Genomic DNA, 288,358 nt, shown 5'->3' with positions numbered 1-288,358 from the left:
GCACCGATTTCTGGGATGAGGTTACTGGCCCCAAGCAATATACATACATACTACAGTATACAGTATTCCAGAAGGTGGTTACTAATAGCACACCTGAAAAATAGTCTGAAAATGAAATTTGATATAAATTATGCAAAATAGAAAGAGAACATACTTGCTACAGGAAATGATTGTTTTTAGTTGTAAAACTAAACAGTTCTGGATACAGTGACTTGATTGTGCTACATGCTATCGCATATTGTAAACTACTGCAATCATTTCTACATACTACTACAAACAAGTGATGATACACGTGTACTCCAGTGACAACATATGCGCAGACTAGAAGGTATCATTAAAGTACAGTATATTCAATTTGTGTAAGAGGAGATCAGTTAACCGTCAAGACAATGTTTACTAATAAAAGAGAACTTTTCAAAGTTCCTCTCTGCAAAAAAATTCACATAAAAACACCTGGAAATATTGCTCACTGCTATCGCTGACAATACTGAAAATTACAGTAATTTCTACATTCAACTATAATAAATCACAAACAATAAAAAGGTATTTTCACTAAACATTCTAAAACAAGGATGCTTACTTTCTGGTCATAAAACTAACAACGTTCAATACTGTACAATACAACAAGGAGTAAGTACAAAAATAAATAAGTTTTCCTCTAAGAACACAGGGAAAATCTAAAGATCAGAGAACATTCCCGCAAATAACCCACGATAACATAAAACTAAACTACAGAAGGAAGTATGCACCTGATTGAAGAATTCTGTGTTTGTGTTGGGCTCAGATGCATAGCCACCACCATCATCTTCATACTCTGTAGACGAATCTGAAAGAGGACAGAGGGAGTGTTGAAAGAGGTGCTGCTGCTTCCTCATGCATTGTCTAATCATTCCATCTACCTGAATGCAGCATACGGTCATCCCAGTGCAGATACTCATTAAGCACTGTAGATTCTAACATTCACTGAGGTGATAATCTCTTACCTTTTGCAGTCCTTGACAGTCATAAGTGCTTTCACTGGGTTAATAGAAATATAAGTTATGATGGCTGGATGAAGGAGCATAACATTTAATGAAAATGAACTTGGGAAAGATTGCTAAATACAATATTGTCCAAACTACAAAAAGTTTTTTTTTTCAAGTCTAAGTTCTTTGATAGAAAATGGAAAAATTGAAGTGGTGGAGTTGTCCGTAAATCTACTGAAACCCGGCGAAAACCTTTTGATTTTCCATAATTAATACCTTTGAATCAGTCACTAATCTAAGTAATTTCCACTTGAGTGTACAACTTAATTAAAATAAATTTGTTTCATAAAAACCCATTAATCATACATATGGATATATTTGTGTCCCAAATGTTCCCATATTCACTCATTTTTGTCTGCCGGAGAGAAGTTTGCCTCACCATGCACAAGACATCTTGATCTTTAGGTACGTTTTATGTCACTTTCATTTTTGTGAACTGCAGTAATAGTAAAAGCTCTTTTCCCATTTCTGCAGGTATTTGCTTTGCAGATGACTGCTGTATCTGCAATCATTACTGACTAAATGTTCATCATGCTCATTACAATTCAGCTAACGAAAACCTTTTTGACTTGGTACTATCTCTTGGACTGCCATCTTCACGTGACGTAGCTACTTATGCATAACTGAACTTTGTTCATATGCAGAACAAACCTGGGTCTTAACTTATGGATAATTCTTCTAGCGTCAGATGGAAACTGGTAAAAATAACAAACAAGGAATTGGTGGCAACAAGGTATGCTGACAGGCCTAGGTGGCAACTGTCAAGTTCCTTCACATATGCATCAAAGGAATGACACCTCAGTTTATTCTTTACCGCCCTCACAGGAAGACGTGCTTTCGCTCGTCTCTCCAAAGCCAGTAACTTTTGATTAATGTGAGAATTTAGCTTTATACTGCAGTGTTTGCTTCATCCATTTTGTAATTTCTGCATTTTGTTTAATTTCACGATTTTCTTGATGTTATTCCACTACTGTTTCTAAGTACAGTATCTGTTAATCCTCTAGTGCTTGAAAATGAAAGCTCCTCTGTGCTACCCACTTTTTTTCCCTTTTTATGTACTGTACTGCAACAAGGGGTAGGTGTACATCTTATTACTAATCACTTCCCAGAGATGTGTCATACAGTTTTTTGTCTTGTGTACTTATGACTTATTTGTGCATTTTGATTGCTGTTTTGCCAGTAATGCGTGTTTTATAGTAGTGTGATTGTGTTTTGTGTGCACTGCGATGCCTTTAATTATGTCTACCTTTGACAGAGAACCTTATCCTTTGCAACAGCTACTGAAGTGTACTCCTTCCAGCCCTAAGGATCTCAATGTCTTGTGTACAGTTTCCATGGAGTGTGGCAATCGAGGATCCCAATAGTACTTGTGAGGTGAGACTACCTATCTGGTAGATAAAAACAGTGAACCATGGAACAATGGGATACAAAAATAAATATATTTAAGACTCATGAATTTGTATGAAAAGTTTTTGTGTAATTAAACATAAGGTTTTTTTCTCTCAACGAAAGAAAGACAGTATTTTGATGACATATTTCATGACCATGGAAAATAATTACGATGAACACTGCATTTCTAACTGGAAGAAGTGCTTGATATAATGTGTACTTTGTATGTGCAAGATTTGCCATATTTAAACCATACATCATGGAACTCATTGTTGGTTTATCACCTCACACATTCAGTCACTGACACATTCCAATTTCATGTACAACCTACCTTCCAAGACTGTGTTAGCAGTCGGCTTTTTCACAGTACAAACAATCTGGGCCAAGTCCGTGAAGTTTGCTGGTGACGAGTCTAAGCATACTTTTTGCCCCTGCCAGCGATCCCCTGTACACGAGGCACTTAACTGATAAATACTCTCGACAGTGCGCCCACCCTTAATCATACCGCTGAAGTAAGTTTTACCGTGCTGGTAACCAACTTCCTGAAAAATCATGGAGGATTACTTTACCAAGAAACTTATCCATACTTTTTTTGGCAATTATTTATGAAATGCACCTGCGTATCACTATCTTAAGATATGGGTCACTTCGGATATCATGCCATATCCCCCCCGCCTTGAAACTAGAATTATCCTTCCCTTGAAACTTCTAGTACTGTATTTTCAAACAGGTTGTTATTTACCCTTAATTCATGACTGTTTAACCCCTTTATCAAAAGATACCAGATCATCCTGGTCAAATGATTCAAATCATAAAAGTGGTCACAAAAATATAAATTCTGCCCTCAAAACACACTGTAATTCTATACTCTTTTAGTTTTCTAATGTTCATTTAAGAAACTGTGAACAGGAGCATCCTATCAGCAAAAATTTATGATGTCTATACTTCCCTATGCAGTGGATTTCAAAGGGGGTACCACTCAATTAGTGCCATGCAAGCACACTGTAGAGAAGGTACTAAAGGTTCTTTGCTGTGCTCCTTTGGACCCCAATAGTATTACTTTCTGCCATTTATTTTTACTCTATCCCCTTTGGTGTCTTCCCAAGTAGCTGTCCAACTTCTTCAACTTTAACTTGCTCAAGGTCTCACTTAGTACCTCAAAATAACAGTGGCTCACCAATACATCTTCATGTACTTGTTTACTTAAGAGTTATAAATATATAGTCTCTTTATTCACAAAATAGTTTAATTTTAAATCTTACCTTAATTTCATCAAAAGCACCAAACTGCAGAGTATGATATTTATCTATAGGAGGACGGATGTATTCACAGATTTCACTAGCCTTCAACTCCTCTAGTTGTCGGGTACAGGACACGTAAGACAACCGAGACTGAATATCATACAAGTTTGGGACCTGCAAAACAAAAATGCCTAAGAGGAATGCCATAACAATTAGAACCACATTAATTTTATACTTAAAATGCTATAATATGGCCTTGTACTTCTCTACAAAACAAAACGAGACTGATAATGACCCAACCTGGAAGATATGTTGATCACAACTTTGACTCCAATATTATGCTGGTAAATGGAGTCACTCAATCTCACCTTTAATTATGTGCACAATTTGTGGTACCTGGGTCATCTTCAAAATCTTATGCAGCTGCCAAACGAACCCTGGTCTATGCCACAACTTTTATTCCATGCTTTCATGTCTTTAATTTTCCCGTTTGAAGGTGAAATCAAATACAATTGCTACTCTTGATTATTTATCTTTGCATTTTATTACTCTTACTTGTACTTTATTTAACCCCTATGGAAGCTTCCTGATCAGTTAAAACGTCTTTTGGCTTGAAATGACAAATTTTTAATTCATTTATATTTTTCATAACTAACAAACCTGCAGACTTAACACTGGGATAAATCTTCTTTAATAAAATGGACGGGAGCACATTTCGATTATTGCCATACTGGTAATAATGTAATAATAATCCAGATTTTCTTTTTTCCTTCATTAATTTTCCCTCTCTTTTGAACTTCCTACACTCTTAAATCCACAATTAATAGTAAGTACATCTAACTGTGACACCTTTTAATGCAGGCAAGAGATGTTGTAATCATCATAAATATAGTGGTTTTAGTGAAATGTAAGTTCTACAAAAGATGGACATGCTAACAAGTTTAAGAAACATCGTTATATAATAAAACTGCCATTCTATATAATCCTAGATGTGCAACTGTTGTTACATATATGTCTTCACAATCTATGCAATAACATCACTTCTTGAACCATGTTACTTACCTTCAATTCCTTTCTGAAAAAGTACTTGAAAGGGAAGAATCTACGGAATAAAACGCTCCACCCAGAGAGCCAGTCCCCGTAGTTGGTGAAGTCTGTCTCATACTGACACCCAACGTCAATGGCTAGGATGCTTCCCATACTCCACTTATTGCGCATTACATCTCCTGCTCAGTTGAAAGAATCAAGAGAAAAATGGGTCAGAGAATGAAGAAATGGATTGTAAAGAACACTATAATTAATCTACCTTAGACGAATTCCAAAATTTAATTTTTTTACCAAAATCATTGGAATAAGTGTGATGCAAAATTTTATTCATTGCCTATAATTCATCCAAGCTTCAGTTGTCAGGGCTCATTTTTAAAATCTTACTCTACATTGTTGTTGATTAGATGTTCTTCTGTCTTTCAGTCAGAAACACAACTCTAGTAGAACAAAACAGGTGTTCAACATCTGGAAAATAATGCTTTAAATGCTGGTTAATTATCTGGTATTTTTATAAGTTTCACAAATGCTGGTAACAATTTTATCAATCCTTACACAGTAATAAAATGCAGTCAGGTTCATTTACAGCAAAACATAGACATCTATATGGCCAATAGTCGGTGATGAAAAATGTCAACCAGAAAAACAAAACACTATACAGATTAATGGTTGACAAAATAGTCACATATTTACACAGTGGTCTTACAAGACCACATACGTATTTTTTTAACAATGCCATTACTGCAGAAATTTCAGAGTCTTTCTCTGGAAATTAAGAAACTATTCACCAACCTGGAGTTTTGAAAAATACTTTCCATTAAAATTTCTAGTACAGAAAGTCGCACAGCAGCCTTACCAAACTTCCAGTTACTTCAAACATGAAAAATTAAGTGATCACGATCACCTACAACAGTTTTGAAAGTTGTAATTAAAGATTTCACAATCAATGTGAAAATCTTCTGGAATGCTTAAAATGTAAGACATAAACTTTCACATCACAAATGTCACAACACTCTATTAAGTTATGAACAGTACATTGTTACTGCAAGACGACAAAGAACAGATACACGGACATGGAGAAAACTAGGATGCCACACAAAGAACCAAAACCAAAACCAATCCAGCCACAGGTCCTGCATGCTGATAGGAAACAACCAGCATCCAGCTCCTTCCTTCTCCTGCCACCAAGATTCTCTTCTTCAAACGTAAACTGGAAACATAATGGTGACTGTAGGTAATGTGAAACATCTGAGTGTATTATTTGCTCAACTGAAAAACAGAAAATCGACAAAGATGCTTTAGAAATGTGTATAGCAAGTCCAACCCATTTTTTGAGGTAAAGTGACCAAAATTTATCAGGATCTTTTCTTTCAAATGCATGCCCAGCATACAGGGTAATTAATGCGGTAGCAGTCAACTTCAGACCCTTAAGAGAGATGAAATCTAGACTGAAAATATCTAGAGTTCACAGCAAGAAAAACCTAGCCAGCATGACAGTAAAAACTCAAGCTTGGTTACGCAAGTCTTTGCACACACTAATAATAAATTAATAGGAAGTTGGGAAAAGAAGAAATGATGAGGGGGGAAAATGAAACTGGTATCCTGAACAGTCCATAAGGTCTGGGGAAAGACTTGGATCTACTAACTAGCCAACAGAACTCATTGAGTGAGGCAGTTACACAATAAGGACCTGAAGCAAGCAAATATGAGTGCACTACCCAACCACAAGCAAAGGACCTCCATCATTCTGCTTTTTCGAAGGATTAGGCTCTGTCCAAAGTAACAGGTTTGTGACAACATATACTGTATACACCTCTGCTCTTAAAAGATTTTTTTTAACAATGAAGCACTGATTCTAAATAGTATTACTGTACAGCATCCAGATTAATATAAAGTATGTCACTGCAAAAGGTGTTTTTCTTGAATCACCAGTTCATTTCATCTTAGTACTTACTTGTACTGTGCACTAAACTGGTATCATGACATCATTGGTTAACGTGGGTTCCTGGTTATCAATGAATCACTACAATCAATGACCATATGGTAAAATTAATGTTAGCAGCCTCTTTATGGCATTTTAGTGTAATGCTACAAAACCCGATAGTTATACATTACAATCATTCTAAGTCAATGTATCTGCAAATATCTAATCTTTATAAAATGCAGAGAATTTTCCATAAAAAACTCAAGTCATTCCTTGGCATCAGTCAAAATTTTTCCTTAAATAATGAATGAAAATATATTACAGAATTTTTAAAATAATTTGGCAAAGGACAAATACAAAACCAACTGGTGATGCAACAAAATCAATTACCACCACATGTACTTACTCGACGTGAGGTTATCGGCGTAAGTTTGCTAAACGTAACCGTAAAATGCACAATTCTCAACTTGCATATGGACTGGTTTCAGGTAGCAGCATGTCTTTATGTTGAATTTACCTCATTACCTTACCTGGGACATTATTGATGTAGCAGCCATCAACTAATAAGTGGCCATCAACAGGGTCTGGCAACGGAGGGAGCAGCATAGCTATCGACATTGAAGCTCGGACATAGCGCCAAACAGCGCCTGGCATGAAAGGGGGCACAAAACTCTAATCAGGAACGGCAGTTTCTGGTGTACTGTAATCTACAGTTTATCCAAGATGACATGCAGTTTGATGAAACTTGCAATGCATTGTGTGTGCAAGTCAAACCTTTCAATTGCAAAAAAAGGTACTGCAATTTTGATGAGAATTTTTTTTTTTATCAAATACAATACATCCATCTTTTCATCAAGAAGATTTACCGGACTAAAAGTATGAAATGCCCAACAATATATAACAATGACATTTACCTGTACAAGATAACCTACAAGAGATACAGATATAACAAAACCTCCAACACTTAGCACAATACTTGCATGTAAGCTGCAACACAAACACCCTGCATATTACTAAAACAAAAAACATAAACCTGCTTCACCACTCATAAATAAGTTGATATAACAATAAAAAAAAAAACCACATAGCACAACCTTACTCCATGAAACCTGCCTAAAAGTTATTACCAAAGCATTCCTGTATCGTAAGCAACTGACAGTGCTCTAGCAAAGAAGTCCAGGTAGGTTTTGCTTAATAGCAACCTGAAACTAAACTAACAAAAGCACTGGTAAGTGATAACTTTCAAACTTTAAAATGACCTACATGCAAAAAACCAAATAAAATAAAAAAAACATACTCTTTACAAGGTATGAATCTACTCAACACTAAAATATTTACGGTACAAACATCAACAAATCTGTCAAATAACTTGGAATTCATTAGTTCCATTTTACCATAAACCAAAGCATTAATATATGCATAAAAGTACAGCATTTGGTTATGGATTCTGCTGGCCTTAAAAAGAGCCAATTAAACAGCTAAGCACCTTCTCCTACTACTTGGCAACTTCTGGATACTACCAAAAAATTTGAGACAAATGTCACTTAACAATGGTCTTTGAAAATCTAATTGGCTGGAAATTATTGCGTGGAAATAAAACATATTTTTTCCTTTTTTTATCAATTTTCAAAGCAGTATAAAAATACTATCACTTTGTAATAAAATGTGAAAATATTATATTTATATATGTGAGATAAATTCAATTACACACTTTTAAAAAATATAAAACCATCAAAACGTCAGTACCTCTAACACCAAGATTTCAACCTGAAAGGCCCTGTTGGTGTTCAAAACAGATTTTACTTATGAGAAAAAGCTATATTACGCGTGTTTAACAAAAGATGGATGTGAATCTGTGAGTATCCAACTTTTTTTTTTTTTAGCTGTACCTAATTACTAAATAAATGTGTCATCAGCATTCCAACATTATTAAAAATAAAATCAGTTTCTCACCGTGATCAAGAATCAATAATAATCACGACCAAGCAAATATCAAACATTAAAACTGCAGGTGTTTTGGTGATTACGCTCTCGTTAAAACTCTTGAGAGCGAGAAGCAAAATAAAACTCGACATGACAAAAGAAATTTCCACATTCGGGTGATAAACCTCATCTCTTCAAGCATTCCCATCTTCCTTCCACACTAAATACAAGACCAATGGTGCCACAGGTGAGTTGAGAATTAGTACTGTTATATAAACTCAATGTTCACAAGCCTCAAACTGAAAAACAATGTAGTGTCATATCCTGCATCAAAACACTCTGGAGAAGGACCCTTTTTGATAGCGCAGCTGCTGTTCGCTCCTCAAAGAAGCGAGTTACGTAACTCCTTCGAGGACTCAGAGAGGTTACCAAAAATAGGGTTTTTTATTCACCAAAACCTGTTGTATATGAAGATGAAAAGATGACAAAACTAACACATGAACAATCCTACAAATGTTCCAACATCCTCGACAAACAGAGAGATGATTAACATCAATTATTTCACACACTTCACTCCTAAAAATAAAATCATGCAAGGACATTTTCTTCTTCATCTAATAAGTGAGAAATTGAGAGGAGCAACAACTACAGGAATGGACCTACATACATGACAATTACAATCACTCACTTCTACATGCACGGTTAAAAGTTAGCAGTGAGCTCGACAAGACACACACGGACTTGAACATGCAGCATTACCTCTGTAGGGTTTGTTGGGAAACACAAAATAAAGGAAGGAACATAACAGAGTATCAAAAGCCAGAGGGATGGATGCTTAGCAAGTCTGCCTTCATGAGAAAAATCTGCAAGCAGAGACACAATTATACTGCCTAAACACAGCAACAAAAACTGGGGCTAGAAAAAAAAAAAAAAGAGAAGGAAAACTTCCGTTAGTTCATGATACTTCACACAATGACTAAAATAGGCTTAAATTATGCAAGATCTGTAAGTCAGCAACTGTTTTAAATTTGTCATTTCACTCACTTTCCTTACTCATGTCTTGATCACTGAAAACCTGACAACGAAGCTTGGATTTGAAAATGTGGGCATGTGCTCGGCAAGAACTAGAGTCCTCTCTGAAGCCCTGAAATGCTTCTTGTAAGGATTAAATGCCATGATGAATCTGTATTCCCAAGAGTCTACTGACAAGTTGACATTTCAAAGCTCTTAATCTCACAAGCAACTAGATCTTTGCCAAGTTTTTTTATTGTGAATTATACCATAATTTGGATGTTAACAAAACCCCAAAACTAAGTGTGCTATAATTACTGCCCCGATACAGCTATACCTGGCAGGTTGTTGACATAGCCGCCATCGAGTAGCATGTGCCCGTCATGAGGATCGCAGAGAGGTGGCATATACCACGAGAGGGACATAGATGCTCGCACGTACCTCCATGTGGTCCCTGCAATACCCACTGGTGCTTAATACATTTCCTCAGCTATCACTAAAACAGCTAACACTGACCAGCTAATCACTGTACAGATATTGTATAATAATAGCTAGCAGCAAAATCAACAAAAGAGCCATAAGGGGGACACTGCACTAAACAGCTGGGTAAAGTTTATGTTTTGTAAAAGCAAACGAAAGTCATTTTAAGGTCAGCACTGCCAAAAATATATATATAAAAAAAAGTATTATTAATCAAACTTCAGTTTGCATAATCTTACCCTTAACACTACTGTACAAGTTAATAATGCTTCATTAAAAAAGAATTAAGAGTGCTTTAAACTGCTTCAGTAATACAGAACACTTTCACCTACTGCTTTAAAAAAAGAGAAAGCGTCAGAAAAAAATGTTTTTATTGCTACTCTAAGTTTTTAGAAATCAACTCTTGAATCATCTAGAGGTACAATATCACAATCTTGCACACAAAAAAAACCTTCTGCTTTATGAGTCACATCAGGATTTTGCGAAACTGTAAAGCAATACATTTAAAATTATTCCTCAACACAGTAAGTAGTAAGGAGCACATCTGTCGTACACATACGATAAGAATAAGATGGATTTGTTCTTACAAATAAAGATATTAAAGTATTAAACTAAGTTCCACAAGAGCTATAGAAACTAAAATGAGCTTCCTAAACCACAAACTACAAAAATTTTACAGTACAACTTCAACCTCAAACAGAAGTCCCCTTAAAGATACAGCCATAAAAACTAAGTTCCCTACAAAAAAGAAAAATCAGTATAGAATGTATACTACTTACTCTTTTCCTAAATAGCTACTAGCCACTAACTTGAGCAATCTGCTCAGTGCACTGGGAATGGCCCTTAGACTTTGGTAGCAGTGTTGAATTTAGTACATTGCACTGTACTGTACTTTAAAAATAGACAATCCCCAGATTACGGCGGTTTCGGTTTACAGCGCTCCAACTATACGGCGCCTGGCTCACAGCGCCATTAACCTGATTTTACAGCACCGCAAACCTGGTTTTACAGCGCTTACAGTGCCGTAAGCATCATTTATTCTCAATATGTTCCAGTTTACGGCTTTTTTCGGGTTATGGCAAGCCATCAGGAATGGAACCCCCGCTGTGGGGACTGCCTATACTTCAGCATAGGATATATAAACCCCAATGATGAAGCATGTATATTAATAAATTTGATCATAATCCAGAAGCCATTGTGATTTAGGAATAATTACTTCGGTATAGAAATAAAAATAATGAATCTGGAACAAGGAGGCACTCGGGTAACAAGAAACCTCACCCAGTGCCAAAAGACTCCTGGCATTTGCTCTCGAGCATAACTTTCGTATCTGAGAAATAACTAGTCACCCCTTGAAAGACTGATTTCGATTTCTTCTGTATCTCAGCACCTTTCCTCTTTTCTTATAGAACACTGTTCCAATCTTTGCACCATCCCCACCAATTTTCTTCACACAGTGCTTACGACTGTGATACTTAAGAGAATTAACAGTGGGGTGACGTAAGAGCTTTTCTCCTAGATTTCCCACAAGGGATTAAGGCTTTTATACACAAAGGTGCGGTCTCAACCTTGGTTACTATTATTGCTATTATATAGTATTATTATTGACAGCCCAGCTACAACTCTGACTGGAGAAGCAGAATAGCACAACCAAGGGCCCTAATAGGGAAACCAATTCATTGTGGAAAAAGAAATAGAGAAGAATAAATTATGAAAAAGTAGTAACACAAAAATAAAGTAAAACCATAGAAAACGAAAACGGCCACTTAGTTAGGAAAAGAGGTGTATCAATAGGAATGATGTGATATATGTTTGCTGTATAGTGTACTTGAGTCTACAGTTTCTTTTCTTGCATTATGAAAAATTCTCTTATTTCTTAAACAAAGATTTCCTTTCCTACAAACATTTTCCTGTGTCTCCTGAAGAATTGTATTATCTGATTTGTTTTAAAGATGGATCCTAAATTCCCCCCCCCTCCCAGAATGATGAAAGATGAACAGCTCCAATTAAAGAGGTATCCAGAATTTCTCAGCCAAAAATTCCCAAAATGCTACAATGCATTTCTCTTGTTTTTTGTTCCCAAAATGCTACAATGCATTTCTCTTGTTTTTTGTTCCCAAAATGCTACAATGCATTTCTCTTGTTTTTTGTTCCCAAAATGCTACAATGCATTTCTCTTGTTTTTTGTTCCCAAAATGTTACAATGCATTTCTCTTGTTTTTTGTTCCCAAAATGTTACAATGCATTTCTCTTGTTTTTTGTTCCCAAAATGTTACAATGCATTTCTCTTGTTTTTTGTAACTTAAACTGTTGAGATAATGATTCATCCCATGTGTTCCCAAAGTTCAAAGGCATTTTAAGATGTTCTTCATAAAATAGAGATTCAACTTTGGTTTCATTCTGGTATTATTAGTATAGAACTTTCTATTATTATTTTATTATTATATTATTAAAAGGTACTTTCATCAAAATCACCAAGTCCTCACAGGAAATACTGCCTCGTACTTTACTAACATTCTTTCACTCTCTTCCTGCCTAACTGGTCAACTTCAACTTTAATCCAGTTTTCCCACTCCAGGTGACACCTAAAAGAATCTAGAAAATAACAAAAACAGTAGATTCCCCTTCCCCCCCTCATCAAGTCATATTTCTTAACTTTCACAGGTCTGGCATAGAAGATATGTTCTAAAACCAGGGGAGACAACTGGAACAAGGTAGAATTACATTTAAACAGCACCTCAACTTAACAGATCCTTCGGGAGTCTGGCCTTCCTGATAGATAACAGTCCTCCAAGTAACAAAGACTCAGTATTATAATCCTTGAATATTTTCTGGTCATCTTACAGCTAACAGCAAGAGCTCTTAACCCAAACTAATCTGTACTTGACACTTATATTCAATTTAAGAGGCATATCTAAAAATGTATCACATCTGAAGTGGCGGCATGGGGAAAAATAATCATAATATGGTAGCCGTTTAGTAGAGAAGCCTGCTAAGTTGAGGCATTATTTTTTGGAGAGCAAATTTGGACGAGACTGAATGGGAGGTAAGCTTGTGGTTGAAGAGTTGCTATACAGGACCTAACTTGAAACGGCACACAGTATTCCCAAGCGTAACTTAAGCTACGGTAACCTATTTCATCTACAGGGCCCATTCCCGTAAAGAATAACTCCCAATAGTATTAGTTTCTCACATTCCTGAAATGGGAGTATTTCACTGTTGAAATGCACTTGTATTTTCTTGACTTTGGTAGTAATTTTTTTATAATTTATGCCAGTTAATGTATCTGAATGTCAGATGAATGATGGGAATTATTTTTCATAGTAGCTGTGTAAATAAATCCTTAATCCACTTATATATGGCTGCTCTGGAAAAACAAAAATACAAATAATGGATGGTTTTTTCCAGTATACAGTGAAGGCCTATTATTATCATTAACTTATTTGCAGTAAAGTACACCTGATAAATTACATAGAGCATTTTTTCAGTCTGATTATGTATATTATAGCAAACGGTAGTTTTTGCTGCAAAAACTTATCTAAAGAGGTAGAGGGATAAAACTATAAGAATCATTAGCTAATTTTAAAGGTGTGCAAAATGTAAACACACTTTGCCATTACCTGATCAGTTTACAGCTTTTAAACTCTGTTCATACTCATTATTTGTGTACCTAAACTTTTTAACACCTAAATGATCGAAGAAATAAAATTACCAAAAAGTACTGAAGAAGGATGAACACTAACAGACATGATAAAAATCTAGTCTTTCAAGGGAATGACCTTGATACTAGTACTCTTAAAGTTATCCAGATATTAAAGCACAAGAACTTTCTACAGATATTACACTTTATGCAAAAGTTAAATAACAAAATCCCCAAACCAAAATGAATACAGAGACTCCTGAAAACATATCAGGAAATGCATTCTCCCACTGTCTCAGTAACTTGGCCAGTGATGCAATACCACTAAACCTTGTTTACGAGGTTGTCCTCCATCTTCCACTGAATGGTGAGATTCAGCAAAATAGAATTTATCTGGCACGACAGCCTACGAAATTGATAAATTAAACTACATATCTCTATTGTGGCCACTGTATGTGAAAATCTACAAAAATGTTTCATGGGTAAATACTGTCTTCAAACAATACACATCAGCTATGAAATGGTAGCTTCAGTGCATCTGAGGATCAAAGCACAAACAGTTGAAAGTTACCATTTTATCACTGATGTGCACTGTTTAAATGCAGGTATTTATTTAAATAACATAATTGTCGATTTTAATTTACAATTTCTGGTCACAGTTTAGTGATGTGTTTAAGTATGGCCACTGTCTGCGTACTCTCAACACTGCTTTTTGTTAACCCTCTTGACTCCGTGATGAACCAACTAAAATCCAACCCCAAAGGACCCTAACAAGGATGGGATGTGTCATTTTCAGCAATATTCAACCTGTCATTTTGACCTGTCGTGTCTTTTTCTGCTTTTAATCATACCTCAATATCAGTACAATTATTCTGCTTTAAAATGACACCAGAAATGAATACATAACATGAGTATGTTAACATGCCTCTCAAATTCCACCTGACAACCTTATGCACTGTATGCCACAACAAAATGGAAATAAAATCAAACATTTAACAAGCTCTCAAACCCAGTTCATTTTTTGTACACACGAAGAAATTCATCACAACTATAATAACTGGCCTCAATTTTCAATTGACCGCACAGGTGCTATCACCACAAAGCTGAGCCAGCTACCTTCACAAGACTAAGCCAACAATCTTATAAACACTGGAACAAATGCAGTGTGAAAGGAAATAAATCATAAAAACATCCACCAAGTTGAGCAAGCAAAGCTCAGACAAAACACATTTGTATCCTACAGGAAATATCTACCACTCTAACTACAAATCAGACGACTGACAACAGTTGGTTAACTTCCAAAAGAAAAGCACAGTACAAAATGGGGGAGAAGCTTACAGCAATTTTTTACAACAGCAGAAAAAATAACGATGCAAATAAAAATTTCTGTCATTTGCAATGCAACAGACTGAAAATACAAAATACAACTACAGGATAAGCAGGACACACAATACTCTAAATGCACTCCAAAGCAAGGAAACAAAAAATGTATAAAAGATAATGTTCCACGTTAACGGCATTTGTGTCTAAAGAGAGTCTCTCTCTCTCTCTCTCTCTCTCTCTCTCTCTCTCTCTCTCTCTCTCTCTCTCTCTCTCTCTCTCTCTCTCTCTCTCTCTCTCTCTCTCTCTCTCTCTCTCTCTCTCTCTCTCTCTCTCTCTCTCTCTCTCTCATGTAAAGTCTAACCAAAGGAAAAAATTGTAACCAGAGTATAAAAGGCAATCTCATAAAACAAAAGAGGGATATATACATAGCAGTGTACAAAGCACAGGAAAACAGCTGACCGTTCAATTGTAAATGAATAGGGATCCTAAGCGAACAGCTACTTTGACTCAAACTGCTGGATCTGGCTGTATCAAACATGCATCAGTACATGGAAACATGCAATTCTTGTCTAGTCGTAATCCACGCATGAAGAGAATATCCTGAGCTATCACAAAACAGCTACGAGAGAAACAAAATCACGGTACGCTAATCAGTCCAAAACTGTATCCTATAATGTGAATTTGTTCTTACTCCTATAAACATATGACTCACAATTTGTAACCCACTAACCCAGGACATGTTCAATAGAAACAAGGCTACAAACTTGCACAATGACAGACAGACAAATGGAAGAGGTGAAAACATCTCCCTTCATTCAAGTCTTTGCAAGATGGTCTACTTTTGTGCTAGATGTGACTGAAATCCCTTCAAGGTTGTAGAAAGAATTGTGACGACACACAGACAAAGAGGGGAAAACTGTAGCCACACCCATACACCAACTCTGTCAATATGGGATCAATACTTGTATACACACACACACACACTCTCTATGCTGAATGTAAAACTATAGCACTTGAATACCCGAGAAAACAATGCAAAAAGCACTGAAAACAAGAAAAAATCATGTTATTATGATCAATGCATTGCATATACTATAACAAATCAGGTATTGTAACAACTTATACAAAATTATACACAGTATTTCACAAAAGTGAACAGGAAAAATGTTGCTTCCTATTAAGACAAAATCACTGATTTAAAATGCATTAAAAAAAAAGCAAAAATAAAGAATAAAGATGTCAGAAATGGTAAAAGCTATAGGGTCATGTAATGTGTAATAGTTGTACTGTATGTCTCAAAAACAAATCTAAGAAAAGTACAATATAAAAAGAAATAGAAACGAAATGGAATACAGAATTTAAGTCAAGGGCCAAGTGCTGGGACCAATGAGGTCATTCAGCGCTTAAAGGGAATTTGAGAGTGGAAAGGTTGTAAAGGTGCAACAAGATTAAAACCTTGCAGCTGCACTATATAACAATTGTTAGGAGGGGGTGGAAAGTATGATGCATGATGGAATATAAACAAAGGTACAGTAAAAGAAATGGAAGGGGCTGCAGCTAGGGACCAAAGGGATGCTGCAAAGAACCTTAAGTAATGTCTGCAGTGCACCGCACGAGGCAAAAAGAATAAGAATGAACTCAAGAGCATTTCCCAGCAACATTTTTTATACAGCATCGGCAAGCCTAAGTATAAAGTTGTTTCCAAGTGGAATGAAGAGTTACTGTATGAACAATTACCCCAACATATCCAAGAAATCTGTATTCATAACAATATCTGTGAGCTGAAAGTAATTGCTTCCATGAATGCTGAATGTAGTTTCATTCTTGCTAATTTACATTTTCATTTAATCAATTCAAACTTTTTGCTTTAAAGAACACACAGAAGCAAAATGAACTCGGAAGAACCATATGTTTAATCGTATGGTACTTCATTCCTAGCCGAGGTATTAAAGTTTCAGCCAAAGCATATGGTTTTCCCAAGTTAATTTTATTTCTATGAGCCGTCAAATTTATAGAATGCTATTGGGTTACAGGATGACAATCTGTTTACTTTCTCCAAGTTAGGTGCCCTCTTTCTTGCTTGCATTTGGCTCAAGCTAGATAATTGTACCACGATGTCTGTCTCTCCCTAAAAATAATGTTATCTTGCTTTTTAGTGCACTGATGGCTAACTACCAGTGAATGGAAGAGACGTCTCGTTTATTGTTGAATACAGGAGTACTATCACAAATGTGTTTTGGTTTAGTTAACACTCAGTGACCCAGTGTAAAGACCTTGTCAGATATGAATGAATAGACCATTTGTGAATAAATGTTTTTCTATAGAATTGAATAAACAGGACAAATCACTTCCAATATTAGTGCTTTGTGAGAAAGACCTGTCACCACCCAAGAGGGAAACTCATAATGCATGCTTGTTTTTCTCTTTACAAACAAGTCTGATTCATGCAGCTATCACAGGCTCAGCTTCATAACAATAAATAAAATATAAAATCTAGCTTTTTTTTTTAAACAAAATTATAATTTAGCTCAAATTCATAGTCCACAAAGTTCCTATAAATTTAATTCCCAGTTCAAGAGAAAATTGTCTGTTGGTTGGCAGAAACGCACGAGACCCACGAATCCTCCAGTTCCAGAGACCCACGAATCTTCCAGTTCCAGAGATAAGAACCTCACTTTTTCATAGTGTAGCTAGCTTAAAAGGAACTAAGGAACCATCTCAAAACATACTGTCTGCCTGCCTACTGCATTATACAAAACTTACCTGGCAAAATACTTTCAATAATTTCAATAAATCTGGGGCAGCAAAAATGAAAACCCCATCAGTTGGAAATAAAAAAAATTCACAGAAACTTCACTCAAGTCTTCTTTAATGCCCTAGCAAAACATGAGAAAGGCTTAAAATGGGTAAGTACCTGTGATGAAGATGACTAATACTGTAATTATGTAGAAATGATCAAGCAAAATGTCTGGGGAAAACTGAGGCCTACTTACATGCTAAAGACAAAAAATGAAGCACTTTCTCTGCCTGAAATCTGGGGATCCGCAAAACGTATATGCAATGCTGCCAACCAGATGATTTTCTTTCGAACTGTGAATACAGTGTCTAAGAAATTTAGGACCATAAATTTGGGCTACACTATGAGTACTGTAATAAGATTGTTGCAAAACAATGTTAGATCACAGTCTTTTATATATATACTGTATATATATATGGAAATGCTTGTATTAGGCAATAGTTATTTTTCATTTTCTAAAACTGTGAATGTATAGCGTTCTGTGGTTTGTATTAAATAATTACTATTTTCGATCTCCAACTGGCAGGGAAATTAATTTCTGTATTGTCCTTATTCCTCTACGTTTCCTAAAATGTCTGTTTTCGAAGACGTAATAATTTCAAGATTAGAAAACTCTGATTAGAAAACTCCATCTCTAAATGTTTTTATGCCTAGTTTCAAGAATATTTTGGTAAATACACAATCTACCAGGAATAGAGTATATATGACATGATATTCATTCAACTTCAAGTCTGTATTAACAATGTTTACTGATGTGATTGACATAAACCCATTCTACCAATTTTTTCAATAAATACCTATCAAACATAAACTTTCAGTTTCAATTTACTGTGTTTACCTTTGACAAGAGGAAGAGGATATTGCTCCCTATCTCTCAAAACTCAATTCCCTCTGAAGACAGACTCTGTGGCTATCGACTCAATTATTATTTTTATTCAGAAGACGAACCCTATTCATATGGAACATGCCCTCAGGGACCATTGACTTGAAAATCAAGCTTTCAAAGAATATGGTGTTCACTTGAAAGAAGTAACAGAAGGTAATAAGAAATACAGAAAGAAGAGATCAATTATTAAAAAAGAAAACAATACACTGAAAAATTAGTAGATAAGTAGCTAAAAATGTAAGTAAACTATTAAAATACAGGAAGAATTGTTTTAGGATAGTACTAATTCCAAAAAAAACTAGTCCTTACAGCACAATTCAAAATTGGGAAATGGGGACCATCCTGCATTACACTGAGGACATGAGAAAATGTCTCTTCGACCTTAAACACCGACTTTTATTTTCGGAGCTATTCAGTCTTAAAAAAGGTCTTTAAAATCCTACAAAACGTTATAAAAACTTTCTGTGCTGAACAGTATTAAACAGGTACCTATACGCAGTACAAAAAATTCATAAGCAATCAACTTGTCTTTACAGAATCCTTCCAAACATATATAAACTAACATTAATACCTACAACTACACAGTAATAACAGTAAGATGCATACAAATCAATGCAAATGTTACACTACTAAATTCTGTACCAACACTATTTAAAACTATTCATTACCAACAAGATTTAAAAACTGAAAAATAAAATCTATCATCTTCTATAGCAACACAAAGATTTTGTTTAAATATTTTGTAGTTATACCTTTTCAGAACCTCCCTTCCACTGGGATTTTCTATTTATAAATTCATTCATTGACAATTTTCCTTAAAAACCCCAACTTTTATAAGGATAGTGTTTAAACCCTGGCCCCCCCTCAGATCCCATAGACATCATCCAAAGGCCACTCAACATCAGATGTTAATGGCTATCATTCATTAATTTAATAATTTTCTACGTCATCTGACATCACCAAAATTTCAGAGTGTCAATTTTCAAAGTACCGTTTAATCACACCTCCATGTTACATTGTTGGTTCTCAAAGGGCTTTTCCAAAATATAACTTTTTGTTAAGGCGATTCTTATCTTCCTATGCAGTTCACTTTGTCCATTGTTTCACTACTGTAATACTATTATTGCATTTATAGACTTTATGGCTCACCCAAATGATTTGTTTCTACAAGGGAGGTGATACTTGAAGCATGGTAAAGTTAAAGAAGTTGGACAGTTAAGTAGGAAAGTTGGAAGAGACAAAAGGCGAATGGATGGAAAGTAAAAGGCAAGAAGCAATGCATCAGAGAAGGGATTCCGCAATGAATCATCAGTACCACATCCAGTATGCTGCACAAGGCTTACTCTACGCAGTGCCTCCTTCAAAAGACTACTAACTTGCAATGCTTTAAGTAGATGATATTCCTTTCCCTAATATAAAAGCTAGAGCTACCAATTACTATTTAGTTACACAAGATTACTTCATCTTAACATACATATCAATAACTTGGTACTGTATAACAATATTAACGTTCCATGCACATTTCACAAGGATGAACTCTAGACATCAAATGTGTACAGTACACGAAAAATAATGTGCTCTTTCTGTTATCACATCCTAATAGTGCTCTGTACATACACAAACAACTTCTAAAAGGGCTGGCAGAGCTATATAAAGCTACAGGGTAGCAACATGAATACAAGTGAAGGAATAAAAAGTGTCATTCCAAAATACAAAATGGATACAACACTCAAACACAGAGAAAGACACAGCTGCTAAATACTGCAGAAGCAATAATTACACGGAATAACAGTTATACTTTTATTTCTTTCATCCAGTCACTAAGGGAGGCTTTTATATCAACACAATTCATAAAGCAATGCTTCATTTAAAATAATGAATTTTAGATTTGGAAAGATATTTTTATAAATCTACAGACTGAAACAAAATAGAATTTGATCCTTAAATCTTGGAGTGTTATGTCAAAATTTATTTGCATCTACCAAACAATCCCCCACCCTTGTTCCAGTAATTTAGGAGATAACTGAAGGCTTGATTTTCAACAAAATCAAGGTTACAACAGTTTCCTTAAGTCTCGAAGGGTGATACCTTTAATTAACGGCATATACTCAAGCAATCAAGAAGCCATGCACTAAAATATTTTTAAACCTTAATCAGAACACAGCTCCGCAGAAAACCCAGATAAACTTGCATTACGTCAAAGTACACAATCTGAATTTGTTTGCCTACCACATAATTCCTTCTTCACAATTACGTTCATACTTGAGTGCTCCCGTAAACTAGTACACACCTCATGCAGGTAATGTATATATTGTACCTTAATTATTCCGAGGTCAAAAGATATGAATCTACTTCCAGTAACTCCATTCAGTTACCTAAACTCTCAAAAGATATGAATCGCACTACACCACAGCAACAAGAAATATCTCTCCAAGTTCAAGGGAAGTATTGAAATGCCACCAATGGTCAATGTCACATCAAGTTATGAATAGATATTAAAATTCTATGAATAATCTACATAAACCTTAACTAAAATCGATCTTCAAATAATTTAAACTATTGCTAAAAAACTAACAGCCTGGCCTCACCTGTATAGCATTCATTTCTCAAACAATTATGAGGACAGAGGGATATTTAACATACAATTCCTAGCAATCAAAGGCTGACATGACTGTAAAACATAATTTTCAATATCTACAATACTCCACATCACCGTAAGCAAGTTTCTTAATCATTTCAGTGCCAAAATAGGCACATAATCTGAACACACTTGGGCACAACAGAGTATTTTAATGATCTCTACTGCAAAACAAATATAGTACATTAACCATGGAACTAAGGAGTTGGAAAACAATGTAATGATCATATTCTAGATATTAGTGTTTCTTATCATTGATCTTCCAATACACAAATCTAACATCACATTTTTCGATTCCCATCATGCTTTTATTAAGAATGAGAAATGAAGTCTGGTAGGGCTATAAAAATGCTATGATAACCGAACAAACATGGCAGTAGAATATATGTAGTATTCAAAGGAAAAACTAATTTTAGTTCATCATGAACTCATTTGTCCCATAACCGCCTTATTTTCATGGGCAAGGAAATACACAGTCACACTACCTTGTAATGTTCAAGACATAATAGGCTCTTACTGCACATGCCCAGACCTACTTGTGATGCTCACTTTACTCCTCACTATTTCATGTTAACCAAGAGAGTCAACACTGTTGCTCCTCGTAGGAACAACTTGTAAAGATTATCTTTGTACTATCGGTATTTCCATTACTTTCATTTCACTGTTTCATTAATTTCTCATCGGTGTTTCCTCTCTGTTTGTGATTTGATGTCTTTCTGCATAACAACGCCATAAGGAAGGCCACAGTTTGGACTTCTCTTCTTCAAGATAACGTCTCCATGTCTCCTTCTCCACTTTTGTCTGCCAAGGAGCATGTTTCTTCAGACAATGTCTCAGCTCTTGCCATGTCACCTCCACCAATTAGGTCTGAAGGCCAACACTCTCACTGCAAGAAGAGGAGAGCCAGGAACACTGCTTCTCATGTCGCCGTCTCTTCTGTTTCTGATGCTTCCCAGATGCTCATAAAGACCATCCACTCTCCCAGCACGCACAATGCTCTCTTTACAAGTTCTGTCACTCCTATTCAGGATATTTCATCCATTACATTTCCTCTGACTTTTTCAACTTCTACCACCTTTGACCTTGCGTGCTATTTGCCTCCAATTCTGACTCCCCATATCCTCTCCCATCATGCTGGTCCCAGCACTGATTTCTTGCAATATGTGAGCCACTGGCTCTTTTCTTAACACTTTATGCCCTTCATGGCACCCCTTGACTAAACCGTCTCCCTCTGCTGTCATAGAAGGCCCTTTATTTCCTCCTCCTGCTATTCCACCACTATGCCTCGGCCCATACAGGAGATTAGTGCCATTATTGCACCTAACGGTGCACTGTGAGCATTGCTAAATGGTGTTTGCAGCATCCCTTCCAACCCCTAGCTGCAACCACTTTCTAGCTTTTTACTTTTCCTCCATCCCCACTTCCTCTCTTCAATCTTGCTGTCAAACCTCTCTATTGCTTCTTGGTGCAACAGTGGGGTGTTCCAGTTCACCATTAGATCTTTGCACTTCCATTCTCTCCATTTTCTATACATCTTTATCTTCTGTCCAACAACTCCATCTCCCTCTTTACCCTGTCTTAAGTGATGCCCCAGTGCTTGGCTTGACAGCCTAAATTTCAAAAGTCAATCATAAATTAACTATACCTCAACTTGAGGATATCCATTCCCTAACCTCTATAGCTAGTGAATCAAGCCCTCCACTCCCTGCCTATACTGTGACCATCAAATCTGAGAAACAATCCCTCCACCTCATAGCTTTAGAAGATTGCCTTCACCGGAACTTTTTTCCCACTAATCTAAAAATCAGAGGGACTGCCCTCCTTCCTTTCCTTCATGTTGAATGAGGATTACTTTACACAAACAAAAGTGAGGGGTAAAGGGGGTGTAGTGTGCAGGTCTAGGAATGCACAGCAAGAACCTCTCAAGTTTTCAATGGCACAAGTTGGTGCAATTGGGTATTTCCTCAAACACAGAAATAAAGCATGATATGATTAAAAGGTTAGTAAGAAAAAACTTTTTGGGCTTTAAAACATTTTTCAATACAGTCCCATCATTTACTATGACTCGCATCCACGGTCTTCACAGAATCTAAAAACATCATTCCTACACAAAAGATCATCTGACAGCTGGGTTCCAGGTAGGCATGAAACTTACTTTTTGTGTAAATCGTTCTGTTTTCAACTACAGCAGATATAAGGAGTGTTACTTTTATTACAAATTTTGATGCACCATGCAATGGTCATGACGAAAATTATAGGCCTGCAATGATGCCTTTCATTACCTTGCTGAATACCCCAAGCATGATATACCTATGCCCAAATAAAAGTGTCCCTTGGCACAACCTGGGCCAATCTGAAAAAAGGGACAGCCAATTGAAGCATCAGTGTAAAAAGTAACTTTCTACTCAAGCAAGGGAAAACACATCTCTGCTAGAGAACAGGCACCAATGGTTGGTTTTGTCTTTTAGAGTTGTGTTTCCACTTTCAGCTGTGGCAACCAGACCTCTTGCCTTTCTCATAAGAAATTAGTCAAGTGCAGCTTAATCAGTGTGGTTGAGTCATAGTGAAGACCTGGGGTAAGATGAGGCTTGACTTGATACCATGGTCTCAAATGAAGCGCCTAGTTTGTGAAAAAGTGAGATTCTTGCCTATCTGAAAACCTGGATCCCTATGAAATATGTAGGATGAGGGCTATCCAGCCAGTGAACAATCCCTTTCTTTTGATTCAGGATTGCTGTCTACAATTCGTAAGGACCACAACTGTGGGCTTAGGTAAATAGCATCTCTTTCAGTGAGTACCTAAGGAAAAATTTATGCACAATAATGAAAAAAAATTGTGGCAATTATGCCTGAAAAGTATACTCCGTAGACAAACTTTGTTATCACCTCAAGACGACTGAAAAAATTATATTTCATCTTTGGGGTTAGGTTATTCATTATTCCAACTGTACGGCATTTCAATTGTTTCCAAGTCCTTGGTTCCAAGGTTTTATACTTTAGTTAAAAAAATCAAATAAAACTAAACATCCAAAACCAGTTACCTAAGGCTAAAAAAAACGCTATGATCACAACTGACTGCTGTAATTTCACGCTGCAGTCATCAACTGAGTTACAATAACTGGTAAATATAAAAATAACCTCCAAAACTCTTACCATGAGTATGAATTCTGGCCACTGAATCAGTGATGTCCGTGGTGAGAGTGAAATATGGAAGCCACAAATCTTCAATGTTGGTGTCACCCAGCGCTTCGTGGATGAGTTTGTTGAAGCCAGCAGCTGAGAACATGGAAACTTCTGGATACGTGAGGTCTAAAGCCATGCGCCATTTACTTGTCATTTTCTGGAAAGGATTTTCACTTTTAAGCCATTGGAGAACCTTTCCCTTGGTTAACAATACCTACAGTCATATTAGCAATAATGTTACAAGCATTCAGTACATTTGTAATACACAACACTAAATGCCGAGATGGCGTTCGCCTTCAATGTTAGAGACTAACATTGAAAAATGAATGGTATAATTTTCACATAACCATAAAAAATCTGGTACAGTAAAAACCAAATTTTTACTACAATGAAAGTACAATAGAAAGGGTCTTTGTGGGATTCTATAAAACAGGGCCTGAATATCCTATACAAGTTTTTAAATAAATATAAATGAACCTCTTTTTCCTGCCAAAAACTACTGTGGGGAAGGGAAGGGACCAAAATATGGAAAAAATTAACATGCATCTGTAAATGGGTGAGGGAACAACAAGCTATACTAATCCCCTTTAAACCAGCTCCAAATGTTTTGGAATTGCACTACTCACCATACTCCATTCTCTCGCTTTCTGCGTTACTCTGGTGAAGTCTCTCTCAAGGCAATACAATGCGCCATACAGGGCGCCTATACTAACTCCAGCAACCATGTCGATAGGAATCCCAACTTCCTGAGCAACGAAATAATTGAGAATTGTTAACAAAATATATAAACAGCACAGCTCGAAGATTACTTGTGCTACCTACAATCAACAGCATGATAATGTCCTAGCAGTTACCTCAACCTCAGTAGTATACTAACTCCAGATTCAGCACAGACAGGCTTTTAAAGTATTTGTACACAAATTTTTAAACTTCTCCCTAAGAGAAATAACATAAATGTACAAGCTCTAAAACCAACAAAGTAAAGTGTAGACTTTCAAAATTATATTAACTGTATATATGATAGTTTTTTAAATGAACAACAACTTTCTCTCCCCTTACTAAATATCCTTACCTTGATGGCTTTGATCATGCCGATGTGTGCAGCTCCTCTTGCGCCACCGCCACCAAGAACCAAACCTATGCTGGTGCCCGTCAACACTCGAGCAAGACGGCAGAAATCACTGTGAACATTGGGCTTTGACGAAAATACTTTCTCAGTGTAGTATTCAATCTGAAAATACGAAAATTTTCAACTTTTACAAGAAGTATCACATGTCCATAATACTGTTGCATGAACTACTGATGTATAGGGATCTTTGTATGTACAGATTTTCACTGCTCCTCCTACAAATTTAAACAAAACATCAGCCCCCATGCTTTTCAAAACATTCCATCAACTTTGAATTACTCACAGGAAAACATGATTAACTCTTAGGAGTCTGACAGTCAAGAACAAATAAAAAAATGTATTGGACTTAGAAAGTTCTCACTGTAATATTTTTAAGTAATCAAACAAACCTAAGAGTACACGATGAAAAAAGACTTTCCAGCAGACTTTGCAATTAAAAATAAATATGTCAAAAGTAGCCTCTAGCTTATTACAATATAAATTCAATTTGACCTCTGTTGTAGTCTGCAATTTGCTGCAATAAGAAGCAACCCTCAAAATTGAACTGAGCGCAGTTTTACTCACAATTTTTGCGGGTGGCCTCTTATGATACATGCGTTTGGGAGCCTGGATGTGATAATGAGACTGACACCACGAACGCATGTTGAGCCATCTCACAGTGCCCGAGGGTGGGGGTCCGTCTTCACGATGAAGAAGGACTAGCACCTTTTGAGTTCTCACAGCCATTTTCTGAGCATGTTTCTCGATCTGGAACAAAGGAGTATATACTATTTTGTCTATCTAAATAAACGGTGATTGTCAGATTGTATTACAGTATTGTTTGCGATGACAAAGGTTGAGTAAAAATATGTAATGTATATAAAGGCAAATTAACACTCAAAAATGATAATAGAAGAATGTATAAGAAAAACATTACGTAAACATAAATCATAAAGCAAACAATCTTGTCATTTTCAGATCATTTCTGTATTTAAATTTCTTCATTATGAACAATGTACTTTAGTTTCTAGTTTGGCATAAATTCATTTGAATGATTGATAATAAAAATAAGTTCAGCATGATTCTATTTTCAAAAACTGTGCCATAACTGTAAATCAATAAATCAAAAGTACACATTTCCTGATGAACGTGAACCTCATCTAGTGCATTTAGGCATCCAGCACTGTAATTAGCCAACAGCACATAGGACTATACAGTAAGAAGACTTCTATCAAGAATATTTGGTCTTTGTATATAAAATAAAAGTTTATAATAAACAAAAATCTTTGATTTTTCCTTGTAAAGATGCCAATAAAATGCTTGAAAAAAATTTCTATATCCTTCATATTGTCTATGAAAATTTATAAACTGAAAGACTGTATGTAGAGGACTACCTGCAATAAGGTAAATAACTATTAATCTGCCTGCATATCAAAATTAAATATCAATTCCAAGCAAAATGATTTATATTGTTTTATAACCCTATTTTTTAACATTGCAAATTGTATTAACCTACCAATACAACATGAAACAAGATCTCTCTTAAAACCTTCACAGAAATTATTTGAACTAACCTTCCCCATCTGTGGATCAGTATCAGCCAATCCCACGATAAGTATGACATCAGCCTGGCGAATACACCGCTGCGTCCAGACCGTGAGTGACGAATCACACTGATACAGTGTAACTCTGTGTTGATCTTCAATGTGGCCAAGCCATGATATAAGCTGGTATTCATTGGCAGACTCCCATATACTGGTTCCTAACGAGCGAACTACGTACTCTGACGTTAACCTAACAGCTGGACCTGCAATTGAAAGTCTATGTCATTGGTTTTTCTTAGCAAACAGCAGTGTTCATATTAAAAAGATTATGCCATGGATAAATGTCATAAATGATGAAATTTCTAAAAAATTCACTTTAAAGAAAGCAGAAAACAATAGTGATGATTATCAATCTTATTAAAATTATCATAATCATGAAGTTTTATATGAATGAAAAATTTTCATTGCACATCAAGTAAGTTTATTCCAAGTAAACATATTAACATGTTATTACACAACACAAAGGACAGATACAGGAGTATGAGAATTATTAAAATAAATTTAGGTTTCTAAGTATAAACCACTGCATTTCATTAAAGCTTTCTGCTATAGTTCAGACTTGACAACTATGTAAACATTAGCAAAAATGAAGAACCTGCTACCTTAGGTGTGAGACCTTCCTCAAATGGAATAAGAGCCCTATATCTCTGACTGTCCCTGTCAGTATGAAGCTTTGCTCTGAAACAGATACATCTACACCCAATCAGGATGGGGGAAGCATGTAAGGTGATGGTTTGTGTTTATACGCATAAATTACTCTAGACAAGATATATCTGTGGAACACAACACCCTCAGCAGCAGTGAATTCATATCTGACCAGTAACCTCCACCTAGGACCTAGCCCTTACCTTACTCTTCACTTTGGCTTTATCAGTGGAGTGTGCACTGCAAATACAAGATCTCTAACATCTATAGTACAAGTGTAGTAAAGGTTTTTTCTTATTTATCTTCTGACCACTACTGATCTGTTACCCCTTGGATGCTAAACATTTACCTTACACAGCATGGCATCCCATTCTGAGAGCAAATCTAAAGTATTTACAAAACTAGCAGTGGTCCCTGCATGTCAGTGGAATATCACTCACAAGAAAATTTACACAGACTGAACACTCTGTAATTAGGACGAAATTTAAATAATAATTGTAAATTCTAATTGCCATCAACAAGATACAAGAAAAAGAAGGGACAATAGACTGAGAACCATTATATTGCTACTCTACTAAACCAAAAAACAATACTGCAAAGTAATGATTTCATACAAAAATGGATCTTCTATACTTCACAATACTGATAACACAGGTACTTCTAATTTTAAAAATTTACTTCAATAAGTGCACAACAATAAAAAAAGATCATTCTCATAAAAAATACTCGCCTATCGATAAAAGTGAATGGTACAGTTCTAAAGTGAACTGCGAAAGAGGTACATCTTCAGATACAGGCACAATAGCTACAGTTGAATAATTGCTCTGCGATGGGCGCTGTTCAATATTCACGCTGAGAGGCTCGCGTGACGTTGACTTCCACGATCCTGGAAAATGAATATGCCTACATCACACCAGTAATTCAAGATCGTATCCAATATATTTAACTATAAAATTAACTGAATTTTTTCAATTTTGCAACACTGTACAGTGCAAAAAAATGAATAGTCTTTCAACAGGTTTACCAAAGAGCCCAATGCTGACCTAATAATCTCTGCCCTAACAACTTGATCAGCCTTGTCATAACAATTGGATGCTTTAATTTGATGATGTTGAAAAGTCCTTCGGGTAACTTGGCCAGCTCCGAGTCTCGAACTGCCATGACTGTTGTACTCCGATCAGTCTGTGTCAGCAGTTCCACCTGAAAAGTGAATATTCAAGTCAGCAACAACATAAAAAGAAAAAAGCCTTCTGCAAAATAAATTAAAAATTTCAACTGAAAAATCTGTGAAGAGTAATGGAATGGATTTAATAGCTTCATTGACAGTCCAACTGGATAAAAATCCAATCATCTTACCATAATACTGATCTTCATAAGTAGGATTCTTAGTTTATAAAGTCAATTTTTACCCAAGTCAGCTTTGTGCACTAATGCAAAATAAAATAAGCTGATTTGTAAAGAATCTTTGATAACTAGTGATGATACTCATATAAATTCAAATTAAGTCAATAATCAATAACACTAAAAAAATATTAGAGGAACATACCATGTTAAATTACACCTACATCATCTACAATCATCAAACACAAGCTGTTCTATATTAGCAAATGTAAGGTCCTATAACATTAAGTTTACAAGGAGAAAGATATTTTGACCGATACTCCTACTAACACAGTCCTGAACACTAGCTTTGCCATGTTAATTTTGCTTTTATGAGTCCTCATAATGAAGACTTAATATATTATAAGTTCGAAAATGAATACAAAAAAAAGAAACAGATTTTCTACTTACTATTCCAACAAGATCGCCTTTACCATACTCAGCTACGACTTCCTTTCTCCCATTCTTGTGAGTGATGACAGACCTTAAACGGCCACTCAAGACAATGTATGTTGCATCTGTTTTTTGGCCTTGCCTGAAAATACAAGATACTTATTAAAATTATAAATCTCAAATGAGGTAGAGAACTGAACTTCAAAACTTTATGGGAGAGAAAACATCAGCTATAAAGTGCACTAAAAAGAATAATTTTCAATAAAAGTCAGTCTTTAATAAGTATATGAGTTTATGCATATACTGACAAAGCAAGCATATGCTCTTAAACTCAGTTGTTCATTTGTTTCAAAAGAAATGAGCTTTCATTCATCTTAAAATTCATCATCATTGCTTCCAACACCACGTGATGGAAAGGGCCTCTGTGTAATTCTGCCACTCATGCCTCCCCGGTGCTTTCTCTTCCTCAAATCTCAACTCATCTCATGAGGAGATGCGTAAGCCATATCCATCTCCTTTTCATCATTATCTCATCTACATAAAGAACTTTTGTCATTTCCTTTATGGTAACATTTCTTACTCTATCCTGTCACCTGGAAGCTTTACTCTTAAACTAACATCTTTCAGACACAATTTCATTGTCATACCATAATCCATGTCTATACCACCAATCCAGATCATACCAGAATTAATTATACTCTAACTTTTGTATACAATGTCAGTCCATTTGATTTCTATATCTTTTGCATACTGCCTATTGTCTGCTTTGCTGAAAAGAACCGATGCATCTAAAATTAAAAGTAAAAAAAAAAACAGACTGAATAAAACACAGAAAAAATAAAGCTTGCTATACGCATTACCAACTTAGTTAAGGTACATTTATGAAGAAAACTACCACCACAATAACTACCGATGAGTTATTAGCAGGACACAGCACCACCAAAGTGATAATGGACAATCAACACCGTAGGTGAGCTACTCACAGAGTGATTTGACTGCAGAAAATAATGAAACAGAATTCATATTTGCACACGAGCACCTTGTGAATTACTTTCCAGCAGAAAGCAAATTTTAAGAATCTGCATTCATCACAACACTTGTATACATCCGTAAAAATTAACATTTCCTCTTGACTTACTTGTAGAGTGCACGTCCAGCATCTAAGTGTTCCCAGTCTAAAGCAAAATCGATTTGTCTCACAAATGGAGACATGCGTCTGATGACAGTATTCGCCACGTGCAACACAACCTCTGGGGTCTGTTTGATAATCCTGCAAAACAGAGATGCTTTCAATTCTATGTTTCTTATTAATCTTGACTGACAGTATGTTTCAAGTCTTATGTTTTACATGAATGAAATAGTCTTTAAATAATTGAAATATCTAATATTCACATGAAAAACTAAAATTTAGGTAAATCCAATTACTGTATCTACATTCCATTCATATCAAATGTTGAGTTATAAACCAAAATATTACTGAAGCAAACCCTACTACAGTGCGTCCTCAACTTACAGTGCCACAGACTTCCAGCGATTCGATCTTACGGCACTTTTTCAGTGCCGTTAATGGCATTTTACAGTGCTATAATTTGATGTTGTATCAAGTTACAGCACTAACAGCAAGAATAGGCATCAAAATAATGGTGCTTACAGTGCTGTAACTTGATGCAATATTAAGTTACAGTGCCCTGAGCGCCATTAAAGCGCCGATAACGGAAAAATCGACTCATGGCGGAAATCAATTTACAGCGCTGCGCTGGAACAGATCCCCCACCATAAGTAGAGGATGCACTGTATTCAGGATTCCTCTATTATCCATACATCCAAACATGAATTTTTGGTATATTAAAAATACTATACCCCATAACTAAGGGTTAAAACAAGTTAAACACAGTCCTGAAGTTTTAGGTTTTCTTACGCAAAGAAAGTTTCTTTGGTGATTGTAGCAATCTTCGCAGGGTGCTTTGCTCTCACGCTGAAAAACGAGGGGTCGCCAGAAAGCACGGCAAGGCCACCAACTAAATCTCCCGGATGAGCTGTGAAGAGCAGAATATCTTCAGTGTGATCAGGAAGACGCTGTGAAACTGTCAGGGATCCAGTGAGGATATAAAGCAGAGCAGCTTCCTTCATGGAATCCTGCTTCATCAGGATCGACCCTGCAGGGACGTCTCGTACCTGTACGGCACCCTGCAGGATCTTGTCCGAGTTTAGGTGCAACAGAGCTTGAATTTTCTCGGTGGCAACCTTAAGGAAATAACTGTCGTCCCTCTGGTCCTTTGGATCCATCAAAACTATCTTCTTCTGACTACTCTGCCGGACAGGTGTTTCAGGGCCTTGTCCTCTTTCACGATCTCCCTCCTCTTCTTCCCCGTCTGGAGTTGATCCGCTGTCTCGCTTGACTTTGCTAGGGGAAGCTAGGGCAGGAGCTATGTTGCCAGAGCTGTCCCTTCTTGGAACCTGAAATCCAGAGGACACTTAAAAGACAGAAGACCTTTGATTGTAAGTGTTTTACACTTACAATTTGCATTCAGAGATTGGGTCATATGGACTTGGCAAATACTGACAGGTCAGACAAGTGACCAGTTTGAGGAAGGGAAAATATTATGTCAATGTGGTACTATTTTTTGGAAAGAACACCACAAACCAGTAGTTTGTTTAATGTCTCAATCTGTTAATGTCAGATTCGTTATTCTGCAAAGCTCACCACTTGTTAAGCATTAGGGGCTTTAGGGATAGTAACAAATGACTTACAGGGATAGTTACAGTACAATCTAATCATAATAGTTATAATTCTGGCAATGTTACCAGCTTTATTCCCAATAATACCTAAATAAGCAAGGATCCAACACATTTCTTTGTTTATAATGGCTTCATACAATTTGTGGAATTAAAACATAACCAGTTAGACAAAAGGAAAAAATCTGATGGTACTTGACAGGCTGAGTACTGTAACCCTGTAAGTAAACCACACCAAACTTTACATTTCTCAAGTTAAAAAAAATATTACCTTATTTATGAGCTCAGTTGAAAGTCCCAAATGCTGATGCAATGCCATGAACGTTACCCTCATCAACCGAGCCATGATGATCTGCACGACACGAACAAACATGTCCGGGTACTTGCGGAATATTTCTTCAAAAGCCTTGACAGGAAATTTCATCACAACTGAATCCTCCACTGCTTTAGCCCCTATAGTCTTGTACGGCTGGCGATGCCCAGTTAAAACATCGCAGAACGAGAGAAGTGAAATGATACTCTCTCCCGGCAAAACTTCCTTAAGTCCTAGGGTGGTGCAACCATCCGGTTCATTGACATACACGCATATGCAACCCGTCTGCACGATGAAGATATTTTCATCATTCTGACCTGCAAGGAGAATGGTGTCACATTTTTTCATATATGTACTTCTTCATATCCCTGAAACGTATTTACTGAAGTGATAGTTCTCATAAAAACTTTCAAATGGATCAGTTCCAGATATTAGTTGTGGTAACTCCTATCCATACCAATCTAATATAGATAAAACTGTTATGGTATTCCCATGAAAGTACTTCTGTATCCATATTCTAGAACTATCGATTACGCATAAGATAACAAGTGGGCAGAGGGACGGTTAGCAAGCCATCACATGCTGGACGGGCATGCATGCAGGTGTTCTAGAAGACTGAGTATCCTATCTATAATCTAGCTCAATTCGGATTACTAGATACAAGTCCTACCTTCTCTCTAGCATGGGGAGAGAGGGACTGACAATGAACAAACCTGTTGGTTATCTCCAGCTTTATATCAAAATAGAGAATTTCGTCTTCCAAAACAACTATTAAAATACAGAAGGATACATTTTAAAAAAGATTCAAATTTCAACAAACTTATAAATGGTAGATTTTCAAAATAATGAGTAACTCAAAAGACAATGCAAACTGAAACTAAACCCTAATGACTGAAACTATTAACCAAAAAAATAAACTATAATCTAAACTACAAAAGCTTTCAGCTGATACCTAAAAGTTCCAGAGGAAAAGCTTTGCTTTAGTGCCAACAGTTTTGCCCGCATTGCTGAATTTTCTATTTAGCAATTTCATTATAATTTTTAGATAAACCAATTACTTATATTGTAATAACCCATACTTGCGACTGACAAATCTTCCAGATATTGTAATCCCTCTGAGAAAGAGGACAGTGACAGGAACCACTGGTGTGCTTGAGGGGAATATCCCCTCTGGCCCACAACAGTGATTACAGTCAATATTCATGTACTGTAATTCTAACCATCGCTGCAAGAAAAATTATGATTGGGTGAATTGAACTTATTATAAGAATAACTTATTATAAAAATAAGATTTTAGGAAAAATAAAATTTTTATAAAAATTACTTTTTTGTGCAACAAACCCATGACTTACACATACCGTGTACACTCCCATATCATGCAACTTTTGAAGACCTAATTTTGAAGCCAATTTTAAGGGGGTGGCATCATAAACAAGATATAAAATTACCATATGTAATATTCACATATTATTAGTATCATATTATAAAATAAAAACATAATGGATATGAACCTTTTCCATGGATCTTTTAAAAAGTTATGCTCTACTTCACTGTATCCAATAATATTGCATGTATTCTCATATTACTATTGTAGTATAAAATACAAACATAGCAATCTTTTGGTTTGGAAATAAGCCGAGGGTGATTACGAGGTAAGTTTATTTCGCAGTATTTAATTAAGAGCAATTTTCTTGCTTCTAGTTAGCATAAACAAATCTCTAGATATTCTATTTATGTGGGACAAAGTTATTTTTCGTTATACAAAGGGTTTTTAGTCGAAATATGACTTAAGTCTCGTGAACTAAATTGTTATTTTTTTGGTTAACAGATGGCATTGGGGGGCATGTTTTTTGTGTATAAAAAATCAAGAGATTCCGCTCACTATTTTCACTTGATTTCATTGTAACATGAGCTTTCTGTATTTATCTTTTATCAGTGTGAAAACAACAGTTAAATGTGTTCTTTCATGCCCAGTAGTTGTGAATCGAAGTTTACGGGAGTTTCATCCATGTTGCTGTTGCACGATAATTTAAAGTCATTAGCAGCCTGAACATCATTTTCTCAGCTTCAGCTACAATTTGCAGTTTAAATTTAGCAGCATATTATCTTACCAATCTTTTCTCCATGGTAAATAAAGGTATGATGTAAAAATATATCAGTCTTATTCTGCTTAACGTCATTTGTAACATAACTACTGTATAGTAATTTTTTACTATCGTACGATGATTGAAATGCAAGCAAAACAACTGCTGTTATCCTATTCGGTTGTTCATAGTAAAACAGCTGTTTCTCATTCAGTTGTTTATGGCTGTACGCACTTACGCAATGAGTATAACGTTATTAACGATACTTTTATCATTCTCTTTTACTTTTTAAACTTATTTAACTAGAAGAAGGGATAGACAAAGAGATGGAAGAAAAGTTGTTAGTCTATTGGAAGAAAGTCGTTAGTCTACTGTAATTTGGTCTCTCAAAAAAGGAACTCACATGATACAAGAGATACATGGTAAAATAATTTTTTTAGGGTGAAAATTTGGGGTCTCACTATACATAAGATCGCGCATTACACGAGTATATATGGTAATAGCCCAAAAAACCAGGTTAGGTGGAAAGGATCTACTGCTAAAACTTCCACTTGTCTAAGTGGAACCAGAAGGATTTGCAAAATGGAACCTGAAACTGAGACAACTTCAGAACCCCTATCCTTTTAACATTGCTGAGAGTTGATAGGGACAAAAACCCTGATATGAGAAGTAAATCCAAGAATTCTAAAATGAGAAACTACAGCAGTTTATCAGGGGAACTTCACACTACCAATGAGTACTCCTAGAAGTGACGCAGTAGACTGAAGAATCCCCATCATTAAGTAAAATGAGCAGGCAAATAAATCCTTGGAGAGTCAAAATCACAGATAAATCATAAAGAAACAAAAGAACAGAATAAAAGACACCCAAAGAATCTACAGAGTCAGGAACCTACTTGAGGTAGAGAGTACCAGTTCAACTGTAACTATATGAACTAAGATGATCGGTGTAAATACAAGCTTTGGACCCGCTGAGAACAAAGTTGTAAATTCTGCATGATTGCCACCTACCTACTATAGACATATTGATGAATGAAAAATCAAAAAGGTTCTCACCTCATGGACAAGGAACAAATATCTGTTTACCATTAGTTGAAATTCCTATGCCTCAAACATAACTTAGAACAACCTTTGGGCAAGGAAAAGCCAAACACATATAGTAAAACCTCGAACTTACGCAAGTTTAGGTTCCAGAACACCTCGTGTAAGGCGAGGATTCGCGCAAGTTTGGTGCAGACACTAAAAATGCTAATACATACAGTAAATGCTTATTTCTGGAGTTTAAACCCTCAATATGACATAATCATGCTCCCAAAGCACTCTAATTTCATTTAAAAGTTAACTTAATACCATACTTTAATTCATGTTTCAGTACCATGAGAGAGAGAGAGAGAGACAGTACCAAGAGAGAGAGAGAGAGAGGGTTTATGTTAAACATCAAGAGAGTGAAATTATTCATGAATTATTACACAGAGAGAGAGAGAGAGAGAGAGAGAGAGAGAGAGAGAGAGAGAGAGAGAGAGAGAGAGAGAGAGAGAGAGAGAGAGAGAGAGAGAGTAATTCTGATTGATTTTACTGTATGTTAACACAAAGTATGCTAGTATCAAAGTATTTATGTACAAAAATAAAAATAATAAATTTTTTCAAAATTCTATAAAGCATGAAGACTTATAAATTACTGCAGGATTTAAACATAACTTGCAGGAATTTGAGAAATTTGTGTTTTTGTCTGTGAAAAATTGCGAATATGTCTGTGAATTCAACAAGCAACTCAAGCATGTAAGACTGCAGTATTACTGTAACAAGAATATAAAAACATTTATAACATAAGTGATATGTAATACCTATCAAAAAATTTATGTGATTGTATAGAACCGACATTTAAACGAGGAAGAACAATTTTACCACAAACTACAATAAGTGAAACAAGATTGTTATTAATTTTAATAAAACACCCTGACCCAGTACCTTGCACACAAAAAACCTGTACGGTATCTGAATTACACTTAATAATGAAGATGCACATTACATTAACCTATCAACCCTACTCACCTACTGAAAACAGTGGTTGGCCTTTGTAGAGATGAACTGTCTGTACACTCTTGCAGAGTTCCAAAAACAATGGCATATCAAAATGACCAAACACTCTGTGGGACGATACAGTTCATTGTTATAACATGGTCTGTAATGAGTATCAATATACAAAGTTAACTTAAATTCAGTACTGATGTTCGACTCCTTAAAGTTTAAATCAAGCTTTAATGATAAATGTCAATGAAAAATGAGGTCTTAAATTACAAGGTTAAAATATCAAGCCTACATAGTTTATATACAATATATAACATACATGTCATAACCTATTGATATTGAGTAAAACATATTAAATATGTTATCTAAAAATTGCTGTATCTACTTCCTTTATGTGATGACTCATACTTAAAAACATACCCTACCACTTCCATTTTTTAATTGGCTTCTCTAGCTAGGCCAAGAAGTAAATATTAAGAACTACAAAAATTTTTTGAGTTCTAACATATATGAGAAACGTATGAGTCGGTAAAAATGTTTCCATTCACATCTAATGCATTAGGCCCTACGTGGAAAGTATAATGAATAAAAAATTATGTACTAGGGAAGGCCTATCTGTGTAAATAAAGTAGGGAACTCATAACATGGCCTTATAACCTCTATAAAGATGAAGGAAAAGAGGAAAGTGAAAATACCATGAGTCCTAGTTGTCTATCATGAACACATACTGTTGGTTACTGATGTCCAATGGGAATATTTATACAATGACAATCTAACTGGAAAAATAAGATAATGACAATACCACCATAGAGTTTGAATAGGGGAGGACGAAGAATTTATCACCCAACTTAAGGGGAAACCTTTGTACTTCAAAGCCTCTTTATTTTTTACAGTGAAAATGTATTGCACTCTAAAGTAAGGCCAATATAACTATCATCTTCAGTGGATCTCCTATTCTACAGACCAATACTAAAATTTTACTGATGAGTTCTTCAACTGAATAGTAATGCTTTGTGGACCTGAGAAAATTAACAATTTCCTAGTTTCGAGAAAATTAAATCAAGTGATCTGCCACCAACAAGTTCCAATGCTACTCACTGAATCAAGATATCATAAAGCAGAAGAAACCAGTTATGCTTAATGAGATCCCACAAATTCCACAACACATGAGTCACTATGAACTTTGCTCTGATGTAAGACTCTGGCACAAGATAAATCCCATCATACAGATTCAAAGACAACTTGAACCAGTCATTAGACAAGACTCAACCTGAATGAGAAATGAACCAAGCTCATAGGTCCACAAATAGAAAAAAAAAACCTGACAGGAAGCCAAAAAATAGGTAACAAATGAGAGAGATGCTTTTGTTCTTAATCACATGTATTGCACACTGTATGTACACTACTTAACAAGAAAAGTGTCCACTGACACAGTACAGTATCTAAATCAATCAGGTTACGCTACTAATCTTATTACTGTAATGGTAAACTAAACTACTACAGTGTGTAGACATATGTTAGACTTAGAAATTAAGCACCTTGTGTAGAATTACATCCTGTCAGCACCTACCATCTAAAAATTATAAATTTTCCTAAACACACTAACAAGAGGTCTTACCGAATGTTCCTCAGCATAAACACAAATTCCACAGGAACTCCTGGATCCAAATGGATTAAATCTTCCTGCAAATACTCAGCAGCTGGTTCAATCACTTCTAACTGAGGTGACTCCCTCTCATTTTTTCCTAAGAACTGCCTTGCAAGTCTTCGAGCCAGGAGACGAGAAGGTAGCGGGCGAGTTGGCATGTTAGCCTTGACCTAATAGAGGGAAAAAGGGTCGTGACAGAAAGAGTCATAATAATTTCTTGAGATCAAATAAATAGGACACATTTAAGACTAAGGCATAAAATGGGGGAAAATCGTCTATAGCTAAGATAAGAGTATTTCATGAAATGCAAAATTTGTTTTGAAAATCAAGAAAAGGACAAAATTCTAAAACATTTGAATTACATAATAACACCAATAAATGTTCCACACATGGTTGAACTTTGTGCCTCATACTTTACAGAGGGCTATTAAAGGATTGAACAAGGTTGTTCAACTAGAAACTACCTAAATGTAAGTCCTCCTTCAATTGCACCAACCAGCAAAAATCAGAAGTAAGAATTCCCAAAAATAAAAGATTATCACCAGAGTAAGGAAACTGTCATTACAATTGAATAAACGTTCATATATTCAGATATATTTTGAGAATATATCTATGGAAAAGACACTACTCTACACCACTGAACTGGGTTCTAAAATAACATTAAATGAAGATGACAAATATAAATTATTACATCTGGTACAACTGACACTAGACTGAAAATTAACACTTTCATATTACCTTCCGAAGCATTTTTCTACCATAAAAATAAATCTTGTCTCGTTTTCGGAACCTCGGTCGGGTCCCCACCCCAACGAAGTCCTTGACATCATCAACTGTAAGAAAACAGAATAATTGTACTTTAATCAATTAAGCCTTGTCATCTCAGACCTTCAAAACAGTCAATTACTATACTGAAATCCCACATAAAATATATTTGTAAATACTGTACACGCCCAAAAATTATTTAAACTATGCTTCCACACATTAATGAAAAGAGCTGAAGTAATCAAGGCCACCGAAAACAGATCTTTCTTTTGGTGGTCTCGGTATAATGCTGTATGAGCTGCAGCCCATGAAACTTTAACCACGCCAGATGCATGATTATGGCTAATTTTGACCTTGAAATAAAATAAAACCTACTGAAGCTAGAGGGATGCAATTTGGTATGTTTCATGATTGGAGGGTAGATGACCAACACACCAATTTGCCACCCCCTAGCCTCATTAATTTTTAAGATCTGAGGGCAAGCAGAAAAAGTGTAGACGAACAGACATAGCCAGCACAATGGTTTTCTTTTACGGAAAACTAAAAACTGAAAAGCATAAGGTAATTTACAGAGCAAAGATTAGTCCTGTTGTGTGAATAATACTTAGCTTTGTTTCACAATTTTTGGGATGGTAAAACTGTTGTTCAAAATTCAAAGTTGACTATTAGTATTCATATATAAAATGCAATACAGTTCACTACATAAATCTCAAAGAGAACCTAGTATGCGAATTCCCATTATTGGAGCGGACAGAATCTAGTGGTGAACATTAATCTTCTTCAATCAAAATGAACAATACTGCATATAATATTTTATACACACGATTATTTACAGCAAAATAACCAACAATTATAGAACAAATTAAGATACTTTACCCTTATTCTTTAATTCTCGCTTTATCTCATCTGTCAACTCTTTTGGAGACGCTGTGCGCAGTCGACACATCATCAACACGCACCATACGATCAGGATGCATGTCGCCAATATAAAACCAGCCTGGGGAAAGAGGAAACATTTAATACATTATTATATCAATGATAAAGTCTGGTTCAATGATGATTATCACAAGCTTACTTGGAGAAGCAGGAGGCTCATAATCTTCGGAAAAAGAATAGATATGACTCGCCGAATGGAATATTGACCACATTTTATGTTTTTGTTAATGTTGATGTCTTTTGTTGATGTTTATGACATTAACGGTCCTTTTTTAATGTCTTGAAATTCATCCCCAAAAGGTTGGTACTGAACACGGCGGCCCTTTTGGCATGTAAGATGGTAGTCTGGTCTCACTGAGTGAGCAGGGTGTAATATTATCCTTCAGAAATGACGAAAATTAATAACTTCATTAGAATCACTTAAATGAAGCAGGCCTATAAAAAATGACTACTTACAGCCTATGCCTATCCCACCTATCCCGTTACCCACCTCCCTCGTTTCTGAGTCACGGAAAAACCCGGCCTAAGTGGACTGAAAAAACATAAAATATACTAATTTGCCTCAAAAATTATTCATAAAAATATAAAACACCGAAAAACCTTGAATATAAAAACGTCATGAAAGATCTACGCAATCGCATTGATGGAGTGACCATGACCAGGGTAGTTTAGACTAGCCTACTTTATACCGACTAATATATCATAAATATTACGTCACTCACGGGATTTTCTTCTATGTATCGCCATATGAAACCCAGAAACTGCGTCAATTCGAAGAAGAAATCCATAAATTCCATATTAACATGACGTACACACTGGTATATACTACGGCCCTCTGCTCTTAGTCGGGAAACCTACACCCAAAACAAAGTACCAACTCTTCCGATTCCCTTCTCGAGGGATTTAAAAGTTGGATTATCGATTTTATTAGACACTTCGCTTTAAAATACTCTTTGTATGAATTTTAAAAATTATATTTTGATATATTTCGTTAAATGCGAAAGGTTTATTGCGTTAACATTATCTTTCTAAGCCCTCGTTCTGCTCCGTTGGTTTCGGACAAGGGCTGCCTTCTTTGATTAATCAAAAGAGTCCCGTGTTTTGTCTCAGATTTCCAAGGCAATTGCCAACTGACTGGAGAATAATCTCTTATATCATAGACTGCGCCTATTCTTGGGGAATGAGAAATAAGAAAGGATAATCTTTCCCCTGGCTGATGGAAAATTTAGTCCGTACAGCGCAGAAGTAACAGAGCGGTCCTTCAAATTTCGTAATTGTTGGCAAGTCAGGCCGAGAAAAGATATTCGATTGTATCATGCGCTTTAAAGCTTCTTTTCCCTGAAAAAGACATTTTCTAGACCTAAAATCCCGTGTTGTTGATTATTTGTCTGGTCTATATATATATTTTAACGAAGCAGTCCAGCAGAAACGAAATTTCTCGGCTATTTCTGAGGATGACGTGCGAATGTCCTAGATTATTCTGCACGAAACGCATTATTAGGTCCCAGGGTTCAATAAGTGCTCTCTCGGTACCACAATACCGTGAGAGATAGTCTTTTGTCTTGCTGTGACTTACAGTAAATCTCAGATTAAACAAAAGAAAGTAAAGAGTCTCAAATAAATAAAAAAAAAAATATGTGGATATTTAGAACTACGCCCTGTAGGCTAGATTTTGCTCCTCATAAAATTTCATTTCTTGCTATTGTTGTTAATTATATAGTTTATACGTACTGTTGATGAACACACACACACACACACACACACACACACACACACACACACACACACACATATATATATATATATATATATATATATATATATATATATATATATATATATATATATATATATATATATATGGCATTTGACTGCTCCCAAAGTTTATCTTTCACCTGCTGATTAATATCATACAAAGAGAGAACGATACTGGTCCAACCTTAATCCGAAAATAGGACAAACGATCTTATCAGCTGGCCGTACCCTCCAAGAGATTACAATGCCAAGAGCAATAACGGAAATTAATTTTTAAAAAATAAGATCAGTTCTCTTCATTCCAGAAGCTGGGAGCAGAATTCCATATATGATATCATTGTGGCTTCTTCGAACAATACGGTTCACGGTGTGTGTGCAAGTTTATATATATATATATATATATATATATATATATATATATATATATATATATATATATATATATATATATATATATATATATATATATATATATATATATATATATATATATATATATATATATACATATACATATATATATATATATATATATATATATATATATATATATATATATATATATATATGATCTGTTACTCTTTAATAATCAAGCATTTTTCTTTTTGTAAACTGCAGTTCGTATAACGAAAAAATAAACATACACAAAAAAATCTTTGAATCTTCAACCCGCATGAGTTGCAAACTGCAAAAATATTTTAACAATTGCGAGACCGTAAGGTTTACCAGCGTGGTAAAATATAGGGGAGAAGGATTCTTGCCATTTTGTTGCAATAATTTCCCGAAAATAATATTCGATTGCAAAACCACAATGCAAATCAACAGAAGGAGTATTCATGTACGATAAAATTCCAGAAAAAAAAAACGAATAAGAAAAGAATTCAGATCTGTCGTTTTATTGTGGTAAACATCTATTTCAGTTCTTTCACGCATATTTAGAATATTAGCTCTCTCTCTCTCTCTCTCTCTCTCTCTCTCTCTCTCTCTCTCTCTCTCTCTCTCTCTCTCTCTCTCTCTCTCTCTCTCTCTCTCTAAATTAAATATATGTGTGTGTTGTGTGTGTATTCCTACATAGACTTTAAATATCTGCAGCTAATACATTCTGCTAAAATGCACGAATCGGTTTCACCAGACGACAGCAGGTCTCACGTAATAGAGGGAAAGGAAAGAAGAAGTGTGGTGGCCATATTACGATTTGCTGCGAAGCTAGCGTTAGTATCTAATAGATCGAACGCATGCATACAATCATTTGACATTCATTCTCTCTCTCTCTCTCTCTCTCTCTCTCTCTCTCTCTCTCTCTCTCTCTCTCTCTCTCTCTCTCTCTTCTATCTATCATCGTCCATATCTTTTCTTCAAGCGTAAGAGAGTTACTTTTTATAGTAAAATTCACTTCTTATTTTGTTTATTTGTCTTTAAAAGCTTGAGTTATTTGATTCAGAACGATTAACGCATTCTTGTATTTATTTGTACACTCTGAGCTTTGATTTATTGACTTTTTAAATTTGTCAATTTATCCATTCAATTTTTGGCATTCAAGATATTAAACGGCTTCATCGGGATATTTTCAAAGTAGGCCATTCTTTGTCGTTTCATCTATTCGCGACGACAGACGCAGATAAATTCGTCAAAGAGAACGAATGGTTCAAAACAGGTGATAAGCATTACGGAATACACAATGGCAACCATTATCTCACCGCTAAATTTAGTAAATTTATCCCCATATATGAGAACTGATATGCACCTCTCAGCTGTGAGCTTAACTGATAAGACAGGTGCCTCATTATGTTTAGGCTTAACATGAACTTGGTGCTACATTTTAGGTGAACTGGACGAAGTTTCTAGAAGAAAGATAATATAATTATTCAAGTTGAAGGGCTGACTAATGTCGATATGATTGATTTCCATTTGCTTCTTCTTAGATCTGATTACGTGGAAGTCATGAGTCAGTCTGGAATTCAAGACGAGGTACTTGAAATGTCGTCACAACCATAACTTCAATACACTGGTTAAACATGTACGGAAAAACTACGGCACTTAGCTATTCCGCCAAGTTTGCTCGTTTAATATGACTCAGTGGAGTGGAATAAACGACTCTTTAGTACTCGTTTTTTTCAACGACCTCGTTGTTTGTTTTTATTATCACTGAATCTTTAAGGGCATCCTTATCATGGCAGAATTCAATTAGTCTTTCACCGTATCGGCTCTACCAGACCCTCGGGCAAGATGATATCGATATCAACAAGGGGGAGGGTAAATTAGCACAGAGAGCCTCTTACAAAGAACCCCTGTCGTATTTTGAAGCCCCTCATATAGATCATTCATCGTCTTTCTGGTTGATGTCAGTTAGGTCCAATAAAAAAAAAGACACCATTACTTTCAGTGAGAAGACATCTCCCGTAATGTAGCAAAGGAAGACGTCAAGGGTGAATGGATTTTCGATGCTCTACCGAAGCCACACAAGTCACACGGATTAATACGTAACGTAGAAAAGTAATTCCATGGGAAATTTGAGCCACGACTAGCAAACGAACCGTGTAGCGAAGAGGGAAGAATAATTTAAGAGATATAGTAGTACGACGTAGTAAGTTAGCCAAGGAACCATTCACCAACTAAGATAGTACTATAAGTGCTAAAGGATCCATGCAAGAATGGCTAGGCACAATCCGTTTCTTATAATTCCTACTTTCATAAACGACATTTTCTGTGCAATCTTTTTTTAAGAGGAGTCCTATTCATATAGTCCCACATTTTCTCCAGTCCATGAGGCAGAGATAGTCTCATGAAAGAACTTTGTGTCTTTACTGATGGTGGGAAGGTCTCAACCATTAGTAATAGTGACACTCTCTCTCTCTCTCTCTCTCTCTCTCTCTCTCTCTCTCTCTCTCTCTCTCTCTCTCTCTCTCTCTCAGTCATCCTTGTTTTAAATGCTCATGCCATTCAACAATCCGAGATGGTAGGAATGTGTGTCCTTATTCAACGATCTTCAAAGAAGAAGAATAATTGTTGATGCCACCCATGACAAAGAGATTATAGTACCATATTCAAACATGCACATTTATTAGGCCTATGTTATTCAAATTAAGTAGGGCTTATGACAAAGGACTGATATAATCAACAGAGAGGAAAGATCTGACCAGTTCCTTAGACCCAAAGCTCTTTCAGTTTACCATGTGAAGATCGGGACCGGTTAAAGAAGGAAAAAATATACTACCATTAATGTGTTTATATATATATATATATATATATATATATATATATATATATATATATATATATATATATATGGATGGATAGAGAAATAGATAGATAATATAACATAATAAATGTTCGGGTATATCAGTTTTGACTGCCTACAAGCAATAGGAAAAAGATGGCTATTGATGAGATCACCTCTAACTTAATCTTCCATATTAGATACAGTAGAAGAATTACCGGCTGTCAAAGCCGGAGGAAACTTTGCTGGCATAAGGCCATCATAATTTGAAAAATGAGAATAAACAAAGAAAATTTTATGCATTGGGAGTTAGGTGAATGTAACAAGCATAAATGAGCCTATTCGCTAAACACTGTTTCCGTTGTTTTATTATTCTTCCCTCCGCGCAATCAGTCAATAATTCTGAATATAAAGGGTTAAAATAAGTATATTATACTCCCAATATTCCCAAAAGAATCAGAAAAAAAGAGAAAAACTCCTCTAACTCCTCCATCCGTCAATCCGTCGAGAATATTTGTCAGTTTTGCGTCGTTGACTATTCTCTCCGAGCATTCAGACGTTAATATTAAATACAAATGGTTAAATAAGTATATAATATTCCCAATATTCCCAAAAGAATCTGGAAAAAGAAAAACTCCCCAACTCCATGGAAATCCTCCAACTGTCAATCCGTCGAGAATATTTGCCAGGTTTGCGTTGATGATTAGTTCTCCATACGCCCAGCTAGACGTTAATTCTAATTACAATGCGTTAGAACAAACATATAATATTCCGAGTATTCCCAAAAGAGCCGGAAAAAAGAGAACTCCCCCAACTCGATGGAATTCTTCCATCTGTCAATCCGTCGAGAATATTTGCCAGGTTTGCGTAGCTGATTAGTTCTCCCATACGCCCAGTTAGACGTTAATTCTAATTACAGTGCATTAGAATGAACATATAATATTCCCAATATTTATAAAAGAGCCAGAAAAAGGAGAAGAACTCCCCAACTCCATGGAATTCCCCCATCTGTCAATCCGTCGAGAATATTTGCCAGGTTTGCATTGATGATTAGTTCTCCATCCGTCCAGCTAGACGTTAATTATAATTACAATGCGTTAGAATAAACGTATAATATTCCGAGTATTCCCAAAAGAGCCAGGAAAAAGGAGAAGAACTCCCCAAACTCCATGTAATTCCCCCATCTGTCAATCCGTCGAGAAGATTAGTTCTCCCATACGCCCAGTTAGACGTTAATTCTAATTATTCTAATTGCAGTGCGTTAGAATAAAGATATAATATCCCCAACATTCATCAAAGAGCCGGAAAAAGAGAAAAACTCTCCCAACTCCATGTAATTCCCCCATCTGTCAATCCGTCGAGAATATTTGCCAGGTTTGCGTAGCTGATTGGTTCTTCCATATGCCCAGTTAGACGTTAATTCTAATCACAATGCATTAGAATAAACATAAAATATTCCGAGTATTCCCAAAAGAGCCGGGAAAAAGAGAACTCCCCTAACTCCACGGAATTCCTCCATCTGTCAATCCGTCGAGAATATTTGCCAGGTTTGCGTTGATGATTATGTCTCCACACGCCCAGTTAGACGTTAATTCTAATTACAGTGCATTAGAATAAGCATATAATATTCCGAGTATTCCCAAAAGGGCCGGGAAAAAGGAGAAGAACTCCCCCAACTCCATGTAATTCCCCCATCTGTCAATCCGTCGAGAATATTTGCCAGGTTTGCGTGGCTGATTAGTTCACCCATACGCCCAGCTAGACGTTAATTCTAATTACAATGCGTTAGAATAAGCATATAATATTCCGAGTATTCCCAAAAGAGCCGGGAAAAAGGAGAACTCCCCTGACTCGATGGAATTCCTCCATCTGTCAATCCGTCGAGAATATTTGCCAGGTTTGCGTTGATGATTATGTCTCCACACGCCCAGTTAGACATTAATCCTAATTACAATGCTTTAGAATAAACATATAATATTCCGAGTATTCCCAAAAGAGCCGGGAAAAAGGAGAAAAACTCCCAAACTCCATGTAATTCCCCCATCTGTCAATCCGTCGAGAATATTTGCCAGGTTTGTGTAGCTGATTAGTTCTCCCAAACGCCTAGTTAGGCGTTAATCCTAATTACAATGCATTAGAATAAACATATAATATTCCGAGTATTCCCAAAAGAGCAAGGAAAAAGGAGAAGAATTCCCACAACTCCATGTAATTCCCCCATCTGTCAATCCGTTGAGAATATTTGCCAGGTTTGCGTTGATGATTAGTTCTCCCATACGCCCAGCTAGTTAATTCTAATCACAGTGCATTAGAATAAACATAAAATATTCCCAACATTCATCAAAGAGCCGGGAAAAAGGAGAACTCCCCCAACTCCATGTAATTCCCCCATCCATCAATCCGTCGAGAATATTTGCCAGGTTTGCGTAGCTGATTAGTTCGCCCAAACACCTAAAACTAATCACAATAAACATAAAATATTCCCAACATTCATCAAAGAGCCGGAAAAAAGAGAAAAACTCCCTGAACTCCATGTAATTCCCCCATCTGTCAATCCGTCGAGAATATTTGCCAGGTTCGAGTCGCTGATTAGTTCGCCCAAACGCCTAGTTAGACGTTAATTCTAATTACAATGCATTAGAATAAACATATAATATTCCGAGTATTCCCAAAAGAGCCGGGAAAAAGGAGAAGAACTCCATGTAATTCCCCCATCTGTCAATCCGTCGAGAATATTTGCCAGGTTTGCGTTGATGATTATGTCTCCACACGCCCAGTTAGACGTTAACCCTAATTACAATGCTTTAGAATAAACATATAATATTCCGAGTATTCCCAAAGAACTAGAAGAACTCCCCCAACTCCATGTAATTCCCCCATCCGTCAATCCGTCGAGAATATTTGCCAGGTTTGCGTAGCTGATAAGTTCGCCCAAACGCCCAGTTAGACGTTAATTCTAATTACAGTGCGTTAGAATAAGCATATAATATTCCGAGTGTTCCCAAAAGAGCCGGGAAAAGAAAAACTCCCCCAACTCCATGTAATTCCCCCATCCGTCAATCCGTCGAGAATATTTGCCAGGATTGCGTAGCTGATTAGTTCTCCCATATGCCCAGCTAGACGTTAATTCTAATTACAATGCTTTAAAATAAACATATAATATTCCGAGTATTCCCAAAAGAGCCGGGAAAAAGGAGAAGAACTCCATGTAATTCCCCCATCTGTCAATCCGTCGAGAATATTTGCCAGGTTTGCGTTGATGATTAGTTCTCCCATACGCCCAGCTAGACGTTAATCTTAATTACAATGCTTTAGAATAAACATAAAATATTCCGAGTATTCCCAAAAGAGCCGGAAAAAGGAGAAGAACTCCATGTAATTCCCCCATCTGTCAATCCGTCGAGAATATTTGCCAGGTTTGCGTAGCTGATAAGTTCTTCCACACACCCAGTTAGACGTTAATTCTAATTACAATGCGTTAGAGTAAACATAAAATATTCCGAGTATTCCCAAAAGAGCCGGGAAAAAGGAGAAGAACTCCCCCAACTCCATGTAATTCCCCCATCTGTCAATCCGTCGGGAATATTTGCCAGGTTTGCGTTGATGATTATGTCTCCACACGCCCAGTTAGACGTTAATTCTAATTACAGTGCATTAGAATAAACATAAAATATTTCCAACATTCATCAAAGAGCCGGGAAAAAGGAGAAGAACTCTCCCAACTCCATGTAATTCCCCCATCTGTCAATCCGTCGAGAATATTTGCCAGGTTTGCGTAGCTGATAAGTTCTTCCATACACCCAGTTAGACGTTAATTTTAATTACAGTGCGTTAGAGTAAACATAAAATATTCCGAGTATTCCCAAAAGAGCCGGGAAAAAGGAGAACAACTCCCCCAACTCCATGTAATTCCCCCATCTGTCAATCTGTAAAGTCACCAATTCGGCGCCAGGATAGTGTTTCGGCGGCGCCATTAATTAAGTCTCCGCTGAGCTTGTTTTTTTTGGTGACTTCCCCAGGTCTTCAAGCTAAATTAGTCACGCCTAAAACGTGCCAGGTCACGCATTTTTATCATTTTTACTTTATGGTATTTATACGAATGTCACACATTGTGTATCACATGTTTCTTCATTCACAGGCATCAAGACTGTATCTATATTGTGTCTCTGTATGTTTCGTATTGTAATTCGTACTCGTTCACTGCATATTATTATTTATTGTTTCGACCTCAGGTCACAGTCAATTCCATTGTCTCTCACGGCCCGGCGTCAGTCGGCCGCAATATAAGCCGCCTGGATCTGTAATAAATCAGCAGTAACCTTTACCTGCTCGTTTCTTTGACACCTTACAGTGGTGACCCCGAGTATCCCGGAGCCATTAGCGACTCACACGCGACTCAGTCTTGGCTCCAGGATTTCTCCAAAAACGCTCTTAGCGGCCTAAACATATTGTAACCAGCGTTTGAGCGTGCTGACTCGTCGGCGCACTCCCACCAGCGTCACTAAACCACACACGCGCACGCAAAGTGCGTATTGACGCGAGTATCCTACTCCAGTAAGGGGTCAAAGGAGCGAGCATGGACGCGGATATCCCCTCCTTCATGCAGTTAAACGCGACCCCGCGGACTCCGAGGTTTACCTACCTCCCATCGCAGCCGCAGCCGGCATCGAGGCCCTCCGCAACTCCACACCAGCGCCCGAACACACGACGGCCGGGCAACACAATCGCGGGCCGCCCTCACCCTAAAGCTGCCGCCGAATCGCAGGGCAACCCATCGAGGTGGCTCAAGGGTGGAGAGCCACTTCAGAATCGCGGACCTCACGGACGAAATTACAGGCCGACACAGTGCTCAACGCCCTTCCGGAGGACGTGTACAACAAACTCATCTCGCGGTACCCAAACACTCACCCTCACATACAGCACCACAAAAGTTCCTCCTCGGCTTGCTCCCTGCCCATCGCCGAGCTATCGACCTTGCCAATAATCCACGCCACGACCTCGAACCAAGAGACGCAGGGCATGGTCGAGATCCCGTCAACACCAGTCTCGGGTGGCACGAACAAGCGGCAGGAGATAAGTTCTGACGTTTTTAATCCTCCCGGAAGTAAACCAGATCGCGTACACCATGCCTGTCGAGGACCTCATAGAGGCGGCACAACACCTCACAGACTCCGTCAAGGCTTCACAGCGGCTAAAACCGCCACTCAGCCGGTCAGCTCCGTCCAGCCTGAAGAGGACGTGAGAGCAGCCCGTCAACGCCATCGCCAACAGACGTCCACCGAACCACAGTAGATTCCCGGGCTTCTGTCGCTATCACAAGTGGTTCGGAAAGGACGCCCGAAACTGCCTGCCGCCCCTGCTCGTTCAACCGTTCAAAAACGCGGGGCGGCGGCCAGCAGGACAGGCCGCCATGGCAGCCCAAAACAGTAGGTTTCTTTTACGTCCGCGACACCGCTCCGGCAGGATGATGCTGGTCGACACAGGAGCCTTCAAGTCGGTCTTCCCAGCATCCAGAGAGGACCGCAACCAGACACCAGACCCGCCGCCTTCCTGACGGCCGCCAACGGAACCCCATCCTCTCCTACGGCACCAGGCTCCTGTCGATCTCCATCCTTGGCCAGAATTACTCCTGGGACTTCATCGTCGCGACGTTGAACCCCACTCCTGGGGCCGATTTTCTGGCGCACTTCGGCCTGCTAGTCGACGTGGGCGCAAGCGCCTCCTCGATCCCGACTCCCGCCGTCTCTCCCGTTAACGGCGGGACCCAGACCCACCATCAGCGCCGTCGCCCCCACCAGTACGCACACCTTCTGTCGGAGTTCCCTGAGGTGTTTAAGCCCGAGCCGCTTAAGTCCCGGGGCCCCAGCCAAGCACGGCATATACCACCATATAGTGACTAAAGGGCCCCGACACATGCGGTTCTGCAGGCTTCCCCTCAGCGCCTTCAGGAGGCGAAAAAAGCATTCGGGAGATGGAACGGATGGGCATCTGCAGGAAAGCCTCCAGTCCATGGGCCTCCCCTCCACATGGTGCAGAAACCGGACGGCTCCTGGAGACCCTGCGGCGACTACAGACGGCTCAACATTGCAACGGAGCCCGACCACTACCCTCTGCCCAATATGCAAGACCTTACGGCCTCCTTTCACGGGGCCAAAATATTCACTAAATTGGACCTTCTTAAATCTTACACCTTACAAATCCGTCGAGAATATTTGCCAGGTTCGAAATTGCTGATTAGTTCTCCCATACGCCCAGTTAGACGTTAATTCTAATTACAATGCATTAGAATAAACATAAAATATTCCAGTATTCCCAAAAGAGCCGGGAAAAGAGAAAACTCCCTGAACTCCATGTAATTCCCCATCCGTCAATCCGTCGAGAATATTTGCCAGGTTCGAATTCGCTGATTAGTTCTCCCATACGCCCAGTTAGACGTTAATTCTAATTACAATGCATTAGAATAAACATAAAATATTCCGAGTATTCCCAAAAGAGCCGGGAAAAAGAGAAAAACTCCCTGAACTCCATGTAATTCCCCCATCCGTCAATCCGTCGAGAATATTTGCCAGGTTCGAGTCGCTGATTAGTTCTCCCATACGCCCAGTTAGACGTTAATTCTAATTACAATGCATTAGAATAAACATAAAATATTCCGAGTATTCCCAAAAGAGCCGGGAAAAAGAGAAAAACTCCCTGAACTCCATGTAATTCCCCCATCCGTCAATCCGTCGAGAATATTTGCCAGGTTTGCGTAGCTGATAAGTTCTCCCACACGCCCAGTTAGACGTTAATTCTAATTACAATGCGTTAGAACAAACATAAAATATTCCGAGTATTCCCAAAAGAGCCGGGAAGAAGAGAAGAACTCCATGTAATTCCCCCATCTGTCAATCCGTCGGGAATATTTGCCAGGTTCGAGTCGCTGATTAGTTCGCCCAAACGCCTAGTTAGACGTTAATTCTAATCACAGTGCTTTAGAACAAACACATAATATTCCGAGTATTCCCAAAAGAGCCGGAAAAAAGAGAACTCCCTAAACTCCATGTAATTCCCCCATCTGTCAATCCGTCGAGAATATTTGCCAGGTTTGCGTTGATGATTATGTCTCCACACGCCCAGTTAGACGTTAATCCTAATTACAATGCGTTAGAATAAGCATATAATATTCCGAGTATTCCCAAAAGAGCCGGGAAGAAGAGAAGAACTCCCTAAACTCCATGTAATTCCCCCATCTGTCAATCCGTCGGGAATATTTGTCCGCTGGGGAACGGCAGCTGGCTCCGCGTCCAGTGGTTAGCTTGGCATCAGAGTCGCGAGACCCGTGAATCAAAACATTGAAACTTTTTTAATTGTAAAAAATGGTAAGAATCCCTCTGCAATCCTCCAGCCCGTGGAATTGACGGGGAAAGAAAGCATGTAAGGCGTGTTAGATCATTTGGGGAGGTGTTTGTTTAGGCATGCGGTGTTCTTTGGCCCGCCGCCCCCCCTCCCCACCCTCATGTCCCAAAAAGTCACGGGGGGGAATTGATATGGTTTGTGATCGTCTTCACTAACCACTAAGGTTTGTTTGTTTGTTTGTGTCTTTTTTTCCGGGCGAATTCGCAATTTTTTGGTGGGCTGGTGTCTAGCCTGACGTAGGTCAGGCTGTCGTGGGCTACCGGCTATGCAGGCTAGGCTGCGACCTGCGGTAGGTTAGGCTGCGGGCTGCCAGGTCAGACTGCGGCAATTTCAGGTCTTGATGGTAGATTAGACCAGGTCAGGCTACATTTATGGGAGACTTTAATGGGAAACGAGGGTTTAAATGTGGGTAAATTGCTCAGGCTAAGGTTTAACCTTACCCAAGGCACCTTGACCTTTATTCTCCCTTAGGGCGGTATTGCTGTCAGTGCACCTCGCGTGCTGCGCTGTAGGCATTCACAGAGGGCGATTGCAGCGTCTCTTCGGCCCATAGCTGCGTCCACCTTTCTGCCGTTTACGGTATCTCTGTACATTTATTTTCTTCAGTCTTGCTGTCCAACACCTCTAACTGCGACAGTTTAGTGGAGCTGTGCTGTTTTCTCCGAGTTCAACCTTCAGGTGTACGTAATACTTCGTCACCTATATTTTTTTTTTCTCTTTATCGTGGCGTCCAACTCCTCTAACTCCGTCGTTCCATCATCTCAATGGTTGAAAGTACACCAGTGCTTGGCCTGACATTGTTAAATGTCATTAAATCAAATTAACCTACTTTTAAAATATGATAAACCATAGAAAAATAGTTATGCCAAAATGTGCCGTTCGATTGATGTGGCCATATTGGTTATACTATGATACCTTAATTACTAGCTAAATACTTGATACATATAATTATACGATTAATTATCTAGTATTTTTTTTGTATATCAGACCATTATTACTGCAGATCACTTATTTTTCAAGTCTCTATTTGTGTCTGTCAATCGTGGGGGACTCCAGTAGGAAACGGCAGGTTTTAATTCGGGGAAAACCGAAAACGAGTGAAATGTACAAAGGTGAAAGGTCTTATAGAGAGCAAATTTGCCACTAGGCCGTTCTGTAGGTATTTACCCTAGCCTTACCTGACCTAAGGTAACCTACTGTAGGTCTCAGGGTCTTACCTGGCCTGTGGGGTGAAGGCCCCCATACAACCAGATTTTGGTTTGTGTAATTAACAGGGTAAATTACAGCGATATATCTTAACTGTTCCCTCCGTAACCTAACCTGACTGAAGCTAGGCCACTGACCTAGACACCCCAAACTGACTCAGAGCAACATAAATTAGAAAAGTAAATCACAGAAATTCATCTCAACCTAACTCTTGACTCAAGATGTTTACCAGCAAAAATATTGATATATTAAATATAGCGACGTGGCCATTATAAAAGAAAACTCTATATACTGACACTTTGTCAGAAACTATACAACTGCAATAGAAGTCAAACGGAAGAAAAGCCATTTAATTCTAAATGCAATGCTTAGGAATAGTTCCCTTTACAAGAGACAACGCAAACCTCATCTGGGTTGCCACATCCTACTTAACTGAAGGTTAGGTAATACATTTAGAAAAATATGATGAAACCAGCATGAAAATAAGGGGACATATCAAAGGATATCCTTTATAGTTAATTATCAAGTATACTCAGTCTTTTTACAATTACTATTTTCAGTATTCGTTACCAGAAACCTGTAGGTTTTCCTATACTGATTGACAATCTGTTGACAGCACTTGATGTGTTGAATGAGTTTTTGGCATAATTCGAGTTGTTTTAACTTTAAATGTAAAAGCATTTAAAATATCAAATAACAGTTCTGGTACTTCTGTGTATAAGATAATAAATTATGTCTGTAATTTATTGCCAGTACAATAAATTATGTTTGGCATGATCGTAACATTTTATTTCTTTTTGAACTGACAGTGCAGTGAATAGACAGTCAGTATTTTTGTCATTCCATTGTCCCTTTCCACATACTGACAGATTCTCAATGGTGGATTCCAAAATGTATGAAAATCCATTACTGTTGATTTTTGGTTCTGACAATCTATTAGCATGACATTCCACACCAACTGTAATACTCAGTACAGTAAAAAATACTGTCAGTAAAACTGATTTAGTATACCTTATGGTTGAGAATTGGAAAGGTCATTCCCTGATGCACACCTGTGCTATGGTTTAATTGTTTTCTGGAGAAACTCGTACACACACAGGTGCACAACAATTATAACAATTTGTCTGTCCGAGTCGTTTATTTTTAACGCTGCAATAACGGTTTCCTCGTACCTCATTGTCAGACTCTGTAAAATATGATTGATGGGGCCACTTAGTCTGAGTTATAAATAGAGCATTAGGATTGCATCACTTTGAAACATCTGTCCTTTTTTTCATTATTATAAATGTGTATAATAGTAATCTGCTTAATTTGGTAAAGTCCTAAAGGATGGCGTTTCTCATGTCTTTGAAATTTTACGGCAGTTAGTTACAGGGTCTGGGAAAATGTGATTTGACCAGAGTAAGACCTGGGTAGGTATGAGATATGGGGGTGATGCCTTGTCTTTAGATATTTATAATTTGATTAAGATTTGTGTGTTAATGAGTGATTATAACTGTCATAATGGGAGTACCTGTTTTTCCAGTTAGTTCTCCATTTCTCACATAATTTTTCTCAAGTAGTAACCCAAGAGTTTTAATAATTGTGTATTAACACAAGTGAATGGTTTTTGTTGATAATAGGACTGGAGGTTGGACTGTTAGTATTTTTAGGGAGTTGACTGTAACTGCACATGTTATCTCTCATTTGACATACGAGTGGGAGGAGTCTAGGATATTGCATAATCACTATCATCTGAAAGATCGATGTTTTTGGGGTATTTTTCCAATATGGCGCAAAGAAAGAGAAGCTGCTTTAGAGGGACAGGCATTGCCTGAACACGATCAAGCAATCCTCAACACTGATCAGGTTAATTTCTTATTCAACAAAGTCTGTTACCTGTTGAACGTTGTTTGTAATTCAGATTCCTGCCTGCATTCTTGTGCACGAGTTCAAACGTCCCTGGTTGTAAGCTAGAGAGAAGGTTGAAAAAGTTCATGAAAAAACTCTGTGAGACTGCAATAGGTATGCAACATTAAGGTGTTCTGGTGGAACTTTCTAAATTCTTGATCACATCCAAAGGCTATACAGTAATATGTAGATTATGTACTGTATAGAAATAGAAGAACAAATGGTGTACAAAATATCAGAAACACTTCTATACCTGGAGGAAAACTGTAAGAAGTATTTGGAACTGAGTGTTTTTTTTTTTAAGTAGGGAGGAATTGCAGAAATATGAGGACTTGGAATCAACACAAAGTTTGTCATATAAGAAGCATTTGGATAAACTGTGATATACAGTAATTAGTAAAAACTATTTACTACCCAATATATCTACCTTTCAAATATTTTTTGTATCAGTTGTGTTTTCCGTGACTCGATACTCTTGGAACTTTGGCTGTGCCTTAACGACGTATCCAATGCAGAAAAATCTCTCTTTATCCATTTAATAGGTTACAGTATCAAAGAGTATACAGTAATGTATCACAAATCTTAATAAACTCTTTGATGGTAAGACAAAATGTTGAAAATAAAGATATTCATGTAAAGATTTTTTATATGAAATTAGAATAATTTCTAAAATCCTTGATCTTTCTAAAAATTAAGAACTTTACCAGTTCTGCATAATTCAGTTTATTTCTTTTCCTTTTCAGGCGCACACAATATTGCTAGTTCAGCCGGGACCTAAACCAGAGACTAGAACCTTTTCAGACTATGAAAGCGTCAACGAGTGTATGGAAGGTATGTTGATCATCCTCAATAAACCTAGATGCTGAACTGACTAATAATATGGCATCATTTGCAGCAGAAGTTTCCGACTTTGTTAATTTCTTTTTTTTTTTTTTTTTTGCCTCGTATTGGTTGCATTTTCCATGAGTTTAAAAACTTCCAGCATCTTAGCTTGCTATTTTGTTGGTTGCAGTGTTGAATGCCTTGGTAACACTGGTACCTTTAATCATTCTAGTGTGTGAGTCATATACATTTGCTTATAACTACTGTACCCTCAGTTGTTTACTTTTTATATGCCATAGTGATCAGTTGTAGAATTTGTAGTCTAATAAGGGCATGGCTACTGCTTTTTAGGGCTTGATGCAAATCTTAAGAAGAAGGCTGAATATTATACTTCAGCATCTGTCAGAAGATGAACACTAACGAGCTTGTAATGTTCCTGTTGATTAGGCTGTTCCTATGTTTTTGTGCCGGAAGTTTTCCGGCTATGATTTCAGAAGTTGTTGCAAGGTAATTTTGTCTTAAGGCTTGAAGTTTTTGGTAGCATTTCATCTAGACATTTTTATTATTTTTATTTTTTCTTGAATTATTATCTGTATAATTTCAGTCTAGACTCTGGGTTCTTGACGGGTTGGTGTAAGCATTCAGTGTTACGTATGGATTATCTAAACGCTGTGGCCCCTGTATGGGTTAGTGCCACCAGTGCACCTCACATGGTGCACTGTAGGCATTACTTGAGGGTCTTTGCCGCGCACCTTCGGCACCGCGCTGCAACCTCTTATATTCCTTTTACTGTACCTCTGTTCACATTCTCTTTCTTCCATCTGACTTTCCACTCTCCCTAACAATTGTTTCATAGTGCAACTGTGAGGTTTTTCTCTTGTTACCTTTCAAACTTCCTTACTGTCAATTTCCCTTAAAGTGCTGAATGACCTCATAGGTCCCAGCACTTGGCCTGTGGCCTAAATTCTGTGTATTCTCTATTCAAATGGTGTGGTTGAAGTAGTCAAAAGGTCTTTGTGCTCTGCTCAAGAGAGGCTTATTTTAGGGGGACATTCAAGCAATCTTTTCTCGAAGACCTTACTCAGGAGATGGTCTTACTCCCCTGTCAGTGGAATAAGGGTGAGCTGTACTATGCTCTTGTACAGTTCCTCGTTGGGCGAGCGGGTTCTGTTCTCAGCTACCACTCTGTTGGTCGCGAGTTCGAATCTCCGACCGGCCAATGAAGAATAAGAGGAATATATTTCTGGTGATAGAAATTCATTTCTCGCTATAATGTGGTTCGGGTTCCAAAATAAGCTGTAGGTCCCGTTGCTAGGTAACCAATTGGTTCTTAGCCACGTAAAATAAGTCTAATCCTTCGGGCCAGCCCTAGGAGAGCTGTTAATCAGCTCAGTGGTCTGGTTAAACTAAGATATACTTAACGATATACTTAACTTTGTATGCTATCGTTGCTCAGGTTGCCGATACAAGGGAGTAGATACAAACCCAACAGTGCCTCTCTTTCTCAGTGAGGAATAACAGAACCAATACTTGTCTTATGCTGAGTCTGTAGCGGCAGAATATGGAAGTTTGTTGAAAAGCGATTGGGGGTTGAATGTATTGAGTCTCAAGAAAATTCTTGAAGGCATTAGGATGCGCTTTTATCTTGACTGAATTATGTTTACGCGTTTTTGCATCTTAAAATTTGTTTGCATGTGTTAAAGTCTTTTGGTGTCCAACATCTTAACATCATTGGTGCCTTGGATAGTGCTTGTATTACCCTATTTTAGGCCTTATACTCTATTGCTTGCAGTTCAGTGCTCCTGTCTTAGTGCATTCTAAGGTACTATGCCACTTAATGTAGTAAGTAATGTGTATATGATGAAATGAAACTGCTATTTGAGTTTTGAATACAAGAAGTGTCAGACCCTTATTCTTATGACAGTGATATTGCCTCAAAGTGATTAAAGTTTTGGGATAGATTTGTAAACGCAGTCATGGATAATTGAAGGGAATCTGAACTGTCGTCATTTTGTTGCGAAGGACACGTTAATACTCTAATTACTCTATACTCTTTCAGGTGAGTGAGCGTCCGCCCTAATCCACCGTTTGCTCACGTTCAGTAAGAGCTTGGTATTAGAATTTGATCGGTTCATTTTGTTGCTGTGGATGTTTCTTAGCCTTTTTTTCAGTAGTTGTGTGTATTTGTCCCTAAAGCACTTTCCATTTCCAAGTTTAGTAACTGGCATCTTAGTTTCATTTTGAGTTGCCAGGTTCATTTAGTATTTCTTTTTAAACATCAGCCAAGGAACCTGGCTCCTTTTGTTGTCATTTGGTTGCAAGTTGTTTCAAGTTATGGCCTCAGCCAAATAGTAAGAAACTACCATGTTCTTTATTGTTATTTTTTTTAACATTAGCTTACAGTTAGACGCTGGAATAGATACCGCTGGGTGAAAAGCATCATTAGATACCCTGAGGCAATGTATTGAGTTTTGACCTTAATTTTGTTTATTTATGCAAATCAGTTATAACTCTCTCTCAGTTCAGTGCATGCAATTAAACAAGAGAAGTTTTCTAATAGCTTGTACACATAAGCTTCACCCGACCAGTCTAGTAGTTGGTATTGCCAAAGTACCTTTTCACTTTAAGGTCATCTCTTATCGAAAGCATTCCCTTTGGTTGCCTTTTGAGCATAGAAGAGTCAAATGGCTGTGCAGCACCTAGTTTTGCTTCGAATTTTAGGAACTTATAAAAGTTCTCCCAGCATAGCGCATACCTTGTACAGTCTTCACACTTACTAGATCGTAATTGTGTCGGTTTTTAGGTGTATGACTTTTACCTTAAAGATTTGTGGCATTGCATGTTTTAACTAACAGAAGTTTGTAATTTTATGTAAGTTTTAAATATTTTTTAATTTGATCTGTACAGTTTTTAGTTAGGGGATTGTTTTTTTCGTAGTAACAGGTATTTTGCATGTTAAAAATATCATTAATCTTATGGTTGTTCTCTTTCATTTGCAATGAAAGTTTTACCGTTCCTTGGCAGTGTTCTTTTTGTGTTTGTTAATGGAGGATTGAATGCCATTTTTGAAAGATTTATGGGCTGACAAACTTCATTATATGTGATAATGAAGTTTTCAAGAATATATTCTTTTTCCTAAGTGGAAGATGAAAAATGAAACAGGTTTTTGTTACGTAAAGTGAGATATTGGAAAAACTAAAGTGATTTAAACATTTGAGCATATTTTTATTAACATGGCAACCACTGACGGGAATAATTTTATTTCCTTATGTGAAGTTTGTTATGTTCAGTTAATAGGAATGGAGAATCTTGTAATATACCTAAGAAATATAGACACATATATAATATATAATATATATTGCCTGATTTTCTTGGACCTAAAAAGTCCCAGCCACACTAAATGATTTCTTAAAAAATGAAAAACTTCCCAACTACATACACTCAGCCCTTTGAAATGTATCGCTACTCCCTAACTGTTCTGTTATTTGAGATCAAAGTTGGGATACTAGGAAGGGATTAAAACTCTTTAATGGGTTCGTTACTAGTTTTTTATGACTGTTAATCATATATTGCCTGAATATCCATTGAGGATAAAGGCCCAATTCCTGTAGTTGATGAATTTATTAAGTCACATTTCCTGACTAATAGGCTTGATTGAAAATATTTGCTCCCGAATGAAAAATGGCAGTTAAATCAACATGAAGTGAAAGAACTTAGACAAGTAAGTGGGGAGAGACCACAGAGAACAGATGGAAAGTAAAAAGAAAACTAGCAGTCTGGTTTGGACTTACGGATTCTGTAAAGAACTTTCAGGCACACTATGAGCACTGTTCCGTATGAAGATCTGAATTAAAAATTATCTTTGAATATGTGCAACATATTGACGTTTATAAAAGTCACAACTCGTACGCAATATGCTTACACTGATGGACCTACCATACGTCTTGAGTAAATGGGCAGTATTGTATTATTCGTAGCATAATTTGAGAGGCAATATGTTTTATCTTGTTATTATCTGTAAATGATATGCGTAACTGGCGAGCAGCCTTTTGAGCACGCGGTTGGAAGACTGTAAATTTGCGGTTACAAGGCGTTAGAAACTACCTTATTTGTTGAACTTTTAAAAAAGCGTTTGAAAAATCTATACATGACAGCCTTAGTCACAGATCCTTATTGCTATTATTAAAGAGTAGGTTAACAGGACCAGCGAGTCACATTCTCAGGTCCCGGACTCTCGTAGAGAGGCTTGCCCTGAGAAATTTGTACCCAGGGAGTTCAATGACAAAAGCTAGAGTTGAAAGAAGTTACATACAATATGTACATGAGAGAGACCAAAGCCAAATAAATAAAGAGCAAAGTAAAGGGTAAGAGGTAATGCAGCTGTTATCATATATGATATGCATGATTTGTTCTTGTTCGTGTAATCAAAACGTCAAGCACAGGCAGTCCTTGCTTGCGGGTGGCATCGGTTAACAGTGTTTTGGCGCTTGGCTAGGGACGCCGTTAACCAGATTTTCGGCGCCAATAAGCGATTTATTAGCGCTGATATCTGGTTAGCAGCGCAGGTGAGCGGTTTATCGGTGCTATTACTGCTGATTTTCGGTTAGCGGCGCTTGGCTGGGAACGGAACCCCACACTGTTAACTGGGGACTGCCTGTATAATGGTTAGATTCCCAGTCGCTGTCCTCCTGTGTGCATCCTTCTGTCATTACGTTATATTAAATCTGTAGAGAACTCTTGAAACAGTTACATTGTTAACATGAGGTCTCACTTTGCAACTCTGTGAATTCATTTGCTTGCCGAGCAGAGAATTGAGAAGTAATTTCACTTGATCAGAAGCAACATATATTTAGGTATTATTCAAATTCATGCATAATAGTAGTACTGTAACTGAATAACTGCATGGTATTTTTGACAAAAGTGTAGGGCTTTTGGTTATACTTTATTGTCAGTAATATTTATAATGTGTCAGAGATGGACAGATTTCATAATCATGGGTGCTTCTAATTAAATTTTTTGCATAAGTGCAAATTTCTAAATCATGTACAGCTTATAACTAAATTTTTCTGTGATGAGATGAAGTTATATACTTTTCAAAGACTTTTTTTTTTTTCTTGGTATAAAACTGGTTACCTTTCCTTTATCTAACCAGAGAATTATGCTTATGCATACATTTGTAGGCTTTCCATTTCAGATTGTAGACATTAAGAAATTGTATCGTATAATTTTAACAATTTCATGCCCTTTCATAAATATGATACATATTCTCAGTGGAAATTAACATTATTGAATGTTATACATTTTCAGAGTAAGTATAGTTTTGAAAGTTCATCAAGAATAGTAATTTGGCTTATCAATGCACTGTGTATATATATATATATATATTTTTTTTTTTTACAGAATTTAATATTCACTTTATCACTGTATACCTCCAATTCTCTATCCACAAATCTAAAAGACTTCACACAGCCCATTTTAATTCTGGTTTCTTTGTTTACCATTCCTAAGCAGGTGTTTGTAAAATCTACGAGGAACACCTCAAGAGGATGAACCCTAACACTCCGAGCATCACTTACGATATATCACAACTATTCGACTTCATAGACCAGCTGGCGGATCTCTCTTGTCTTGTGTGGAAGTTTGCATTTTTATTTGGAGTGATTATATACTAGTCACATTTATAAATAAAAATTTGATCAGGGTACAGCAACAGATAGTTTGATTTGAAGTGTCCAGGGTTATGCAGGCAGTGCAGGTGATTATCACAGCTGAATTGGGATGAATGTACAAAGTAAATATCAGTCACAGAATGCAGGGATAAAAGTATGTGTGTAGTCAGTTTAGTCGATTCCTTTCCTAATTCAGTCTGCCTGGCAGCCAACACTGTTTGTACAACACTGTTTGTACATATTGACGCATCACATATTTATCACTGCATAGTAAAATGTACATAACGCTTCCAAAGTTTTTACATTGGTTTGCAAAAATCCTTGCAAGGGTGAGGTTGTGTATATTTCTGAAAGTGGTCTTACCCAGCTTATATAGGTCCTTTCCCCCCCCATAGGGGGTTAGTGCCATCAGTGCATCTCGTGCGTACTGCACTGTAGGCATTACTCGAGCTTCTTTTCAGCGTCCGTTCGGCCCCTAGCTGCAACCCTTTCATTCCTTTTACTGTACCTTGATTCATATTCTGTCACTTCCATCTTACTTTCCACCCTCTCCTAAAAATCACTTCATAGTGCAACTGCGAGGTTTTCCACCTGTTGTACTTTTGTCACTCAGTTTTCCTTTCACTGTCCTAAATTGTATATTCTATTCTATAAGTCCTTTTGTAGGTTCCCTCATCTCTCTTGACCAGCTTCCTCATGATATATCATTTTCTGAGAGATTTCTTGCCTCTCGCTGGTCCTTTTTGCGCCACGTTTATTTAGTCACCCTTTTCCCCACTGTCAGCACATCAAAATTATCAGTCTTGTCTTTTGTATATTTGAGTTTACTTGTTATCCAAGGTCTTCTGTTTTTTTGGTTTAGTTATAGAGAAAGAAATTTGTGCATTTCCAGTTGTCTACAGTTTCACTCTTGGGAATGGCATTACTGTGTATACTGTTTAAAATTCTCGTAATACTGTGGTGATTAACATTAAAAGTGTATCTAAATACATTTTGAGACCAAGACATTCTTCAAATAATTATAAATAACAATTTTTAGGTGGATGGGAAGTCTGAAATGCTTACCTTTCAGAATTAAACACCCTACAAACCATGGCATTATAATTTGAGATCATAGTACACACTATGGTATTACTAGTCAGAAAAATTTAATCCTTATCTATCAAGAACATTGTAAGAGCCTCATCAAATATGTTTTAGATGTGTCATAATAGGTATACACAACATATGTGCTTTGTACTTCATGACCAGAATGTGGGCTAAATGAGCATTTATTTTGATAAAGTAAATAATTGTTTTCTACTCTGTTTAACATTTCAAGTATAAAACTTTTTTTTTATCTTTTATTGTCTCCGATTTGAGTTCCGTGTGCTTCGGACCACAATCTGAAGTCTTGATGACTTCATCGTTTTCCACTGTGTAATTATGTACCCTTCACCACCTTGGTGTCCTCTTTGTTTTAAATACATATCTCATCAAAGTTTATTGCTCCTTTTCTTGTCCCTGAATTCTGTAATTCTACTTTGACTTGCTTTCTTCTCATCAAGCTCTTTACTTTTCGATTTTCCTCTCCCCCCCTTCCTCTTACTTTTGATTTTCCTCTCTGCCCCCTCTTCCTCTTTAGCTTTCCAGTGTCTTTAACTTTACTATACCCTAAATTTTATCATCTTTCATTTAAGGACAAATTCATGAGGTAAGCATGAGGAAGTCTAGGAATGGTAAGGCTGTAGTCTCATTAACAACTTACTTTGCTGTCATTCTAAAGTTTTTGTGTGACCTTTGCAGATACCAGAAGAGTACCAATACTTACGCACCGTATAACAAAGACTGGATAAAAGAGAAAATATACATCCTCCTCCGGCGACAAGCAGCCAAAGCAAACTGAAATCTTATCCAGTGGGAATACAATGCAAGTATCAGGGATTCTCGAACAGCCCGCGTGAATATTTGATGACGTGTTAATCGCTGACACTGTCAGAAATCAAATGCGACATATGCTAACTTATTGAAATTTGTGTAGTTAAAAAAAAGAAAACAAAAAAGGCTTTATTTTGCAGTGATTGGTAGTTCAAAATCTTTTTCATGAATGGTACAAAGATTTTTGTATGATTTGGTTTCATGAAATTGTTGTGTAGGCAAAGTTTAGTAATGAATCGACACAGTTTGGATTGGATTGTAGTGTGTACAAAAACAACTTCTGTTGGCAAGCAACGCATAGCTACGTAATGTAGTTCCGTCGGATCACAGGTGTTACGTTTTGAATGGATCAAGTCGGGGGAAGGGCATAATCAGTTTCATAGATAATATTTTTTAATACACATATATCACCTATTGTCAGAAACAGGCGTCAAGAATGAGCAGGCAGAGTCTGTGGGGTTGCAAGACACTGCTACATCGGATGACAAAATACTACCAGAAATTCATGTATGTTATATGTGTCTAAGGCATCATTAGAAATATTTTTTAACAAGGTCATTATGTTCCATTCACTCTGGAAGCCTGGCTTATGTTGCCAAGTGAGTATTTTCGTATTCTGCTGCTAATTTCAGTGTATGTTGACGATTGAGAGTGAGCGTAAGAGAAATCAGTACACCTGCAGTGTAATTATAATAATTATTCTATTGCAGTGTTAGTTTTCTGGTTCTGCGTACTGCAAAACTTTCGAATTCAGCTTTAATTAAGTATAAATTGTGTGTGGAAATGCTTGCTTTGAAATTAAAACCAACTCGGATAAATTTAATAGTATCTCAAACTGGACTTCACAGAAATTTAGTTTTGCAGTACGTGAATTTTGGGGCATAAGTGGATTCTCTCTTTTATGCAATGTTCACGTTTTTAGCATTTACTTTAGCTATCAGATTCTTAACAGCTTTATTGTTTAGTGTGACGTGGTCACGCATATCATAAGTCTTATGTTATTGCTTGATTTATAAAGAGAATAAGCTTTATGGTATTTGAGGTTACAGTATTTGCTTTTGGATATAGTGATTATTCATATTCGTTTCTACAAGGCCATCCATTTTTTCTTTTATTAAAAATCAAATTTTTGTTAACTAGAAATATCATTGGTTTTAGTTTCTCTTTTGACTGGGTGTATTCAAACTTCATAATAAAAGTGAATAAAAAGGTTGCTTTTATTTCCCAACATCATCAGTGATTCGGTTGTTAAAACCAATTATGAAATGATCATAAAGATGGAAACAGCTGACTGAAGATTGTTACTCCATTAATTTCTGATGGTTTAATTGCTAACAACTGAACAGATGAATTACTTTTTTCCACATTAGGAGGTTGTTCCCTCTAACAATGTCTCCAGAGAAAAAAATGGTTACAGCCACATTTATACTTTTATGAGTGCTAATTCATGGATGAATCTATGCAGAAAACCTCCACATTATTTGCAGTTTTATAAATGCAGAGGGGGTATCGTTGCCATGTGCTAAACACCTCATCAACTCTCTTCTTCAGACACACATTTTCACTCCAAACTTTTCTCTCTTCTTAGCCAGCCTATCATCCCCACTCTTTCCAATCCTGAACCATTTCAAAACAGACATCACTTCACGTAAACTAACCTTTTTACCATTTCTATATCTTAACATTTTTCACCTTTTTATATCTTTCGATACATGTATTATGCAAGCAATTTACATTGAAAGGTTCAAACACCTCCACACAGGAGTGTGCGTGCTCCATTCATAAATTCCTACATTGGCTTCAGAATGCAGTTTCTAAACAGTCTTTTGCAGGCATCCAAGTACCTTCCTTGCTTCACTTAACCATGAATTGTCTCTTCTCTCATCCTACCTTCATTCTTCATGTTTGCTGCCAAATAAATAAATGACCTCTTCCATTCTCCCACTGTATATGCTGAGGGGAAAATTTGCTTAGAAACCAAATGGACAGGAATGGAAATGCTTGATGAAATGTATGAATAAATGTAAAAAATAAAAAAAAAAAAAAGAAGGAGAGTTAAACTCTGATGAAGGGAGGGTACAAACACTGATGGCAGAACACTAACGATAACACGCAAACAAACAAACGAATGATTTTGACATAAATTACTGTACTGTATTTACCGTCATTTTACTTACGATGTTTACAATTGAGATTACGTAAAACAATGGTATGCATTTGTGTTAAGAGATATCACATTTGTACTAGTTTACGTAAATGCTTTTTATAGGTACTGACAATTTTTGGTTCAAGGCTTTAATTTTCATAAAAACAAAGACTGACACATCGTGTAAACATTGCCAACTGGCGACTAGCATTTCAGGAAAGTGCACAACAAGTGACAAGTACAGACACTTGAATTAACTGATCATTATGGACTTTGGGTCCTGGGAAAGGCACTGGGAATAAAGCAACTGAAGAGCGACTGAAAGAAGATCCCAAGTTTCAGTGGAAGCAGAAGCACTCCTAGGCAAAAGAGCGTGGCAATGAGTTATGCAAGCAGTACTTTATTACTTTTGTGCACTTTTGTGGTCTCGGTGTTAACAAGAAACAAGTTACAAGTCTCTCAGAGCAGCGATGGCTTTGCAACATTCACTTATGAGTTCTGCAATATTTCGAGCTTCATGGACGCTACTGGTACTGCTAAGTTGGTTTCCTGCCCACGAGAGCTTCTCGCGCAGCGCGCACAACACCGATGTGACGTCGCCGGAAATGTCTATGCCGTGAATAGTCAAACTGAAAAGAAAAAAGAAGAGTAAATCCAAATTTCACAATAACAGATGCTTTGGGAGTCTGACAAGGCCCTATAATTCAGCCTGCAGTTGAATATTTTTCAGATGTCATGTTACAGCAATTCCACTTAGTTCCTAACCTAAACAAACCAGTGCTTTACACTTAAAAACAATTTATTTATCTAGAAATATATCACATCTAAATTGGCAATACTGTATATAAAGTATAACGTAGTCTGTTAAGTTGAGGTGTTTTCTGGTTAACAGAAGTAACGTGTCAAAGTACAGAAATTCATCAGAACAGGAAAAACAATTTTCTTTACATATGGACCACTGTCAATTGAGTACAGTGATCTTCTAAGAATTTCAGGTGAGTGACTTTTAAATATTTCACAAAATATGCGAGAAGGACTTAATGCAATAAGGCTGAATCAAAACGTTTACACAAACTCATACCTTTTACTCTCTTGAGCTCTTTGCAAACACTGCTGGGGTTCTGCTGCCGAAGTAGCAACAGACGAAGATGAGACTAAAGCTGACCCAGGTAGCAAGGATTTTGATTTTTCGTGATTCGTTACTTTCACTTCTGACTTGAACAATGGAGACACTTCTTTATCTTGCCGCTGTCTGTGCTGAATCTCTTCAACTGCCTTCCTTGCAGCTTCTTCACTGACAGCTGTCCAAAAAGACATGATGATGTTTAGTGATGATAGAGTTGATGTATTGCAAATTACCTACTTGGTTTTTTGTTTTTAGCTTTCTACTTTTTAAAGTGTACTTTTAATCTTGCAAGAACAGAAAATCAAATGCTTTCAACTAGCCCAAGTTTTATAAGAAAAGAAGCATAACTTAAAAACTGGTGACATACTCATGGGAGAGATTGGCCTCCTTCTTACAAATAGGTCACTGGAACTTAAGGGAAACTGGAACAGGGAAAGGGTACTTGTCCCTGCTCAATTTACATTAAAAAACACAAGGCTCTGACATTTTCAGGGAATACTAGTCTTGGTAGAATTAAAATATTTTCCTATGCCATATAAAAATTCTTAAAAACTGAACGAGCGCAGTAATGAAATTCTATGAACAATACTTTACCTGGATTATCTTTCTTTGTGTCGGCGTCCACTTCGCAACATCCAATACAGTATTTGTTTTTGGTTCTATCCTCTAATAAAATACACTGCAAAAATGAACAAAGCAATTTTAAATGTCAGAAATAAATACAATACAGTTTACAGACAGTATATTCTGGTGCACAAGATATTGTTATTTGTCTCGTAAAAACTTAATAACAGCACAGTACGAAAACTGTCTATCCCCACAAACAGGAAACTAGGAGCAGTGTACATCAGATATGGCCTCTGTAAGAACTACAACTCTTGTATGAATACAATACCCTATTTTGTTTTTTTATTGATTTTTATATTTTGTGAATACTTTAAAATAAGAACAGCCACTTTGCTTCTCTACTGAAAGCCCCCAATTACATTTTTTTTTTTTTTTAGAAAAGAAAGGTATATGCTGCCTACATCCAAAGCAGTTTTGTGAAAATATTTTAAAACATTTACAACACTTCATACCTGCATAACAACCAAGACTTATTTTTCCGAACTAATCCTCTGTTCCACAATCACAGGACAACACTGGAATGTTTGATATTTTCTGTGCTTTCAAATTCTTCCAATGTTTTTAGTGATAAAAGTTTGATTTTCAATTACAGTCTCCAGAATTAAAAGGAATCTGAGGACAGTTCACACAAAGATAAATGACAATACTGACAATACTTTGCTTCAGATCAAATATGCATATCATACCTTAATGTCATTTTTAAAGCCAGTTGACCTTACCAATGCTACAACACTAACAACTATATAGCTTAAATAATCATCATCAAATGCCAAATTTATTTTAATATAGTCCCTTAGAAGACTTAACCTCTACAAAATTCCATTAAAACAAATGCAATAAGAAATGTAAACTGAAAAATTACAAAAAATTTAATATAGTATGTAATAACATTTTATCATTTAAGCATCTGCATTCTGAATAAAAGTGGGACATATGTGAGCAGAGCTGACTACAGTTAACGTCTTATACCCTTTCAAAAGAACTGCTTCAGCAAAGAGTGAATACAAAATTTAACAAATATGGTATGTATTATCAAGACTTTTACGAACTCATGTCAACAGAGTCTCATATCTTTTTAGGAGTACAGTACTGTCTAATTAAATGTTTAAAAATGTACAAATTAAATTATATTATTGCAGCATCCATTACATCACCATTCTGATTTAAGTAAGGTCATATTAGCGCACAGATAGTACAATACTTACATCACACACAGGACAGGTTATGGCTAGCATCTTGTATCCTTTTAAGAGGTACTGTCCCATCAAGGATGAAATTTTATTATTCCTTTCCCTTCTGGCTTCAATGACTTTCAACTCTGCTTCTGAAGGAGGGTTCCAGGAGTAATCGTCATCCACTGATGCCATTTTAGGATCTGGAAAGGAACAGGAAACAGGTCAAATGTGAAATTGTGATATTGGTAATGACAGTTGGGTGTGAAGCTGTACATCAAAGAATTTCAATTCAGGAGTTGATTAGTGGTCCTAACAGTATACAGCATGTAAAACAAAATAAAAATGTTTCAAGACTTTCTTCAATCATATTTTCAATTTTATGCACGTGCAAGGATGCCTTAATTTAGTACTAACATTTTTTTATTATAAAGATTATAAAGTATTTAATTACATCTACATCCCTGAATTGTTTGGCAGATTACCAACATCACCAATTTGAAACATCAATTGTCCTATAACTGATATTGGACTGTTCTCAGTGTATATAGATATTACAAGAACTAAAATGAAGATGTATTTAATTTTCTCAATCCCAAGTACTCTATACTTTTGAATACTCTTATTTGAAAAGCGCAAGTCCACAAAATCACTATCGACTTGGGAGACACAACAAAATTATGATGATTTGAAAACCAAATGCTGCATTCTCAACATCATCATTAGCAATGTTTTCACAGCAAATTTTATCTTCAAGGAGTTAGGTGCAAATGAGTCAACCATGTCTTATGTCTTGTGCACTTTCTGGTGAATCCAAATCTGGTCTAGGTCTTCATCTATGACATTTTCCTTTGATTTTCTGAGTCTTCAAACTGGTCTTCACCATCTTGTTATTTCTATATCTATTACTTTATTTTACTTCCAAACTGTTCCCTATCCCTTCTCAAGACTTGACCAGCCATTTTAATCTTTGAGCTCCCATTTTAATCTTTGAGCTCCCAGTCTCTTTTCCAGCTGGTAGATGCCAATTCTCTCTACAACTCCATTTGTAATGTGGTCTACCAAATGCACTCCAGCCACGAATCCTAGCATTGTGGGAGCCTCACTCGATGTAACAAAGGGCCAAGCTCTCAAACCACACCTGGGAAAGGGCTGTGCGGTAAAGCTTTACCATAGCTTTCCCGTACAACTGTTGCTCTCCGTGTCATCAGTACTGACTACTGCAAGTTGCACAGATGCACTTTTAGCCTCTGTTGTGTTTTCAGAATATTTTCCAAATTACTGTGTACTTGTGTTCGTTGCTACATGTCAACAGTAATACTATACAAGGGCAATGGCCTTGTCATGACACTTCCAAAGGTTTTTTTACAATCTTGTGGCATAGATATTCTTTTGTTGTATGTATGAAAAGTTGTCCCCATTCTTTGTTTGTGCCCAAAGGTAAGAAACAGCATATTTGTTATTATAATGGGCAATCTTTTACTGTTTTCAACAACACTGCAATATATAAAACTGATGAAACATGGTTTTCCAAGTACTGTAGTTTTTAGCTCGCCTTTGATGCACTTGACATTTACTGTACTCTCGTCAAACGGTAAGTTAACCCGTTACCTCCCTTGTCTAACAGCGATGAGGAACCCAAGTTGGGAGCCAAACCTTCATGGTCAGGTTAGGTTGGGGAGTCCGGGGCCAGTCGCATAGAGTCAAAGGTAAGGTTAAGCTTTAAAAGCAAAAATATAAACAAACACAACACATTTCCATTTTACACTAATTTTCATCCTTCCTGCCCACCCAAAAATCATACTACTGCACATCCCAGTAAGGTGTCACCATTTTCGTTAGATATAGGTTAACCATACATTTCTGGTGGAAATAAATATCAAATTCGTTACAGTCTAAGAAAGAATCACTTCAAAAACTTGCCTATCAGAAAATCCCATACTTCACCAGTCTTAGAAACGAACTACTAGCATTATGTCAAATATTCACCATTTCACTCACAGGCCTACATCTAGACCTGTCGCAGTCTCACAATTTTGTAGGACTTGTCGGAAAATTAGCGTAGGTGTCCAACTGCTTATAAGATTCATGAGTCTGGCATGAAATTAAGTTACTCTGTCATACTAAGCAATCTCCAAAGCATCAAAAGGTATTGAACTTTGGTATATTACTTTAAACTATTATTGCATTATGGACTTGACAATATAATTTTCCTATGTTTTAATGTGTGCTTTAAACATTTCTGACATTAGTTTTGTTGGCAAATGAGTATTTTTTCTGGTAAAACTTAAGACTTCTACCGTGGCCTGGTTCCCATCAGTTGCTGATCTGAATATTTATGGCCTTTTGTTAATGTTTTTATCTATGCTTATGTCTTTTGTTTATGGTATTTAACATCTGCTTTTATTACATTACTCCCCAAGGGGCTGGTGCTAAACATGGCACCCATTTTGCATGCAAACTTGTAGTTTTCAAAACCTGTGGGGCGTGGCAGCAGTCTTCACTTTGACCTATTTTTGATATGGGTGACTCCACCCTCATACTCCACAATTTGGGGGCCCAAGTGGGAAAAAGGGATTTCTGGATGGGGGAAAACACAAAACAAGTGAAATTCAAGGACACGGACAGTTCTAATTTTGATTAAGGTAAATTTATGGATGGTTTACAAACTAATATCATGCATTAGAGCAATGGTTCTCAACTGGGGGTCCCAGGACCACGAGGGGTCCATGACTATTGAGTAGGAGGTCCGCGAGAAGTCTTGGGAAGTCACAAAAATAATAAAAAAATAAATAAATAATTTTTATTTTGTGATTTTCCAAAACTTCTCGCGGATCTCCTAATCTATGGTCGCGACCCCCTGTGGTCCGGGGGCCTCCATATGAGAACCATAGCATTACAGAACCTCATGCCCTAGGTTAGGTTAGGTCATTTATTAACGAAACGATCGCCGCCAGAGACGTTCAAACCAAAATTTAAGACGAACAAAAATTATATCTTTGCATCTATATTGTGATAATTATTTAAAATAATATTTTACATCAGATATTCACCATTTCACACACAGGCCTAGACAGGCCTATTTCAATCACGCAATCTTACACGACCCGTCAGAAATTTATGAAATTTATCAAAACGTGTTTAGCCTGAAATCACGCAAATATTTCATACTAGATCTTTTCAAAGCCTCAAGATATATTGAAATTCCATAAATAAAATGATTAAAAAAGGCGTAAACCACACTGGCCGTAGCCCTATCGCCCAGGCTACGAAAATGACTAGCCCCAACACCTGTCACCCCAGACGACCTTTCTTACTGAATCATTCATAAATCTTGACTTACAGGAGTAAATAATCACACAAGATACATAAATAATTACGTGAACAAATAAAGAAACGTCTAGAAGTCCCATTAATAAGGGTAGCATGGCCCTAAGACAATCGTAATTACAGGCCTGCGGGTATTCCATATAATAAGCCTATTATGGTGATTTAAATGCTTAATAATGATAAATATACATCTATTGGATCATATGCATTAATATTACTACAGAAACTACGGTAAAAACAGAACAAAAACGAAATATACAACTTACGGATCACTTTTCCGAATTCTGTTCAGTCCTCCTCCACCTGTTTACAAAGGCGTTTGAGGGTGACGTGAGACATTTTGGTAATATGTCTCATTTTATATGATTTTTTTGCTTTAATAACTGCTATTCTTGAAGGTTTGTTATTTGTATTGTTATTGTTATTTCTTATTTGTTGGTGATTTAAATGAATAGCTTGAAAACACTGAATTTTTCCTCTCATTTCACGAATCTTCAAAGACATGCTTTTTGTATGAAAATGGTAATTTATGTTATTTTGACAAATCTCATATATTCAGTCATTTCTTATTTATTAATGTTTTAATGGATAGTGTGGAAACACCGCCTTTTCATCTCATTTCACACGAGTCTTCAAAGAGATGCTATTTGTGAAGACTTGCAACTTATGATATTTTGATGAATATCTTACGTACTCAGACCTTTCTCATTTATTTTAGTTATTTAATGAATAATGTGAAAATAGTCTTTTTGTCTTATTACATACGTCTTCAAATAGATGCTATTTATGAAAACCGGTGATTCATATTTTCATAACTATCTTACGTACTGAGACCTTTCTTATGTTAATTTAATGATTAATGTGAAAACTCCATCTTTCTTTGTCAAATATTATCATAAGTTTCAGTCAGAAAACTTGTATCATCATAGTCTGAATAAAATTTGAACCTATATAATTTTATGCCGAATTTAAGTTACAAAGATGTGACGATGGGTTGTTTAGCCTGGAAAATTACAGAAACAATAGGCAGTATTTATTTCAGCTCAAGAATTGAATACTAGTGGAGGATAGCAGGTAAAAATGCAACTATTATTTTTTTAATGCAATTAAAAATCAGGTTAATTTGCACCAGCACCCAGAACTGAAGACAATATATTGCCCGAGTTTCAGTGAAGAATAAATAGCTTTGAGTATTATATACAGAAGAATACCCAATGGAGAATATTAGTATCAATGTCGGCAAAATTAAACGTGATTCTCAATTACCTAACTTTTCACTAGTTTCTGAGATTAGCCGTTAATCTTTCCACCAGTTAAAGTCATTCACGTATCAATAAATCGATAAGGAAACGAGCGCAATAAAAGAGTAACCATTTATGATTTCCTATTGAAAACGAATAATGGTCCTTCAGTTATAAGAATCCAACAGTTGGAAACAAAGAAGAAGAAGAAGCTCTCTCCTTCTTTCTGTTTGTGTACATTTTGCCTTGCCTGTAGTGTCACGGTCTATTATTGCTTATCACAGTTCAATTATTTGTTACGAGCGTTAATCTCCGAGTGGAAATAGAGGGAAAATGGCCGTTTCATCACCAATGGACAGACTGCAAGCTCTGGAAAACATAGAAAAGGATATAGCCACCGTTTTACAGACCGCTGGTATGCTAAGTATAACCTCGTATAGACAAAAGTATAGATTGGGTGATCTATATTGCCACTTTTCACTCGACGTTTAATTGTTAAAATAACGAAAAAATAACATTTTCAGGGATACCTGTCAAGAGATTGAAGTTTCATTAACAAATTGAACTGTAGGGTATTGCCATACGAGCTGAAATAACTATTTGAAGTCTTAATAAAGCCTACGGTAATCTAGCCCCTTATGGGTGGGTTATTACAGGCTAGGGCTTTCCTGTACCTTAATTAACCTGTAGCGTATTAATGGCCTGCATATTTCAAGGATAAAGAGCCCTAGGAGCGACTGCATTTCAGGGAAGCACTAGATGTAGGGGGGGTAGACTGCTCTATTGTTACGATTGATAACCTAACCTAGATTAGGGGTTTATCCTAACGTAACCAAGGTTAGGCATCTGGCCCCATTACCAGTAAATGTAAGTTAGGTTGTAATATTGCAGACTACTACCTCATCCCTTTTGCGTAGCTCGTCAAGTATCCTAGACTAGCAATTTACAGGTAAAATGTTGTTCTTGTTTGGTACGAGCCCCTTGAGGATGAACGTAAAAACATGAACAAAAGAAGATAAATATCATAAACATAAGACATAAATATAAACAAAAAGCAATAAATATTCCAGTTGGTGACTGGCGGGAACCAGGCTGTGGTACAGTAGTAGTCTTCAGTTTTGCTGTAAATTTTTATTTTAATACCAGGCCAATCGCATGAATGATTGTTCAATAAGAATTCCAGTTATGAATGGGAAGTAAAAGAAGACAGTAAATATCTCAATAATTGTAAATTCACCATAGCTTTTAGTATGGTTTTCATATTAAGCACATTAATGACACTTAGGAAAAAAAATAGTTTAACTCCAGTATTTAGAAGTGGCATTAAAGTAACAACTTTGAGGGTACTGTATCCTTGAAATTCAGTTGGCCCTTTGGCTTGATAGGCTAATTTGGGGTTGAGATAAAGTAAGCATGGCTTAGATAGTGGTAAAAATGCAGGCTAATACTGCTTCCCTTTAGTTCGATAACTACCAGTTTACATGCAAAATGGGTGCTGTGTTCATTACCACCCCTTTGGGAATGAATGTAAGAACAATAACAAAAGATGGTAAATATCACAAATGTAAACATAAACAAAAAGTGGTAAATACTCTGGTCAGCGATTGGCAGGAACCAGGCTGCGGTAGTAGTCATCAGTTTTACCTTAATATTAATCCTCAGAATTTTATTACTGAACTTTGATTGAATTTTAACTGTCTTGCTGAAAATGTAGGGCAAATTATGAAAAAGCAAATCAGTATTTTCAGATTAGTTACCGACCATTTCTTTGAAAACATCATAAAACATTGAATCTGTTTGTGTCTGTCAACTGAATGTTGTCAGTGACAAGCAGCAGAGTAGCTAAAGGTTGATTGACCTTTCTTTCACTTGTACGTTAGTCAAATGTCAACTGATTGAAGTGATAAGGTTTTGTGTTCATTACGAATGTCAGAATATACTTTGTGTGATTCAGACCAAGTAAAAGTCAAATCAGGTTATAAGTGACCTCTCTAATTTTTCCATTGGCTTAGATTCGCCCAATTAAGATTCAAAACTACTGTTTTACAAGTCTTATTTTGTCATCTTTTGCAGTGGTTTGAGATTCCAATCGTATTGTCAAGTGATATCTTCAGTTAAGGCATATTTAAAACTAAAATTTGATACTCAAAATTTTTCATAATTTTATATTTTCAGTATTTTTACCTTGAGCTGCTGCCATTCCTCAGTGTCATGTCTCCCAAAACATTGGTGATCATAGAATTTTCAAATTTCTTGCTATCTGTGTCAGTTCTGAGGCTGTTTTCTATCCTCTAGTGACTCTCTATATTCCATCCATAAACTTATCCTCACATTTACTTTGAGCAATTATACATAACTTAGAATTTAGTGATGTTAGCTTGCCAAGTGCCGCATTTTGCTACTTGTGTAGTTTAGCTAAAAATACTAATGTTGGGGGGGGGGGAATGAGGCAGCAAGTCACAACCCTAAGTATATTACTTATTGCCCTGAATCTCTGACCACTCTACAGATGAGATAGGCAGGCCACAGGGTGGATGAAGTGAAGTTTAAATGTAGTTTATTATAATTACATGTAGACTACTTTCTATTTGTTACATAAGGAAAACTTATGGATAAACAGCTGTCTTTATTACTGTATACCAATTGTTTTCCAGGTCAAGCTTTGACGGAACTCGGAAAAGACAAGCCAGCAAACAAGCAAGTAGAGGCACATGTAAATCAGTTCAAGCAGACTCTAGCTAACGTTGAAACTGAACTAGCGAAGCAGATCAATTACCTCACACAAGTATCAACAGGTATGCAATTCATTAATACTGAAGTGTATTTTTATTCTAGTTTGCAACTGATGAAGGCACCATAAGACTGCACTTCATTTGATAAATGCTTCATATTTCCGTAATGGTTAGAATATGTTAATGATGGATTTCATGGTTTCCAGGTCAGGCTCACGAAGGATCTAGCTATAATTCCCAGAAGACCCTACAAATGGCAATGCATCGACTAGACCACACAAAAAGACTGGTCAACGAGCTAGAAAACACCAGAAGCAAACACATGCAAGTTTGGCAACAAAGCCAGCTCCAGAAACAACAGCCAATGATGCAGTAGCTTCACATAGATGGTGATCGTTTTATACTCATGGGGTGTGTTTCGTTAGAAGCTTAGATATGATGAATTTTATTACTGAAAATTATAAGAACTTACTTTCAAATTTTGTAAGGTGAGAGATCAACTGGTGATCTTTAAACTTTACTGTTAATGTGTTCTTTATAGTGATTTTGGCATGGTTTTTTTATTTTCAGTGTACTCAGTGTATCATAATGATCATAAGACCTATTTAGTGTGTCAAAGTAATATTCTCCTGTGGTTTTCTTAAAGTATTGGGAGACTGTAGTTGCAAGAATGTTTACATTTATGTTGTCTAAAATTGTACCAAGTCAGTTAAATGAAGAATTGTGGGAATACTTTAGCTTTTATAAGTGCATATAATTGAGAAATGCTTTTGAATACAAAATATTTTACTGTGTAGAAGTTATATTTTTTCACCAAAGTTGATATACAAAAGCCTACATTAATAGGTACATGTATTACAGAGTGAAAAAACAAGCTTCCATATAAAAAAAGTCATAATACTGTGGTGTGGTGTCTTCCATGACTGAACTTTGGGAGGAAAGATAAGCACTGTGGAAGACAATTTTTTTTTTAAAGTGCTGTGGAAAAGGATCAGCTGATAGTACAATGTAAAGTATTCATTTGTATTGGTAACAAATATTGGTAATAAATTTCTTTTCTAAGGAACATTAAGAGTTTTTTTCATGACATTTTCAGTAACTATGGCTGTTAATTCCAAGACTTAAACAATTTTCTTGTACGTGCACTACAGTACATGCCTCTGTTCTACACATGATTTTGCATTTGGAAAGGTATGCCATCTAAACATTTCTAAACAGCAAGCAGTACTCCAAAGAGACATTCAGCAATAAGTTGTTAATACTTGTACAGTATTATTCTTACAAAACATTACTACTGTAGTACATCCTGTGGAAGATGAAATGGCAATCCTCTTGCGCCTTGCAAAAGAAAAACAATGTCGTAGGTAATTTACACATTATTTACAAACAGTCACATTTATTGAGAACAGACAATACAGCATTACCTTTTTGTTTTGTCCACTGGTTAATCATGAAGTTATATAGATCTATAATCAGATGAATAATTAGACAACAGTGCATTTATATATCATGGCAACTACCAATGAAACCACCAAGACATCAGTAAATACTATGAAGTCATTCGTTTCTCAGAAAGTTTTCACCCATCAAGTGTGGGTTGTTTAGAATTTCCAAACCTTTTCTATCTGGTTCTTGCCAAGGGTTTTGAACCGTTCTGTCTCTCTCTGTCCCTCTCTCTCTTACTCTGCTACTGCAAAGCAAAACAGCCGCTATATATTAGTCCAAAACACAGGTACCGATAGAACTTCAATAAATGAGGCACTATTTAACAAAAATTCTCTATGTATTCCAACACATACTCAGTATGGAGAAGGAAAACTAACTTGTGAAAATACACAACAGTAAAAATTCTGGAAACTGCATAAACCTTTTCGAAATGTGGTCATCTGAACTAAATGAAAACTTTAGCTAGACTAATAAAGTCATGCAATAAAAGAAAATTTATTTGGAGAAAATGGCAATGGATGAGATTATTAATTTCTTTGGTATCGATTATCGTTTCATAATTCAGGCTATGACAACATGTAACAAGAAACTTGGTTTTCTGAAATGGACACCTAAGGACACAGATTCCTAGTTTTTAAGTAAACATAAAACACCAAAGCTGGTACGAAAGTCGGCTAATATTTTAGGAACTAATACTTTAGAGCATATAAAAGAAGTTTCTGAAAGCACAGAAGCTCTCAATGTTTAATAAATGGCCTACTACTGATTAATGTACTAGGTAGAAAAAATATTGCAAAATGCCCAAAACATCCTGTGCATAAATAAGGCAAAACTAAGCTTGAAAACACATTTCACTGAAACAAAACTGAAAATGAACGCCTTAAAACTACTGGATATTGAGATTAATTAAAAGTTAATTTGTCATCAACACACTTCTTATCCTAATAGCTGGCTTGACCCCTGACCTCAATCTGTAACTTTCAACCTGGGACAGAACTTCATAATACATCACAGGAAACTGTACCAGACACAGATTCACTACATGAATAGTAACATGGAGTATAACTCTGGGGAGAAGCTGATGTCATACATATTTGATTGTTAAAAAATGAAAAGTACTGTACAACATTTTTGGGAAGCAAAAACTGAATCAATGGCCACAGTAATGTACGGTTTGGTTTCGACCAAGTGAAATTCTCTCTCTACTTGGCAATGACACAATTATAGGCTTGAGAACTAAACAATCTTCAAGGTTGGGTTAACCAGATAAGATTTTCACAGTCAAGTTGATGAATGTTGCCTTACAAGTGTGAACAACCACAGCCACTGAGATTATCATCCTTATTCTACCTTCAACTTCTGTATAACATTTATTGGCTTTTTTCTCAGGACCAACACAGCACAAAAACAACATGGAATAATAAAACAGGTACATAGGTATCAACTTATCACTTCGGGAATTTGTAAAGAGAAAATAATGTTATCCCTACTTCATAACCTTTATATGATTTTCAAAGAAAATGTTCCCTGGTTTCATGTGCAAAACAATTCTTACTTAGAATATCCACGGCCAATTTACAGCAAGAATTCTCTTGTCTAACATACTACCCTTGGGAATAAAGTTTGTGATAATGTTTATTCATAAAAATTGCATACTGGTACAACTTGTTACCTAACAAATACGCTACAAAATAGAAAATGGCTACGCAGTATGTAACTTAAGTCTTACCAATGGGTGCTAACTTGGATCGCTATTCCAAACACATGGAAAGTAATCTATGAATTCATGTCAGTCCCAACACTGTATCTGGATTAGCTTTAAACGCAGATACAGACACCATGCTTCATTACAAAATTAAATTTGAAAGAATTGCTTAACAAATTAATACAAAATGCTTAGCAACAAACATCAATATTACAGTAGCAGATAATTCAACATTACAATTTTGTTTTTTGTTTTTTTTTTTTACTCGTTAAGGTTATATGTAAACCCTTGACTTGGTAAAATGAAAAAAGAAAAAATTACCATCCATTCATCTAAGTACAGTACATGTCTACTGATCTTCATTTCTGCATTGCAAACATGTACTTCATTTTTCAAGCATAATGAAGAGTACCTGTGTAAACGGAGGCTATACATCCATTACATATTGCCTAAGTATCTGTATGGTAATCATTACAATTATTTTATTCTTTCCACCAATACTGATATTCCAACATCAAAATGGTACAAACTCACATGATACGAACTTCCCCAACTATCTATGTGTCTGATCTTGGGTTAATCAGCCAGATTAAACACTAGCACTTGTGACAGAGGAGTGTGATTGCATATCCCAAGTTGGGCAGACAAAAAAAATGTATCTGATTTTTTGGAAGAGAGAGTTACACATTCATACACACATACACATCAAATAAAAAATAAATTCACCGTAAATCCAGCACATCAAGCACGGATACTTTTCAAAATTTCGAGGTTTTAACATTCTTTTGCCATATGACTCATCCAAACCACCACGCCTTTCCTGTACTTATATAGACAGCTTTGGTTCTGATATGGATTTTGTAACATTTCAATAAAATACATCACCCTGCAACAGACTGTTAGACTACTACCTTGTGACAGTCCAGAATAAAGTGGTTTTCTTTGATTGTATTTGTTCAAATTCACATTGCCCATATGAGGCAAAGGTTATAACATACTGAAATTTAAATGTAACTGGGGTTGTTTTGTTCAATTCTATATTCACCAGTACAAATACACTATTGTTCACAGCTCTTGCCTGAGAAACACATTTTTATGCTTAATGAGTAGCTTTGAACCTATAAACATAACAGGTTTCTTGTGAATAACTATATTAACAAGGAAAAGATATATTCGAAGGTACAAGGTTTAGCATTTACATACCAGACATTCAAGGCTGCTGTACTTGTCATCCGTAAAACATTTGATCCATTTTAAAGTCATTGCACAATTTCCACCAATCCACAAGGTCAGTGAAGTTCGGTGTACTGGGTCTGGCACCACCTACAAGTAATAGGCCTGAAGCTACAAAACAATTCCTCTTATTCATCTGCAATTTATCACACATAGTCAACTCAAATTCATACAAGTAGTTCAGTAATGATATGCTGTACTGTAAACTGGTGTGGCAGATAACTTGCGTTGCAGTGGGAGCCATGCAGAAGCAGTTGCTGATACTCATTCATTCTTTCCATTTTTTCACTGGTCTCAATGTGTCAAATAATGATGCTGTAGTAGACTCAGAGACTGGAGAATGTTACCGTTTCATTCCTGGAAGCTGGTTAATCATTTATTGGATAAATATATGTATATATACTCAAGCAGCCAAACCAAATACAATTAAAATCCTTAAACACGTGCACAATACTCTTGATTACTTTACTTTCCCTTCTGTTATCATGTAACATACTAGAATATACTGTTAAAGGATTTCATTCATGTAAAATTGCTGTATCTTCCCCTTTCTCCTTGCTAATAAATTATATATAAATGTATACTCTACACAAGTCTGCTAATATATAGTATGTACATTTATATATTCATACATATAAACTTATTTGTGTAAATGCACTGCACTTCTAGATATGGAAAGATGCCCTGATATTATAAATGAATCATCTTTGTGATAATGTAATGTGACCAAATTCCATTAAACCCACCAGACGGCACAACCAAATCAAACGAAATCATACCTTTGTAATATCGAGATTACAACCAGTCAGTTTTAAAGCTTATGTAATACGCTTAACAGAGCAACTGAGAAACTATAAAACATGGGCACACAGTTCCAGTTAGCGTGGTTATTGTAGAAACGAACAAAAATGCAGAGCGGCAATTGATTAATAAATACCTCTACATATAAAACTTTCCAGATTACCCTACTCCCTTATAAAATGGGGTTCTCTTATACATAGTACATACAGTAGATATTTATTAGAAACAAATTCGAAGACATGATTGGGGGGGATTATAATTCCATAATGAACCTAATCGTTTTCTAGTAGAGATTTCTCAACCATAATGGAGTCGTAGCCGGAGGGAGGCCCGTGGCTGAAATTGTCGAATATAACATCCATAATTGCACCATCATCCACTGAAAATTAAACAGAAGGTCAGTCAGTTATTGGTAAAGGCAGGATATCTGTTTATGAAATGTCAAATATAAAGGTCTTCAGAATGAGTAAGTTGGTTCAGAGACTATAATACAGTAATCTATTTTCTTTCATTTCTCTAGGATGCCTATGTAAAAATTAAATTAAATTAAATTGACATACAATTCTTTGTCAATTTTACATTTGCTGGGAATTGCCATATATTAGTAAAATAAGTCCAGTCAAAAAATGTGGTCATAAACTAAATTCAGGGAGACAGGCTGACTTTTACACAATGTGAACTTGGCGATTACATTTAGTAGTTTTCTTAGCACCATTGAAAACCCAGCTAGACAACCGGTATGTCAATAAAAGTGATGAGGATACATTTGGAATCCCATCATTTTTTAAAATTTGTTTATTCAGAGAAGTATCCAAAACACGAGTCACTGAAACCTAAACCTTTTTGTAAGGCAAAGATTAACTATCTTACAGAGATGAGTTTTGAAGCATGACAAAATTCTTGCTGTTCAGTTACGTAAAATGAAACAGGTGTTTCAGATTCTTGGTTCTTCTCTTAATGAATTAGCCTAGTTTCACTTTTAGATGAGGAGTGGAAACTACCTTCATTGCTGTAGCTCATGAAACTAGTTAAAGCTTGGCTATGTAATTGTGTATGTTTTACAGAGTGTAAAGCATGTTACGGTGTTGGACCATACAGAATTAACGTGGTATGTAAAATAAAAGAATTTATTATTTCATCCAAGTATCAAATTCAAGTTATAATAATTCTTCCTACACTTAAAAGCTGCTGTTATTAAATATTCCATTTTATCACTAATGTAAAATAATGGCCACTACACTACATTTTAATATGTAATAATGGAGGCTTTGTGCACTAGAAAAAATTGCAAATGTTAACTGAAGAAGTTATAACAGAACAGATACTACAGGTATAATTATTTACATTAAAAACCAAAATGAATAAAATACGAGTTTTATCGGTTCGTAATTTATGCTCATACTATCACACAGCTTTAAACTAAGCTAAGTGATACAAGCTAGTAAAGGAATCCTTCTGTGTGGTTACTCAGGACCATCTCCCAAGCAACTAGCACAACACTGGAGGCTGATGCAAGAAAGGATAAAAAATAAGTAGTGAACTGTCCTTCTACAAATTGCCTGCTCACCGTATAAAACTGGATAAACTGTTCCTTTAAAGCTTGTAACTGGAGTATTTGTGGGTTTTCCATTAATGTAGAAGTTAAGTTCCACATGGTCATAGCTTACACCCTGGAAGAAAGGAACATATTAGTAAAGTGAATGAAATTTTGACTCCCTTTTCATTTCAAATCACTCTCTCTTGTTGATAACATAATGCATATTCTAATTCGAGCCTGTTCACTTACTAAATACTGTTATTCTGTGAACTTTGCAAATCACTAGCTAGCACAACTAGACGCAAAACGCTGCCTGTACACTACCTCCTGAATTACTCATGTAAAGTCACCAGCGATATTGTCTCTGAGGTAAAAAGATAGGAGGATGACCATAACGACCTGAAACCTGAATGGGTCTGACAAGTACTGATACCTCCTGTGCCCAGTGATCATCACATCTTTGGCCACATTTCTTATCCTTGGTCATCCTGCCGTCCCATAACTGCTATCTTACAAATCCATTTGTTTTGGAACACTAAGTGGTCTACACTGGCTGTCAAGGAAACAGTCCTTTAAGCTAAACCTCCATCCCCTAAGTTATAGCTAGCAATATAAATGACTTGGCTTGCACCATCCTTAAAATGGATACTCTTGCCTTGACCATAACATTATCAATATCTGTAAATATAGCCAAACACAACTTGGAACTAATTACACATCTACTGAAAAACATAAAATCACACTTCTCATAAAAATATTTGAAAATCTCACACTATGGAGATTTCACATGAACCAACGCTTCTGCAACAGACTGGTTATCATACAAAAGAGAAAAGCTGGGTGATGTTAGAAATTTAGCAGATACTTCAGTTCCTCATGAAACGATAGGAACGGGATTTTTTTTTTTTTATTATTCCAAGATTGTTCACTTTTACCACTTCCCATCGACTTTTCTAGGTTTCACCCTCTGTATTATAGGATGAACTGATGATCTCCGATGTCTTGAAAAATTAAAAAACAATAAAATTTTCTACTGTAACTATAGAAATGTATACATTAAAAAACTTAAAACTCTTGACTACATACTGTGAAAAACACATCTCACTAAATACATGATACCTATCACTGTCTCAAACTGTTTGAAGGAGAGCTAGGTAGTAAACGTGGATAAGTAAGGGGTTGCTTCCAGTTTTAGGTGCTCAGTATAACTTAAACCACTAAAAACTACCTCATTAGTTATTTTTATTCAAGTCTGGATAACCACTTAGTGTAGTGACGTTAAAGTAATACTTTGTAACAATAAAATTTCCTCAACTATGAATCAGTCAACATAGTTCAATATTTTAGTAATAACTCACCAATATGTCTCCTTCCTGTGGAATATTTGGGATTTTGTATTTCTCCTCCCCATTATGTCGAACGCTGCCATCAGAGCACAAGACCCAAGAGTGCGCATCCTCTCCCAAAGGAACCTTGTTTAAATTGGTATTCCTTGTTGCAATGCCAACGCCCCAGATACCTGTATGCAAGAAAAAACTTTCCTGGAGTGATAATAACTTTTGCAGCGCTCTTGAAAATCCTCTCTCACACAAACATCTCCTGGTAGTTTCAAAACATTAATGCTTTCCCTTACTATTTCTAAATTTATAACTACAACATATCTCACTTCCCTTGTACTTATATAGAAGCTAATATTCTTGACACAGAAGAAAAGGTCATAAACACAGATTAATATTTCCAGAAGAACAGATTTTACAGAGTATCTTACTGATATATTAATGGTACAGGATGTCAGATAAATAGATACTAGAAACAACGGAAATTGACGCAGAATATCAACTCTTGCAAAACAAACCTGACTGCTGAAGTTTCACTTCAAAGTATGCTTTATTCTGTAAAATGGGAATGTTACCAAGGGCACCTCCTGTTCCACAGATACGAATGCCATTCTTCACAATAACGACTTCATGACCTGCCAAATAACATAAATAAATGAGACAATAATAATAATCATAGCTTTACAACACTAGAAATTTTGTAATACAGTTGTCTCCTTGTATCCGTGGGGGGATGCGTACCACACCCGCCCGCAAATACTAGCAGGAAGCACATCTCTAGTTTCATTTAGTCCTGTTGTTTATCCTACTCTGGGGGAGTTCATGCATTTTTATTTATTATTCTGCTTTCAAATGTTACTTGATATTAAAGTTTTTATGCTGTGATCTCTAGTTTTCTTAACTTGATTAGTATGATATGCTCAAACCTATTACAAATTCACTGTTACCAAGATATTTACTGTCTTTTGTTTATGTTTTACCATTCATTCCACTGGGACTGGTACTAAACATGGCACTCATGGGAATGGTGTTGTTATTAAAATAAAACTTTGCAGCGAAAGAAAGAAACACAGAAACTTTTAGGCACAAATTAAAACAAGATAAAAGACATTTTCACGTCCAAAATGAGATGACGGTTTAAAGTAAAATTTTACCTTGGTAACTGTCCCCCATCCAGTTTAGAAAAAGAAAACAGAATATAAAATTTAGGCCAAAGGCCCAGCTCTGGGACCTATGATGAGGTCATTCAGTGCTAAAGGGAAATTGGGAGTAAAAAGATTTCAAAGGCGTAACAGGAGGAAAACCTCGCAGCCGCACTATGGAACAATTGTTAGGAGAGAGTGGAAAGTAAAATGGAAGAAAGAGAATATGAAAGGAAGTACAGTAAAAGGAATGAAAGGGGTTGCAGCTAGGGTCCAAAGGGACGCTGCAAAGAAACTTAAGAATGCCTACAGTGCACCAAGTGAGGTGCACTGACGGCACTATCCCAGGTATTTCTAAGTAATAGATACTCCGCGGGTATTTAGCGAGAAATGGCAGTTTGTTAGAGTATTTTGGTTGCTTATTTACAATTTAACTTTATTTTTTTGGGGTCGGCTGTAATTAACCTGTAATTAACCCCTGAAGTCCATCCAACAAGGGGCTTCCATACACGATCTTCACAAGTGCAGCAGTACCTTGGAAACTGGTTTTTTCGACACTTTTAGGGCTTCTGACACTGGCGGTGCATTTGTTTGTTGTCGGCCAAATGGAATGTCCCTTCGCCGCGTTTAGTACTGGCCCGGGTGGGGGAGAGTTACCCATACGTTAACAAGTTATTGCACTTGCCAGACGGGATATGAACCGTTCGAAACAAACGTACCGGTGCTCTGTCTCGCGAAGATCGCGTGTGGAAACCCCGGATTCCCATCGGGGTCCCCTTTACCTTAGGGTAGAGTCCAAAGGTAAATTGTAAGTTAATTACACCCGACCGCCAAAAATTAACGTTAAATTGTTAATAAGCACCCAAAATACTATAAGAAGCTGCCATTTCTCGCTAAATACCCGCCGTGTAAATATAACTCAGTTCTACCCTAACCTAAGCATGTGATTTCATCTCGGTATAAGCCTGGCCTTGACCTCCACAGATACCCAACCCTAAGTAGCGCATCCTATTTAATCTACACCAAATACTCATACCCAGAAACCGGGCAAGGTCTTTTACCCCATCACCACACATACCCCAATACCAATCGTGAAACGGGGCACAGAAGAAATCCCCTTATTTCCAACGGTCGATTAATCTTACCCATATACCCGGTGTCGAGTATGACCGTCGGAGTGGTTCTCACGGGCACGCTGGCGTGGGGCGACGACCCACACAGCTGACGGAAACAACACAAGTACACTGCCATATTGTTGTATGGCTCTGTGCCCCAAAACCCCCTAAATGAATGGGACAAATGTCAACATTAGTCGGGGCTGTTCTCCCGGACAGCAACATGGCGTCTTTCGTTCGGTACAGTTTGGTTGCGTTGACGCGGAAACGTTTCTTGCGAGATTATTGGTTTAATTAATGACTTTTAACCTAATTTAATGAGAAAATCATTCATTTATAGATTTATAATAATTTATTTATATAAATAATTAAATTCTTAAATTAAATTAAGTGAAATTTAGTGAGAAATATGACCAAAACCTTCATTAAAATTGTTATTTTTATAAAGACAAATTTCGAAACACAATAGAAGGGTAATTTCGGTGCTAGACAATTACACTAAGTCAAATAATAAAAAAAAAACTCCAGGCTGAGTCAGACTGAAGTTATTTCCTTAACTTTGATTAGATGAAGACGAAGAAGGCGAAAACGTGCAGTTACTCAGATCACCATCCTTTTTTTTCATCCGTATATATATATATATATATATATATATATATATATATATATATATATATATATATATATATATATATATATATATATATTATTGTATGTAAATATATATATATATATATATATATATATATATATATATATATATATATATATATATATATATATATATATATATATATACAGTATGTAATTTAATAGCCAGCCAGTGGTAACTTCGCTAATTACATATGTGTCTGGTAAAAGTGACCAGTAGATTCTGCATATACAGTATATATATAGGAAAGAAAAACTAGCTACGTTATGTGTTGTTACAGAGTAGGTGGAAGAACAAGGATAATATAGATTTATGTTTGAGAGTAATGGATGAAAATTCCTATTTAAAAAAAATAGATAAATGGATTAGATAAGAAGGAACAAAAAAGAGCAAGCAAATAGAAAATGGAGGGAATGTAGCCCAAGGTTTAAGACATCAGTTGGAAGAAGAATATGAGGAATAGATAAAATTCAATGGTGGGGTCACAATGACAGCAGGGAATGTGTGCAGTTATGGGATTGTAGTTAGCCAATAAACCCGTTAAGTGGTGAGATGATAAATAACAGGTTTAGTGAAGAAAAAAGGAGATTATTTGTGATGTAGCTGTATGACAAAGAAGGCCATCATGGGATGCATAGGGCAATCAAGAAGAAAATTAGAGAGAAGAAAAAGAGATCAAATAATTAGAGTAGGTGGTAGAAGGTGGAAAGGAAATATAAGGGGAATGAAGAGTTGTTCTAAAAATAAGTAAATACAGAGACTAAGGTTAATGAATAAATGGATCTCAGAATAAATGATTTATATGTTGATATGCTGTCTAAGGCGAATGCAGTCTTGGGTCGATGGAGTGTTCATTCTGATGATTACTGAGTGACGCAGGAGTGGAAAGGGTTAGTATAAGGTTGAGAATGTTTGTAGATCTGTCTGTTGAGGATTGAAAGGGGAAAATTAAGAGGATGAAGAATGGAAATATATCTGGATTTAATAGGATTACTAATGAGATGCTGTGGTGATAGCTAATTGAACGGCTGACCAGGGTTTTTAAGGTATGTCTGGAAAAGGGGATGGCCCTAAAGAAATGGATGAAACTGTTTCATGAATATGGTAAAGGTGATACGGATGACTGACTTAGTAAACCAGAGAAGGTGTCTGGCAGGATATTAGTTAGGAAAGTAAAACAGAAAACGGAAGAACTCTCAAGGAAAAGACTGCTGTGGGTTTAGACCAGGAAAGGGGAGTGTGGATCAAATGTTTGTTATAAACCAAAAATGTGGTGGTTTGAAATAAATGAAAAATGCTGTTTTGCATTGAATTGAACAATATGTAGCATTTAGGCCAAAGGCCAAACACTGGGACCTGAGGTTATTCAGCGCTGAAACGGAAATTGACAGTAAAAGGGTTGAAAGGTGTAAGAGGAGGAAAACATTGCAATTGCACTATGAATCAATTGTTGGGAGAGGGTGGAAAGTAAGATGGAAGAAAGAGAATATGAAAGGAGGTACAGTAAAAGGAACGAAAGGCTTGCAGCTAGGGACCGAAGGCATGCTGCAAAGAACCTTAAGTAAAGCCTACAGTGCACCACATGAGGTGCGCTGACGTCATTGGCTTCCTACAGGGAAATGTATGCTGTAGAAAATAAGTTATTGAGAGCAATTAAGATTTTTTGGGAGTGAGGTGTAATATAAAGTATGTAGATAGGAGAGTGACTGGTTTGGTGAGACAAGTATATATAATGGCCCCTTGAACGTTCAGTATCTTTATGGATGGAGTTTTTCCAGTGCTGTTTGCAAATGATACGGGACTGACTGGGGACAGAGGATGACCAAGGTTGTGACTGTAAATGGAAAAAAGTAGATTAAGTAGTAAATATTAATATGGGAGGTGGAAGGATGGAAGTGGTTGAGAATAAACACAACAAATAACAGTAAGATGAGAGAAAAGCCGATTCACGGGTAGATAAAGCGAGAGAGGTAGCTGGGTGTGTGCAGAAGATTTGGAAAAGACTTGAATCGTCTGAGGAAGCCAAGGTGGGAATATATGAAGGAGTTGCAGAGCCAACTATCCCCTTAATGGAAGTGAAGTGTTAAGCGCAAACCACAGGAATGAGTGAGGAAATGCTGAGATGAACTGTTTACATACCATACGAGGTTCAGGAAGAAATTAAAAGTTGAGAAATAAAGGACTAGTGCAGGTGAAAGGGTGGATCAGAGCTTCTCAGGAAAGGGATCAGAAGACGTCTGCTTCTAGCACTGTGATATCGTGACATCTCGTCATAATATCAATGAGTGCGTGTTTTTGCATTTCTGTGTGTATTGTAATGGCTGCCAAGGCAGGTAATAATGTTCTAAAGCTTTTTAAGTTAATTTTATGACAAGTTCAATTTTTGTTCCATTTTCAGAAGGTATAAAGAATTATTCTCGTCACGATACCTCAAAGTCCCACTTTTTAGGCGAAAAACTCTAAATACAAATAAAACCATACCTTACCTCAGAATGGCTTTCATGTTATTTTATCTATTTTTCGTAAAAACAAATCTTTTCCTAGTACATTTTGGGTATCGATACATAGTTTACTACTTTTCTATTCTGCTCTTGGTTTACAGACAGTGAACATCTTTAAATAATTCCTTTCTACAATCTACCCTACGTCAAAATAATAGAGAAAAACCCGTGGCGAATTCACCGAGGACTTGTCTCACGGACTTATTGACGAAGCGACCGTCTCTGTCCGAGATGTTCCGAATGATTATTTCAACTGGAAGCTGTCGCTAATATCTTGATTAAAACAAAGGTCGCCTTCAGGCTTCGAGGGAAACTTTTGCACGACGTGAATAATAAAAGTAATGCTTTCGGAATCTGTAAATAATGACGTCCTCTGCGTAAGACATTGGATCTCAAATATCTCAACAGGGTCTTTTGCCGTTGACGTAATGCAAAATTTCAAAATAAGCCTTTTTTTATGCTATTTTAGGCTGAAATTCGTAATATTTCTTATTAAAATACATCTTGAGAACTTTAGTAATAAATTTTTTTTATAAAATATAGCAGAGAAAATAACTCATAGCAACGGTAGAAGTAGAAAGAATTTCAAAAGGCAATTAGGTGGGGGTGGGGGGTGGGAGATATATAATGTCATTTCGATTATTAGAGAGAGAGAGAGAGAGAGAGAGAGAGAGAGAGAGAGAGAGAGAGATGTGCCTAACACTTCAAAAAAAAAAAGCTGGATTATCAAAAGGTCGTGTAAATGGCCTCTTATAAACGTACCACATTTTATTATATATAAAAAATACACTCTTCGTAAATCAAATATACAATAAAAAAAATAAATGAATGAAAATCTGAGTTTTTAAAACGAACGCTAGTGCATACATAAAAATCTAAGTTAAACCACAAGACGAAACTTGAATAAATAAAACGAGGAACTCTCCTGTCTGTCTGGCGCGAGATTTTGACTCGGCGGTCACCATGACATTTAAAATTCCTTTTTTCTTTTTGTTTTTCATTTTACATCTCGACCGTCAATGAATAATTCGCTTCCGGTGAAAAGTTGATATCTCCGTGAGTCAAGGAGGACCGTCTACGACGGAAGGACCCTTCAAACGACGTCAGCCTAGCTATCAGTCCGTTGTCTCGTCAAACTTGATGTCACCAGACGATATGTTGTTTGGAGGGCATTGCAACCGCATGCAAGCTCGTCATGGTGCAAATTTTATTAACATTACCATAACAAATCTTGGTAATTTGCTGTTCGATCATAGAAAACCTCAATTTCGAGTGGTTATTTTAACGTCTTGATAAGATGAAAACCAACGCGTTTTTCCAGTCCACCAGTTATGCAGGGTATCATTAAACTGAATGAAGGATTTCCATCATTACACGAGTATTAATAAAAACCGAAATTGCGAAATGAACTAAAGGGCAAAATTATTAAGATATAAATAAAAACCGAACTTGATGAAAAATCTGTAAGCCAAACTCAAGATTAAACGGAAATCTCAGCAAACAAACAGTATACGTTTCCATATTTACCTATTTTGTACATTTATTTGTATATATGCGTACTGCAAACAGTTATTTATTCATGATCAGATTCGTCCTGCAAATGGCTAAACTTTACCAAGCATTATTTATCATTCTTTCTAATTTATCATCTTTTCATTAACCAAGAGAATCAACGCGACAATTGATTAGCTCAACGCTGCCCTGCGATTTAATTCTCTGCGCACGCGTCCATCTCGGCCACCCAATCAAGCGCTTAGTCTTTGTTATTTGCAGAAAGACTATTGCAATCAGTCATTGCATTGCTCAGTCTAAGTTTTGCAACCACTGGGAGAGAGAGAGAGAGAGAGAGAGAGAGAGAGAGAGAGAGAGAGAGAGAGAGAGAGAGAACGCAAGAACAATTTGCACACATAGGCCTACGTAACTAACGGTAATGTTTGTTGGTATGGTAAGATTTACTAAGGAGCGCTAATTCTATGAATGATCAAAAATTATTATATTTGCAATATGCACATGCATGCATGCATGCGCGTCTACTATTTTACAGATATTTTCAAGAACCGTTGTGTATTATGCATTTATTATGTATTTTTGTTTATTACCATTTTTCGGACTTTTCAGAGGCCTTCGTTGGTCTATGGTAGGCAACTAAAAAAAAAAAAGTACTGCTCATAATTATAATTAACTGTAGCCTACAATTCCTTTTTATTTTAAATGTACTTTATACTACCCTCATTTGAAGTGCACCGTAATTCATCTATTTAAGATTTTCTGGAAAAAAATAGGCCTTGTAAATAAAAGGAATGTTCAAGGCATCTTCTGGGGAGCTTGGTATAAACCGCTTGACATGGCCGATATAGAAACCTGTCAGACAAATTACTTGATTATATTTTCCAAGGCCTCTTCAAACTGATTTCTGACTTCTCAGTCGTATACTATATTTTCATTGTTGTTAATGACACTACATGATTTAATTTTCCTGTTTGTGCTTCAGAGTGAAATATGCGTTTTCCCTTTTCTCATCAATGGGCTCATTCACAGGCTTCGATGCTCGCGTTAATTGTTCCTTGTTTTCAGTATTCTTCCGTAATTTGTTTTAGTTTCAAATAATCTTTCAGGCATTAAAAGAGCTAATTTCTGGTCTTGTAGGCCTACTGGTAAGGATAATTTTTGTCTCTTTTAAAAGACATGAAATTCCATAAACGGCAAAGATGCATCACCTCTGGAACTGGTGTTCGGAAACAGTTCCTATTCACGTTACTCAAACTTAGTGTTCCAAAAACCTGTATTTTTATAGGCCTAATGTTGTTTGTAGTATTAATGAAAGCTGATGTTGACGGTGAGAAGTATATAAATAAATAACGAGATAATCAATCAACACCAAGCGGATAAAATCAAAACATCACCCATGTTGATTGAATCTGAGATTTAGTTCTAGACCTAGGGTGAAATGGCTACTTTTGATTGGTATTTTCTTCCTTTAGCGTTAGACCTACAGACATCTAGGCTTCAAACGCACTGAATATTGTCCATTTCGTAAGGCCTAACCTAATTCTAAAACATTATTTAGGGCTATGGGTACTGATAATTTTATTTTCTTTTTGTTGGTCATTCAGTAGATGAAAAAATCACTGGTTCAGCCTTTATCTTCAAAATAAGTACGTTACTGATTCTGGAATTAAATATATATATATATATATATATATATATATATATATATATATATATATATATATATATTAACTATATTTCTATAATTTCTTATATAATTCATATTATATATATATATAAATATATATATATAATAGTGAATATTTAAAAATAAAGAAGGTTCTCACTCTGTGTTAAAAATAATGTTTCTACACGATAACACTAAACTACATAATATTTCAGAGTGAATAAAACCACAAAATGAAAATCGAGTGGCCTGGTTGGCAGTGCTTTCTACTCATAGGTCTAAACACAGCTTCAGGTGAGACTAATGGAAGTTACGCATATATATATATATATATATATATATATATATATATATATATATATATATATATATATATATATATATATATATATATATATTGTTGAATTTATTGACGAAAGTGAATAGAAGCAAGCAAATTTTAACTCAAATTTGCTAGATCTGTTGGCATATCTGCTTGATTACAACGGCTGGTGTTGACACTCACTACACAACCAATAATGTAATTATCTCAAGAACTGTAATTAACTCTGTTATCACTCAATAAAATAAAGACAATTCCTCTTACGTAAGAAAGAGTATAAAATATTCATATGCAAATATTAATTTTGTTTTCAATACCAACTTCAGTTTTGACAGCACAGCAAGACGTGGCAGGAGGAGATGGTACTAACGAAATCAGACCAGTTGTGTTATCGATTGCCTACCTCTGGCGTAACTGCTCCTATCTCCTCTTCACTGACGGCGAGAACTCAGGTTATGAAGCCCTGGCTAAGGCGAGTTATAAAACTATTCTTAATACTTATTTGTGCATACTTAACAGGTTAAGGTACGCATGTTTAAAATTTTCGAGGAATTATCGATTTTTAGTTTTTTACAGTTTTGGACTGGTATATGTCTAAATAAACATGTCCTGAAATATTATTGCTAAAAAATGTTCTTAAGTGTTTTTTTTTTTTTTTACATTTTTTCCACCGCATTCACCGGGATTTGAGCGGCATTGAGCGAAAAATTGTCGCAAACTTTCTGTATGACTTTTTAGGTGGAAGTGAGAAATATACTTTACTTTCCTACTAAAATACACATTATCTACGATAAAAACTGGCTCCCTCTCTCTCAAAAAAATATAACATCAGAGTAAATATGTATCTACGTATCTCGATATCGCCCTGTGAGCGACAATGAGCGACAAATTGTCGTACAATGTCTGTATGACTTGCCAATTCTGGATTGTATAAAGTGAGAAATTTACTTTAGTGTCCTACTAAAACTACCCATTTTCTACGATAAGAGCTTGTTCGTTCTCTAAAAGAATATCAAACAAAATATATAAAAAAAGTTAATATATATCTATGTATCTCCATATTTTGAACTCGTTCATATTTCTTGACATATTTTTACTGGGTATTTTCGGAAATATAAAATTATTTAAGTAGGTAACAGTTCCAAACAGAGCGTCGGGTTTTACCAACACACCATCTCGATTTGTATGTGGTTCTGGTTCAGGTGATGACCTAGAGCTTTGTGACGCATTTCCTTTTCGGATTTCCTTACCGTCTAGTGCATTCACGCAATTCCATTGCCATCTAAGTAAGGGATTTGTTTTCCAATTAGTGATTACTATTTTTCATAATATTATAATAATCATGTTAGACCACAAAGATTGATTTTACTGCAGTGAGTTGTCTGACTCGTGACTTGTGTAGGCTTGGTTGTTCAGCGTTTGTTTACTTTATCCTAGCAGTTGTTTGTTTATTTGCCTCTCCAATATCTGAACGGAAAACATGTACAGTGGTAGCATATATAGGTTATGTAGAAAATTTATATTGATAGCATATATTTTGTAGGTTATGAAGAAAACTTTAGGATGAGCGTAAAACGATGGGAACAAACTTCTCCCAGAATACCATGTCCTGGCCTAACCTCATAAGGGCATTTATTTTTATAAAAATTTATTACTTTTATAATTTATATTACGAAAAATTTCACACTGATAGCATATATTAATGAATTTTTGTTATGAAAAAACTTTGCACTGATAAATATAAAATTATATATATATATATATATATATATATATATATATATATATATATATATATATATATATATATATATATATATATATATATATATATACTGTATTACTAAAAGGACCTCATTCAAACTGGATGGTATCTAATGGAGTATTTATTCAGAAAAAGTTATAAGCACTTACTTTATAATGGGGCCTTATGGAGTCAGTGCTCCCCTTAATATAAGGGCAGACACACTTCAGTGAAAGAGTTAAGGAATCATTACCATGAATATTGGCCTAATTGATAAAGTGTAGGCTTCCTATCCAAAATTTAGACATTTTTTCGTTGTGAAGAAGGAATGTTAGTCTTGCTACATAATATAAAGAAAGTAATAAGAAAGCAATAAAGGCAATATTCATTAAAAATTTCCTTTGCATAGTTCCGATATTGATACATATGAAAGTTTTATATTTATATTGAGCAGTGAACGAACTAGTACTAAAACATTTACTTTCATTTGAGAAAGTTCCTCCATTATGGTCAGATTTTGGCGTAGGTGATAGGCCTACAATACATATATAATATTTATTCCTATGCTAACTTTGAGTTACTCATTTCTGGTAAGACTTTGCCATAGGCGATAGGCCTACAATACATAATTAATTTATTTCTGTAGGTCTAACTTTGAGAAAGTTACTCATTTATGACAAGACTGCAATAGGCGATAGGCCTACAATACATATATATTTTATTTATTCGTAGGCCTAACTCTATTTATGGTTTATTTATATCCAAAGGACATGACCCAGTCCCTGGAGTTCCAAGGGACAGCCCTATTCGACAACTCTGCCAAAGGAACCAGCCAAAATTTCACCGTCAGCGAGAGACTCACAAGTGTCGCTAGAGAGGTGAGTTGTTCTTCTCTCTCTCTCTCTCTCTCTCTCTCTCTCTCTCTCAGTCTATGGAGTGACCAGTGTATCGTTTTTCTCCGGTGCCCTCAGGTACGATTCCGCTTCCCGTGCGTCGTAGTCGTCGTCGTGAGCGACCGCCGGGTTTTCCTGGAGTCATTCGCCGAGTCGTCCTTGAGAGGACGCCTCCTGTCGGGGACTTCCACCCTAGTCGCGGTGGGGCGTCTGCGCCCTCAGGATGTCGAGGCCCTATCGGCTCACTGGACTTTTTCCATGTACAAAGCGCTCGTCTTCGCTCCGGGCTCCTCCGACGGGAGCTCCTCCGGCGGAAACTCCTCTGACGGGAAATCCTCCGACGGGAACTCCAAGAGGTATGGTAATTTTTGTCTTATCTTCAGGAATCTCGGGATTACGGATTCTTACATGATATATCAGCGATAAATAAAGAATATGGCGCCTGGAAAAGCTATTTATACATAACCCCAACCTATTTCAGATGGAACCTGTACTACTATATGCCTTTCACCGCCTCCGGTGGGCGATGGATCACATTAGGCCACTGGCACCTGTCTCGGGGTCTAATCTTGCAAGAGGGCCGGTCTCTCCTCCCCAAAAAATTCTCCAAGTAAGACAATCCTACCACAATGCTCTTCTCCTACCTACGCTTCTTTTATCTGTCTTGATATTTCTTAATAAAAAATTTGTCGTATTTATTTGCAAGAAGATTATTTTTCAAGGAAATATTTAAGGTATAAAGGGCTTCTCTCTCACACTGCTCTATTTCCACTAACCCTTCCGTTATCTGTCATACTTTTGCAATCTAAAAAAAATAGGTCCGTTTCATAAGCGAATATTATTTATATTCACTGGAATAACTCCAACTCCTAAGTGACTATATATTTCAGCATAATTCACAATATTACTCCAGAAGAAATAGTGGAGAAAATAACGCATTACATTCCATTACCTTCCTTTACGTTAAATCATGTTTAATATATCTAGCATAAGTGAATGGTTTACATTATTAATATAAAACACTTTATACTCTTCAGATTCAAAGCTAAATTAGATTAAACTTTTATATTATGTTTTTTTCACTTCCAGGAAAGGAAACTTAATTTAACTATATATATATATATATATATATATATATATATATATATATATATATATATTATACATATATTTAAATATCTATAATAATAAAATTCGAGTGGATCTTTCTTGTTTGTCACACTTGAGTGGGGCGGGTTGTAGGGGATCGGGAAGGTAGGGAAGACATGACACATCCACCCTCCTCCTGCAAACCTGTTTGTCCGACACAGGTGGGGGTGGGGTCGATAGGGGATTGGGAGGGTAGGGGAGACTCAGATGGCAGCGCCAGGTTCCAGCGCAGCGTAGCACGTGCCATCAAGCTCGTATGTAAATGTATGTATATATATATATATATTATTCAGAAACAAAAGACTAACAGTAAAAATTCTCCAGTTAATTAATTACTCAGTTGTAATTTCTAAGAAAAAAAATTACAGGTAATGATGACTGTAGCTTACAGGCAATAAAATCCTGTATCAGTGGTTAATTATGGATTTATAATCAGTAAATGCCTTATAACTAAAATATCACCCGGTTCCCAAATTATTGGAACAACTTCCTTGTCTAACAGTATGCTTAAATTCTTGACGGTATAAACGGAAAATTAGTCTTTTTAAGGGGGCTCTGTTATACTGAAAATCGTCGTGAAAATTTGAGTTTTCAGATTTTCAAAAATAGTGAGAAATGGTCAGTATTCGAATATGCTAGAGCCATGATATTGGATGCAGCATAGTCTAGTACTACGGTCAATGTATGCTGAGAGAGAGAGAGAGAGAGAGAGAGAGAGAGAGAGAGAGAGAGAGAGATAACAGGAAATCCTCTTAACAGCTTGTACGGCGCCACTGTCAACATCACCGCACTGCCTTACGAGCCTTACTGGATGGAAAAGACGACCGCCAATGGCGACGTTATCTCCTCAGGCACTGACAAACTGATGCTGGATGCCATGCAGTCGACCCTCAACTTCACCGCGAGGGCTCTGAAGGTCACGACCTGGGATGAGGTGAGGGGAATAAGATCTATTAGCTTTTTAATGTAAGATATTCTCTGCCATTTGAAGGTCTCGTCTTGGGATTGAGTGAGGATAATGCTGTTTATCGGCCTAAAAGTATAAAGTATTCTCCACCTTTTGAAAGTTTCATCTTGGGACGAGATGAGGAGAATTCTATTTATAAGTCTATGTACAACATTCTCCACCTTCTGAAGGTTTCATCTTAGGATTAAGTGAGGAGAATAATATTTCACAGCCTTTTAATATACGCTGATATTCTCCACCTCACAACCTAGCCTGTATTATAAGTCCATCAGTTTTTTGTAGTGGCAATTTGCATAATTTTGTCCTTAAATCCAGTTATTTTATATGTTCCAAATCTTCCCGATCTTTTAGTATTTCTTCTTAACAAGAATTTATACCGTTCGAGTTACTGCAATGTACCGTAATCATGATCTTATCTCTGGAGTGTTTGGAGTTATTTGTAATTACAGTTATGTAACGGTTTGACTAAACCACTGCTATTAGGGATCGTCCAATGATTACGGCCTATTAAGTCTAATTCTAGACATCTCCACAATTATGGTTACATAACGTCTTAACAAAATCATTGCTACTACAGATTGTCCAACAATTACAGCCTATCAAGTCTAATTAAATCTAATTCTAAACTTATTTACAGGTATTGTTATGTAAGACTGTGCAATGATTGCAGTCTAACAAGCCTAGTTCTAGACGTCTTCACGGGTGTAGCTATTTAACGTTTTGACAGTAACATTGCTATTACAGAACGTCTAATGATTACAGCCTTTTAAGCCTAATTCTAGACGTCTTCACAGGTAGTTCAAAGGGTAACCGAACGTGAAGCCTGGTTTTCACCAATCATACACGCCGTGTACGAGTCAAGGCTGAAGAGATTCGATTACACGAGGACTTACGAACATGACGTCAACATCATCTTCGTCATGGCTAAACCGGTTGCTGAGTCTAAATGGCAGAGTCTGTACTATCCTTTAACTAACGAAGTGTGGCTGTGCATCCTGGGAACATCTGTGATAGCCTGCATAGGACTGATTGGGGTAGGTCAGGGTGGTCAGAAAATGGATTCATAGACTGAAGAACAGTAGGCCTAGTCCACACTTTGACTCTGTAAATAAATCGCTTCTTATGTAGGCTGATTTCTATCAGAAAATGGATTTATAGACTGAAGAACAGTAGGCCCAGCCTACACTCTTTGACTCAGCGTAAATAAATCACTTCTAATGTCAGCTGACTTTGATCAGACAACGGATTCATAGACTGACCTACAGTATGCCTAGTTCAGACTCTGCTACTCTGTCAATAAATCGCTTCTTATGTCAGCTGACTTTGATCAGAAAAAGGATTTATAGTCTGAAGAACAGTAGGCCTAGTCCACACTGTCTGACTCAATGAAAATAAATTTCTTCTTCTCAGGTCATCAGAGGCTCCGAGAAGCTACAAGATCTCAAGAGACTCTCTGCCGAACTTGTCATTCTGGACGTACTGGGGACACTCTTAGGTCAGGCGTTAAGCAACCGTTTGCCAGTGACAGCGTCGACCAAGGTCCTGTTGCTAATTTGGCTGATATTTGCTTTCATCGTGGGTACAGTTTACAAGGGGAATTTGATGGCTTTTCTTGTCGCGCCTAGATACCCACCGAGGCCAGAGACCTTAGAGGAATTGGTGAAAATTGTCCAGAGGTACGTCCCTTTCAATGTCATACAGTCTAGGCTTATTACATGGTAAAATGTGGCATGGCTAACTCGTCCTCACATTTCACAGTAGATTTTGACCTCCTCCCTCAGGGTAACGATGCCCAGTTTCGGAAATCCCCTTCGGGAAATCCTGAGGAACTCGGAAACAGAGTCGATGAGAGCCCTGGGCAACAAGATGGAATTGGGGTATGAGATCGAAGAGGGCCTCAGACTCACACTGCAGAAGAAGTAAGGAAAGTATTTAAGAATGTTATGAATTCTCAGTTAGTTTTGTTCTTATAGTTTTCTCATTACTTAATACTTATATTTTATCTGCATATTTATTTTCAATGTTTTCATTTTTAATAATTTCATTTAAAAAAATATTTGCTTTCGTTCTGTTTCATCTTTATTTTAAATTTCCTGTCTTATTTCGATTTTTATTATCTGATGATTATTATCGTTTATAATTTTTATCAATGATATTTTTCATAGGAACGTTATTTCAGTGTATTGTTTCTCATACCATTCCATTCTCCAAAGACTCAAATAAAAATAAGTAAAATCCTAATACAAAGAAGAAGAAGAAGGATCCGTTTATCCACTGCAGTCTCTTTTATATAGGAATATTTAAGTCACTCGATTCCAAATCACTTGCTGATTCATTGTCCGATAAGAGTCATCAGCTGCCATGTCATGCACAGTCCTGAGTTGGACACAGCTATGACAAGAAATAAGATCATTATCGAAAAATAAATGAAATTAGAATCTTCTGCAGGGCTGACCTACTTGGTGTCATAATAGTAATCGCGGGGGACCTAAATTCTATTATTTTCAGGTTTTAAGTTGATTACATCAGGAGTTGTTTGAGCAACTTTAAAAAGAACGAAAAAAATGAAAGATAATTTTCTCCTGTTTATTTGGTGTTATGTACGCGAGCTAAAATTACTAGCAGTCAATATAACTGTCCTTTATTTCAGCATGATATAGTTAGGCCTACCCCTGAAATACAGGTTATAGATTTCAAGAAAAAGGGAAAACAAAAAGGAAGCCTAAGCATCTTGTAGCCTGGCCCTAGATTGAAAGAAAGAATACATTGCCGCCATCTTTCTTGACTCAGATACCCGCACTTCGGCTCGCTTCGTTTCCTTCAATACGAAGTTGCAGAGCGATACACCGATGCCGATGGGACGTCTCCTCTCTACCTGGGCAGGGAAGGGATCATGCCCATCTTCAACGGTTGGCCCATACCCCACGACGCCCCGTACAAAAAAGACCTCGATTTCGTCATCATGGCTCTGATTGAGGTGAGAAGGAATGAGTTGGTTAACTTTGTTCACAGTTTTATAATTAAAATATTTTAGTATAGTATGTTAAGCGATCTGAGTCTTAAAAGAAAAAAAACGTAATAATGGAGGAAAAAATTCCATGGAATGTATTCCGGAAGAGGGTGAATATAATGGATTTTTTAATTTCCCTTTGATGGCTTTTGTTGATGACGAGGATGTTTTTCCTTGTTTGTTTACCTGTGAAATTTTCGATCTTTATTTCTGGATATGATATGCATCATGTTCGGCAAGCATGGTAAAATTTATTAACCTTACTGGAATACTATAATGATTAGTGGTGCAAGACCCTTCATACTATTGTTCAGTGCAAGGTTTTTCATTTTTGAATCCGTCCAGTCTTAGTTATGTTGTAATCACCCACAAGGAAAAAAATGATACTATGTTTCTCTCACCATAACCTAACCCCATCACCCACCATCTCCCCCAGGGAGGCATCTACAAGAAGTGGATGGAAGACTGGCTGGAAGAGGCCAAGAGAGTCGGCCGACAGAGCCGCAGGAGGCAGAAGCTGGAAGCAGGCGCCCGACTGGAAAGCTGGAATGGCGATTTCCCCACAGAGGCCACTAATGGCATGGAACCAAGAGCTCTCAACCTCGTCCACTTCCAGGGGCCTCTGATGCTCTTGGCCCTCGGCACGGTTTTAGCGGGCCTGTCCTTTTTGGCTGAGAGCTTCAACGTTTGGTATTCGTCTGCCAAGGGAATATGGGTTAGGTTGAGAAGACGAATTATGGAGAAATTGTTTTAGGCTCGAAATACAACACTGTTGGCCAGCCAATGTTTATGTGTTGGCTTGTGGATGACTTATTACTAGGAATGCTGCTGTAAGGTAAGTCACTTACTTATTATCATGTCGAGGCATTCAAATATTCAGTATTTCATCAATGATTAACCATAATCGTTAATTACCTTCTGTAAAATAGTAGTTCTCATAACGGCCCATAATATGTCGTATCTGAAGCCTTGATGTTATGTTGCGTAACAGAAAGTTATGAATTTTAATTTTTCAAAATGATTCTCCAGACAGACAGACAAACACACACACTTGGGTCTCGTCTAAACTAGGATGGGTTACCAGTAAAGGAAAAGCTAGACAACATTGTCAAATAATACCCTTGAGCATCCACGGGGCATATATTAACAATTTCACCCCTAAACATACAAGCTGAAAACCACAGAGGCAGCATCTACTTGTCATGTCTAGTAGTAGGAAGTATATTTATATATATATATATATATATATATATATATATATATATATATATATATATATATATATATATATATATATATATATTATATACATTTATTAATTTGGTAGTCAGTCATTTTATACTTAGTGATATTGTATTTGCACCTGATCAAATAGAATTTATTTCAATCTATGCTATCTTATAGTCAGTATTAAAAATACATCTGTCTATAGTATATACCTAAATAAATAAACAGTTTGATATACCAGTAAACCAAGTAAAGCTAAAGACGTTTAAAATAGTAAAAATCAGGGCGTTCAGTAAAAAAATGTAATAGTATGAAAGAGAAAGGGTATAAAGTAAAACTGTATAAAGTTGAAAAAACCTCTGCAACTGTTTGTGGAATGTGGAGTGAACACTTACAGTAGGGACCAAGAACTATAACGAGAAACTTGCTAATAGTGCCCAAATAACTATAAACTGAGAAAGGGGACCATGAATTAAGTAAACAAAAAAAAAAAAAAAAAGTTAAAACCATGACTCATTATATTATGAAATTTGGAAGTAAAGGAAAGTAGGAGATTTTCACCCAGAAATAGGAATTAAAACTTATGAAATTGTGGTAATCTGTGCTATTTTTGCCAATGTAGGCTATGTAAGCACATAACTAATATTAATATGGAAATGAGGCAACATACCAAGCAAAACTTAATAAGGAATTGAAAGACAAGATTGCCAGGAATATCGCATAAAAGTAAAGTTAGAAAATGGATGATTATGTGAGAGAAAAGGACAACTGTATACAGATGAATTATTAGTTACAAGAGAACCAGAAATAATGATGACTGTTAGAAGAAAAATTACTATTATACACTACGAAAACTTGAGCTGTGAATAAATTGGAAAAGAGAGGAAACAATGTAACATATATTAAAGGACAAGTAAAACCAGGTGCAGAAGTAGGTAACACGAATTAGAAATATCCGTATTAATTAAGAAGCAATGTCAGGGTAGATTATAGTTAATAAGGATGAATCTATTGCTTCCTGTACGTTAGATGTATCCTTTATATATTGTTTTGCCCTCTGCCTATAAACTCTAAATCTTAGTCCTAAATAGGCTACAGTTCCCTGTAATACAGCATTTCATATTTAACTCAAACTTTAATAGACAGTGCCTGTAATAAGTGTTACTTGTTAATCTGAAATAAACTTATAATTTTAAGAAAATCACAGTAGGAAACTGAGGTTTTTGGGTGTTGAAACGTGAAAACTCGTGAACTGCAGGGTTGCATCCTAACCTAACTTAACCTAGTTGCTGTACCTTGCTGGCATGGGACTTTCTGCTCCTAACTTGACCCCACACTAACATGAAATAAGCCATTAATTATAGAGTAAAACATAGGAATACATCCTAATTTAGCCTTGGAAGTTATGATCTGCCTGACCTGAGGCCTTGCTGTTAAACTCCATTCCAGTGGACTAGGCCTGCTTTAAGCTTTCCTAAAATGCATGCCCTGTAGGGAGTTAGTGCCGTCAGTACACCTCATGCAGTGTACTGTAGGCATTACTTAAGGTTTTTTTGCAGTGTTTCTTCGGCCCATAGCTGCAACCTCTTTCATTCCTTTTACTGTGCCTCCTTTCTACCTTTTACTGTGCCTCCTTTTTTATTTTCTTTCTTCCATCTTACTTTCCACCCTCTTCCGACAACTGATTCTTAGTGCAACTGCGAGGTTTTCCTCCTGTTACACTTTTTAAACTTTTAATGTCAATTCCATTTCAGCACTGAATGACCTCATAGGTCCAAGTGCTTGGCCTTTGGTCTAAATTCTGTATTCAACCTCAACAAAAATGCGTGGCAGTTCAAAGTACAGGATACATCCAAAGCCTATTTTTATGATCACTGTGAATTATACTAAAAAGGTCTTACCATATACCTAAATAATCCATCGTTCCTAGGCACTAGACAGTCTGTCGAGTGTACAATCTGTTATCTGTCAGATAATAATTTCAAGGTTTCCAACTGTGCCTCTGTGGTAGTAGGCTACTCTGCTCCCTTTTATTGATTTGCACATTAAGGTAAAGTTTAGCCTTCATAAATTAGGGTAAAATCAACAGCAGTCCAAATTCAGATGATGGATAAAATTCCTTCGAGGATAACATTTTTTTTTTTTTTGAAATCCTGAATTTGGACTATGCCCATGCTATGTCTGTGATGACTAAAATAGGTATGCTGCAGGCTAGCCCAAGGCCAAAGTTAGGTTAGGTTACTTTGCCATAGGATAAGCTAGTTGCATTACCTGTCTGTTAGTACCTTATCTCAAAAGTGCAAGTTCAGATTTAGGTTGTAGGTAAGTTATGAAACATTGAAAATGTTTAGTTGTCTGTGTTTGAATAACTCTCAATGTTGGCAGCTGCCAATCTCTGTTAGGGTAAATAGTCTTGAATGAGAGTCAGATTGCTTATAAAAACAAGCCAGTAATATGTGCAGACCGCAGCTTAGTCGCATTGTTTTCGCATGGGGACAAACCTTAAAATTTCACTTATGCATGTCGCTAAGTGTGCAGGGAATTAGTCAACTGGTGGAGTTATTATTGAAAAAAAAAATGTTAGGTTACCATTCTTATGCTTAGCTCTTGCAAGAGGAGACTTCCCCCATAGTTAATGCCAAAGGAGACAAATTATATGATAGAAAGTGGTAAGAAATTTTTAGTTTTTGTCCTGAGTTAGGATGTTAGGCGAGAAAAAGAGCTTTTTTATTTTCTCTTGCCCTTTGATCAGGCAGTACACAGCTTCAGGTGTATAGGTAAGTGGCCCCAGCAGGATTTTTCCCCACCTGGTTGTTCACCTTTTTAAATTTTACTACTCTTATTATCACCTTATTTGAGAAGGAATCCTGCGAATGAATATAGTAATAATAATAATGATGATATTAGTTGATTTATACACAAACTGGTGTTGCACTGATTAATAATAATGGGAATTTAGGGATAATTCAGAATTGTGAATACTAACAAGTTTTCATTGGCTGGGATTTTCTCCATTTCAGAGCAGTAACTAGCCTAGTGTGGAAGTGTCATTAGCATTGAGGGTTAGATTTAAATATTTAGATTGTAAAATATGTATCTAATATTTTTGTTCTCATTTCAGGTAATGGGAAGGCACTCAAAAACATATGTCACGCACATGTCATATTTGAATGTTTGCTGCTGCTGTCACTATCAAGGAAGCTTTTCAAGGGCAGGCTTCAAGCTTCAGTGCAGTTACTGTACCTTGTTTAACTGATATGTTGTCAGTGATTGTTTTATTTCTGAAAGTTTGTTTTTTAAATTGTATGCAGGCCTATGTATACGAAATTTAAACCATTGCCTTACGAGAACCAATTATTTTCATTACTTAGAAGGACCAGTTGATTAAGAATTTACTATGACCATCTTGGTCTTGCAAAAGGTTAGTTACACTTATGGTTTTATCAAAAGTCTTAGTTTCACCTGCTTTCCAATTTAAAATTTGTCAGAATTGGCTGAATGTTCAGCATCCGTTGTCAAAAGTAAATACGTTTTTACATTATAAAACCTCACTCTTAATCCTAGGAACAAACCATTAAAATAACTATGCCAGACTGATAATGTGCCAAGGTGAACAAAACTAAAAGCAAAAACTTATCGCTTCTCTTTATGATTGATGTAAGAAAAAGTGAAAACTTAACAGTTAATATCAGAGCGAAATTAACTTTCATATTATCTATTTTTTTTTTCACCACCACTGCATATATATATATAAGCTTTTTTAGTCAGTGCTTTTGCCATACCAAAACTTTGGAACAAATGTCAGGTTTTGTTTATATGTGCACATATGTGGAAACCCATGACTTTAATGCTTTAGGTTAGGCAATAATTTCTCTTCAATCTTTTTAGTTAACTGTGGCCTAAGCCATCCATTCTTTAAGGGAATTAGGAGCTGGTCATTAATGATTTCCAGTGATGGTGTTATTCAACATAACCTAAAGTAATGCATTAGTGTTGTGTTTTCCATAAAGAGGGTTCCTTGAGAAGAATATGTAATGTATTTGTTTTAGATGTTATACAGTACTGTAGTTTTTTTTTTTTTTTTTTTGCAATACCTTCCCCCACTGTATTATAGATTATTTCTGCAGTTGTCAGAATTAAGTTTGAATGCCCTGTATTTTAAGTACTGTACATGACCACCAAATCCACAGTTATCTGAATGTTTCTGTTCTCTAATGATGCAAATCTGTGGCATCCTACATTTCTGGTTATAAGTCCCACGATCGAATATTATAAATTGCCTGTAGATTTTTTGCTTGAGCATAATTTTCCGTTTTGCATGAAAAGAAAGGAAAGTCATCTGTTTGGGCTTGTCTCTACCAAAATTTTGTTTTACGAACAAAATGAATAAAAATGTTATGCATTGTCATTTCACATGAAAACAACCACAGTCAGCTAATTTATATATTTTTTGATATTTTATTCTCATTTTAGAATAGCTTTGGAGGTAATGGAGATTAAAAGCTTGTAGTTCAACATGCCAAATTTTGAAATGACTGTCCAAGACTTAAGGGTTGGCTGCTGCTGCTGCCAACATCATTCGTTAGCAGTTGCGTAGTATTTAAACTTGCCAGAGTCTATTACCTTTTTATTTACAGGGCAGGAAGATCATAGAATATATGATGTTATCCATGTCCCATTATTGTCACTTCATGACTGCCCTATTAGAAGGGCCTGTGCTACACATAAGGCTGGCAACCCAACTCTTAACCAATTACCAGCTAAGCCTAGGAAGATGTACCGTATTCAGTTTTTAAGTATTGCACCTGTTGGGAAATTAATCATTTGCATGTTTTATGATATTGGGAAGTCTTTGCTTCTTGCTTTTTCTGCACTTGGCACAATGTAGGAAGTACTCCTTATAAGGTGAAGAGGATAGGATGCAAAAGATATTTAATGTGCAAGGGTTATACAGTATACCCCATCATTGTCTTTGTCTGGATGGAGGAAGCTTGTCAAATTAGCCATGGTAATATTTATTGCAACCAAAGGATATTAATGTTGTAGTAAATACTACTATTAAAACCTATGAATGCTGGTAAATGAGTTACTGAAAGACCATCTCTAGGAAACCATATGGTATTTAGCATTTGTGGGATTTTTGTGTATTTTCTGTTTAAGAAACCATTCTGCAGTAAATCTAGTGACTAAGTATGTACTTATTGGTCTGTATTCTCAGAATTTTTTTTTTTATTATATGGCTTGTATAGATGTTTTCATAATAAATTTGCAACATTATATACTTTTATTTTCAAGACTGACAAAATTTAATGTGGTATGATGTTCTGAACAGGAATATTATAGCTCATGTCAGCCCTAAAAAATCTTGAGCTGATGCTCTGAAGATGTTAACTATCTATTGAAATATTTTGTTTTTAAATAAGTAACTGCCATATTTGCAAAAAGATACCTGAATAAGGAAACAGAATTCTGTACTTTATGGACTATTGGGTATATTTGGATTGCTGTTATTTTGTGCTTTTGATTGAACATCTTACAACTAATCACCTACATAAAATAGCTCTAAATTTCCTAGTGGAATTACTGGCCATTTCTGAATGTTAATTTCTTTAAAAGCTCAAGAAGACTTTAAAACCGTATCCATTAGAGGCTCATGCAAAAAAAGTTACATTTGTTTTGTGGCCAACGAAGAACAAATAAGCAAGGTCATGAAGAAGTGGAATAAATTCCATGTCAATGGAAACAGAGATTAATAAATCTGAGATAGTTCAGTTTAGGCTATGCTTGGGATACTCATGAAGCCAATGTTCTTAATGATTGCTAATGCTAAATAATATTGGTATTAAACGAAAATAACATGCTAATGAGTGGGTTACAATAATATTGGTATTAAACGAAAATAACAACTTTAATATTGCCTCTTCAATACAGAATCCAGAACTTCCAATATGCTGGAGCCATTTCAACAGTTGACAAAAAAGTTAGGGTATGGCATTTTAAGCAGGAGTAAAATTTCAATTGAATCTGCTAAATACCCCTACACTAAATTTAAGCAGTCTCTCACGTCTGCTTAAAATGACAACAGGCAGAGCACATACCCTTAGGGCTAGAGAGCCTGAAGCCTGGGCAAAAAACCAGCATGAGCCACAAATAACGGCAATACATATTTGGACAAAAGTACGAAAAATGGTCTAATTAAATGTTTTATTGAGCTACATAAAACATCAATACATTTATAACTCGTGGTAACATCAATCATAATCAGATTAATACGAAATTCGCCGAATTCAAAGCATCTTGCTGCCATTGTTTACATTTAAGGTAACCCCAGGTAATCTTGGTAATCATAGGAACGTTGGGACTGTTTTTATTTCCCGGGTAATAATTACTTTGGCAACAGGGACTTCAGCGAAATAGCCACGCCCAGCCTTCCTAACGTCAGTATCGCCAAAGGCCCAGTGTAGTGAGGTTATAGGGGAAAGTCACCCGAAAAACAAAATCAGTTTACGTGATTTAAGGCAGTGAACTTCAATAGATATATGAGAACAGTTATTATCATTATTATGGAACCATCGATGAAGAACAGTCTAAAAGCGCAGTAACTTACAAAGCAACGCATGCGGAAGAGAACGGAATTTGTGAAAAGTAGGAAACACAGGTAAGCAGAGAAGAGATGAACGGAGATGAAAAAAATTAAATATACAAACTCAGTAAGAGCAATATAAAAAAAAAGTATGTTTTCATTTCTCATGATCATTTGACCTGCTGAGGACATGCATAAACACAAGTAAACAAAATGTAAGCAAATTTTTCACGTTTCAAGTGACGCTTAATTATTAGTAAAATTATTCGTTTAAGACCACGTATTCTCATAGAGGTATACCTGCAACTTTACTACTTATCTTGATATTTTAAAGGTTAAGATAGATTAGATTTATATTAGCAAACTTGATACTATCTACAATCCATTGCTGGTACCCTGCGACGGAGACAGGATTTTGTTTGTACACAGAAAACTAGGTTTTTAGCCAACTCATTGCGTCCAACATCTAGAGTCTCGGAAACTGTTCCAAATGAATATCATTTTTTCCTATTATCATGCACTTTAATTGAATAATACACATAACAGGCTCCCCTACCGCCTAGCTTGATAAGTCTAAATGTAAAAGACTCGAAATAATAACAGTTTTTTACTTTGTGCCCAAGTTTCCACAGGCAGCTAAGAATTGTGCATCGTCATCTAAAAAAAAGAGGCGCAGTTCTTCAGAGGTCATTCATCTGGTGAAAAATAATTGAACAAGCACATTTTCATGGTTGGTTTAATTCTCAGGCAGGCTGACTTGAAGCTTCAAGCATTACAGTGATTTCTAAGTAGCTAACTTGAAGGGGATGCAATTTGATCCCACAGTAATCAAACTGTTATGTAGATGTATCAAGTCGAATTACAGGACATAAACACTTTTCTTAAGTATGCATAATAAGCCTAATATTCGTTGCTTAACAAATATGTAAAAGATCACTTGGTAGAAAATTATTCCATTAAATAACTATTTCACCTTAACTCTTCGATATCTTTAGCTGAATATAAGTTCATGTTTCAAGAAAAACTTTTCTTGGAGGGGATTTTCCAATATATTCGCTCAGACATCAGGAAAACCGAAGAAGATCTATTCCTAATTTCACAAAAACAATGGAGGATGCAGTTTTTTCATTTGCATGACTTACTTTTATTTTTAGCTAGCACTTTATTAGGTGGTAAGTTAATGGAACATGTATGGAGTGGTTTGATTGGAACAAAAGAGCATCCATGTGACCGTGTGGTAGGCTACCTTTTGAATGATCAGTTGAGCATTACTGCATGTCATAATTAGATTGTCTCAGTTCTTAAAGTTTTGAAAGGTGGATTCTACATGTTAAGTAACTTTCTGTCGAGCATTGTCTCAGTAGAACCTGCCTTTCCTCATCAAAATACTTGGGCATATGTATAGTTTGTGTTCTGTAACCTGTTGACAGACAGATAAATGCTTTGTGCCTGTACCCACCCACCCACCCACACACACACATACACACACACACACACACACACACACACACACACACACACACACACACACACAATCATATCTCTTCAGATTCCAGGAAAATTAACTTTGAAAGCCTTAATTTCCATCTATAATTATTTATAAGGTTTTAACTTAAATTTCCAAACACATCGAAAACGAACCCTGGACACTTGGACACTTAAATGAAAGGCAAAGGGGCTACAAATTGACTCATACAGGTCACAAAAGATTCTAGAAAACAACTACTTGCACAATACCTGAGGCTGTACCTGGTCAGGCTGCACATTTCATTATTTGTGTGGTCAGTTGGTAACGCCCTTGCCTTTCATTTGAGTGTCCTGGGTTCGATCTGGTGTGACTTTGACATATATTTCTCCCACATTTATTGCTTGTTGATGGCCACCTAAAATTTGAATGCATTTCCATTATCTGTGAATGTCTAAAAAAAAAAAAGTTCACAAATCATTTCTGAATGTGAAGACTTGGTGACAGTTTCAGCTCTGAAATCCGGGTTAAGAATAAACATAAATGTGAACAAGTTCCGAATGTCATTTAATGGGTCCTCATAGAATAAGCCAGAGTGTCAATGCCAGCTAAACAAAGCCATTTGTGAACAACGAATATGGGGTGTAAGGTAAACGTTGGTTGGTATTGAAGTTGCCAAAAACTGTGAGATGGAAATATACATTCAACGGTATTTCCACGTCTTCCAGCATTTTAAGTGCATTTTTTCCAAAGTAATCTGGTCTTATGCCAGCAATTTATGCATGCGATCGTGTTTGCCAGCTTACAGTGTTGCAAAGGTTTGCCATATATCTGGCTAATAAGTGTAAATATTATCTGAAGTATGTTTTTTATTGGTAAATATTAGCTATATTTTCCTAAATTAGCAATTTTAATCTGTTATTCACGATTGATTTGACCACACAAGTTTTTAAAAATCTTTTTTATCGTTATCAAATATTAAATAATCTTTTATTAATAATATCTTAATCCTATATGAGCTTTTAGCAATCTGTATAAAGTAAAATTGCTACCTCAAACTTGTTATTTGATATACCTTACTCGAAAGTCACGGGAAATTTCTGAAATGATTATTAGACGTACAGAGAATCATAATAAAATTACAATATGTTAATTTACATCACATATCACTTTTTTATGCTCAATTACTTAAAATCTTAATAAGAAAGATTGCTGAAATCTTATCGATGTTTATCCTTAACATTTTCTTTAAACGAACTCTGCGATGCCTCAGAGAGAATTGTTAAATTCGAGTTTTATTTTCGTGAAAAAAATATATGATTATGAGATTCACCGCCCATAAATTATACAGAATATTCTATAATAAATATAAAAGTGAAATTTTTCATAATTGAAAGGACGGAAAACATGAGGTACGATACAAAAATTTGTAAAAGGTAAACTTGTCTATGGCCCTGACTCTGCTGCTGAATCTGGTAAGGACCGGCAAGTCTCCATATTTACTCAAGGAACCTTATTTTCTAAATAAGGTCAGTATTTTTTGAGGGATGCAGCCTTTGTTAATGTCATGGTAACATATATAAATGTTTAATAGTGAAAATAAGCTTTGCTACGGATGTTTTTATAGTAATACTGGGGACTTGTAGATGTAGCCTACCGTAGTCTTCAGTAGCCTGTAGGGGAATTATCATAACCAACAATTTAGTTTATATATATTTCCCTTTGATAGTATGTATTTGTTTCATGGCAAATATGATGCTCCAATTCATCACAGCTCTGGGGTGACCCTGTTTGCCGAGGATCTATCAAGGCGAACCAAAGATGGGGTAATTGCTTCGACAGGAATAGCCTTAAAGGCATAAACCACAAGGTAAGTACAAAATACTTAAAAGACAAATTTGTTTTTTTCTTGTGTTAAAGTATGTATTTGGTATTGACTACTGACCAGGGGTTAGGCCATAAACTGTTAGAAATGGCTGAAACCACCCAAAATCTTCATATAAATGCGTGAAACCCTCCCTGACCGTGTTAGGCCACAATTCCCTAGGTAAGGTTAGGTTAAGGGAATGTTAAGTTAGGATGTATGCTATTAATTTTTTTTTTGGCAATTTTTAGAAAAAATACTTATACCTCCTGGTCTGCAGTCACTCTGATCTGGGTTCTGAATGTGATGTGCTTTTGTTATCTCACGGTTTGATTCTATAACGTATATATGAAGGCTTGAGAGATAAGACTTGTGGTGCTTAGAGCATTGTTTATTCCTCTTCTGGGTAGCATGTATAAACAATCAGTAACAGTGCTAGCATACAGAAACAATAGACATGCACACAGCATACAATCATATGACAGTTGTAATACAATCTCATTGCTTAACCTAGGTGTTCAGGCAGCAAGGAAGTGCATATAGTTTACCAGTTTTATTGTATAGTGCATTTTTAGGAGTTTGGTCACTTTTGCTTGAACTAAAATAATTTTATTAACAGAACTTCAGTTTTGAGGTATTTTTTATGGTTTTAATCTTGTTGCGCTTCAATCCATGGGCAGAAGGTAACCTTTATACAGGTGGTTCCCAGCCTTTTTTTGGCCATGCCCCCACCTAATCACCTCAAAAATCCTGATGCCCCCCTATGGTGATATGTAGTTCTTATTATTCAAAAAGTGAACTCCATTCACTTGGAGGAAGCCTAAAAGGCTGTTGGCTTGGTTTAAACAAGCCTCCAAAGTACATGTACATACACACAAGTATTTTTAAGTATCCATACTGTATATATACCATGTGTATTAACTTGCACACACACAGACTTGTTAGAAAAAATTCACTTTTAATAACTCATTCTTAAATTGCCTCCCATTAAAAATCAAATCCCCCACTGTGTGGCATACACCCTACGTTGGGAACCACTGCTTCATACTGAATATGTGGCATAGCTAGAGATGATATGTATTCCCTCTACCTGGTACGCAAGAAGCATGGAGTATGTAAAGTATGGTACCTGTTTAGAGCTTGCTAGCTAGTGTATGGACAAGTTTGAATGAGACTCCAGTAAACAGGAAGGGGTCAGGTTTAGTAATCAGTCACTATTTTTGTGTATGAGTTAAAAGGGTTCAGGTGCTTTACTTGGGATAGATTCCAAACTTGTTCTTTTTTTCTGCAGGCTAAAGTAGTCTTCCCAGGCAACACCTTTTCAGGTCTATAAAACCAGTATCTTTAGTACTTTCAGTTTACCCTGTCATAAATTTTTTAAGGAGTCCACATTTATTGACAAAGCTGTAAACTACATATAAATAACAAACCCTTTTAGTCAGATTTGAGAATTAATAATGCTAGCTAGGTGGCCCAGCTCAGCTCTTATTATTAGTGTTATTAATAATTTCTGTTATGTTTCAGGCCATTATGTATATGAAAACCTGACAAAGGAAGGGATAGGACTGGAAGAATGGAAGAATATGACTAGAATAATATACAAAGAAGAATGATACTTGTTACTTGGGAAAAGTTCAGCAAACATGAAAATGCTGAAGAAAAGACTGCAGGAAATTATGAAGATCAACAATTGCCAGTTATGCACCTTACTAGAGAAAGTAACTACCGAGAACTTCTAATGTCGAGGCAGCTTCTGGAGAAGTATGCAATGAAAAAGATACTATATATATTTCTGGATCATGAAAATGCACTTGACAGAGTAAGTGCCATAATTAGACAAGTAACTAGATGGACATTATGGAAGCAGAAAGTATCAACAAGACTCATTCCTGTAGTTTAAGGATTTGAAGATACTGCATACTGTACTGTTTGTTTCTAATAGTTTCTTTGTATAAGTTTCAATAGATTACGTGGATTAAGTAGTAATAGCTAATAATTAAATGACAAGATTTGCAACCGTCATGTGTCGCTAATACTTCCTTAGATAGATGGAGGCCTATATAAGAGAAATTCATAGCTTTCAATTTATGGGTGTGTGATTTATCTATACTGTAGAGAGAAGGTACAGAAAACTGATTCACACTGGTGGAAATTTTTTCTTGTGTGCTTTGGAACCATATTTAGCTTGGGAGTAAGTTGATGTTGGTGAAAGGCTGGGAACATTGCAAATAATGTTTTCTCATTTCAGGTCATAGATTAGCTGACCCAGGCTTATGAAAACTCACAAAGGAAGAGATGGGACTAGAAGATCGAGAGAAAAATACAACAGGAGAATGTTTAAGGGGAACAAGTATGCCTGAACATGCCTTTAAAGTATGTTTTCATATGTAGAAATGAACACTAGAGAGAGGCAACTACAAGAGAAGTATCATGATCATCTACCATCTAAATATGATTATCAGGTAGATATTCCAGTATCCAGTGCATGTAGACTGTCTTCAATATTGTAGGTTTAGTCAGGGATGTTTAGGAACTTTTTTGAATTAGGAAGTTCAAGTATGGTAAAACTAATGTTCTTGATCTATTTATTGAGTTCGCCCACCTCTTTGTGTAATGAATAGAAACAAGAATAACTTATGTCTTTTGTATGAGGTGCTGTGGCAACCTTTTGGGTTTTCAACTGTTAAAGACAAATTGTTTACTTCGGTTTTAAATATTAATGTCCTTGGCAGCTTTTCTGTAAGAAATATATAGAGTATGATGAGTAATATTGAAGACATCCTTTTGAAATTTATGAAAGGTTAGGTTAGGTAATTAGTATTCCTCCAAGCTGCTGATGTATAATAATATGTAAGGTACATATTTAGGTTCATTTACCAAGCATATTGCTGAGCAAGAAATTCGGTTGATTCATTTCCTTTATTTATTTACATAAGGCATAAATACTGTTGTTTCTTGTGGCCTGTCTCTTATAGAATTTATTGATATACAAGAACAGAAATAACTCCTTGGCATTCTGTATCTCATGTTGCTTTATGTTTTATGCTGTACTGTGTTTTTTGTAAGATCCTTAACAAGCAGAACATTTTGCTTCTAAAAGGAATTCTTTGTAAGAGAAAAGTATCCAGTAATTTCTAGAAATTTTCAGTTTAAGTTTTTACCTACATTATAAATGGAGTCCCATTACTGAGGAAGATGGTTTTAAAGAAGCCACTTTGTTTTTACATTTCAGGTGAACTCTTTGAGACTAGTTTGATAGTTATTTGGATTCCATTCCAGTCAAGAAGTCTCTGGCAGCAAACTTGCTGTTCAGTCCTTAAAATACATTTCTGATCCCACTTTTTTGGGACAAAAGAATAAACATTTGATCACCATTTGTCATGATTCTGTAAATGTGTTCTGCCTGTTAAAAATCCTGACTGGGTTTAATACTACTGTACTGCAGTAGTGGTCAAATTCTCTAGATAAGTTGAAGAAATAAAATTTTGATTATACAAGGTTTTGTGGGAAGGTGGAGATAGACTTTGAACGATAGTGGTGAAATGGTAGGAATTTTAGAGATAGCAGCTCTTGAGACATTGTTGGCACAGTGTATTTTGTATACATATTGATATAAAGGAAGACAGGGTGTTCTGTTGTTATTTGAAGTGGTTTGTGTTAATGTGAAAGACAAAACTTTTATTATATGTTACAATAAAAGCATTGAATTGCCTGTTAAAAACTGCCAGACTGATAAGTGGTTGACAATGAGGCTGCCCCTAATAGAGGAGCCCTGTCTCAGTAAAAGTGATGCTAATTTTCTTGGACTAATGGAAGGGAACTTGGAGATGTATTGCATAGGTACTGAGATACCTTTCAGTTGGTCTGGTGGAAGACAGTTTGCCAACTTGTCGTCAAAAGATGTAGCTAGTGCTCAGGGCATGTATGCTACCTTATCTAATGCTGGAATACATAAAACAAGTGTTGCATACCAGTAGTGTAACAATGATCTCAGTGTGGATAAGTAAGGCTTAACAAAGGTCAGATTTTCACTCAGTCTTACTCATATCCCATTTAATTGCAAACAGCTTTGGTTGACCCTTAAGATGAAGTATAAGCTTTTCGACTGGTGAGGCAGTGATCTTTTCCTGCCAGGGTTGGTTTGGTGTCTGGTACCTGACAATTCAAAATTTTGTTTCTCTCCCCAAACAAGTGATAAAATATATTTGATAATACTCTAGTAGGTTTGCATTTTTTAAATATTAAATTGTCTCAAAATTTTCAATTTTTTTAAGACTTGTCACTCAATAATTTTATATTCAGTTGCACTTGGTTTTTGGATAAGTTGTGTAGGAGGTAATTTGAATTCTGTTTTGATTACTTTAATCGGAAGAAGTTTAGGCACCATGTTATTCAGCTTTTATAGCTTAATGTTTGTAGATTTTCAACTTTCTAAAATTTAACTTGTCCACCCATAATTTTTAGGAAACTTAGTTTTAAAGTATGACTGTTATTTATAAATCTGCTGTATATTATGTGATTCTTCACCTTGTAATCATTACAAGATTATTTAGGGGATAAAAGATTACTTTGATGAAGTATCTTAGATTTAGACAAGATTACAGTAAATTAATTTGGCCTTATCTGCAGTAATGGTACAGATTTTAATTTATTTGTGCATTAATATCTAAAATGGTTGTACAAAGTATAATTTGGTTATTGGTAAAGAGAACTTTTTAATTTTAAAGTTATTTAACTTGCTTCATGTAAAGTTTCTTTTGACAGGAGTCTGGACAGTTTTTGGGTGTTTTTGATAGCTTCAAGGCGGAAGCCTTATTTGTTTTGATTACCATATAACAAGGAATGATTGCTGGATCAATTTGGATTATTGTAACTATGCAAGACATGTGTGAAGGGATAATATTTTTCTATTTCTAATCAAAAATGTTTTTGAGGAAGGGTTATGCAAACATTTTTCATTGTCATAGTAGGATGCCTATTGTGCATATATATTTGTGTTACATCTCAGATCAAATATTTGTAGCTCAGTGTTTTTAGACTCATTAGTTTTGTAGGGTAATTACAGGTATATTAGTTTTTCTAAATAGCTATTTTTAATACAAAGGCCAATAAGACAAGCAATCTATTGCCCTTATCCAGTTCAGGCCCAAAGTAACCTGGAGGAAGAGGGGGGGGAAGTTTTTTCATAATTTGGTGAAAATTCAAAAACTTGTCAGTAGATTTGACTTACACTTAACATATTGTCAAATGGGGTTTCATTCTTTGGTAACATGATAATGGTTCTTTTAGGTAGAAAGGAATGTGTTTTAGACATTAGTCTAGGAAGCAGGCTAAGTAAACAGTAAGTAATTTTGTGAAGCATTGTAAGTTTAGAAAAGTCTGTTTATTAAGAAGGGTTTAGGATTGAAAGTTTAGATAAAAGTGGTAGTCATTATTAGTTAAAAAAAAAAAACTACAAACAAAGCAGAAAGCTGTTGTCAAAACTGTTGAACAGTTGATGACTTTCATTAAGGAAATGAAATTAAGAAAGCTAGTAGAGTGGTGATGGGAACATGAAAATAATAAGCACTGTAATAGGAATATATTTATTATATAACTTAAATAAAAGAATATTGTATAAGCAAAGTGCTAAAAATTATTTTCTGAAGCTTTATTCATGATATTTAGTATTTTTAATTATCTTAAAGATGCTTTACAAGATGTAGTATGGTCCGAGGCGTTTGTCGAAAAGAAATTCTTGTAAATGTTGAATTGTTGTCATCTTGAATGAATAGTTGAAGTTCTCTTGCAGGTGTAGTTTGTTTACACTGGAAAGGAATGAAGGCATATGCCCACACCCCAAGCAGCTGGCCTTATGGGAATGTGTTGGTGCTACCGAGTCTTCCCCCTGCTGTTGAGCTACCAGATGCCTTACAGAAGTAATAATTGATCATAGAGAAGCTCCCAGGAGAAGTATAGTGCGCCATTTTCTTGAATCAAGGTAATTAGTATCCATCTTTTTTAACGTGCTTTTTTTCTCATTGGTAGTTGTTAACTGTTTTGTTACTGGATGCATTTTATCATTTTTGACGGTTGTAGTTGGCTGAAGTTTATTAAAATTAGGTTGCTAAAACCATTACTTAATTTAGAGAGAAATAACTGTGCTGGCGAAATATTTTCTTGCTGATTGATATACAAATTTGTGTTAATTAGATCAAATAATTCTCAAAGACAAGAAATATCACTGGACCAAAGGTAATCTTGAACAACGAGAACTTCAAAAGTTCTGAGTTTTGTTCGTAACTTAACCAGTAGTCAGATTCTTAAATTTCCATTTGGCTAACATAGAACTCAGTTGCATAGCAAAGTTATGAAAGATGAGGAAACAAAGGAATTTAGAGTTTTTAAACTTTCAGTGGTGTAAAACCATCTTACTCTGCATCTCTTAGAAAAAACTTTGTTGTGCAAATTGGTTTCTTACAAACATTGTGACTGAAGTGAGTACCTAGAAAGTATTAGTTTTGATATGTGTATTTAGGTAATTTAGAAGGGGAAGGCTTGTTTTTCATCTGATCTTTTGGTCGGCTAAGTGTTATGGTCTTGGTTGTTGTGTCATTGTCTAGTTTTCCTTTCTGTTCATATTGTTGGTCCACCAAGTATCCTTGTAGGAACTGATTTGAAGTGCTTTGTCATAGACAACTACTGTAAAGTGAATGGCAGTACAGTATCTGTGTTACATGAAGCCTGCTATCAACTTGGGAGAGGTTGCTTATGGTTCTCTTATTTTATACCATTTTTATTATGGGTGGTTAATTGATATCGACAGATATTTTATTATTTATTAAAGCCTGATGATTCTGAAGATTCAGCTGTTTCACAGCATGATACAGTGTACAGCATATTCATCTCTGACATGGTTATTGTTAATGCAGTCCACCCCTAACTTGGGTCTGATACATCAATGTCTCCTCAGCCGTACCCAGTTTATATTGTCCTTTTCTCCATGACCATTAATTTCACATTTTAGGAGATTAAGTGTACTGACAGACACCACCCTACTTACAAACGAGTTATGCTCCGGATGGCCATTTGTATGTATGTTTTATTGTTTGTAAGTTGGTTACTGTATTCTTCATCTCTGTTTAAGTACAGTATGATATAAAATCAATACAGTAATGTAAGTTTTTCATCCTAAAACACAATACAGTGTATATACAGAAAAGGGGTGTAAAACAAAATTTGAACTTCGGGGTGGCAAAGAGGAGTGCTCTGAACGCAATTTTAATTTGCGATCCCATTTGTTTGTATCTTTGAATGTTTGTAGGCCCATTTGTTTGTATCTCTGAATGTTTGTAAGTTTAAAAACTTACAATGTTCTCAAGTAGAGTGGTGTCTGAATAGTTAAAAGGCTTACTGCCTAGTTTAAGTTTTCATCCAATGGTGGCAGTGCTTGCTTTCTTGTGACTCCTTCCTAGTACCAATCAGTACAGTACTGTATACTTGCTCTTCTTTGGATGAGGTCTTGAACCTTAAGAATTTTGACTCGTGGGTATGGGTCATCTCTGTACCTGTGAAGTTCCTAAGTACAGCACAGTACTGTAAGTCTTTTGTAACAGTTTAAATGTGTACAGTAGTACTGTACACCTAAAAAGTGTATAGAAATTAAAAAAGTGAAGAATTCCTTACCTATTTCAGTGATTTTGGAAGATGTACTGGTTGAGCTTCATAACCCTTGTAGAGTACAGTACATATGTATATACTGTACTTACTGTAAAATGTTGGTGTGGAATGTAAAAATTTACTATGTATTAGTGCTGTGAGGACAAAAAGGTTGAACTGGGTATTAACTGATTTATTTACCTGGGCTCGGGTATACACAGCAGAGTGCAGACGGAAACGTAGTGCCCTTCCTCCGACTGCCGTGGCCCGCACTCTGAGCAATTTGTGTTTGTTGACAGTCAAACAAATGGTAATTTTAAGAGACATAATAATATACAATGATAAAATATATATCAGCAGAAAGGCCAGGAAACTCTACACATGAATATTTACATGAGGTTCTTGACATGTTAAAATTAAGTGTGATGCATGAACGTGATTGATGCGGAATGAAGAGACATCTGACGTCTTTACAAGTACCCCAAGACAATTATTATGAAATAATGATTGGAAGATTTCTTGAAATCAATCATGGAACTTCTTTGGTTGCAGGATCCGGCCCCAAGTTCTTGATACCTGCGGACGTGAGGTGGCTTCGACTGCTGAATCGCCCGGTGGTTTTGTTGAGCGGACGACTTCCTTAGTGCAGCCCTTGGGACGTCCTTGACCACGTTTTGGGATGCCGATGGGTTCATCTGAGGCCTTGTTTTGTGGAGGAATTCTGGGACGCCTGCCGGTTTCCTCCCGAGTTCCGCTGTCTGTCAGGAAGGCTGGCTTTAGCCTGTCGACAGAAACCCAGTCTTCCCGCCCTTGGATGTTGACAAAGCAGGACTTGCATGCCCTCCTGATGACACAGTATGGGCCTCTGTATGGTTTGGTCAAGGTGGGCGTCGATCCTGATGCAGACGTGCGTGCAGGATTCCAGGCCTCCTGGGCTGTAGACGTGGGTCCTGTCCGCGAAAGTCTTTCGGCAGGGCGCGAACCTCTCTGCTATTTCCCTCAGCCTTGGAAAGGGCGTATCTGCGATGTCCAGTTCCGTGGGGGAGCACTCTCCGGTATGGCCAGTGTTTCGCCGTAGACTTTCTCTGTGGGAGATTCATTGCCGTTTGCCCTTGGTGCGGTGCAGAGACCCAGCAGGACCCAATTGTTGTCGGTGCAACGTGCCATCAGAGCGGTGGGTCCTTTACACCATGCCGTTGGCTGCAGGGTTATATGCCATCGTACTGTGGAGAATTGTCCCCATCAGGTGTGCCAAGGAGACCCAGAGCTCTGATAAGAATGCCAGGCCTCTGTCTGTAGTTATGCTGTTGAGCACACCAAAACGGCTTATCCAACTTGACAGGAGGGCTTCTGCACAGGTGCTTGTTGATGCTTCTGTCATCGGGGTTGCATCTGGCCATCTCGTGGAATGGTCTATGACTGTCAGGAGGTATCTGGCGCCCCCTGGTTGCGGCAGAGGCCCTATGACGTCTACATGGATGTGCCTGAAATGCCGACGTGGTTGAAGGAAATCTCAGATGCCTGATTCCGTGTGCCAGGTGATTTTATTCGTCTGGCATGGGATGGGACAGCCCGTGGATGATGTCGAACGTTTGCTTTCTCCTCGATGCCTTCCTGCAGATGCCCATCCGTTCCATCTCGGCGAAGGCTCGTTTAGCGTCTTGGAGTTTTTTGGGTGGCAAGCAGTGGAGTTTGGCATGTGTTGGTGGGCCTGTCGTGGTGATACAGTGACGGATGCCGTGCTTGGCTTTGGCTCCCGTCAACTGACACAGCTCTGGCTTGAAGGCGTCTGGGAACTCATGGAGGAAGGCGCTGTATTTGTTTGAAGAGATGGGGCAGATGGCGGACATCCCTGGCCTGGTGGAGAGCGGTCGGGAGTGGCAGGTTCCAGTATCCAGCAGGCGTTTTCGGCCAACGTCTACCAGAAGTCTGTGGTGTGCGAGGAAATCGGCAGCCAGGAGAGGAAACTTGGCGTCTGCAACGACGAAGAGCCATCATATTTACAGCCCAGAATGTATATTCTGCAGGTCAAAGTTCCGAAGCAGTGGATGGGGCTTCGATTTGCTGCCACCAGTGCGGTTGCAGCACTGGATGTGCGGTCGCAGTCCTCCCTCGACGGCGGAAACACCGATTGCATAGCCCCAGTGTCTACCAGCATCCGGCGTTCCAATATGGCGTCATGGATGAAGAATCCTACTGGCCAGGGCTCCTTAAGGTTTGCGGCCACTGCTGTTATTTGTGGCCACCTTTCTTGTTTTTTGTGAAAGGACAGGGGGCTCTGCAATTTCTGAACCTCCAATGGAAGTAACACCAGGTTGGATTTGTCCACGTCTTCTGCCGCTGCTGCTGTGTCAGCGCCTTCTTCCTGTATACCATGTTCGTGTCCTCTGCTTCTGTTACCATGTTACAGGCTGCGGGTGTTTGGAGGCCTCATGGAGTTTGTGTGCGACGTTCACCAATTTGTCCACTGAAAGGGCATCTGCATCCGAGATTTGCCCCCTCACCTCCTGTGGAAGGCGCCGCAGGAATATTTCTCGTGACAACCTGATTTCCTTTCCTCCGACCATCCGCGTCGATGCCTGGCAGCATCAGGAGACCTCGTAGTTTGTCCCAGGCGTCCCTGGGTGATGCGTCCCCCAGGGGCTGGGTCATCAGGTCGAGGGCGCGTTGGGCTCTCTCTGGGACGGGCATGGAGTATGTGTCGATGAGCTTATCTCGCAGGTCTCTGTACTTGACTTTGCCCAGCTGTGAGTCCAACCAATTTTCGTCACTTGGAAATGGACATCTGCCTGCAGAAACCAGGATGCGATGTTTTGTCGGGAGAATGGAGAAGTTTTATCGCCTGGCTTATTGCTGCCTTTGAAGGCGAGAGGGGATGCAGAGTACGGTCGACGTGAATTGTAAATTGCGGGGCCAAACCATTCGAGCACGCCAGAGAGTACCTGGAGGGGTACGCCGTAATTAGTCTGTGATTTTGAATGATCTACAGTACTTAACACTTATACAGTACAGTACTCTGTATACTGCAGGTGCTGGTGAATTCTGTACAGCAGGTACACAGTCAGTAATGAAAATATTAAAATTAGTACTGTGCAGTACAGTAATGTACACAGTATATGTACTGGACTTAATGTATTGATTATCATTTTTACTACAGTACAGTATAGTATGTACTGTACTTTACTACTTTATTACTGTATATATACTGTGTAAGTCTTTTTGTAACAGTTGAAAAAATGTGTACAATAGTACTACACCTAAAAATAAAGTACAATAAATAAAAATGAAGAATTCCTTACCTGATGGACACTGAGAGGGTACAAAGTCTGGTGAGTTGGGGTTTGAGGATGGGTTCACTGTATCTGATGCAGCAGGAGAGGGTGAGTTGGCCTGGGAGGGGGGGATAACTTCTGCATCTGGAATAATAATACAATCTGTACAGTACAGTACTACCGTAGTACACTTGTTTTTTCCAAAATTTATAACAATTTATAAAACTATTTAAACAAAAAATAAAAGTGAAGAATTCCATATTGTATTAGTACTCTACTGTACCTGTTGCAGCTGAAGAGGGTTCAGTTGACTTAAATGGGAAACCTTCAAAGGTTGCTTCAAGGGAATCTGGGTCTTCTGTAAACAAGAAGAAGAAGAAGACTTCCTTCCTTCCTTACCAGATCGAGCTGGAGAGGCTGGCGAGTCTCCTGCTGGTGGAGGGTCATCACTTGTAAGGTGGTGGCTTATATTGTACAGTACTTTATAAAACAATTTACATATGTACCACAGTAAAACAATTAAAAAAAAGCAGAATTCCTTACCAGATAGAGCTGGAGAGGCTGGTGGGTCTATTAGTGGAGGGTCATCACTTGCAAGGTAGTGGCTCAATCCTGGAATGATAATGAAAAAAATTAGGTTATGCAACAGTAATACATCAATATATATAAGTAACATACAGTACAGTAGTATTTTGTACAGGTACAGCACTTTACAGTATAAAACAACTTACATATGTACTGTACTGTACAGTAAAACAAATTTAAAAAAATATATTTCCTTACCAGGAGAGGTTGGTGGAGATAATTATACTATGTCAGGTGCAGTGGAATCAGGATAGGACTTTTCTTCTGCAATAATAAAAATGATAAAAATGACTGGGTGATTAGTAATGTACTACATGCAGTACAGTACAGTATAAAATTTATTACAATTTATAAAAATTTTTATAGTATATATGTACATACTGTTCAGTGGTAAAAAAAAAAAAAAAAAGTGAAGAATTCCTTACCAGGGTTTAGAGTTGCAGGTGGTGCTGGAGACTTTCCCTTGAAGCCAAAAATCTCTAGTTTAGATTGGATGCTTCTTTTCATCTGCTTCTCCCTTACAGTCTCCTTGTAAAAGGTTAGAGCAACCTGAATTACTTTTTGAAACTTCGTGAACCTTTCCACATTATGGTCCTGTGCCTCGATCATTACCAGCCCTTGCTTGAAGTGGGCCAAAGCTTGTGACAAGCCTGTAAACACTTAATGCCCTGGGCTTTGGGCCTGTTGCCTCTTCCTCATCCTTGATCATCTGCTTCTCTAGCTCAGTGAGGCCCTCTGCTGACAACTCCTCTCCATGGGATTCCAGCAGCTCGTTCACATCCTCAGCTTCCACCTCCAAATTAAGTGTCTTGCTATAGTGAACAATGTTCCTTCCCACAATATCAAGACACTCTACCTCCTCAAAGGTTGTAAAGTCCATCACAAAATTTGGACACAACTTCCAGGCCCCATTCGCATTGGATTTCTTGACCTCGTTCCAAGAAGACTCAATGTTTTTTACAGCATCTAAAATACTGTAGCCCTTCCAGATTCGCTTGACATCCAACTTGTCACTGCTATTTTTGGTTACCCTGAGGACATGGCGAAATGTCCTCCTGGTGTAGTAAGACTTGAAGCTAGCAATGACTTCCTGGTCCATGGGCTGTAGAAGCGATGTAGTGTTTGGTGGAAGGTAGATTACCTTCACTTCGGGATAAATCTCACCCAAATTAGGGTGGCCATGGGCATTGTCAAACACCAGCAGGACCTTAAATTCCAGACCCTTCTCTAATTACTTCTTAATTACTGGCATAAAGTGATCATTAAACCATTCCTCGAAATAGCAACCGTGACCCAAGCTTTCTTGTTACCCTTCCAAATGACAGGGAGCTGAGGCTTGAAAATTCCCTTAAGTGCCGTTGGATTTTCAGCCAGATACACAACAAGGGCTTCAGCTTGAAGTCACCACTGGCATTGCTCCCAAGAAGTAAAGTCAATCTTCTTACTGATTTTATGGCCTGGTGCTGTCTTCTCCTCCTTGGATATGTGCGAACGGCTAGGCATGTGTTTCCAAAAAAAGCCTGTCTAGTCCACATTGAAAACTTGGTCAGTAGTATAGCCTCCATCCCTGATGATTTCAGTGAGACAACTAGGAAATCCTTGTGCTGCTTCCTCATCTGCACCAGCACCCTCACCCTGCAACTTAAGGTTGTGCAAACTTGCACGAACCTTGAAACGGTTAAACCAGCCTCTGCTGGCTACAAATGGTTCACTTCCACTGCCTTCCCCTTTCTTCTGCACTACTGCCTAGCCTTCTGAATAAAACCAAGGCTCACTGGAACGATTCGTTGGGTTTGGTCTTTGAGCCAGACCGTCAATAACTTCTCCATCTCCACGAGGTTGGGGTTATGTTGCTTGCCTAGTCTAGTAGCAGCACCATGAGTAACAGCCATCAATGAAGCACCACTTTTCATGTGTTGTACAACATGTTCCTTATCCTTGACTGTAGAGTGAACAGTAGTTCAGCTAAGTCCAAGGGCATGGCCAATTTCAGTGTTCGACTCACCTGAAAGGAAAGCATTAGCTTAACGGAGGCCGGGCATTTGTTATAAAAAATTAGGCTACATGCTGTCCCTCTAATCTGCATCCAGTACATACAGTACTGTGCTGTAGTAGTATACTATATATTCAAAAGACTGTGATGTAAATATAATCTTTAATAGGTAAAATATTGTCCATGACACATCGATTGCTAAATTTGCACCTTTCACTCAATATTTAATTGGTCAAACAACAAGAAAGTAAAACTCTAAGAAACCTTTCAGAAGACTGAAGTTTCATTTAAGAAGTGAGTTACCAAAACTGCCAACTGAAATAAAATAGTGTACTGTATAGTACAGTAAGCATGTGAAGTCTTTGGACGTGTGTCATGCATATTTTCATTTGATATTTATTTGGTCAAACTGCAAGTAAATGAAACTTTAAGAAACCTTGGAAAAGACTGTGGAAAAGACTGAAGTTTTATTAACAAAATGTATTATAATTAACTGCCAATTAATAATATATAACCATGTGAAGACTTTGTAAATGCATTTTTAGGAAGAGCACCAGGCAGCGGCAGGTATGCAGCTACTTATCTCAGTGAAAGGAACACAGATTGATGAAAACATGCTTTCTGAGGCTGTGGGTTGTTTGGTATTCCCCTGCCATGCGCATGCACGATAGGCCCAGGCAGTGGGCAGGTCGTTCTCTGGTCAAGCGTAGTTACAGTACGCTCAGAGACGAGTCCCCGTCTACTGCGGGGGCGTCTCTTATGGTGCCGACAACCGGTTATCAGCAAAGTTAACCAGTTATAGCGGTTGATAACCGGTTATCGCGCTTTCGGTGCCGATAACCGGACGTCGCGCCATAAAAAAACTATTTTTTATGAATATTTTTGAAAACTGCTGTGAAACCAGATTGCTGCTTATCGGGGACTGCCTGTATTTCTTTTGAGGAGAAGAGTGGCAAGGTTTTCCAGGAATATGCGGGAGGAAAAGGCTGAGGATGCTTCCTTGCGGTGTGCAGGTTGAATGGGACTGTTCCCTAGTTTGGGATCCTTATTCTTGTTGATTAGCATGTGTTCATAGAACTTTTCCCAAGCATTGCATTCCTTGGATAGCTGAATTGTGGGTGACTTTCTTGAGCATATGTAATGTTTTTAGCTCATGTTTTTTTGTTGTTTGGCCAATAGAGAATGTAGGCCAAAGGCCAAGCACTGGACCTATGAGGCCATTCAGCACTGAAACAGAAATTGACAGTAAAAGGTTTGAACAGTGTAGCAGGAGGAAAACCTCGCAGTTGCACTATGAAACAATTGTTATGAGTGCGGTAGGTTTTTTTGTTTGTTATTTTATTTTGAATGGGTTTGGTTTGAGAAGGGAAACAAAAATAGTAAGGTGATGTTTTGTTTTACATCTATGTTTTTGTTATTTAGTTTTTTAGTTGTCTTTTCTAGTTGAATGTATTCAATAAATATTTTGATTTTGATTACTTCCAGTTCAAGTGACTCCACTGCTACAGTTATCTCCATTATGACCTGCGTCGTTTTGTTGCGTAACGGACAATTCTCCATTATAATTAAATTCATTCTGAGCTTCAAGGAATACTAATTCAATGTCATCTGTCTGCACATTGTTGCAGTGGACTGTATCTTATTATTGCTACTGATAAGCATTTCTCTTTGTTTGATTAGAGAGAGACCTAATGTTGCAAAGGGAAATATATATATATGTGCTCTCCTGTTTGGATTAAAGACCTTAAGGTTGAAGGGACAAGTAAATACGAAGTATATATGTCCTTATAATCTGTCTAATCTATTTTGTATGTATTGCTGTATTTTGTATGTTGAATTGCAGGCAGAAAGTAAATTGTTTGATATGCATATTTTGTTGCTTGTGTTTAATCCCAAAACATTAAGCAGTTGTAGAAAGTGGGTGTAATTGAGTGTGTATGTTGTAGTTTGTTTTGTTAAAAAGCTTTACAGTTTGTATTTTGCATTTTTGTGTGTACATACAGTATGTTTGAGTATTGTTCTAATTTTGGCCACCCAGTATTGTAAAAGGGGCCCAAAATTCCATTTATTAGTTGTTAGTTTATAGAATAAATTAATATTAAGGAAAATTTAGTCTGAATAGCCTTACATATTTCCACTTGAAATCAACTGCCTTTACTTTAACACTTTAATTGTCCTTTCTGGCTCCTACAAGAGGGTTGCGCGTAAGATGGAAGAGAGAGAATATGACAGCAGGTACAATAAAAGGAACAAAAGGGGTTGTAGCTAGGGGCCGAAGGCACGCTGCAAAGAACCTTAAGTAATGCCTACAGTGCACCACATGAGGTGCACTGATGGCACTACCCCCAAACAGGGTTTTTTGTGCTTGGTAATATCAATGTTATTTCCATTTGTGGGATTCATAGCTGATAGAGGAAATAATCCTCTTAATTCTAGTTGTCTTCGTTTGCAATGTTTTTGGGACATTAAGCTTAAAATCACTTGTTACAAAGGCTGAGGATGTCTGGGGTATGTAATGTTGTCATCTAACTGCTTTATCTTTGGTGTGAAAGGTAAACTAAGTACTTTACAAGCAGCAATACCATGGGGCCACAAGAAATAAAATGGGTGGAAAAGTAACTGCAAACTGTATTTCCCATCATGATTATGCCCATAAAATTGACATAAACATAAAAGATAAAGCAAATACTATAAAAAATCACAGATCCAGTGATGTACTAGTTTCAAGTGTCCTCATACTTCCCTTTAAAGTAACTGTGAACAGGACCGAATCATGCTGCACCAAAGACACCACCTGGCATCATCCTGTAGATACCCAAGCCGATGTCTTCCTATCTTGGCTGACACAGATTAGTGCTGGCAGGAAAACCTACTGCTAATCTGTCCTGAAATTCTTTTCCCTCTATCGTGGACCTCAGCACTCGATTACAATTAACCTTTTCTCTTCCTATCACTTAAAATTAATTTGTAACATGTTAATAAGAACTTTTCTTCACATGCTTTACATTCTAGGTACAAATTTATGTCAATCCTAGGTCTCTCTAAATTCCAGCTATATCTCACTGTTACAGTATAAACTGACTGTATGAATATCAGGGCACCAGAAAACTAAAAGGTAAGACCCCCAAAATCCTTCTCATCAGAAACTCAATTGGAGTCAGAACCCTTGCTGACACAGCACCACATTATCCAAATAACAGCAACAATAAAAACTGAAACAACAAAATCCACCCAGGCCCAAAAACTCTCAAAACTAGCCTCAATCCTACACCTTGTGCAGTGCTGAAAACTGCAAGTATTCCACAAACCAAGCAATATATCACACCTAAAAAACAGTATACAAAACCAAGACCAACTTCCTTACACAAATTACTACAACCAAGGATAAGAATAACCTAGGATTCAGGGATTCCAAGATGAACAGACACATACCAAACAAGGAGCACAGGCATCATTGCAGCGAGGTTATTTAACAAAAGAGGAAAACACCTGGTATTACCTACAGGAGGCAACAGAAGGCTGTACAGGATAGGATAATACTGAAACATTAGTACTGTATAGTATGGCAAACATTCAGTCCACCTGCATATAAGGAACCAGTAGAGATGGAAACTATTCAGTTTACTCAAACTACTGTTTGCCAAGCAAACATTATGTGATCAGTATTCAAATAAATAGGGGCCCATGGAAAATGAGGTGCATCTTCTCAACTACATGACAAACAATAAATTTTTTTATTAACAGAATGAACAAAACAGATCATAGCTCCTTAAGATGACAATAAGACTGCCTCTTAAACAGTGGCTAGCTTAAATAACATAAATAAGGAACGACATTCCACATTTAGTGACTGAGACAAAGTAATGAAGAGGAATCTTCTAAAAAGAGGTATATCATATGGCCATGAAATACAGAGAATGAAAGAATGACAAAACCAACGGACCTTTGAGACTGAGACCCCCACAACCCAATATAACTGCAAGGTTGTAAAGCCTGATGTGTACAAGGCTGTGAGAGTGGATGCAGCAAATTATCAAGAATGGAGGTCATGATGGACTAATGAAATCATCTTGACCATTGGTTCATCATTTTCACATTATTTAAGAGTGTTAAGCAAGAATCATAACCTACTATTACAGAACAGGCAAAAAATATAACAGCAAGATTTAATTTGACTTTGCAGAGGGCCACAAGTGTCCGCCTTATACAGAAATGAAGAAAACAAACAATGGCACAAAAAAAAATTGTCCCTGATGAGGTAAATGGGTTTGAACCACCGTATCAAGACTGCCAGTAGATAGAGAACTTACAGAGAAAGGAAAATCAAACCTAAAAAGGATGGATCTACAGGAATTGTATACAAAGAAAGTAAATGTAACAACACCATCAAGATGATCAGTAAAAGGACACCTTATAGAGAAAAGAAATCCAAACAACACACAAGTATGGGTGTGTCTATTGTGGATCGAGATGAACTGTGTACAAGAAAGTATACTTAACAACACTGCCAAGATAACCGGTAAAAGAGAGATAAAGATATAGAGAAAATTTGAACCTCATGCACTGAGGGCTATGTTAAACAAACATACAGGTGAATTATATAAACACAGAGTGCACACAACACCTAAAGAAAACACAAGTTCTTTCAGGCAAAACTGATTGACTCTCCTGATAACGCAATAGTCAAATCCTCCCTATTTTTAAGAGAAAAATTCAGCTTAGATTTAAGAGTAAGTTATAATTGCAACCACAAAATAAATCCTCCAGATTTGGGAGAACAAAATTTTGAGCAAATTACACAAGTGTAATACAAATTATATGTAACAAGGCAAAACCAATCTAGACTGGGTTTAGGATCCTATCATGAAATAACTGTTTTGGCTAAATGTAAGAAATCCAGAACTGTAGTTGCACAGATATACCTTTCAAACTAGAGTGCATAGCACAAAAATACATCCTTCAAACCAGAGGAAAAAATACTAAATGGATTTTGGAATGCAAGCATGCAAAACATATCCTTTGGACCAGAGAGAAACTACTTCAAAGCAAATTTAGAAATACAATCCATTTACAATGGATTTAAGCAGAAGCTAAATTCTTAGACCAGATTGCGTCCACTAACTACTATAATGTACTTTAATAAGACTAATATGTCCAATTTCTAGATTCGCATAGTACATACTTGGAAGTAAGATTTGCTCATAAATGAAAGGAGACAACTGAAAAACGGTAAAATCAAGGGAGTTGGACAGCTAGGCAGAGAGAGAACAAAAGGGTAGACGAAAATAAAAAAGAAAAATCCAAAAAGTAATGTACCTGGATGAAGGGATGCTGCAAAGAGGATTTAGCAGCATTTACAGCAAGCTGTGGAAGGCACACTCAAAGGTACCTTTCTACAAGACCTTGAGAGCTGAATGATCATTCTTATGAGAAACAAGATTCATAATGTAGCCTTCAAACTCAGCAAAAATTAATTTAGAAAGTATTTAATCATAAACAAAAACCTTTTGAGCAAAGAATTAAAGATAATGCAAAACAAAGGAAGCAGAAGGACAGACGATAAGCTAAGATGAGAACAATACAAAAAGTATACTTTTGACACTTACCACTTTAAAGGATTACATACAAAAAATGTTTCAAATAGGAGGACCAAGACTTAGGAACTTCACAGGTAAAGAGAAAACCCACACCCACAAGTCAAATTCTTAAGGTTCAAGACCTCGACCAAAGAAAAGCAAGTATACAGTACTGACTGGAGCTAGGAAGGAGTCACAAGAAAGCAAGCACTGCCTCCACTGGATGAAAACTTAAAACTATGCAGTAAGTCTTTTAACTATTCAGTGTTTTGCACCCCTTTTCTGTACATACACTAGTGTATATACAGTGTATTGTGTTTAAGGATGAAAGAATATACTTTACTGTATTGATTTTTTATCATATTGTACTCAAATAGGGATGAAGAGTGCAGTAACCAACTTACAAACAATTCAACATATATACAAATGGCCGTCCGGAACGTAACTCTTTTCTAAGTAGGATGGTGTCTGTCAGCACACTTAATCTCTTCAAGTGTGAAATTAATGTTCATGGAGAGAGGGACAATATAAACTGGGTAAGGCTGAGGAGACATTGATGTATCAGAACCAAGTCAGGGGTGGACTACATTAACAATAACCATGTCAGAGATGAATATGCTGTACACTGTATCATACTGTGAATGCAGTACACTGTATCATGCTGTGAAACAGCTGAATCTTCAGAATCATCAGGCTTTAATGAATAATAAAATATCTGTTGAGATCATTTAACTGACCATAACAAAAATGGTATAATAGAAGGCTTCATGTTACTCAGATACTGTACTGCCATTCACTTTACAGTAGTTATCAAAACTAAACAAATTATGACAAAGCATTTCACATCAGCTGTCCCTACAAGGAGACTTAGCGGACCAACAATATGAACAGAAAGGAAAACTAGACAATGACACAACAACCGAAACCACACCACTTAGCCGACCAAACTTTCCATCAGCAAATACATTTATATCAAAGACTTTGAGACTAAATGATACCTTAGCTTTTGAAATTGCCAGAAATAGCTCAAAGCACAGCCATGACCAGGCTTATTAGACTTCTGTATCACACTTGGCATTTTTCATACTGCTTCCTTCCAGTAACGAAGTACAGAATGCCAGGGAGTTATTTCTATTCTTGCATAATATCAATCAATTATATAAAAGAGACAGGCCACAAGAAACAGTATTTATGGCATATGTCAGTAAACAAAGTAAATAACCCTAATCCTTGCTCAGCAATATGCTTGGTAAATGAACCTAAATATGTACCTTACATGAATTATACATCAGCAGCTTGGAGAGAATACTAATTACCTAACCTAACCTTCAAGAAATTTCAAAAGGATGTCTTCAATTTTTCTCATCATACTCTATATATTTCTTACAGAAAAGCTGCCAAGGACACTAATATTTAAAACTGAAGTAAACAATTTGTCTTTAACTGTTGAAACCCAAAAAGTTGCCACAGCACCTCATACAAAAGGCTTGTAAGTTATTCTTGTTTCTATTTATTACACAAAGAGGTCGGTGAACTCAATAAATAGATCAAGAACATTAGTTTTACCATACTTGAACTTCCCGAGTCAAAAAAGTTCCTAAACATCCCTGAATACATGACTAAACCTACAATGTTGAAGACAACTTCTTGGACAGTCTACATGCAATGGATACTGGAATATCTACCTGAAAATTGTATTTAGATTAGATGGTAAAGGATTGTGATACTTCTCTTGCAGTTACTTCTCTATAGTGTTCATTTCTACATATGAAAACATACCTTACAAGCATGTTCAGGCATACTTATTCCCTTAAACATTCCTCTGTCATACTTTTCTCTTGATCATCTAGTCCCATCTCTTCCTTTGTGAGTTTTCATAAGCCTGGGTCAGCTAATCTAAGACCTGAAATGAGAAAACATATTATTTGTAAAGCTCCAAGCCTTTCACCAACATCAACTTATTCTCACTGTAAATATGGTTCAAAAGCACGCAAGAAAATATTTCCATAAGTGTGAATCAGTTTTCTGTACCTTCTCTTTACAGTATAGATAAATCACACACCCATGACTTGAAAGCTATGAATTTCTTTAATATACTATAGGTCTCCATCTATCTAAGGAAGTATTACCAACACATAAAGGTTACAAATCTTGTCTTTTAACTAATTATTAGCTATTACTACTTAATCCACGTAATCTATTGAAACTTCAAAGAAACTTCTAGAAACAAATAGTATACTGTATCTTCAAATCCTTAAACCACAGGAATGGGTCTTGTTGATACCTTCTGCTTTCATAATGACTTGTTACTTGTCTAATTATGGCACTTACTCTGTCAAGTGCATTTTCATTTTCCAGAAATATGTTGTATAGTATCTTTATCTCTGCATACTTCCCCAGAAGCTGCCTCAACATTAGAAGTCCTCGGTAGTTAATTTCTCTAGTAAGGAGCATAACTGGCAATTGCTGATTTTCATCATTTCCTGCAATCTTTTCTTCAGCAGTTTCATGTTTGCTAAACTTTTCCCAAGTAACAAGTATCATTCTTCTTTGTATATTATTCTAGTCATATTCTTCCATTCTTCCAGCCCTATCCCTTCCTTTGTCAGGCTTTTATATACACAAATGGCCTGAAATTTAACAGAAATTATTAATAACACTATTAATAAGAGCTGAGCTGGCCCATCTAGCTAAGATTATTAATTCTCACAGCTGACCAAAGGGGTTTGTTACTTATACGTAGTTTACAGCTTTGTCAATAAATGGGTGCTCCTTAAGTTAAGTATACCTTAGTTTAACCAGACCACTGAGCTGACTAACAGCTCTCCTGGGGCTGGCCCGAAGGACTAGACTTATTTTACGTGGCTAAGCACCAATTGCTTACCTAGCAACAGGACCTACAGCTTATTGTGGAATCCGAACCACATTATACCGAGAAATGCATTTCTATCACCAGAAATAAATTCCTCTAATTCTTCATTGGCTGGCCGGAGACTCGAACTCGGGCCTAGCAGAGTGCTAGCTGAGAACTCTACCGACTCATCCAATGAGGAACTAGGGGGACTCCTTATAAATTTATGAAAGGGTAAACAAAGTATTAAAGATACTGTTTTTGAAGACCTGAAAAGGTGTTGCCTGGGAAGACTACTTTGGCCTAGGAAAAAAAAAAAAAAAATTTGGAATCTATCCCAAGTAAAGCACCTGAACCCTTTTAACTCAAACACAATATTAGTGACTGATTACCAAACTTGACCCCTTCCTGTTTACTGGAGTCTCATTCAAACTTGTCCCAGTTACCCATACACCAACTAGCATACTCTAAGCAGGTACCATCCTTTACATACTCCACGCCTCTTGCATACCAGCTAGAGGGAATGCAGTACATACCAATCTCTAGCTATGCCACATATTCAGTAAAAAGCAATGGTTCCCAACGTGGGCGTACGCCACATGGGGTGTTAATTTGATTTTTAAGGGGGGCAATTCGAGAATGAGTTACTGTATTAACAATGAATTTTTTCTAACAAGTCTGTGTGAGTATGAGTGTGTGTGAGTTAATACATATGGCATATATACAGTACAGTATGGAGACTTAAAAATACCTGTGTGTATGTACATGTTCTTTGGAGGCTTGTTTAAACCAAGTCAACAGCCAGGCTTTTTCCAAGTGAATAGGAGTTCACTTTTTGAATAACAAGAATTATATATCACGATAGGGGCATCAGGATTTTTGAGGTGATTAGGTGGGGCATAGCCAAAAAAAATGTTGGGAACCACCTGTATAAAGGTTATCAACTGCCCATGGATTGAAGCGCAACATGATTAAAACCATAAAAAATACCTCAAAACTGATATTCTGTTAATAAAATTATTTCAGTTCAAGCAAAATTGCCCAAACTCCTAAAAATGCACTATACAATAATACTGGCAATCTATACACACCTCCTTCCTGCCTGAACACCTAGGTTAGGCAATGAAGTTGTACTACAACAAAAGCGCACCACATTCAGAACACTGTACAGAACGACTACAGACCAGGAGGTATAAGTATTTTTTCTAAAAATTGCCAAAAAAATATCAGAAATTAATAGCATACATCCTAACTTAACATTCCCTTAACCTAACCTAATCTTGTGGCCTAACCTGGTCAGGGAGGGTTTCACCCATTATATGAAGATTTTGGGTGGTTTCAGCCATTTCTTACAGTTTATAGCCTAACCCCTGGTCAGCAGTACTCCAAATACATACATTATCACACAAGAAAAACAAATTTGTCTAAGTATTTTGTACTCATCTTGTGGTTTACGCCTTTAAGGCTATTCCTGTAGAAGCAATTACGCCATCTTTGGTTCGCCCCGATAGATCCTCGGCAAACAGGGTCACCCCAAAGCTGTGAGGAATTACAGCATCACAATAGCCATAAAACAAATACAAACTATCGAAGGGAAATATATATAAACTAAATTGTTGGATATGATAATTCCCCTACTGGCCACTAAGGACTACGGTAGGTTATAGTAATTGCCTAGCATACCAGTAGGATACTCTACAGGTCCCTAGTATTACTATAAAACATCTGTAGCAAAGCTTATTTTCACTATTAAACAATTATATATATTACCATGACATTAACAAAAGCTGCATCCTTCAAAAAATACTGACCTTACTTAGAAAATAAGGTTCCTTGAATAAATATGGTTTCTTGATGCTTGCTTGGCCAGAAATGGCAGAGTCAGGAATCATGACCACCAAGAAATCTTACCTTCTGAAAATTTTTGTATCGGACCTCATGATTTCCATCCTTTCAGTTACGAAAAATATCTTTTACATTTATTACAGAATATTCAGTATAATTTATGAGGGGTGAATCTCATAATTATCTATATTACACGAAAATAAAACTCGAATTTAACAATTCTCTCTGAGGCATCGCAATTTTTTTTTTAAAGAAAACGTTAAGGATAAACTTCGATAAGATTTCAGCAATCTTTGTTATTAATATTTTAGGTAATTAAGCATTAAAAAAGTGCTTATGTGATGTAAATTGATATATTGTAATTTTATCATGATTCTTTGTACGTCTAAATAATCATTTCCGAAATTTCCCCTGGTTTTCGAGTAAGCTATATCGAATTACCAAGTTTGAGGTAGTAATTTTACTTTATACAGATTACTAAAAGCTCATATCAGATTAAGATATTATTAATAAGAGACTATTTGTTATTTGATAACGATAAAAGAGATTTTAAAAACTTTTGTGGTCAAATTAGTCGTCAATAACCAAGAAATTAAAATCGCTAATTTAGGGAAATATAGCTAATATTTACCAATAGAAAACATACTTCAGATAATATGTGCTCTTATTAGCCACAAATATAGCAAACCTTTACAACACTGTAAGCGAGAAACATACAAAATCGCATGTATAAATTGCTGTCATAAGACCTGCTTAACTTTGGAAAAAATGCACTTAAAAAGGTGAAAGACATGGAAATACCGTTGGATGTATATTTCCATCACATAGTTTTTGGAAACTTCAATACCAATCAATGTTTACCTTACACTCCACGTATATTCATTGTTCACAAATGGCTTTCTGTTCCTCGGAAGCTGGCATTGACACCTCTTGGCTTATTCTATGAGGACTCATTAAACGACAGTGCACGGAACTGATATAAGAAGCCGTTTACAAAATAGTACATTTATGTTTATTCTTAACCCGGACATCAGAATTGAAATTGTCACCAAGTCTTCACATTCAGAAATGCTTTGTGAACTTTTTTGGACAAATTCACAGATAATGGAAATGCATTAAAATTTTAGGTGGCCATCAACAAGCAATAAATGTGAGAGAAATAAATGTCAAAGTTACACCAGATCGAACCCAGGACACTCAAATGAAAGGCAAGGGCGTTACCAACTGACCACACAAGTAATAAAATGTGCAACCTGACCAGGTACAGCCTCAGGTATTGTGCAAGTAGTTGTTTTCTAGCGTCTTTTGTGACCTGTATGAGTCAATTTGTAGCCCCCTTGCCTTTCATTTGAGAGTCCTGGGTTCGTTTTCGATGTGAATTGGAAATTTAAGATAAAACCTTATACATAATTATAAATCGAAATTAAGGCTGTCAAAGTTAATTTTCCTGAAATCTGAAGAGATATACTGTCTCTTGTGCATTCGTGTATGTATGTGTGTGTGTGTTTGTAAGAGAGAGAGAGAGAGAGAGAGAGAGAGAGAGAGAGAGAGAGAGAGAGAGAGAGAGAGAGAGAGAGAGAGAGAGAGAGAGAGAGAGAGTGTGTGTATAGGTGGGTGGGTGGGTGGGTACAAGCGCAAAGTATTTATCTGTCTTTAAACAGGTCACAGAACACAAACTATACAGATGCCCAAGTATTTTGATGAGGAAAGACAGGTTCTGCTAAGACAATGCTCGACGGAAAGTTACTAGACTTGTAGAATCCACCTTTCAAAACTTTAAGAACTGAGACAATCTCAGTATGACATGTAGTAAAGCTCAATTGATCATTCAAAAGGTAGCCTTCCACACGGTCATATGGATGTTCCTTTGGTCCTATCAAACCACTCCATGCATGTTCATTAACTTACCTAATGAAGTGCTAGCTAAAAAAAAAAAAAAAAAAAAAAAAAAACTGCATCCTCCATTGTTTTTGTGAAATTAGGAATAGATCTTCTTCGGTCTTCCTGATGTCTGAGCGAATATATAGGAAAATCGTCTCCAAGAAAAGTTTTTCTTGAAACATGAACTTATGTTCAACTGAAGATATCGAAGAGTTGAGATGAAATATTTATTTAATGCAATCATTTTCTACCATGTGATCATCTACAGATTTGTTTAGCAATGAATATTAGGCTTACTTCTGCAAGCTTAAGAAAGTGCTTGTTTCCTGTAATTCGACTTGATACATCTACATAACACTTTGGTTACCATGGGATCAAATTGCATCCCCTTCAAGTAAGCTACCTAGGGATCACCGTAATGCATGCAGCTTCAAGTCAGCCTACCTGAGAATTAAACCAACCATGAAAATGAGCTTGTTCAGTTATTGTTCACCAGATGAATGACCTCTGAAGAACTGCCCCCCTTTTTTTTTTAGGTGACGATGCACAATTTTTAGCTGGCTGTGGAACCTTGGTTCAAAGTAAAAAAAAAACTCTTATTATTTCGAGTCTTTTACATTAAGACTCATTAAGCTAGGCGGCAGGGGAGACCCTGGTATCTGTATTATTCAATTAAAGTGCATGTTAATAGGAAAAATGGATATTTATTTAAAACAGTTTCCGAGACTCTAGATGTTAGACGTGATGAGTTAGCTAGAAAATTAGTTTTCTGTTTACAAACAAAATCATATCTCCGTCACACGGTAATGGCTATGGACTGTAGACAATATTAAGTTTGCTAATATAAATCTAATATATTTTAACCTTTAAAATATCAAGATAAGTAGTAAAATTGCATGTATACCTCTATGAGAATACGTGGTCTTAAACGAACCATTTTTACAAATAATTAAGCTTCACTTTACTTGAAACATGTGAAAAATTTGCTTAAATTTTGTATACTTGTGTTTACACTTATCCTCAAATGATCATGAGATTTTGAAAACATTTTTTTATATTGCTCTTACTGATTTTGTATATTAATTTTTTTCATCTCGTTCATCTCTTCTCTGCTTACCTGTTTCCTACTTTTCACAAATTCGTTCTCTTCTGCAGGCGTTGCTTTTTAAGATACTGATCTTTTAGGCTGTTCTTCATTGATGGTTCCATAATAATAACTGTTCTCACATATGTTTTGAAGTATCACTGCTTTAAATCACTTAAACCGAGTTGGTTTTTCGGGTGACACTCACGTATAGCCGAACTTCACTGGGCCCTTGGCGATACTGACGTTAGGAAGGATGGGCGTGGCTATTTCAAGGTTGTCACTGTCGCCAAAGTAATTATGACCCAAGGAAATAAAAATAGTCCCAATGTTCCTATGATTACCAAGATTACCTGGGGTTACCTTAAATGTAAACAATACAGCAGAATGCTATGAATTGTGGAATTTCGTGTTAATCTGATTATGATTGATGTTACCACACGTTATAAATGTATTGATGTGTTATGTAGCTCACTGGAACATTTAATTAGAACATTTTTCGTACTTTTGTCCAAATATATATTGCTGTTATCTGTAGCTCATGCTGGGCTTTTGCCCAGGCTTCAGGCTGTCCAGACCTCAGTGTATGTGCTGTGCCTGTTGTCATTTCCGTGCCTGCGTTGTTCTTATTTTAAGCACATGCGAGAAAGTGCTTAAATTCAGTGTATGGGTATTTAACAGATCCAATTAAAAGTTTACTCCTGCTTAAAATGCCAGGGCCTAACCTGTTTATTTGTCAATTGTTGAAAAGGCTCCAGCATATTGGAAGTTCTTGATTCTGTATCGAGGAGGCACTATTAAAGTTGGATTTTCGTTTAATAGCAATATTGTAACCCACTCATTAGCAATCATTAAGAATATTGGCTTTGTAACGAGTATTCCAAGCGTAGCCTAAACTGAACTATCTCAGATTTATTAATCTATTTGTTTCCATTGACATGGAATTTATTTTACTTCTTCATTAACTTGCTTATTTATAAGTTCTTTGTTAGCCACAAAACAAGGTAACTTTCTTTGCAGGAGCCTTCTTGCGTTTTTAAAAAATTAATATTCAGAAATGGCCAGTAATTCCACCAGGAAATTTAGAGCTATTTTATATATATGATTAGTCGAAAGATGTTTAATCAAAAGCACAAAATAACAGCAATCCAAAATACCCAATTAGTCCATAAAGTACAGAATTCTGTTTCCTTATTCAGGTATCTTTGCAAATATGGCAGTTACTTATTTAAAAACAAAATATTTCAATAGATACTTAACATCTGCATAGCATGAACTCAAGATTTTTTAGGGCTGACACCAGCTATAATATATTTGTTCAGAACATCATACCACCCTAAAATTTTGTCAGTCTTGAAAATAAAATAAAAGTACATAATGTTGCAAATTTATTATAAAAACATTTACACAAACCATATAATAAAAAAATTATGAGAATACTGACCAATAAATACATACATAGTCACTAGATTTACTATAGAATAGTTTCTGAAACAGGAAATACACAAAAATCCCACAAATGCTAAATACCATATGGTTTCCTAGAGATGGCCTTTCAGTAACTCAAACAGCATCCATTTTACCATAATCTATAAAGAAAATATGCATTTGGTGCAATGATAATTTCATACACTCTGAGATCTGTTAAAAAAAAAAACTGACACTAGACAATTGTCTTATAGATAGGTTTTAATAGTAGTATTTACTACATTGATATCCTTTGGCTGTGATAAATGTCACCATGGCTAAATTGACAAGCCTCCTCCATCCAGATGACATTATTTCACAAGTACATTATCTGTACTGGCCCTTCAAACTACTTTTCTCAAGAAAGGTAAACAATATTCAGAATAGTTAACCCTTCCAGACAATGACAATGATGGGGTATATAACCCTTACACATTAATTATCTTTTGCATCCTATCCTCTTGACCTTATAAGGGTACTCCCTATATTGTGCCAAGTGCAGAAAAAGCAAGAAGCAACGATTTGCCAATATAATACAACATGCAAATGATTAATTTCCCAACAGGTTAACACTTAACAAATGAATAAAATACTTTTTTTTTTTTACACTGGATGGTGTACAGTGAACTGTAAAGGTTCTCCATTACACAGACATTATATCTCACTGGTCAAATTAAGTACAGTGCGTACATTTTGTTGGCAAGTTAAAAGCAGACAGTAAAAGAATCGGTTGTAGTTGACATTGTTATATTACTGTATCACCACTTCCAGGCTTAGCTGGTAATTGGTTAAGAGTTAGCCAGCCTTATGTAAGCACAGGCCCTTCTAATATGGCAGTCATGAAGTGACAATAATGGGACATGGATAACATCATATATTCTATGATCTTCCTGCATTTTAAATAAAAAAATTTATAGACTGGCAAGTTTAAATACTACGCAACTGCTAATGAATGATATTGGCAGCAGTAGCAACCAAACTTTCAGTCTTGGACAGTCATTTCAAAATTTGGCATGGTGAACTAAATGCTTTTATTCTCCATTACCTCCAAAGTTATTCTAAAATGAGAATAAAATATAAAAAAATATATAAACTAGCTGACTGTAGTTGTTTTCATGTGAAATGACAATGCATAACATTTTTATTCATTTCGTTCGTAAAATAAAATTTTAGTGGAGACAAGTCCAAACAGATGACTTTCCTTTCTTTCCATGCAAAATGGAAAATTATACTCAAGCAGAAAAATCTACAGACAATTTACAGCATTCAATAGTGGGACTTATAACCAGAAATGTAGGATGCCACAGATTTGCATTAGAGAAAAGAAACATTCAGATAACTGTGGATTTCGTGGTCATGTACAGTACTTAGAATACAGGGCATTCAAACTTAATTCCGACAACTACAGAAATAATCTATAATACAGTGGGGGAAGGTATTATAAAAAAAAAAGAACTACAGTACTGTATAACATCTAAAACAAATACATTACATATTCTTCTCAAGGAACCCTCTTTATGGAAAACACAACACTAATGCATTACTTATGTTGAATAACACCATCACTGGAAATCATTAATGACCAGCTCCTAATTCCCTTAAAGAATGGATGGCTTAACTAAAAAGATTAAGAGAAATTACTGAAGAGAAATGATTGTCATAATATATATACATACATTATAGTCATTTGTTCCAAAGTTTTGGTATGGCAAAAGCACTGACTAAAAAAGCAAAATATATATACATATATATGAACACAAATAAAATAAAACCTGACATTTGTTCCAAAGTTTTTTTCTTACATCAATCATAAAGAGAAACAAAGTTTTTGCACTTTTGACTAACAAAAGTTATTTTATATTTGTTCAGTAAGAGGTTTTATAATGTAAAATGTATTTACTTTGACAACGGATGTTGAACGTAAAAGAAAAAATATAAAGGGTACTGCTATTCATTCAGCCAAATCTGATAAATTATAAATTGGAAAGCAGGTGAGATGAGACTTTTGGTAAAACCATAAGTGTAACTAACCTTTTGCAAGACCAAGATGGTCTTAGTAAATTCTTAATCACCTCTCCTTCTAAGTAATGAAAATAACTGGTTCTCGTAAGGCAATGGTTTAAATTTCGTATACACAGGCCTGCATACAATTTAAAGAACATACTTTCAGAAATAAAACAATCACTGACAACATATCAGTTAAGGCACAGCAATTGCACTAAAGCTTGAAGCCTGCCTTTGAAGCTTCCTTGATAGTGAGAGCAGCAGCAAACATTCAAATGTAACATGTGAGTGACATATGTTTTTGAGTGCTTTCCCATTACCTGAAATGAGAACAAAAATATTAGATACATATTTTACAATGTAAATACTTAAATCTAACCCTCAATGCTAATGGCAATTCCACACTAGGCTAGTTAATGCTCAGAAATGGAGAAAATCCCAGCCAATGAAAACTTGTTAGTATTCACTACTCTGAATTATCCCTAAATTCCCATTATTATTAATCAGTGCAACACCAGTTTATGTGTATAAATCAACTAGTATCATTATTATTATTATTACTATAGCCTATAGTTCATTCGCAGGATTCTTCTCAAATAAGGTGATAATCTGAGTAATAAAATTTAGAAAGTTGATCAACCAGGTGGGGTAAAATCCACCTGGGGCCACTTACCTATACACCTCAAGCTATGTATTGCCTGACCAAAGGGCAAGAGAAAATAAAAAAAGTGTTTTTTCTCGCCTTACATCCTAACCCAGGGCAAAAACTAAAAATTTCTTACCAACTTTCTATTATATAATTTGTCTCCTTTGGCATTAACTATGGGGGAAGTCTCCTCTTGCAAGTGCTAAGCATAAGAATCGTAACCTAACATTTTTTTTTTAATAATAACTCCATCAGCTGACTAATTTCCTGCACACTTAGCGACTTGCATAGGTGAAATTTTAAGGTTTGTCCCCATATGAAAACAATGTGACTAAGCTATGGTCTGCACATATTACTGGCTTGTTTGTAAAAGCAATCTGACTCTCATTCAAGACTATATACCCTAACAGAGATTGACTGCTGCCAACATTGTGAGTTATTCAGACACAGACAACTAAACATTTTCAATGTTTCATAACTTACCTAAAACCTAAATCTGAACTTGCACTTTTATTATATATGCTACTAATGGACAGGTAATGCAACTAGCTTATCCCATGGCAAAGTAACCTAACCTAACTTTGGCCTTGGGCTAGCCTGCAGCATACCTATTTTAGTCATCACAGACATAGCATGGGCATAGTCCAAATTCAGGACTTCAAGAAAAGAATTTTATTCTCAAAGGAATTTTATCATCCATTTGAATTTGGACTGCTGCTGATTTTACCCAAATGTGGCAAAACTGATCCAAAGCATTTATAAAATTAATGTATGACGGTTAAACTTTACTTTAATGTGCAAATCAATAAAAGGGAGCAGAGTAGCCTACTAGAGGAGAGGCACAGTTGGAAACCTTGAAATTATTATCTGACACATAATAGATTGTACACTCGACAGTCAGTCTAAGGCCTAGGAACGATGGATTGTTTAGGGTATATGGCGAGACCTTTTTAGTATAATTCACAGTGATCATAACAAGAGGCTTTGGATGTATCCTGTACTTAGAACTGCCACGCATTCAATGCTGAAATGGAAATTGACAGTAAAAGTGTCAAAGGCATAACAGGAGGAAAACCTCTCAGTTGCACTATGAATCAGTTGTTAGGAGAGGTGGAAAGTAAGATGGAAGAAAGAAAATATGAATGGATGTACAGTGTAAGGAATGAAAGGGATTGCAGCAATGGGCTGAAGGCACGCTGCAAAAAACCTCAAGTAATGCCTACGGTACACTGCATGAGGTGCACTGACGGACTACCCTTCTACAGGGCATGCATAAGAAAGCTTAAAGCAGGCCTAGTCCACTGGAATGGGGGTTAACAGCAAGGCCTCAGGTCAGGCAGGTAATAACTTCCAGGGTTAAAAAGGATGTATGCCTATGTTTTACTCTATGATTAATGGCTTATTTCAGGTTAGGTGTGGGGAGTCCAAGAGGGGGGCAAAAGCCCCATGCTGGAAGATACGGCAATTTGGTTAAGTTAGGTTAGGATGCAACCCTGCAGTTCACGAGTTTTCCCATTTCAACACCCAAAACCAGTTTCCTATTGTGATTTCCTTAAAATTATTAGTTATTTCATATTTAAGTAACACTTATTACAGGCACTGCCTATTGAAGTTTAAGTTAAATATGAAATGCTGTATTACAGGGCACTGTAGCTTATTTAGGCCTTTCATGGAGGACTTCCTTTAGAGTTTATAGGCAGAGGTCATAACAATATATAAAGGGTACATCTAAGGTAAAAGAAGCATTAGATTCATCCTCATTAGCTATAATCTACCCTGACATTGCTTCTTAATTACTACAGACATATTTTCTAACTCGTGTTACCTAGATTATGTCTCTCACTGCTTCTGCAGGCAGTTCTCCTTGTCTTTTGATATACATTACGTTATTTCCTCTCTTCTCAACTATTCACAGCTCAAGTTTTCACACAGTATTTTCCTTTCATTGTTTCATTTTAGTTCCAGCGTATTCCAGCTAAAGTCATTATTATTACTGGTTCTCTCGTAAGTAAAGCATCTGTGGACAGTAAAATTCCCTTTCTCTCACATAATCGTCCATCTTTTAACTTTACTTTTATGCGATTTTCTTGGCAAACTTGTCTTTCATTTCCTTATTAAATCCTGTTTCATATATTGCTTCACCTCCATACTAATTGTGTGCTTCCTACATATATTGTACATTGGGAGAGATATCACGGATTACCCCAGTTCCTTAAGTTTTAATCCATATTTCTGGGGGCATATCTCTTACTTTCCTTCATAATTTCATGAGTCATGATTCCAACTTTTTTTTCTTACTTAATTTATGGTCACCTTTCTCAGTTTACAATGATTTGGGTATTATTAGCAAGTTTCTCATCATAGTTCCTGGTTCGTAAGCGTTCTCTGTACAGACACAGTTTCGGGCACACTACACTATCCGCGTGAGTGCAGAGCTTTTTTCAACTTATACCCTTTCTTTTTCATGCTGTTTATTACATTTTTTCATTGAATTCCTTGTTTTTTACTATTTTAAGCGTCTTTAGCTTTACTTGATTTAATACTACATCAAACTGTTTATTTCAATCCTTGACCATTACCCTTTTCTACAACATGAAACCCCAAAAAACGAGAGGTTTCTAAAATCATTATTATCAAGTATTGTCAATAAATTTCTGCTTTACTTTTATTCTTCCCCCTTTCATTTTACTGAACTGGGGCAGTACCATGTGACTGGCTTTGATACATGAGCATTCCCAGGTTGATAAAACTCTTCCCTTCATTCATTTTTCTTCTTCTCTCATATTTACTATAACTAATACCCATGAATTTTTATCCCAAGCTGTGAAGCTTAATTTTTGTGCATTGAGACTAAATAATACAAAAAGTGTGCCACAGGATTATATGACAAAAGTAAAGATATCAATTTCCAAATTGTAAAATACTTATTCGTGTCACTGCCCAAAAGAAAATAAATTTACGGCTTTTTATTTCACATATTACAAGGATACAAGAAAAATATGATGAACACTAATAAATTATCAGATCTATCACAGTATACAATAAGTCTTATAGTTATGACATGTATTTCATAATCAGTTTATCATTTAGGTATATACTAGACATATGTTTTTTTTAATACTGACTATAAGATGGCATAGATTGAAAAAAAATTCTATTTGATCAGATGCAAATACCATATCAGTAAGTATAATGACCTTACCAAACTGAGGTCAGTACTTTGCTCAAGTCTAACCCAAGCTCAACTGGGAAGTATTCTTCTTAATGTAACACCAAACAGGAATACAAACTACAAATACAATACTAAAATATGACTCAGGATGTAATTTATATATATATATATATATATATATATATATATATATATATATATATATATATATATATATATATATATATATATATATATATATACACACACACACACATATATATATACTATATATATATACATATACCTACTACTAGGAAGAGACTCAAGTAGGTCCTACCTCTGTGGTTTTCAGCATGCATGTTTAGGGGTGAAATTGCTAGCCTTATGCCCCAGTGGATGCTCAAGGGCATTATTTGACAATGTTGTCTTGCTTTTCCCTTACCGATAACCCATCCTAGTATAGACGAGACCCAAGTGTGCGTATTTCTGTCTGTCTTGGAGAATCATTTCGAAAAATTTAAAATTCATAACTTTCTGTTATGCAACGTAACATCAAGGCTCCAGATACGTAATATTACGGGCCGTTGTGAGAACTACTATTTTACAGAAGGTAATTAACGATTATAATTGGTTAATCATTGATGAAATACTGAATATTTGAATGCCTGAGTATGATAATAAGTAAGTGACTTACCTTGCAGAGTTTCCTAGTAATAATAATTCATCCACAAGCCAACACATAAACATGGGCTGGTCAACAGTGTTGTATTTCGTGAAGCCTAAAGCAATTTCTCCATATTTTGTCCTCTCAGCCTAACCCAAATTCCCTTGGCAGACGAAAACCAAACGTTGAAGCTCTCAGCCAAAAAGGACAGGCCCGCTAAAACCGTGCCGAGGGCCAAGAGCATCAGAGGCCCTTGGAAATGGACTAGATTGAGAGCTCTCGGTTGCATGTCGTTAGTGGCCTCTGTGGGGAATTCGCCCGTCCAGCTTTCCAGTCGGGCGCCTGCTTCCAGCTTCTGCCGCCTGCGGCTCTGTCGGCCAACTCTCTTGGCCTCTTCCAGCCAGTCTTCCATCCACTTGTTGTAGATGCCTCCCTGGGGGAGATGGTGGGTGATGGGGTTAGGTTATGGTGAGTGAAATCTACAATAATTTTTTTTCCCTTCTACGGGTGATTAAAACATAACTAAGCCTGAACGGATTCAAAAATGAAAGTAAAACCTTGCACTGACCAATATTATGAAGGGTCTTGCACCACTGATCATTATGGTATTCCAGTAAGATTAATAAGATTCGCCATGCTTGCCGAATATGATGCATATCATGCCCAGAAATAAAGATCGAAAATTTCACAAGTAAACAAACAAACAAATAAAACATCCTCGTCATCAACAAAAGCCGTCAAAGGGAAATTTAAAATTCCATTATATTCATCCTCCTCCGGAATACATTCCAGGAATTTTTTCCTCCATTATTATGTTTTTTTCTAAGACTCAGATCGGTTAACATACAAAAATATTTTTATTATAAAACTGTGAATAAAATTAAACCAACTCATTCCTTCTCACCTCAATCAGAGCCAAGACGACGAAATCGAGGTCTTCTTTGTAAGGGGCGTCGTGGGGTATGGGCCAAGCGTTGAAGATGGGCATGATCCCTTCCCTGCCCAGGTAGAGCGGAGACGTCCCATCGGCATCGGTGTATCGCTCTGCAACTTCGTACTGAAGGAAACGAAGTGAGCCGAAGTGCGGGTATCTGAGTCAAGAAAGATGGCGGCAATGTATTCTTTCCTCAATCTAGGGCCAGGCTACAAGATGCTTAGACTTCCTTTTTGTTTTCCCTTTTTCTTGAAATCTATAACCTGTATTTCAGGGGTAGGCCTAACTATATCATCTTGAAATTAAGGACAGTTATATTGACTGCTAGTAATCTTAGCTCACGCACATAACACCAAATAAACAGGAGAAAATTATCTTTCATTTTTTTTCGTTCTTTTTAACGTTGCTCAAACAACTCCTGATGTAATCAACTTAAAACCTGAAAATAATAGAATTTAGGTCCCTCCACGATTGCTTTTAAGACACCAAGGAGGTCAGCCCTACAGAAGATTCTAATTTTAATTATTTTTCGATAATCTTATTTCTTGTCATATCTGTGTCCAACTCAGGACTGTGCGTGACATGGCAGCTGATGACTCTTAGCGGACAGTTAATCAGCAAGTGATTTGGAATCGAGTGACTTAAATATTCCTATAAAAGAGACTGCAGTGGATAAACGGATCCTTCTTCTTCTTCTTCTTTGTATTAGGCTTTTACTTATATTTAGTTGAAGTCTTTGGAGAATGGAATGGTATGAGAAACAATACACTGAAATAACGTTCTCATGAAAAAATATCATTAATAAAAATGATAAAAGATAATAATCATCAGATAATAAAAATCAAAATAAGACACGAGAATTAAAATAAACTTGAAAAAGAACGAAAGCGAATTTTTAAAAATGAAATTATTGAAAATAAAAGTATTGAAAATAAATATGCAGATAAAAAATAAGTATTAAGTAATGAGAAAAATATAACATTCTAAAATACTTTCCTTACTTCTTCTGCAGTGTGAGTCTGAGGCCCTCTTCGATCTCATACCCCAATTCCATCTTGTTGCCCAGGGCTCTCATCGACTCCGTTTCCGAGTTCCTCAGGATTTCCCGAAGGGGATTACCGAAACTGGGCATCGTTGCCCTGCGGGAGGAGGTAAAAATCTACTGTGAAATGTGAGGACGAGTTAGCCATGCCACATTTTACCACGTAATAGGCCTAGAATTTATAATGTGGAAAGGGACGAACCTCTGGACAATTTTCACCAATTCCTCTAAGGTCTCTGGCCTCGGTGGGTATCTAGGCGCGACAAGGAAAGCCATCAAATTCCCCTTGTAAACTGTACCCACGATGAAAGCAAATGTCAACCAAATTAGCAACAGGACTTTGGTCGAAGCTGTCTGTGGTGAATACAATATAGCCTACTAGGCTAAACAACTGCTTCCAGTGGTGCTTGCTATCACCCTGTATTGAATCAGTCTACAACCACCCTTTAACTGCAAGCTACAGAGACATAAGACTGATCATTCATCCAACAAGTGATGTTGGGCTAGTAGAACTATTCATTCAGTGGTGAATGAACACATTAGAATAGATAGGTTACTCTAGGTTAGCTAAGTAATCACTGGCCTAGATGTTACTTATGAACTGTAAAGTTTCTGAGGTACTTAGTACTATACTAAATCTGTACATTGACAGGTACTGTAGTGGCTTACTCCCACTGGTACAATCACCATAAGTTCTAAGCTTAGGCTAACAAACCCAACGCCTACCGTAGCTTGTTGACTTGATGCAAGATATAGCTACTACTATTAGGTCTAGGTTCAAATGAAAAGCTTGTTACAAATTTATAACAAAATATAATTAAGAAAAATATATATATCTAGTACACCAAAATTACATCACAGGCTTTAACGCTTCACTTACTGAACATCACGTTTATTACTTAAACGTAACTGAAACATATATAGCTAGTATGAAAATCAAGAGTCCACTTGGTAGGTAAGCAATGTAAACACGAAATAGGCTATCAGGGTACTCTAGTTAATGAAAATCTCAAACAAGTCAGTCATAGGTAGGTATTACTAAAGCTTATTGCTAAGGTACCAAAATCTCAATGAATATAAGATTTACAAATATGATTTACAGCTACCAAGGTCTTGGAGATAGGACATGACTATCTTTTTCGAAAAACATAGTCTTACAAACATGGAAGACTTATCTGTAGCTGTTCCAGACGCCTTCTGCCTGCCGGAAACAACGACATTAGAAATGACTCGTGGCAAAGAAGTCACAGTTAAATAATGAGATAAGCGTTACAAAATGATATTGTCCTTCATAAACTCAAATTAGCTTTACAAATTTAATACTTTCACTCATGACAAATGGAACATTACAATTTTGGTTTCATATACTGATGATGACAAAGTTACAATCTCAAATATAAACTCAAGCACAGAAGGGCAATCTCATAACAAACTTTATGCCAAAATATACATTTTTTCATACAAACTAAAGTTCCAATACTTCTGCAAACTTAAACTTCACTTTTAGGTTACACAAACAAACAAAACAAATCAAGTCCTCAATCACAGAAATTGTGTGTGGTTTCTCAAATCACCACACTCCCCCAAAAAAGGGGTGTAGGACTAATCTAACTACTGTAAGTAAGGCCTCACAAGAGATCATTATCTATTAAATCTCTATAGCGCAACTGTTCTGCTTTGCATGCGGCATGGCGTTTAAACCTAGGCGGTGCATTGGGTACTGCAGGAGGAATCGGGTGATGCTATGGGTTCCACATCAGGAATCACCTCATGATGCAATTCTAATGGAATTAATTTGGAAATAGGTCTCATATATTCTACATCTGCTGTATGAACTATCGCACTCCGACAACATCATCATTGCCCTTTATTAACTGGGTAACTAACCCTAAAGGATAATTGGCTCTAGTCTTATTTTCTATTAGCACAAGTACTAAATCACCAACTTTCACTAAACAAGATTTGTCTTTGGCACAAGTTAAATGTCTTTCCTTCAGTGATGTGAGGTAAGAATTCATCCACACTTTCTCATACTTCTTCAATAGGTCTGACAGTCAGAGCATACTGTACTCTCAAATCCAAATTTTCTCTATATGGAACATCCGCTCCAAAAGGAATTCAGAGGTGGGAACAGGGTTACTGTTCTTCCATATATCAGATGAGAAGGACTGAGATACTCCTCTCGGATGTCTTCTGACAAATAGGTAAGTGGACGAGAATTGATAATACACTCAATTTCACGCATAAAAGAGTGCGTAACTCATTAAATGAGATGCGTTTCTTAAAGAGAGATTTATGAAGGCTACTCTTGACACTTCCAATCAGTCTCTCAAAGAAACCACCACTCCATGGTGAACGAGGGGTGTTAAATTTCCACACTATGTTGTTATCTCTGCATATATGTTCTTACTTCTGGTTCATCTTTGATATCATTAAGAAATCTCTCTGCTCCTCTAAAATTGGTACCGTTATCAGAAATGACAACAGACGGGACACCTAACCTTGCACCAAATCGGCGAAGGGGCTAATAAGAATTCTGAGGTAGTAAGAGAACTACACAGTTCTAGATGTACTGCTCTTGAGGTAGTACAGGTAAACAGGCAAACATATACTCGTTCACTGTCACTAGCAGTTGCAGGATCAACAATAGTTATAGATCCAGTAAAGTCTACTCCAACAGAACTGAATGGTCTGACATATCGGACTCTCTCCTCTGGTAGGGAGGTGGACCTGGTTGAGGGATAGTCTTACCAACTACCTTTCTACATAGCACACATTTACTAATGATATTCTTTATAATGACTCTGGCTTTTGATATCCAAAAATTGCTGTCTAAGACCCAGCAATGTTTGACTTAACCCACAATGACAATGATGATTATGATAATGAGTTATGATTAATTTGGTCAAGGATGTTTGGCAGGTAAATAAATTGGACATTGTGTTTCAGGAGACAGATCTGAGTTCTGTAATCTACCTCCACAACAAATCAACTGGTCTTCATTCATAAACATATCAAGTTGCTTGGCAAATTCAAAATTTCTGTAGCTGGTTTAGGACTCTTCTCTGGCTGTTTCAAATATTCAAATAAAGTAGAGAAAACTCTGTAACTGAGCTAATCTTATGCAGGAATGTAAAGTATTCAACTTGAATTTATCAGGGAAATACTTATTACAAATTTTCATGACTTTTGATATCACTCTCATTACTTTAGTAAGAGGAATATCTTCCCATATCAAATACAGGGACAAATAGGTTGGATTATGTTTGGTTCTACTAAAATTTCTGATACTACTGCAGAATTGCAAACAAATTCCTTCTGAGGCGGGTACTCAAAGTTAAGCAAAAATGAAGGTCCATGTTTCCACATCAAACTGTTAGCTAACTTTGAAACGGTAACACCTCGAGTTACTAAATCTGCAGAATTCTGACTGGAGGAACATGTAATATGCACAAATTATAATCTCTTCGTAAGGTGCGAATTTCAGCAACTCTATTTCTCACAAATACTTCTGAAGATTTATCATGATATACCCAACTAATTGTGACTTCACTATCAGTCCACAATGTACAACTTCTAAATCCAAATTCATTGTTGGATAAGAGGGTCTCAGCTAATCGTGTTGCAAGTGTGAGTGCAAGTAATTCTAATTTAGGAATGGTAAGTGGAGGGCTTGGTGCTACTCGAACTTTACTCATAAGGAGATTACTAGATTTGTTTCTGAATCCACAGCATAAGCTACTAAACCATATGCTACTGCTGATGAATCACAAAAATATATGTAAATCTGAAATGTTTGGATTAATTACACATCTTGGGAATTTAATGGTAAAGATCTGACTGAGACTCTGGCAAATGCTCTGAAATTCTTGAACTAATGACTCGGGTAACTGTTCATCCCAAGAATATTTACATTTCCAAAGCTTCTGTATAAATAACTTTCCCTTGATCAAAACTGGTGACAAAAATCCTAATGGATCAAAACCACTAGAAATTACAGATAATGCTAATCTTTGGTGATTTGATGATGCATACACTCCTCCTTACATACTTTCTTACTTTGGTATAATGATATTTCATCACTGGACAGAATTCCATGAGATACCAAGAACATTAACATCATGTAAGTTTAGTTTCTCCTGATTAATACCAATATCTTCATTAAATTTTGAATTGTTACTCACCCAACATTGTAATGGCATAGATGCTTCAGACATAATAGCATTAATTTGAGGATAGTCACTCTTCAGCTGGTCTACATGTACATAAGTATGAGCAAAGTTGTCTACATAAAAACGTGAAATCAAAAGTTTTTGCTAATGGATTAGAATGATTCTCTAGGTGATAGGTTAGTATTTTCTGAAGTAAAAATGGAGATGATGTTACACCAAACAGGACTACTTTAAATCTATAGGTGACAACTTTCTGAAGCATTTGATCGTCATACCATAAAAACCTACAATAGTCCCTACAATTTGGAGAAATACCTATGCATAAAAATGCTTTCGATATGTCTGCAACAACGGCTACCGGTTAGTACGAAATTCAACAAGAGATTCAACAAGTTTACTGGTTAGGCTAGGTCCAGTTAACAAGCAATCATTCAAACTCTTTGACTTTGAGTCTGCTTTACTAGAAGCATTAAACACCACTCTAATTGGAGTGGTAGGGGAATTCTTGTACACTGAATGATACGGAAGATAATAAGTCAATCCATCTATGACTTCTGGGTTGTCTACTTCTCTATGAATCCCAAATCTAAATACTCACTGAATATCTTGGAATACTGTTCATAAATTCCTGGACGAGCAGCAAAGGATTTGGAAAGTGACTTCAACTGACCATAAGCTTTTACGATAATTAGTCGCTGGTCTTTCATCACTCTTGAATGGTAACTCGACAAAATATTGATTGCCTACCCTTTGGCAAGTAGATTCAAAGTGACGTACTGACTGAGTTTCCTCTGGTGTAAGGGTTTCTGTCTTTATACCTACAACATCAAGTTTCCAAAGGTTTTCAATTTGATTCAATTCTGACTCTGGTAACTGAACTCCAATACGCGTGCGCAAAACGAATGCTGAACGCTAATGTTATTAACAGTCTGAGAGCCATCTGCCCATTTTGGCATAGGTCCAAAAATAATGGAACCTGCTGGACTACTTAAAAGTACAACTCCTGAACAAAAAGTACTGTTTGTCACAAATCTAGAGTAATAATCAGCACCTATTACAAGTCCGATATCACTGATGACATCTGAGTTAATATATGGATCAGCAAGTTTAATTCCCTTTTCTTTGAGTTTCTTTGCAACATTAGCAATACCAGGTATATGTAACTCAGTATTCACTTCATCATAAACTACAGCAAAAATAGAATACGCTGTGTACCAAACACGCACAACAACACTAACGACGTCACAGGTTACAGTCTGAACATGATTACCAAATGCGATAAGTTTGAGCGAAATGGGGTACATCGGTTTCAACTGAGACGGGATGCTAAAGCAGAATGAATAAAGGTGCGCTGGGCTCCAGTGTCTAAAAAGACACGAACTACTTCCCGACACCTGATCCTGGAAATCTTAACTATAGCGGTAGGAAGTGCTGTTGAGGTCAAAGGAACTTTCTCGGTCTGAGTATCAGTCTGTACTGAACTGACAATACTGTTAGAATTTTCAGCTACAGTTACGGTTCTAGACCCTTTACCATTACCGACTAACACCTGACTGGTAGGAGACTCACTGCTACTTAGGTTAGATCCTTTATTAGATGCTACCTGGGAAGGGTTAGTTGCTACTTGGTTAATAGAGGCACTACCATTGATTAGTTTCATACAAAGAAATGTATGATGTTTTCCACTACAATGTCTACACTCTGGTGTTACTCTGCAATCTGAAGCTCTATGACCTTTCTTCATACACACAAAACAACAATCTAAATCTCTTATTCTATTTTTCCTAGATTCCCATGTAGGATACTTTGAACAAAGCTTAGAACTATGGGTTTCTGAACAAAACATACAAGGCCTATTCCATGAGGTCTGAACTTTTTAGATGAATTTGCCGTGTTAACATTTGACTTTTGGGAAGACACACTGTTACTTGCTTGGAAATGCTATTGGTCTTATTAAAGTTTTGATTATGTCTTGTCTTTGAATGTGAACTTAAATTTGAAGTCTGATTACCCGTTGAGTTTACAGACTGATCTGAAAGGGACTGGGAACATTCCATGACTTTTATAAGATGACCAATTCCATTTGAAAGCTGTTGCAGTGTCAGGTCATAAGTACTGTACTTATTGAATAGATACTCTAAAGTTTGAACACTAAGTTTCTTGGAAATTATATCTTTGAGCAAGTAGTCATCACAAGGTACTTTGGTTACACTTTCTATTTGCAATAACAAACGTTCAAATGTTAAACGAAAATCTGTTAAATCTTTAAGGGTATGTTCTGGGGTTTCATATTCATAAGCTGTAAATGTAGTTGTTGCAGCAATTGCTTATCATCTGCAAATCTAGACTTCCAACAATTTAAGGGCAACACTATAATTATCATTTGTTATGGATAAGCCTTCTATGGTTCTATAGGCTTTACCTCTGAGATAGGATCTAAGCATATTAAATTTCAACACTGGATCAATGTCTTGACGACTATCAATGAGGCTACTAAAGGAATCCCAAAAACTGTTCCAATGACTTAATTCCCCATTAAATTCAGGAATCTTTATTTCTGGTAACTTAGGATGGGAAGGTGCTTTGCAGGTACTACCACTTGACTAGGAGTGGGATTAGAGAAAGTTTGTCCCACAGGGGACTGAGCTAATCTAGAGTCTATAGCAGACTTAAGATCCGTTTGTAGTTTCCATGCATTACGTTTCAATGCTCTGTGGTCTCTACACTCCTTATCATATTCAGAACTATCAATGGCATCTTGGCAAACTGACCATAAGTTTTCAAAAAGGACTCATATTCCCTTGCTAACTGAGATTCAGAAAACTGTAAAGAACGGAGGGTAGGTGAAGGAGTTACTTTAAGTTCATCTTCTAATAATGAAATGATATCCCTCAGGTCGTCACAAACAACCTTATATCTAAAGATATGACTTGGATTCATCAACCGCAGCAGCCATTACTACTGACAAGGTTAACAAAATATATCACAAAATCAGATCACATACAAAACATTCCCACTAAGGACAAATCAGGTTTACGTACATAGGCTAGGCTATGCACAACACAAAATAAATGATAGTCAAAAGTAAGTGACGTTACAAAATGGGTAATGTAGTAGGCTAGGCTACATAACAGTAACTTGGTACAAATTTCTTAAATCCTAGAAAAATTACACAAAAATCCAAACCAAGTAGGTAAATTTTCTCAAGCAAACATCTGCTCATAGCTAATCTGAACTTATTCTCCAGACCTAAGAAATCATATTTGTAAACACTGTCGCAAGTAGGTTAGGCTAATTAACATTATATCCGGTTCAAGACCAAAGTTCAAGGGTGTGGTGAATACAATATAGCCTACTAGGCTAAACAACTGCTTCCAGTGGTGCTTGCTATCACCCTGTATTGAATCAGTCTACAACCACCCTTTAACTGCAAGCTACAGAACATAAGACTGATCATTCATCCAACAAGTGATGTTGGGCTAGCAGAACTATTCATTCAGTGGTGAATGAACACATTAGAATAGATAGGTTACTCTAGGTTGGCTAAGTAATCACTGGCCTAGATGTTACTTATGAACTGTAAAGTTTCTGAGGTACTTAGTACTATACTAAATCTGTACATTGACAGGTACTGTAGTGGCTTACTCCCACTGGTACAATCACTGTAAGTTCTAAGCTTAGGCTAACAACCCCAACGCCTACCATAGCTTGTTGACTTGATGCAAGATATAGCTACTACTATTAGGTCTAGGTTCAAAATGAAAAGCTTGTTACAAATTTATAACAAAATATAATTAAGAAAATATATATATCTAGTACACCAAAATTACATCACAGGCTTTAACGCTTCGCAACACTGAACATCACGTTTATTACTTAAACGTAACTGAAACATATATAGCTAGTATGAAAATCAGAGTCCACTTGGTAGGTAAGCAATGTAAACACGAAATAGGCTATCAGGGTACTCTAGTTAATGAAAATCTCAAACAAGTCAGTCATAGGTAGGTATTACTAAAAATTATTGCTAAGGTACCAAAATCTCAATGAATATAAGATTTACAAATATGATTCCAGCTACCAAGGTCTTGGAGATAGGACATGACTATCTTTTTCGAAAAAACATAGTCTTACAAACATGGAAGACTTATCTGTAGCTGTTCCAGACGCCTTCTGCCTGCCGGGAAACAACGACATTAGAAATGACTCGTGGCAAAGAAGTCACAGTTAAATAATGAGATAAGCGTTACAAAATGATATTGTCCTTCATAAACTCAAATTAGCTTTACAAATTAATACTTTCCTCATGACAAATGGAACATTACAATTTTGGTTTCATACTGATGATGACAAAGTTACAATCTCAAATATAAACTCAAGCACAGAAGGGCAATCTCATAACAAACTTTATGCCAAAATATACATTTTTTCATACAAACTAAAGTTCCAATACTTCTGCAAACTTAAACTTCACTTTTTAGGTTACACAAACAAACAAAACAAATCAAGTCCTCAATCACAGAAATTGTGTGTGTTTCTCAAATCACCACACTGTCTCTGGCAAACGGTTGCTTAGCCCCTGACCTAAGAGTGTCCCCAGTACGTCTAGAATGACAAGTTCGGCAGAGAGTCTCTTGAGATCTTGTAGCTTCTCGGAGCCTCTGATGACCTGAGAAGAAAAAATTTATTTTCATCGAGTCAAACAGTGTGGACTAGGCCTACTGTTCTTCAGACTATAAATCCTTTTTCTGATCAAAGTCAGCTGACATAAGGAGCGATTTATTTAGAGTCAAAGAGTCTGAACTTAGGCATACTGTGGTTCAGTCTATGAATCCAGTGTCTGGTCAAAGTCAACTGACATTAGAAGTGATTTATTTACTCTGAGTCAAAGAGTGTAGGCTGGGTCTACTGTTCTTCAGTCTATAAATCCATTTTCCGATAGAAATCAGCCTACATAAGAAGCGATTTATTTACAAAGTCAGTGTGGATAGGCCTACTGTTCTTCAGTCTATAAATCCATTTTCTGACCACCCTGACCTACCCCAATCAGCCCTAAGCAGGCTATCACAGACGTTCCTAAGATGCACAGCCACACTTCGTTAGTTAAAGGATAGTACAGACTCTGCCATTTAGACTCAGGAACCGGTTTAGCCATGACGAAGACGACGTTGACGTCATGTTCGTAAGTCCTCGTGTAATCGAATCTCTTCAGCCTTGACTCGTACACGGCGTGTATGATTGGTGAAAGCCAGGCTTCACGATCGACTACCCTTTGAACTACCTGTGAAGACGTCTAGAATTAGACTTAAAAGGCTGTAATCATTCGACGTTCCGTAATAGCAATGATACTGTCAAAACGTTAAGTAGCTACACCTGTGAAGACGTCTAGAACTAGACTTGCCAGACTGCAATCATTGCACAGTCTTACATAACAATACCTGTAAATACGATTAGAATTAGACTTAATTAGACTTAATAGGCTGTAATCATTGGACGATCTCTAATAGCAGTGGTTTAGTCAAACCGTTACATAACTGTAATTACAAATAACTCCAAACACTCCGACGATAAGATCATGATTACGGTACATTACAGTAATTCGAACGGTATAGGATCTTGATAAGAAGAAATACTAAAAGATCGGGAAGATTTGGAACATAAATAGATGGACTTAAAGACAAAATTACGCAAATTGCCACTACAAAAACTGATAGACTTATAATACAGGCTAGGTTGCGAGGTGGAGAATATCGTACATTAAAAGGCTGAGAAATATTACTCTCCTTATTTAATCCCAAGATGAAACCTTCAAAAGGTGGAGAATATTGTACATAGGCTTATAAATAGAATTCTCCTCGCCTCGTTTCAAGATGAAACCTTCAAAAAGTGGAGAATACTTTATACTGTTAGGCTGATAAACGGTATTCTCACTTAATCCCAAGATGAGACCTAAAAAAGGTATAGAATATCGTACATTCAAAGGCTAATAGATCTTATTCCCCTCACCTCATCCCAGGTCGTGACCTTCAGAGCCCTCGCGGTGAAGTTGAGGGTCGACTGCATGGCATCCAACATCAGTTTGTCAGTGCCTGAGGAGATAACGTCGCCATTGGCGGTCGTCTCTTCCATCCAGTAAGGCTCGTAAGGCAGCGCGCTGATGTTGACGGTGGCGCCGTGAAAGCTGTTAGGAGGATTTCTGTTATCTCTCTCTCTCTCTCTCTCTCTCTCTCTCTCTCTCTTGTCACCCCCTAAATTCGAAGGGGGTTCTCTTAGCCTCATTGCAACCCATGCAAGATGATGAGACAAGCTATATTGATTTATAAATTATCTCTGAGAAAATATATTTCAGAGTAGGTCTATAAGTCAGGCGACCTAGAATGAAAGATTTATAAAAGAGAACTCACATTACTGAGTTCTCATTTATAAATAATAAAACTATAAAGTCAAAACAATCGTATTCTCATTTTTTAAACTTTTTTTCTGCTTAATATGAATAAATATTACGATCGTACAATAACCGAGTAAATATAATTCTGGTAATTCATCTACCATTATCCAAAAGTCAGAGTATATCTGAGATTTTATATTATTCACATATTAATGTTACTTGTGTTGTTTCTCCAAGTCATACCAAATAAAATACATCATTACAATAATGACAAATACACTTAACATTCCCTTTCCATCTGAGAGACATTACGCATGAATGAATTCAGTTCCCAGCCGATAAACTAATGGATTTTAGACCATTCAATTCTCATTTTTAGCAAATCTCTGGGCAAATATTGCTGGGATTTGTTATCCTGAAAGCCGGTAATATTACATAGGATTTATTGAGCGTAAGCGTGAATTTATTATCCTGAAAGCAGGTAACATGACTAAGATTTATTGAGTTTAAGTGTGTTTGACCGTAGAGTGTTAAGTGCTTAGAAGTGGCTTCAATTATTCACACATACTTGTATGTTATTAAGTATCTAATATAAAGGAAGTTAATGGAACATGATTATGGAGAAATAGCAGTAAATATTCACGTCAAAACGAATGATTGATCGCCATTTTTATGAGCTTGGTAATGTTAGAGTGATAGGAGGATTGATAGCTGAAGAGCAGTGCGGGGTTAGATATTGAAATCTTTCTTGGAAATAAGTGTTTTTTTAAGAAAGTGAAATAGACGCCAGGAGAACTGATTAAGAAGCAAGATAGCTAATAGAAGGATTTATAGAGGAAGAGTAGTGTGGTTGTAGATAAAGTTGTAGGCAAGTTGACAACTCACTTTGAGAATTTTTTAGGGAGAATAGGCCAACCCTTTTGCAAAACCAGGCCCCTAGAAAGGTACCAGTGGCCTAATTTGATCCACTGGCTTCTGGAGGCTGTGAACGGCAGATAGGAATATAAATTCCACCTGGAATAGATTGGAATGATGTGTAAGCTGCTTTTAAAAATGTAGCATATTCTTTGTAATATTTGAAAAAGGTATATTTAAATTTTCTTATTGTTTATGCTTATATAGAAAGTGACTATATTGCAGTTAAGTCTTAAATTGTGTAAAAGCAACATCTAATGCTGTAATGTCTGCTCCCTGAAGGTTTCTGTCGAAGGGTCCACACTAGGCCTAGTTTTCACCTCTAAACCAACATCCTGACTAGCTGCTCAGGATCAAGACCCAGAAATCCCGAAGGATGAGACAAAGGACGCACCTCTTTGAATTCCCGTCGGAGGAACCCGGTGCGATGACGAGTGAATTATACATGGAAAAAGTCCAGTGTTTCGAAAGGGCCTCCACATCCTGAGGGGCCAGACGCCCCACGGCGATCAGAGTGGAAGTTCCCGACAGGAGGCGTCCTCTCAAGGACGACTCGGCGAAGGACTCCAGGAAAACGCGGCAATCGCTCACGACGACGACCACGACACACCGGAAGTGGAGTCGTACCTGGTTTCAAAGAACGGGGAGAAAAAGTGTAATGGTTCTCCTCTGAGTAGGTCTAGGTGGGTCTGGGACTTCTGGTGCCCACGGGAACCCAAGTGACACTATCACATACTATTCTCCCCAGGGAGGTGCGGACATATTCAAACTATTTCCATCTCACTTTTATCATTATCTCAACTACGTATAAACCTACGTAATGACTTTTATAGTATTGTTTCTCACTCTGTCCTTCCATCTAAGTCCAAATATTCTTGATTCATTCTCACATCTACAAAATGTCTTAGAAATATTTCCATTATCGTGCTATGATTCGCGAACGTATAGCAATGTAGATAGTAGGCGACTAGGCCTTGGTGTAATCTTACTTTCGTAAACAGTTTCAGTCAGTCTGATTTCCAAATCTTACTCACAGTCACCCCATTGCTTGATTTCCTCCTTTGAATCTTTCACTTCTAACTCAAAGACAGGTCAGGTCAGCAACGTGACCTCGCTCAAATACTCTGATATCAGAAAGGCTTTGTAGCGAAGAGCGTACCCAGAAAAAAGTGCATTTAATGAATACGAGAAGTTCAATTAAGAGGGCGTTGTGGTTATTATAATTATACAGATATAGTCTATGTTTCTTTATTAATATTTGAAAGATTCAACCTGATTAATCCTTTCTCTATTTACGGCGTCAGTAACCTAGAAATTGTGACGCCAGTGTTATAGTAACCATAAATAAATTTCTCTGTCTAATAGCATAATTCTGTTTGTATTCCTCACGAGCAGCTGACATCTCGCTGTACTAAAGCCATGGAGAGAGAGAGAGAGAGAGAGAGAGAGAGAGAGAGAGAGAGAGAGAGAGAGAGAGAGAGAGACTTACCTCTCTGGCTACACTCGCTAACTTCTCGCTAACGGTAAAATTGGCGCCATCTTCTTCCTCGACAGAGGCTTCAAATTGGGCGGTTCCTTGGAACTCCAATGACCAGGCTATGTCCTGTGGGTACGGATTAAGAACGAGGGAGGTTAAAATTAATCATTTACTTGATAAATGGTTTATTGAAAAGGCCTGGGAATTAATATGAACACCAAAAGCATTATACTGAAAAAAAAAAAAATCTTAACGTAATATTTTCGCCAATAAAACTTAACACTAGAAAATATAATTTTATATAATTTTGAGCAAATACTAATTAAGAACTTACCTTAGCCAGTTCTTCGTATCCAGAGGTCTGCCCATCTGTGAAGAGGAGATAGGAGCAGTTACGCCAGAGAGTGGCAATCGATAACACAACTGGACTGATTTCGTTAGGCCCATCTCCTCCTGCCATACTTCGCTGTGCTGTCAGACCTGAAAGTTGTATTAAAGGAGTTATAGAGTTAATTGTGAGGCATTGTAGGTTGTAGTAAGTTATAAACGACTTGTATTTGTTATTGGGTGATGTTATTATGCAAAATAATAACATCGGACTACAACACAATAATCATTTATCAATATTGACCTCTCAAAGAATTCATTTTTGTTATTTTTTCGTAAAAGAAAACTACTGTACCGGCTTTGTCTGTCCGTCCGCCCTCAGATCTTAAAAGCTACCGAGGCTAGAGGGCTGCAAATTGGTATGTTGATCATCCACCCTCCAGTCATCAAACATACCAATTTGCAGCCCTCTAGCCTCAGTGGTTTTTATTTTGTTTAAAGTCAAAGTTAGCCATAATTGTGCAGCTGGAAACGACATAGGGCAGGCCGCAATCGGCCCGTGGTTAGAGTTTCATGGGCCGCGGCTCATGCAGCATTTTACCGAGACCATCGAAAGATAGATCTATTTTCGGTGGCCTTGATCATACGCTATACAGAGAACTCAATTGCTCCAAAGAAACTTCGGCGCATTTTTTACTTGTTATTTATCCTTACAAATCAACTAACTAACACATCATCATTCGTATCTTTCACTTCCTCTTCCTAGTGTTTTTTAAAACAGCTTCTTTCACCAGAATCTAAAACTTCTCTTCACTCACCCCCAACTCCTTTTTCTATATGACCTGTTCTATCTTAAGAACTGTCTAATTTCAAACCAATAATATAATATATATATATATATATATATATATATATATATATATATATATATATATATATATATATATATATATAATCTAATCTAGTCTCACAGGAATGGCATTTAAAACATAATTCCAGAGAATCTCACCTGAAGCCAGGTTGAGGCTGGGAGCCGTTTGAAGCACCTGAATCATTATGAGCAAAAAACCCATCCATTCATTGCAGGATTTTCTCATTTTAGGGAAGTTTGCCTTGAAAAAAGTAAATATTTTAGTTTATTAGTCATAATAATAAAGAAGTTCAAATTTAACACTTAATCAGCCTATCAAGAAACTGAATGATATTGATCTGAGCCTGTAGGGTGTTCCATCCCAAGAAAAACTATAATCATTATTATTCAGATGAACCCTACTCACGTGGAACAAGCCCACCACAGGGGCCACTGACTTCAAATTCAAGCTTCCAGAGACTATGGTGCTAATTTGAAAGAAGTTACAGAAGGTAATAGGAAACACAAAAAGAAGAGATCAGTTATTAGACAAGGAAAAATGAACTTCACAACAAGGAGCAAACTTGGAGAGGAATGACATAGGATCAAAGAAATGGAGTATGTAGCTGCACAGTGGTGAAAGTGTGACTGAGTAACTGACTAGGATGTTTAAGGTACGTCTGGATGAGGGAAACACGCAGATGGAGAGTGTGAAAAGAGTCATTTTCCACCTTTTTTATATATTAAAATTAAGGTGATTGTTAAGGCTACAAGATATGGGAATATAGTGAGAGAGTTTGTGTGCGAGATCTAAGTGAATGGTGCACTATGTGGGAGAGGGTCTGACGCATTGTTGGTGAACCATCTGTGAAATGTGTTTACGCTGCTAAAAAAACAAATGTTTTATAAGTTTTAATGTCTATAAAACATTTAAACGACGATGTGTCATTCTGTGTAGGCCTACAAGAAGCCTATGGCTCTTTCGAAGAGTATCTAAATTTGGTTTAATCTGTGGAGTGTTTATGATATTGTACAGAATTTACAGCTTATTGACTGTCGAGATTTTAATTAAGTAAAACATTAAATTTTCTTATCGGGCAAAGAATTCTCAACACAAGATTTTAAAGAGACAGAGATGGGGAAAATTCTCGACCATTGTATAAAGAAATAGAACACGGAGAATTCGTGGGCTGAAATGATTGATCAACGAGAAATTTCAAACTATCGTAGATAGTATTGCACATCCGAAATGCTACGACTACGCAGAGCTATATATGAATTAGATTGTTCTTCTAAAAGCATAATAATAATAATAATAATAATAATAATAATAATAATAATAATAATAATAATAATAATAATAAACTATTTATGTACCGTGCATGTTTTGCTATCTGTAAATCACCAGTCAAGAAATAGACCTACCTGCATCTCTCTCTCTCCCCCTCAGTGGCTGCAGACCTCGGACTGAAAAGTCACTGGACCGCTGGACTTAAAGAAACCTTTGGACGTCAAGTAGCAGTCATAAAAGTCATAAATAACACTGATTATTTGCAATAACTGTGAGCGAGACGGAGACAGTAGACGCATGCGCACATCTCGTCTTGGTATTTTGGTATTAATGATTATATCCTTCTGTATAAGTAGGTATTACAAGTAATATATATTCATTCAGTAATGCTAGTGATGTCACTTAAAATAAATTACTTTAATTTACATTTTTTTATTTGACTAAAATGCACTTAGAAGCGGTCGGCAGGTTGATGATGACAGACTGAATTTAAGATGTCCGAATAGCATGTTTATAATTCATATACTTGCATAGTGAACAAAAGCTAATTTAATAATGGAATTTCTAACTCAGATATATTTTGTGTCTATTTTTAATGCTACCGAGTCGATAAATTGTTAAAAAATTGTTCGCAAGTCGAAAAGAAAGTGGCACAGCTGCCGAAGTCAACGTCTCCAAATGGGTTTCGGATACACGCTCCTTCATGCAGAACGAGTTGGTATATTTTCCAAATATACAGTATATAAACGCAACTTAGAACAAATGACACTGAACATTAGAAGAAGCAGGTAATTATCAACATTTTCTAAAGACTAGATACTACTTAAAGCTTAGAGTTGATGAAAATGACATATGTGACACCTTAAAGGCTTAGAGGGAGGTAAAACTGTAACACGAACAGCCACCAAAGTCTTTTGGCTGGAAAACAATAATCAGTCGAGTATATTGGCAGAAGTTTCCTTTTGGGGGGGGGGGGCGGTCACTGAAGAAGCAGTAATGAAAGAAAGAATAAATCTAAATAGTACGACTTTTATCATGGATAATACATATGTTTATATCTTTAAAAAATTCATTATACTTACCAAAGAAATTTGAGTAAAAAAATTGAGCTGTTAGACCTTTTACTATTATTTTCAATTAGACCTATGATTTTGAAATCTCATAATTTCATTTATTACTTTGCTCATTTTTATCCGGTGGATTTATATATATATGAAAATTCATAATTATCAACACACTGAATCCCAGATCCAAGGTATTGGAAAATAAAACGATAATTCATCGTACAACAGTTTTCTAATTTCTAGCAATAGACCAATCACAAATACACCTCAAATAAATGCGTGAATGTCGAAATATTTAACAAAAATAAGAATGCCGTCCCATTCAAATTCCGCGCAGCCTAAAATAATTTCTCTATAGCCTGTTCCTTCAGCCTGAGTCTGATTTCCCCGGCCTTGGCGGAGGAATACCACTCGACGAGGCTCTCGGCGATGAAGGCCACGCCCGCGAAGACCATACCGAAGCCTAGGAGCATCAGAGGCCCCTGGAAATGGACGATGGTGAGCGCCCTCGGCTCGCTGTCGACGGAGGCCTCTGTGGGGAAATCTCCCGTCCAGCTTTCCAGGGGCACGCCCGCCTCCAGCTGCCGCCTGCGGCTCTGTCGGCCTACTTTCTTGGCTTCGTCCAGCCAGTCTTCCATCCACTTGTTGTAGATGCCTCCCTGGGTGACACGGGGGGGAAGGGAGGGTTGTTTGAGTTAGGTAACTTAGGTTATTGCTTTATATGGTTGTTGTTGTTAATGTACAATGATTAAAAAAGAGCTCAGGAAGCTCTTGAAAATGTTCTTTATAGATTATAGGCCTAATGTTTCTTGATAAAAGTCTAAATTATTAAGGGTAAAGGATTGGTTGTTGGGGTTATGTTACTGTTGTATATGATTGTTGTTGTGGTTGTTAATGTTGTGGTTAAACAGAGCTAAGGAGGCTCTTGAAACCCTTCTTTAAAGATCATAGGCCTAATATTCCTTGACAGAAATTATTACTGAACAAGTTTAATGGCGACCAGGAACTGCCCTCACCTCAATCAATGCTAGGATGACAAAATCCAGGTCCTCTTTGAAAGGGGCGTCGTGGGGTATAGGCCACGCGTTGAGGATTGGCATGACCCCTTCCCTGCCCAGGTAGAGAGGAGACGTGCCGTCGGCCTCCGTGTAATGTTCTGCAACTTGGTACTGTAGAAAACGCAGTGAACCGAGATGGGGGTACCTGTGAGTCAAGAAAGATGGAGGCAATGACTTTCTCTGTCTATCACCAAGCTATGGTATTCTCTCCTGTCCTCTGATTTTCCTTAAAATCTTTTTGTTGGAATAATGAAACCCTCAGGCTCTTCTGTTCTTATCAGATAACAAATATTGCAAAATACAAAAGAAATAACAGTTGGTTTCCACTGAATTTTTAATGGAATGCCACAAAACAACGTTTTTAGATTTTGTACTTTCCATCACTGTTCATTTTCCAACTTTTTCAAAAACATTTTGGGGTAATCAACTGAAAATCTAAAGAAAAAGCTACTAGAATTTCTTCCTTATTATCAAAAGTCACCAAAGATGGGTGTGTATGACAGTGCTGCAGCAAACTTAACTCGTAGCTACAGAAATACTGACAGATATTATACTCCAGCAGCCATCATCAATACCAATAATCCTTCAGAAACCTTTCCTAGACCCTTCGCATTTTGCTTACTTATTATGGAGAGTCAGTCTCAAGCCTTCATCAATGTCATGCCCTAATTCCATCATGTTGCCAAGGGATCTCAGGGAATCTGTTTCGGAGTTCCTCAACAGTTCTCGTAGCGTCTCCCCAAAGTAGGGCATCGTTACCCTGAGTGCGAAAAAGGTCAATTTACTGTGAGATGCTGGGAAAGATGGCTATACCAAATTATGCCCATCTGTCAAAATGAGAGTTTATAGAAGTTCACTTCTGCTATTACCTTTTAACAACTTTCACCAGTTCTTCTAATGTCTCTGGCCTTGGGGGGTATCTGGGTGCCACAAGATAAGCTACCAAGTTCCCTTTGTAGAGTGTTCCCACGATGAAGGCGAAGAATAGCCAGATAAGTACTAACAATCTCGTCGAAAGCGTCACAGGCAAGCGGTCACTTAACCCCCCCTGACCCAAAAGTGTCCCCAGTACTTCAAGAATGACGCCTCCAGAAGCAATTTTCTTGCCTTGTTGCATTTGTTCTGATCCTCTGATAACCTGGTGTGAGAGAACAGCTTGTTAGTCGCACAAGATCAAGCTTCGCAGACCATATATCTTGTGTTGAAGGCTATTAGTCTATATAATATCCCTTCTACCACTTTGTTTTCTGTTGATATTTTGGCATACTTTAGCTCACGGTAAAACAGAAACTCTCTACAACAGAATGACTCAAACCAGACTAAGCTGACATACCCCAATCAGTCCCACGCAGGATATCAGGAGCGTTCCTAAGATGCAAAGCCACACTTCATTGGTAAGTGGATAGTACAGACTCTGCCACTTCGGCTCAAGAACAGGCTTTGCCATAACGAAAGCCTGGTTGATGTCGTGTTCGTAAGTCCTCGTGAAATCGAATCGCTTCAGCCTTGCCGGGTACACGGCATGGATTATGGGCGCAGTCCACGCTTTGCGCTCTGACACCCTCTGGACTACCTGCAGAGACAGCTGGAGTTATATTCAAGAGACCTGTGCAGATATCTACTCTTAGGTTACAGTGTTTAAAATCTTTAGACGATCTGAAATAATATGAGCTAGAGTTTCAACAGAGTAACCAGATTCCGTCCATTTGTTCCTTTACTGTAGAGGAGGTAATATGCTAATATTGTTGTAATACTTGATGGAAATGTTAAGATCATTATCAAGAAATATTTCTTGGACCCAGAGCACTGGAGGTTGGGTATCTAATAAAATGTCATTTTTCCAGTTATGACAAATATGTTTCAACTCTCTGATCCTAGCATAAATATTCCTCAGTTCTAATTGCCAGTGAAACAAGTTAAAATTGCTGTGACGTCCAAATTCTTCAAATTTAATAGTTAAACCATGCATAGTAAAGGTACAGATAATATACCATCCTAACTTGGGAGGTATCTGGGTGGTATAAGCCTAAACAAAAGAGTTCTTTACTGTGGAGATTTTCCTGTGAAATCCTGCCTTTCTCCAATTTAGCTCTGCTAAAATCCTTTCTGGTGTACTAAAGGAAGACTAAACTCACATACTCCAACACTATTAACTATTAAAAGTCACCTCTCCACTCTAAGAACGAATCTAAAACACATACAAGCAACATTAAAGGACATAACCAAACATCTGTGGGTTTTGATCAAGTCAGTGAACTCTACAGGTCTAGGCTGACAGAGCATTTGTGAGCGTCAGGTGAAGAACACAGTACATTAAGACTCACAAATGTTATCAACCCTACCTCATCCCAGGTCGTGACCTTCAGAGCCCTCGAGGTGAAGTTGAGGGTCGATTGCATGGCATCCAACATCAGTTTGTCAGACCCTGAGTAGATAACGTCGCCTTTGGAGTTCGTCTCTTCCATCCAGTAAGGCTTGTAAGGCAGAGCGCTGATGTTGACGGTGGCGCCGTACAAGCTGTTAAGAGGATTTCTGTTATCTCTCTCTCTCTCTCAACATACATTGACCGTAGTACTAGACTATGGTGCATCCAATATCATGGCTCTAGCATACTCCAATACTGACCATTTCTCACTATTTTTGAAAATCTGAAAACTCAAATTTTCTCGACGATTTTCAGCATAACAAAGGCCCCTTCAAAAGACTAATTTTCTGTTTGTACCGTAAAGAATTTAAGCATACTGTTAGACAAGGAAGCTGTTCCAATAATTTAGGAACCAGGCGATATTTTAGTTTATCAGGCATTTACTGATTATAAATGCATAGTTAACCACTGATACAGGATTTCATTGCTTGTAAGTTACAGTCATCATTGCCTGTAATTTTTTTTTAGAAATTACAACAGAGTAATTAGCTGGGGAATTTTTACTGTTAGCATTTTGTTTCTGAATATATATATGTGTATATATTATTATATATATATTATATACAAGCTGCCCGTCGAGGCTCCCCTACCCTCCCAATCCTCTACAACCCCCGCCCCGGAAGAAAGTTCCACTCAGTTTTATTATAGATATATAATATTATATATATATATATATATATATATATATATATATATATATATATATATGTAAATATATATATATATTATATTATACATATATATATATATACATATATATATATATATATATATATATATATATATATATATATATATATATATATATATATAATATATATACACATTATATATATATATATATATATATATATATATATATATATATATATATATATATATATATATATATATATATATATATCGCACTTTGCACAGCAACACCTGTCGAAAAGACATCCACAATTAATAAAGTGCCATTATCGGAAAACGTTAAAAGTGTTAAATCTATTGTTTCTCTAGAATATATAAAACCCCACGAGTGTATCTTTCCATTAGAGAAAAGGTACAAAGTAAATATATTCAGTTCTTGGAAGTGCGTAAACATATTGCATATTATTACTTTCGCTGCAGCGAGGAGAAATATTATGTTTGCGATACTTTTTCGTTAAATATATCGCGGACCGGAATCATGTAATGTTTCGTTAACTGTAAGTTAAAAATAAAACGTGATGTGAATATTGATTTAATTTTATTTTTGAATCTGAAGGCCGTAAAGCGTTGTGTAATTATAATTCAAATCATTCACTCATGCTAGAAAAGGTATTAAAAATATATATATGTGTGTGTATATATAATTAAATTATGTTTCCTTTCCTGTAAGTGAAAAAACGTAATATAAAATTTAATCTAATTTAACTTTGAATCTGAAGAGTGTAAAGTGTTTTATATTAATGATGTAAACCATTCACTTATGCTAGATATGATATTAACAATGATTTAATGTAAGGGATGGTAATGGAATGTAATGCGTTATTTTCTCCAATATTTCTTCTCGGGTAATATTGTGAATTATGCTGAAATATATAATTACTTAGGGTTGAGTTATTCCAGTGAATATAAATAATATTCGCTTATAAAATGAACCTATTTTTTTAGACGGCAAAAGTATGACAGATAACGGAAGAGTGGTGGAAATAGAGCAGTGTGAGAGAGAGAAGCCCTTTATACCTTAAAAATTTCCTTGAAAAATAATCTTCTTTCAAATAAATACAAACTATTTTTTTTTATTAATAAAAAAATATATTAGATAGACAATGGAAGAAGAATACTTAACTCTGAGAAATCAAGACTGATAAAAGAAGTGTAGGTAGGAGAAGAGCATTGTGGTAGGATTGTCTTACTTGGAGAATTTTTTGGGGAGAAGTGACCGGCCCTCTTGCAAGATTAGACCCCGAGAAGGGTGCCAGTGGCCTAATGCGATCCATCGCCCACCGGAGGCCGTGAAAGGCATATAGTAGTACAGGTTCCATCTGAAATAGGTTGGGGTTATGTATAAATAGCTTTTCCAGCCGCCATATTCTTTATTTATCTCTGATATATCATGTAAGAATCCGTAATCCCGAGATTCCTGAAGATAAGACAAAAATCACCTCACCTTTTGGAGTTTCCGCCGGAGGATTTCCCGTCGGAGGAGTTTATGCGAGAATTCCCGTCGGAGGAGCCCGGAGCGAAGACGAGCGCATTGTACATGGAAAAAGTCCAGTGAGCAGAAAGGGCCTCCACGTCCTGAGGGCGTAGACGTCCCACGGCGATCAGAGTGGAGGTCCCCGACAGGAGGCGTCCTCTCAAGGACGACTCGGCGAAGGACTCCAAGAAAACTCGGCGGTCGCTCACGACGATGACTATGACGCACAGGAAGTGGAGTCGTACCTGTGGGCGCCGGAGAAAGAACGATACACTGGTCACTCCATAGACTGTGAGAGAGAGAGAGAGAGAGAGAGAGAGAGAGAGAGAGAGAGAGAGAGAGTACAACTCACCTCTCTGGCGACACTTGTGATTCTGTCGCTGACGGTGACATTTTCGCTGGTTCCTTCGGCAGAGTTGTCGAATAGGGCTGTCCCTTGGAAGTCCAGGGACTTGGCCATGTCCTTTGAATATAAATAAAGCATAAATAAAGTTAGGCCTACGAATAAATGAATATTAAATGCGTACCGTAGGCCTACCGCCTATGGCGAAGTCTTGCCATAAATGAGTAACTTTCTCAAAGTTAGGCCTACAGGAATAAATGAATATTATGTATGTATTTTGTAAGCCTATCACCTATGGCAAAATCTTACCATAAATGAGTAACTTTCTCAAAGTTAGGCCTGCAGGAATAAATGAATATTATTATATGATTATTGTAAGCCTATCACCTATGGCAAAATCTCGCCATAAAGAGTAACTTTCTCACGTGAAAGTAAATGATTTAGTACTACGCTAGTTCGCTCACTGGTCAATATAAATATGAAAACTTTCACATTTATCAATATCGGAATTATGCAAAAGAAACCTTTATTGAATATTGCCCTTACTCTTTCTTTATATTAAATAGCAAGACTAACATTCCTTCTTCATAACAGGAAATGTCTAAACTTTGTCAAGTAGGCCATTATTCCTGCAAATTCTCTCATAAATCCACTATTTAAGTAGTCTAGCTTTATATTAAGCATAATAATGGCGTACCTTAGCCTGATAAGCATATAAATAAGTATTAAGGATAGTTTTAGGCCAAACTGCTCTTCCCCTGCAGAACCTTCATTCAGTCGACTCGGAATCCCAAAATTATCTGAATGAAGATCATGTGAATATCGACATTTGGTTAAATATATTACATTTTATTATTGAGATGATCAGGCCTATTTATAATTCATAATAATTTACCTTGGCCAGGGCTTCATAGCCTGAAGTCTCGCCGTCAGTGAAGAGGAGATAGGAGCAGTTACGCCAGAGGTAAGCAATCGATAACACAACTGGTCTGATTTCGTTAGTACCATCTCCTCCTGTCATGCTACGCTGTGCTGTCAAAACCGAAGATGATATTGTTTATATGTAGTTGATGCTTATATATAAAGTGTTTTATATTCTTTCTTTTATATTCTGTCTTTATTTTTTTTAATAATGACAGAGTTAATTACAGTTCTTGTGATAATTACGTTATTGGTTGTGTAGAGAATATCAACACCAGCCGTTTTAATCAAACATATACGCCAATGGATCTAACAAATTTGAACTAAAATTAATTCACTTCTATTCAGTTTTGTCACCAAATTTAACTATACATACATATATATATACATATATGTATACACACATACACACACACATATATATATATATATATATATATATATATATATATATATATATATATATATATATATATATATATATATATATATGTGTGTGTGTGTATGTATATTATGGTATTGCTGAATTTTGAAATGGAATTGTTTAATGAGTGTTGAAAACCTGTTAAGGTTGTTGGTGACGAGTATATTCGTAAATATGCTTGTTTGCATAATTAACGACAGTGGTTAACGGGCACTTTTCCTTTTCAAGTGCTGTCATCGCAAGCAATCAGGAAGTCGACGTCTGGTGCTCGGGTGGTATTAAGCTCAAGAGGCAGGGGAGATAATTCCTGCCTGCTTACTGAAGAACACCCCCATTGCGCCTGTGAGATTCTACGGTCGCCCTGGGGTTCAGGAGGTGATTGGTTGTCGTCGTTGGAAGTTTTATGCTTGGCACTGGTTATATGAGCGCTTAGTTCTGGCACAGGTCGTTTTGGGAACCGGAGATTTGAAGATATCCAACCACATTCGCCGAGCTGACACTTCAGACTCCCATTGCTTCATCATCGTCGTCATCCAGGATCATCGATGTTTGGTTTACAGGACCTCATTCCGGATTAACTTCTGCAGTTATTCGTCTTTTCATCATTCTGATCATCTCTGGAAACGTATTCCTCAGTCTGCTACACGAAGAAAACTTATTTCATGTACGGAATATTTTATGCTATGTTTAACCACTGTCAAAGATTCTCATTCTAATAAGCGGTTGCTTCAGCAGTTGGTCGCATTTTTAGCTGATTTCACCTTTCAGGTTTTGTCCGATGTCCACTCTTCATCCTGTGTATATTTACATCTAATCATATTAAAATATTTTGACATTTCCTTCTTGAAAGTTAAAACGGCATCATTTGTGTTATTTCTTCGCTGTCTACAAGGTTATTGGAGAGCCTAGACCACTTGCGTTATGAGGGTAAGCGTTACGCCCTGGTGGTCACTACGAGCCTGGCATAATAAAATACGAATTTTGGTTATGATTTAAAGAGAAAGACGTGACTATATATATATACATATATATATATATATATATATATATATATATATATATATATATATATATATATATGCGTAACTTCCATTAGTCTCACCTGAAGCCGTGTTTAGTACTATGAGTAGAAAGCGCTGCCAACCAGGCCACTCGATTTTCATTTTGTGGTTTTATTCACTCTGAAAAATGATGTAGTTTGGTGTTATTCTGTATAAACAAGGAATTGTAGGCTACAGTTAAGTGTAATTATAAGCAGTACTTTTTTTTTAATTGCCTGCCATAGACCAACGAACTCATCTGAAAAGTCAGCAGTTAATGAAATGATAGCAGACAAAAAATACACAATAAATGCATAATACAAACCGGTTACAGAAAATACTCGTAAGTCAGTAGACGTGCATGCATGTATGTGCATATTGCAAACATAATTTTTTATCATTCATGGAATTAGCGCACCTAAGTAAAAAAATTCTCTTACCACACCAACAAACCTTACCTTTAGTCGCGTAGGCCTATGTGTAAATTGTTCTTGCGCTCTCTCTCACTCTACCTTTCTCCCTCTTTCTCTCCCAGTGGTTGCAAAACTCAGACTGAGCAATGCAATGATTGATTGCAATAGACTTTCTGCAAATAACAAAGACTAAGCGCTTGATTGGGTGGCCGAGATGGACGCACGCGCAGAGAATTAAATCGCAGGGCAGCGTTGAGCCAATCAATTGTCGCGTTGATTCTCTTGGTTAATGACAAGATGATAAATTAGAAAGACGGGTAAATAATGCTTGGTAAAGTTTAGCCATTTGCAAGACGAATCTGATCATGAATAAATAACCGTTTTGCAGTACGCACATACAAATAAATATACAAAATAAGTACAGAAACATATACCGTTTGTTTTGCCGAGATTTGTTTATTCTTGAATTTGGTTTACAGATTTTTTCAAGTTCGGTTTTTATATCATATCAATACGTAATATTTTGGCAGTGCCCTTTAGTTAATTTCGTAATGTCGGTTTTTATTAATACCATAAATAGCCACCATTGGTTTTAAAATCTTAATTTAAATCTGTATTTAAATCTTCAAATGATCGGAGTATATTGGTAGGTTTATTCGAATGTGAGACCAGCACCCCATTTGAAATGTGACGTCATAACCGGTCTGATAGTTGGTTGGTTTAGATTAATCTGGCTATACAATGCCCATACGAATAAATACAAAGAACCTGTTTAATGATCGGTTATTGATAAATTTAAAAGACTCGGTAAACCTAGGCCTATAAACTGGTTTTCCATCTCGCCTACTTCTACAGGGGAGTCTTAGGCCTATAGGCAAAACCTCAGAGTAATCTCGAATTTAAGTAATCTCTAGTAGGTCATATTAAGCAAAAAAAAGAGTAAATTCGTGGATTTTTTTATTCCATTATTTTGCATTGATTTAAAAAATGCACCAGAACAACAAATTCAATCGCCTTTTTTTTATAAGTTTATAGAGAATTATGAAGAAAAATATATTTTAGCTCTGTAACAATGTTACATATTAATGTTTTGTTTTACTTGGGGTGAAATCTTTGCAGCTTCTTCTTCTTTGTACTTTCAATGGACAGTGTGACGACAGGAAGTCTATACCCCGCCTTCCCTTCCCCCGACCCCCAAAACATCTCAGCGTCTGCTGACGTCAGATTTGACAACTAACTGATAGCTTGACTGACACCGTTTGAAGGGTCCTTCCGTCGTAGACGGTCCTCCTTGACTCACGGAGATATCAACTTTTCACTGGAAGCGAGTTATTCATTGACGGTCGAAATGTAAAATGAAAAGCACAAAGAAAAAGGAATTTTAAATGTCATGGTGAACGCCGAGTCAAAATCTCGCGCCAGACAGACAGGAGAGTTCCTTGTTTTATTTATTCAAGTTTCGTCTTGTGACGTAGCTTAGATTTTTATGTGTGCACTGACGTTCGTTTTAAAAACTCAAATTTTCATTAATTTATTTTTCATTGTATAATTTGATTTACGAAGAGTTTTTTTTTTTATATAATAAAATGGGGTACGTTTATAAGAGGCCATTTACTTTTGATAATCAAGCTTTTTTTTTTTTTGAAGTCTTAGGCACATATCTCTCTCTCTCTATATATATATATATATATATATATATATATATATATATATATATATATATATATCATATATATGACATTATAACATTATATATCTCCCTCCCCCCACCTAATTACCTTTTGAAATTCTTTCATTCTACTTTTACCATTGCTATGAGTTATTTATCTCTGCTATATTTTATAAAAATTAATTTCAAACATTCTCGATGTGTATTTAACAGAAAATATTATGAATTTCAGCCTAAAATAACATAAAACAGGTTATTTTGAAATTTTGCACTATATCTCGTCAACGGCAAAAAAAATCTTGCTAAAATCCACAGTCTTACGCAGAACATATTCTTTACAGATTCTGACAGCATCACTTTTATTATTCACGCCGTACAAAAGTTTCCCTCGAAGCCTGAAGGCGACCTTTGTTTTAATCAAGATATTAGCGACAGCTTCCATTTGAAATAATCATTAGGAACCTCTCAGACAGAGACGGTCGCTTCGTCATCATGTCCGTGAGACAAGTCCTGGGTGAATTCGCCACGGGTTTTTCTCTATTATTTTGACGTAGGGTAGATTGCAGGAAGGAATTATTTAAAGATTTTCAGTGTCTGTAAACCAAGAGCAGAATAGAAAAGTAGTAAACTATGTATCGATATCCAAAATGCACTAGGAAAAATTTTTTTTAACGAAAAAATGGATAAAATAACATGAAAGCCATTCTGAGTTAAGGTATGGTTGTATTTGTATTTACAGCTTTTTCGCCTAAAAAGTAGGACTTTGAGTTATCATGACGATAATAATACTTTATACCGTCTGAAAATGGAGTAAAAATTGAACTTATTGTCATAAAATTAACTTAAAAAGCTTTATAATGTTATAGTTTTCTTTCCAGTTAACCTAAGTATTCCTTTCACCTGCACTAACCCATTATTTCTAAACTATGTTCTTGAACCCCGTATGGTATGTAAACAGTTCATCTCAACATTTTCTCACTCATTCCTGTAGTTTGCGCTTAACGCTTCACTTCCATTAAGGAGAGTTGGCTCTAAAACCCTTCATATATTCCCACCTTGGCTTCCTCAGACAATTTAAGTCTTTTCCAGATCTTTTGCGCACACACAGCTCCCCTCTCGCATTATCTACCCGTGAATCGGCTTTTCTCTCATCTTACTGTTATCTGTTGTTTATTCTCAACTATTTATACAAAAACCACTTCCATTCCTCCACCTCCCATTTTATTATACAAGGGTAGGGAAATGACAGCACATACACTGAGGCCTAGACAGCCTGAAGCCTGAGCAAAAGCCCAGCATGAGCCGCAAATAACAGCAATATATATTTGGACAAAAGTACGAAAAATGGCCTAATTAAATGTTTCAGTGAGCTACATATAACATTAATACATTTATAAAGTGTGGTAACATCAAGCGTGATCAGGTTAACACGAAATTCGCTGAATTCATAGCATTCTGCTGCATTGTTTACATTTAAGGTAACCCCAGGTAATCTTAGTAGTCATAGGAACGTTGGGATTGTTTTTATTTCCTCGGATAATAATTACATTGGCGACAGTGACTGCCTTGAAATAGCCACCACCAGCCTTCCTAACGTCAGTATCGCCAAAGGCCCAGTATAGTAAGGTTATTGGTGTAAGTTACCCGAAAAACAAAATCAGTTTACGTGATTTAAAGCAGTGAACTGAACTTGAGAACAATCACATATGGAACCATCAATGAAGAACAGTTAAAAGATTATCAACTGCAACACCTGCAGAAGGGAACGGAATTTGTGAAAAGTAGGAAATAGGTAAGCAGAGAAGAGATGAACGGAGAAAATATGCAAACAAAATCTCATCATCATTTCAACTGTGAGGACAAACGTAAACACAAGTAGGCAAAATGTAAGCAAATTTTTCACATGTTTCAAGTAAAGTGAAGCTTAATTATTTGTAAAAATGTTCGTTTAAGACCACGTATTCTCATAGAGGTATATATGCAATTTTACTAATCTTGATATTTTAAAGGTTAAGATAGATGAGATTTATATTAGCAAACTTAATACTGTCTACAGTCCATAGCTATTACCCTGTGACGGAGACAGGATTTCGTTGATGCACAGAAAACCAGGTTCTTAGCCAACTCACTGTGTCCAACATCTATAGTATCGGAAACTGTTCCAAATAAATATCCATTTTTCCTATTAACATGACTTAATTGAATAATATAAATACCAGGGTCACTCCCGCCGCCTAGCTTAACGATTCTTAATGTAAAAGACTCGAAATAATTCGAGTTTTTTTACTTTCAGCCCAAGTTTCCACACCCAGCTAAAAGTTGTGCATCGTCATCTAAAAAAATAAGAGGCGCGGTTCTTCAGAGGTCTTTCATCTGGTGAAAAATAATTGAACAAGCACATTTTCACAGTTGGTTTAATTCTCAGGTAGGCTGACTTGAAGTTGCATGCATTATGGTGATCTCTAGGTAGCTTGCTTGAAGGGGATGCAATTTGATACCACAGTAGTCAAGGTGTTATGTAGATGTATCAAGTCGAATTACAGGAAACAAGCACTTTTCTTAAGCATGCATAATAAGCCTAATATTCGTTGCTTAACAAATATGTAAAAGATCACATGGTAGAAAATTATTACATTAAATAAATATCTCATCTTAACTCTTCGATATCTTCAGTTGAATATAAGTTCATGTTTCAAGAAAAACTTTTCTTGGAGGCGATTTTCCTATAGATTCGCTCAGACATCAGGAAAACCGAAGAGGATCTGTTCCTAATTTCAGGAAATCAATGGAGGATGCAGTTTTTTTCCCTTTGCATGACTTACTTTTATTTTTAGCTAGCACTTCATTAGGTAAGTTAATGAACATTTATGGAGTGGTTTGATAGGACCAAAAGAGCATCCATGTGACCGTGTGGTAGGCTACCTTTTGAATAACCAATTGAGCTTTACTACATGTCATACTGAGCTTGTCTCAGTTCTTAAAGTTTTGAAAGGAAAGGTGGATTCTACGAGTAACTTTCCGTCGAGCATTGTCTCAGCAGAACCTGCCTTTCCTCATCAAAATACTTGGGTATATGTATAGTTTGTGTTCTGTAACTTGTTTACAGACAGATAAATACTTTGCGCTTGTACCCACACACACACATACGAATGGACAAGAGACAGCATATTCTTCAGATTTCAGGAAAATGAACTTTGACAGCCTTCATTTCTATCTATAATTATGTATAAGGTTTTAACTTAAATTTCCAGTTCATACCGAAAACAAACCCAGGACTCTCAAATGAAAGGCAAGAAAGGCAAAGGGTCACGAACGAAACTAGAACAAACTTTGACAATACCTGAGGCTGTACCTGGTCAGACTGACATTTTATTAATTGTGTGGTCTGTTGGTAACACTTTGTTTCATTTGTGTCCTGGGTTCGATCTGGTGTGACTTTGACATTTATTTCTCTCACATTTATTGCTTGTTGATGGCCACCTAAAATTTGAATCATTCCATTATCTGTGAATTTGTCTAAGAAAAAGTTCACAAAGCATTTCTGAATGTGAAGACTTGCTGACAATTTGTTCTGTAACCCGGGTTAAGAATAAACATAAATGTAGGCCTACTATGTTGCAAAAATGCTTCTTATATCAGTTCCGTACACTGTCGTTTAATGAGTCCTTATAGAATAAGCCAAGAGGTGTCAATGCCAGCTTATTTATCGTTATCAAATAATAAATTGTCTTTTATTAATATATCCTAATCTGATATGAGCTTTTAGTAATCTGTATAAAGTAAAATTGCTACCTCAAACTTGGTTATTCGAGTATAGCTTACTTGAAAACCACAGGAAAATTCGGCAATGATTATTTAGACATAAAAGAATCATAATAAAATTACAATGTATCAATTTACATCACATAATCAATTTTTTAATGCTTAATTAGCTAAAATCTTAACAAAGATTGCTGAGTTTATCCTTAACGTTTTCCTTAAATGAACTCTGCAATGCCTCTGAGAGAATTGTTAAATTAGTTTTATTTTCGTGTAATATAGATAATTATGAGATTAACCGCTCATTAATTATACTGAATATTCTATAATAAATATAAAAGCTAAATTTTTCTAATTTAAATTATGGAAAACATGAGGTCCAAGACAAAAATTTGTAAAAGGTAAGACTTCTTGATGGTCCTACCTGCCCATTCTGGTAGAGTACTGAACAGTAAACGTCGAGAACCCCTAATTATTCAAGGAACCTTATTTTCTAAATAAGGTCAGTATTTTGTGAAGGATGCGGCTTTTATTAATGTCATGGTAATATATATAATTGTTTAATAGTGAAAATAAGCTTTGCTACAGATGTTTTATAGTAATACTGGGGACCTGTAGATTAGCCTACTGGTATGCTAGGCAATTACTATAGCGTACCGTAGTCCTTAGTAGCCAGTAAGGGAATTATCATATCCAACAATTTTGTTTTTATATATTTCCCTTCGATAGTATGTATTTGTTTCATGGCTAATATGATGCTCTAATTCCTCACAGCTTTGGGGTGACCTTGTTTGCCGAGGATCAATCGGGCGAACCAAAATGGCGTAATCGCTTCTACAGCAATAGTCGTAAAGGCATAAACCACAAGATAATTACAAAATACTTTAAAAGACAAATTTGTTTTTCTATTGTGTTAAAGTATGTATTTAGTGTTGGCTACTGACCAGGGTCAGGCTATAAAACTGTTAGAAATGGCTGGAACCACCTAAAATCTTGATATAAAATAATGGGTGAAATTCTCCCGGATCGGGTTACACCACAAATCCCTAGGTAAGGTTAGATTGAGGGAATGTTAAGTTAGGATGTATGCTATTAATTTTTGGCAATTTTTAGAAAAAAATACGTATACCTCCTGGATACCTCTTGGTCTGTAGTTGCTCTGTGCTGGGTTCTGAATGTGATGTGGTCTTGTTGTAATACAACTTCATTGCCTAACCTAGGTGTTCAGGCAGCAAGGAAGTGCGTATAGATTGCCAGTATTATTGTATAGTGCATTTTTAGGAGTTTGGGCATTTTTGCTTGAACTGAAATAATTTTATTAACAGAATATCAGTTTTGACGTATTTTTAATGGTTTTAATCATGTTGCACTTCAATCCCTGTGCAGTTGATAACCTTTGTACAGGTGGTTCCCAACCCTTTTTTGGCCATGCCCCACCTAATCACCTAAAAAATCCTGATACCCCGATTTTGATATATAATTCTTATTATTCAAAAAGTGAACTCCTATTCACTTTGAAAAAGCCTATAAAAGCCTAAAAGGCCGTTGACTTGGTTTAAACAAGCCTCCAAAGAACATGTACATACACACAAGTATTTTTAAGTCTCTATACTGTATACATACCATGTGTATTAACTCTCACACACTCATACTCACACAGACTTGTTAGAAAAAATTCATTGTTAACAACTCATTCTCGAATTGGCCCCCTTAAAAATCAAATTACTCCCCCATGTGGCGTATGCCCACGTTGGGAACCAATGCTTTTTACTGAATATGTGGCACAACTAGAGATCAGTATGTATTCCCTCTACCTGGTACGCAAGAGGCTTGGAGTATGTAAAGGATGGTACCTGTTTAGAGCTTGCTAGTTGGTGTATGGATAACTGGGACAAGTTTGAATGAGACTCCAGGGAACAGGAAGGGGTCAAGTTGGTAATCAGTCACTAATATAGTGTCTGAGTTAAAAGGGTTCAGGTGCTTTACTTGGGATAGATTCTAATTTTTCTTTTTTTTTTCTAGGCCAAAGTAGTCTTCCCAGGCAACACCTTTTCAGGTCTTCAAAAACAGTATCTATAATACTTCCAGTTTACCCTGTCATAAACTTTTTAAGGAGTTCCCATTAATTGACAAAGCTGTAAACTATGTATAAGTAACAAACCCTTTTGGTCAGCTGTGAGAATTAACAATGTTAGCTAGATGGGCCAGCTCAGCTCTTATTAATAGTGTTATTAATAATTTCTGTTATGTTTCAGGCTATTTGTGTATATAAAAACCTGACAAAGGAAGGGATAGGACTGGAAGAATGGAAGAATATTATGACTAGAATAATATACAAAGAAGAATGATACTTGTTACTTGGGAAAAGTTTAGCAAACATGAAACTGCTGAAGAAAAGATTGCAGGAAATGATGAAAATCATCAATTGCCAGTTATGCTCATTATTAGAGAAATTAATTACCGAGGACTTCTAATGTTGAGGCAGCTTCTGGAGAAGTTTGCAAAGATAAAGATACTATACAACATACTTCTGGAAAATGAAAATGCACTTAACAGAGTAAGTGACGTAATTAGACAAGTAATTAGGAGTGCTCTGAACGCAATTTTAATTTGAAATCCCATTTGTTTGTATCTCTAAATGTTTGTAAGTTTTATGTTCCTAAGTAGAGTTGTGTCTGAATAGTTAAAAGACTTATTGTGTAGTTTAAGTTTTCATGCAGTGGAGGCAGTGCTTGCTTTCTTGTGACTCCTTCCTAGCACCAATCAGTACTGTGCTGTATACTTGCTTTTCTATGGTCGAGGTCTTGAGCCTTAAGAATTTGACTTGTGGGTATGGGTCGTCTCTTTACCTGTTAAGTTCCTAAGTCTTGGTCCTCCTGTTTGGAATATTTTTATCAACTTTAGCTTTTTTATGGTTGTATATGTAATCCTTGAAAGTAGTGTGTCAAAAGTATACTTTTTGTATTGTTCTCATCTTTTGAAGGCTTTGTTTTACATTATCTTAACTTCTTTACTCAAAATGATTTTGTTTACGATTAAATCTTTTCTAAATTAATGTTTTGCTGAGTTTGAGGCTACGATATAAGTCTTGTTTCTCATAAGAATAATCATTCAGCTCTAAAGGTCTTGTAGAAAGGTACCATCAAGTGTGACTTCCACAGCTTGCTGTGAACACTACTAAATCCTTTTTGGAACATCCTTTCATCCCCAGGTACATTACTTTTAGGATTTTTCTTTTTTATTTTCATCTGTGCTCTTTTTTTTCTCTCTCTCTCTCTGCCTAGCTGTCCAACTGCCTTGATTTTACCTTTTTTCAATTGTCTCCTTTCATTTAGGAGCAAACTTTACTTCCAAGTACATACTGTGTGAATCTAGAAATTGGACATATTAGTCCTATTAAAGTATATTATAATAGTTAGTGGACGCAATCAGGTCTAAGAATTTAGCTTCTGCTTAAATCCATTGTAAATGGATTGGATTTCTAAATTTGTTTTGAAGTAGTTTCTCTCTGGTCCAAAGGATATGTTTTGTATGCCTGCATTCCAAAATCCATTGAGTATTTTTTCTCTGGTTTGAAGGATGTATTTTGTGCTTTGCATGCCTATATCCAGGAATTGTTTACTCTAGTCTGAAGGATTTATCTGTGCAACTACAGTTCTGGGTTTCTTACAGTTATCCAGAACAATTATTTCATGCTAGGATCCTAAACCCAGTCTAGATTGGTTTTGCCTTGTTCCATATAATTTGTATTACACTTGTGTAATTTGCTCAAAATTATGTTCTCCCAAATCTAGAGGATTTATTTTGTGGTTGCAATTATAACTTACACTCTTAAATCTAAGCTGAATTTTTCTCTTAAAAATAGGGAGGATTTGACTATTGCTTTGACTATTGTAAGGACGTCAGACGTTTCTTCGTTTTCGCATCAATCACGTCATGTGTTGCATTTCTTAATATGTAAAACTCTCATGTAAATAGTCATGTGTAGAATTTTCTGGCCTTTCTGCCAATATGTATTTCATCATTGTACATTTTATTATGTCTCTCAAAACTGCCATTTGTGTGTCTCTCAACAAACACAAATTGCTCAGAGTGTGGGTCACGGCGTTCGGAGGTCAAACACCACGTTTCCATCCACACACTGCCATGTATACCTGTGCTCAGGTAATAAATAGTTCAGTACCCAGTTGACCTTTCTTGTCCTCACAACAGTTATACCATACTGTTTCATAACCTAATTTTTTTATTGTCATTCCAGAAATGAGCCTCATGTTTACAGATGACCCAGATTCCCTTGAAGAAACCTTTGAAGGTTTAAACTTGTCAACTGAACCCTCTTCAGATGCAACAGGTGCAGTAGAGTGCTAATACAGTATGGAATTCTTCACTTTAATGGTTTTATAAATTGTTATAAACTTTAGAAAAAACAAGTCTACTACAGTAGTACTGTACTGTACAGATTGTATCATTATTCCAAATCCAGAAGTTATCCCCTCCTCCCAGGCCAACTAACCCTCTCTTGTTGCATCAGGTACAGTGATCCCATCCTCAGACCCCAGCTCACCAGAACCCTCTCAATGTCCATCAGGTAAGGAGTTCTTCATTTTTATTTACTGTACTTTATTTTTAGGTGTACAGTACTATTGTACACATTTTTTTAACTGTTTTACCAAAGACTTACATTACTGTACTGTACTGTATTTATTACAGTACATTTACAGATACAGTACTGGACTTGAAGTACTTATCATACCAGACTCCCAGGTAGATTCCACTTCTTAGGCAGTTTCCAGGGGATATGTAGCATGAAAATTTAAAAAAGAAGATATGGAAACATTCACTTTTTTTTTTATTTGGTATACTGTATATACTGCTGTGTGTATACATGGTACAGTATTTAACAAAAGTATATTTTTACTACAGTACAGTATGTATTGTGCTTTATTACTGTACATATACTGTGTACATTACTGTACTGCACAGTACTAATTTTAATATTTTCATTACAGACTGTGTACCTGCTGTACAAAATTCATCAGCAACTACAGTGTACTGTACTGTACTGTATAAGTGTCAAGTACAGTACTGTACTGTACCGCGTAAGACACATCCCCATCTCCCACAACCATTATATTTTTCAACATCACTGAAATTATGTAAAGAATTCTTCACTTTTTTGATTTTTATACATTTTATATTGTTTTATAAGGATATAGGAATGCAAAGCACAAAATAAATCCCTCAAACCAGAGAAAAAAATACCAAATGGATTTTGGAATGCAAGCATACAGAACATATCCTGTGGACCAGAGAGAAACTACTTCAAAGCAAATTTAGAAATCCAATTTTGGCAGAAGACAAATTCTTAGACCAGATTGCGTCTACTATTATAATTTACTTGGTTAAGACTAATAAGTCCAATTTCTAGATTCGCACAGTACATACTTGGAAGTAAGATTTGCTCCTAAATGAAAGGAGACAATTGAAAAAAAGGTAAAATCAAGGCAGTTGGACAGCTAGGCAGAGAGAACAATAGGGTACAGACGAAAATAAAAAAAAAAAATCCAAAAGTAATGCAGCTGGGGAAGAAGGGACGCTGTAAAGAGGATTTAGTAGTGTTTACAGCAAGCTGTGGAAGGCGCGCTCGATAGTACCTTTCTACAAGACCTTTAGAGCTGAATGATTATTGTTATGAGAAACAAGATTTATAATGTAGCCTTCAAACTCGGCAAAATTAATTTAGAAAGGATTTAATCATAAACAAAATCCTTTTGAGTAAAGAATTTAAGATAATGTAAAACGAAGCAAGCAGAAGGACAGACGATTTGCTAAGATGAGAACAATACAAAATGTATACTTTTGACACTTGCTACTTAAAGGATTACATACACCAGAAAAAAAGCTAATGTTGACAAAAAATGTTCCAAATATGAGGACCAACACTTAGGAACTTCACAGGTAAAGAAATGACCCATACCCACAAGTCAAAATTCTTAACGTTCAAGACCTTGACCAAAGAAAAGCAAGAATACAGTACTGATTGGTGCTAGGAAGGGAGTCGCAAGAAAGCAAGCACTGCCTCCATTGGATGAAAACTTAAACTACGCAGTAAGTCTTGTAACTACTCAGACACCACTCTACTTAAGAACATTAAACTTACAAACATTCAGAGATACAAAAAATGGGATCGCAAATTAAAATTGCATTCAGAGCACTCCTCTTTGCCACCCGGAAGTTCAAATTTTGTTTGCACCCCTTTTCTGTACATACAGTACTGTATATACAGCATATTGTGTTTCAGGATGAAAAAACGTACATTAATGTACTGATTTTATATCAAATTGTACTTAAATAGGCATGAAGAGTACAGTAACCAACATACAAACAATTCAACATACAGTACATACAAATGGCCGTCCGGAACGTAACTCGTTTGTAAGTAGGAAGGTGTGTGTCAGTACACTTAATCTCTTAAAATGTAAAATTAATGTTCATGGAGAAAAGGACAATATAAACTGGGTAAGGCTGAGGAGACACTGATGTATCAGACCCAAGTTAGGGGTGGACTGCTTTAACAATAACCATGTCAGAGATGAATATGCTGTACACTGTACCTTACTGTGAAACAACTGAATCTTCAGAATCATCAGGCTTTAATAAATAATAAAATGTTTATCAATTAATTTACCATAATAATAATGGTATAATATGAAAGAAACATAAGCAAACTCTCCCAAGATGATAGAAGGCTTCATGTAACACATACTATACTGCCACTCACTTTACAGTAGTTATCATAACTAAACAAATTATGACAAAGCATTTCAAATCAGCTGTCCCTACAAGGAGACTTAGCGGACCAACAATATGAACAGAAAGGAAAGCTGGACAATGACACAACAACCGAGACCACAACACTTAGCCAACCAAACTTTCCATCAGCGAATACATTCATATCAAAGACTTTGAGACTAAATGATACCTTAGCTTTTGAAATTGCCAGAAATAGCTCAAAGCACAGCCATGACCAGGCTTATTAGACTTCTGTATCACTCTTAGCATTTTTCATGCTGCTTCCTTCCAGAGAAACAACAGTACTTCCACTCAATGGTAACTATGGTACTGTAATCATATGATTCCATGATTCCACTCTCTCAATTATCTGACCTTTGTTTCACCGTTTCACTCTTTCACTTTGTAGGAGTCTACTTAAATATATGCGCAAAATCTTCCATGTCCATTTAACAAGAGTAAACTAAAAAGGTCTTATCACTGACTTTCAAATTCACATCTTGTTGCTAATCTGTATTTCCTCTGACAACACTGTATAGATTTCAATCCACTTACTACATGCCCATAAAAAGCAATAGCTGTATTCCAAAATTCTAGTCTAATTATGCACTAAATGTTCATTTTCAGATCAAATTAAAGAACACGTCAGTTAGAAAAATAAATATTTTTCTGGCAACTAATCCATTTAGTAATATACAGGGATTCCAAACAACAAAAATTGCATGTAAGATACATTCATATTTTAATGAATTTCATATCTTCACAGCAGAGAGTGTTCTGTTTACCTAAGAATTTTCAATGAAACCACAATGGAAGGTTTGTAGCTAATTCTTTTCTTCCTGAATATTCAATTCTCATACACATATGACTCATCTTTCTAGGGTATATACTGTGTTATGGGAGTTAAGATACACAGGGAAACTTAACTGTCTCAACTAAACATCAGATGAAAAACAAGCCTTTCCCTTCTCAAGGTTAAATTACCTAAATACACATATCAAAACTAATACTTTTAGGGACTCGCTTCAATCAATATGTTTGTAAGAAATCAATTTGCACAACAAAGTTTTTTCTAAGAGATTCTAATATTGCAGAGTAAGATGGTTTTACATAACACAAAATTTAAAAACTCTAAATTCCTTTGCTTCCTCATCTTTCATAACTTTACAAGGCAACTGAGTTCTATGTTAGCCAAATGGAAATTTAAGAATCTCACTATGGTTAAGTTACGAACAAAACTCTGAACTTTTCAAGTCCTCGTTGTTCAAGATTACCTTTGGTCCTGTGATATTTCTTGTCTATGAAAATGATTTGATCTAAGTAACACAAACTTGTATATCAATTAGCAAGAAAATATTTCACCAGCACAATTATTTCTCTCTAAATTAAGTAATGGTTTTAGCAACCTAATTTTAATAAACTTCAGCCAACTACAACTGTCGAAAGCGATAAAATGCATCCAATAACTAAACAGTTAACAACTACCAATGGGAAAAAAGCACGTTAAAAGAAGGATACTAATTACCTGGATTCAAGAAAATGGCACACAATACTTCTCCTGGGAGCTATCATTATTACTTCTGTAAGGCATCTGATAACTCAAAAGCAGGGGGAGGACTTGGTAGTACCAACACATTCCCATAAGGTCAGCCGCTTGGGGTGTGGGCATACGCCTTCATTCCTTTCCAGTATAAACAAACTACACCTGCAAGAGAACTTCAACTTTTCATTCAAGATGGCAACAATTCAACATTTACAAGAATTTCTTTTTGACAAAAGCCTGGAACCCTACTACATCCTGTAAAGCTCTTTAAGATAAAAATACTATCTAAATATCATGAATAAAGCTTTAGAAAATAATTTTCAGCACTTGGCTTATACAGTATTCTTTTATTTATGTAATAAATATATTCCTGTTACAGTGCTTATTATTTTCATGTTCCCATCACCACTCTACTAGCTTTCTTACTTTCTTGTCCTTAATGAAAGTTATCAACTGTTCAACAGTCTTGACAACAGCTTTCTACTATTTATTTTTTTTTAACTAATGACTATCACTTTTGTCTAAACTTTCAATCCTAAACCCTTCTTAATAAACAGATTTTCTAAACTTGCAATGCTTCACAAAATTACTTGCTGTTTACTTGGCCTACTTCCTAAACTAATGTTACATTTTACATTTCCCAAAAAGACAAACCTTTCTACCTACAAGAACCTTTATCAATGTTACCAAAGAATGAAACCCCATCGGACAATATGTTAACTATAAGTCAAATATACTGTACTATCAGGTTTTAGAATTTTCACCAAATTAATGAAAAAAACTTTCCCCTCTTCCTCCAGGTTACTTTGGGCCTGAATTGGATAAAGGGCAATAGACTGCTTGTCCTCTTGATCTTTGTATCAAAAAAATTATTCAAATAAATTAATTTACCTGTAACTACTAGTACAACTAGTGAGTCTAAAAACAATGAGTTACAAATATTTGTTCTGAAATGTGGTATGTATGCAATAGGTATCCTACCATGACAATAAAAAATGTTTGCATAACTCTTCCTAAAAACTTTGATTAGAAATAAAAAATATTATCCCTTCACACAGTTACAATAATCCAAATTGATCCAGCAAGCATTCCTTGTTAAATGGTATTCAAAACAAATAGGGCTTCCTCCTTAAGCTATCAAAAAAGACCCAAAAACTGCCCAGACTTCTGCCATTAAAACACAACCAATTTACAGTATACTTTGTACAACCATTTTAGATATTACTACACACACAAAATAAAATCTGTACCATACTGCAGAAATGGTCAAGTTAACTTACTGTAATCTTGTATAAATCCAAGATACTTTATCAAAGTAATCTTTAATCTCCTAAATAATCTTGTAATAATTACAAGGTGAAGAATCACATAATATGTAGCAGATTTATAAATAACAGCGGGGGGGATTTGATTTTTAAGGAGGGCAATTTGAGAACGAGTTATTGAAAGTGAATTTTTTCTAGCAAGTCTGTGTGTGTGGGAGTTAATACCTACGGTATATATACAGTATGGATACTTGAAAATACTTGTGTGTATGTACATGATCTTTGGAGGCTTGTTTAAACCAAGTCAACAGCCTCTTAGGCTTCCTCCAAGTGAATGGGAGTTCACTTTTTTAATAATAAGAGCTATATATTACCATAGGGGGCATCAGGATTTTTGAGGTGATTAGGTGGGGCATGGCCAAAAAATGGTTGGGAACTGCCTAAATAAAGGTTATCAACTGCCCATAGATTGAAGCATAACATGATTAAAACCATAAAAAATACCCCAAAACAGATATTCTGTTAATAAAATTATTCCAGTTCAAGCAAAAACACTCAAACTCCTAAAAATGCACTATACAATAAAACTGGTAAACTATATGCACCTCCTTTCTGCCTGAACACCTAGGTTAAGTAATGAGATTGTATTACAAACATCATGTGATTGTACGCTAGCTGTGTGTGTGTCTATTGTTTCTGTATGCTAGCACTGTTACTGTTAGTATATACATGCTACCCAGAAGAATAAACAATGCTCTAAGCACCACGAGTCTTATCTCTCAAGCCTTCACATATACATTATAGAATGAAAACCCCGAGGATAACAAAAGCACATCACATTCAGAGACCAGCACAGACCAGGAGGTATAAGTATTTTTTTTTTTAAAAGTGCCAAAAAAATTAATAGCATACATCCTAACTTAACATTCCCTCAACCTAACCTAACACCTAAGGAATTGTGGCCTAACCCAGTCAGGGAGGGTTTCACCCATTATAAGAAGATTTTGGGTGGTTTCAGCCATTTCAAACAGCTTATAGCCTGACTCCTGGTCAGCAGTCAACACCAAATACATACTTTAACACAACAGAAAAACAAATTCGCCTTTCAAGGATTTTGTACTTGTGGTTTATGCCTTTAAGACTATTCCTGTAGAAGCAATTACCCCATCTTTGGTTCCCCCCGATGGATCCTTGGCAAACAGGGCCATCCCAGAGCTGTGAGGAATTAGAGCATCATAACAGCCATGAAACAAATACATACAAATGAAGGGAAATATATATAAACTAAATGGTTGGTTATGACACTTCCTCTACAGGTTACTAAAGACTACGGTTGGCCAATATCCTAGCAAACATACCAGTAGGGTAATGTACAGGTCCCCAGTATTACTATAAAACATCTGTAGCAAAGCTCATTTTCACTAATAAACAATTATATATGTTACCATGACATTAACAAAAGCCGCATCCTTCACAAAATACTGACCTTACTTAGAAAATAATATTCCTTGAATAAACATGGAGACTTGCCGGTTATCTTACCAGATTCAGCAGCAGAGTCAGGGATATAGACAGATTTACCTTTTACAAATTTCTGTATCAGACCTCATGTTTTCCATCCTTTCAATTATAAAAATTTAACTTTTATATTTATTATAGAATATTCAGTATAATTTATGAGCGGTGAATCTCATAATTATATATTTTTTCACGAAAATAAAACTCGAATTTAACCATTCTCTCAGAGGCATCACAGAATTCGTTTAAAGAAAACGTTAAGGATAAACTTCGATAAGATTTCAGCAATCTTTCTTATTAAGATTTTAGCTAATTAAGCATTAAAAAAGGTGCTTATGTGATGTAAATTGATATATTGTAATTTTATCATGATTCTCTGTACGTCTAAACGATCATTTCCGAAATTTCCCGTGATTTTCGAATTAGCTATATCGAATGACCAAGTTTGAGGGAGCAATTTTACTTTATACAGATTACTAAAAGCTCATATCGGATTAAGATATTATCAATAAAATGACTATTTACTAGTTGATAACGATAAAAAAGATTTTAAAAAAGGTGTGTGGTCAAATTAGTCGTGAATAACCGATTAAAATCGCTAATTTAGGAAAATATAGCTAATATTTACCAATAAAAAACTTACTTCAGATAATATATGCACACATTACCCAGAAATATAGCAAACCTTTACAACACTGTAAGCGAGCAACACAAAATCTCATGCATAAATTGCTGGCATAAGACCAGCTTAACTTTGGAAAAAATGCACTTAAAAAGGTGAAAGACATGGAAATACCGTTGGTTGTATATTTCCATCACAAATGGCTTTCTGTTCCTCGGAAGCTGGCATTGACACCTCTTGGTTTATTCTATAAGGACTCATTAAACGACAGTGTACTGAACTGATATAAGAAGCATTTTGCAACATAGTACATTTATGTTTATTCTTAACCCGGACTTCAGAACTGAAATTGTCACCAAGTCTTCACATTCAGAAATGCTTTGTGAACTTTTTTTTTTTTTTAGAAAAATTCACGGATAATGGAAATGCACTAAAATTTTAGGTGACCATCAACAGACTATAAATGTAAGAGAAATAAATGTCAAAGTCACACCAGATCGAACCCATGACACTCAAATGAAAGGCAAGGGCATTACCAACTGACCACACAAGTAATAAAATATGCAGCCTGACCAGGTACAGCCTCAGGTATTGTGCAAGTAGTTGTGTTCTAGTTTCTTTCGTGACCTGTGAGTCAATTTGTAGTCCCCTTGCCTTTCATTTGAGAGTCTTGGGTTCGTTTTCGATGTGAACTGGAAATTTAAGTTAAAACCTTATGCATAATTATGGTCGAAATTAAGGCTGTCAAAGTTAGTTTTCCTGAAACCTGAAGAGATATGCTGTGTAGGTGGGTGGGTGGGTATAGGCACAAAGCATTTATCTGTCTGTAAACAGGTTACAGAACACAAACCATACATATGCCCAAGCATTTTGATGAGGAAAGACAGGCTCTACTGAGACAATGCTTGACAGAGAGTTACTAGACGTGTAGAATCCACCTTTCAAAACTTTAAGAACTGGGACAATCTCAGTGTGACATGTAGTAATGCTCAATTGATTATTCAAAGGGTAGCCTACCACACGGTCACATGGATGCTCTTTTGGTCCTATCAAACCACTCCATGCATGTTCATTAACGTTACCTAATAAAGTGCAAGCTAAAAATGAAACTAAGTCATGCAAAGGAAAAAAACTGCATCCTCCATTGTTTTTGTGAAATTAGGAATAGATCTTCTTCGGTTTTCCTGATGTCTGAGCGAATATATAGGAAAATCGCCTCCAAGAAAAGTTTTTCTTGAAACATGAACTTATGTTCAACTGAATACATCGAAGAATTAAAATTAAATATTTATTTAATGTAATAATTTTCAGTGATCTTTTGCATATTTGTTAGGCAACGAATATTGGGCTTACTATGCAAGCTTTAGAAAAGTGCTTGTTTCCTGTAATTCGACTTGATACATTTACATAACACTTTGGTTACTGTGGGATCAAACTCATCTTCTTCAAGTAAGCTACCTAGAGATCACTGAAATGCATGCAGCTTCAAGTCAGCCTACCTGAGAATTAAACCAACCATGAAAAGTTGTTAATTTTTTTCACCAGATGAATGACCTCTGAAGGGCTGCGCCTCTTTTTTTTTTTTTTTTTTAGATGATGATGCACAATTTTCAGCTGGCTGTGGAAACTTGGCCTCAAAGTAAAAAACTCTTTTTATTTCGAGTCTTTTACATTAACATTCATTAAGCTAGGCAGCAGGGGAGACCCTGGTATGTTTTATTCAATTAAAGTGCATGTTAATAGGAAAAAGGGATATTTATTTGGAACAGTTTCCGAGACTCTAGATGTTGGATGTGATGAGTTGGCTAAAAATCTAGTTTTCTGTATAAAAACGAAATCCTGTCTCCATCACAGGGTAATAGCTATGGACTGTAGACAGTATTAAGTTTTCTAATATAAATTTAATCTATCTTAACCTTAAAATATCAAGATAAGCAGTAAAATTGCATGTATACCTTTATGAGAATACGTTGTCTTAAACAAATCATTTTACAAATAATTAAGCATCACTACTTGAAACATGTGAAAAATTTGCTTGCATTTTGTTTACTTGTGTTTATGCTTGTCCTCAGCAGTTCAAATGACATGAGATTTTGAAAACGTGCTTTTTTTTATATTGTTCTTACTGAGTTTGTATATTAAATTTTTTTCATCTTCATTCATCTCTTCTCTGCTTACCTGTTTCCTACTTTTCACAAATTCCGTTCCCTTCTGCAGGCGTTGCTTTGTAAGTTACTGATCTTTTAGACTGTTCTTCGCTGGTGATTCCATAATAATGATAATAACTGTTCTCACATGTGTTTTGAAGTTCACTGCATTAAATCACGTAAACTGATTTTGTTTTCGGGTAACATTCTCCCTACAATCTTACTTCACTGTGTCTTTGGCGATACTGACGTTAGGAAGACTGGGCGTGGCTATGTCGCTGAAGTCACTGTCGCCAAAGTAAATTATTACCCGAGGAAATAAAAACAATCCTAAAGTTCCTGTGATTACCAAGATTACCTGGGGTTACCTTAAATGTAAACAATGCAACAGGATGCCATGTTTTTGGCAAATTTCTTGTTAATCTGATTACGTTTGATGTTACTACACCTTATAAATGTATTGATGTGTTATGTAGCTCACTGAAACAATTAATTATGCCATTTTTTCGTACTTATGTCCAATACGCATTGCTGTTATTTGTAGCTCATGCTGGGCTTTTGCCCAGGGTTCTGCTGTCTAGGCCCTAGTGTATGTGCTACGCCTATTGTTACTTCCCTGTCTGTGTAGTTCGCATTTTAAGCAGATGTGAGAAAGTGCTTAAATTCAGGGTAGGAGTATATAGCAGGTTCAATTAAAAGTTTACTCCTGCTTTACATGCCAGGGCCTAACCTTACCACACCCTAACCTGTTTTTGTCAATTGCTAAAATAGCTCCAGCACATTGGAAGTTATTCTGTAGCAAGTGTCCCAAGCTTAGCCTAAACTGAACTATCTCTGATTTGTTAATCAATTTGTTTCTATTGACATGGAATTCATTTCACTTCTTCATTACCTTGCTTATTTGTTCTTCATTAGCCATAAAACAAAGGTAACTTTTTTTGCATGAGCCTCTAATGGATACAGTTTTAAAGTCTTCTTGTACTTTTAAAGAAAATTAATATTCAGAAATGGCCAGTAATTCCACAGGGAAATTTAGAGCTATTTTATGTAGATGATTAGTCACAAGATGTTTAATCAAAAGCACAAAATAACAGCAATCCAAATAAACCCAATAGTCCATAAAGTACAGGACTCTGTTTCCTTATTCAGGTATCTTTTGCAAATATGGTAGTTACTTATTTAAAAACAAAATATTTCAATAGACACTTAATATCTTCAGTCTGAACTCAAGATTTTTTTAGGGCTGACACCAGCTATAGAATATTTGTTCTGAACATCATACCATACTAAATTTTGTCAGTCTTAAAAATAATATAAATTATATAATGTTGCAATTGCAAATTTATTATGAAAACATTTACGCAAACCATATAATAAAAAAAAATGAGAATACAGACCAGTAAATACATACATAGTCACTAGTTTTACTGCAGAATGGTTTCTGAAACAGGAAATACACAAAAATCCCACAAATGATAAATAACATATGGTTTCCTAGAGATGGTCTTTCAGTATCTCAAACAGCATTCATTTTACCAGAATCTTTAAAGAAAAAATATGTATTTGTGCAATGATAATTTCACACACTCTGAGATCTGCTAAAAAATGCTGTGATACTAGACAATTGTCTTGTAGATAGGTTTTAATAGTAGTATTTCCTACAACACTGATATCCTTTGGCTGTGATAAATGTTACCATGGCTAATTTGACAAGCCACCTCCATCCAGATGACATGATTTCACAAGTACATTATCTGTACTGGCCCTTCAAACTACTTTTCTCAAGACAGGTAAACAAAATTCAGAATAGTCAACCTTTCCAGACAAAGACAATGATGGGGTATATAACCCTTGCACATTAATATCTTTTGCATCCTATCCTCTTGACCTTATAAGGGGTAGCCTACTTTCTACATTGTGCCAAGTGCAGAAAAAGCAAGAAGCAACGACTTGCCAATATCATACAACAAGCAAATGATTAATTTCCCAACAGGTGCAATACTTAAAAACTGAATACAGTACATTTTTTTTTTTACACTGGATGGTTTAAACTGTAAAGGTTCTCCATTACACAGACATTATGTCTCACTGGTCAAATTAAGTATGTACATTTTTTTGGCAAGTTAAAAGCAGACAGTAAAAGAATGGGTTGTAATTGACATTATGTTATATTACTGTATCACCACTTCTTAGGCTTAGCTGGTAATTAGTTAAAGAGTTAGCCAGCCTTATGTAAGCACAGGCCCTTCTAATATGGCAGTCAGGAAGTGACAATAATGGGACATGGATAACATCATATATTCTATGATCTTCCTGCCCTTTAAATAAAAAGACAATAGACTCTGACAAGTTTAAATACTACGCAACTGCTAACAAATGATATTGGCAGCAGCAGCAGCCAAACTTTCAGTCTTGGACAGTCATTTCAAAATTTGGCATGTTGAACTATAAGCTTTTATTCTCCATTACCTATAAAGTTATTCTAAAATGAGAATAAAATATCATAAAATATATAAATTACCTGACTGTAGATGTTTTCATGTGAAATGACAATGCATAACATTTTTATTCATTTTGTTCATATAACAAAATTTTGGTAGAGACAAACCCAAACAGATGACTTTCCTTTCTTTCCATGCAAAATGGAAAATTATGTCGAAGCAGAAATATCTAGAGACAATTTACAATATTCAATAGTGGGATTTATAACCAGAAATGTAAGATGCCACAGATTTGCATCATTAGAGAACAGAAACATTCAGATAACTGTGGATTTGGTGGTCATAAACAGTACTTAAAATACAGGGCATTCAAACTTAATTCCGACAACTACAGAAATAAATTATTATACAGTGAGGGAAGGTATAGTAAAAAAAAAAAAAAAAATTACAGTACTGTATAACATCTAAAACATATTCTTCTCAAGGAACCCTCTTTATGGAAAATACAACACTAATGCATTACTTCGGGTTATGTTGAATAACACCATCACTGGAAATCATTAATGACCAGCTCCTAATTCCCTTAAAGAATGGATGGCTTAGGCCAAAGTTAACTAAAAAGACTGAAGGGAAATGATTGCCTAACTTAATGCATTACAGTCATGGGTTTCCACATATATGCACATACAAACAAAACCTGACATTTGTTCCAAAGTTTTGGTATGGCAAAAGCATTGACTAAAAAGCTTATATATATATGCAGTGGTGGTGAAAAAAATAGAGAATATGAAAGTTAATTTCACTCTGATATTTACTGTTAAGTTTTCAGACTTTTTTTCTTACATCAATCATAAAGAGAAACGATAAGTTTTTGCTTTTACAGTTTTGTTCACCTTGGCACATTATCAGTCTGGCATAGTTATTTTACTGATTTGTTCCTAGGATTAAGAGTGAGGTTTTATAATGTAAAATGTATTGACTTTTGACAACGGATGTTGAACGTAAAAGAAAAAAATATAAAGGGTACTGCTATTCATTCAGCCAAATCTGATAAATTACAAATTGGAAAGCAGGTGAGACTGAGCCTTTTGATAAATCCATAAGTGTAAATAACCTTTTGCAAGACCAAGATGGTCTTAGTAAATTCTTAATCAACTGGTCCTTCTAAGTAATGAAAATAATTGGTTCTTGTAAGGCAATGGTTTAAATTTCATATACATATGCCTGCATACAATTTAAAAAACATACTTTCAGAAATAAAACAATCACTGACAACATATCAATTAAACAAGGTACAGTAATTGCACTGAAGCTTGAAGCCTGCCCTTGAAACTTCCTTGATAGTGACAGCTGCAGCAAACATTCAAATATGACATGTGAGTGACATATGTTTTTGAGTGCCTTCCCATTACCTGAAATGAGAACAAAAATATTAGATACATATTTTACAATAAATACTTAAATCTAACCCTCATTGCTAATGGCACTTCCAAACTAGGCTAGTTAATGCTCAGAAATAGAGAAAATCCCAGCCAATGAAAACTTGTTAGTATTCACTACTCCGAACTATCTTAAATTCCCATTATTATTAATCAGCGCAACACCAGTTTATGTGTATAAATCAACTAACACCATTATTATTATTATTACTATAGGCTATAATTCATTCAAATAAGGTGATAATCTGAGTAGTGAAATTTAAAAAGATGAACAATCAGGTGGGGAAAAATCCAGCTGGGGCCACTTACCTATACACCTGAAGCTATGTACTGCCTGACCAAAGGGCAAGAGAAAATAAAAAAGCTCTTTTTCTCGCCTTGCATCCTAATCCAGGACAAAAACTAAAAATTTCTCACCAACTTTCTATTATATAATTTTCAATGTTTCATAACTTATCTAAAACCTAACTCTGAACTTGCACTTTTATGACATTAGCTACCAACAGACAGGTAATGCAACTAGCTTATCCCATGGCAACGCAACCTAACCTAACGTTGGCCTTTGGCTAGCCTGCAGCATGCCTGCTTTAGTCATCACAGACATAGTATGGGCATAGTCCAAATTCAGGATTTCAAGAAAAACAATTTTTATCTTAAAAGGAATTTTATCAATTATTTGAATTTGGACTGCTGTTGATTTTACCCAAATGTGGCAAAATTGATACAAAACACTTATTAAATTAATATGAAGGTTAAACTTTACTTTAATGTGCAAATCAATAAAAGGAAGCAGAGTAGCCTACTACCAGAGAGGCACAGTTGGAAACCTTAAAATTGTTATCTGACAGATAATAGATTGTACACTTGACAGTCAGTCTCAGTGCCTAGGAACGATGGATTATTTAGGTTATATGGCGAGACCTTTTTGGTATAATTCACATTGATCATAACAAGAGGCTTTGGATGTATCCTGTACTTAGAACTGCCACGCATTTTAGTTGAAGTTGAATATAGAATTTAGGCCAAAGGCCAAGCACTGGGACCTATGAGGTCATTCAGTGCTGAAATGGAAATTGACAGTAAAAGTTTAAAAGGTGTAACAGGAGGAAAACCTCGCAGTTGCACTATGAATCAGTTGTTACGAGAGTGTGGAAAGTAAGATGGAAGAAAGAAAATATGGAAGGAGGTACAGTAAAAAACGAAAAGAGGGTTGCAGTTACGGGCCGAAGGGTTGTAGCTATACGCCGCATGATGAGGTGTACTGATGGTGCTACCCCCCTACAGGGCATTCATTTTATTAAAGCTTAAAGTAGGCCTAGTCCACTGGAAAGGGGGTTAACAGTAAGGCCTCAGGTTAGGCAGATCATAACTTCCAAGGCTAAATTAAGATGTATTCCTATGCCTTCCTCTATGATTAATGGCTTATTTCAGGTCAGGTGTGTAGGGTCCAAGTTGGGAGCAGAAAGCCCCATGCCAGCAAGGTACAGCAACTAGGCTAAGTTAAGTTAGGATGCAACCCTGCAATTCATGAGTTTCCTACTGCGATTTTCTAAAAATTATCAGTTTATTTCCGATTTAAAAGTAACATTTATAAGCACAGCCTATGAAAGTTTAAATTGTTTAAGTTAAATATAAAATATTGTGTTACAAGGCACTGTAGCCTATTTAGGACTGAGATTTTCTAGGCCTTTCATGGAGGACTTTCTTTACAGTTTATAGGCAGAGGGCCTAAAAATACAATGTATAAAGGTCCATCTGACGTAGGAAAAACAACAGATTCTTCCTTATTAGCTATAATCTACCCTGACATCGCTTCTTAATTAATACGGACATTTCTAATTCGTGTTACCTAATTCTGCAGCTTGGTTTTCCTTGTCCTTTAATATCTGTTATGCTGTTTCCTCTCTTCCTCAATTTATTCACAGTTCAAGTTTTCGTAGTGTATAATTGTATTTTCCTTTCATTGTGTCATTTCTGTTCCAGCATATTTCTTCTAACAGTCATCATCATTTCTGGTTCTCTTTTCACTAATAATTTATCTGTATACAGTTGTCCTTTTCTCTCACATAATCATCCATTTTTTAACTTTCTTTTATACGATATTCCTGGTAATCTTGTCTTTCATATCCTTATTAAAGTTTGCTTAGTATTTTGCCTCATTTCCATATTATTACGTATGTACTTCGTACATAGCCTACATTGGTAAAGATAGCACGGATTACCACAGTTCCCTAAGTTTTAATTCCTATTTCTGGGTGCAAATCTCCTACTTTCCTTTATTTCCATATTTCACAATTTTGTGAGTCATGATTTTAACTTTTTTTTTGTTTACTTAATTCATGGTCACCTTTCTCAGTTTACAATTCTTTGGGCATTATTTGTAAGTTCCTCATTGGTTCCTAAGGGTTCCTAAGCATTCACTCCACATTCCACAAACACAGTTGCAGAGCTTTTTTTCAATTTGATACAGTTTTACATTATACCCTTTCTCTTTCATACTGTTTATTACATTTTTTTCACTGAATACCCTTGTCTTTTACTATTTTAAACGTCTTTAGTTTTACTTTATTTAATAGTATATCAAACTGTTTATTTATTTAGGTATATACTATAGACAGATGTATTTTTAATACTGACTATAAGATAGCATAGATTGAAAAATTCCATTCAATCAGGTGCAAATACCATATCACTAAGTATAATGACATCACCAAATTGAGGTCAATATTTTGTTTAAGACTAACTGAAACTCAACTGGGAAGTATTCTTCTTAATGTAACACCAAATAGGCATACAAAGTACAAATTCAATACTAAAATATTGCTCAGGATGTAATATATATATATATATATATATATATATATATATATATATATATATATATATATATATATATATATATATATATATATATATATATATATATATATATATATATATAAGAGAGAGAGAGAGAGAGAGAGAGAGAGAGAGAGAGAGAGAGAGAGAGAAAAAAGTTAAGTATAGGCTACCTTAGTTTAACCAGACCACTAAGCTGATTAACAGCTCTCCTAGGGCTGGCCCGAAGGATTAGATTTATTTTACGTGGCTAAGAACCAATTGGTTACCTAGCAACGGGACCTACAGCTTATTGTGGAATCTGAACCACATTATAACGAGAAATGAATTTCTATCACCAGAAATAAATTCCTCTAATTCTTCATTGGCCGGTCGGAGAATTGAAAGCGGGGCCAGCAGAGTGCTAACTGAGAACGGTACCCACCTGTCCAATGAGGAACTAAAATAGGTAGATAGATGGATAGATAGATATAAAATTGCTAGCCTTATGCCCCTGTGGATGCTCAAGGGCATTATTTGACAATGTTGTCTTGCTTTTCCCTTACTGGTGACCCATCCTAGCATAGACGAGACCAAGTGTGTGTGTTTCTGTCTGTCTTGGAGAACCATTTTGAAAAAAATTAAAATTCATAACTTTCTGTTATGCAACATAACATCAAGGCTCCAGATACGTAGTATTATGGGCCGTTATGAGAACTACTATTTTACAGAGGGTAATTAGCGATTATAATTTGTTAATCATTGATGAAATACTGAATATTTGAATGCTTGAGTATGATAATAAGTAAATGACATACCTAACGGCAGCATTCCTAGTAATAATTCATCCACAAGCCAACACATAAACATGGGCTGGTCAACAGTGTTGTATTTCGAGCCTAAAACAATTTCTCCATATTTTGTCCTCTCACCCTAACCCATGTTCCCTTGGCAGACGAATACCAAGCGTTGAAGCTCTCAGCCAAAAAGGACAGGCCCGCTAAGACCATGCCGAGGGCCAAGAGCATCAGAGGCCCCTGGAAGTGGACAGGGTTGAGAGCTCTGGGTTCCATGCCCTTAGTGGCCTCTGCAGGGAAATCGCCCGTCCAGCTTTCCAGTCGGGCGCCTGCTTCCAGCTTCTGCCTCCTGCGGCTCTGCCGGCCAACTCTCTTGGCCTCTTCCAGCCAGTCTTCCATCCACTTGTTGTAGATGCCTCCCTGGGGGAGATGGTGGTTGATGGGGTTAGGTTACGGCGAGTGAAATCTACTTTTTTCCTTCTATGGGTGATTACAACATAACTAAGCCTGAACGGATTCAAAAATGGAATTATACCTTGCACTGACCAATATTATGAAGGGTCTTGCGCCACTAATCATCATAGTATTCCAGGAAGATTAATAAGATTTACCATGCTTGCCGAATATGATGCATATCGTATCCAGAAATAAAGATCGAAAATCTCACAAGTAAACAAACAAAGAAAAGCATCTTGTCATCAGCAAAGGTCATCAAAGGGAAATTTAAAATTCCATTATATTCATCCTCTTCCGGAATGCATTCCAGGGAATTTTTTCCTCCATTATTATGTTTTTTTTTTTTAAGACAGATCGGTTTTCATACTAAAATATTTTTATATAAAACTGTCAATAAAAATTAGACCAACTTATTCCTTCTCACCTCAATCAGAGCCAAGATGACGAAATCGAAGTCTTCTTTGTAAGGGGCGTCGTGGGGTATGGGCCAAGCGTTGAAGACGGGCATGATGCCTTCCCTGCCCAGGTAGAGAGGAGACGTCCCATCGGCATCCGTGTATCGCTCTGCAACTTCGTACTGAAGGAAACGAAGGGAGCCGAAGTGCGGGTATCTGAGCCAAGAAAGATGGTGGCAATGTATTCTTCCTTTCAATCTAGTGTCAGGCTACAAGATGCTTAGACTTCCTTTTTGTTTTCTCTTTTTCTTGAAATCTATAACCTGTATTTCAGGGGTACGATTAACTATATCATGCTGAAATTAGGACAGTTATATTGGCTGCTAGTAATCTTAGCTCACGTACATAACACCAAATAAATAGGAGAAAATTATCTTTCATTTTTTAAAATCTTTTTAAAGTACTCAGACAACTCCTGATGTAATCAACTTAAAACCTGAAAATAGAATTAAATTCCCTCCACGATGACTCTTAAGACACCAAGGAGGTCAGCCCTACAGAAGATTCTAATTTCAATAATTATTTTTCGATAATAATCTTATTTCTTGTCGTAGCTTTGTCCCACTCAGGACTGTGTCACTGTGCATGACATGGCAGCTGATAACTCTTAGCGCACAGTGAATCAGCAAGTGATTTGGAATCGAATGACTTAAAATAAAAGAAACTACAGTGGATCGCAGCATCCTTCTCCTTCTTCTTCTTATTTGTATTAGGATGTTACTTATAGTTACCTAGAAGTCTTTGGAGAATGAAATGGTATGAGAAACAATACCCTGAAATAACATTCTTATGAAAAAATATAATTGATAAAAATTATAAATGAAAATAATTATCAGATAACGAAGACCAAAAAAAGACAGGAAAATTAAAATAAAGATGAAAAAGAACGAAAGTGAATTTTTTTAAATGAAATTATTAAAAATGACAAGATTGAAAATAAATATGCAGGTAAAAAATAAGTATCAAGTAATGAGAACAAAACTAACTCGGAATTCATAACATTCTAAAATACTTTTCTTACTTCTTCTGCAGTGTGAGTCTGAGGCCCTCTTCGATCTCATACCCCAATTCCATCTTGTTGCCCAGGGCTCTCATCGACTCCGTTTCCGAGTTCCTCAGGATTTCCCGAAGGGGAGTTCCGAAACTGGGCATCGTTGCCCTGCGGGAGGAGGTAAAAATCTACTGTGAAATGTGAGGACGAGTTAGCCATGCCACATTTCACCATATAAAAGGCCTAGAATTTATAATATGGAAAGGGACGTACCTCTGGACAATTTTCACCAATTCCTCTAAGGTCTCTGGCCTCGGTGGGTATCTAGGCGCGACAAGAAAAGCCATCAAATTCCCCTTGTAAACTGTACCCACGATGAAAGCAAACATCAGCCAAATTAGCAACAGGACTTTGGTCGACGCTGTCTCTGGCAAACGGTTGCTTAACGCCTGACCCAAGAGTGTCCCCAGTACGTCCAGGATGACAAGTTCGGCAGAGAGTCTCTTGAGATCTTGTAGCTTCTCGGAGCCTCTGATGACCTGAGAAGAAGAAATTTATTTTCATAAGTCAAATAGACTATAAATCCTTTTTCTGATCAAAGTCAGCTGACATAAAAAGCGATTTAATTACAGAGTAGAAGAGTCTGAACTAGGCATACTGTAGTTCAGTCTGTGAATCCACTGTTTGGTCAAAGTCAGCTGACTTTAGAAGTGATTTATTTACGCTGAGTCAAAGAGTGTAGTCTGGGCCTACTGTTCTTCAGTCTATAAATCCATTCTGATAGAAATCAGCCAACATAAAAAGCGATTTATTCACAAAGTCAAAGTTTGGACTAGGCCCACTGTTCTTCAGTCTATAAATCCATTTTCTGATCACTCTGACCTACCCCAATCAGTCCTAAGCAGACTATCACAGACGCTCCCAGGACGCACAGCCACACTTCGTTAGTTAATGGATAGTACAGACTCTGCCACTGAGACTCAGGAACCGGTTTAGCCATGACGAAGACGACGTTGATGTCATGTTCGTAAGTCCTCATGAAATCGAATCTCTTCAGCCTTGAGTGGTACACGGCGTGTATGATTGGTGAAAGCCAGGCTTCACGATCGACTACCCTTTGAACTACCTGCGAAGACGTCTAGAATCAGACTTAAAGGTCTGTAATCATTAGACGTTCTGTAATAGCAATGATACTGTCAAAACGTTAAATAGCTACACCTGCGAAGACGTCTAGAACTAGACTTGTTAGACTGCAATCATTACACAGTCTTGCATAACAATACCTGTAAATACGTTTAGAATTAAATTTAATTAGACCCAGTAGGCTGTAATTTCTGGACAATCTGTAATAGTAATGATTTTGTTAAGACGTTATGTAACTATAATTGTGGAGACGTCTAGAATTAGACTTCATTAGACTTGAGAGGCTGTAATCATTGGACAATCTCTAACAGCAGTGGTTTGGTCAAACCGTTGCGTAACTGTAATTACAAATAACTCCAAACACTCCAAAGATAAGATCATGATTACGGTACATTACAGTAACTCGAACGGTATAAGATCTTGTTAAGAAGAAATACTAAAAGATCGGGAAGATTTGGAACATATAAATAACTGGATTTAAAGACAAAATTAAGCAAATTGCCACTTCAAAAACTGATAGACTTATAATACAGGCTAGGTTGTGAGGTGGAGAATACCGTACATTAAAAGACTGAGAAATATTACTCTCCTCACTTAATCCCAAGATGAAACCTTCAAAAGGTGGAGAATACTGTACATAAGCTTATAAATAGAATTCTCCTCACCTCGTCCCAAGATGAAACTTTCAAAAGGTGGAGAATACTCTACAATGTTAGGCCGATAAACAGCATTCTCCTCACTTAATCCCAAGACGAGACCTTCAAATGGTAGAGAATATCGTACATTCAAAGGCTAATAGATCTTATTCCCCTCACCTCATCCCAGGTCGTGACGTTCAGAGCCCTCGCGGTGAAGTTGAGGGTCGACTGCATGGCATCCAACATCAGTTTGTCAGAGCCTGAGTAGATAACGTCGCCTTTGGAGTTCGTCTCTTCCATCCAGTAAGGCTTGTAAGGCAGTGCGCTGATGTTGACGGTGGCGCCGTACAAGCTGTTAAGAGGATTTCTGTTATCTCTCTCTCTCTCTCTCTCAGCATACATTGACCGTAGTACTAGACTATGCTGCATCCAATATCGTGGTTCTAGCATATTCCAATACTGACCATTTCTCACTATTTTTGAAAATCTGAATACTCAAATTTTTTCGGACGATTTTCAATATAACAGTGCCCCCTTCAAAAGACTAATTTTCTGTTTATACCGTCAAGAATTTAAGCATACTGTCAGACAAGGAAGCCGTTCCAATAATTTAGGACCCGGGTGATATTTTAGTTATCAGGTATTTACTGATTATAAATGCATAATTAACCACTGATTCTTCATTTCGTTGCTTGTATGTTACAGGCATCATTACCTGTAATTTTTTTTTTTTTGAAATTACAACTGAGTAATTAACTGGAGAATTTTTACTGTTGGTCTTTTGTTTCTGAATAATATAAATATATGTATGTATATATATACACATTTACATATGAGCTTGATGGCACGTGCTACACTGCGCTGGAACCCGGCGCTGCCCATCAAGTCTCCCCTACCCTCCCAATCCCCTACCTACCCTGCCCCCACCCAGGGTGGACAAACAGGTTTACAAGAGGAGGGTGGATGTGTCATGTCCCCTACTATCCCAATCCCCTACCCGTCCCCACCCAGGGCGGACAAACAGGTTTGCAAGAGGAGGGTGGATGTATCATGTCTCCCCTACCATCCCAATCCCCTACTTGCCCCGCCCCCACCCAGGGCGGACAAACAGGTTTGCAAGAGGAGGGTGGATGTGTCATGTCTCTCCTACCCTCCCAATCCCCTGCATACCCCGCCCCCACCCGGGGATGACAAACAAGAAAGATCCACTCAGGATTTTATTATTATAGAACATAATATATATATTTATATATAATATAAACAAATATATATATATATATATATATATATATATATATATATATATATATATATATATATATATATATATATATATATAAATTTCTGACTCACATCAGGATCAACCCAGGTCTTTCAATTGAAAGGCAAGGGCGCTGCCCACTAGGCCAAACAAGTGTACAAGAAGTTGGAAATTGATAGCAACTGCACCCAAGGAATTACTTGGGCAAGACCTGGGTTCGATCCTGATGTGAGTCAGAAATTTATTTCTGTTCCACACGTGATTGTGTGTTGATTATATATATATATATATATATATATATATATATATATATATATATATATATATATATATATATATATATACATACACACATATACATATAATGCACTTTGCTCAGCAACACCTGTCGAAAGATATATCCACGATTACTAAAGTCTTAAATCCATTGTTTCTCTAGAATATATAAAATCCCATGAGTGCATCTTTCCATTAGAGAAAAAGTACACAGTAAACATATCCAGCTCTTGGAAGCAGGTAAACATATTTCATATCATTGCTTTCTCTGCTGCGAGAAGAAATATTATATATATGTTTGCGATACCTTTTCGCTAAATATATCGCTGACCAGAATCATATAATCATATAAAACATGATATGGATATTGATTTAATTTTAATTTTGAATCTGAAGGCCATAAAGCGTTGTGTAATTACGATTCAAATCATTCGCTCATGCTAGAAAAGGTGTTAAAAAATATATATATGTATACACACACACACACACACACACACACACATATATATATATATATATATATATATATATATATATATATATATATATATATATATATATATATATATAATTAAATTATGTTTCCTTTCCTGGAAGTGGAAAAACATAATATAAAATTTAATCTAATTCAACTTTGAATTTGAAGAGTATAAAGTGTTTTATATTAATAATGTAAACCATTCACTTATGCTAGGTATATTAAACATGATTTAATTTAAAGGAAGGGAATGGAATATAATGTGTTATTTTCTCGACTATTTCTTCTGGAGTAGTACTGTGAATTATGCTGAAATATATAATTACTTGTGAGTTGGCGTTATTCCAGTGAATATATAAATAATATTCACTGTGAAATGGACCCATTTTTTTAGACTGCAAAAGTATGACAGATAACGGAAGGGTTGACGGAAATAGAGCAGTGTGAGAGAGAAGTCCTTTATACCTTAAAAATTTCCTTGAAAAATAATATTCTTGCAAATAAATACAAACTATTTTTTTATTAAGAAATAAAAAAATATTTTAGACAACGGAAGAATACTTTACTCTGCGAAATCAAGACAGATAAAAGAAGCGTAGGTAGGAGAAGAGCATTGTGGTAGGGTTGTCTTACTTGGAGAATTTTTTGGGGAGAAGAGACCGGCCCTCTTGCAAGAACAGACCCCGAGACAGGTGCCAGTGGCCTAATGTGATCCATCGCCCACCGGAGGCGGTGAAAGGCATATAGTAGTACAGGTTCCATCTGAAATAGGTTGGGGTTATGTATAAATAGCTTTTCCAGGCGCCATATTCTTTATTTATCTCTGATATATCATGTAAGAATTCGTAATCCCGAGATTCTTGAAGAAAAGACAAAAATCACCACACCTCTTGGAGTTCCCGCCGGAGGATTTCCCGTCGGAGGATTTCCCGTCGGAGGATTTCCCGCCGGTGGAGTTTCCGCTGGAGGAGTTTCCGCCGGAGGAGCCCGGAGCAAAGACGAGCGCTTTGTACATGGAAAAAGTCCAGTGAGCCGATAGGGCCTCGACATCCTGAGGGCGCAGACGTCCCACGGCGACTAGTGTGGAAGTCCCCGACAGGAGGCGTCCTCTCAAGGACGACTCGGCGAATGACTCCAAGAAAACCCGGCGGTCGCTCACGACGATGAATACGACGCACAGGAAGTGGAATCGTACCTGTGGGCGCCGGAGAAAAAACGATACACTGGTCACTCCGTAGACTGAGAGAGAGAGAGATAGAGAGAGAGAGAGAGAGAGAGAGAGACAACTCACCTCTCTAGCGACACTTGTGAGTCTCTCGCTGACGGTGAAATTTTCGCTGGTTCCTTCGGCAGAGTTGTCGAATAGGGCTGTCCCTTGGAACTCCAGGGACTGGGCCATGTCCTTTGAATATAAATAAAGAATAAATAAAGTTAGGCCTACGAATAAATAGATATCATATAAGTACAGTAGGCCTATCGCTTATTGCAAAGTCTTGTCATAAATGGGTAACTTTCTCAAAGTTAGACCTATAGAAATAAATGAATATTATATACATATTGTAGGCCTATCACCTATGGCAAAGTCTTAGCAGAAATAAGTAACTCTCTATGTATGTATTGTAGGCCTATCTCCCTGGAAAAATTTTGTCATGAATGAGTAACTCTCTCAGACTTATGCCTACAGGAATAAATAAATATTATATATGTATTGTAGGCCTATCACCTATGCCAAAATCTGACCATAATGGAGGAACTTTCTCAAGTGAAAGTAAATGTTTTAGTACTAGTTCATTCATTGTTCAATATAAATATAAAAACTTTCATATTTATCAATATCGGAACTATGCAAAAGATATTTTTATTGAATATTGCCTTTATTGCTTTCTTATTACTTTCTTTATAATATGTAGCAAGACTAACATTCCTTCTTCACAACGGAAAATGTCTAAACTTTGTATAGGAAGCCTACACTTTGTCAATTAGGCCAATATTCATGGTAATGATTCCTTAACTCCTTCACTGAAGTGTGTCTGCCTTTATATTAAGGGAAGCACTGACTCCATAAGGCCCCATTATAAAGTAAGTGCTTATAACTTTTTCTGAATAAATACTCCTTTAGATACCATCCAGTTTGAATGAGGTCCTTTTAGTAATACAGTATATATATATATATATATATATATATATATATATATATATATATATATATATATATATATATATATATATATATATATATAATTTTATATTTATCAGTGCAAAGTTTTTTCATAACAAAAATTCATTAATATATGCTATCAGTGCATAATTTTTTCGTAATATAAATTATAAAAAGTAATAAATTTTATAAAAATAAATGCCCTTATGAGGTTAGGCCAGGACATGGTATTCTAGGGAAGATTTGTTCCCATCGTTTTACACTCATCCTAAAGTTTTCTTCATAACCTATAAAATATATGCTATCAATATAAATTTTCTACATAACCTATATATGCTGCCACTGTACATGTTTTCCGTTCAGATATTGGAGAGGCAAATAAACAAACAACTGCTAGGATAAAGTAAACAAACGCTGAACAACCAAGCCTACACAAGTCACGAGTCAGACAGCTCACTGCAGTAAAATCAGTCTTTGTGGTCTTATATAATTATTATATTATGAAAAATAGTAATCACTAAATAGAATATCACCAATACAGGAAAATAAATCCCTTACTTAGACGGCAATGGAATTGCGTGAATGCACTACACAGTAAGAAAATCCGAAAAGGAAATGCGTCACAAAGCTCTGGGTCATTGCTTGAACCAGAACCACATACAAATCGAGATGGTGTATTGGTAAAACCCGACGCTCTGTTTGGAACTGTTACCTACTTACATAATTTCATATTTCCGAAAATACCCAGTAAAAATATGTCAAGAAATATAAAATATTATATGTATACATGCTCGTTTGGTACATCTGTGATAATGAGTTCAAAATATCGAGATACATAGATATATATTTACTTTTTTTTGATATTTTGTTTGATATTCTTTTAGAGAACGAACAAACTCTTATCGTAGAAAATGGGTAGTTTTAGTAGGATACTAAAGTAAATTATTTCTCACTTTGTACTATCCAGAATTGGCAAGTCATACAGGCATTGTACGACAATTTTTCGCTCAATGTCGCTCACAGGGTGATATCGAGATAGATACATATTTACTCTGATATTATATTTTTTGAGAGAAAGAGAGCCAGTTTTTATCGTGGATAATATGTATTTTGGTAGGAAAGTAAAGTATACTTCTCACTTCCAATTAAAAACTCATACAGAAAGTTTGCGACAATTTTTCCATCAATGCCGCTCAAATCCCGATAAATGCGGTGAAAAAAATGTAAAAAAAAACACCTAAGAACATTTTTTAAGCAATAATATATCAGGACATGTTTATTTAGACATATACCAGTCCAAAACTAAAAAACTAAAATCGATAATTCCTCGAAATTCGCCGATCGGCGCGCCCCTTAAACATAAAAATGGCGTACCTTAACCAGTTAAGTACACAAATAAGTATAAAGAATAGTTTTATAACTCGCCTTAGCCAGGGATTCATAACCTGAGGTCTCGCCGTCAGTGAAGAGGAGATAGGAGCAGTTACGCCAGAGGTAAGCAATCGATAAAACAACTGGTCTGATTTCGTTGGTACCATCTCGTCCTGTCAAGCCTCGCTGTGCTGTCAAAACTGAAGTAGGTATTGAAAACAAAATTAATATTTGCATATAAATATTTTATACTCTTTCTTTCGTTAGAGGAATTGTCATTATTTTATTGAATGATAACAGAGTTAATTACAGTTCTTGAGATAATTACATTATTGGTTGTGTAGAGAGTATTAACACCAGCTGCTGTCATCAAGTAGATATGCCAAATTTGAGTTAAAATTTACCAGCTTCTATTCACTTTCGTCACCAAATTCAACAAATTATATATATATATATATATATATATATATATATATATATATATATATATATATATATATATATATATATATATATATATATATATATATATATATAAAACTGTGTGCATAACTTCCATTAGTCTCACCTGAAGCTGTGTTTAGACTTATGAGTAGAAAACACTGCCAACCAGGCCACTCGATTTTCATTTTGCGGTTTTATTCACTCTGAAAAAATTGTGTTGTTTTGTTTTATTATGTAGAAATATTATTTTTAACCCAAAGTGAGAAACCTTCTTTATTTTTAAATATTCACTATGAGTCTTGTTGCTAAGTTTTTATCTTTTATGAGTTGGGTGGGTTTTAAAGCCTAAACCATGAATTACATAAGAAATTATAGAAATACTTAGTTAATAAAATCATATATATTACATAATAAATTATAGAAATACCTAGTTATATATAAAATCATATATATATATATATATATATATATATATATATATATATATATATATATATATATATATATATATATATATATATATATATATATTAATTCAGAAGCAATAATGTACTTATTTTGAAGATAAAGGTTGAACCAGTGATTTTTTCATTTACTGAATAAAAAAAAAATTATCACCGTCCATAGCCCTAGATAATGTTTTAAAATTAGGTTAGGCCTAACGAAATGGACAATATTCAGTGTGTTTGAAGCCTAAATGCCTATAGGTCTAACGCTAAAGGGAAAAATACCAATCAAAAGTAGCAATTTCACCCTAGGCCTAAATCTCAGATTCAACCAACTTGTGTGATGTTTTGATTTTATCCACTTGGTATTGATTGATTATCTTGTTATTTATTTATATACTGTTCACCGTCAACATCAGTTTTCATTAATTCCACAAACAACATTAGGCCTATAAAAATACAGGTTCTTGGAACACTAAGTTTGAGTAACGTGAATAGGAACTGTTTCCGAACACCAGTTCCAGAGGTGATGCATCTTTGCCGTTTATGGAATTTCATGTCTTTTAAAAGAGACAAAAATTATACTCACCAGTAGTCCTACAAGACCAGAAATTTGCTCTTTTGATGCCTGAAAGATTATTTGAAACTAAAACAAATTACGGAATAATATTGAAAGTAAGGAACAATTAACTTGAGCATCGAAGCCTGTGAATGAGCCCATTGATGAGAAAAGGGAAAACGCCTATTTTACTCTGAAGCACAAACAGGAAAATTAAATCATGTAGCGTCATTAACAACAATGAAAATATAGTATACGACTGAGAAGTCAGAAATCAGTTTGGAAGAGGTCTTGGAAAATATAATCAAGTAATTTGTCTGACAGGTTTCTGTACCGGCCATGTCAAGCGGTTTATACTAAGCTCCCCAGAAGACGCCTTGAGCATTCCTTTTATTTACAAGTCCTATTTTTTCCAGAAAATCTTAAATAGATGAATTACGGTGCATTTCAAATGAGGGTAATATAAAGTACATTTAAAATAAAAAGGAGTTGTAGGCTACAGTTGATTATAATTATGAGCAGTACTTTTTTTTTTTTAGTTGCCTACCATAGACCAACGAAGACCTCTGAAAAGTCAGCAAAATGGTAATAAACAGAAAAATACATAATAAATGCATAATACACAACGGTTCTTGAAAATACCTGTAAATCAATAGGCGCGCATGCATGCATGTGCATATTGCAAATATAACAATTTTTTATCATTCATGAAATTAGCGCTCCTTAGTAAAAAAAAAATAATTCTCTTACCACACCAACAAACATTACCGTTAGTTACGTAGGCCTATGTGTAAATTGTTCTTGCGTTCTCTCTCTCTCTCTCTATCTTTCTCTCCCAGTGGTTGCAAAACTCAGACTGAGCAATGCAATGATTGATTGCAGTAGACTTTCTGCAAATAACAAAGATTAAGCGCTTGATTGGGTGGCCGAGATGGACGCACGCGCAGAGAATTAAATCGCAGGGCAGCGTTGAGCCAATCAACTGTCGCGTTGATAGATTCTCTTGGTTAATGAAAAGATGATAAATTAGAAAGACTGGTAAATAATGCTTGGTAAAGTTTAACCATTTGCAGGACGAATCTGATCATGAATAAATAACTGTTTGCAGTACGCATATGTACAAATAAATATACAAAATAGGTAAATATGGAAACATATACTGTTTGTTTGCTGAGATTTCCGTTTAATCTTGAGTTTGGCTTACAGATTTTTCATCATATTCGGTTTTTATATCATATCAATTCTTAATATTTTGGCCGTGCCCTTTAGTTCATTTCGTAATGTCGGTTTTTATTAATACTCGTGTGATGAAGGAAATCTTTCATTCAGTTTAACAATACCCTTCATAATTGGTGGACTGGAAAAGCGAATTGGTTTTCATCTTATCAAGACGTTAAAATAACCAATCGAAATTGAGGTTTTCTATGATCGAACAGCAAATTACCAAGAATTGTTATGGTAATGTTACTAAGTTGCACCATGACGAGCTTGCATTTGGTTGCAATGCCCTCCAAACAACATCTCATCGTCTGGTGACATCAAGTTTGACGAGACAACGGACTGATAGCTAGGCTGACGTCGTTTGAAGGGTCCTTCCGTCGTAGACGGTCCTCCTTGACTCACGGAGATATCAACTTTTCACCGGAAGCGAATTATTCATTGACGGTCGAGATGTAAAATGAAAAACAAAAAGAAAAAGGAATTTCAAATGTCATGGTGACCGCCGAGTCAAAATCTCGCGCCGGACAGACAGGAGAATTCCTCGTTTTATTTATTCAAGTTTCGTCTTGTGACGTAGCTTAGATTTTTATGGATGCATTAGCGTTCGTTTTAAAAACTCAGATTTTCATTAATTTATTTTTTTTATTGTATATTTGATTTACGAGAGTCTATTTTTTTATATATAATAAAATGTAGTACGTTTATAAGAGGCCATTTACTCAACCTTTTGATAATTCAGTTTTTTTTTTTTTAGATGTTAGGCATCTCTCTCTCTCTCTCTAATAATCGAAATGACATTATAATATCTCCCTCCCCCAACATAATTACCTTTTGAAATTCTTTCTTTCTACTTTTACCATTGCTATGAGTTATTTTTCTCTGTTATATTTTATAAGAAAAAATCTATTTCTAAAATTCTCAATGCATTTTAATAAGAAATATGAATTTCAGCCTAAAATAGCATGAAAAAAACTTATTTTGAAATTTTGCACTATGTCAACGGCAAAAGAACCTGTTGAGATATTTGAGATCAATGTCTTACTCAAAGGATGTCATTATTTACAGATTTCAAAAAGCATTACTTTTATTATTCACGTCGTGCAAAAGTTTCCCTCGAAGCCTGAAGGCGACCTTTGCTTTAATCAAGATATTAGCGACAGCTTCCAGCTGAAATAATTATTCGGAACCTCTCAGACTTAGACGCTCGCTTCGTCAATAAGTCCGTGAGACAAATCCTCGGTGAATTCGCTACGGGTTTTTCTCTATTATTTTGACGTAGGATAGATTGTAGAAAGGAATTATTTAAAGATGTTCAGTGTCTGTAAACCAAGAGGAGAATAGAAAAGTAGTAAACTATGTATCGATACCCAAAATGCACTAGGAAGAGATTTGTTTTTACGAAAAATGGATAAAATAACATGAAAGCCATTCTGAGTTAATGTGTGGTTGTATTTGTATTTACAGTTTTTCGCCTAAAAAGTAGGATTTTGAGTTATCATGACGAGAATAATCCTTTATACCTTCTGAAAATGGAACAAAAATTGAATTTGTCATAAAATTAAGTTGAAAAGCTTTAGAATATCAGTTTTCTTTCGAAGATGTCAATATGTTTCCATTCCAGTTAACCTAAATGTATATGCCTGTCTTATCTGCTCCTTTTGAGAAATATTCTGCTCATTTACTTACGTTGCTTCTCTCTTTGTTTTGGAATCAAGGGTAGCTTTTGTGCATCAAAGCCCCTTTCCCAAATTATTGAAGTTATATTCCTTTCTCAGACCACCCTGTAACGGCACCAGGTAACCAGAGACCACATTTTCTTCAGGCGAGATCTTTCCCGATAACCAGTCATAGCTTATAAACTTATATACCTTTTCTTGAGGTCTATGTTTTGCGTTGCTAGGGCAGACTGTTTTCCTTTTCGAGTTCCTTCTTGCTTCCAACAGGTCTGGCTAAATGAGGGGACTGTATTACCTGTCTTGGCAGCCATTACAACACCACACACACACACAAATGCAAAAACAAGCTACAAGCAGGCGTCTTCGGTTCCCTTTCCTGAGAAGCTCTAATCCACCCTTTCACCTGCACTGACCCTTTATTTCTCAACTTTTAATGTCTTCTTGAACCTCGTATGGTATGTAAACAGTTCATCTCAGCATTTTCTCACTCATTCCTGTAGTTTGCGCTTAACACTTCACTTCCATTAAGGAGAGTTGGCTCTACAACCCCTTTATATATTCCCACCTTGGCTTTCCAAATCTTTTGCACACACCCAGCTCCTCTCTCGCATTATCTACCCGTGATAATTAATTTATTTATTATTATTTATGTTTATTACTTACGTATTTTACTGAATATTTAGGGAATTTTTGTACATAAAATTTGGTAAAACATGCTGCAGACGAATTTTCTAAAGGTGGAAATGGTCTAAGGAAAAACACATCTTAACATTTAGATTTCTAAAAAATTGCCCAATACATTGAGATTGGATAAAAATATAAAATAAATATTGTTAAATATGTCTTTTTAGTATAATAAAATATGGTTAACAAGTAGTTAAATCTTGAATTTATAATTCATATATTATTCAAAGTTTTAAAATTTAATAACCCAACCGGGCTAGACATCGCCATATTTAAATGTCTTCGTCGTTTAACGGAAAGAAAATTACCGAGATCTGTACTCCCTAAAGACCAAGATATAGACAGATAGCTAAATAGATAGACGGACAGACAGACAAACTCTATATAATCATAATAAATATAAAATCCTAGGTGCTTTACCTCAGTATCCACAACACAGCTATAGTAATTCACATCGGCGAATAGAACCTGTAGAAGAAAGTATCTGATGATATTAACGTGATGTTTCTGAAGGAAATGATGTGAACAACAGTTACTGAGCTTCTTATATTTTTAAACTGTTGTTGGGGAAAAATTAGAATGCATACTTTAGGCTTAATGAAGATCGCCATCTTTAAAAAAGGCATTGCATATGTCGCTGCTGAGGACATCTAGTGGCCCTTAAAACAACTACAATTTATGTGTGACGTAAAATAGTAGCTGGCAACTTTTCACTTTCTTCGGTGGATACAACCTCTGATATTATGAAAAATGAAATGAATTTGCTTCAGACGATCTTAAATATATATTATGAATTAAATACTGACATACGAGGTATACGAAGCCATAAAATCATATCTTAAGAATCACCTAAATAAATAAAATATAAATTAACAACTAGCAACTCGTGTGCCTCAGATTGGTCAGAAAATAGCTATTGTATAATTTTTTTAATATCAATAATTAAAATTAATTACTTCATTAATAGAATATAAAATTATATTTAATTATAATTTATTATTAATTATGTTTCATTAATCACGTATTTTACTGAACATTTATAAATACTCAGGAATTTTTGCAGACGAATTTCTAAAGGCGGAGTAGGGTCTAAAGAAAAATACACCTAAACATTTAGAATTCGTAAAAATCTTGGTCAATACAATGAGATTTAAGAAAAATAAAATAAAAATGGTTAAAAATATCTTTGAATTATAATAAAATATGGTTGATAAGTAGTTAAATCTCGAAATTAATTCATATATTATTCAAAAATTTAAAATGTAATAGCCCAACCGGACTAGGGCTCGCCATATTTAAATGTCTTCGGCGTTTAACGGATAAAAATTACCGAGATCTATATACCTTAAAGACCAAGAGATAGATACATAGATCTATCTATCTATTTGTTTATCTACTTACCTAGATAGATAGATAAGCAGATAAACAAATAGGTCCATGTAATCATAAAAAGTCAAACTACTTTTGAAAAATGGAAAAACCCTAAATACTTTACCTCAGTATCCACAACGGAGCTAAAGTGCCTCACATCGGCGAATAAAACCTATAGAATTAGTATACAAAACTAACTGATGATAACAACGTGATGTTTCTGAAAGAAACTTAAGTAACAAGTGGTGTGAACAAGTTACTGAGCTTTATATAATATCTTTTAAGTGTTGTTGGTAAAAAAATTAGAGCACATACTTTTTTGCTTAACAGAGACCACCATCTTTAAAAAAGGCCATCATAAATCGCTGCTGAGGACATCTAGTGGTTTTTAAAACAACTACAAATAATGAATAAAATAAAATTGTAGTTGGCAACTTTTATCTTTCTTCGGCAGATACAACCTTTGATATTATGAAAACTGTGATAAATTTTATTATTGTTATCTTATATATGAATTGAGAATTAAATTTTGATGTACGAGGTATACGAAGCTATGTAATGATCTCAATAGAATTACTTAAATAAATAAAAAATAAATTAATAATTAAAAACTCGTATGACGCAGATTTGTCAGGAAATAACTATTGTCCTTTTTTTTATAACTACAATTTAAAAATTGAATATTCCACTAATATAATATGGGTTATAGTAAAAATAATATATATTACTTTTTATTTTGATTGCCTATGTATTTTACTGCATATTGAGATATATTTATGGGATTTTTGCACAAAAAATTCTGGTAAAAGATGCAGCAGACGAATTTCTAAAGACGGAAAAGGGTCTAAATAAAAACACAAATAAACATTTAGAATTCGTGAAAATCTTGCCCAACACAGTGAGACTGGATAATATGGAAATAAGTATTTTAAAGCATATATTTTCAGTATAATAAAATATTGCTAATAAGTAGTTTAATCCTGAATTTAATTCGTATATGCCTCAAAGTTTTAAAATGTAATAACCCATCTGGGTGAGAGATCGCCATATTTAAATATCCTCGGTGTTTAACGAAAAGAAGATTACTGCGATTTATACACCTTAAAGACCAAGAGATAGATAGATAGATAGATAGATAGATAGATAGATAGATAGATAGATAGGTCTTTGTTTACCTGATGACAATAAGAGCCTAACATTACTGGCTGAATATGAAATTCATATTATAAATCGAATAACAATTTGTTATTATCCCAGCGGCAATTAGTTGATTTTACAAAAAAAAAAGCTAAGATAAAAAGATAAAATATAAGTAGTGACTGCTTTACATTATACTCGAATAAACAATAACTGTTGTTTTCTGGCAGTGATATAAATTTAAAGATATTTTTTCATTGTTAATAAATACCGTAATTGTGACAAATGACAGAAACTCATCTGACGGAGCAGATAAACACTTTTTTTATGGAATCGAAAATTAACTACATGACAACTGATTTATTTATCAAACTCAACAGTACTGGATGCGGGCAGTGCATGATAGGGTAATCAACACTAATTAGAAACTTACAACATAACATCTACTCGTTTTGCACGAGTCTTTTAAACCCGATTAAAACGCAGGACGAGATTTTTGCTTTCTTCTGATAAATCCATGTAATCAAAATAACGCAAGAAACTACCCCTGATTCTGTATATTTTCATACCTCGTCTTCAACGGAGCAAAATTAGTGAATTCACGTGGCTGGCGACAAACTGGGAGTTCTCTTCTTTTCCTCTCTCTCTCTTTACAAGTGACGTCAATAGCGTGATGTTTCTGAAAGAGGCAGAAGCAACAATATTATACAAAGGCCTTATCTCGGGCTCTTCGTTGTTATTGGAAGAAAGTTAGAAGACGCACTTTCTGATTCAGTTTTACTGCCATGTTTAAAAGAGGCATAGCAGATCGACGCCCGGGCCATCTAGTGACAATTAGAACAACTACAAAAATAAAGAAAAAAGCAAAAAACAGTACCTGACAACTTTTAAGTTTATTCGGCCGATACTACTATGCTTTTGATTAACATGGGATGATTTTCACTGATTTATTTTAAAAAATGAATAAGAAATTTCACAATAATTCAATAAGCATAAAGCTAATTCATTGTTATTAAGGAAATAACCTAAGGAAAAAAAGTTAGAGTAAAAACTAGAAACTTTTCTCAGCCCGAGCTAACAGAAAATAACTGTTGTGTACCCAAGTCACGCAATAATTATAAAAAAAATCTCCATAATCTGATAAAAATTAAAATAATTTAACAGCTTCATTACTAGTTGGTATAAATACTTGTAGTTTTGACTAAAAAATTAATACTCTTTGAGGAAAGTTTCAATGAAATATTTGGTAAAATTGTAAGCAGACGAACTACTAAAGAAACAGGACAATCATTCAGAAATCGCCAAAACACAGCTCTGACTAGTAATTGACGCTGGATTAAATGATGAATATCACTAAACACAGTCTCTTAGTATAAAGAATAAAGCTGAATTAGTAGCCTGGTCTTGATTTTAAACCACATTTCCCCGAGGGTTTAAAATCCAAACTCAACCGGGGCAAAGAGGCGCCATATATAAACGTCCTCGACGCTTGAGGGAAGGAAACTCCCAAAAGCTGTATGCTTCTAAGACCAGGAGGTAGATAGACAAACAGATAGACAGATAGATAGATAGATAAATAGACAGACAGATAGATAGTAATTACAATCAGATGCACGACCAATGACACCAACTTCCTTGATTTTATGAACAGGAGTTGAGGTGACCGTAAGATATAACGCGAGCAACAAGTAAAAAAAAACAATGGGTTATCTTTATAGCAATTACAGTGATAAACATTTCAAATGGAACTTTTATGCTCTCATAATCAGATAAACACACGTGACTGAACTATGCCGATGTGTACCTGAACGTTGAAACGATCATACCTGAAAAGCATTACTTGCCGTTAAAATGCAACTGCATTTAGTAGCATAAGCTCGAGACACTGTGACATTCCAGAGGAATGACGACTTGAGGATATTATCTCTCTCTTTGAATATCGAGACAGCCGTAAAGGAGATGGTAGTACTCATGGCTTTACAAAACAAATGCGTTTTCTTTTTTTTCTCTCAGTGTTATAGTGGATAAAGTTAGAGTACATACTTCACAAACATCATACCCTGCCATATTTAAAAAAGGCACTGCAATAGTCGTAACCGACGATCTATCGGATTATTCGGAAGTCGGTAATGGCTTTTTTAAAAGAAACTATTGTCTATAAATTAAAAAATCATGTAAAATTAAAATTATAAATAATTTTAAATAGAAAATACAAGTAAAATAATTTATATTAGGTAAAATATACAAATAAATGGGCAATTTACTAAAAAAACTGGGGTTATTTGAATGTTTTAACTATATCTTTTGGTAACACTGGCAGTAGACGACATGCTAGAGGCAAAATATTAAACCGCTCGAAATCGTTATATAGCTTTACATAGTGATTCTGAGCTAAACCAAGATGAACGTTGCTAATCAAGTGTTACTGGAATATTTTTTTTTGTTTAATACATGACAGCAAATTGGGAAACTCTGTTTTAACTCATATCTCTCGAGGGTATTAAATGTAACTCAACTACGAATAGCAGGAGCCATATTTGAATACTTTCGATAGTTGAAGGAAAGAAACCTTATCAGAAGTACATGGTAGACCGACAGAGAGAGAGAGAGAGAGGAGAGAGAGAGAGAGAGAGAGAGAGAGAGAGAGAGAGAGAGAGAGAGAGAGAGAGAGAGAGAGAGAGAGAGAGAGAAAGAAGAAATTAATATTTAAGTTATCCATGAAATACACAGTTTTCGTTTTCTTTTAATATCTTTTATAGAAAACAAGAAATAATCTTATGGTAAACTACTGTATATATTTACATCGTCCATATACATTTCTAGAGTACTGTATCGTAGCTTACTCTCTTTCTAGGCGATTTTCTTGGAGTTATAAAGCAACTTAGATGTTTTTTAATGAACTATAATGTAATAAATTATATATTTTATAACTTATCTTAGGGTTCTGTCGAGACAGAAGGGTGGCGAGCCGCGAGCGTGCGAAAGCAGCTGATTTAGCAAACTTTGTAAGATATGATGCCAATCAAAAGTGAAAGAATTATAGCGGCAGCAAACAAAAAAATGGTTAAAAAAGGTGATGAGGGAAAAAGCAAAGGTCCTGAAAAGACTCTGCCCTCATAATGAAAAGTGAATAAGACCACGAAGTCAAACTTAGACCTAAGTCACCAATGACTTTATGGACGATTTCTTACAAAAGTTAATCTCTCTCTCTCTCTCTCTCTCTCTCTCTCTCTCTCTTGAAGTTTACTTAATTTCATTGGAGAATTTAGCGTTAGCAGAACCTTTGTTAGATACTCTATTAATCAAATGATCGGGTACACACCAAGTTTTGGTATCAGATTGCGCCTTTAGTGGAATATAAGATGTAGAACTTTTGCAAAAGCTACCATTACTCAACATTTGCAAAAGAATAAACATAATAAATGTTTCAAACACCAAATATACGAACAATTACTACAATATCCCATGAAATTATCCCTGGAATCTTTTACCAGAAATGTTCTTCAACTGATTTCAACCAATCACAAGCGCCCATACTCTTTTAATGTTGTAAAAACGAAATCTGATCGGCTGATACGCAAAGAAATACTCTTAAGAGTATAAATTTTCTTTTCAAAGGTTATTAAGAGAACAAAAAACACGGTGACATTCATTTGCAACTAACTTCAAATAACGGAAGTTTCTACAAAGCGGAGAAAATAGGTTCTAAAATATTTGGATGATAAGAGAGATACACTGTATTACTAAATATGCTGACTATCTTATACCACTTTTCCACTTTTGAAGGGGGGTGTTTATAAGACTGCGAATTAACACTGAGATCACAATGTTTCCAAAACTTGCCTCTTGTCTCATTAAATACGACAAACTGATAGATTTAAAATTTTCTTTGTCATTCCTGAAGGAAGTCTTTGCATGTGCAATAGTTTGCATGACGGCTTTTTTTCTCCGAATGTGTACTTTCTAGAGGGAACCCTCCCGAAAAGGCTTTGGCATGGAATACCTGAGACGGAATTTCTTTGCATCATTCATCAGGTTCTTAAGTGAAATTTTCAACTAGGAGACTGCAACCTCTCAAGAAAAAAAAAGCTCTGTATTTTTATTATACATTTGTACTGATTCGACGAATATCTTAAGAGACGAATATCGTAAAATATCGTTCAGTTTGTTTAAAAAACAACAACTTAAAAGACACCTTCAAACCAGTTAACACAATTTATCAACAATCTTTTAAGTATATTTCACTTTAAATAGACCGCTTTAATTTGAAGGGTAGAATATGTATCTATGAGCTAAAATAAGTTCATATTCTTCGTGATAACTTTATTGGGTTAGCTGTAGACAACTAACCTTCCCTGACCCCGGTTCGAATCTTTGCCTCGCTGGACAGACAATTTTGTCATTTTATTCTCAAAATTAGGATTCCAGATTATCATCGGTTAGTTCAGAGTTCGCTGGGTGTGGTCGCTCTATTCAAATTCTGTGTAACATTTAACCTCAAAGTACTTTTGTAATATATTCTTCATAATTGCCACACAGGTTAGAGCAAAGTCAGAACCGTCATGATAACTGGAAAGTCGGCAGAGCTATGCGGCTGGTAAAAAGTCTTCAGAAAACCTAATAAAAGGTTCCAGTGATTTTTTCTGTTGCTCCTTATTTACAAGAGGAAGTGATGCTATTCTTTGATTATCTTCGATGTTTAAACTATGTAACTATTTCTGGGTCAGAGTAGCAGTGCCTCAAAGCATCAGAAAGACGAAAAACGACATGAAATGACTATTGCCCAAAAGAAGTTCTTTACTGTCGTGGTTATATGCGTACCTAGCCTTTTTCCTCTGTTCACGCTGTACCTAGCATTCTCTGTCTTCAGTGGAAGGTCTCTTATTCCAAAAGACATTTCAGTCTACATTTAATCTTTGGAATAGTTAATTCAAGCCTGTAAACTGGCGTCACAGCAAGATGAGCAGATTAAGTTGTCTAGTTTTTACACATTTCCAACTTGATGCATTTTCAGTACAATTACAAATTACTCTGCTTTTCCAACATTTATTATTTTTTTCTTTTATTTGCCAATAAATAATTTAAAAATTTAACATACTATTTCAAAATAAAGCTCAGAGAATTAAAAAAAAATCAGGATATAAATAAACTTCAAACGAAGTACTTTTTGCTTGTCAAAGGAACTTGCTTCGATTATATAAAAGTACCGGAAAAGCAGTGGAAAGCCAGTCCATACAGAATAAATTACCGTGTGTCATCGGCCACGTAAATCACCCTAATTCCTTTAGTAATCCGTTTATAGTATTACGATGACCTGGGAACATTCTCTTCTCTCTCTCTCTCTCTCTCTCTCTCTCTCTCTCTCTCTCTCTCTCTCTTTATCCAAGGTTTATGTTTAACATAAAGTCATCATTTCAGCGTTAATCTTCAAGCAAGTATGTTAGAAGGTTAGGCGCGTTTTCCGTTTACCATTAAGAATAATAAAGAATATGACATCATATGTAAGTAATGGTCGGTTGGAGAGAGATAAAAAATCTGTTCTAACCAATATGACCTTTTGTGGCTCCTCACTTACCTCGATTCTTTTTTTATTATTCTTTAATTTTATTCAGTTTTCCCAACATCTGTCGCTTTTTCCTCATTGACTGTGGGCGCGGGGGCGGGAGGGTGATGGGGTGGTAGTGGGCGGCGGGGATGGGGTGGTAGAGGGCGGGGAGTGGTGCCCTTCCAGTCCCCAGCAAGTGCTTTGGGTTGAAGTTGCTCACCCCACATCCTATCACAGTCGACTAACCACCAGATACATGATTCAATGCTTAGGTCATCAGTCAGTTGCATACTGAACTTCTCGAGAAAGCCTTGGATGCATTTATGATCTACCGAATGACGTGGTGCAAAAACCTGGATTTACCTGAAGTCAGGTAACACTGGCAGTTAAGGCCTAGCTGGAACCAGAGGCAATTTGTGCAAGTTTAACTGATACAAAACATTAAAAAAGACACACGATAGCACAAGACTATGAAGACTATTTCTATATAACTTTCTTACCTTCAAACATGGCTGCTGTCTTCTAAGGAGATATGTCAACACAACAAAGTATCAACTACGAATGGTGGAATTCTGAACTAACCACGGTTCCAGTATTTAACGAAAATCATCTCCTCGAATGTGTTATTAATTTTGAATGCATTCATTCATTTAAAATTCAGTTAGTGGTTCTAATTACTATTTTCTGCATTCAGTACTAATTTTTTGTTTTTTAGTTTCAAATTGGTATCATCATGTCTTTTTCAAAGAGTTTCTATATACGCTTTTGGAGCATAACCAATTTCGGGTGCAGAAGGGATCGCTAATGATGGTTTTAATGGCTGCTAGAGCCGTGGGGTCGCGGGGGCGAGGTGGAGGATAAGGTACTGGTGGTACATTTAATATAATATAAAAGACAAGAAATAAACAATAACGGTTTTGGTACACATTTATTTGCTCAGTAGTTTGCAATATTAAGCAAATACTTGATATCCTTTACATCTATTCCCTATCACTAAAAGACAAAGCACAACAATATTTTCCTCAAGGAGAGAGAGAGAGAGAGAGAGAGAGAGAGAGAGAGAGAGAGAGAGAGAGAGAGAGAGAATTTTAGCAGAGCAGGGAAGGAAGCCAGTTATGCCCTTAGGCAGCTTAAAATAAACACATATTCGAACATATGTTTCTTATTCCATCTAAGTACAACTGTTTTAAGACGAAAACAGACAAACAACTACACATTTGCACTGCGTCTGCAATGAATCGAACGCCTTATAGATAAGTATAACAAATGAAAGTAGAAAAAGGTTTCAGTAGATTAAAAAACAAGTGAATGAGTTACAGAAATTGTTTACCTACATTTCAAATATTCTGAAAATTTATGTCAACTGTACTTTATATATTACATATATTGCAAAAAGATAGCACTTGGGAAATAGACAGGTATTTTTCCCTTGTACAAATACTGACATAATCATCGCTGATGAAAAGGTCATGTGATTTAAATTATGTATGGAGTAAAAGTGGAGAAATTGTGAAATTCATGTACTAAGTTACAAAAGACAGCACTCAGGATTTATTTCTGTATATAATTCCGCAATAGCAGTTGATTTTTACTGCAATGTCAGCTAATTCTGAAGTTGCATAAGGAAGTAGGTTAAATTATATTATTATTTCATTTTTATTCAAAAAGATGGAAATTTGGTTTCAAAGCAAAACGTTCAGTGTATTGTGAGTAATAATACACTGTGATGAGCTGATCATGAGCAACGTTTTTGCATATCAATAAGATTTGGAAAATAAATGAAATCGATAAAGTTTTACAATTTTCCGTCGTGATAGTACATGGTTAGTGCAAAAACACTAACCTTAACTTGCAATACATTTTGTTTAATTTTTGCTTAGAAATTGCTGGAATTATTGAAAATACTGCTTAGCACGAAGTCTGCAATTAAGAAGAAGAAATATTTATGTAAGTCTTTCTTGAAATCCCATTAGTATCTGCCTTGTTACCTTCCAAATAAAGTTAATCTTGCTAAATAAAATATACCTACAAAATTCCATTTTGTTATATGAGCTTTAGATAACGATTCTTTGTATCAAATAACAAATACAAACTATATCCTTCCTCGTTACCAGCTACAGAGAATAGCCAATCCTCATCAAAGATGTCACTTCGCGGCGAATATTTCCAAAGTCTCATTTTGTTCAACCATTCTTGACCTCCCGGACACCTTGCCACATGCAGAAGGCAAACATCACCGAGAACAGCTGAAAGAAATGCAAATTGTTACGTAGATGTTTAAAACGAGACGCGAGGTTTTCTTAAGAGAGAATTCGGTACTGGAATTCTCGTCATAACTGATGACAAATCAGTCTTTTGAAAAGAAACTGGTCGCATGATTCAGGATAGAAAAGACAGGTAAACGCAAGCTACATGATTCAGGAAACACAAGAGACAGTGTTTCACCTTCAGGACCTTTCCGGGACACAAAAGACAGTGTCAAAAACAGGCTACATGAATCAGGAAACACAAAAGACAGTGTTTCACCTTCAGGACCTTTCCGGGACACAAAAGACAGTGTCAAAAACAGGCTACATGATTCAGGAAACACAAAAGACAGTGTTCTACCTTCGGGGTCTCTTCAGGCACTAATGAAAGCTTTGGGAAATGAGAAGCTATACTTCAGAGATATCTAGTTACAAGCAGCGAAAGGGTCTTACCTGTAAGAAACACAAGCTGAGGGAAAGTCCTGTGATCCAGCCGGTTCGAAGCTCCATGTACTGCGAGAAGATCTCGGCGCAGGAGTCGATGTACTGGTTTCCTGTGACCTTTGGGAAAGAAGAAGCTTTACAAGGGGGCCTTTTGTCCTTACGTCGCATGGTAGAGGTTTGGTGACATCTTCTCCAGTTGTTGAATGTCATTTTTTGTGATACATATTCATAAAGATAAGCTTCTTGGGGATATAGAGGGTTCAAGGCACACAAAAATGCCTAGAATTCAGATTGTACTGTGGATGACAGACTACAGAATCTATAAGATATCAGAATATAAGAAACTGGCTTTATTATGGTGTAACTGCTACAGAAATTCACTAATGGACGAGATAGCATTGACAATAGCCATACCTATAATTGACAGCAGCAAAGGTGGTTTAAGCTTTGCTTTTTAAAAGTGACGGGTAAAATACATTTGTACAAGTTTTTAGAACACTTAAAATCTGAGATGTATATTATAAAGAAATAAATGAATAAACTAAGATATATATATATATATATATATATATATATATATATATATATATATATATATATATATATATATATATATATATATATATAATTAGTTTTACGTGCTTATGCCCCTCACCTGGTCCCTGCAAGTGTCCGGAACAGGCACGTGAATTTCAGCGTAGTCAGCCGATGAATAGCCTCCGCAGCAACCAACCTGCGAAATGACAAAGCCACGCAAAGATAAGAAGAGCTAAACAGACCTTCATCCCAATCACTTATTTTGATCATGCGGCCGTAACAGGCTTCCTAATAACTGGCCCTGCTCAAGACCTGCACATTCATCACTCCACATCCAAACCTGGAAGACGAAAATATGTTCACCTGCTCTTGGATCATGTCGACAGCTCTCCTGGAGGCGACGTCCCACTGGTACTGGTAGATCAGGTTCCTGAATTCCTCCTGAACGTAGGGGAAGAGTTGGGTTTTTTCCGTCCCGTTGTCTAGGAGGTAGGCTGACCCAGCGAGGAGCAGCAGGAAAGTGACTACGGTCATCACCTTGTACTGCGGACGCAAGGAAGGGAAAGAGTTCGTTTAGCCAAGTTTCGTTTCCCCCACTAGGCGAGGGTGCGTTCTGTTGGCCTCGTTTGTTTACGTTTGGTTCTAGTCATTAATACAGCTTTAAAATAGTGTATTTATATCAAGTACATCGACTCTGTTAGCCTCGTTTGTTTACGTTTGATTCTAGTCATTAATATAGCTCTAAAATAGCGTGTTTGTATCCTCAAGCGTACATTAACCCGATAAGATTCTGAACTCCTTGCTGCATTGAGTCAACTGTGAATTTAGTGCTATTTTTTCTCAGGCTTTTCCACTGAGCACAGATGGAAACCTTTTTGGCTAAATAAGATATTAATTTATTTTATAGAACGAAGGCGCTGCATTATTCATATTACCAGTCATAATCTGAAAACTCTTGTGTTTTCCAGATGATGTTCTTATAACACAGGAAAACCCATAGCCTGAGATATTTAGATTCTTTGTGTGCCTACACGGTCACAGAAATGATTGAACTGCTACAAAGACTAGACTAGGACAGAAAAATTATATTTTTCACTCAAGCTGTACATGTTTCTTAGAAATATTAAAATATAAATTAAAGTACCAATCTATCTACCTGAATTATTCAAGAAAATAATGCTTATATATATCTCTACTGTAAGCACATGCCCTTGTCATAATACGTCTTGAACCGTTCAGGCTCAGGAAGTGTTATCTGAGTGTTTGGTCACCATGGCATCCAGTTTTCAATTCTCTATTTACTACTCTATCTTTACGCCTGCTTTCTCCTCCTAGGGCTGAGGAGCACGAAGGAAATTCATTCAATACTCACGATGATCAAGATGAGCCTGAACCTGAAGAAGGCGCCGCAGCAGCCGATGAAGCTGGTCAACATGACGAGACAAGCCGAGGTCATGACGATGGCAGTGGCGTTGTTGTAGAATGACATGGCCAGACTTTCCATGTAGTCGCTGCCGTCCTTGTCGAAATAGATCCACATGCCGATGGCGAAGATACCAGCAGCGCCGCACTGAGGGGGAGAAGAGAATGAAGGTTTGATCAGAGTTACTCCTAAGAGTGCAACTTCAGTGTCTGGACCAGGACCCCCCCACAGTTTAGTTCTGCTGGAAGGCTGTGATCTCCCTGAGGCGTTCCGGCAGGACTTCACGTCAAGACTGGTATGTGAAGTCAGTGGTATCCTCGTTGAATCCTGTCCTCAGACCCACGGCAGATAGTACCTGCAGCTGGACTCTCTAAGGTTAAATGGATATCGGGGGAAGAGGTGTGATGGTTATTGAGATTTTTGCTTTTCGTCGCCACATTTCTTTAGATTTTAGCTAGGAGGGTGTTTTTGACGAAAGCGTCCTTTCTCTCTCTCTCTCTCTCTCTCTCTCTCTCTCTCTCTCTCTCTCTCTCTATTGAATCTACAAACTCTAGATTCATCTAAGGTCATGTGTCCATGTTATCAATGTGTTCATAAATGTCTGGATATCGATGTCCACATTTTGAAGATAGATTTAAAAAGATTTTTCAAAAACCACAAAGTTCTTTAAAAGTTACATCGAATAATTTACAGACCCAGCAATTTTTTTTACTGTGAATTTTAAACTGAATTTCCAGTGTATCAGTTCTGTAATCTTAAAAAAAAAAAATACTTCATCCTTAGCTTGTGGACTGGGTCACAGGACTTTACTTGGTCCGGTAAATGAGGTTTTCTGTCGAGCATGACTGTCCACAAATGCACCAGAAAAGACTACAATACCTAGGAATGAATTTTAACGTCTTAACCTTTTTAATTTAAATTATATGAAAAATAATTAAGATCCCTCGAAATGATTACAAATTGAAACAGGAAAATATTCCTATCAGTAAAGGATATATTACCAAAAAAGAACAATTTATTGATTGTAAAAGCATTAAAATTCACACAGTAACACAGAAAACAGATCGGCCTAATCAGTAAAATATCAGAGGCTGGGAGGATATTTCACTGTACATAAACGATTAAAAAAATATCTCATTTTCACGCTTGGTCGAAACACGCTTCGAAGCACCTTTCGACCACGCTTCGAAGCACCTTTGTCAAACCGAACGAAACAGCTTCACGAACCGCCCTACATGAAGCAGCATCAGCTGGGAAAAACACATCACGATCGTAGCACAGAAACGTCTCAATTTCGACTTGATCTTCGAGAGATTTTAGCCTCTTTCTTTTCCCGAAAACTTTCGGTCGGTCGATACAAACGGGTCATTTCGATTAGAAATTTATTCGTCTCGAGAAAAAATGTGACGATTTTTTTTTTTTAATCTCACACGAATAAGAATGAATTCGAACAGAATTTCTTCTTGGTTTCAAGTCGATCACGATTCTTAAGGTGAGGGAACGAGGTTGGCCCAGAGTGTGTGGGACGGTCAAGGGTATACGTCCATAGGCTTGATTGCTATTGTCAGGTACTCCGGTAATTCTCACACGAGAGACAGAGAAAGAAAAGGAGAGAGAGAGAGAGAGAGAGAGAGAGAGAGAGAGAGAGAGAGAGAGAGAGAGAGAGATATCTACCTAGTACTTTGTCTGTCTCCCAATCTCTTCCCCCTTCGCGGAACCTCTTAATTATACTTGCTTTCACCAATCTAATAATTTTTCCACACTTTCTACTTGACAAAACCTTTTCAAAATACCCTAATACATTTATATATATATATATATATATATATATATATATATATATATATATATATATATATATATATATATATATATATATATATATATATATATATATATATATACATATACATAAGTAGTTATTCATTACAGAGAAAACTAAATTCTTGTGTACAAAATCTTTGACATTCCTCTAATCTTTGGTGGCGCACAACGAACGCCCGTTACTCTAAGATAACAAACTCGACGCGTTATCGTTATCAGTGTTATCATCCTGTTATCAGAAGGAGAGCCTTCGTTAACATCCTGGTTCATGGAGGGAATGAAACTCTGGCGTTGCCATACGGTGTTCACAATATTCCCTTGGCATGACTAACATCCTGACTGACCTATTTAAAGTGTTTCATTCATTTGCAGACAAAAGGAGTTGTATCTATTATCAAAATTTTGTTTAATATTTCTGGATTTCCATCACTGATACAGGAACACTAATAGAGAGAGAGAGAGAGAGAAAGAGAGAAAGAGAGAGAGGAAGAGAGAGAGAAAGAGAGAGAAAGTTATACTGAAACGAGTTTATTCAACAGGTCGTCTTGATAAAGTTTATCTCAAAGATAAAAATTTAATAAAAAAGAAGTTAAAAGCATTACTAAAATCATAATTTCAATACAGCACAACATAGTAACAGTTTTGTCTGTTGGGTTAAATAGGTCATGATAAATACAAGAGAGAGAGAGAGAGAGAGAGAGAGAGAGAGAGAGAGAGAGAGAGAGAGAGAGAGAGAGAGAGAGAGAGAGTTTATAACTTATATCAAGATCTAGTCCACCCACAAAAATCAGAGATGTGATCACAATTGGCAACGACATTGGACAGGAATGTAAGATCGCTCATGATTAAGATCTGAGACGCAACTGGTAAGATCGTTAGTCAGCCTCTAACGATCCATTCGTCTCGGTCAATAAAAAAATCGGGACACTTAGGACCCACTAAAAGCTGACTTGGAACTTCTGGCAAAAACAGGATCTCGAAGCTAGGAGTGTCTTGCATACTGATGGGGAAAGAGGCGAACGGTAACTTCTGGTATTCGTCGTTTTCGGGTGATAGGACTGAAGGGAAGGTTTGAACGATAATTTTTGGTATTCGGTGCTTTTGGAAGAGGTGAGCTTTGATATCATTAGAAAATGGAGATTTGATGCTTGATTGATTTTAATTTATCACGTTGGAATTATTCGTATTTATTTAAAGCAAATGGAAAATTAATTATTTAGCTTCATCAAATGAAAATAATTTACTAAGCTTGTAGAGAACAACAGAAAATAATTTTTCCTTGGAGTCTTACATATTCAACGTTTTGCTGTACATAAAATAAGTTGGCAGTTTTAGGTACAACATATAAAAAAATATTTTTCTTCGACAACAATATATATATATATATATATATATATATATATATATATATACACACACATATATTATATATATATATATATATATATATATATATATATATATATATATATATATATATATATATATATATATATATATATATATATATATGAAGGATAAACCCTAAATATCTGAAATAAAAAAATTAAAAATGATTAATGGTCTTTCTTGTGTAAATACGGTTTTAGGCATATTTTGGACAAAACTTCTAACCATTTGTTTGATAAATTTTTTCGTTTCTAGCTATAAGACTGTTTCGCATATTATGTTATTTTAATCTTCACATAAAAAACAGGGAATCTGAAAATAAACAAGTTGTAAACCAGCAACAAATCTTTTACAATAACTCAAAACCACAAATGAATAATATTTTTAGGCGTCAAGTCATCTGAAGTTCACCGAGTATAAAAAATTGTTATAGCTCAAATAAGTACCCAGTTTATTTCCTGTGCTACTAACAAACTGACGAAGAAATAAAATGTGAAAATCGAATATGTTCATCAAGAAGTTATTGCAGTTTCAGTTAAACAAACAAACAAACAAAAGATAACTTTAAAGGACACAGTTACCTTAGGGCAAACCAGCCGTTAATAAAGATGGCATACAAATGCATAAAGATTTTAAAGCTTTCATCAGGAGTTAGCTCTCACGAGGAAGAAGGAAAAGTGTGAAAAAAAAAACAAAAACGCAAACTTACGAAGAATATGGTGTTGAAGATGTAGATGACATATTGCAGAACGTCCACATGTTCCTCCATGGAACCTTTCCCGCGTCCGGACCCCATGTTTCCTTTCCCTTTTGTCTTTCTCCCCCTTTCTCTGATGTCCTGAGGTTGGTTTGGAGCTCTTGTGACTCAGCCGAGGTGTGTGTCACTGTAAAAAAGATATACACACTCTTAGATCTCGCTGGTAAATGGATCTAAATCACGGTTTTCTTCGTGTTTCAAGATGGCGCCTCAGAGTACAAGCATTGGCTACGCAGTTGTGGAAATGATGTGCGTCACAGTTCATTAATCGCGAATATAAACAGATTCCCTTTATTCCCTCGTGCTGCAACAGATAGCCAGGGAAATCCTCTAGTCTTTTTGAATTTGATATTGTGGACGAATCTACGATATTCAGTAAAAAACTTGAATTAAAATCACGAACCTCCGAATGACGGTGTCGCCTCGCCAGGGCGCGTCTTACACTGAATGGTGATTGGTAGATTACGTCTCTCTTCGATACAGATAAGATAAACACAGTTGTTAGTCATATGATAACAGAGTACTATTAATCCTGAAATCAAACTGTCTTCCTTTATAACTAAAGCACTAGAGAATTTCCGGTGCAGAACTATAGTTTTCAAAATGATTTTGCAATATAGCCAAACGGGAAATATGAATGACTAACCATTATTACCACCAAGTGTTATCATTAATGTAGCGCCGGTTATCTAGCGATAACCAGCGGTGAACTGATAACGGCGACACAATTCACAGCACAAAGAATTCATCTGCTCTGTGCAATGAGGAAATAGGAGAGGAATTTATATTTTTTTCGGAAATAAATGAATAAATCGGGCATATTGAGTACTTAAAGTGTGAAAAGAAAAAAATGCTTTTAGTTAACACTTCAGATTTTGTGTTATTTATAATTGTTGAAAGATAAAGTGTTAAACCATACATCCATGCATACACACGCGAATGCACACTTGCAACAAACACACAGGTTGCCATCCCCATGAGCTACTAAGAAAAAAAGTCGAAGCAAAGGAATTTCTGTGCTCCCCTCAAGTGTTGCCAACGTCTTCTTAAAACTAACTGATCACCCTTTCCTTTCATTACCTCTTCACTCATGTTAAAGTTCTAAATTTTGGCCCTGGATAGGTCTTGAGATAAATCTTCCTAATTCAGATATTAATGTTTGGCTGAGCTATATCAAGGCATTTACTAATGCTATAAGTTAAGAATTACTACTTAGTAACAGTGTTTCTCCTTGGTAGGGTAAAGAAAATGTACGCCAACTGCTCTGCACAAAGTCTCCTCTGGGGTTCATGTGGTTTTGGGTAGCCCACCAAGTCTGTTCAGCCTAAGGCAGCCCACTGTGGTTTGGGTGGAGCACAGTGGCGATTTGTGTATTGAGTCAGGTCAGGGGTGACCGTTTAGCTGAGGGCACTCCTATGGGATTTTAGGGAGTATAGTGTCCACTTTTCAGGTGAGAACGAGAGCAACTACTCAGCCAAGAGCACTCTTGCACAGTTTTGCAGGACCTCAGGCCAACTGCTCATCTCAGAGCACTACTCTTGATTTTAGGGAGTCATGAAAACAAACTGTTTATGTTCAGGGAAGAACAAGGATGACTTACAGACCAAGAGTACCTCGTTTTTACTAGACATGAAGAGAAACTTTGGCAAAAGGACGGAATGAAGTCACCTTGTATTGCAGGGACCTCCCTCCAAGAGAAATGACATAGCTGTGGACACATTAGATGGGCAGAAAAGGATTCCAGTATTGTCTTGGCACAACTCTAAATATTCCTGAATTAAACTTGTCCCTAAGAGAAAGGTGGTTCTACCTAAAAAGGTACTAGGTATCCCATGGCAACTTCTGGCTTCCACAGAGCTTGGAAAGGTTTGCATGCCAGAGGCCTCAGTGTGAATCTTGGTCTGGAAAACTGATAATGATAATTGTTTAGTCTTGCTGAGGCAAGTAAGTTGCATTCAAACGGTGGGCAGTGAGGTTCAGTGAAGTCATTACTCATCATCATTATTATTCTCATGATCCTTACCTATGTTTTCTATGAGTTTCATCATTATCATATTATTCACCATTATATCTTCAATTTGCTCATTTGTTTACATGAAGGTGAATTCTGAGCAAAAGTTGCAATCTTGGTATCTAAAAGGCAAGGATGATTATTTTGGAAAAGAAGGATTCTCTGGAGATTGAAGAAGGTGGTTGGGAAGGTCCTCAGGGTGATTTCTCGAAAAGGAGGGAGATGATTTAAGTAGAGATGTGTAAAAAACCAGGTGTAACACTATTAATTATAACAGAAAAGTTTAGAAAATAAACTGACATCCATAGAATTATTTCATCCATTTCTATTTCATTTCCTTTTTATAAAGGCCCATTTAGGCTCAGTTAATGGATGCTCATATCAGATAAAACCACATAGACTTATATAAATATGTATATATATATATATATATATATATATATAATATATATATATATACACACATATATATATATATATATATATATATATATATATATATATATATATATATATATATATATATATATATATATATATACATAGAGCAATATATATATATATATATATATATATATATATATATATATATATATATATATATATATATATATTTGCTCTATGTACCTTACTCACCTACTTCCTTTCCATGTTCACCAGTTCAGGGGCTGTAGCAGTAGTATCAGCCAAAACAGTAGTTTTCCCTCGTTAACTTTGTTTTCATGAGCAGCAATAGATTGTAGTAAGATGGCATTCTTACATTCAGTATGCTTCATTGGCTATTGTATTTGCACTCTTATCTTGAGGTTGCCCATGCTATGAATTTACAATCCATATTGCACTGATATTTTGGACAGCCAACTTAGAGGTTTAGAGGCATTGAAGCACATGAGAATTTGAAAGTTGCAAATAAAGTAAGGGGGAACTGGAGTAAATAAGAAGCGCTTTTGGGCTTTCAGAAGACATGGTCGTGTTAAATTAAGTTACAAAAATAAATTCGTCATTTAATGGACTCCTTCGATGCTTGCTTATTTGCCGTAGCCTGGTGTGGGCTTGTAGGATGGAGCGGGCCTGTAAGTAGGACGGGGCTTGTAAGATGGAGCTGGTGCGTACACAGGTTTTGGCTTGTAGGCTGGGGCTGGGGTGTACACTGGACTAGGCTTGTAGGCTGGGGCAGGTGTGTACACTGGGCTAGGCTTGTAGGCTGGGGCTGGTGAGTACGCAGGGCTAGGCTTGTAAGAGGGCTGGTAGGATGGGTACTGAGCCTCCCCTTCGTAGCTGACTTGGGCCACATATCCTGAGTCTCCGTTGACGTAGTAAGTGACCTTCTGAAGGCGACCGTCGGGGAGCTGGACGTAGTAGGATCCTTGGGTGTCGTAGCCATTGCGAGCCTCCTGGTGGCCGAAGTCGTTGCCTGAATACTGGTCCTTCACGGCGTAGTTGAAGTCGTACTGGGCGGGAGCCTAAGTTTTTGATTGGAGAAGGAAAATCGATCATGAACAAAGGAAATTAGGAGGGAGTGGTTCATGATAAACGCCAGGAAATCATGTTACTCTTAGGGTTACTAACAGACTGGAAAAATTCTTATCCAGTTGCTGTATTCTGATCTCGTTATTAACTACCAAAAGTGTAAAATGGCCATCTACATTGACTTATTTCTTATTTGAAAGCAAACGGTTCTTGCTTTGTAATGCAGCCAAAATTCTACATTTTTTCAAGATGGATGGTAACATTATGCCTAGCTGTTTTGTGAATGCACAGATTTTGAATGGGTGTGCAATGGAGGTTCCGTACATGTCATTTTATTCATTCCGATAAATTTTGATTCTATATAGCTTTAGTGCTGAAAGCTGACGGCTCCGTAGTGGCAACGGATCCAGAGAAATTCCAAAATTTATTGTGCCGAAATAGTTCAGTTTCCTCTTCTTACTTTTATCAGAGAAGATTGAAGAACTAAAGTATTTTTCTAGATCCTTATTAGAGAGCGCCACATTTTCAACATTTGAGGAATTAATATGTTGCTAAATTGGGCACTTTTTTTAAACAAACAAAATATAATTGGGAAAGGTATAGAAAATAATCGAAAAAGAGGCACAGTTATTGAAAAAGAAATCACAATGATTACCAACATGGAACTATCCTTCTAGCCCACCAAAGCATCATAGTCTAATTCAGGTTTAAGAATTTTTTTTCCCATCAACAGATCCTGTGAGAAATAATGTTTTCAGACTACTTACGAACCATCTTGTCCATTTTCGGTTTCTTGCTAAGGCGATAACACTGATATCAAAAGCTCTCTGAGTAAAAGCACCGATGCATTAAGTGCAACCATGTGCAACCATTTTCAAGATGGGTTTAGGCAGCAACCCACTCAGGATGTTTTTCCACTTTATGGAAATAATGGCACCACGAAAATGGTAGACGTTCACTGACCTGGAAACTGGTTTGTAATTGCACGCACAAATTTCTCTACAAGAAATGGCAAGAAGAAGAAGAAGAAGAAGAAGAAGAAGAAGAAGAAGAAGAAGAAGAAGAAGAAGAAGAAGAAGAAGAAGACATACAATACTGAATTGCGTAGTGCACCTGTTAATCAGGCATTGTGAATGATAAGTGGGACACAGGAAATGAAAGCAAAGGCGTTCTTCGCTCAGGAAGAGATAAAGAGAGATAAAGAGAGAGTGACTGTTCTTGAGAGAGAGAGAGGGAGAAAGAGAGAGAAACGATGACTGCAGCGCTGTCAGTCACCAATAGTTTTGAAACCAATCACGTTACTCACCTCGTAGGATGGGGCCGGTGCATATCCATAGCTGGGGGCCCTGTCTGGTAAAGCCGCAGCCAAGGTGACGAAGGCAAAAGCGAAGACAATCTAAGAAAAAGAAGAAGAAGTAGAAGTAGAATGTAAACATAAGCCGTAGTGGACGTGGGAAACCATAACGTTAATGATGACTACCAACGAAGCATGAGTAAATGATTGTCTTTTAACATGAATAGGTGACTTCTTAGATATTTTCTAGTTGTTTACTAAAGAGACACTTTAGAAGAACCTTTAAACATAGGAAAATTTATGTTTTAGTCAAAATGACTGAGAGAAATTTATTTTCAAACCAAGGTAAATAAATTGATGGTGATTTAAAAAAAAATAGAAACTTGTTTTAGTGAAAAAATTGAGCACAATTAGTATTCAAATGAAGTTTATTAGAGGCGTTCTGATTGAAAAAACTGAAATCAATATGAATTACCATTTTCATAGGAGGTACAATTAAAACTACCGATAATTTCCTGTATATAAAAAATCTATGTTGAGAATGAAACGTCTTTAACTGGAAGCAAAACACGTTCTTCACATTGCATCATTACCGCTATTATTACTTCTATATTATTACTAATATTATTACTTTATGTAAGTATCTTTATGTTTATCATCAAGTCAGTCGTTTTTACATTTTTCTTTGGTGAGGCAATGAAGGTTGCAGAAAATAAAAGTATTTTAGTCAAATCAACACTGAACGTTCATCCATGCAATAATGAACAAAGTATGTAAATGATGATGGAGAGAGAGAGAGAGAGAGAGAGAGAGAGAGAGAGAGAGAGAGAGAGAGAGAGAGAGAGAGAGAGAAATGTTAAGAAACAGGTTAAATTTTGAAGGATTTACAAACTAAAAGAAAGATATAAAATAGGTTGAATTTGAATTAGTTTCGATGCTTGAGAGAGAAAAATATTCAAAAGTTATTAAAAACAATATTGATATTCAAGCACTTTTTTTTTACCTTAAAAGAAAACGAGGGAAACAGAAAGAAAATTATGCTAATGTTGAAAATGAGTTTTAGTAATTATGAGAGAGAGAGAGAGAGAGAGAGAGAGAGAGAGAGAGAGAGAGAGAGAGAGAGAGAGAGAGAGAGAGAGAGAGAGAGAGAATGTTTAAAATAGGTGAAAATGAATGAGATAGAAAGGTATTCAATATAAAACCAATATTCGAGCACCTTTTTCTTAACGTACGACGATTTTTTATAATTGAGAGAGAGAGAGAGAGAGAGAGAGAGAGAGAGAGAGAGAGAGAAGAGAGAGGGAAAGTTTGAAATAGGTTAAATGAATGAGATAGAAAGGTATTCAATATAAAGTCAATATTCGAACACTTTTTTCTTAACCTACAATGATTTTCTGTAGCTTAGAGAGAGAGAGAGAGAGAGAGAGAGAAAGAGAGAGAGAGAGAGAGAGAGAGAACCACAGCCGGAAATGCAACAACCGAATCAATTCGCAGCCCAGCCTACCTGAAGGGCCATGTTTCTCGTTCGAGTTTTTGTGGCGTTATGATACCAACTCTTTCCTGCTCGCGTTTTTATACTGGCGTAGCTGCCGGGTGTGGCTTTAAGTGAAGATCCTTGGGGGGCTGGGGGTGGGGGGACCACTCTTCTCCCTATCGTGAGGCCACAGGGCCCTCCGGGAGGCCGCCGGCAGGCCTCCCGGAGAAGAGCTGAAGGGGAGCGTGAACGTGAATTTAGGTGTGGGAGAGGTTTGGCAAAAAAAAAAAAAACTATCGAGAGAGATGGTTGGTTGGGTGACGTCATTCTCGTATCTTTAGCGTCAAAGTAGTGATGTTTCTTTTATCATAAATAGTGGTGCTTCTCTCTATTATGAAAATAATCATATCTCTGTGCAAATGAGGACGTCATTCTAGAAGTTACCATTTTTTAAAAACGAAAAGGTAATTTTAATATTTTAAATTTGTGAACAAAATATGTCTAGCTAAGAATGAAGAATGCATTCTAATTCACTCTGTATCGCATTCAGGAAAGTGCAACGCATTCTTGCATTTATTTAACGAAAAAAATTAACGTGAAAATGACATTCTGACGTTTTGACTTCCATAATTTAACATTTATAACAAATTTATGAATATGTTATATGTTAACATTGTAAAAGACCAGACTTGAGAACATCATTATCTCAGAGAAAGAAATAAAAAATTAAAAACAGTGATAAAACGAGAAAATAATAAATAAAAGCGATATGAAAGTGAATTCACAAAGAAGCGAATGAAGAGATAACCAGTCGTGAAAAATGAATGAATGAACGATAAGGAAATGAAAGGGAAAAGAAGATGAATAGTGACTGGACAGAAGGTTGAAGCAACACGGATAGAAAACTCTTCATGAATAGTTAACAAAAATGAAATGAACGGCAAAAGAAATCATGAGAGATAGTTTCATGATAAAGAGTAAATGGGGAATAAGCCAGAAGAGAAAGATAACGAGAGATGGAATGCATTACTAAGATAATCTTTAAAGAAGGGAGACGAGAATGGAGGCAATGAAAAATTATGGAAATTTGAAATGATGGAAATTTGAAAATCAAAATTTAGAAAAATAATGTATAAAATAAATGCGCTATTACCCTTACCTGAAACTGCGCAACGCATAAAAATTTGAAGCAGTCAACAAATTAAATAAAAACGACTAATTATTTTGAAAAATTCAAATAAAATAAAAAGAGACAAGAGGTGGTTGTCTGTAAAAGAGGTATTATGAACCATAGAAAGAACTGGGTAATAAACAAAAAAAAAAATAAATAAAAGCGAAAGGAGGAACTAGATAAATGGATAGAAGATTGTAGAGAGATCTGAAAAATAGCATAAATGAAGAAACAAACAATAAGAAGCAATAATGGTCGATTAGAAACAGAAGGTAAGTGTAACAACAATTATATATATATATATATATATATATATATATATATATATATATATATATATATATATATATATATATATATATACGACAAAAGAGTTGGTAAGATAATAGTAAAAGTGTGTTTAGAGAAATCAGGGATTATGAGTCAAGCAAATATTTGATAAGAAACCTGAACTGCTTTAGTTGCATATGACCGCATAAAAACACACACACACACGCACACACACATACAAGGATGTTGATGATGATGTATAACGAAGAAAATGATTTCTTTTTTAAAAAAAGTTTAAGAGTCATTGCGATGGAATAGGAGCATGTCTTCTGTTTTCAGGCAGGGGTTGATGAGTGTGCCAAACTGTAGATAAGTAAAGGGGCTATAACCTTATTCTATTGTTGCTGGTATTTAATGATGGTACAAGCGTCAACTGGTGATTAGTGAGATGATTTTTGTATCATTTATAAGCAGGTGTTATATATATATATATCTATATATATATATATATATATATATATATATATATATATATATATATATATATATATATATATACTATATATATATATATATATATATATATATATATATATATATATATATATGTACTGTATATATGTATATATATATATATATATATATATATATATATATATATATATATATATATATATATATATATATATATATATATGTAAGATTAAGGCTACTTCAGTGTCGATTAATTTATAGTTAATGTGTTGTTATTTCCACGTTGGATTTCTTTCCTTTATTAGTAAATGACAGAAAGTCTAAAATCTCCAGCTGCTGAGGTGGATTCTTAACTATTTGAAACTGATTGAAGTTTTAGTTTTCTGTAAAAGAAAACTGTTGTCCGGTTTTGTCTGTCCGTCCGCACTTTTCTGTCCGCCCTCAGTTCTTAAAAACTACTGAGGCTAGAGGGCTGCAAATTGGTATGTTGATCATCCACGCTCTAATCATCAAACATACCAAATTGCAGCCCTCTAGCCTCAGTAGTTTTGATTTGATTTAAGGTTAAAGTTAGCCATAATCGTGCATCTGGCAACTATATAGGACAGGCCACCACCAGGACGTGGTTAAAGTTTCATAGGCCGCAGATTATACAGCACCATACCGAGACCACCGAAAGATAAGTCTATTTTCGATACCGTTGACTATACGCTATACAGAAAACTCGATTATATTTTTTACTTGTTTTGTGTGTGCTACAGATTACAACAGCTAGTGATGTAACTAAAGCCTTACTTTGTGGGTAATAAGCTTTTGTTACACTGCTCTCTCACGAAGTCGAGGGAATAGGACGATGCTGCACTTTTTGAGTCTTGAAGATATTTAGAGAATTCAGCGTCTTGCCGAAGTCTAAGATTTTACTTTTGACGTTAGCAAATGAACGAGGCAAATCTTAGAGGAGACTTAGACATAAATTAATGACAAATGAATTAATCCGAAAACAGACTTAATCTTCTCAAGTCAGGTTTATTCGTTAGGGTTAAGGTACTGACAGCTTTGGATAAATCCTAATACCATTGGGGTACTTTTTAACAATGGTAGCAGACTGACTTTTTAGTATTTTTAAAAAGTCCAAATTTGTGTGTGTGAGAGAGAGAGAGAGAGAGAGAGAGAGAGAGAGAGAGAGAGAGAGAGAGAGAGAGAGAGAGAGAGAATTTTGAAAAAAAAAGGTTAGTAAACGAGACAAACCCAATGAAATTTCAAAAGTGGACACAAACAATTCATAAATACAGATGGACGTGGAAAAGTAGACTAAAAATAAAAAGGCCAATGACAGATCAGGTTGGAAAATGTAATAATTCTTCATAAAGAGAAAAACGAAGGAAATTATTTTAAGGCAGACGATCCCTAAGACATGCAAAAATATTGAAATGCGATGAACTTAAATCCATCTATGAAATGGCGTGATACAGAGAATAAGGAATACTCGACAAGACGACTCGAACCCTACGAACATTGATTATGGAACGATTATCATTATTAACGCTATTTTTAAATTGTATTTCTTCTCTTATTCCTCTCCTGTAACTATCGCAAGTGGATTTATGAAAGAGAAGGGGCGCAGTCGAGAGTTCAAGCTTCAGCGAAAAGTCAGGTGAAATGTTGCGCTCTTGAAAGAGTTTAGCAAAGCAATGGATGCGAAAGAAAGAGCAGTGGAGGGGAGGGGGGGAAGGGGAAGAGTGAGGCGTGGGGTTAGGAGAGGGCCAGCCAAACAAAAGCCCAATCGAAGGTGGTCCTCTGATAAGACTTGACAGGAAGGTTAAGGTTGAGATTGGGGGGAAAGTCGAGAACAACGACCACTCGGCGCTAGTTACCAATTGACTTTCGAGGGGGCCCAGGACCCGAGTCTAGGACCCAGGACCTGGTGAGCTGGGAGAGAGGGGGGTCCTGGCAGGGGCGAAGACTTTTCCTATCCCCAAATTGATGTCTTCGAACGCCACGGTTGCGGAGAAGAGATATCGCCTCTCGTGCGTGTTTTGCTTCGCGGCGGGCCTCGTTTCGTGCGATGCGCCCGGGAAAAGTATTCCCGATCGCCTTTTGTTTCCGCGCGGTGTCCGACATTGTTGCCCAGATTTACGGGTGCTTAGCGATTCCCTCGCACGGAATTGCAGTTTCCTAATGGCGCTCTAATGAGTTTGGGCCAATCAGACGTCCGCTTTTAGATGGAGAGAAATGAAAATGAAGCTTCAAAGAAGAAGTTGAAGAAAGGAAAGTACTGGAGGAAAACGAAGGTAACAGCAACCAAATGTGTTTTAACCTTCCCTCAGAACCCTTTAGACTTTGAACCCCTTCAAGGGATTTTGGACAATTAGCGGACGGTTAAAAGTCTGTTTTAGGGAGAGTCACGGTCAAGTGTCACTCCCCGTTACTTAAAAGGAACCCTTCATTATCCGGTGGCTCAATTTTGGTGGGTCCATTCGGCTCCATCGTACTCAAGCAAGTAAATCGGTTACCAGAGCCTTTTCAGTTCTAAAGCGTGGAAAGTTACGAAGGCATTTCTGTACCGTTTATCGTAATGATGACGAAAGTCAGGATTATTGTTATTGATATAATTTTTCTCCTATAGCTACTATACCTCACAGTATACTAATTAATATACTTTTTGTTATATGTACATATTAAGAGCAATATTTCATAACAGAGGTAATTAAGCATAATGCATTTTCTTAAATTAATAATATTATTGGTATCTGCATTGCCATGTCATGAATTAAACAACATGACTGAAACCTCTATTCTCTAATTATCCTGTTCATTGTTCCTCTCTGGTTTTATCTTTTATTCATGAATTAAAGGAAGTGATACAAAAACAGAGAGGAAATACACGAGGTAACGTTAGAGTTGATACGAAAGATGACAGCTGAAAGAGAATGTTCTGATCTTTATCACTTTTGTACCAGGGAATGTAAGCTGCCAGTTTATCTGCTTAATTCTAGAAGGCCGATATGCCAAGAGCTGTCTAGTTTCCTTCAGTGGTAAGATTACCTTCTGTCTAAGGGAGTTCCCTTTTCAATTTGACTAAACAGTCTTCCACAAGTCAATAGAGTTTCAGGAAATTTGGGGAGTTTTACAGCTAGGACCCTGAAAGTACTCGAGATTCAAGTAATATGTAAATGTTTACAAGTAAACAAGTTATACATAGGAATTTTGTGGGTTTCTCTTTCCATTATTATTATTATTATTATTATTATTATTATTATTATTATTATTATTATTATTATTATTATTATTATTATTATTATTATTATTATTCAGAAGATGAAACCTGTTCATATGGAACAAGCTCACCACAGGGGCCATTGATTTGAAATTCAAGCTTCCAAAGAATATTCTGGTGTTCATTAGGAAGTAGTTAGAGGAGGTAAAGGGAAATACAAAAGAAGGGGATACATCTTATTAAAAAAGAAAAAAAGTAACAGTAATAAAAAGCAACTTCATTCTGTCCTTGAACCCAAGACTTGCAACCACTTACAAAGAACTCTTCTGACAATACTAGATGATGTATATATCAAGTTCCATATAAGCTTTGTGACTGTGCCTACATTGGTCAGACTGGAAAATCTTTTGAACTAGACAGCATCAAAATCAATAACAGATCTGAACGGCATAAAAATGTATAAGATGTGCACATGTAAACTGTGTGAAATTTTTGTGCAAGTTAGTGAAAACAATCGCACAATCAGATAAGCGGGGGCAAAAAAGTTTATTCCAATAATATACTGGAACGAGACATAATCAAGAAGAATAAATTATAAAAAGAAACTATAAACAAGACAACTCAATTGTTACCAAAAAGCTCACTGACAATTACAGTAAAATTAAGTCCCACTCCATAAGAAGCCTTATGCATTCCAACCCCATATTGAGTAGCATAGAAAGTAGCCTGTTTACCGTCCAAATTAAGCTTCCGACCTTTAGGTCACAGATAATTTTCGACAGTCGTATTGGGCCCATAATTGACAGCGGCGTGATGCTCCGGCTGTGGGTTTATTGCCCCACCTGGTACTCTGCATTCTCCTTCGTCACCTTTTGGGGAAGGCTCTTGGACACTGCTCAAGCCACCTGGCTGGCCATTGGCGCCTTTCTCACTCTGTTTGGTGGAAGTTATCTGCAGGTGAACTGCACTGTTCACTGTAATTCACCAGTTTATCTTACTTATCTAATTGACATATCCTGCTTCTTCTTCTCTAATATATGTATTAAAACCCCTTTTTTGATGTCTTGCATTGTTGTGGTGTTACCAACATGGGGTTCCCCACTCAATCTGTGAGGTTACAGGTGTTGGGGGTTAGTCATTGCTTCGCTCGGCTGGGGCATCTGAAAAACAAAAACGCATCGCTTATTGCCGTGAGTGGATGTGTCAAGCGGGCACGACTATCGCAGGCAAGACTTTCGATTGCCCATTTTCGAGATGAATGCAGTTCACGGGCAGCCCTCTGCACGCACCAAAAAAAAAATGTTCGCACGGTACACAAACACGACCAGTCACTGATTTTTTTTGTAAATGTTTCTATGCCTCCACAAAATAGATGAATTACTATGTATCGGAACGCTGTTTCTGATTCCTTGAACTCTTGTGTTCATTTTGCTTTTCATAATGTATTTTTCCCACTTATTTTATTCATTTTCTTAATCAAATCTTGCGTCCATCACCCGTTGTTTATTTTATTTTCGACCTCTTTCAGCACTTGGCAGCTAAAAATCTATCTCACACCATTTCCAGTCTCGAGTGAAACCAGATTTACTTATCTGCAATTTATTAAAACCGAATTTCAAGCCTGACTTCTCTTTTCCCTGCCCTGAATTATATATATAAACATGGAGGTCCCTGTCATCCACATTCAGTCCTCTTTTAAATTACTTCTCAGAATACCTGTCATAGAGATAATAATGATGATAACATAATCGGTACAGTATTTCTTTTACAAAACATTCTTTTATATATTTTCTGATCTTACGTCACAGTTGTGACCTTAATCTTTGTATCTTTTTGGAGAAAAACATTATTTCCATGTACGATGATTACGATTCTATTATAATGCATGATGATGATGATGATGACACGATGAGAGAGAGAGAGAGAGAGAGAGAGAGAGAGAGAGAGAGAGAGAGAGAGAGAGAGAGAGAGAAAATTCTCATGCAAGGAACAAATGGAGATCTCGTAAGAGATTTTTGAAGCTAAAAGAATGACGAGAATAGAAAAAGATATCACAGAAATACATTGTAACAAGAGAGAGAGAGAGAGAGAGAGAGAGAGAGAGAGAGAGAGAGAGAGAGAGAGAGAGAGAGTGCTTATTTTTGGCAAAAAAAACAAAAGAAAAATAGTTTTTAAAACTGAGAGCTTTTCCATAATAATATATATATAATCATTCATCGAACGAGAACAGAGATGATGGATCACGGCGATTTAAAACAGATTGGAGTCCCGTGAGGGCATATAGTGATGCCTGTGATGTGGAAATCTGTTTTATAATATAAACCGTAATTCGAGGTTAAAAAGTTTGATCTACTGTTGTTTAGTTTTTACCAGTCACAGCGTAGACAAAATATCTATCTCTCTCTCTCTCTCTCTATCTATCTGTCTATCTATCTATCTATCTGTCTATCTATTTATCTATCTATCTACTATCTGTCTATCTATCTATCTATCTACCTATCTATCTATCTATATTTGGAAACGTAATCTGTGGTCGGATTCTTGACCAATTTTCTAACACAAACCAAACTGACACGCCCTTCCTAATACGATTTTATTGTTCCAGCAAGGGAACGTTTGTGTACTCGTAATAAACGTACTGACAGGATATTACATCATTAATTACTGCCGGATCCCCTGTTTTATTTATTTATCTATCTATAAATGTATTTCAGTGACCTCCGAAGTTCCTGAATCGAAACAACCAATCATATCAGAAAGGTGATTTCTCCTTCAACCAATTAGAGTCAAGAACCGTCTCAACCAGACCGTAACGAGCATTAAATCTCTGTATCATTACCGTTCTTCGCAACTAGGCTGAACAACTTTTGTTGCTTTTGTAACACTGATCGTAAAAAAAAAAAGCTGTGTTTACACTTTGGCTGAAAATCAATAGCGTTGCCAGAAGTCAATCCACAGATCTGAAAAATGATTGAGCGAGACACAAAGCGAAGGCCCTTGGCGATGAACTCCAGCGTGAAATTGTAAAGAAGAAGAAGAAGAAGAATTTCACTCGGAACTTCACTTTTAAAAAGCAATAAACGGTCCAGCCACCGATAAGTACACCACTGAGGTGTGTCTGTGTGTTTTTTCTTTTTTATTTTTCCTCTTTCACTCGGCGCTCTTAACGATGATGGCCGCTGATTACAGATGGGATTTTGCTTAAAAGGAGTCAGTCTATTTTTAATTTTTATTTATTATTTACTTATTTCTTTTTTCGTTGCTGCCTGAAGGCCCCGTCGCGGTTGGCTGTGATGAGAGAATTTTCTCGCTGATCAGTCGAGGCGGTTTGGACGTAACGTAATCGAGGTTTCCCGGACGTTACGTAAAATGTTACGTTTCTTTACGAGGGTCTCTTTTGCGAGCAGTGACGTAAAAGTCATGTCAAATAATAGCTTGGGTCTTGTATATGTTATTGGCTTTTCAAATTGGTTTTCAGCATTTGTACAGGATGTCTACTTGTTTTGAATTTTTGTGTCACGTATACACACTCTACTTTATACATACAAACATATATATACATATATGTATATATATATATTATATAAAATTTCCTGGTCAATTAATCTTCTGTATTCACGAATATTAGGCACAAATATCGTTTAAAATCGAAATCACTATACCTAACGAGTCCCTTCTTTACCTAATTTTCCTTCGACTTCTGGTTGACGGCAACTGCAACAATGTATGCATACCTGCATAACATACACGTGCGCACACACACACACACACACACACACTTACAGTGACTCATCCCCCCCTAACTCTCTAGCTAATTAACGGCGAAGGTGAAGACATACATTTAGAAACGGTTACTTAAGTCGGCAATGGCCAAGCCTCTCATTAGATATCCTACAAGGGCATTATGCGATGACCTTGTTCATGAGCCCACATATATATGTCTGAAGGCTTCTGAAGGCCTCTGAAGGCCTCTGAAGACCTCTGAAAGCCTCTGAAGGCCTCTGAAGGCCTCCCAAAGCCTCTGAAGGCCTCTGACAGCTTCTGAAGGACTCTGAAGACCTCTGAAAGCCTGTGAAGACCTCTGAAGACCTCTGAAAGCCTGTGAAGACCTCTAAAGGCCTCTGAAGGCCTCTGGAGGCCTCTGAAAACCTCTGAAGACCTCTAAAAGCCTCTGAAGGCCTCTGAAGACCTCTGAAAGCCTGTGAAGACCTCTGAAGACCTCTGAAGGCCTGTGAAGGCCTCTGAAGGCCTCTGAAGTCTGATGTTTATGCAACAAAAGTGAGGAAATTGTATGAAAGTTGAGAACTCCAGCAAGGAGAGGGTCATAAATGAGGAGTCGTGGATTTTTATGTGTTTACATACGAGTGTACATAGGCACTCCCAAGCGCATGCAAGTGTGATATTATATAGATTTATTTATTTTTGTAGCCTTCACAAGTATGTATGTATGTATATATATATGTATATATATGCAGTATATATGTATAAATACATATATAAGTAATATATACAAACACACACATACATAGTTACATATACAGTATATATACGAATGAAAAGCTCTCGAATTTATTGAAATTCTAGCTTTCCAATTATGTTTAAACGCACGACAAACAAGAATAGAGTTTTCTTGAATACACATTCCTTAAGAACGCCTCTGTAAACCGGTTTAATATTCATCTAACTCATCAGGAATCACTGGAGAAGAATAAAATCATCAATGATTGATCTCCAAATTAATTTCCACTCCATTAAGAACCGGAAATGTTTTAAAAATGTCATTCATTCCGGTAATGAGAGAACGAATGGAAAGAACAGCTTTTGAGAGGGTGAATAGTGAATGAGAGAGACTAATGAGTTTACTGACATGAGGAGAGTGACAGGAATATGATAGTGCATAAGATGGTTCAGAATGAAAGGTTTTCAGTATAGAGAAGAGAAATACGTCGGGGTTTTGTAGTAATTAGAAAGCAGTAATAAGGAAAGCGAGTTAGAAAGTGAACACGGAAAGTCTTTTAGAAAGTGAAGTATCAATAATTGATTAATTTATCTGAAGAGGACAGAGTTCAAGGACCATAATATTTGGAAAAGGAAGTAAACTAACACTGTTTAGGCAAGCGATTAGTTTTTATTTCTCAGGTTAAGGTAAGTATACCTTAGTTTAACCAGACCACTGAGCTGATTAACAGCTCTCCTGGAGCTGCCCCGAAGGATCAGATTGATTTTACGTGGCTAAGAACCAATTGGTTATCTAGCAACGGGACCTACCACTTATTGTGGAATCCGAACCACATCATAACGAGAAATGAATTTCTATCACCAGAAATAATATCCTCTAATTCTGCATTGGCTAGTCGGAGAATCGAACCGGGTCCCAGCAGAGTGCTAGCAGAGAACGATACCAACCCGTCCAATGAGGAACTTTATTTCGCAGGAAAGAGCAATCACATCATTGAGTGGAAAATTACCATGTAACATGCTCAAGAAGAATTTGTCTGTGAAAAAGAGACATCACCAATTGGGGAAGATTTGGATACTTATTTTCTTCCTGTTCCGTTGTAACAGTTAAAGTTGTATGTACACACATACATATATACACACATACACACACACACACACACACACACACACACATATATATATATATATATATATATATATATATATATATATATCACACACACAATGCACATATATATACATTATTTATATATATATATATATATATATATATATATATATATATACATATATACATATATACATACATACATACATACATACATACACACACATATATATATATATATATATATATATATATATATATATATATATATATATATATATATATATATATAAAGATACCTATACCAGTGTAAAATCCCATGCTATATCTAACATGACTTCCAAATTGAAAACACGAAACTATTTCGCCTCGCAGTAATGCCAAAATAAAATAAATCGATACCAAAAAAACCTAATATGAAGAGCAGCATTTGAACAAAGCAACAGCGGACACGAAAAACAAGAGTATTTTTAATCCAGAGATAATTCAGTGCTTTAGGGTCTTTGAGTCTGCGCAAAAAAAGTCATCGTTTGGAAAAAAAAAGATACTAATACGTTTCTGGGGGCGATCGGCCAGTAAATGAAGACCTAGCAACATGAGACAGCTTCTACATAATATTCGGGGCAGTTTAATGAGAAAACTATTGTTATTTTGTTCGAAATGCGCGGAACGTTTTAATAATATCAACGAAGGAGTGTGAAAAATGGGACAGCCATCTTTAAACGGAGAAGTGTTTTTTTTGTTAGGTATCTTAAAGAAAGCTTTTCGCGGATAAACGCAATAAAAAGCCAAATATAATATGCTTTGTTAGTCTGGTATTTTACAGGAAGTTTTATGAAGGTGAATAAAAACGTAATTAAAGAAATAAATAGAGCAAAAATATAGTTTTGTTTGTCTCGTTGTGGGATGTGTTATTAATGAGGTAAAGAAAATGAATTATGCAAGCGAGTGAAGCAAAAATATGATTTTGACAATTATTAAATGTCTCCTTGTGGGATGCTGTGTTAATGACGTAATCAGTGACTGAAGCTATCTGCTTTACAAAGCTCATTAAATGACTGAACCCACTTCAGTCACATGATGCAATGGCTGAGTTTACATTACTCACATATTTTAGTGACCGAACCTCCACCAGACAAGTAACGTAATGACTGAACCATCACTGGTCACTCAGTCCAGTGAGTGAACCTACAGTCAAAATGCGATGACTGAACCTTCATCAATCACATAAAGTAGTGACTTGATCTGTATCAGCCACATAATTCAGTGACCGAATTCCCACCAGTCACAATGCAGTGACTGAATCTATGTCAGTCACATAACTAAAGACTGAACCTACAATAGTCATGTAACACAGTGACTGAACTTACATCAAAATACAACCACTAATTCAGTGACTGACTTCCCATCAGTCAAACTCCATCAGTCACAATGCAGTGACTGAATCTCTGTCAGTCACATTAATTAAAGACTGGACCTACAATAGTCGTATAAGACGGTGACTGAACTTGCACCAAAATACAACCACGTAATTCAGTAACTGACTTCCCATCAATCATACTCCACCAATCACACTCCACCAGTCACAATGCAGTGACTGAATCTCTCTCAATCACATGAATCAAGCACTGAACGTAAACAAAAATGCACTGTTTCTGGGTAAAGTTACGAGAATGAAACAGTTTGATAAAACAATCATTTTTTTGTTTGGTTATAATTAATTTTTTTGCTCGCCCCTGTGTTTGTTTGATGACTGCAAGTGTATTTATAAAAAAAATGAAATTTGCCCAAAAATACAGTAAAATAGCTAATATCTAGGTTTTGGCTTGATTTTATCAATCCTAAAATTAACAAGGTATATATGATTAATATCGATATTTGTGTATTTAAAAAGAGAAACTCAGCATTTTTTAAGCTTTGTACACTATACACTGATGTATTGTGAAGAGAAAGAAATGGAAAGACAGGAATAAAGAAATTTAGCCTTTTGACAACCACGCAGAGAGAGAGAGAGAGAGAGAGAGAGAGAGAGAGAGAGAGAGAGAGAGAGAGAGAGAAAAAGAGAGAGAGAGAGAGAAAGAGAGAGAGAGAGAGAGAGAGAGAGAGAGAGAGAGAGAGAGAGAGAGAGAGAGAGAGAGAGAGAGAGATTTTCTTAACGGTTCATTGTCTGCTTATAGGAAAAAATCGTTGAAGAAACCTAGTGCCTAGGCACAGAGAGAGAGAGAGAGAGAGAGAGAGAGAGAGAGAGAGAGAGAGAGAGAGAGAGAGAGAGAGAGAGAGTTTATTTTGTTTCATGGTTGTGTCAGATTATTGGAAAAATCATCGAAGAAACCTAGTGCCCAGGCAGAGAGAGAGAGAGAGAGAGAGAGAGAGAGAGAGAGAGAGAGAGAGAGAGAGAGAGAGAGAGAGAGTTTAATTCGAACCACGTAACAAACGTACTCCACGGCCTTAGGCAGTATGCATTTCATTCTGGCAATCAAATTCCTGCAGTCGTAATGCCCCTGACTTTTTGCTAAGCTGCCCTTGTCAATATCAAACGTATCTGTGTATTTTTTTTTTTCAATTTCACCTCAGTCACTACTGGAACTTATTTTTTGTTGCGTTTTCATGATATACTGTTTATCTGAGTTTCTTTGTAAATAGACAAGGCGGGGAATTATAAAACAAACACAAGAAGCCTTGAGAAGTTACTTGATATGGTAGGTTAACTCTGTATACGATTGCTACAATATGTACCAAACTAGTACTGAGATAGCACAAGGATACAATTTTCCTAATCCCGCATCTAAAGTCTGAGGAAGATAGGAAACGCCTTTAGTTCGTAAAGTTTCGGACCTAGAATTCAACTTAATAAACGAAGTACTTTGATGGTTACCTTGAAGAACAAGTCCGCTTTGTCGACTAGGAGTAGAGACCAATCGTCTAACCCATGGTTTTTCACTTTCTACTTTTCTTTCGTTTACTTTTAGACTGGTAACTCCCTCATATTCATATTTTTCAATTTATATTTTTCTATTCTTTTTGATTTTAATATTCCACTCTAATGAAGATTTCCAGGCAGTTCGATGGGTATAAAGCTTCTTTTCGTAAAAATACGCAGGCATAATATGCAGAGCAAATTCTGAATTATGGCAACGTATCCCCGTAGAGTGTTTGAAACTAGACTGCGGCTTGTATGTAAAGGCATGACCTTGAACGAACGAGAATGGAAAGCAGGATAAAGTTTATGAATATTTAAATGTTTTGACGAATAGGTAAATGATATTCCTTTTACGATCAGAATTTTATGTTCACTTCCCGTCGTGAATTACACCGCAAGTGAAATTTAAAGTAGGAAATGAAACTGAAAACTAAGGAAAACTTGATTTAGTTAAGTTTGAGGAAAATTGATGCACGAATAAACACAGACAATATGATAAAAGGACCTTCATAAGCTGTTGATGAAACTGATGACTAAACATTAGCTACTGATAGAGAGAGAGAGAGAGAGAGAGAGAGAGAGAGAGAGAGAGAGAGAGAGAGAGGCGAACCAACAGGTTTCCAATAAGTTGGCTGCAGTGGCTGTGACGTCTTACTTATTTATTTGGTTGTGAATGATTGTTGAAAATCTGAATGAAATGTTCTCCTGCTCTCTCTCTCTCTCTCTCTCTCTCTCTCTCTCTCTCTCTCTCTCTCTCAAAAAGCAGATTGGTTACCTATTCATAAGATGAAAAAATAAGCAAATGCAATAGCATAATTAACAATAATTATTTAATATATTGAGAACAAAATAGAAAAAAATAAATGAAAGTGAGGCCGCAGATGCAATAAGATATTTAACATAATTATTTAACAAACTGACAATAAAATAGACAAAAAAAATAAATAAAAGTAAGGCCACTCAAGGTAAAGTTAACTCGTATTGTTTTCATTTTCTTATGCGAAGGAAATCACATAAATCATAACGCCCTAAATATCCAGGTAACTTCTCGTGGCTACGACTAATTATTCATCAATTTACGACTACCCAATTACCATGATGACTGAAACTCCTTTGTGATACGAGTGAATATCCACCATATTGCCTGTCTTCGCCTCGAATTTATAATTGGCTCGACCCGTACCCATACCCCCATACCCAGTACCCAAGACGAAAGAGGTCGCACGCCCCAATGAGCAGCCAGGCGCCAAGTTACATATATTTTGGGAAGGGCATAAACTGGGGCAGCTTGGAGGTCGATTTTGATGACGAATCGCCCAGGGGAATTATGGGTGCAGCGTAAGGATGTCGGCTTTATTTTGAGGGGCCCGTTTAGCACGAATTCGTCAAGAATAAGGACGTCGGGCGTGGGCAGTTGAAGGGAAAGTGAAAGTCCAAAATGGCAATTGAAGAATGCTGCAATATTTTGTAGGGATCCAACGCATCTTTTCGGATATGTGTGGCTTGATCTAAGAGGCCAAGGATTAAGATGTCTGAGATTTTTCGCGGTCTTTTCGCATCGAACGCTCCCGGTTAAAGGAAACTTACGATATGACATTTGCTCATTCAAGAATCTTTTCGAAAAATGGTCTGTAAGACGTATTTAAACTTTAATAGTGTCTTGGCCATTGCCCAATCGTCTTTTAAAGCTACGATTCAGTACGATTATCTCCCCTGACTAAAAAAGACTCTTTAAATCAAATAATAAATTACAATACATTTAATCAGTTTCTGAATAGGGTGAAAGGAACGCCTATAACTGGGCTTCCGCAGTGTTATGTAATTAGATGCTGAATGGGCCATTAATCTCACATAACAGTGATTACCGGAGATTTGTAATGATTACCAAGTGACCCAGTCCCAACTTTAACCTTGAATGTCATCATTTCACTATTCCTTTGTGAAACTCGATGTTTATAAAATCATTTCAAATTTGCTTTGTGATACTTATATACATAAGGGTTGTTCTACCTTTAATATTCAATGTGGCTATTATTATTATTATTATTATTATTATTATTATTATTATTATTATTATTATTATTATTATTATTATTATTATTATTATTATTATTATTCGGTGAAAAATGAAGGAAAGAAAAATAAAAATTAGGAAGAAGAGAGGAAGAGGAAAGAGAATATTAGATAACTGAATATTGAATCTCTCGACAGATAAAAAAAAAAATACTTGTCGGGACAGTGCCAAAAAGGCCCAACTTAACAGGACATCTGTCCCCTTCTGCAAATAAAAGATCCTTTTATCTTACCATCTTATGACAATTCTCCCACACCAGAATCAATTGCCGCCTTACGTGAGATCATTATGACCCATAAATCTCTCGCCTACTTCGCTCAATCTCGTGTCATGGAATTGTGACCTCAGTGCATTTTGATAATTTTTTTCCATAAAATTTCGGGTCGGCGCAAAACAAACCAGATTAAAAGAATTTTCCTTTTTCCTCAGAGGAACGATTTTGCCATCTTAAACACTGCTCTCCTGAGCGATTTCACTCTCCTCGTGTCGCGAGTGATGGATGCTTGGCAGGAGCTATCCGAATATGAGGTGCGCTCGTGAACGTGAGGACCTTCGTGCGAAAAAATGAGGAGGAAAATATTGGTCACAGATCGAACGAGCGGAATCGAGTTCTTGATCGTGAAAACAAAAGGCTTAAGAGGTTACGTTTATCATAACAGAAGTGTTCTCAGTGTATAATCTTTTCTTTTGATACCAAATGACTCGGCTGAAAGGGGCAAGGCGTTTCCAAGCGTTCAAAACCAGGCCCCCGAAGTGACGTCATCCAAGTCGAAAACCGTGCCTGATTTACTCGAGACGGGGAGCTTTCACCGTGTCAGAAAACGTCATATCTTTTAAGCGAACGCAACCAAGCATTCACCTTCTGCACTTACCTCTCTCTCTCTCTCTCTCTCTCTCTCTCTCTCTCTCTCTCTCTCTCTCTCTCTCTCTTCGCCTATATTGTTTACAAAACATTATTCTTTTCGCGGCTTCGCCATTCCTCTTCTTCTTCTCCTCTCTCACCCGTTTACGACTGGACGTCCTTGACCACTGATTGTTACGGTTTGATCTGCTTGTGTGACGGCGACCGCTGCCGCCGCACATGCTTGAGTGCTTGCGTGTGTGCGTGCGTGCGTGCGTGCGAGTGCGATGGACGATTGGGTATGTGATGGAATGACGCAGTAATGGGTCTTCCACGTTCGTACTCTGTGGACTGGAAGACGACATTGAATTTTGGGAATGAACAAACTGATAAACGGATAAATTGTAGGTGAATTTCTATAAATGTAAAGCAAGAAGAAAAATAACTGGAATGAAATAAACCAAATTGTGCCAAATTTAATATCTCTCTCTCTCTCTCTCTCTCTAGAAAATTTCGAATGAATGAATGGTGTTGCGTGTTCCTATTTAAGAGTGTGGAAAACCATGTATTCAAGTGATATATATATATATATACACATATATATATATATATATATATATATATATATATATATATATATATATATATATAATGTATATATATATATATAATATATATATATATATATATATATATATATATATATATATATATATATATATATATATATATATATATATATATATATATATATATATATATATATATATATATACATACCCTGTTTTGGTAGCTAGTAAAGGCTACCTTTTATTTGTAGCTAGTTTTGTTCAGGTCATTATGTTTACCTTTTAGGACCTTTTCACTGAATGGAAATAATATTGTAATTTTCTCCACAAAATATATGAATCCAACTTGAAGATGGGTTGTTGCTATCAAAGGTGGATGAAATAACCTGGAAATCTTATAAACGTCATTTCTAACAGTTAATCTTAAAGGCAAACACAATATGTATTAAGAAATTTGAAATGATATCTAAGCTCCTGCAGTGTTCCTATTTTTCTGAAAAATGGTAAAACGGGGAGTGAAGCTTTTATCTGAAATGGGTCTTGAGGAAATATGCCACTGTAAAAATTGTCATGTGCCATTCAGCAACGTTTCCTCCCTGCATTCAGCTACGCAGGCATTCAGACACGGACCAGAAACAGTCCTTGAAAAACTGAACCAGTCTCAAAACTGGTAAAAAATGCGCTGAAGTTTCTTCGGCGCAATCGAGTTTACTGTACAGCATACAATGCTGTATGAGCCGCGGCCTATGAATCTTTCAGCCACGGGTCTGTGGTGGCCTGTCCTATAGCGCTGGCATACGCACGATCATTGCTAACTTTAACCTTAAGTAAAATAAAAGCTACCGAGGTTAGAGGGCTGCAGTTTGGTATGTTTGATGATTGGAGGGTGGATGATCAACATACGAATTTGCAGACCTCTAGCCTCAGTAGTTTTTAAGATCTGAGGGCGGACGGAAAAAAAGTGAAGACAGAAAAAGTGCGAACGGACAGATAAATCCATCAAAAGAGTTTTCTTTTAAAGAAAACTAAAAGTAACTTGAGTCTCTGATGAAGTGGGTCGAGTTTCTGTGGGATTTTCATAGATCACTGAAAATCGTTGATATATGAGGGACTATGACTTTTCAGACAATCAGAACATTCCTCCGATGCTGAAGTCACTAACTGTCATGAATAATTCAACTTATTAAGTTACATGTAATATACAATACTATTATTATGGTTGTTTACATGTGCCAGTTACCCCACGGTGAAAATCGCCACGCTGTTCCCGTAGATTTTCACAATTATTAAACTTAATAACGCATCATAAAAAGATACCAAAATCACATGACGAATCTCCACCACTAGCCAGCTCGATTAAACCATCAATAACCCAAAACCACATATCCCTCTAAACTCGCGGGTGTCACCACTAGCTACTGCTATTAACACAGCATGATATACAGCCTAATAGCCTTCCCACTCAATCAGGAGCAGGAACTACCACTGTCTGCCAAGGGAGAGAGAAGGATGCGTATCATAACCCTACTTTATAGCCCTTCATTAGCTGGTCTGCACTCGTAAATCATGTCTCTTATGACTACCCCATAGAAAGGCCATTATCTCCAAAGGCCTGCTGTTCTAAGGACCGGTTTTAACGCTTCATTACCTTCCACCAGACAGAAGCGGTTGTTTAGGGACGATAAACCGTTCTCGAAGGGGTCGTTTTTGTATCGAGGTTCTACCTGACTGAAACGGTTACTGTGGGAGATGGTTTGTTCAGGCCAAACACTCGAAGGAGGGTGTTAAGGTTGATACAAATATCATTAGGATGTGGCTGTTATCGTGATCAGAAATTAGGGTCGGAAATCAAGACTGTTACACTATACATTTACGAAGGTATGGTGATGTGTCTTTTTTAAATTGAGGATTTATGGATAGGTGAGGAGTATCAAAGGGAAGTGTGGGCGATAAGAAAGACAAGGGGGAAACTTAATAAAGGTCAATAAAGCAGTGGAACAAGATAGACCTGACTGTCAGGTGATCAAAATAAAAAAATCAGTCAACTGACCTCTTGTCATTTATGCCACTGAAATCCTCCCGTACACTAACTTATGTGTTACCAGCAGTAATTGTTTCTCTGCATGAAACTAGTCTTTCGTTTTTTGTTGAACTTAAAACTCGAATTTCATCAGTTTTCTCCCAAAAGGGAAGAAAAATGAAGAGACATAGATGGGATAATTGTAAGCAGCTAAAGAAAGCGGTGATTTGTGATTTTTTTTTTTAAAGTTGGATCCTAAATCTTCGGTTCTCGAGCACCTTCTTGCCATCAGAACAGAACAAAAATTAAATTTCAAGTTAAATTTTGTTTCCAAAAGTTAAAACGCAAAAATCTTCGGTTTTCACTTCCTGACAAAAGGAAAGATAAATTAAGAAAAAAGCATACTTTCAAAACACGATTTAAAAAAAGCAACTCACGATTCGGTTCAAAATTTAAAGCTTAAAAACCCCTTGGTTTGCAAAAGCTTCCTCTCAAGAGATGAGATAAACCGAGGTACAAAAACCCACTGCCTTAAAAGCAGCCGAAGAAAGAAGAAAAACCAACTTTAAAAGAGGTCTTCGACCACAATATCCAGGTCACAGCACAGATAATTATACAGGCCTTTTATTCATAACAGGTAATGAATCTTACTGACAAGGGACTGTAATCGAAGGCCCTGCTTGCGGTGCTTGCGTGCGTGTGTCTCGAGGAAAAGGAAAGGCGTGGGTCAGAGAAAAACAGGCTGTTACGTCGTGGAACACTTCTGCCGAAGGAGACCTTGGCCCGGTATCCCATTTCGAACAATGCTTAGCTTCGACTTGAAAGCTCTTGAGCCCAATGTGTACTGATAAAGACCAAGTCGAGAGTCGAAGAAGAAGAAGAAGACGAAGAAGAAGAAGAAGAAGAAGAAGAAGAAGAAGAAGAAGAAGAAGAAGAAGAAGAAATAGCCAAAACAAATTCATAAATAAGCTCTTGAGACAAATGTGTACTGATAAAAACCAGGTTGCGGGTCAAAAAGAAGAAGAAGAAGAAGAAGAAGAAGAAGAAGAAGAAGAAGAAGAAGAAGAAGAAGAAGAAGAAGAGGACGAAGATGATGATGAAGAAAGGGCCACAACAAAGTAAAAAATAAGTTCTTGAGCCAAATGTGTACTGACAAAGACCATGTTGCGGGTCAAAAGGAAGAAGAAGAAGAAGAAGAAGAAGAAGAAGAAGAAGAAGAAGAAGAAGAAGAAGAAGAAGAAGAAGAAGAAAGGGCCAAAACAAAGTAATAAATAAGCAGAGAGGAAAACCAAGAGAGAAGATAAGAACACGACGATTGTATACAATCCTTTGAATTCATTCAGTTTGATTTTAGATTTTTAGTCCTAAAATTTGTATACAAATAACCATCTTAATTCTCCTCTCGTCAGCATGGGTTGATCGAATATATTTTCTGTTTATAATCATCTTCCTCATCATTCTAAGCTTGGCCTTACCAATCATCACTATTATTTCAAATGCGAGGAGACTTATTCATCAAGACAGCTTTTGTATCACTGACAAGATCATGCTGGGGCTAATGAATATATTACCATTATATTCACCAGAAGAGACAGGTCATAAGATTAAATGATAATTCGAGTTTTTATTGTAAGAAGTGGGAAGAGAAATAAGACTGAAGGGTGAAAAGGTAACGTTGTGTCTGGTCAGTACTTGGGTGGTTCACCCCCAAGAAACGACAGTAAGTCAGTTATGAAAGGATAACGAAACTCTGAATAAGTCCAACTCACAGCTTTAGCTGCGGGAATGAAGATGAACTCTATGAGAGTTCATTGGTTAATAGCAATGGATGTTATGGCACTGACATGAATTGCGGATGATGAATGACAGCGAAAGAAAGACTTATATGTTTAGAAAATCCATTTGCAAATAACTAATTATAAAATCCCAAGTTATGAAACGATCAAATGAAGCAAAAGTGAGTTAACATGGTTGAAAAGATGGATCAGAATGTTTTGAGTGATCTGACCTTCTGGAGAAATTGGGGAGGATGAAAGGTAGAAATAGGTGTATAATGCAAAAGACTTTGGAGGAAGGACTAGGTGGGATGAAACAGGCATTAAAATGGAAGGGCCTTAGTATCAAGGAACAGTGAAACAGCTGGAAGATGCAGGTAAGTGGCGCAGTCTTTGTTTAAGGAGGTTTGGAAGTTTTCTGCATAGTGGAGTTCATTCTTGAGTCAACAGTTAATGGGAGAGTGTGGCAGTAACTTTTGTTTTGTTTTCTTTGGGTCCACCCTTTTAGTGGAAGAGACTTATGGTATACACACACACACACACATATATATATATATATATATATATATATATATATATATATATATATATATATATATATATATATATCAAGACACTGGAGCAACTTAGACACAATACTCAACGACTCTGTAAGCCACATGAATCTAAATGAAAATTTCACAAAGAATGAGCAGCTTTGATGATAAAGAGATAGATTTCTATGTTCACAGGAAAAAAATTAGAAGCAAATGAAGCGTTTATGTAGATTATATAGAGGACTGACTCAAAAAGCAGTGATTATATACCAGTTACCAACACGCTTTCGACGCGGGTGATTTAATCTCGTGTCCCAGCGCATGCGCGATACAAGTAGAGAAGACAAAAATATATTTTTTCAGTTTTTAAGAAATGGGAGCGCGGTACAGGTTTTCACAATCCTTAATTAATGGACTCTCTCTCTCTGTCTCTGTCTGTCTCTCTCTGTTAGTTTTCTCTCGTTTTACAGCAACATCGTTTTGTTCCTATTTAAGCCACGTGTGGTTCCTGCCCTGTCGTGACCTGGGGCGCCCTACAGCCATGACCCGATGCGATAATATTGGGTGGGACGGTGTGTAAGTGGTCACAGACCTCATTACTCACACTTAGGCTTTTCGAGGACTTTATGACGTGAAATACTGTATGTATATGCATATGTATATGTATAAGTATATATATACATATGGGCATACACACACACACATATATATATGTATATACATACATATATATATATATATATATATATATATATATATATATATATATGTGTGTGTGTGTGTGTGTGTGTATGAGTGAAAGTCCAGTAACTCACAAAATGATTCTTAGCTCAGATCGTCAGCTGAAGCAATAAACAGCCCAATTTCCAGCATAAACTACTCCTGCACATAAATTTGAGTCCAGAATTGTTTTATGGAATAAATAACACGGACATAAAATCTTTTGTAAGCAGCTGTACACACTCAATACTAGGAGACACGCGTACACACACACACACACACACACACAGTGATATTATTTAAGTGAAAGGGAGGAAATTTTCTTTATTATAATAATTTTATGTCTTTGTCATCAAATTTTGGTCTTATATGCAATGATGAATTTCTCCAATTGTTTCTTATATTTGTTGTCCGTATTTGCAGTGTAATATTTTATGTTCCTCTCAATGACAGAAGAGGAATGAACTAAACCAAGCCAAGCATCGTCTAAAAACATTTACTTTTTCGTTGTCCAGATTTGCGTTATAAAAATTTCCCTCTTAACGATAGGAGATTTATGAATTAAATCAAGCCAACAATTGTCTAAAAACCCTCAATTTTTCACTTTAAAATGACCAGACGTTGAATCCTAGGCATCCTAGCTGACAGATTATAAGCATCAGACGTCCGGCTAAGATTTTGTGATACTTCTGCCTGTCAATCAGAAAGGAACGCTTGAAAAAACTTGTTATATCAGTTTTTGTTTCGACAGACCTTTTCTGTAACTGAATTGTAAGCTGGGAATGGAAAAACGTTACGCTAAACGGGTCTGATGTGTTGGTACCGTAATGAGAAATGATGTTAAGAGACTTCTGAGGATGTTAATTTTTTAAGTTGGGAATTTACAAATAATAGATGACAGTAGTAAATGTAAAATGTAATTGGAAAGTGATGTATAATGTCAGTGAATCATAGTTTACTTTTTACTGTTTCCGCGACAGAAGGGGAGAGAGAGAGAGAGAGAGAGAGAGAGAGAGAGAGAGAGAGAGAGAGAGAGAGAGAGAGAGAGGCATTCAGCCGAAGGGAAAATCAGATCCGGAAACGTTACACACAGCCTCTGCGTTCACCACAAAAAAAATGCAATAAAAATAAAGAAAATAAAAAAGTAATCCGGGGAAAAAACGAAAGAAATATAGTGGCGGGAATAGGATGTCTTCAGAGGCTGGACTGGAATCGTAACCATGTCCTGCGGAGATTCCGGTTAACATCAGGATACTCGACGTTTCCGTCTTAACAAAGGTTATTTTAGCTCGATCCAAAGATCCTGTTTATGCTCTCAGTTCTGTATTAATGATATTCCACGTCTCGGCTTAAAACTGTTTGTCTTTTACCTAAATGAAAGTGGTTGGACTCCAGATAAATAAAAGTGTTGTCGAGTCTAGATTAAAGTCAGTTTATCTCTAGGTAAATAAAAGTGGTTCGTCTCTAAATAAGTAAAAGTGGCTTGTCTCTTGGTGAATTTAAAGCGGTTTATCTCTAAATAAAGTTATTTATAGAGTGTTTGTCTCTAGGTAAATAAAAGCGATTTGTTTCTAGGTAAACACCAGTGTTTCTGAGTCTCGTTTGACGTCGGTTAGTCTTTGGGTAAATAAAATTGGCTTGTTTCTTAGTAAATAAAAGTGTTTCTGAGTCTAGCCTGACATCACCTAGTTTCTAGGTAAATAAAAGTTTCAGTGTGTCGCTTTACGTCGGTTCATCTCTAGGTAAATAAATGTTTCTGAGTCTTGGTTTACGTCCGTTTGTCTTTAGGTAAATAAATTTACAGGGTATGCAAATTTTACATGCATATCCATGCATAGTGTGGGGACATGCTAATTTCTTTCTGTTCAAATTCGGGTATATATACCAGTGGCTATCTATACCGGCGATTCAAATAATTTTTAATGAAAAATGTTTAAGTCGTAATTATCGTCATTACCATAATTGAAAAAATCACTACAGACTCCTATTAACTAGCTTGAACAAATTCTACAGTTCTACATGAAATACTCAAGTACTGATATAAAGCAGAAAAATTTACCTAAAGTAAAAAGTCAGCGGAAGACAACAAAATAAGAGAGAAGCTACTTTTCTTCAGGGAAAATGATCGGATTCAACAATTATCACACAACTGCTAAAGTACAGCTCCAGGTTAATTCATCTGACTTCACCAACACCAGCCAATTTGAAATTTTTGGGTCAAGAAATGAAAGTGAGGTGGGTGCGGTCACCACTGGGAATTCTCTTGATATTTGTATCGCGTCTTAAATACGATGGGAGGTTTAATTACATGTTTCTGCGTTTACTTGTGCTTTACGTAAGACTGCTCTACGGAAGTGTTTTGTGTTTGTTTATTTTGAGATTGTCTCGAATTGATCTCAGTCACTCATAATGCAGAGAAAGCAAGTAGTGTTTTGTCGTATGGACACTGGGCGTGTCAGTCGGAAAGATTACTTATTATCTTTACTGCTGTGGTTTGGTCATAAAGCAAAAGAAGGACTACTACTACTACTACTACTACTACTACTACTAATAATAATAATAATAATAATAATCTGATAGATATTGCACAAAAACTGTAACAGTGCAAATGAACAATATCGCAAACAATAAGCAATTCAGAAATATTCGCAAGAAATTCGGAAATGTTTATAAGGAATTCTAAAATATTTATAAAAAAACTATAACATTTAAAATAAATGCGCCAATATTAGAAAAAAATTAGCCAATATTTAGAGAAAATTCGCAAATGTTAATAATACATTCCCCAAAATTTACAAGAAATGGGCAAATACGTTTCCGTGAAGGCTAGAGAACGACTGAACTAGAGAAGAAGAAGAAGAAGAAGAAGAAGAAGAAGAAGAAGAAGAAGAAGAAGAAGAAGAAGAAAAATTGGCATTTTAAACCCTTGCAAAAATTCAGTCAAAAATTTGTTTTGGAAGAGAACTCTGCGCGTGGCGTAACCAAAACCTACTTATTGGAATTCTCATGCGTGGATGGGTGACGTAAAAACTCTCGCTTAAACAATCTTTTTTGGTTTCGTGTTAAGTGAAGTAATTGGGGGGTTGGGGTGGGGTTTGGTTGGTTGTGGGGGGGGGAATGGGAGTGTCTGATAATAAGTGGCTTCCTAATTTGTGTAACGTTCTTAAGTTTTAATTTCTATTCTACTGACGTTATTAATACTGCTAATTTTGCCGTTATCTCCACTATTAATAATGGCATCATCTAAAGTCTAAACAAACTGATTCCTATTATGGCAATGCCTTGTAATTAGTCTAAAGTAGTCACAGACTGATTAACGTAAATAAAACCCAAATGGACTCATTCTGGTGTACACAAGTAATGGAACAGCATTAATATTTATGCTGATTGTAAGCAAATTTATGCATAGGAAATAGATTCTAAACGATTTTAAATAAAATTAAAGTGACACCAAAATTAGTAAATAAAAACGTGCGTTGAACCACATGCTTACTAAAACCTCATTGAAAATAGACTCTAAATTAATTCATTAATATTAAAATTACCCTAAAATTTGCAAAAAAAAAAAATGTTCAACCATATGCATACTAAAACTGCATATCTGAATCATTATGATGAAATAAAAATGCAGTTCCTAAAACAGATTTCAATTAAATATAAATATATATATATATATATATATATATATATATATATATATATATACTGTATATATATATATATATATATATATATATATATATATATATATATATATAATTTTTCCCTTTTTTATTGAATTTCCCTCCCAGCCATAACGACACTGCCAAGGTTAGACGAGAGAAGAAACAAGAGTTCCGGAGAATATTACTCTAAAAGGCGTGCATGTCGAACGCCGTTGGAAGTGGTTGTCATTGCAAGGTGATTGATTAAGCAATCGGGACCAGTAGACGGTTGATGATAACAGTTTGCTTTATAGGGAAAAAAAAAAAGATCGACTTTCACTTGCCATCAAACAGGCAGGCTGGCAGACAGAGAGGCCAGGTATTATAATAGGCAGAAACAGAAAATTATGATGAATAATCTCTCCCTGTTACCTGGATCTAGGCCAGCTTTTATAGAGAATTCTGGCCTGGGCGAGGAGAGTACCCGGCGGAGTCTTAATTAAGATTGGGTAGATGGGAGCAAGAATGGGAGCTCCTCGCTCTGACGTCACTAGAAAGGCGTGGAAGGACGGTAGGCGAGCACTTGAAATACGGGAGTGAAATTGAAATTCGCTGATAAAGACGAGCAAGTGCTCACGATCTTGCTCGCATGCAAATAAGGCAAACGCCCAATGGAAAGGCTGCAAAAAAGTGGCTGTGTTTCATTCATAAATTATCGGAGGCGCATGCAATACGAGGGAATTGAAATGAGGCCCCCCCCAAAACAGTAAAAATTGCGCCGAAGTGTCTTCGGCGCAATCTAGTTTTGTGTACAACCGCTACAGCGTATAATCAGGGCCACCGAAAATGAATCTGTCTTTCGGTGGTCTCGGTAAAATGATGTATGACCCGCAGCCCATGAAACTTTAACCACGGTTCGGTGGTGGCCTATCCTATATCGTTGCCAGAAGCACGAGTATGGCTAACTTTAACCTTAAATAAAATAAAAACTACTTAGGCTAGAGGGCTGCAATTTGCTATGTTTGATGATTGGAGGGTGGATGATCAACATACCAGTTTGCAGCCCTCTAGCCTCAGCAGCTTTTAAGATGTGAGGGTGGACAGAAAAAGTGCGGACAGAAAAAGTGCGGACGGACAGACAAAGCCGGCGCAATAGTTTTCTTTTATGGAAAACCAAAATTTGATTTTAAGGAATTCAGGTAACTTCACTTGAGTTACATTATTGTTGCAAATAGACCAGTTCCCGCAGAGAGTGAAGAGATACGGTATGAAATAAAATAGAATGGAATTTATAATTGGTTGTCAAGCTGAGCAGGAACCACTTACAGAATCTTCATAGATCGAGAAGATTTCAAACGGACAACAAAGAAAGCCACAATCTGGATTAATCTTAGTACATGGTGAGTCCACTCTCTCACAGGTCAAAGGGGAAGTTGTTATTATGCAAACTTTATTGATCTATAACACTAGTATCTGAGGACATACTCGGTATTCTAAAGAATTTCTAGTTAAAATCTTAGCTTCGATAGTTAGTAGCTAGAACACTGATTATCATAATTCATTAGGACTTTTGAATGCATCTTTGCTATCTGGTTTCAGACAAAAAAAAAAAAAGTAAAAATGTACCGAAGTTTCTTCTGCACAATCGAGTTTTCTATACATCGTATAATTAAGGCCACCGAAAACAGACCTGTCTTTCGGTGGTCTCTGTATAATGCTGTATGAGCCGCGGCACATGAAACTTTAACCACGACCCGGTGGTGGCCTATCCTATATCGATGCTAGATGCACGGTTATGGCTAACTTTAACCTTAAATAAAATAAAAATTACTTAGGCTAGAGGGCTGCAATTTGGTATGTTTGATGATTGGTAGGTGGATGATCAACATACCAATTTGCAGCCCTCTGGCCTCAGCAGTTTTTAAGATGTGAGGGCTGACAGAAAAAGTGAGGACAGAAAAAAAGGGCGGACGGATAGACAAAGCAGGCACAGTAGTTTCATTTTCGGAAAACTAAAAAAAAGAGAACTTTTGACGGAAGACCCATAGAATAACACCTATAATAACTGGTTTGCAATCTTTTAAATACACCTATTATTTGCCTTTGGGTAATCAGTTACTGACAACATACTACGTTTTGATAAAAACACACAGGCAAAGAGAGACACACTCACAAACATACAAGATATTTATAGGAACACTGCGCAGTATTCCGTGTCCTCGGCGCTCTACCTTTGAATTCTTAAAATGAAATCAAATCTGCCATTTTAATCTGTCTTCATGCGTTTGAGAGTTATTTTAGTATCTTATTTTTAAAAGTCTGAGGTAAATTACTGCGGTCTTTTACTCCATTAACCGCACAAAGTTAACATGATATCATTGATTATGAGAAACTATCTGGTGCTATAACCACCGTTTTCTACAAAAATACCTCAATTAAATATAAATGAAGAAATATTGTGTCAGGAAGCGACCGCAGTTTTGTTGATCTTGCAATCTACGAAAATTTGGGAACAAGCCAGACTTTCATTTCGTACCTTTAAAGCCTTTATATAAAAATCAGCTTTTTTTATTGTGCATTCTTCACCATACTGAACTTCTTTACAAAGAAATTATTTTACTGGCTATTATCGCACTGGGTCGGTGCCATGCGAGCACGTACTACGTATTCTAAATTAAAAATTTAATTAATAAATTGGGGAAAATGAAAGATATGCAACATTGGTTGAGGCCAAGATGAAAGATGATAAGGCTTATAAAGTGTCAAGGTCGACAATCCTCTTAATCTTGCTCGATCCATTCATAAGTTCCATCAAGTTCTCAATCGTCTGAAGAAAGAAGAAGAATCTCGATGTGAAAACAGCCAAGTTGAAACATTATGCGGCATTAATCGTCTGTCAAAACGAACTTTATTGAGGATTACTGAAAGCAACGTCATTACAAGTCAAGGTCCACTCTTGGGAAATCCAAGAAAAAGTAACTGACCTAGATATTCCCTCCTTTATTTATTTTCTCTTTTCCCTTTTCCTTTTTTTTGTGACAACTGCTATAAATCACATTCGGGCACCTTCCCGCCCCGTTTGCGCAAGTCGCACGTCGTTTCGTTTCGTTCCGAACGAAATTTTGATTTTGTGAGACGAGGTCGGTTATTCTCTCGATCCGTATAAGGATTCTTTTGGCATCTGTGGCCATTTTCTGCTTTTGCTAATCTATATTGTCTCGTTAATTGCTGCGACCTACCTCTAGTCCGCACGCGACACAACAGTAGTTTGAAAAAACTTTCTCAAAATGTGAAAATTATGAATTCATTTTCCCTTCCACTCTCTCTCTCTCTCTCTCTCTCTCTCTCTCTCTCTCTCTCTCTCTCTCTTTCTCTCTGTCTGTCTCTCTCTCTCTCTCTCATATGTATGTATACACGTAAGTATGTTTAATTCAATATGCATATATATATATATATATATATATATATATATATATATATATATATATATATATATATATATATATATATATATATAACTACAATGGCGACAGAAAAATCAAGGTAATGTAAATGTAAACACTATTTAACTATGCCTAAAGCAAAAAATCGTCTGACAGCGAAACATCACAAAAAAGTCAAGTGTCCGGAAACCCTTTAATAAAGAGCCGATTCCGAAGATGACAATGCAACAAACATGGCCCAGAAATAAACAGCATCTGATATCCAAGTGTCAGTAACAGTTTTAAAAGTGTTTGCCCTCTGACGTGGGAACAGCTACATAGCACATGAGGGTGCTGTCATTAGGAGCAGTGCAGTTAAAATCTGGACTCCCTGAAAATAAAGACGATAACTCAGAGACCACATGAAATAGGCTGGGAAACTGAGTTATCTTCAGTGGGAAGGATTATACGAGGATTTAAAATGATACCGCTACCAGTTTAGCAAAATTATATGCATATGCAGTTGCGGAATATTTTACATTCTGTAATCCGTAGGTGGTTTTATTTCTCTTATATATAAATAAGTGCAAAACATATGAACATATAATATAGTTTTAACCATAAACTATATATATGCACGATTTCATAACGTTTGATTAATCTAGCAGACAGATTAAGAAAATATTTAGTTAGAAAACCAGTTATGTACATTCTTACGAATAAGGAATCGGAAGTCTTCACTAACGAAGTGAATGTGGGATTCTGAGGTCTTCTTTGGATCTGCTCTATTATTGTGGGATTCTGAGGTCTTCTTTGGATCTGCTCTATTATATTATTATTATTATTATTATTATTATTATTATTATTATTATTATTATTATTATTATTATTATTATTATTATTATTATTATTATTATTCAGTTGGAGTTTATTCATACAGACCAAGGCATACATTCTGTACCATACTTACGAAGCAAGTATAGCACAATCTACTGCAGTATGACGCAAAGATATTAAAGAAGTCAGAATAAATAAAATAAACAAAAAGCCAACATAAATAAAGAGTATGCACGCAGATAAATAAGGAGTCATAAACAAGCGAGACCTGAGAAATAAATAAATCAGAAAATGCAGTATGTTCTGCAATGCTCAGTACCGCGTAATCATTGCTTTTCGGAAACGTAAACACAACTTGGGCGCGAGCGGATTTACAATGCTCTTCTACCTGCACAGTTCACACACTGATCGTTACTCTGTTGATCGCCATAAACGTGCAATTAGGAGATAATTGTACCAGCCTTAATTGCCCGCTGATTATCGAAGGGGCGGAATGTACGACGCTGACTGGCAAGAGGAGAAGAAGAAGAAGAAGAAGAAGAAGAAGAAGAAGGAGGAGGAGGAGGAGGAGGAGGAGGAGGAGGAGGAGGAGGAGGAGGAGGAGGAGGAGGAGGAGGAGGAGGAGGAGGAAAAAAAGTTTGTCGATTTTATAACTTTAAAAAGTAGGTGATCTCCATCACCTAAAAGAAGATAGTGGTTTTTATAACGTAAGAACTTACGCAATTTTTTTTACACATCAAAGACATCAGTAAACTTTGAAGCCTTAATAAATTCTAAATATTTTACACATTGAAAATATGTGTTATTTTTTTAAGGCCTTAAATAGGCTTAAAAATAACGTATATTTTTCAAGCCTTAAATGGTCCAAATGTTTTACACATGAAAAACATACGCAATTTTTAAGCCCTAAAAAGTTTAAATGTTTTACACCTTTGAAAAGACATGATTTTTTTAAAGACTTAAAAAGGCTAAAATTTTTTGCACCTTGAAAACACATGATTTTTCAAAGACTTAAGCACCTTGAAAACAAGTGAATTTTTTTAAAGAATTAAAAAGGCTAAAATGTTTTGCGCCTTGAAAACACATGATTTTTTAAAGATTTAAAAAGGCTAAAATGTGTTGCACCTTAAACTTACGTAATCTCTACACCTTTAAAAATGTACTTAAATTTCCCTATACCTGTTAAAGTCAAAATAAATATCTCTACAAACTGACCCAATATTTCACACAAACGAATCAGGTTTCCCAAAAGAGAATTCTTCACGAAATCAACAAAATATTTCACAAAGCCGAATAAAGTATTTCACAAGCTAACAGGTATCTAATGAGGTCAACCGGACTCGAGTGAGGTCAAGCCAAAGATATGTTAATGGTAAGATCCGACCTTGACAGCAACAGGACTGTTACAGTTCAGAAAACTTCTTCCTTCGACCACGTTTGAGGACCTTAGGGCATGTGTCTCAGCCAAACGGGATTGTGGGGGTGGCGGGGTTGGGGGGTGACAAGACTATGCCGCCTTTGATGTGTGTCGTTCAGTATGGGATGGAAAAACGGGGTGGGGGGGAGGGGATGGAAATGAGAGGAACATGAGGAGAAATAGCGTATTAACAAAAATAAAGGAAAGGATAGTTGGGAGTGGGAGTTACTGACTGATGATGCCTGAAAATTAAAATGAAATATGGAAGTGAGTGTAAATAGTAATGTAATATTTGCTGGTGTTTACAGATAATGCAATCTCTCTCTCTCTCTCTCTCTCTCTCTCTCTCTCTCTCTCTCTCTCTCTCTCTCTCTCTCTCTCTCTCACCTTGGTACCTAGATATTGTCAAGCAAATACTGTAGGGTAAGCAGCAAAGAATGTCATTAGCTGTAGGCCCGCCAGATCTCTTGGTCATCCATAAGACAGGAACATATGTCTTTCAACCTCATTCCAAAACGAGCAACAGGCACGACGTGACCTCAACTGACGCGTGACCTAACATAGGGGCGGTCAGTATTTTACCGCAAGCACCCGGGAGCAATTTGATGTAAAAATTTCTTTCTTTGGAACATGTTAAAGAGACCTGACAGGAAAGCAAGGTTGTGAGCTCTTGACGTGAGAAGTCAGGAAACAGATAAGATCTGTTGAAAGCAACAGACAAGATCTATTTGCCTTTCAGGACGTAAAATGCTTTCAGCTGCAGAGAACGGAGGTGCCAATCTAAATAAGAGATTGCTGGAAACGTTGCCTTAAACATGTCTCTTGAACACAGGGTTAGCTGTCAATCGTTTAGAAGAGATTAGCCAGACGATGACGGCTTTGGAGAACAAGTTTGTCAGAGGCCACTTTCGTAAGATAAATTATTTTTCCAATTTCAGTCTTTGGGATTCAGGGTTTTGTGGAACATCAGATACATACTTTTCTTGTAATTTCCATACTGAGAATAGATTCACTAATTCTTTTAAAGTTGGTAGTAACTGGTTTTCTAATATGACCGAAAAGATTGAAAAAGGGAGGAAGACAATAAAGCAAGCAGGTCGAGTGAGGAAAACTAAATTTATATTCATATGAATTTTGGGAGAATTACCTTTCAGGTCTTACGGGATATTCAAGAAAAAAAATTATTTTCTAAATCGTCGCAGTAACAGAGAAATTTTCTCTAATATAGTTTTTAATAGACGAACTTTGGAATTTATGTCTTTGTAAAACAAAAAAAAATTATTTCATGTTGATAGCGCAGATACGTTTTTCGTATGTTTAATAATACTACTGTAAAAAAAAACCCGCAAACCAAAATATGAAATTACTAAAATGCCTAATACATTCTTTAACAAAAATACACAAGTACTGACAGCACCTATTTTTCACTACATGTCTGACAAAAAAAAAAAAAGGAATCGTAAAGATTATCGAATTAAAAAAAAAAGGTTTCATTCTTCGAAAAACCATCTTTCTTTGCTCCATATATGAAAAAAAATAAAACTTCAAAATGCCCAAAGACCCCGAAAAGGAAAGGAAATTAATTATCATTTTGTCTGTCTGAAAAAGCAAGAACTAAAAAAGTAAGTAAAAAAATTAGCCGAAGTTTCTTCGGGGCAATCGAGTTTTCTGCACAGCCGCTACAGCGTATCATTAAGGCCACCGAAAATAGATCTATCTTACGGTGGTCTAAGTATAATGCTGTATGAGCCGCGGCCCATGAAACTTTATCCACGGCATGGTGGTGGCCTATCCTATATCGTTGCCAGAAGCACGATTAAGGCTAACTTTAACCTTAAATAAAATAAAAACTACTGATGCTAGACGGCTGCAATTTGGTATGTTTGATGATTGGAGGGTGGATGCTCAACATACCAATTTGCAGCCATCTAGCCTCAATAGTTTTTAAGATCTGAGGGCGGGCAGAAAAAGTGCGGACAGAAAAAAGTGCGGACGGACAGACAAAGCCGGCGCAATAGTTTTCTTTTACAGAAAACCAAAAGGGGCTGTTCAGAAGATCCAATTCTCTCTAAAGGAGTAAACTGCTCTCCGTGTTCGTAACCCAGACAGCTCTTGTCTTTTCCCTCGGTCATTCGATTTGCGCAATGTCTTCTTCCCAAAACGAAATGGTTGAGCGTGTTTGGTCGGTTCGACATAATTACAAGAGATTTAAAAGCGGGTGGAATGGCTGTGGCTGATAGGGGCGTGGCGCGGTCTTACTAGGACTGTGTGCATGTCTGTATGTGCCTATTTTTGTTAATGTCAGGTAATGTCAGGTACAAGCACTCGTATATGTAAATTAAATAAGTATATTTTTGTACAGTACAAATGCAAAGTTCATGTAAATCGTAAGTTCATATACTCTAAATAGCATATATATACATACACACACACACGCACACACACAGACAGTCGAAAGGTCTCGCAGCACTCCAGTGTTTCCCTTTCCTTCGTGGATTTTGTCTTTATTTATATATTCATCACGTTCCATATTTTCGTGATTTAGTTATACACACATACACACACACACGCACATATACAGTATATATATATATATATATATATACATATATATATATATATATATATATATATATATATATATATATATATATATATATATATACACACACACACATATATATGAGTGTGCTTGTGTGTATATAAATTTTTGGTGACAAAATATATGTTTAGATTAAAGAAATAAAAATATTACAGCAATGGAAAATAGTGTTTCACCTTTATTACAATCAGGACATTAGGTTGAAAGCTGATCATAAGGTTTCATTATTTAACATTCGCAAAAACACGAAACACCCAGAGTAATTCATGTCACAGACCTGCCATATGGAGGCCAATAGTGTGGTATCAGACAGAATTTGATTAATTTTCTTCCGTGATAAAGGCAATTCAAATATAATTTTTTTTTTTTACTTTTAGAAAACATAATAAAAACCTAGGACCCTCTTGCTTCATAAGGTGAACCCGACGCTAACGACCCTTAGGTAAAATTACAACCTTTAGGTAAGAAACACCGAGAACGGCAGAATAGCGGTGGTATTGGGGGTGTTCTAATCCTCTGTTCATTTAAGAGAACCGAAGATCATTTCCCTACTATGACAGGTGATTTACAATGCGTATATGCTATGTGCACGAGCAAGAGCCTGTGCTGGATTAATGCCAACTTAAAATAAAAGTTAAAGTCAAATTAAGAAGTTTTTATATACAGCATTCATGAAAGATTTGACAAGCATTTATGAAGATCGTAGTACAATGACGAGCATCATAAATGTTATAGTTTTTTTTTTTTATTTAGGAGGACAAAAGCGATGAAGCAAACTCTTAGATGGAAAACTTTTCATTGTAGAAGGAACTAAAGCCGTCAGGCATGATTCCCTATAGGATGGTCCAAGGAGAAATATTTATTGTGTATGGCTCATATAAAGAAAAAATTGTTTAACATAGATGGCTGAAAGTCGGTAAATTACACGAACACGGATATAATTTTATAGCAATCGTTGTCTTATATACATACATACACACACACACACACATATATTATATATATATACTCAACTTACCTTTTGTACAGTAAAAATATACAAACTTACACGAAAATTTCTATATCTTAGAGTATTTAATATTACTCGTTTTTTGTCTACGCTCTTTTCCGATTTACCTTTTCACATAAATCATGATATCGCCTCCCTTTCCCTTGTTGCATAAAGCTATCTATCCCATCTATCAACCTCTTTAGTAAAGATGAAAAAATCCCAGTATGCCGATCGTATCACCTGTCATAAACAATAGACCCTCTTATGTGGTCCTAGTCAATACCCCAGCGATAAGTACCCGAAAAGGACCTCTCACACAAAAGGAAGGAAAGGGGAGGGAGTGTGGCTAGTAGGGGTGAGCCAGAGGAGTAAATGTAGGGGTAGGGGAGGAGGGGGAGGAGGGGAGGAGGAGGAGGAGGAGGGGGAGGGGGAGGAGTGGGAGTGTGAGTAGAAGCTCTTTGCAGCCCCATTCAGATAATGGAGTGGAGAGGAGAAAGGAATCTATTTTAGAGCTCCGTCAGTGATATTCGCTCTTGATATCGCTGCGTTAAGATTGGATCAGATGAGGAATTGGAGCAGTAGGAGGCCAAGGGTATGCAAGTGAGGTAACTTAGGAATGCTTAGGAGGATGAATGGCAGAGATAAGGGAATGTATATACACTCTGAAAATCGATAACGTTGCAGATGATACAGAAATATTCCCCTACAGGAATATAAACGGAAATATTTAATGTCTCTGCATAAAGAGATTTCAACGCAACATAAGTAAGCATCTTAGATTTTTCTTCCATTGGAAAATTTAATCGTTGGGTGAATATGACAACCTAACTTGAGAGAGAGAGAGAGAGGGGGAAAGTTTTTTTTGCAGGAATATAAACGGGAATAATTAGCAGATCTGTACTTAGAGTGATTTCAATGCAATGTAGATAAGCATCTTAAATTTTTTCCATACAAAATTCTATGAGAATCGATTGAGTGAGTGGCAACGACAATTAACATCCTGAATTTGGAGAGAGAGAGAGAGAGAGAGAGAGAGAGAGAGAGAGAGAGAGAGAGAGAGAGAGAGAGAGAGAGCCTTTTTAAAGAACGTCACCAAAAGAATGTTTAACAAACCAACATTAAAAATGTAAATCTGGAGAAATTTTCACGATTTACAAAATTAGGAGAAGCTAACACAGATATGTACATATATATATATATATATATATATATATATATATATATATATATATATATATATATATATATATATATATATATATATAATGTGTGTGTATTTTTTCATACAATGAACTGTTTCCCTGAAAGATGCTGAATTGCAGATGGACCTCTAATGCAAAAAATTCCACAGCTCTGGTTGCTTCATACACCCATACCAAAGGCTCACCCACAATGTATAGAACCCCCCGTACATACGCACACAAACACACACACACCAGGCCGTTTGTGAAAAACTGGTACACTATTTTCTTGCCTGTGAATATGCATATACGTACATATAAATACACTTACTTTAAAAAAAACATTCCGATAGACGGAAGTGTGCATTCATACAATATTAAACGGCTGAAAAGCAATTAATTATGTAAAAAGTTCGCGAATATAACCCTGATGTGAACACAGTGCATGCAGGTTCTTCTTTGCAGGCAAAACTTTTTTTGAAATAGTAAAAAAAATGCACGAACACAGCCATCAGATCGGGAAAACAATTGTTTAAATACACATCACATACGTACATACACACGAATACATAAATACACGTGCACACGCGTACACGCACACACACACCTTAAATCATCCAAATTTGATTAGTCTACGACCTACAGGAACTGGCGAGAGATTCAGAACGAGTGCTTCTCTTGGGAAAGTATTTCAAACCGGTTCTGTACGTGCAGAGTTTTTTTTTATCTTTCCTTTTAAGAGAATGCAGGTAGGGTTAGGCAATGTAAAGATATGGAGAGCGTGCTCTATATCAGTTCCATATTTGCATATTTGCAACTTGAGGGCCAATGTTTGTTTAGGGAATTTGGAGATAGTTTGTATATTTACAACGATGTAATTAAATAAGAATTTTTTAACTCGATGGTAAATTCTCGGAGCTGATTTCAACCTGTGGGGTCCCAACAGTAGTATAAAAGACTCTTGATTGAAAAAGTTACTGCTAACACATAATCACCTTTTCCTTACGTTAATTATATCACATTCGGTCAAGTGACTTACTGCGTATCCATTCACACGCTCATTTGGCCTAAATCAACTTACAGAAGTCAAATGGAAATACATTTAACCTCAGAAATATTTTCGTTTAAGAAAAATCTTCCATGCCAATAAACCATCATCAACCTATTAGCTCTCTTTGACGTTAAATACCGGGCACATTAATGTATCAATTTCATAAACTTACAGCAGGTTAAAGTTTCTATTTGTGCTTTTGAAATTGTATCCATTGTCATTCGATCTGTGGAGATAGTTTTTTTTCCAGGACATCAAGGGGCTTAGCATACCGCAGCGGCTCTTAACAATTGATTTTCATGTTAAAGCAGCCAACAATTTTCAGGCGTCAAAAGGCTGGTAGTTTCTGAGGAACAAAATGAACAGCCTTTTTTATCTAAGATAAAAACATCGAAAAAATAAACCGTACGAGCAGAGGTAATAATGCACGTGACCATTTTGTGACCATTTTGTATATTACTTGCCCACGATTGAGTGATTGATTTCTGTACTCTGGCGTCACAACGACAATTACCATCGTCATTTATTTTACAAGAAGGTAACAGGAAACCTTCAACGAAGTTCTACATTTTCCTTTCGCTACGGCGGGGAGGGGAGAGGAATGGGTGGAGGGGATTGCCCAAGCCAGCCCAACTTACTGCTGGACCCAAGCCCATATAAATAGGCATGGTTAGCGTCAGGAGGGCCGCCCATCCGTAGAGCATCCGCCAAAACCAATTATTAGATGAGCCGTACAAGATACAAACAGCTAAGTTGAGCCTCATTAAAAACAGCGACCCGGACTATGGATTCAGCTGAGAAAGTACAAGTTATTAGTCCAAATCTCCGCGAGACACTTTAAGGAAAAACTCGTTCTTTTAAATCATCTGTCCGGCTTGCAGAAGCAACAGTCATAAACAGCCACTGCATTTGGTAAGGCATTGAGAAATAGGCTCCCATTAAGGGCTGTCCGTCCAAGCGCTTGTGTTTGAAAGCTGTTACCTCATACTTCTTTTTCTTTTACCTTTTGTGAAATATTGAATGGGGAAATATAACAGAGAAAATTAACTTATGCTTTCATAGCTCAAAATGGAATGCTTTCAGGAAGGGAAAAGCGATTTGCTGAGTATGATAATTCGGCTTCAGTTTGTTCTTTAAGCGTGAGGTTTCTGTTGTAGGCAGAGTTTAAATATTAAATCATAATTATTACCATTATATATATATATATATATATATATATATAAATATATATATATATATATATATATATATAAACATATATATAATACACACACACACACACACACACACACACACACACATATATATATATATATATATATATATATATATATATATATATATATATATATATATTTGAGGACATAAACAACAATAGCAACATAATAATAATAATAATAATAATAATAATAATAATAATAATAATAATAATAATAATAATAATAATAATAATAATAATAATGGTTAATTGTGATCTAGTGGTTAGTATAAAAACACCTGATCATCCAAGTTCCCGGGTTCGAATCCAGAACGAGTTGGAACTCTAAACAAAAAAATGAACACAGTGTCTAGAAGCTGCTCGACTGTGGTGGTCCCAAACAGTGTGGAGAAAGGCATGAGGTTGGCACATCATACCAAAAGACTTAATTTGAACTGGAAGGCTCTAAGGCGAAAAGATATATTGCAAAAAGTTAAGCAAAAATTATTCAAGAGAAAATGAGTTCGAAGCAGATGGTTCTCCCTACGGGTTAATTTTACATGAATGGGGGTTCTGAGAACTTTCTATCACACGGAGAGGTAAAAAAAAAACCACTAATGACGAAATGAAGGAAAGTTAAAAACAAATTGCTTTCCCCTCCCACAAAAGACGTCAAATCATTCAGAAAACATCACAGACTACTAGCAACATACCAACCACTCAATGAAGTGCAGCTTCATTGAGAACTCTATTAAATCAATGAAACACCAAAGTCATGCTCAAGAAACTAGCTATTCATTAGAACAATGTTAACTGGAGCAATTATTGGATCAGTGAAGATCCAGAACAACTTCAAGACCACGACTTTGTTGCAGCAAGAAATGTAAACAAAGAAAGTCCAAGAAATGGTGGATGTCCCTGGTAATTACGGAAAAGGTACTGGAGGTGAACATTCTCTTCTTCAGAGCTACGTAAGCATTTATATGCTAACAACATTACACACCCACGTACCAAAAACGAACTGAGAGAAGTCATGAAGATAACTGCATTAGATATAATTGGATCCATGAAGATGCACTGGGTCTATAATCAAACAGATTAGCTCTATTATTCTGGATTTGTTTTGTTTTTTTATGTTCTGAAGTTAATGACGAACCTCATCTAAAGATCGCAGTCAAAGGACCATAAGAGCACCACACAGAGCTGACATACTTTCGTCAGTGAAAGAGATCATGAGGGAAGGAACTTTCTACAACTTAGACGTGACATCTAGTCAGCAGCAATGGAAATTATGACAAAAATAATCTCTTCACATTACAGAAATGACTCTTGTCAACAGCAAAGAACATTACAATACCAGTCGTTTCCTACAGTATAAAAATGACATCCCAACGGAGATGAGGCCCAAAGTATCTAACCATAACTCAAAGACGCCATCAGGTCAAAAGTGAAGGAATAAAATCCCCTTTAAATTTTTTAGTCTTTAACCGTAAAATCTGTCACTAGTTAGGAAAGTGAAATATATTCTGGACATAAAATGTAAACCGATGAGTATTAAAAAATAAGTGTTCTCGTGCTTAGTCTCTACGTTATTAAACAAGTAAACAATACGCTGAAGTTTCTTCGGCGCAATCGAGTTTTCTGTACAGCCGCTACAGCGTATAATCAAGGCCACCGAAAACAGATCTATCTTTCAGTGATCTCGGTATAATGCTGTATGACCCGCGGCCCATGAAACTTTAACCACAGCCCTATGGTGGCCTATCCTATATCGTTGCCAGAAGCACGATTATGGCTAAATTTAACCTTAAACAGCTTAAAAACTGAGTGTAGAAGGCGGCAATTTGGTATGTTTGATGATTGGAGGGCGGATGATCTACATAACACTTTGCAGCCCTCTAGCCTTTGTAGTTTTCAAGATCTGAGGGCGGACAGAAAAACTGCGGACAGAATAAAGTGCAGACGGACAGACAAAGCCAACACAATGGTTTTCTTTCACAGAAAACTAAAATGATTTCCTCTTCATTAAATTTGGCACTGGATCTGTTTCTGACTCTTCCTAGGGTACTGTTTTCAACTCTGCAGTATTCATCTTCCTGTAATTATTTCTTTGCATCCCTATCTAGGATATTAATCATCCCCAGAAATACTCAGTTTTCCTTGCCATAATAAGCGTACTCTTTCAAAGTCTTTAATCTTCACTGGGTGACAAGTTGCTTCAAACATTTCCCATACTTTTTTATAAGACTCTTCTGACCATTCATTACGTAATCTGAAAAACATTACACAATAAGTAAACTTCAAACTTTTCACTATACTTTTTTATACTATACCTTCCTACATATAAGTCTCCCCAGCCTAATACCACAATGATAATCCAATTATAAGTGTTATTTCTTTAAGAAAAGTTTGATATATAAGGAAAGGCTAATTGGTACGGCAAACCCATGCCCCTAGATAACTAGATAAAAGGCAAAAGGAGGAGAATGGGCGTGGCTTAACCAAAATGGTAGACCTAATAACATTAATCTTTCATTATGCAACTATCTCTAGTGAAGCCCCGTACCTCTGAATAAACATAAATGTCTAAAAGAAATGAAACAAGTAAAAAATGCGCCGAAGTTTCTTCAACGCAATCGAGTTCTGCACAGCCCCTACAGCATATAATTCAAGCCACCGAAAAAGAATCTATCTTTCGGTGGTCTCGGTATAATGCTGTATGAGCCGCAACCCATGAAACTTTAACCACGGCCCGGTGGTGGCCTATCCTATATCGTTGCCAGAAGCACGATTGTGGCTAACTTTAAACTTGAATAAAATAAAAACTAATGAGGCTAGAGGGCTGAAATTTGGTATGTTTGATGATTTGGGGGTAGATGATCAACACACCAGTTTGCAGCCCTCTAGCCTCGGTAGTTTTTAAGATCTGAGGGCGGACAGAAAAGTGCGGGCAGAAAAAAGTGCGGACGGACAGACAAAGCCGGCACAATAGTTTTCTTTTACAGAAAACTAAAACAGGTGGTTTGGGCTCAGAAGCAATGTATTTATCGTAAAATATAATCAGCCTTTCAAAAGATCAAGTTAACTGCCCATAGATATAATAAGGAACGGGTGATATAACGTGAAATATTGTCTTATTTGCTTGATAAACTAGCCACTATGCAAAAACGATAACTTTCAAGTTTTCATTTCAATATTTTATCATTTGCTGGATGACCGGCAATGACCTAATTTCCCGACCTAGTTCACTGTCATGCAAGTCATCAGTTTATATCAAGTTTATCTTACATGAGCAAATAATTAGCAAAGAGATGAGTAATATATTTAATGAACACAGTTTCATTAAATATGTTATTGAAAATAAAAAAAGTTTCTTCTAATTTAATTCCAACAGAATTTATATAGTGCAATAATACGATTGGCAGCCAATGTTAATTATTTACTGAGAACGAATATAAATACTAGATAAGTCTTAAAACTAGAAACAAAACGGCTCAACAGATGGCTGACAGTCTCAGCTAGGCAACCCAGCAAGCAAATAACGACTTGAGAGAGAGAGAGAGAGAGAGAGAGAGAGAGAGAGAGAGAGAGAGAGAGAGAGAGAGAGAGAGGAACCAGTCCGGCCACCGACACACCCATGACGTCACACGGGAGAAGTCCATTCACATTCTTCAGTTGGTCAACCTCCAACAAACTGGAGGAAATCGACTTTATATTGTATACTAAAGTCTGCGGCTAAATCTATATTAAGCCTATCTGGGTCAAATTAACTTAGTTCTGGTTATCTTGCTTCGTATATTGGAGAAGGTGAAGAAGAAAAGGAGAATTAAAATAAACATTGTGAGGAGAACAGTGGAAAGGAAAAATTCGAAGCGAGTGGAAGATTAAACGCAATTTTCTCGGCTCTTCAGATTCTTCATAGAATGGTGACAGTAATTAAATGAAGACGTCTTTTACCTCTTCAAAAAGGAGAGAGAGAGAGAGAGAGAGAGAGAGAGAGAGAGAGAGAGAGAGAGAGAGAGAGAGAGAGAGAGAGAGTATTCTTGAAAGACAAAATAAAATTCCTTTCACATCCACAAGTCACAGTCACAATCGAATTCTACAAACAGAACAATTAACCAAAAGAAAAAATGGCGATATGGTAACCATCTGCAAAGATACTGCAACAGATAATTGAAGAGAATTAACTACTAAATTAAATGGAGCACATGTAATTAAAGAAAATAACCGGTAATAAGCAATAGCATCTCTTGTAATTAACGATCCCTGGCAAGATTAAACCGGACCACACGCTATTAAACTATTAAGAAACCGTGAAAAATATTCTCTCAGATTATAATGAAAGTTTCATCAGTGAAGTATACAATTATCAGATAAACCAAATATTTTTTTTTTCATTCAAGATTGGTACTGTACGCTAACAGCGCCTGAGAAAATTGAGGAAATTATTACTAATGGTCCTTTTCCTTCTTCGTAAATGGGTGGTATCAATATGATATTCCGCCCTTATCATTGCTGTCAGTCATAGAATCTGGAAAGAGGCAGGTTTGTTTGCTCATTCCGGACGAGGGGTTCAGGTACTGGAAGTAATTGCTGGTTACTTCGTTTTTAGTATAACAACAACATTCTTGCAACTGTGTTTACAGAGAGCATTTAATTTCAACTCTTAGACTTAAAAACATCTAGAAATTCAAGTCCTCGCATTTGCTCATGCTATTGTTTAGTAATATGAACCTTACTCCTTATGTGGTTTTCAAGGTGACCGGCAGGATGTAAATGAAACTATAGTATGAGGTGTGGTATAAGGACGATACGGCTTTATATCATGGCTTGCAGCATGATTTATGAAAGCGTGTCCGTGTGTACTTTTGCAAGTGCAGAAACAGAGGGAGAGACGTGATGTTTTGGCAAAAAGTCAAGTGGTAATGTCATATAACACAGACTTGCCTTTGAATAATTCTTGCACTTGCAATTGGCAAGGACAGGGAGATTTAGGGGAGGAGTTTGAGTACTTTTTTGCATATCCCCCTGTCTGTAAGTACTTAAACCGGAATAAATAGGTTCATTTCAAGGTTATGATACCAGAAATCATTTTTCATCACGGATACTGCATTAACCAGCCCAACCAATATCCTTTGGCAGTTCAGAGGCCAATAGGAAATCTAACTGAATGTCCAGCCCAGGTTCGTGCATAACTAATTCACAAGGACTATTGCCAAACTAGTGTTTTCCAGTAACAATGTTTTTCATAGCTGTCTGGGATTTGGTTCTTACGCGTATTCATGGATTATTCTGATAGATGAAATTGAAGTTTTACCATTGATGAAGCTCAGGATCTTGTATAAACCAACGTTTCAACCAAAGTCACTATGTGAAGCAATTGGTTAATACGTCACATACGACCGTATTAATAGGATTCTCCTCTCTCTCTCTCTCTCTCTCTCTCTCTCTCTCTCTCTCTCTCTCTCTCTCTCTCTCTCTGTTTTAGTTTTAGAATAAGCCGATGTATCTCGATTTCATGGTTCACAAAGGAAGCTTATCGGTGGCTGAATGGAAGGACATTGTAGGGAAAGTTCTCTCTCTCTCTCTCTCTCTCTCTCTCTCTCTCTCTCTCTCTCTCTCTCTCTCTCTCGTCGACTGCGTTTCTAACCCTGATAACTTTTATTGCTTCTTTCGTTCTACTGATTTCAGAAAAGTAAATGGCTCTCTTCACGTAGCGTGGACAAAATTATTTCATTTTTCTCCCTACATGCATTACGTGACGAAATTCAAGACTTATACACCTACAAATCACTGTATATATACATATTACGAGAGTTAAAAATGTTAATATAAAATAAGCGGAATAAGAACGGCAGTTAGTTAATATTATGGAGGTCAAATTAACAACGTATACAGTTTAACAAAAGCAACGACGATAAAGTTATAGAAAAAATAAAAACTGGAATCCGTGAAAAGATGGAAAATCAACATTTGGTCGAGAAGCCTAATTGATAAGGCCAAATGGGTTGTATTTCTGATGTTTCTCATATTTCTGTGAATTAGATGACACTGAACACAGACATTTAACAAATTTTGTCAACTGTCTCTCCAACGTGGAATTTTTTAGGGTATTTTTAGGGGTTCCCACTGTAAACAGTTATTTTTAGAAGATTATCTCAAAGATGTAACCTTGAGTAATTCGGGATTAAAGTTTTTCCGCATATTCTATTTGTTCTTCTTGAATCCCTTACAAAACAATGATTTGTACAATCAACGAGACTTGCTGAAGTAAGTTTGGTAAGGAGTTTAATTGTAACAATGAAATTGTATTTCATCCCCAGCTCAGTTACTTTCGTTCTTATCTTTAACTTAGTAATAACTTTGAAAGTCGTCCTCAGTAACTACCACACCTCTGATCGGGTTTCCTGATGTAACTTAAGAATAAAAAACTTTCAGAGCCTTAGGGTGACATTCGCATAGATATCTTAAGCATTGAAAGGGCGGAGATTTACTCTGATGGACCACCACAGTAGCCTAGTCACAAGCCACTGAGGCTGGCGCCATGTCAAGATAAAAAAAAAATAAGACCAATCACAATAGGTGAATTAAAGTTTCGTGTAACTTTGGTCCCAAACCCAGACTTGCAATAACTTTCACACAACACACATACCCACACTCAAGGTATTTCATTATTGCATTCGAGATTTTCCCACGAGCTTATCAGAAGTATTAAGGAATATTAATATATTCATTGTGGTATTTCACGCTTCTTTTCGTCGTGCCACCAAGTACATGTATCAAGAAATATTTTCTCTCTGAAACTATTAAGAGCTGATACATATGCTGTATGGCTACCCTTTTAAAACCTTTCTATGCCTAAGTGCCCAAATTCAACCACTCCATGGGTTGTCCGAGTTAAGAGGGGCACTTAAACTTTGGATTAAACGTTATATACGCTAGCAAGTGAAAGGGAGTTTAAAGTGGCCTTTGACCTACCAAAATGTGAAATAAATTACGCTTAATAACGAAGGGTTCATCACTACCACGCCTTGTTTGAGTCCATAATGACTTACGTGCAGATAACCTCGTTCTTCTTTTATTGGAAACATTTTGATTTTGTTTTTCGTTCCAGATGCCAACTGTCATGATGAAAACATGACTGGTTTACAATGGTAACCATTCATATTTGGAAATCATCTCAGCTTCTACGCAAATTATGTTCAGTGCAAAACTAAATTCTAATTCGCATTCATATCAGAGAATGTGTCTGCATCTCCATGAATGGAATATAACTCTGAAAAAATAATGAACATTTTGGCTCTGCCATGGTCTCAGGCTTTCGACCCCGACTCAGACTTATTTCTGGCTGGACCGTTCCAAACAGAATTGACATACTAATTTAGAAATGTGTCATGTAACCCTGCTACTTTCGAAAAGTGTCATGTGACCCTGCTACTTTCGAAAAGTGTCATGTGACCCTGCTACTTTCGAAAAGTGTCATGTGACCCTGCTACTTTCGAAAAGTGTCATGTGACCCTGCTACTTTCGAAAAGTGTCATGTGACCCTGCTACTTTCGAAAAGTGTCATGTGACCCTGCTACTTTAGAAATGTTTCATGTGACCCTGCTACTTGAGAAGTGTCATGTGACCCTGCTACTTTAGAAATGTGTCATGTGACCCTGCTACTTTCGAAAAGTGTCATGGGACCCTGCTACTTTAGAAATGTCATGGGACCCTGCTACTTTAGAAATGTCATGGGACCCTGCTACTTTAGAAAAGTGTCATGTGACCCTGCTACTTTAGAAAAGTGTCATGTGACCCTGCTACTTTAGAAAAGTGTCATGTGACCCTGCTACTTTAGAAAAGTGTCATGTGATCCTGCTACTTTAGAAAAGTGTCATGTGATCCTGCTACTTTAGAAATGTCATGTGACCCTGCTACTTTAGAAATGTCATGTGACCCTGCTACTTTAGAAATGTCATGTGACCCTGCTACTTTAGAAATGTATCATGTGACCCTGCTACTTTAGAAATGTATCATGTGACCCTGCTACTTTAGAAATGTATCATGTGACCCTGCTACTTAATTAGGAGTCAACTTCATGCAGCCTTGAGCAGTAGTTAACTTAACAATTTCAAGATTTCTTTTATGTAAGGAAGATACTGTGCACCACGTTCCTTCTACTTTAAATGACAATTTCAGACATCAGTGATTTCAACATTGATAAGCCAAGAGTAAAAAAAGTAAAATCTATTAATTCCTAAGATTGCTCTGGATTTAACACTTTACATTATTTATTGGCACTGTGGTACTACTACAGTAAATAGCACAGGTCATTTTCTGTTAGAACTTAGAACTTAAAGTTGCAGATGCAAGTAGGCATTGTGGTTTTCATACCTTCACTATTAACAGACAACTTTATAGTTAACCCTCAGTTCACAAAAGGCTATGCTTTCCTTGCCTTATTCAAGCGTATGCAAATTATCCATGAAGTGTCACTTAAGATAAAAAAAATGGAGGCATGCTTTATATGCATTTATAATTTTGTGGCAAGATGATAGTTCTTGACTGGTCAGTTTAGAACTGAACAGTTCAAGCATTCCATAACCGATCGTTTTAAGAGTAATGCACTATCCATGGACCAAAAAACAACTTCATTAAGTTCTTTATTTTTTAATGCACCCCAAGTAAAGATTCAAAAGTTTAAAAACTCAGAATTTCCAGAATTACTCAAAGTTTGAAAAATTTAAGTTAAAAAGTATAGATAACCCCTGAGAGTACAGCATATCTAAACATCTGGACAAAGTAAAGATATTAGAAAAGTAAAAATATTAGAACAAAATCTGTTCATTTCTTAAAAGAAAATTTAATACACCCACAAAAATCTATTTAAAGTAGTGAGTTGTCAAATTATAATAAGCAGCTAACACTGGCTCATTCTTTGAACTCCAACTTCACTGGTCCCGGAACAATCTCACGATACTGCAAATCCACCTCATCTGATGGCTCCTCCTTTATCACCACGACAGGTGGCTCCCCCTGTGAGTCAATGAAGTTCCCCCTACCAGATGAAGGATCCCCCTTGATAAAGCGACAACTTCCATCGGGCTTAAACGTCACATTGAAACCAGAAGGGCTTATTAATTTAACAAGCCCCTGCGACGCAAAATTCATGACTTCTTTAGCTACCTGCATGACGCCTTCCCTCTTGGCTCTGGTTACGCCAGTTTCAATGAGGTTTTTGACTCCCCCAGCTTCCTCGACTTTATCTAGGCCGAAGGATATGGCTCTCTTCAGTCCTTCGAGATTCTTCTGACTCCTTCTTGAGCCTCCGAGGCGCCTGCCTTTCCCGTGACCTTTGAACTTGTGTTCAGCAACTCTCTTGATAACCTCCTTGGCTACTAGGCTGCCTACCTCTGCCAGGACTCGTGGGGCCATAACACAGGTCCTTGGAAATTTTAAATAATCGTTAGTCTATGTTAAAGACTGCAGAATCATAATATTTTTGCATATTTGAAACTACTGGTAAACTGTGTAGTCAAATCCTTGAAACAGCCGAGAAAGACTGAATCACTGTAAAAAATCAGCAGCTAAGGATGTTACAATCATTGAAAGACTGAATCAATTTAAAAATCAACAGACTAGGAGTATCACGATCAAGCTGTTTCAAGACCTATAAGACAACAAGGAGAAACTTTCAGAGAAGACAAACAGGAAACCATAATTCCAAAGTTACCCAAACCGTACATTAAACCATAGTTAGTATTTGTTAAACCCATAAATAAATACAAAATCGCATAAGTGATTTACACTACAGAAAATTCAAGTCATTATGAAAATTCTAATGAAGTGGGCGCTTGAGCTTTTATATCTATAAAGGTTTTTTAAATTAATGAATTTCTGATGACATACAAATAAATTTTGTCTACAGGCATACTCGGCTAACAAAACTCTTAGAATGCAGGGTCCATCCAAATATTTACACCTTCCAGTCCTTACAACTTTGAATTAAGTGGCACCATTTACATGAAAGAGCACATGCACAGAGAGAGAGACCCCTGTAAACAAACAAGCACACACACACACACACACACACACACACACACACACACACACACACACAAAATGAGGTGTAGGGGGTGGGGGGAGGTTACTGGGGAGACATTAGGTTCTCAACTTTTAAGGTATTCAAATGTTAAAACTTAGGTTCCTTCGGTTATTATAACCGGAATTATAATTTGGGAGTGATTTTATAATTCTAATATTATACGGTTACCTACACACGTAAGAAATTTACTTTTTAGACCTTGAAATTTACACATTGTACACTAAAAATCTGATCGATGCTTCAGTCTAATTAGATAATGATTTAGAAAACCACTAACAGCATCTAAGTAGGTATTTCAAACAACTTACTATAGGGGGCCTTATGCTCATATAAAACTACAATAAAAAATTTTTCCCATGAAGATAATTACCTTTATCCTTATGATGAATTGAGTATTCCAGAGCGCACGTACACCTTAATTACTGCCTGAAAGGTATAGTACAATTTTCAGTTAAAGTACAATAACAAATTCTGCATGTTTTGAAAATATACCTATATATGCTCGACGGCACCAAAAATAAGATCCAGTTAGCCTACATATTACCATAACACCTACAGATCCTCCAATAACATACTTTCCAATGCATAATGCCTTGCATTACAATAAAATCTACAGTTTATAAGAACCAAAAATACGGTTCTGCCAGTAAGAACAAGTGACTTGCATCTTGCGTGCCAAGCTGTATTCCGTGGGTGAAGGTTACCACCACAATGACTGGCTTATGCTTTTAAGCCACTGACTAGCTCAGGCCAGCTATTAACCCAGTTACTAGCTTATGTCAGCTATTAGCCCAGTGAATAGCTCATGCCAGCTATTAATCCAATTACTAGCTTATGTCAGCTATAAGCCCAGTGAATAGCTCATGCCAGCTAGGAGCCCAATGAGTAGGTTAGGCCAGCTGTTAGCCCAGTGACTAACTCATGCCAGCTAGTAGCCCAATGAGTAGGTTAGGCCAGCTATTAGCCCAGAAACTAGCTTAGGCCAGGTAGATACCAGGATGGATTACATTTATCAAGGGCATATGAAATACAGTAGAAAGAATGAAGAAAACATTGAATATCACTGGGACACTAAGCAGTGCAACTAACCTAACCTGAGATAAATTTACCTTGGTTCTGGGCTAGGCAAAGGAAACAAACTTAATGGGACACCCTGAAACGTAACTAACCCAACCCAGCCTAAACCAACCTCAATGGGCTACGCTTGGACATCTGAAATATCCTTTATGTATTATCAGTCCAGTGAATTTCTTTAAAGAGAATTTCTGAATTATTTATGGTTATATATCCTAAATGAAACCCATTTTTAATTACACTAATGACTGTAATATGACTGTGGCAGTCACAAGGATTATACATGAATAAAAAATTGTAGACACTACTGATATTTGACACTGGAAGTTGATATACCACAATTCACTTACCTTTGGCTAGAGCTGATAAAACTCTTCACACAACAGCACAAAAATTTACTCTGCGCAAAAGTCTGCTGATGATAAAATCTAATAAAATAAAAGATTACAACCTACAACGTTTGCACACAAAAGCAAGGACTATAAAACGTTTGTCTTAGAATGTCAAAAAGCTCTCGAACGTGCTCCTTGGCCATGC

The 288,358-nt window shown here is 36.3% G+C and overlaps 12 protein-coding genes and 5 long non-coding RNA genes across 27 annotated transcripts in view; 6 read left to right on the top strand and 11 right to left on the bottom strand.

Annotated features, from left to right (window-relative positions):
• The window catches only part of LOC136831574 (uncharacterized), a 45,553-nt gene extending 42,804 nt beyond the window's left edge, over nt 1-2,749 (top strand). Inside the window, exon 3 of the long non-coding RNA XR_010850932.1 lies at nt 1-2,749. This exon is cut by the window's left edge and continues 1,337 nt beyond it. This is a non-coding gene — a long non-coding RNA (uncharacterized lncRNA).
• The window catches only part of sws (patatin like phospholipase domain containing sws), a 46,985-nt gene extending 5,956 nt beyond the window's left edge, over nt 1-41,029 (bottom strand). The window contains exons 1-21 of one of the 3 annotated variants that reach the window (XM_067092170.1): nt 40,866-41,029; nt 40,084-40,204; nt 39,181-39,275; nt 38,413-38,612; nt 36,819-36,913; nt 32,642-33,000; nt 31,553-32,091; nt 30,773-30,904; nt 29,653-29,776; nt 28,905-29,061; nt 28,592-28,747; nt 27,187-27,419; nt 26,198-26,380; nt 25,577-25,735; nt 25,131-25,250; nt 24,475-24,661; nt 9,895-10,011; nt 4,718-4,881; nt 3,677-3,829; nt 2,746-2,956; nt 750-826 (exon numbers count right to left, since the gene is read on the bottom strand). In XM_067092170.1, the coding sequence (XP_066948271.1) occupies nt 750-826; nt 2,746-2,956; nt 3,677-3,829; nt 4,718-4,881; nt 9,895-10,011; nt 24,475-24,661; nt 25,131-25,250; nt 25,577-25,735; nt 26,198-26,380; nt 27,187-27,419; nt 28,592-28,747; nt 28,905-29,061; nt 29,653-29,776; nt 30,773-30,904; nt 31,553-32,091; nt 32,642-33,000; nt 36,819-36,913; nt 38,413-38,612; nt 39,181-39,275; nt 40,084-40,204; nt 40,866-40,940 (3,657 nt within the window). In that variant the 5' untranslated portion in view covers nt 40,941-41,029. Of the gene's footprint in view, nt 1-749; nt 827-2,745; nt 2,957-3,676; nt 3,830-4,717; nt 4,882-7,153; nt 7,271-9,894; nt 10,012-24,474; nt 24,662-25,130; nt 25,251-25,576; nt 25,736-26,197; nt 26,381-27,186; nt 27,420-28,591; nt 28,748-28,904; nt 29,062-29,652; nt 29,777-30,772; nt 30,905-31,552; nt 32,092-32,641; nt 33,001-36,818; nt 36,914-38,412; nt 38,613-39,180; nt 39,276-40,083; nt 40,205-40,865 lie in introns of all 3 variants that reach the window. The other 2 variants (XM_067092171.1, XM_067092172.1) reach the window with 2 other exon arrangements.
• Nucleotides 41,030-51,833: 10,804 nt separating this feature from the next.
• Nucleotides 51,834-61,990, top strand: LOC136831572 (uncharacterized). Of its 2 annotated transcripts, none has more exons than XR_010850930.1 (3): nt 51,834-52,531; nt 56,353-56,440; nt 61,940-61,990. It is a non-coding gene; the product is annotated as an uncharacterized lncRNA (long non-coding RNA). The 2 variants fall into 2 exon arrangements; XR_010850931.1 differs by lacking the exon at nt 51,834-52,531 and adding an exon at nt 52,539-52,676 and having other exon boundaries at nt 61,940-61,989.
• A 3,220-nt stretch (nt 61,991-65,210) lies between these two features.
• LOC136831571 (protein ZNRD2-like) lies at nt 65,211-72,805 on the bottom strand. The gene is made up of 5 exons (XM_067092168.1): nt 72,685-72,805; nt 69,122-69,291; nt 67,884-67,968; nt 67,245-67,464; nt 65,211-66,792 (listed from the first exon to the last, which is right to left on the bottom strand). Exons 2-5 carry the CDS (start codon nt 69,281-69,283, stop codon nt 66,612-66,614), a joined length of 648 nt encoding a protein of 215 aa, XP_066948269.1. The 5' UTR covers nt 69,284-69,291; nt 72,685-72,805; the 3' UTR covers nt 65,211-66,611.
• A 1,040-nt stretch (nt 72,806-73,845) lies between these two features.
• Nucleotides 73,846-77,459, top strand: MED11 (mediator complex subunit 11). Its single transcript, XM_067092167.1, has 3 exons — nt 73,846-74,074; nt 76,314-76,454; nt 76,598-77,459. Exons 1-3 carry the CDS (start codon nt 73,993-73,995, stop codon nt 76,765-76,767), a joined length of 393 nt encoding a protein of 130 aa, XP_066948268.1. The 5' UTR covers nt 73,846-73,992; the 3' UTR covers nt 76,768-77,459.
• A 311-nt stretch (nt 77,460-77,770) lies between these two features.
• LOC136831569 (SPRY domain-containing protein 7) lies at nt 77,771-86,965 on the bottom strand. Its single transcript, XM_067092166.1, has 5 exons — nt 86,738-86,965; nt 84,969-85,085; nt 84,472-84,632; nt 83,144-83,246; nt 77,771-81,955 (listed from the first exon to the last, which is right to left on the bottom strand). Exons 1-5 carry the CDS (start codon nt 86,841-86,843, stop codon nt 81,849-81,851), a joined length of 594 nt encoding a protein of 197 aa, XP_066948267.1. The 5' UTR covers nt 86,844-86,965; the 3' UTR covers nt 77,771-81,848.
• Nucleotides 86,966-93,268: 6,303 nt separating this feature from the next.
• On the top strand, nt 93,269-107,624 carry LOC136831146 (ionotropic receptor 21a-like). Its single transcript, XM_067091100.1, has 11 exons — nt 93,269-93,329; nt 93,684-93,829; nt 95,869-95,979; nt 96,073-96,355; nt 97,995-98,077; nt 98,893-99,144; nt 99,521-99,786; nt 99,892-100,029; nt 100,901-101,087; nt 101,557-101,955; nt 105,469-107,624. Exons 1-10 carry the CDS (start codon nt 93,269-93,271, stop codon nt 101,872-101,874), a joined length of 1,845 nt encoding a protein of 614 aa, XP_066947201.1. The 3' UTR covers nt 101,875-101,955; nt 105,469-107,624.
• Nucleotides 107,625-111,785: 4,161 nt separating this feature from the next.
• Nucleotides 111,786-127,770, top strand: LOC136831566 (uncharacterized). Its single transcript, XR_010850927.1, has 6 exons — nt 111,786-111,924; nt 112,170-112,265; nt 113,784-114,078; nt 114,508-114,721; nt 118,051-118,239; nt 127,233-127,770. It is a non-coding gene; the product is annotated as an uncharacterized lncRNA (long non-coding RNA).
• LOC136831567 (uncharacterized) lies at nt 120,074-123,607 on the bottom strand. The gene is made up of 3 exons (XR_010850928.1): nt 123,453-123,607; nt 123,197-123,313; nt 120,074-122,839 (listed from the first exon to the last, which is right to left on the bottom strand). It is a non-coding gene; the product is annotated as an uncharacterized lncRNA (long non-coding RNA).
• On the bottom strand, nt 123,712-135,709 carry LOC136831565 (tigger transposable element-derived protein 1-like). Of its 2 annotated transcripts, none has more exons than XM_067092163.1 (5): nt 133,655-135,709; nt 133,103-133,226; nt 124,180-125,759; nt 123,953-124,018; nt 123,712-123,781 (listed from the first exon to the last, which is right to left on the bottom strand). In XM_067092163.1, exon 3 carries the CDS (start codon nt 124,851-124,853, stop codon nt 124,341-124,343), a length of 513 nt encoding a protein of 170 aa, XP_066948264.1. In that variant the 5' UTR covers nt 124,854-125,759; nt 133,103-133,226; nt 133,655-135,709; the 3' UTR covers nt 123,712-123,781; nt 123,953-124,018; nt 124,180-124,340. The 2 variants fall into 2 exon arrangements, with proteins under 2 accessions (XP_066948264.1, XP_066948265.1); XM_067092164.1 differs by having other exon boundaries at nt 133,126-133,226.
• Nucleotides 135,710-142,357: 6,648 nt separating this feature from the next.
• Nucleotides 142,358-163,229, bottom strand: LOC136831145 (ionotropic receptor 93a-like). Its single transcript, XM_067091099.1, has 12 exons — nt 163,184-163,229; nt 162,182-162,327; nt 161,860-161,973; nt 160,711-160,997; nt 159,074-159,374; nt 158,079-158,348; nt 157,620-157,736; nt 149,098-149,249; nt 148,855-148,992; nt 147,824-148,010; nt 146,950-147,352; nt 142,358-142,775 (listed from the first exon to the last, which is right to left on the bottom strand). Exons 1-11 carry the CDS (start codon nt 163,227-163,229, stop codon nt 147,035-147,037), a joined length of 2,076 nt encoding a protein of 691 aa, XP_066947200.1. The 3' UTR covers nt 142,358-142,775; nt 146,950-147,034.
• Nucleotides 163,230-165,592: 2,363 nt separating this feature from the next.
• LOC136831564 (ionotropic receptor 93a-like) lies at nt 165,593-190,959 on the bottom strand. Of its 6 annotated transcripts, none has more exons than XM_067092159.1 (13): nt 190,741-190,959; nt 187,916-188,095; nt 173,820-173,898; nt 172,268-172,404; nt 171,382-171,492; nt 171,000-171,274; nt 170,746-170,874; nt 168,780-168,954; nt 167,771-168,010; nt 167,307-167,575; nt 167,060-167,197; nt 166,396-166,582; nt 165,593-166,038 (listed from the first exon to the last, which is right to left on the bottom strand). In XM_067092159.1, the coding sequence occupies exons 3-13, from the start codon at nt 173,878-173,880 to the stop codon at nt 165,718-165,720; spliced, it is 2,043 nt and encodes a 680-aa protein (XP_066948260.1). In that variant the 5' UTR covers nt 173,881-173,898; nt 187,916-188,095; nt 190,741-190,959; the 3' UTR covers nt 165,593-165,717. The 6 variants fall into 6 exon arrangements, with proteins under 6 accessions (XP_066948260.1, XP_066948258.1, XP_066948263.1 ...); XM_067092157.1 differs by having other exon boundaries at nt 190,685-190,763; XM_067092162.1 differs by lacking the exon at nt 167,060-167,197 and having other exon boundaries at nt 190,685-190,759.
• Nucleotides 172,965-183,988, top strand: LOC136831568 (uncharacterized). Its single transcript, XR_010850929.1, has 4 exons — nt 172,965-173,381; nt 178,133-178,264; nt 181,854-182,155; nt 183,857-183,988. It is a non-coding gene; the product is annotated as an uncharacterized lncRNA (long non-coding RNA).
• Nucleotides 190,960-194,808: 3,849 nt separating the features above from the next.
• On the bottom strand, nt 194,809-223,516 carry LOC136831144 (ionotropic receptor 93a-like). The gene is made up of 11 exons (XM_067091098.1): nt 223,367-223,516; nt 207,969-208,079; nt 207,565-207,872; nt 207,311-207,439; nt 204,840-205,014; nt 203,768-204,007; nt 203,155-203,420; nt 202,912-203,049; nt 201,860-202,046; nt 201,001-201,399; nt 194,809-197,338 (listed from the first exon to the last, which is right to left on the bottom strand). The coding sequence occupies exons 1-10, from the start codon at nt 223,514-223,516 to the stop codon at nt 201,082-201,084; spliced, it is 2,022 nt and encodes a 673-aa protein (XP_066947199.1). The 3' UTR covers nt 194,809-197,338; nt 201,001-201,081.
• A 687-nt stretch (nt 223,517-224,203) lies between these two features.
• LOC136831563 (tetraspanin-2A-like) lies at nt 224,204-232,556 on the bottom strand. 2 transcript variants are annotated; one of them, XM_067092154.1, is made up of 7 exons: nt 232,313-232,556; nt 231,862-232,036; nt 227,889-228,086; nt 226,880-227,059; nt 226,635-226,712; nt 225,989-226,096; nt 224,204-225,535 (listed from the first exon to the last, which is right to left on the bottom strand). In XM_067092154.1, exons 2-7 carry the CDS (start codon nt 231,946-231,948, stop codon nt 225,473-225,475), a joined length of 714 nt encoding a protein of 237 aa, XP_066948255.1. In that variant the 5' UTR covers nt 231,949-232,036; nt 232,313-232,556; the 3' UTR covers nt 224,204-225,472. The 2 variants fall into 2 exon arrangements, with proteins under 2 accessions (XP_066948255.1, XP_066948257.1); XM_067092156.1 differs by lacking the exon at nt 232,313-232,556 and having other exon boundaries at nt 231,862-232,092.
• Nucleotides 232,557-234,872: 2,316 nt separating this feature from the next.
• On the bottom strand, nt 234,873-238,262 carry LOC136831562 (cuticle protein 7-like). Its single transcript, XM_067092153.1, has 3 exons — nt 238,189-238,262; nt 236,697-236,786; nt 234,873-235,383 (listed from the first exon to the last, which is right to left on the bottom strand). Exons 1-3 carry the CDS (start codon nt 238,198-238,200, stop codon nt 234,949-234,951), a joined length of 537 nt encoding a protein of 178 aa, XP_066948254.1. The 5' UTR covers nt 238,201-238,262; the 3' UTR covers nt 234,873-234,948.
• Nucleotides 238,263-285,296: 47,034 nt separating this feature from the next.
• LOC136831561 (uncharacterized) overlaps nt 285,297-288,358 on the bottom strand; it is a 3,090-nt gene continuing 28 nt past the window's right edge. The window contains exons 1-3 of the mRNA XM_067092152.1: nt 288,172-288,358; nt 287,118-287,173; nt 285,297-286,087 (exon numbers count right to left, since the gene is read on the bottom strand). The exon at nt 288,172-288,358 is cut by the window's right edge and continues 28 nt beyond it. Of these exons, the coding sequence (XP_066948253.1) occupies nt 285,574-286,077 (504 nt within the window). The 5' untranslated portion in view covers nt 286,078-286,087; nt 287,118-287,173; nt 288,172-288,358 and the 3' untranslated portion in view covers nt 285,297-285,573. The remainder of the gene's footprint in view (nt 286,088-287,117; nt 287,174-288,171) is intronic.

The sequence above is a fragment of the Macrobrachium rosenbergii genome, chromosome 48 (assembly GCF_040412425.1).
Source record: "Macrobrachium rosenbergii isolate ZJJX-2024 chromosome 48, ASM4041242v1, whole genome shotgun sequence".
Classification (NCBI taxonomy): Eukaryota; Metazoa; Arthropoda; class Malacostraca; order Decapoda; family Palaemonidae; genus Macrobrachium; species Macrobrachium rosenbergii.
Note: the sequence above shows the minus strand (reverse complement) of the source record. Positions and strands in the feature narration are given on the sequence as shown.

What these genes read in the sequence shown, in the direction of transcription:
- LOC136831565 (XM_067092163.1), bottom strand. Translation starts at nt 124,853, where the DNA reads ATGGACCAGGAAGTCATTGCTAGCTTCAAGTCTTACTACACCAGGAGG.
- LOC136831144 (XM_067091098.1), bottom strand. Translation starts at nt 223,516, where the DNA reads ATGTGGGGTGAGCAACTTCAACCCAAAGCACTTGCTGGGGACTGGAAG. An exon ending in TCACAAGTGTCGCTAGAGAG is followed by an intron (nt 207,873 to 207,968) that starts GTGAGTTGTCTC and finishes CGGCGCCCACAG; the next exon opens with GTACGATTCCACTTCCTGTG. An exon ending in ACGTCACGACCTGGGATGAG is followed by an intron (nt 204,008 to 204,839) that starts GTGAGGGGAATA and finishes ACGTCTTCGCAG; the next exon opens with GTAGTTCAAAGGGTAGTCGA.
- MED11 (XM_067092167.1), top strand. Translation starts at nt 73,993, where the DNA reads ATGGCCGTTTCATCACCAATGGACAGACTGCAAGCTCTGGAAAACATA. An exon ending in CACCGTTTTACAGACCGCTG is followed by an intron (nt 74,075 to 76,313) that starts GTATGCTAAGTA and finishes ATTGTTTTCCAG; the next exon opens with GTCAAGCTTTGACGGAACTC. An exon ending in CCTCACACAAGTATCAACAG is followed by an intron (nt 76,455 to 76,597) that starts GTATGCAATTCA and finishes CATGGTTTCCAG; the next exon opens with GTCAGGCTCACGAAGGATCT.
- LOC136831564 (XM_067092159.1), bottom strand. Translation starts at nt 173,880, where the DNA reads ATGAAAATCGAGTGGCCTGGTTGGCAGCGCTTTCTACTCATAGTACTA. An exon ending in CTGGTGAAAGTTGTTAAAAG is followed by an intron (nt 167,198 to 167,306) that starts GTAATAGCAGAA and finishes TTTCGCACTCAG; the next exon opens with GGTAACGATGCCCTACTTTG. An exon ending in AGACTGACTCTCCATAATAA is followed by an intron (nt 166,583 to 167,059) that starts GTAAGCAAAATG and finishes CTTGACTCACAG; the next exon opens with GTACCCCCATCTCGGTTCAC.
- LOC136831145 (XM_067091099.1), bottom strand. Translation starts at nt 163,229, where the DNA reads ATGATTCAGGTGCTTCAAACGGCTCCCAGCCTCAACCTGGCTTCAG. An exon ending in TAGCGAGTGTAGCCAGAGAG is followed by an intron (nt 160,998 to 161,859) that starts GTAAGTCTCTCT and finishes CTTTGAAACCAG; the next exon opens with GTACGACTCCACTTCCGGTG. An exon ending in TCGTCTTGGCTCTGATTGAG is followed by an intron (nt 147,353 to 147,823) that starts GTGAGAAGGAAT and finishes CATCTCCCCCAG; the next exon opens with GGAGGCATCTACAACAAGTG.
- LOC136831146 (XM_067091100.1), top strand. Translation starts at nt 93,269, where the DNA reads ATGAAAATCGAGTGGCCTGGTTGGCAGTGCTTTCTACTCATAGGTCTA. An exon ending in TCACAAGTGTCGCTAGAGAG is followed by an intron (nt 95,980 to 96,072) that starts GTGAGTTGTTCT and finishes CGGTGCCCTCAG; the next exon opens with GTACGATTCCGCTTCCCGTG. An exon ending in TCATCATGGCTCTGATTGAG is followed by an intron (nt 101,088 to 101,556) that starts GTGAGAAGGAAT and finishes CATCTCCCCCAG; the next exon opens with GGAGGCATCTACAAGAAGTG.
- LOC136831562 (XM_067092153.1), bottom strand. An exon ending in CACCGGCCCCATCCTACGAG is followed by an intron (nt 235,384 to 236,696) that starts GTGAGTAACGTG and finishes TCAAAAACTTAG; the next exon opens with GCTCCCGCCCAGTACGACTT.
- LOC136831571 (XM_067092168.1), bottom strand. Translation starts at nt 69,283, where the DNA reads ATGGCATCAGTGGATGACGATTACTCCTGGAACCCTCCTTCAGAAGCA. An exon ending in TAACCTGTCCTGTGTGTGAT is followed by an intron (nt 67,969 to 69,121) that starts GTAAGTATTGTA and finishes TCATTTTTGCAG; the next exon opens with TGTATTTTATTAGAGGATAG. An exon ending in CACAAAGAAAGATAATCCAG is followed by an intron (nt 67,465 to 67,883) that starts GTAAAGTATTGT and finishes CTTTTTGGACAG; the next exon opens with CTGTCAGTGAAGAAGCTGCA.
- LOC136831569 (XM_067092166.1), bottom strand. Translation starts at nt 86,843, where the DNA reads ATGGCAGTGTACTTGTGTTGTTTCCGTCAGCTGTGTGGGTCGTCGCCC. An exon ending in AGTGAAACTTCAGCAGTCAG is followed by an intron (nt 84,633 to 84,968) that starts GTTTGTTTTGCA and finishes TCTTGCATACAG; the next exon opens with GTATCTGGGGCGTTGGCATT. An exon ending in AGTTTATCCAGTTTTATACG is followed by an intron (nt 81,956 to 83,143) that starts GTGAGCAGGCAA and finishes TTTAATTTTCAG; the next exon opens with TGGATGATGGTGCAATTATG.
- LOC136831563 (XM_067092154.1), bottom strand. Translation starts at nt 231,948, where the DNA reads ATGGGGTCCGGACGCGGGAAAGGTTCCATGGAGGAACATGTGGACGTT. An exon ending in TCAGGCTCATCTTGATCATC is followed by an intron (nt 227,060 to 227,888) that starts GTGAGTATTGAA and finishes TTGCGTCCGCAG; the next exon opens with TACAAGGTGATGACCGTAGT. An exon ending in TCGACATGATCCAAGAGCAG is followed by an intron (nt 226,713 to 226,879) that starts GTGAACATATTT and finishes GTCATTTCGCAG; the next exon opens with GTTGGTTGCTGCGGAGGCTA.